General features: G+C 41.5%; 4 protein-coding genes across 4 annotated transcripts; 1 reads left to right on the plus strand and 3 right to left on the minus strand.

The window, feature by feature from the left end:
- Positions 1-207: 207 nt before the first annotated feature.
- Positions 208-105,924, minus strand: ATM (ATM serine/threonine kinase). The gene is made up of 63 exons (XM_065405114.1): positions 105,861-105,924; positions 94,928-95,032; positions 94,734-94,846; positions 91,589-91,734; positions 89,664-89,828; positions 86,915-87,080; positions 86,267-86,505; positions 82,733-82,896; positions 79,917-80,086; positions 77,744-78,115; positions 76,975-77,169; positions 73,940-74,035; positions 72,492-72,717; positions 71,553-71,678; positions 70,464-70,589; positions 67,298-67,387; positions 65,450-65,621; positions 61,371-61,570; positions 60,738-60,820; positions 60,477-60,632; positions 59,525-59,600; positions 58,874-59,004; positions 58,051-58,171; positions 56,547-56,723; positions 54,385-54,554; positions 53,808-54,054; positions 53,006-53,121; positions 50,911-51,037; positions 49,723-49,922; positions 45,697-45,871; positions 43,509-43,673; positions 43,073-43,205; positions 39,943-40,038; positions 38,710-38,881; positions 38,098-38,239; positions 37,090-37,266; positions 36,607-36,784; positions 35,646-35,733; positions 35,021-35,176; positions 33,801-33,909; positions 32,751-32,839; positions 32,565-32,667; positions 31,176-31,324; positions 26,082-26,186; positions 25,221-25,340; positions 23,814-24,048; positions 20,729-20,896; positions 20,454-20,567; positions 19,333-19,550; positions 18,610-18,817; positions 17,862-17,975; positions 17,202-17,360; positions 15,727-15,865; positions 14,659-14,741; positions 14,064-14,204; positions 12,585-12,701; positions 9,630-9,779; positions 8,831-8,996; positions 5,455-5,541; positions 5,257-5,371; positions 1,643-1,706; positions 512-648; positions 208-388 (listed from the first exon to the last, which is right to left on the minus strand). The coding sequence occupies exons 2-63, from the start codon at positions 94,997-94,999 to the stop codon at positions 208-210; spliced, it is 9,195 nt and encodes a 3,064-aa protein (XP_065261186.1). The 5' UTR covers positions 95,000-95,032; positions 105,861-105,924.
- Positions 105,925-106,135: 211 nt separating this feature from the next.
- On the plus strand, positions 106,136-141,344 carry LOC135883245 (protein NPAT). Its single transcript, XM_065410260.1, has 18 exons — positions 106,136-106,172; positions 112,492-112,610; positions 114,574-114,634; positions 116,697-116,769; positions 117,320-117,360; positions 118,314-118,541; positions 119,069-119,153; positions 121,437-121,569; positions 124,211-124,302; positions 124,390-124,477; positions 126,745-126,841; positions 127,405-127,530; positions 128,807-130,489; positions 132,243-132,358; positions 132,443-132,551; positions 135,714-135,771; positions 138,563-139,727; positions 141,267-141,344. Exons 1-18 carry the CDS (start codon positions 106,136-106,138, stop codon positions 141,342-141,344), a joined length of 4,389 nt encoding a protein of 1,462 aa, XP_065266332.1.
- Positions 141,345-145,411: 4,067 nt separating this feature from the next.
- On the minus strand, positions 145,412-170,173 carry ACAT1 (acetyl-CoA acetyltransferase 1). Its single transcript, XM_065408686.1, has 12 exons — positions 170,089-170,173; positions 166,406-166,453; positions 164,658-164,775; positions 163,841-163,936; positions 163,457-163,557; positions 160,678-160,821; positions 156,364-156,514; positions 155,452-155,547; positions 151,582-151,695; positions 151,066-151,130; positions 148,318-148,475; positions 145,412-145,923 (listed from the first exon to the last, which is right to left on the minus strand). The coding sequence occupies exons 1-12, from the start codon at positions 170,134-170,136 to the stop codon at positions 145,803-145,805; spliced, it is 1,260 nt and encodes a 419-aa protein (XP_065264758.1). The 5' UTR covers positions 170,137-170,173; the 3' UTR covers positions 145,412-145,802.
- A 25,617-nt stretch (positions 170,174-195,790) lies between these two features.
- Positions 195,791-266,144, minus strand: CUL5 (cullin 5). Its single transcript, XM_065406353.1, has 19 exons — positions 266,092-266,144; positions 236,543-236,652; positions 231,606-231,705; positions 229,733-229,909; positions 226,754-226,895; positions 226,122-226,267; positions 224,329-224,409; positions 222,585-222,678; positions 218,952-219,082; positions 214,202-214,309; positions 213,302-213,366; positions 206,989-207,121; positions 206,333-206,464; positions 203,435-203,558; positions 203,037-203,212; positions 202,730-202,891; positions 201,831-201,949; positions 200,562-200,685; positions 195,791-196,603 (listed from the first exon to the last, which is right to left on the minus strand). The coding sequence occupies exons 1-19, from the start codon at positions 266,113-266,115 to the stop codon at positions 196,409-196,411; spliced, it is 2,343 nt and encodes a 780-aa protein (XP_065262425.1). The 5' UTR covers positions 266,116-266,144; the 3' UTR covers positions 195,791-196,408.
- Between the last annotated feature and the right edge of the window lie 22,214 nt (positions 266,145-288,358).

Genomic DNA, 288,358 nt, shown 5'->3' on the forward strand with positions numbered 1-288,358 from the left:
ATTCTGGAGATCAACAATATAATCTGATAAAAATCATTTAAAAATTAAACACTTGTTTCAGTACTACTGCTTTATAATCTACACAGTTGATTCCGATATAGTATTTCCATTAGGAAACATCAATATGAAATGCTGACCCAGCCACCCTTCCCCCAAAATAAAACAGGTTTCCTATTCACACTTTAAAACCTATTGGATACTTCAAGATCATACCCAGGGCTTCCACCCTGGAAAGAGCCGACTGAGGTTTTTGGGATCCATGGCCTGCTGTATCAGAAGGTTCACCTGTCCTCCCACACTGAGCACTGTTCCCTCCTCTACACCTTTCAGCTTCTCCTGAAGCCTCATCAGGACACGTTCTGCAACTTTGTTAAAACTCTGGTCATCTCTGATAGCAAAATAAAAATGACAAACAATCAGATTATACATGGAGCCCGAATAGGATGAACAACTTTGGGTAAGAAGAGAAAAGAATGAAATCCAAGGCAAGAAATAAAGAAGCACCTCTTACCTGGCTTTTCTGTTACATTCCTGATCACTGGTATTGAGTGTGGAGTTGATGTCAGCCTCATCCTCTGGTCTCTGTTGCAAATACAATGCTTTCAAAGGATTCATGGTCCAGTCAAAGAGAGGATCATAGAGCAGCACCTACATAGGAAAGAATTATCTGTTTAAATTAAGTTTTAAACTACAACTAGTTCAATGCCCTAACAGGAAGAGATAAATAAAACAGCTGACGCCCATGCTAGACACATGAGTAAGATCCTCTTATTTGGCACAATCCAGTAGAATCAGAATGTCTCAATTAAGCAGACATGGTCCAGAATCAAAACCCTACACCTCTGACCATCCCCAGACACCGGAGAACTTCTGATCCAATCCAAATTTTGCTGCGTTGTCCCATCTCTACAATTAAAAGGTCATTATTTTTAATGATTAAATATTGTTTTTGGTTTTCAGTACACAATCTAATTCTCCTTTTTTAATTCCTTTTTAATTTTCAAATTATTAAGAAGCTTGTGTAGCAAAACACTGTTGTTTCTCTTATTTTGCTGAGTGTTTGGTTTGTGTTAGCATTAAAATATAATATATGGAGATATACCTATCTCATAGAACTGGAAGGGACCCCGAAAGGTCATCGAGTCCAGCCCCCTGCTTTCATTAGCAGGACCATTGTTTTATGGTTGTGCCTTGAATATTATGTTTTTTAAAAATAACATCATGTTGCCAGGGCAAAATACCCAAACTGATATTTTCTATTACACTGCATGAAATCACCACATTTTGTCTATTGAAAGTACTGTATAAAAGGGATTTAATTCCCATGGCATTGGTCCTGGTAGGAATGCTATATTTCTCTCGGTCTGGAAGTTTCTGGATACTGAATAACAGGCAATTTATTTTAATAATTTATATGCCTGAAACGGTTACCACAGCAATGTGAGCTGGTGACTGTTTTGAAAAAGCTACATGCATGAGTAATTCTGGAAAATGCAATGGAACTACAACGTGAAAAAGCTTGTTACAAATATTCATTTGTAGCTGACAGTAAGAATCACAACATTCCAGTCTGTATATATGAAGGCAGGGAATTAAAAGTTTTCTTTCAGTTTTCCATCAGGAAGCATGAAGAAACATTTACCTCCACGATAGTCAGCAAAGCTTCTTGGGAATTTCTCATAACAACCATAGTCTTCTCACAGCATCTACAAAATATTTTTTTTAAATCACATTTTTGGATTTTCTCCCATTTTAGTAAAACCAAAGAGTATTTTTCTATCATTTAAACAATTGGTATTCGTACCCTTCTCAGAGATTATTTTACCACAAGATTATCCTCACTGAAGCTTCCATTTTAGAAAATTACTGAGGAATTTCTGACCTGATAAATTTTTCTGTTAGCAGCTTCTCTCTCCATTCTTCACTAATGGGCTACTGTCCCACACCTCTGAATTTGTAGGCAGCCCAATGTTGTTGCTGGAGGCTTCAAGACTAGCCATGAACTTCAGCTCAGGCCAGCAGACGAGTTCTTCCTAAACTGCAGTAACACTCCAGCAACCGTTTATTAGCAACAACTTAACAAAAACCTGATATATTAATTAACCTTAACACAATTATATGTCTAAGTGTCCTATTAGACAAAAAAATCAATTTGTATTCCAGTCACTTACCAAACTGCCAGGGAGGGTTGAATGAGGAGAGAAAGTGCTAACAGCAAGACGATTAGCAGGTAAGAAATTTCTCATTCTGCTGCACGTCTCCTCATTCATCACTAATGGGAAGTAGTGAGCAGCGAATCACAGAAGTAGGGAGGAAAGGAGAACAGATTTTTAATTATTATAGTAAAATAATAGGCAAGAATGGCTGTTCCCCCATATAAAGAAAGCAATATAAACTAAGAAGTTATCTGGGAACTAACCCAGTCATCATCATCATGTTCCCATTACGCTCTGGTGTTTAGGGCAGCGACGAAGCTCCTCCACTCTTGCCTGTTTCTGGCAAGGCTTTCAATGGTTCCCCAGCTGTGTCCCAGGTTTTTCAGCTCAGCTTCCACAGCTCTTCGCCATGTTGTTTTTGGGCGGCCTCATTTTCACTTGCCTTCAGGTGCCCATCTTAATGCTATTCCGGTGATGGAATCGGTTTCCATCTGAAGCACATGGCCAATCCGTCTCCAGCGCCTCCTGGTAATGATGGTGCTCATATCTTATTGGCTGCAGTGTGTGAATAGGTCTTGGTTTGAGACTGTTCTGAGCCAAAAGATATGGAGAATTTTTCTGAGATTGTATGGAATGAAGACAGTTTCAACATGTCAAAAGCCGAACCAGCCCAGTAGTATCTTCTTATTAAAGGATGCCTCTGTAGGGGAATGGACACTTAATTTTGTAAGTCTTCCTTTGATGAGGCTCATACACTTTCCCCCCATTGCTCTTAGATGCCTACATATTGACTGGTCATTGTTATAGACAGTTTACTGGACTCGAACTGCTGGTCTTGATCCTATGTGGCCATGTTTGTGGTCTTAGGTCAGACACGCCACTGACAGAGCTGTCAAAGTGAACTACAAGGATGTGTATGCTGAGATTTTGGAAATTTGTTTTCCAGGTATGCGCCCCTCCCCCCCAATGAATCTTGCTTCCACTGTGAGCATGAAAGAGTCCAGGGTGAAAACTGGGTCAACTGTCTGCATGTTGTTTGTATTCAGCTGCCCACAAAGAGACATTCAGATGTGATCTGAGAATGACACATAATTTTGCACTGCATCAGGTGTGTGGTTCCATGTCCTCAAAAGGAATTTCTACAGGTGCATTTTGAGGAATCCACTCAAGGGATGAAGCCAAGGCATGGCACCAGCAATCCCAGCCACTGGAGATAACTGGCTATGGATGAGCCCTGCCAGGACAATAAAGTTTTGGATCTCTGGAACTTTTTCCAGAGGTGATAAAATTATGGCCAGAGCCATGTCTGTTTTGACCCTGGGTTAGCAATTCTCGGCATTGGCTTCAAGAGCTTTTCTTCATTTGAACAGGGGATATAAATCCTTTGCAGGAGTGTCCGGTTTGAACTGGCCTGTTCCTCCGGTCACTAATAATTGGTCGTGTTACCTATTGCATGGGTATTGGTGTGTAACTTGTGACCTGAGCCTTGCTGTGACTATTACCACCTGTTTCTTAAGACTCTGGGTGCTGAGAACACCCAACGTTCCTAGGGAGTCTCCCATCCAAGTACTAGTCAGCATGAGCCTGTTTACCTTCTGAGATCAGACTGTCCTGAAGAAAATCCAGAATAGCTGGGTAGCAGGGTTCTTGGGGGTTTTGTTTTCCCTTGATACCACAAGATAAACTTTATCCAGATTCAGGTTAGACCTTTCGTGTTCAAGCTTCCTGAAGAAGAGTAAACTCCCATTCACTTTGGAGGATAGTGCAAGCCTGATTAATAGTTCTGTCCCAACAGCCAAGCTGTCAAGTATAAATGGGCTGGATGGGGGATAGGACCTTGGTAAAGGATGTTTGGTCTCATTTCTAGATGTAATGGAGGGAGGGGTTTCTAACATTATGTCTATTAGGTAAAAACCATGTTTTCCTTGGCAAGTGTGCAGCTAGATCTATCACAGGAAAACAAATCAAAATTGAAGTTATACAGAAGACTCTCGACACCAGTCTTACAAACAACCAGTTTTATATGAGCAAGTTGACATGCCTTCATATTCTGATGCCTTCGAAGCATTTGAAATGGCTTTGCAGTGGTCTGAAGGCAAGAAGAAAGTGATGCAGTGCATCATAAGGCAACTTATGCTACGTATGTACAGTGACTTTGAGGTGTTCTATTTTATGAACTACTCACTATAGGCTGCACTAACAGCATAGGGTGAGTAGAGCGAGTGCAGCCTAAGGGCTGTCAATCAAGGTGTCTGCTGGGTTACCATTGCGGATCTGCACATGTGCAGAAGGGACTCCTGGCCAGAGAAGTGCGGGTCTCCAGAACCTGTTATGATTGTCCCTGCCTAGCACCAGTTTCTTACCTTACCCAGCAACAGTTTCTGATTAGTTTCTTATCTTACCCAGCAACAGTTTCTGATTTTGTAACCTGTTTTTCTGTACTGATTGGTCAAGTGATAATACCTATATATATTGTACATTATTATCAGTTCTTTGACAAGCAATCTGGCTAAGGGTGTGCGTGTGTTTGCCCTACTGTGATTCTGCCTGACCAACAGCGCTCCAGTGCTTATGGTTTTATTTTCTTTTTTTTAATAAAGTTTATTATTTAAACTACTCACTGAGGACTCCAGAATTTGGATATCAGACCAGGCGGAGGAACCCACAAAGGGGCACTAGTGCCACAAAAGGGAAAGACCTAGCAGAGTGCTCCCCAGCACTCAATCCCCAGTAAAATAAGGGTTCTACCATAAAACGAAATGGTCAAGAGAAACTGCACCATCAACTTGTTCCATTGCCAAAGGGAGAAAATCTAGTGGCCTGCACTGATGGGAGTCTCCAGCAACAACTGACCACCTCTGAACTCCATCACTGGGCAGCATTAACCCATTAGTGATGAATGAGGAGAGAAGCCGTGCAACCGAAGGACAATATTAAATATTCCATAATTGATTGTTACATGGTACTAATTCAGATTTGGTTATTCTCCATAGGAAGTTAAGTGTTCTCTCAGCACACTCTGCACTATATTACATACTATAAACAATCATAATTTAGGAGACCTTCGGCTGCCCTCTTACACCTAAGAAGCATCGCTTACCTTCTAAAGACTCCCTCCACGCCAGTGATGCCCATTCCATCCACAATGTCTCTGGTTAACCTAAAGGGAACAGTCTCTGGTGTGGGAAGGATTTTGCCCTGTTCAAAAGCAACCCCTGAAGTAAGAGATATAGTGAAATGTTACAAAAATGTTTAGGAAAAGACAATTGAAAGCTTTTTTTTTTACTTTTCCTCTTACCTAAATCTATGTGCACCAATTCTGCAGTTTGCTCATCTATCAGGATATTCTGTACGTGTCTATCTCCAAGCCCAAGTATGTAACCAACTGAAAAGAGATTATCTCAAAATGAAACTATTTGTATGAAATCATGATTTGTAAAACTACTTTACATTTTAGTGTACATGATTGCTCCTTAACATACATGATTACGCCTTACACAATCACCTTTGTAAAAATGCTGAAAAATCTAATAGAACATATTCATAGAATAAGCTTGATTTATGTAAACAAGTTAAAAGTAAGAGGAAAAATAATACACACAGTTCTATATGTATACATGTAGCTCCAGTATAGAATACCAAATGTGATGCAATAAGTTTGCAACCAAAGAGATGAATTAGATAAAATAGGTGAAAGTTTCTGCTGATGTAAATGTGCACAGGTCTATTTCAGAGGAGTTCTTCCCATTTGCATCAGCAGACAATTTAGCCCTATGACTTCATAAAACTGGTCCAAGAAAGAAAGTAGATTCACAGTAAAATAAAGAACAAGTCAAAAACATTTAATATGCAGTAGAACTCTCACATCTGGATTTTGCTAATCTATAAATTTTATAAATACATACAAAAGAAGCAATCTTTCCTCACTTTTCAGCAAAAAGATTTGCTAGGAGATGCTGTAGTGAGTGACTACTAGCAAGGTTTCATATTTTTACAATACAGAGTATTTCATAAGTTCATTTTGGCATATAATAAATAACACAACTACAATTGTCAAAATAAATGTACAACATGCATTTTGTGATGCATGATCTTTTCCTTATTAGCTGACAATGAACCCACTAATTTGCTAAATTCAGTCATTCACAAATAAGTCTCCCCGTCATATGTCAATCAATAGATTCCATTGTACTGTATATAACATACTGAATTCCAAGTATGGAAATAATCTTTGTGTGTGAAAAAGTATGAAAGGTTATGGTTCTGTATAGGGCTGTGCACACCACTTAAGCTGCATGTTGAGGTCTTAAACATGTCATTGGGCTGTGTGCAGGCCCACTGCACAGGAATTTACCCTAGGAGAAGGCATACATGCAACATGCTAAGTATGTTCATCTTATATTAAATAGGGATTCTTGCCATGTTGTTTAGACCTAAGATAGAGCCTACTTTAACACTCACTCTGCTATCGGATGTCTTCCAGAACCTAAATATTCATTTTAACTCCAGAACTCAATTATCCAGGAGTTAAGAAAAAAAAAATCAATTTTACCTTATTAAAAATCCACTTTTTGCATTTCCTTGTTAACTGCAGCAGCCGTTAGATAAAAATTTCCCCCCCAAATTGAGTATATTACTATAAATACCACTAATGATGCTGGTTCACAAAGAAAGTAAAAATGGAGCCTTCCTTTGATTCAGTTCTTGGGAGAGGGAGGCGGTGGAAATCAGTGTTTGACTGGAAATATGTTTTAAATCTTCTAGGACTTAAGAACATAAGAACATAAGAAAGGCCGTACTGGGTCAGACCAAAGGTCCATCTAGCCCAGTATCTGTCTACCGACAGTGGCCAATGCCAGGTGCCCCAGGGGGAGTGAACCTAACAGGCAATGATCAAGTGATCTCTCTCCTGCCATCCATCTCCATCCTCTGACGAACAGAGGCTAGGGACACCATTCTTACCCATCCTGGCTAATAGCCATTTATGGACTTAGCCACCATGAAATTATCCAGTCCCCTTTTAAACATTGTTATAGTCCTAGCCTTCACAACCTCCTCAGGTAAGGAGTTCCACAAGTTGACTGTGCGCTGCGTGAAGAAGAACTTCCTTTTATTTGTTTTAAACCTGCTGCCTATTAATTTCTTTTGGTGACCCCTAGTTCTTGTATTATGGGAATAAGTAAATAACTTTTCCTTATCCACTTTCTCAACATCACTCATGATTTTATATACCTCTATCATGTCCCCCCTTAGTCTTCTCTTTTCCAAACTGAAGAGTCCTAGCCTCTTTAATCTTTCCTCATATGGGACCCTCTCTAAACCCTTAATCATTTTAGTTGCTCTTTTCTGAACCTTTTCTAGTGCTAGAATATCTTTTTTGAGGTGAGGAGACCACATCTGTACACAGTATTCGAGATGTGGGCGAACCATGGATTTATATAAGGGCAATAATATATTCTCAGTCTTATTCTCTATCCCCTTTTTAATGATTCCTAACATCCTGTTTGCTTTTTTGACCACCTCTGCACACTGCGTGGACATCTTTAGAGAACTATCCACGATGACGCCAAGATCTTTTTCCTGACTCGTTGTAGCTAAATTAGCCCCCATCATGTTGTATGTATAGTTGGGGTTATTTTTTCCAATGTGCATTACTTTACATTTATCCACATTAAATTTCATTTGCCATTTTGTTGCCCAATCACTTAGTTTTGTGAGATCTTTTTGAAGTTCTTCACAATCTGCTTTGGTCTTAACTATCTTGAGTAGTTTAGTATCATCTGCAAACTTTGCCACCTCACTGTTTACCCCTTTCTCCAGATCATTTATGAATAAATTGAATAGGATAGGTCCTAGGACTGACCCTTGGGGAACACCACTAGTTACCCCTCTCCATTCGGAGAATTTACCATTAATTCCTACCCTTTGTTCCCTGTCCTTTAACCAGTTCTCAATCCATGAAAGGACCTTCCCTTTTATCCCATGACAGCTTAATTTACGTAAGAGCCTTTGGTGAGGGACCTTGTCAAAGGCTTTCTGGAAATCTAAGTACACTATGTCCACCGGATCCCCCTTGTCCACATGTTTGTTGACCCCTTCAAAGAACTCTAATAGATTAGTAAGACACGATTTCCCTTTACAGAAACCATGTTGACTATTGCTCAAGAGTTTATGTTTTTCTATGTGTCTGACAATTTTGTTCTTTACTATTGTTTCAACTAATTTGCCCGGTACCGACGTTAGACTTACCGGTCTGTAATTGCCGGGATCACCCCTAGAGCCCTTTTTAAATATTGGCGTTACATTAGCTAACTTCCAGTCATTGGGTACCGAAGCCGATTTAAAGGACAGGTTACAAACCTTAGTTAATAGTTCCGCAACTTCAAATTTGACTTAAAAAAACCTTATAAAAAGCAAAAGAGCAATGTTTGATACTGTCTTTCTAGTGAGACAAATGGAATCAGTGTTTCAATAAACTGGGTGCTGGAAGTCATCATTTAAAAAAACAACAACCTGTTTTTGTTATTTTTTATTTCCCATTCAATACGTCTTAGCTTAATTGCTGTTACCGTAAAATGTTCTAATCTCCTTGTTTATAGTTATGCTAGTTATTACCAACATTAGGTTTGAAAATATATTATCTTGAAAACAATGACAGCAGTTGCTTTACGTACCGATAGATGATGTAGCCACACTGCGAGTATATGCCAATCGTTTCTCAAACCAGACAGCTGGGTCCAGGAATTTTTCCATGCAGAAATAGCGAAACACAGGTTGAAAATTCTGGCAAACGTCCATAAAGATGTTGTATTTCTCTTCAGAATGCTGTTTTTGTGCATCCTTTAAACAAACCACAAATAAATTAGCCATGATTTCACCCATTAACTAGTTTGGATGGAACCTATTCCATTCTTTGGAAAGAAATACACAATGCTCTACTCCCATATCAAATGCTCTCTCTCTAACATAGATACACAATCTTGCAGCTGTGATAAAACTTCTCTGTATTCATGGTAATAATTAAATTATTTTCTAGTTTTCATAAATTACTGTGTTCTCTCATTATGATGAAAAACACTGACAAATGTAAATTAATTCTGCAAAATATGGCATACCCTGTTGGGCTTCCACAAAAGGTCCATTCTGAACTTCAACCGAGCTTTGATAATGGAAGGGATTATCACATCATACTATTGGAGATCCAACTATAGTTTGATCCTTCACATGCCAAGTTTTTACTTTATAATTTAGACTTTTAGTAGTTAATCTCAGGTTATTGTCATATAAACCTGGAGATCTAGTTAACTAGTTCTATTTCATTGCCTATATTCTCGGTTTTTAATATTGGGTTTATAACAGAAATGTATTCATTAACACAATATATATATATATATATATATTTTAAAAGATCAAAACTCTAAAGAATCTCTGCACGACACTAAATGAGAAAGATTTTTTGCTATTGTGACTCACCATCATTGTCTTTTGACAGTAAGTACTGCTGTAGTCTTTTGGCCTGTATCTCCTGTGAGCTCCCTCTTCAGGATTCACAAGGAATTCACCAATGGGAGCTGTCCCTGAGCACCACTCCAGGACACCACTTCTCTGAGAAAGGGGAATCACCTGGGAAAAGAATACCAACACCACAACCCTAACATTTATCTCTTAAAAAGGCATGTGTATTAGAGTAGACTGTACAATTGAGTTCAACATACCTTGTTATGACCCGGTGTACCTGGGGCAGCCCTCACTGGAAATGCCAAGGTCAGGGCAGGCTACAAAAGGGAGAGCAGATACTCCCAAGACCGGTGGGGTAACACTGAAGTTAAACTCCTCAACCAGTCACAAATGGTGCTTCTGATTCCCCACATTGGTTATCAAGAAGCAAAAAAGAAATCACACAGCCCCCTTTATTGCATCCCAGTTCTCTGACTCCCAGTCAGCACCTAGGTCCAGTACAGTGAAGTTATTTAAAAAAACATCTGCTCATATATACAAAATGTTCTTCCGACCCCAAAGGGTCAGCCACATTAAAAGGTCAGTATAGGTTTGGATCTTCCCCAAAATACCACACTGCCAGCCAATCCTTTAGTGTCTAAAACTAAAGTTTTATAATAAAGAAAAAAGAAAGAACAAGAAGCGAGATGTTAAATGGTAAAACAGTCACATACATAAAAAGAGGTAAGAAGCAGGATTGAAGACAAAATGGAGAAGATGCAGCTGTCTTTTATAGTCTTTTACCATGCGGCTTATGCTTCCTTTGTTTCAAACACAAGCTGCCGAGCACATGGCTTGGAAGCCTTTTCTGTCCATAGGCATGCCCCTGCATACCTTGCTGAGTCATAAGGTGTATCCCTTGCCTTCTCTCAATGGGTCAGTTGTATAGCTGATGGTCCTTAATGGGCCATCAAGCAGACTAGGCAGTGCTGATGCCAAACTGTCTGGGAGTGTCACCCAGAAGCATAGCACAAATTTGAAATACAGACATACATACATATCTGTAACTCATAATACAACAGTGATACAAACATATAAACAAGATGATCATATCTGGCAAATTATAACATTTTTGCAGATATCTTACATGGCATATCTGACATAACTCATTGCAATTTTACAATATTTTACAATATTTACAATAAGGTGAAAACTTGTTCACCTTAGTCTCTAAGGATAGAACAAGAAGCAATGGGCTTAAACTGCAGCAAGGCAGGTTTAGGTTGGACATTAGGAAAAAGTTCCTAACTGTCAGGGTGGTTAAACACTGGAATAAATTGCCTAGGAAGGTTGTGGAATCTCCATCTCTGGAGATATTTAAGAGTAGGTTAGATAAATGTCTATCAGGGATGGTCTAGACAGTATTTGGTCCTGCCATGAGGGCAGGGGACTGGACTCGATGACCTCTCGAGGTCCCTTCCAGTCCTAGAATCTATGAATCTATGAATATTGGTATTCATAATATCCTAAAGTGTCCCCCAGATTCCATACAGCATCATACTTGTTTTTATACAGCTTTTTCTAAGCACAACTGGAAGACCTCATTTTATCAAAAGAAACTGCTAGGGAACCATTTACAGCTATTACTAATACTTCAATACAACATAATTACCCTGCTGAGTTTCCATGTTTGGTCAGGTAGTAAAATGATGCAATGATTACTAATAGTTCAACACAAACTTTATAGGATTATTACAAGCAATTGCGTGTATTAAGATACCATGTAACAATTGTAATGAGCATATGTGAAATTGAAGATACTAGATGATCACAATGGTACCTTCTGTCCTATCAGCCAGTTTTTAAACCATTATCAAATCTCACAAATTTAGTCTATTGCCAGGTACTAGTGAACAGATGTCCACATCACAATTGGCTCTAACTGCCCCCTCCTTGTTGGTTGCCTTAGCAGACTGAATTGGTACAGAGACTAAAGAATCCTCTGGCTACTGAGTGGTGGTCATCTCTTTTAGTTTTGATTCCTTCCTACTCCTTTGTTTTTTGTACATCTTCTGTCTTCTTATCCTTGTTGTTCATTGCTGATGGATTATGAAAGACTTGAAATCTCATAGTAAAGAGGGAGTTTGTATTTTCATGATAATTTCTATTATATACATTTAAAAACCCTATGAACACTTTTCCTTCCTCCCTGTCCTCCTTCATTTTGCATGTTTACAAAATATACCAAGTTTGATTGAAAACTATTTAAGCAAGACATAATGAAATCCACCTATGAGTTCTTGAAAGTATTATAGGATACATAACTAATTAGGATAAATCACTTCACAGACTGAAACACAGTTCCAATTTGTCAAAGACAAAGCTCATTCAACCTTCATTTAAAAACTATTTATTAGCAGCTCATCTTAATTCTTTTTATGTTTGTACACACCATACACATTAGAGGGAAGAAAAAGGGGGAAAGCTTATGTCCAAACTAATTTTTTATATCCAGAAATATTAAATTCATTCTTTGTCTCATCAAATACAGTTCTGACATTCAGATCCTGCATTTGCAGATTTTGGATTGGGCTGCTGGACTCAGTTGAACTTGTAAGGGATCCTACAAGACTGAAATTAAAGAGATCTTGTGTGCTGAAACCTAATGGTCAGCAGTTTACAACTGAGTGGCAGTACATGGCTTTCTCATTTTACTGTTTCAAGTCTCTACAAAGAAAGCTTCCAGGGGTATTTAAATAGACATCAGGGCATCAGATAATTTTTCCGTGGACTTTATAGACTGGAGAAAATTAAATGGTAACCTTTGCTTTATCTGAACTCTGCCCCACCTGAGGAAATAGTTAATTTCTTGACAACATACCGTACTTTTAGCTAGCTTTTGGGTTATAGAGATAAAAGAAGAGAGTAAAATTGTCACACTACACAAGAGCCATTTATCACAACTCTGCTGCAGCAGCAGCTGGAGGCTACCTTATATCTTCGGATGGTGAGTTTTCTTTTTCTGGTTTCAGTGTTTTGCTGGAGCAGTGTATTGCACATCTGGAAAACCTGCTGCATGACAGCATCCTGTCTCAGGTCATCCCGGCCCTTTAAAAGAAATACAAAAAGCAATTAAAGGACAATTCTTCTAACATCCAACTTCCTCTTTATTGCAATAAAGGTGCTCTTAGAAGAGCAACAGCCTCCACAAAACATAAAAAATTAAATGTTCTCCTATTCACCCAAGTCAAACTATGCAAATATAATTAATACTTGGTTTTGTAGTACACTTCAGAAGCTTGAAAATAAAGTCATCTACCAGTTTTTATTCCTTCTTCGCATTGCAAACATTTGATTTTTGATTTTTAGGGTTTCCAAAACCCTATGTAACTTACTTACGTTAGCATGTTTTTAAAGATGTCATTTCATTCAACGCTACACCCTATCCCATAATTAGCCATAAGGACTGCAGATCGCAGCTTTTCCAGAGGTCTCAGTGTACCACAATTGCAACACAGTCCTAGTTACCACTGCCAGAGATCTGTAAAACCCACATTTCCAAAGAGTAGTGCTATATCATGTGCAATCAGGTGGGCTAGAATGAAGCTGGTTGAACTAATGCAGTCACTATTTTTAAAGCCACTTGGGAATGCATAAAGGGAGTTAGAGATCATTAATCAAATCAATCCGTTCTAAAGTAACTTTTCTAGAATCTTGTACGTATGTTTGAAATTTCAAAGTCTCTGCTTTTAAAATATCTCCAACTACAAATCCTTTTATTTCTAAGAAAAACAAGACTAAACACTTAGAATAAAGAGTTTCTACCCACATGATTCTATACCAACAAGCATGAACTTTTGAGCACATCTTTGGTTAGCAGTGTAAAAGTACAGTGCTTTATTTCAATACACACTCCAGCCACTAGAAGGAACATAAATAATCACACACTTCGGCAGGTCTCATATTCTATCCCATAGTGGGCAACAGTACATGTGCACACTGTAGGAGGACAGAGATATACAAATTCTAGACATTCAGGATTAAACAAAGACTGTGAATGGCTAGCCAACTACAAAAGCAGTTTCTCCTCCCTTGGTGTTCACGCCTCAACTGCTAAAAGAGGGCCTCATCCTCCCTGATTGAACTAACCTCGTTATCTCTAGCCTTACTCACTCTTGCTTGCATATTTATACCTGCCCCTGGAAATTTCCACTACATGCATCCGAAGAAGTGGGTATTCACCCACAAAAGCTCATGCTCCTATACGTCTGTTAGTCTATAAGGTGCCACAGGACTCTTTGCTGCTAAATGCTTTATGTCACTTTTGAAAATGAGTGAGGCTCCTAAGTCAGTTAGGCATTGAAACACTTAACAAAGCAACACTTAAATACATTTAAAAATTTGGCTCCATGTCTATGACTTGTAGAAACAGGACACTGCCCTCTGGCAACTACAGCAGATAGAGCTCACCTTGACAAGTTGCCTCCTCTCTTTTCCATCTGATCCTATACAATCTATTATTTTAGGCAGATTCAGGCCTCCTGCTAAGCGAAACTCTGGCTTGAATGATCTTATTGTCACCAAATTTTCATATTTCCCAGTAGGGTCCACCTGAAATTATAATTAAAAATTACTATAAAATATCATATTCATTAGTGAGGAAAAATGTTTCATTATCTATAAACCCGAAGCTTTGCAAACTTCATTAGCAGACTTTAAACGATGCAAGATTGTTATTATAGGACATCTGTAGTCTCCAAGTTCAAGTAGTTTATTAATCATATTAGCACTAAAAATAAGCATATGAAAACCTAATGAAACAATATCTATATTAAGAGATGAATATACAATATCAGAAAAATATACCAAAATCTATTGAAAAATATCCAAATATGTAAACATGTACTCATAAGCACATACATAAATGCAACAAAGGTAGGGGAAGAGGGCATTTAAAGCAAAGGGGAAAAAAGCAAAGATCACAGGCAAAGGACCACACACCCTGACTTCCATTGAGAAGAAATGGATGGATATTAAATTGTAAATATATCTCAACTTTATTCACCTTAATTTCCATGGTGGGAACAACAACATCCTCCAAGTTCTTTAGTTTAGTAATAGGCTGGCCAGCAGGAATACTTATGCCTTCTGCAGTTAAAATCAATGCATTATTTTAAATCAACAACTGCAGTTCACACTTATCAGTTTACCCTTGTTTTCCCCCAAAAGGTTGCTCAGTCTGGGTCCTGAACCCAAGATCTGAGTGAGGGAAAGGGCAGCTACTGCCATAAGCACTCCTTGGGCCCTTTCATCTAGGGAGCTAAACTGAGGTAATGAAAACACTTCTCTCACAGTCAAGAGCAATGGAAGCTCCCTAAAAGTAGGGGGGGCCACCAATGGCCAAACTGTGGCCCCACCCCCCGAGCCACCCCTTCCCTCCGAGCTGTCACCCGTGTGCTGCCCCTTCTCCCCAAGCCCCCGAGCTCATGACGCCTCGCCCCCGACGCCCCACCCTGCCCCTTCCCCCCGAATCCCTGCCCCCGCGCTGCCCCTTCCCCGAGACCCCACCCTCATGCCATCACTTCCCCACCAGACCTCGCCTCTGCACCACCCCTCCCCACAACACCCCAGTCTCCTCTCCTTCCTCTCTGCCCCCTCCCCCCCCCGTTGCTCGCCCTTACGGCCAGTAAAAAGGGATGGGGTCATGACCCCCTGGCCTCCCCTGCTCCCAGTAGCACTAGGAATTCTCTGGAGGTCTCATATCCAAGAAGCACTCCGGTTGAACCTCAAAGTGCAAGTTGTTTCATATGACTTCTAAATCAGAGTAGGTCTTATATTTAACATAATTAGGACATAGTAGCAGTACAGCAGCCCGTCTGCATTTTGGTAATAATACTTAATATTTAAATAGCATCTTTCATCCAAGGATTTCAAAGAAAACAATAGTTAACTGACCTATCCCCACCCTATGCAGTGTCATGCCTATTTTACAGCTGGAGGAACTGAAGCCTAGAGAGACTCAGTGACTGCCCCAAGATAAGGCAATGGTAGAGCTGGGAATAAAGCTTAGTAATTGTGACTCTAAATACCCTGCCTAACTACTGACCAACAAGCCCTCTTTTCAAATACTTACTTCTTTGAGATTTCCATGGAGTGGCATCCAGATTTGCTAATGTGATGTACGCATCACAAAGTGCCTCTACACCTCTAACCATCTGAGGTCTCCTACTTTTTATAATGTTAATTATGTTGCTGGCAGCCTCCATTCGATCCTACAGAACAAAAAACAAAAACAAAAAACCAAATACATTTTGCAAGTTACTCCTTGCCAGGTCAAAGACACACAGTATATTGCCATCAAGTAGAATTGAAGCTATCCTGTGAAAACACAGGAAACACAGATACTGAATATCCTCTGCAATTCAAACCTGGATTCATATAAATGCTAATTCAGTGTTTTCCAACCTGGGGTGGGAAGGACAGTGAACTATTTGTGGGGGGTGGGTATGTCCAAAGGGGTTGGTGGCTCTTGGAAATCCACCCACCATCCCCTTTCCTGCTTCTGCTATTGTCCCTAATGTAGCTGGCTGGGGGAGCAGCTCACATGTACAAGGCTGAAGGCTCAAGCAGCTTGCCCGTCCAAGCTTCCCTTCTCTGCTCCCAACTTTGTGGTACTTTGCTCAATTTAGCACACCAATGGAAGCCCCAATCCACAGCTACATACAGCCTACTGATGAGTTGGGGAAAGGGATCAGAACTATCAAAGAGGAGGAGAAAAGCCAACTACAAACATGGAAAAAAGATAAGGACACCCCCCCCCCCCCCCCGAAAAGACGATGAGAAATGGGCAGGAAAAAGGAGAGAAGCCAGAAACTATGAGAGGACAACAGTGCGAGGGGAGAATGAAAGTGCCCAAGGAGTGCCAAAGAGGGGCTCCAATAATGAAAGGTTGGGAAAATCATCATAATCGTAGCAATGATAATCATCAATCAAACAATAACACTAACTTAAAAAAGAAGCCATGATATAATGTTACAAGTCATTACGGTTTATAGCATTAACATTACTCTTTTTCTCTGGGAAAGAAATAAAGATATTAGAACCATGTTGCACAAACCCAAATACTTTTATCTTACAGATTTACATTAAACACTAACTTAACATTAAAACAGAAAAACCTTTGGTCATTATCGACTTCTCGCTTATAAACCCACTCAAGCCCTTGATGCAGCTAAATTGTCTTTACAATATCTCACAGGGTGAAAAATCTAAAAAAAATCTCCTTTATGATACTCTGAACTGAGGGACCACTGGCCACAGGAAATGTGAGGATTTTTCCCCCCCTGAAACCACTGTAATAACTGATTTGAATAACAACTGTCAAGGCTGGTAGGTCCCCAAAGTCCGTAATTACAAGTTTTGATTTTAAAAATGAATATTTAACTTTTTCCCCATTCTTCCTCATCCCACCAAAAAATTCAAGTAAAAGAAACTCTGCACTATAACATCCTTTTAAAGTAAATTAACTTTCTGACATTACGATACTAAATGTGATTCATAACCCAGAACTATGTGATTCATAAACAAAATTCAGTTTGATTTGAGTACCATATCGAGCTGGGAGATTTCTTTCGGTACATTTTTTGTTAGTCTGTTTCTTCTTGTTGCCTCTGGTTTTGCCAAGAGTTCATCCTTGTTGGCATTTGCCAAAGCCAATACTATAAACAAAGTATGATGTGGATGATCCAGTGAAATTCTAGATATTAGCTGTCAAGAAATAACAAGTCAGTTATTAAAGATATAATAAAAATTAAAATGACTTACAAATCAGAGCAGTAAACTAAGATTTTAAATTAAGAAGCAAATGTGCTATAAAACACTATTTAACTCTTTCATATTATAATCAACATAGAAAGGACTGAATTTTTTTTACCTTTCATGGTCCTTTACAGAAAAAAATAAAGTAACAGCATAGCTAAATCTGTATTTTGATGTCTATACTATATAAAGTATGTTCTTAATACAATGGTCTGACTATTCTAAGAAGACTCCTAAATCAGTGAAGAGAATTGGCAGAACAAAAAACAAGTTTTACATTTCAAGTTTGCTACATCTCATTCTGTAATGGAATAGTTTAGGCTACATGACTCAGTCAAGATAGAATTGTGCTAAGGAAGATGCATGTTCTGTTTAGGAGTTTTAACATAAGTAAGATGCATCTCTGTACCATTAATCTAATCACAACACTTATGATTTAGTATTAATTACATTATTTAAAACTTTGTGAAATCCTAGACAGCCCATGATCTTGGTTCCCATTCGAGCAGCCAGCTGGTACATCAGAGGCAAAAACTTGTATGATGGAATCTTCTCTGCAATTGTCTGTTGAAAAAGAAATCAGATGTAAAGCAACAATGCACATAAAAGAGATCACAAACACAAATCAGTAGATAGGCACCAGTGGGTTTGTACTGATATTTAAAATACATTTTAAAAATATTTATTGGCTGCCCAAGTGGCAGCATGCTGCACACCACTCCCTCACTAGTCATTCGCTGGGTGCCACAAGGGTACAACAGCGAAAGATCAAGAGATATGCTTAATGTTATGGACACTTTTGCTAACTTTTGTTATTAAAAATGTAGGGGACAGAAACAGAAAAGAGGACCACAGTTAATGATGGAGGGTGATAAATGAGTAGTACATAAAGTGAGTTTTGAGGAAAGACTGAAGAAGGCTGGTGCATAGGGTCATGTGCCAGACTCCAGGCATATGGGCACCTTGAGAAAGTGTGTAGAGTAGCTAATGGAAGGAGGCAGATAGAGAAAGCAAAAAAGTGAGCTGTTTTGGAAGAATAGGACACAGTGTAGGACACACTGACTAAGATACAAATGAGAGGCGAGAGGTGGACACACTGGCAGAGCTATGCAGGTCCTAGCATGTGAGAATGAGGAATCTGAATTTGATTTTCATGTAGAATCAGAAGGATAAGAAAAAAGTAAGAGCAGAAACTTACCTTCATCATTCCATTGACTTCAAAAACTTCAGAGTTCTCAAGCCAGAGGGAGCAGAGGCGGAAGATCCACATATCATGCTCTTCTCCACTAAGTAAGCAACTGATGTAGTTCTCTACCGCTTTGCACAAGAAACGTTTACAATCCTCACTCAGTGCACGAATTGCACATTCATCAAGTTCAAGCTCCCGCTGAACCTTCACTGTGTATCTATGAATGGACGTTAACCATATGTTAAAACACTGATGGGAAGGCAGGCTGGAGTTCTCTCACCTACAACTTTAAGCAATTTTCCAGCATTTTATACTTGCTTTTGTACCAGCAAAGAAAATCAAGCAATCCTTAGATCAAGTACCCTCACTGTCCTCCTCTTTTGGGTACACTGGGTGCCCTTGTTCTGTGATTAAAACACACTGAAAATCTAGTCCCATTTCTTCTAATGATTGGATCTGAACACAGCAATGTAAAAGTGAATTTCTGGGAACGGAAACAAGCACGAAGACTTGAGCCACCTCCTACAGAAAATAGAGAACCACTAAAGCTTAGGAGTTTTCCCTCACTTTCCCTTCCTCTTACTAAGGCTATAAGAAAAATAGTCAGATGAACTCTAAGATTCCATCAGCTCTACTGCATGTGCAAATCCCAAATCTGGTTACACTGTGCTCTCCACTCTGGTGCTGTATGCCAATTAGCTATAGTTACCTCCCCTCAATCTGGACACCCACCTGTTTGTCTGAACCTTGTGCTCCTTTAGGAGGCCAATTTCCTCCTTGGCCTTCTTCAGCAAAGCTTGCTTGTTTTCAAACTCTGAGGATTTCATGTAGTTCTCAATTCTTTGGTACTGAATATCAGAGAAACGAGCCAAAGAAAGGAAAGCCTTCATCTTTCCATTCTTTAGCTCATCACTGCTGTCTCCACTGTGGCTCCCAGCAATTTCCACTGCCTAAGAGGAAAGTTACAAATACAGAAATGATAAGACTGATGATCATGTTCGCATAATAGCTATAGCTAACATCTATTCTCATACTGCTTGATTAAACAATTATTATTATTTAATGTTTGTATATACTGGCAGATGCACATACAAAATAAAACCAACTGTGTTAAAGTATTTTTTTTTCCTAAGTGAATTTAATCCTCAGAAAGGACTTGGATTTTTCAGCGCTAGCAGCTGATGCCAATTTTAACTACAGAACCTAATGGAAGTCCTCCAACACTTATTATGTATTACTCATATAATAACATAGTTGTACATGGTGCTTTGCAGTACAAATAAAGAAAGATTCTCTGCCATGAAGAGCTTACAGTGTAAGAAGGGCAGTCTAACAAACACAAGACAAGGAGATGACAACACAAGATAGAAGAGAGGCCAGAGTTACAAGTAAAACTGAAATGATGGTGACGGTATTTGGAGAGTATCAGAAAAGTCAGAAGGGATAACTACAACTGAAGAGTCACAAATTAGCAGGACCAATGAAGTGAGTGGCAAGCAATACTGGAAGCAATGAGGTGGTTGCAGAAAGAATACAAGACGAGAGATCAGTGAGAGTGCAGAACATACTGAAGGCAAGATCAAGGGAGTAACCCCTACAGTGAGTGAAGGAGTACAAAAGTCATATCATTGTACCTCCAAACAGGTATTAAATCTAAGTTTCACTGTGGAGTCTATAAAATCATTAATAAAAACTATTTTTGCATCTGAGATGCTATTCTAGAATATACTGAAAATCCACAGTGTCAATATGGAAAAAATGAATGCTGCATTGTAAAATTTACTTTGACATTTTTACAAGGTATTATATACAGAAGAATCTATTTAGTTGTATGTTTTGAAGAACCACCCTACCTTTTCTAAGTATTTCTGCATGATAACTGTAGGGTTTTCCAAACATGTTTCTGCTAACCAGTTTCCACATAACCTCAGACACTCTGTGTATATCAGTCTTAGGCTCGGATCATTCTCAACCTTTGGAGAAGCACATTTTTAGAAAAAAGATCAGACTTCAAATCAAAAATAATTTTCCATATAAGATGGTCAACCTATAAAACCTTTTTTCCCCATCTAAACAAAATAAATTAAATTAATTAGGCCCGATGTCAAGAGTACATATTGACACACACCTGAAACCAATTTGTATCCAATTTCTTGATCATCTCCTTGAGAATACTCAGTGCTAGACTTTCTTCTTTTTTAGCCCAGAAAACCTGAGCTTCCTCCAGTTGCCACTCAGAGACTACACACATAGCTGGATTGTATTGTTTGATCTGAAACATTGCTCTTTCAGGAAGCTGAAATAGAAAAACTAAATTGTCAATTATATTTATAAGTAATGGATATACATTTCATAACAGGCTCTCTGACACCATCAGTACTTTGCTTTATTTCTTTAAGATATCCTTCTTCTGCCTGCTTAGTGTTAAGAATTGTTTCATTGGGAAGGAGGCAAGGTCTTTTTACGTGTTAGAGCACAGGCATAGGCTACCCTATCATTCTGATAACCAAAAAGTTTCAAAGTATAGATTAGTGAACTGAGCTTCACAAAACATTAAATGAAATATTAACGTTTAACATTGCAATTACAGTGAGGTAATAAGACAATATAGGACAGTGAGCTGGCTTATATTCATAACCAAAAAACTGTTAAAAAAGAGGTTCAAAATGTGTTTTAATGGAGGCCAGCTAATACCCCAAAACAATATTACATTTTTGTTACAAACATTCTACACAATTTAAAAAACCCAAATGTTAGAATGCCAGTAAAGAACAGTTAAGTGACGCAGCCCATTCCTGACTAACATATAATCCCTCAGCACTACTCACTTTATCCAAATATACAGTCCCCTCAACTTTCCCTCTAAAATTTGCAAACATATGCAAATATCAAAATAACAAATTACCAAATTAATGGAAATTGATCACTTGACTAGAAAAAGTGTTTTTACAATCTCTTAGTAGTTTGCATATATTTTTGCAAATATTAGGGGACAAAGGTAAGGTTTTTCTATTCAGATTCTTATAAGGCACTCATCAGAGTATCTGAGATTGGGTGGGCAGTATAAATTGGGTTGATGAGGTGATAAGGGTGAAAGATGAAAGATTATATAGCAATGGATCTCGTAAGCCATTTTGGAGATGCTGAGGGCTTTTCTACACTACAAAATTAGGCTGACTTAACTTAGGTCGACCTACAGCCATCGTAGCAATTAAATCGGCTGTTTGGTGTCCACACTGCCCTCGTCCTGCCGGGAGTGCGCGTCCTCATCAGGAGCGCTTGCATTGACTGAAGTGGGGCACTGTGGAGCACTGACAGCTGGAGTGTGGGGCACTGACAGCCACAGGGCTCACATTTCATCTCCTGTTGGCCAGCTGGGGCTCACAACGGAAGCCCCTCACCCTGGGGCTGACAGCTGGAGCCAGAGACAAAACGTGAAATACTAGCAGCCATTAAACTGACAAGAATGTCAATTTCACTGCTAGTAGGCTCCCTGCTGTGAAACTGAGCCCTGAGCCGGGCTCACAACTCGGGATGTCAGCCCTGGGGCGAGGATGGGCTCTGTCTGTGAGCCCTGGGCTCGGTTGTCAGTGCCGAGGAAAGGGGGGGGGCTCCAGCTATCAGCCCCACATGAAGCTGACAGCCAACAGACAATGTAAGTAAAACAGTGTCTACACGGACACTGTGTTGCCCTAACTACATCGATCTAATCGTTACGCATTTCTCAGAGGTGGAGTTATTAAGTTGATGTAGTGGGCGACTTACCTCAGCATGAGCACAACTGTAATATAGATACTGGCAGAGCTAGGTTGACGCAAGCTGCCTTACGTTGACCTGACCCTGTAGTGTACGCTAGGCCTTAGTGAAATCATGGCACCAGTGAAGTCAACGTAAGCTTTGCATTTGACTTTAATGGGTCAGGATTTCACCCACTACGTGCCAAAAAGTTTAGAAACATTCTTAAACCAACTTCTAGAAAAATTTTAAAACACCCTAAACTTTATAATTTCACATGCCATGTCTCATTCCAGGGTCGATATTTTCTAGGATTGGTTTTATTTCAAGGAAGTTAAGAGGATATAAAAAGTATTGCAGCTCCATAATTCTGGATCAGAGCTATTAACCAAGCTCCATATGCACAAAATTTATTACTGGTGCTCATACGGTAGCCAGAAATAGCTCAGATTGCAATTCACATCCTACATTGAGTTTTTAGGACAGGCAGATGTAACCGAAAATTGAACATATTTGATTTAAAAGTCATTGGGATAAAAAAACTGGAATTCTACAAGGTAATTCATGGAGATTGACTTTTCAGTAAATAGTGGCACTTTAAGGGTACGTCTATACTTACCTCCGGGTCCAGCGGTAAGCAATCGATCTTCTGGGATCGATTTATCGCGTCTTGTCTAGACGCGATAAATCGATTCCGGATCAATCCCGGAAGTGCTCGCCGTCGACGCCGCTCCGCGAGAGGAGTACGCGGAGTCGACGGGGGAGCCTGCCTGCCGCGTCTGGACCCGCGGTAAGTTCGAACTAAGGTACTTCGACTTCAGCTACGTTATTAACGTAGCTGAAGTTGCGTATCTTAGTTCGAAGTGGGGGGTTAGTGTGGACCAGGCCTAAGTGTATATACATCTGAACACGACACCAAGATGCTGAGGTTGAGGAATTCTTTCTGCAACTCTATCCTGGAATGCTGGGAGACTCTATGGCATGATGATGAGGTTTTACATCTACCCAGTGTACCAAACTGGAGTTACAAAGTTGTAGAAACATAATGTACAGGTAGCAAAGAGTCCTGTGGCACCTTATAGACTAACAGACGTATTGGAGCATGAGCTTTTGTGGGTGAATACCCACTTCGTCGGTATTCACCCACGAAAGCTCATGCTCCAATACGTCTGTTAGTCTATAAGGTGCCACAGGACTCTTTGCTGCTTTTACAGATCCAGACTAACACGGCTACCCCTCTGATACATTTACAGGTAAAAATTCCAGTTTTATAACATATACTGCATGAAAAGGCATGTAATTATGAACAAAAATGTGAAGATATGCTTGCAGCATTCATAAAATATTATCTAGGCTGACTCTCTAGACAAACAATTCAATGAATAAACTTAGATGGAATATAGGAATTTTAGCATAGTTGGTCTTCAGCATTACAGTGAAAAATGTTTTTCAGACTGATTCTTGCTGGAACTAATTACCTGGGTGTTTTTGGCAGTTCGTGCCAATTTGGACAGTTCCACTAGATGTTTGGTAAGAATGTCTTTAATGCATTCTCTTTTGGAATTCTCACTTTCCTTCTCAAGAAGGATCTCCAGAATTACAGTGCGTAGGGCCATGATAGGCTCCTGGAAACCAAAGTCACTGTCCTTAAGAAGCTGGGACTGTCTCTGCCACTTCAGATAAACGTCATTCAGTTGTTTGTTAGTAACAGATCTGAAATCACAGAAATTAAGAAAGGAAAAGGAAAAAAGAGCTGCTATTACTTCTGACCAAATATTAATGAAATCTGAGATGTGAAGGAGCTTGTTTTATAAATCCCAAGGCTATAAAACAATTGAAGTCAGTAGTTCACAATATATGGTCCAGAAAGCAAAAATAGTTCATGAAACCCTTCCTGCTCATGCGCAGAACAAACATCTTGAAAAGCAAGCAAGTGGAGGGTAGGGATTATAAAAGGATTTGTAACTTTTATAAAAAGTTAAGCAAAACAGCTGATTTAAAGCAAACGCAAGTTTGAGAGGAACATCTGGGAGGCATGACAATTCCAGTGTAAATGTTCTTGAATGCTTGTTTGAATTTAATTTGCTACGTTCTAGTATGTGATAAGGCTGATAAAAAAAAGCTGGCAAAGGGAATCTTAATCTGTATCTACATGTACATGGCTGCATGACAGAATAAGGGTACATCTATACATGGAGCTGTGGGTATGATTTCCAGCTTGAGCAGACATACTCTCACTAGCTCTCATCAAGTCAGCATGCTAAAAATAGAATATGGCTGCAGCAGCACAAGCTGCAGGATGGTGTGTTTTATATGGCCCATATTTTTATTATACTGCATGCCTTTCAGATGTACTCTCCAGCTATGGCTGTTTTATCTTGTTAGAGCATAAGCTCTTTGGGGAAGGTACTGTATCCTTTTTTTGTGTTTGTACAGCACCTAGCACATTGTGGAAGCTACCGAAAAACAAATAATAAATACTACTAAATCATTAACAAATATTAGTCCTGACAATGTTTACAATAAACAAAAATAAAGACAGTCCATGCCCTGAAGAACTAACAGGTTAGAAGGTAAACAAATAGAAAACAGGATGCACCGGGAAATCCAGAAGAGTCCAGTATAGTGGATTTTCATAATACCACCATTCTTTTCCTGTTTTTATAAGCAGGAAAATATTTATAGAAAAAGGCCTTTATTTATAACTAGAGAACCTGTGAAGTTACTTGTAAAGATGGTATCTATAAAGTATATTTGTTAAAGGAAGAAAACAGAGGGACTAGCCTCTAGTTACAGGTTGCTTAAAAATAGCTGAAAGATGCAAGAACAACATCAGACTCATAGCTAGAACTGGAAGGGGAATCTAACATGAAGGAATAAAATACCTGGAGAAAAGTTGTCCTATGTTTTCCAACTCTCCAATGGTCTGTAATCTGCAGAGTGTGGGATACAATGAAAACACAGACTCGAGACTGCCTTTGCATAGCTCCTCTACTTCGCTCACCCTAGGGATACAATACAGCAATGCTAAATACTTTTATTTATTGACAATATAGTTTTCATGTACAGAATAGATATAAAATATAAACTATATTGCACCAACACATATTTTGTATTTCAGTTAAGTAAGAATTTTGCATTATTATTAAAATCTAAAATTCAAGGTTTCTCCCTTAAGAATCTAAATGGAAAGGCTATCAGGTTTACTGTCTCATAGCCTATATGACATTCGATTTAAAGGGACTATTCAGAAGTAACTTTCTTGTCTATTAACAGGAAAGGGATGTACACTAACGGAAGGTGATTTCTCCATAGAAAGTAACCCTATTTTTAAGAAAACAGCACCTGTAGAGACAAGGACTTGTTATGGCATAAAATGCCAGTAGTTTGTCTCTTCCTCCTTAGTTTGAGGCTTTTAATATTTATCATTATTCTTCAGCATGTGCAGCCTTGCAAAGAGGTTGTTATAAATATCTCTACCAAAAAGATTCTATATATATGTTGTTTGTGGGCACACAAACCACTTTACAAATTTAAAACAAAATTAATTCTGGCCTTGCTTCAGGCATGCATGTCCTATTAACACTAACATGACTTGCATAGGCATGAAAGGGAGAATTCAGGTCAAAATCTGTAAGTCAAATTACAGCTCAAATATCAGTCTGATTTTGTGTAATACTTTGCTACAGCTGCACAAACACAACAAGGTCTTACACACAGCATATTTATACGCATTTGTTTTTTACCTGGCATTTTTCAGGCCTTCATGGAAAGCAGAGAATTCTCGGTCTCTTAAAGACTGCAGAGCATCATACAATGATTCATGGTAGCCTGATCGTCCCATCTCATCTCTTAAAAAAAAGATTAAAAACAGCAAAATTATATTTACACCTAAGGTCATCAATGATCTTGATGATTGAAAACTACAGCATTAACATTCTCTTTGATACAGTACATTTAAGTCATTTTGGTGGTGTCTTCATATGAGACACAAAATAACCTAACTGAATAAGGAGTATAGTCAGGAATTTTTCGGTGGTTAGGCAAAGTGTTATTTTGATTTGCCTAAAAAATAAAAAGCAACCCTGTAACACAAAACATTCCTGTAAACCTAAGTTATTGTTTTCAAGTAAACAAAATTAAAAGGCAGTGAGAAATTATTAAAATTGTATTTTATACATGGAGTCAAATTTTCAAATTACATTAAAATATATGTAATTATTCCAAAAACTATCATACAATAATTCTACAATTTTAACCTAAACAACAAAATGCACGTATGTAAAGGTTCTTGTATTATCTGACTGTGTTCTAATGTGTACTATCAGTACTGTATTAAAAGCAATGGATCTGGATCTGGATCACCTTCCCGGGGCAGTGTCATCTGCCACCGAGCATGTCCATGAGTTGCAGACCTTCCAGATATGGAGGGTAGCTGTGATATAAGCAGGAAAACCTGTTGAATAAGCAGTCACAGACAATCTGACGGCAGTACCAATAGTGCAGCAGATGGTGGTGCTGCCTCAGTAAAAGGCCAGTGATGCCTAAAGATGGTACTGGACATAGTGAATGTAAGCTGCCATCAAATAAGTCTGTAGTCAATGACATACTATAAGGGCATGCAATTGCTCCTCCAGAAGTAACTCTGGAAAGGCAGAGGAACTATGAGGGGGTCAGTGGCATTTGCTAGGAAAAGGAACTCTGCATCCTCATTTGTCGCCCTACTTGTTGCAATTTTTGCACTGGTATGGCACCTGGCTTACATGGATGAGAAAGGGGGACTGGAACTGCATACACTTTTCCCACTATTCACAGTGCAGCAATGCAACACTGACTCTGCAACCTCTGAATCCAAGTCCTGTGGTGATGGTGATAGGCAGAGGATGCTGCTGGAGGTCCTTAGTCACAATCCTGCACACAGATGGCCTGGGAGTGATGGTCACTCATCGCAGACTGGAGCAAATGCCATGATCATATCCTTCCTTGGTGTCAGAGCCATCCTACCTAGGGACAGTGCTGCTCTCCTCAAACGGGGAAGGGGATGGAAAAAGATCCCTAATAAATTCTTGCTCCAACCACATTTGTCAGGGTGCTATATCTTGACTGGTCATCCAGCTTTGCTATGGTCTAAATATAAGAAAGACCACAAAAAATTTTGCAGCTAGGAATGTTCACACACTCCTTGACAGACATGCTGGAGTTGAGTGTAGAACCGCTATGCTTGTCAGAGTGTTGGTGGGGTACGATATAGATATTTCTGCACTCAGTTAGACAAGACTTGCTGGCAGGACATAGCTACAAGAAGCAAGTGCTGGTTACACCTTTTATTGGATTGGCAAATGTGATGATGAATGGAGATGCACTCTGGTTCGGGGTTTGCCACCTGCTCTTTAATTGCCCACAAACTTGAGTTACTGCTGAAAGGTGTTAATGACAGACTTATGCTCTTCTGCATCAGTCTTGCTAAAGGTCATCATGCTTTTGTCATCAGTGAATATGCACTGACAATGACACACCCAGATGAGGATACCGACCCCTTTCTGGTCTCCAATGGCTCCCAAGAAGGTTGCTGGTTCCCATACTCTTTTCCATCCATTTTTTGGCTCTGCTTATGGATGCATTTCATGATATAGACAAATGAGTATTTATCCAGTTCCACACTGATAGGAAGTTTTCAAGCTGCAACACTACCATGCTCACATGAAAGTGGCAGATTTACTCATTAAGGAGCTATTATTTGCTGATGACGATGCATTGGTTGCTGACTTGATTGATGACTTCAAATATGCAGTCAATCATTTTGATTTCATACTCCACCTAAAGAAAACTGAAATACCGTACCCAACATTTGCCAGAGGATACCCAATAATTAAGTTCACCAATGCGTCTCTTCAGACAGTGGATAAGTTTTGCTACCTACGGTGTATGCTGTCACACAATGCCACAACTGATGAGATTACCCATCTCACAGGCAAGGCCAACTCTGCATTTGATATGCTGTCTCACCACCTATGGAATGATAGGGGCATCATAATAAGCACTAAGCTAAATGTGTATTGGGCAGTTGTGCTTACAATGCTTTTATATGGTTATGAGGTATGGACACCATATCGCCTTCATATTAGGAAACTTGATCATTTCCACATGTGCCATCTTCATTCTGTTCGCAGAGTCAAATGGTAGGACAAGATTCCCAATATAAAAATTCTTAATCATTGTTGAATGTCCAGCATTTCTATCATGCTGATTAAAGATCAGCTGTGCTGGTCTGGTCATCTCATTCATATGGCCAACTCAAGAATACCCAACGCTATATTTTATGGTCAGTTAAAGCAAGGCACTCATTCTCATGATGGCCAGTCCAAAAGACACACTGAAGTCAAACTTGAAGGCATGTCAAGTTGACCTCTGCAACTGGGAAGCAACAGCCTTATAAGAGAGCAAGGTGGCAGCAGATTTGTCATGTCGCCGTTAACTGCTTTGTAGCAAAACGCATTAACAACTTATATGAAAAATGTGAACATCACAAAGCAATGATACAACAGCCTCCAATAGTCATGGACAATCTTCTCTGTCCCACATGTAACCATGCTTGTGGTTCTTGCATTGGCCTGACCTCACAAACAGGTATTCACCTATAGTGTTTGCTGAATCCTTGCATGTCAACACTGACATGAGACTCCACCTAAGTTCCTTCTAAGCTGTGCGGCCGCCCACCAGTCTATCAAGTGCTGCGCACTTCAAGTGCTCCTCCCCCTGCTGCTCCTGCCCTCTGCCTTGGAGCCCCTGGCCACCTGCTCCTAGGAGCCTCCTGCTAGCTGTGCGAGGGAAGGGGGGGAGGTGCTGATGTCAGAGTGTCCCCCTCCCCCTGCACTCCATCTCCACAGAGCTTGGCGGGGGGAACATGACAGGGCTCAGGAGTGGGATGGAACTTGCTGGTGGCTGCTGCTGTGTCTGAAGAAGCAAGCTTCAGACTGATGAATGCCAATCTACTTAAAGGGGCAGCACGTGTCTCTCTCTCTCTCTCTCTCTCTCTCACACACACACACACACACACACACACACACACACACACACACACACAGAGTGTGCATCTCTCTCTCACACACAGTGTGTGTTTGTCACACACACACACACACAGAGTGTGCATCTCTCTCTCACACACAGTGTGTGTTTGTCACACACACACACACACACACACACACACACACACACACACACACACACACACAGAGTCTTTCACAGTCACCTCCCAACACATACTTGTATTATTATTATTATTGTTATTTCTTGATACTTCCTGCAATGCACATATATTCTCTGTAATTTTATTCTTCTGAAGTGCTGTTATTTTAGTTTTTTGACTGGTCAACGCATTTCATAATTTTATTTCTCTCTTACGGTAATTCTTTGAGAAGTGAGTCCTAAAATGCCTAACCTGTCCTGGCTAGAGTAATTATCCCTATGGTAACTTTAAAAAAACAAATTATATCTAGGTTTCTGGTTTCTACTGGTGGCGCACATTACCTCGATATTGGTGCACATAAAAAAATTAATTCCGCACATGGATAGAAAAAATTAGAGGGAACTCCACCATCAATAGTTTTTTGCATTTAATTTCACTGATGTTTTAAAAAAAGGAGAAAGAGAAAAAGAAATGAGAACAAAAGGCTAGAAGTCCTAAACTCTCACTCTCCTGCCAGTCCCTTTTCAACATGATTCCCTTTTCCTTAATTCTCGGCCACATATTTTATTTCCAACCTTTTTTCTCTGCCCTTTATTCCCTCTCTCCTTGATCTTTGTCTATTCCCCTTCTTTCCAGCCCAAATATCACTCTCTTTACCTCCCATACTGGACCTGAAGAATCTTTTTATCTAGGTTATTATACCACACACATTACTGCAGCATTTTAGAATAGCTCACCTCTGCTACCTTCCCTATTCCAGCACCAAGGGGAGCCTCACAAGAGTGAGAGCATCCTGACTGCGGCAGCTGGAAGAATGAGTGTCACATGGACTTCCATTAGACAGGAAACATGGAGATGAGCAGGAGCCTCCACAAGTTGCTTTTAAGTGAGCACTGTTTTGATGTAGCAGAAGAGAGTACTGCAGCCAGAAGCACCTCTCTTTCAGATCCATCTCCACAGAATCAGCTAGGGAGAAAGTTCCCCTCCTCCTGCTTGCAAAATATCGGTGGAAGGAGTCACTGAATGACTCAGTGATGTAACTTAAGCCTTCACCAAGATGGGAGGGAGATCTAGTCCTTTTTCCCTCTAAAGGGAATATAGCCTTGTTCTCCTCATCAGAGACAAGGTATACACTACTCCGTGCCCAGTATATCATGTCACCCTTAGGCACTTACTATTCCTTATGAGGGAGTAGCCACAGAACCAAGTCGGACACTCTTTTTTTCAACTATTGATGAAGTCACTCTTAAGGCTCAAAGAGCAATCTTTTCATTCTCCTATAAATCAAAAATGGATGCAGGAAAGCATTTCCCTCACACTTAAAAAAAAGATTCATCTTGTGGCTGAGACTAAAAATGAAAAGGAGATTTTAAAGAAAATTATCAGCAAATGAAAAGAGGAAATACAGCTATAACAGTAGCATTTGCTATAATAGACTGATGCACATACAATAGAAACAGGTTTTTACATGAAAGGGGATTGCTTTTTGTTTTTATTTCAATTGTGCAGATAACTAAGATAAACAGTACTGCACCATTTCTGCCCCACAGCAGTTATATTTTGAAGTTTTCCTTTTTCTCAAAAACAAATAGCATTGTTAGATTAAGCTTTAACAGACTAGAGCTGGAAAAGATAAACAGAGAAGTTGGTTTACTTAGCAGAAGAGATGTGGTCCCACTGCATGTTCCTCCAAGCTGCCTGGTAACGAATCTCCTTTAGTTCAGCACACCATTCTGTGTTTTCATATTCCAAGCCTTTTAAATAGGTGGAAAGAGTATGGCAAAGCCCAAAATTCTGCAAGGCCTACAATCAGTAAGATAAAAAAAAAAAAAAAAAAAAGACAACATTTCACTAGTCTGGGCTGCTTTTTGAATGGATTTGCTTACCCTTTTGTTACCAAGGTAAGATTTCCAGGTGTGGAACTACCATTATTTCTAACCTAAGAACCCTATAAGTGTAAAGCATTCACAAATAAAAAGGCTCCAGCCTCAGCCATTTCCCAAAACATCCTCCACAGAACAAATCTTCTTGACACATGAGAAATGAACTGCCTGTGCAATTTTTTCATTCCCCCACTCTTGGGCAGTGGCACCACAGCAGATCACTGACTAGAGGGTCTTCTGCACTGGTGGCATGAAGGATTGGCAAGATTTTTCCCTAATTAAGCCTCAGTACTCCTGTGGAATTGGTAAAGGATCTTTCTATATATTTTGATCATTTAACCAAGTAATGAAATGCAGCTACTCCTGAAGAGGAACATGACAGATGTTCAACAGTGCACAGCAGTAGCAAATGGTTTTGGAGCAGTAAAGGAAGAATCTCAGATTACACTGAAACTGCAGGAGGAAATTTAGATAGGCAGAAATTAGTTATCAAAGTTGGAATGTAGCCAAATATTTGGGGTGAACATCCCATGTCTTACAAAATGTGCCACAGTGTATTTAATGACCACATGTAGACAAGACCTCGATTTTACTTTTTATCTGAAAGATGGTACCCTCCAGCAGGACAGTGTACTGGAGGGTTACTTCCATAGCAGTGGTCTTCAACCTGTGGTCCACAGACTCCTGGGGGTCTGCAGACTATGTCTAAGATTTCCAAAGGGCTCTGCACCTCCATTTGACATTTTTTAGGGGTCTGCAAATGAAAAAAGGTTGGAAGCCACTGCTCTATAGTGATTCAGATGGCAGAGCGCTAACAATACCATTACTTCCTGCAGCACCTGTGTTTTTAGGAGATCTTGATTTTGAGTAATGACTTAACTCTTCTTAGTTTGAAACATATGATGAGTGTCATAGCACAAGGTGATATGGTTGCAGGCTTCCAAGATGAAAATACACTATAGCATCTCATACTAATAATACATAGTGTGGTCATAGTTAAAGTGCTCCTATATGAAAATACATCGAAGACTAAAAGACCAGACTATTATGTTAATAGAATACCAGAACAAAATCAATTTCAGGTTTACTGAAGCAAGAATACTTCTGATCACTAGAGGGGGTGATTCCTGTATTTATTTCCTACTAAAGGAGTGAATTACCTCTATTATTCCTGCCTGGCGAGTAGCTGGAGGGAGGCTTGCTTCAAGGTCATATGTTACAAGGGCCTTTCCCCATATGGCCTCGTGCTCATATGTTCTTATCCTGTTACACGTAAAGAGTAGTTCTGAGATTTCAAATGCTTCATAAATAAAACTATGTTTTTATAAAAAATGAGTAAATTGTACCTAGCTAATGGCTGTAACATTCTTCCTCCACCACAGCCATAGAGACTATCAGGCTCTCCTATACTTCTGTATATTTCCATGAGAAGGTCCTATGACATAGCATCACAAAACAAAACATTTCATAAATTACTTTGGAACATATTCAATTATAGTATACATACATATCTATATATATGCATTAGAAAATCATGTTCGAGATGGTTAACAATGCTTGACATATACATCCACTGAGATCAAAAGCAGAAATACTGAGATCTACATTCCAGTGCAATATTGTCAGACTTCCTAGACGAGAGACTCTCTAAATGCTTATGTTAAGATTTTAAAAAGCATCACCAGAATTTAGCAAATTTGGCTAAAAGGCAAAAAGTAGCATAAAATTAATCGACATAAGATGTGCAAGCTGACAAGCTGAAAGTTGGTGAATGTGATTTATGAAGAATGAAATATTAGTTGAGAGCGATTACTGACTCAGAATAAGTAGTAAATAGATTTGTGCAACATGACACAAATGCAGAATATACTATTGTGTAACACCACAGTCATGCTGTTTTGATCTGAGAGAGCCGTTCTTGGTCATTCAAACTCACTATGATCATCCACTTGCTATATTTTATTGATATATGCAGCATCTCTCTGGAACAAAAGCTGAGTCAACAGGGACCATATGATCAGTTATTTTATGAGCAAAAATTGTTTCTCTGTTTTTATACAACTTCCTGCTACTGCTATTTCAGATGAGTTAGTGTGAGCAAGGCCTGATGTGTTCCCAAATACCCTATTCAGCTCATCAATAAAGGCAATTGAACGTTTTACTTTGAACTAGAGCTGGTAAAAAATAAGTTACTCAAAAAAGTTTCGAAAGGGGGATGGGGGAGCAGGAGGGAACATTTAAGAAAATATTTCTCTGAGTTTTGACCAGCTGGGCTCAAAACTCAGACAAGAAATATTGCTTACATTGGAAATACATATGTTAATTATTTCATTTCATTAGGTAGGTTTACCTTAAGATTAGATAATACTTCATATGAGGAAGGCACTATTCCATACCTGTAAACTTATTCCAGTTTCTTCTTTACTTTTCTCATTCAATCTGTTAATAGTTGGACTTTGGCTTTCTTCTTCAAATGTTAGATTTTTAGATGCTTTGAAAGCAGATCTATAAGAAGGGGACAAACATGTTGAATTAATTGAAAATCAGTACAAGCCACAGAGATGCTGAAATAATCCCTAAAAGGGCCAGATCCCTGGTGTTTCAGAGAAGAGCTTGGCATACCTTGGAGTTGGGCAGTTTCCTACAACCTTTCTGCTTTTAATAGTGAATGCCGCTAGATGCCAAACCAGCCCCCAATGGAAGTTAGAGTAAGTCTTGTGGTTGCTCTAACTTATGCTGATGAATAACAACTTCCAAGGAGTTGCTCAGTTAGTCAGTATGGCCAGTTGTTACATCTCCACCCTACCTGAAATGATGTATACCAGTGGTGGGCAACTTGCGGCCCCCGGGCCGCACGCGGCCCATCAGGGTAATCCGTTGGTGAGCTGCGAGACAGTATTTACATTGACCGTCTGCAGGCACGGCTGCCCACAGCTCCCAGTGGCCATGGTTTGCTCACTGCTTTAATTCTGTGAAGTTATTCTAAGCCAAAATAAACAATTCACTTACATTCAGTATTGTATCAGTGTAAAAAAAATAAAAATAATGTATTACATAGGAAAGCTATATGCTCATTGTATATATCATTCATGTCTACACTCAGTATATTATGAGATGCTGAACATTAAAACCACGTAATTCTGGGTACCATTCTGTTTAAATTTCCCACCCCACTCCCCCATTTCTGATATAATTTAAACAGGTAATTTGTCCTGAACTGCTAGAGCTAAATTTAATACACTATCCTATTTGGAAGGTGAGATTTAAGACTTTTGGATGATAGAATGTATTAGTTTTTAGCTCTAGTTGTTTTCAAGATACCAGCCACTAAAATCATGCTGGAACTGAAGTGATAAGAAAGTGTTCTGGTAGGTAATCAGAATGATATGTTTTTAACATCTGATTGCTACCATTCTGTCAGGGCTGGAGACACTTTGGTGTTCCAGTACAAGTACTTTCAGGGCCATTACATTTTTCTGAGCTTAAAAAAGGAAGATTTGTCTTCCTGATATATAATTCATTTTTCCTTTTCCAACAAAACACCACTGTACAAACACCCACAACATGGCCTGTTTTGACTGAAATGTGAAGAATCTGTATACCTCAAGTATAGTACCTTTTTTGTTGTTTGTCTAAGTTTATCTTGTCTGCGTAGATTTCTGTGTAGAGCAAAGCTGTGAAGTGAGCAGCACAAGATTGTGCTACCATAGCAACCTCAAGGTAATTCAACTCCAGCCAGAAACTGTCATCAAAAACTGTACCTGAAAGAGATCTAGTTAAATACAGCATTAATACTAATGTAATAATACGAGGCCTGCCCTGTATCCTAAAGCTAAACAAAAGAAATACACTGTAACAGTAAAGCCTATGCCAACAGGTACTGTTTTATCTCTAAAAAGAAATATACCTATACCTTATAAGATATTTCCAGACAAAAGGTTTTTGGAAACTGCATTCAGTTTAATCTACAACAACCCTTCTGAGGACCCCTATTTTCAAGGGTAATCAGAGTGCAATTTCCAGGTATATATGCAATAAAATGTCACTAGTGTGACATATATTACTTTATCATATAAATACACAATGTTTATCTATTACTTTGAATGGTTTGTTTTCTTATTACAATTATTTAAGTGGTGTCCATGTACATTGTAACTCTCTCCAAGGCATCACCAAGTTTTAGTATACAGAAAAAAAGTAATCTTAAATCAAAGCTAATTTTAAAAATAGATACAACTCACCTCTTTTGACTTCTCAAGTAATCAACAACATCAAGCATTGTTCGTCGAGATATTTTATCTAAACCTCCACGAATAAAGGTTTCTGGTTCTACAATTTATATGAAAAGAGAGAGAAGTGTGAATACACATTATAAAATGTCTGATGGTAAAAAAAGGTGTTGTTTACATTAAGGTGAATGATTAAACAGTGAATAATTGCACAGACAAGATTTTCTAAATGCTGTCTGGCTAAAACTGGTGTATGTTATATATCTAGTGTTAGAAACATACGCTACATCTACACTACACACCACCGGAGGAGGCGTGTAGTGTTTGTGTAGCTACATGCTGCAGTGAAAAGCACACCGCGTCCACACTGCGACGTGTAGCTATACCTCAGTGAAAGGCTCTGCGAAGGGGAGGCAGCAGGGAAAGGCTTCAGCTGCCTTGTTGCTAGAGCCTTTCACTGCAGTGAGGAAAGACTCCAGAAGCAGGGAGCTTCTAGAATCTTTCCCTGTGGCAAGGAAAGGCTCCAGCAGTGAGGAGCTGCCAGAATTTTTCCCTCTGCGAGAGCCTATCCCCATTGCTGGAGTCTTTTCTTGTGGTGTGGAAGGGCTCTAGCAGTTGGGAGCTGGCAGAATCTTTTCCTACTCTTGGAGTCTTTCACTGTGGCAGGGAAGGGCTGATGCAGCAGGACACCACACAGCTAAAAACAGCCGTGACGACAGGGAGGCCTGGCTTGGGTGAGTAGAGAGCCATGTAGGGTACACACTCGAGTACATACCCACACCTTTCAGGCGTGTATTTACTCCACATGCCTATGCACCGCCTCACTGTCTACACTGCTATTTATACCAGTGCTAGGGATGCTACTCAGGTATGTACACTACATTTCTGCCGTAAGAAGTGTGCAGTGCAGACGCACCCTTAGAAAAAGAGGAGGAAATCATCACTCTTTTCCATGCCATTTTCATGTCATTACCTGAATTGGAATTTGCAGGTGTAGTTGATCTGCTGGATGATGAGGAGTATCTGCAACAAGTTGTGAAAAACCTCTGTATATGCATGGACAAAAGATTTCGCCAAGATTCATTTGAATCATGAAGCAGGATATCATGAATCAGGTACGGGAGCAAAGTCTGACAAAAGTCTGTTTTCACCTGGAACCCACAAGTGCACACAGTCAGCTGCTGGAAAACACATTTCTCAGCTACTAGCTAAAGTCAAGGTCCACTGGCCAATATGACTCTTTTACTGTACAACAAATAAAATAAGATTTATCAACTCATGCATATTAATATAGTATCTGAATGCCTACTAAAAGAGTGCTTTGAATATTTTTTTCTATTTGAAGAAATGGTGATTTTATAACAGAAATGATCTGATATTAACAGGAGTTATGACTAAGTTTGCCACAATTATCTGTGGCAGCTGTACACGGAAGCTATATATAAACTGAGCTCACCTCACACATTGGTTTCAGTAACTGAAGAACTTCATTTCTCACACCTCCACTGTTCAGTAATGAACAAGTCAGGTTCTTGATCCAGGTATCATGACTTACACTCTGAGGAATCCACACACTTGCATCATCCAGGTTTTCTGAAGGACTCTCTCTTTCATTACTTGGTACTTCTAAAAACTAGACAGAAACAAAAATTAAATTAAAAAAATGCAAGGACGTGTTCTTCTTCTAAAAATAACCAGCATACACACAACTTGGTCCAAAAATTTAGATGAACAACAAAATTAAACACACACAATGCAGAGTCTGTCTGGATGAAAACATTTAATCGGGCTTAGTTTATATTATAAAATAAATGTAATATGCTATATTAATGCATGGTTATAGTTAAAACCAAAGAAATCTGGAAATAGTAATGGTAAAGTTTCTCCAGCAAGTTTCTCCCACTACACATCATATTTTAGGTTGCAAAGTCAAGTGCTCGAATGCTAGGAAATGCTTGATTTACAGTTGCTCATGCAACCTTATTTCTGCCCCTTTGTATTTCCATCACGTGCACTGATGGAAAAAATAGTATGTGATCAAGTAAATAAGGACTATTATCATAATGCATACATACAGAACTTCCTTATAGCAAGGCTGTGGAGTACTTTCACAAAAAAGGGAATGGGAGTCCCACAGCTTGGTATATTTGGAACTAAACTTGATCCTGTAAACATTTCACTTAATATCAGGTCTTTTAGTTAATGGGATGACTCACTGTAGTAAACATAAGGTACAAAAATAAGCGTTTGCAAAAATCAGTCCCCCGAGAAAGTACAAGAGGTAGGAAAGATGTACAAAAGGAACTAATACTGTACTGGCAGGAAGAGCGGGACTATCTTAAGGATCTTTTCCATCTCTAGATTCTGTAACACTGGTCTTCAGAAATGTTTACAGATCTATATTTGTTTTTATATTTTCTGTTCTCATTACCCTGAACTGCACAAAAATAAATAAAAGAAATACCTTCTTTCTAGACATTCTGAAAGGATGTAGATATATTAACATGGGATCAGCTTTGTTTTTGTAAACCTCCCAAAAGTCGTTACCAGCCTTGGTGGATAAAATGTTTTTCAAACAGGCAGCAGCAGCAGATCGAACACCAATACTGAAAGATAAGCTTATCTGAGTAACAGATTCTTTAATAATTTAACATAACCTTATGAAGTCTATGTTAAAAAAGTATGTACATCAAAGATAATTCTAAAGGCACCTGACACTGATGAGCCATAGGATGTGAATTAAGGATGCGTGTTACAAAAGAGACTGCAAATATTTACTCTAACACAAAAAGGCCCCAACTGGCATTGGGCAACAAGATCATTTAGCTAGAATCACATCCAGCCCCTGACTAGAGGCATTGTAGAACATCACAGATTGATTGGAATATGAGTAATCTGAACCTCAAAGTGGATCATTAGTAGAGAGTTAACAGATTGTTGCTTGTGTGCAGGTATTAAATAAAATTATGAGACAGAAGGCAGAAAAACTAAAATATTGACTACAAAACCTTTTTACAACAATAGCTACTTTTTTTCATTGGTGCTCATTTAAGCACTGAATCAAATGTACACTTACCAATCATCTATTAAAGCACTATTTATTAGAGTCAGCATTATGAAGACCCACTGAAGTTCTCGATCTTCAAATAAGTCAGCTGCCTTAGAATAGACTGCATTTTTACTATGTTGCAGAGTTATGGTGGAGAAATCTATAGGACCCAGTTCTCCCAAACAACTTCCAACAGCCTCTGCAAATGCAAATATTACTTTTATAGTCTCCAAATAGTAGAGGAAAGAGCTTTATTTTTTTTAAACTGTGTATATGTGTGTGTGAATATGCATACATATTACATACAGTTTTATGTGAGCCTTGTTGCCCTTTCAACATCTCATGTTAGTAGAAACTAAGGGCATGTCTACACTACAAACTTAAATTTCTCTGTAAGTTTCTATGTTAGGTGAGCCCAGAAAACCTTGGCGCTGCCGAGCCTCGGTGCAATGCCCATACTCCTGGCAGGGAGCCTCGGTGGACCTGGGCTTCCCACGGGGAACCCAGGCAGCAGCCCGGCTGGGAGGCAGGGGGCAATCAGGAAACGAGTGGGGAGCTGGGTGTGCACAGTCTGTCTCAGAGCGGGGAAACTGGGCAGCGGCACGACTGGGAGCCAGGAACCCAGGGGCAGCTGGGATTTAGCTGGAGCCCCCTACCCGCCATGGAGTGGCTGCTCAGCTTTCTTGTCAATTTCACAGCTCCAGGACATACACTGTTTCAAACAGAAGGAAACAGACAGACATATGTCTATTTCCTTGCTGCATTCATACAATCCATATTTGTGAGAACAGATTTTGGCTTTCAAGTTTTGACATGTCCACATTCACCTGTAGCTATGAAAATTCTAGATCTTCTAAAATATATTATATAACATTTCTTTTACCATCACCAAGTTGAGAAGAGACATGCTGCAGACATAAGGGTTGGGCTCTGGTGCAAATTTAGCAAATTCTTAATGAAATATATTGCAGGAATGACAAATGTATAGTTTTGTTTTCAGAAGTGCTGAGCAATGCCAGCTCCCATAACAGCTATTGCAGTTGTGGGTACTCATCAGCTCTGAATACCAGGTTTTTAGTTTTTCAGATGAGGAAGATCTAAACGCCTGGTTTACCACTACATACTAGATGTTTAAGTGAACCGCACTAATTTCAGCATCATAAGAAACATTTTGCAATTGCCAAAGATTAAAATAATTGTCATTTAGAGATATTAGTGCTAGTGTAGAAGATGTACACACTCATGAGCAAAATTACTTACCTAAAACTGCCTTTTCACCTGTATGATTAACTGCTGTCTTGGACAGTTGTAGCAAGCTCACCACCAACTTTACTATGACATAGTCCTGGGGGTTTTCTACCATTTAGAAGAAAAAAGGAAAGCATTAATATCTATTCCATGTGTATTTGTAACACACAAATTACACTACTTGTAATTCTATTTCAGCTAAGATCTCAAAATGCATTCTGAACATTAAAGGGGATAGTTATTGGGTCAAATTTGGTACATAAAAGCTTTTATAAAACATAACACAAACAGAAATGTTTCCATATTTTTAAAAATCATCACTTCTTGAAGCAACTCTTATATGTTACTTATTTAGTCATAGGATTCCCCGGAACTAAAATTCATATATATATTATTTCCAGGATTTTATAATGGAAATGTAAACAGACTTCCAATTTTACCTTTAATAGCTGCATACATTAAACATTATCATGAGATAACCAAATTGGTATTTGCAGCATAGCATGATGTCATAACAACTGACTCATCATATTTTACTGCAAGAAAATATAGTCAAGGTCTGGGATCTTCTGGTACTTATTACCTTCCTCTACAGTCAGCCCTTTCTCCATTAGATTTGTCTGAAACTTTTCATGTTTTTTAAACAATTTATTGATTTTGTATTGAGGCAAGAGTGACTCAAACAGGGAGGAAAAAGAGGAATTTATCCAACCATGGAAAACATATGGGAATTCAGGGCCAGATATAGAAATATGGTCAAAAATATTGAAAACCTACAGCAATTCAAGCTGCTTCTCTTCCCTCAACTCCTCGCATTTCCAGCACCCTTTTTTGTTACTTTTGGAGAGACTTAAAACATGTTAATGGCCCAAAGAACTAAAGGAGGAAGGTAGGGAGGAGGAAGGTGATGGCTGAAACATCAATCAGGGAGAAAGTGGTATAGATAAGGGAGTGGAATTTTTAAAGTTATTTTACTTCTTGAATCTTTTTTATTTTTAATAAAAAACCGAATCAATGGTACAAAGACACATTCAGCTGTTTCCTTTTTTTAAAAAGCATTAATTTAAAATTGTTAAAGATCACAATTCAGTTTTTAAAATTCAAAGTAGCTATGGACAAACTATCAAAATGTCCAGTCCACATTTCTGTTGATAAAAGGACAGTTGGTTGATTCATATTTCAAACGTAACAGTAGTGTTTTTACATTACAGTAGTGATTTTATTAAGTGGTTATAGCTAGTTGTGGGTATGCAGTCAATTCTATTATGGAACTGCAAAGTGCCTAACACAACAGGGCCTTCAACTCAGCTGAAGCCTCAATGTGCTTCTGTAACACAAACAAATTAATAATAAATAATCATCACTACAGAAATGTAGGGCTGGAAGGGCCTTGAGAAGTCATCCATTCCCCCATGCTGAGGCAGGATCAAGTGAACCTAGACCATCCCTGACAGGTGTTTGTCTAACCTGTTCTTAAAAATCTTCAATAATAACCCCAGTGACAATAATTAAGGTAGTAAGCCAGTTTCCGGTTTATCCCTGATCTCCTGTAACTTGCACAAAAAAATCTGCTATCAGCCTGCAATTTCATAGCTTTCATTTTAGGCTAGAGGATTTAAAACAAAACAAACAAACAAACACTGGAGGCTAATTGGACAAGCCATGGTTACCTTACAGGACTTTAAAAACGTGTTTTAACATTTTTTGGTCAACTCATAATTCAGGAACGGCTTAGGCTCTAAGATTTCACACTTGAATGACACACTCATGATGACCTCTGAAAACTAAGTGTTAGATCTTGTTTAATCTTAAGGAATTCCAATCTTTTTATAAACGAATCCATATATTTTAAACTATTTTGCAGATCTTGTGAAATCTGTACTAACCACACCAAAGTTGACAATGTCCACAGGAAATCTTATACAGCCCACAAACACAAACAGTCTCTTTGAAGTTTTAATATTTCATAGTACCTCTTATAAATTGTATCAAACTATTATAGGCAGAACTGTTAGCACTGCCTATTATAAAGGCTGTCTGACATTTCCCATTATAAGATCCTATTTTCAATCACTCATAACTTTGCCAAACAAACTTAGCTGTTTGGGCTGTAATTTTCCATGGCAGGTGTCTGCCTCAGGCTGAATGTTTCGGGGTTTTTTTGGGAGAATTTCACCCATAATAGTTCAGTCATTTCCAAGAACGGGGCTAGGGAAAATGTCAATGTCTAGTCCATGTAAAAAAAATTCTGGCAACCTTTTTATGAACAGCTCTAGCATCCCACATGCTTTGGCGCCAGGAACTTTGGCAAGGGGGTGACCTCTGTCTCAGTGATGTGTCTTTTGCTTTCTCTGTGAAAATTCATCCAAATTTGGCCAAGTTATAAGCCTTTGAAGAATTGCAGGTTCACACATGCTCAGTGGAGATTTCTATTTTAGCAGCTAAAATCTGTAAAGATTCCATCTTCAAAGAGCATGCTCGAGCTGTTCACAGTTCTTACGCATGCACCATGCCCCCAGAGTGACTGAGCACACTCCAGCAGTGAATTGCTGCTCTGGGCCAAGGTGGGCACCAGAACTGAGCCTGTCTCTGCTGGACTCTTTGGCTCCCCACTTCTGGCATCCAGAGAGTGTGGAAGAAGAAGTGGGGAGGGATAGCTCAGTGGTTTGAGTATTGGCCTGCTAAACCCAGGGTTATGAGCTCAATCCTTGAGGGGGCCACTTAGGAACCAGGGCAAAAATCTGTCTGGGGATTGATCCTGCTTTGAGCAGGGAGTTGGACTAGATGACCTCCTGAGGTCCCTTCCAACCCTGATATTCTATTATTTTAATTTAGAGGGGAAAACAGCTGGACTGAGTCAAAGGAAAGGAGAAGATTGGGACAAGGAGCCTGGTGAGATGATAGTGAATATATTCTGCTCATATATACAAATATACCTACAAAAAAGCAGGTGTAGTTATATCACTCATATGGCATTATGTATTGTATAATACTCACTAAGAGAAATTTCACAGTTTGCATCATAATTTATATAATACATATCAGTCTGGTGTATGTGTGAAATTACAGCAGTGTTATTTTACTAATCAAAAGAATACAGCATGTAGAGGAAGAAATGAAGCATGCTATCAGGAGTTTGTACCCTGGAAATGTTTCATGAGATCCTTCATCTGATCTTTATGTTGTTCCAGTTGTTTGTGTAAATCATTTAATCCTTCAAGTCTTGCAAATGGCAGTGAGTCACAGAAACTTACTGATAAGAAATGGTTAATTTCCTGTAAAACAACATTTTTGTAATAAGTATACACTGCATATGCTATGTTTTAAGTGGAGAAATGGTTCTCAAAGGTATTTCACTGCAATGTGAACACCAACAGATATGAAATGTACACAAGAATTGAAAGACAAACAAATTGATTAGCTCCTGAAACTAGGGATAGATTAAAAAAATCAACATGTCTAATTTAAGGGGAAATAATCTTTCTATTCTCTATCATACAGTCAGTACATTTGCCTCAGTTGAAAGGGACCTATTACCAATGACTGTGCCATGTAGCCCAAATGAAATAGTTTATTACCTCCAAAAGTGAAAATGCTCCTTTACTGTATTTGATTTTCTGCTGAGTAGCACGCAAATCTTTAAAAGCAGGATGCTCAGGAAAAGGATCTAAATGTTTGATTGTTTGGTACAAGTTTTCATTATCCTTGTTATCTATCACTAGGTACTTCAACAAGCCTAGGACCTGAATATTAAATAAATTAATTAATAATAAAAAAAAAGAACAGCTTAATAAGAATAAAGACTCCTCAAGCCAAGCACAATATTCTATGAAATAACATTTATGCATTCTATACAGACTAAATTCTTCCAAACTGATAATTGAATATAACCAAAAATTCATAAACTATGTGTTTTACATTATTGCATGTTTTAAAGTGTTTAAAAAGACATTGGCACATTCACGGACAATATAATATTTGTTTGCAGTGTTACTGTAGCCATGTCAGTCCCAGGATGCTAGAGGAACAAGGTGGATGAGGTAATATCTTTTATTAGACCAAGTTCTGCTGGTGACAGAGACAAGTTTTTGAGCTTACACAGAGCTCTTCTTCAGGTCTAAGTATGTTTCCCAGATCTGAAGAAGAGCTCTGTGTAAGCTCAAAAACTTGTCTCTCTCACCAATGGAAGTTAGTTCAATAAAAGATATTACCTCACACACCTTGTCTTTCTAATGTAATATTTGTAATTCATTGACGCTTAAAAATAGAGATAGGATAATAGTGAAGTAACTGATACAGAAATTCTATAATTTAACAATTTATTTGATTTTCTTGCTGTTGAAAATATAATATTTTGCATGATTTGGTTGACTTATTTTGCTGTTAATCTGAATGCCTAATACTGTTACTAGAATAAATTAAATATTAATAAGGCTGGTATATGTCATGCTATCACAGATTCTGCAGTTTTTGCTGTTTTTATTTAAGTTTGGCTGCTTAAAAGTCCACTGCAGAGCTCCTTTAAATATTTTTTAAAATTAAGTTGCTAGCTCTCTAAGTGCAAAGAAATTCTTCCAAAAGTGACCCAAGTGTAACAAATTTGGTGCCGTTGGCCTAAAAATTATCAATATACAGTGCTTCTGCAGACATTCCTGTATTTTATATAAAGATATAAGAAGACAGGAGAGCTGTAAAGCCATGTAATTTAGGAATTTATAATATGCTTTATTATAGTAAGACCTAGAATTATTTATATGAGTTTTGTTAACATGCTATGTGTATGGGGGATTTTCCTATTTGAATGAATTTATTGTGGTTTTGGTACATTTTAATTAAATAACCACATATTATATTTGAAAAAAAAAATTGTGGTGTTGTCTTAGGCATTTTTTTTTCCAGCTAAATCATGGGCTGTATCATTTGCCATGACAAAGCTGTAATTTTCCCAATTTATTGCCATGACAATCCTTAAATATAAACAAAACTGTGCAGACAACAACAATACTGCTCTCTCCGTTGACCAAGAACTTGTATGCTAAATTTCAGCAAAAAGCATAATTTTACAGGAAGGCACAAACCTAGTATACAGGGTTTTGAGAGCAGAAGTGCTGCAATAACCATAACTATGGAGATGCAAATGCACCTCTACTGATAGTTTGCTTTAAAGCCACTAAGCAACCAAAACACAGAACTGAATATTTGCCAATCTGAAATATCTAGACATGGGGTAGTCAGTAGGTGGACCGCGGGCCAAATCTGGACCACCAGACACTTTTGAACAGACCCTGAAATCTTTTTATTTACTTATCATTATTGTTATTATTTTTTCTGGAGTCTGGACCTTGACCAAAAAATGTGCAACTTGGCAAAAAATAACTGACTACCCCTGACCTATGCTAACAACATATCTACATAGAAAAATGCAGTCTATACACATCTATATCAGAAGTAAAGTTCTGTCCATATATTCCCCTTCAATAGTGGTTTGTACTACAGGGCTAAACAAAAGATGTCTAAGAAGCAGAAATGTAGTAAAAACTACTTTTCTTCCTGAAAAAGGCCATTTAAAAAAAATCTTATGAAATAACTGACAACTGGTAACAAATGAAAAAAATCTATTCTAGAGAATATAGAAAAAGGTGACTAAACATTATGTTTAAAACACAGATAGAAGTATTAGTTATAAAAATGTTGACTTGAACTAACTACAAAAGCCAGGAGGCATATAATAAAGAAAAGCAACAAGTGCATCTTCTGAAAAGCTACCTGCTTCTGAATTTCAGGCTGGTCCCTGACGAGAGGTATTAGCGTTCCAACAACGACATGAAGGTGATTCTCTAGGGCATCCTTACAATATGTGACTGCTGCGTGGCAAACATGATTTAGAAGGTCACAGCTGAGGGAAAAGCTGCGCATGGACATGTCTCTGCCAAGACTGGGTCTGCCACAGGGGGGAAAAAAAACAAGTTTGAGGAATTAAATTAAAAAAACAAATATTTCCATTGTCAAAGTACTAACCCTTTGCATGACAGGGAGAAATAGGGCGAAGGAGCATATAAACATCATATTTAAAAGGCAGTGATTTCAGTCTTAAAATGGTTGACCCAATCATCACAGGGATTTAGATTTCTGGATTGAATAGTACCAAATCCCCAAGTCCTTCCATCATTGTTACATATGCTAAATTTAGCCACTGTCAATATGGTTTAATTCAACAGAGTCAAACAAGAGTGAAAAAGAAACAGATCATCTCCTCTAGGGAGGAAAAAAAGTATATAGACTGCCACACATTAAAGGTAATGGATTTTGTTGTAAGGAGCACTTGAGTGGGGAATTCTCTGATCACATCCTCCCTTTTGTGCAGTGGATGTGCTGTTATAACAGCGCCTGTATTCCTGTGGAATCTGCCACAATACATTTAATTTGTCACATCACAGAACCATACTCTACACAACTCTCACTGAAATTCGTAGGGTCCTTTGAAAATTCCAGACTAAGCTATCACAAAATACAAATATATATGCTTCTAGCCTTTATAGATTTGAAGATAATCATGCCAAATGTAAACTGAGTTTAAGCTGACATGGTGATGGTTTTCTGAGTGTGCAGACAACCCAAAACAATGTTAATTGACTCATTCATCACTACGGATTGTTCCCTCTAAAATCTAAAGATAGCAATTTAAATTATTGCACTGTTGACCATTTTAGCTGAAACATCCAAATGATGTGTTTAGTCCCACAATACCAAATTGCTTTCCTCACCTCCTCAGTTGCCAAAAGCATCAGCTGTTCCCTACTCACCTACTAAAACCTTCTGCTTAACCCTTAGCCTCTACAATGAAGTTATATGTTGTCAACACAAAAATCTGCAGATATTAAAAACTGAAAATGTGGGGAAAGTGTAAAATAAATATTATGGGCTACTGTACTGATAATTTATTCACTTTCAGAATTAACTGGTTAATACTCTCTATTTTTAAATTTAATGGAAGCTGTGCAGCAGACTGCAGGGAACTTGTCACAGAATTTAGGTCCAAGCTTACAAACTTGTGTGAGTTAGCAGTGCAGGAGTTCATAAGGGAGAAGAAATCACATTATTTATCAAGGAAGAGGGCAGACAAACAGAATAAACAAAACAGAAGTTATCATAGTCACAGAGCTTTCTCCAAAGGCTGTTGGGGTGCAGGCGTAGAGGTAAAGCCTGGGCATTAAAGAAGCTAACATGGTAGCAGAAGAGAGTTAGTGGGTGAAGAAAAGAAGGTAGAGTAAAAGTTGAGAAGTCGACAGAAGGGAAGTTAATAGACTGACATCATGGGGAAAGGAAGAGTACTGTTTAAACAGGGCAAGTGGTGGGCAGAGAAAGAATTCAGAGACAAACGAGTAAGAAAGCAGGGTTTGTTGAAGACTAGACTATAAAAAATTTCAATGATCTGAATAATATTCTGGGTTACTGAAATATCCTTATACTTTGTTATGTTAGCAGACAGCATTGCAATCCCAAACATTCCTTGGAGTAGCAACACTGGAAGCTTTACAGAAAAAGGCAAAAGAGGAGATTTACCAAATGTTATGTTCACAATGAAGGTGCTTGCATAATACTGGCTGTTCTTTGATTAACTTGGTATCAAGTAGCAAATTTTAGTTTTTGTTGCAAAGTTATGTATCATTTCGAGCTATATACTCAACACATGTATTAACATTTAAATAATCAAAATGTCCAGGGAAGGCAGCCTACAAGAAACTGAACTTCAACAAAAAGACCCATCTTCCATAGTCCAATAAATAGGGCTGTGCTCAGTGAAGAAGACCTATAACTAGGGTGACCAGATGTCCCGTTTTTAAAGGGACAGTCCCGTATTTAAGCCTTCTTGCAGGTGTCAGACTTTTTCTTAAAAACGGACAAATTGTCCTGTATTTTCTGTCTCCCCCCATCAGTACTGGTGGCCTGCTGCTGGCTGGATCCCTGCTCGCCAGCCGCCTTCCAACTCAGCGGTGAGTGGGGGGTCCAGTGGCCGACAATGGGGGTGGGTGTGCAAGGCTGGTGGTGGGGCAAAGCTGCAGTGTGTGGGGGCGACCACTCCCCCTGCTGGTCCCTCAGCGCAACCCCCGCTGTGTGCCAGCTCTCGGCCACAGGGCCCCATCCCCCATCCTGTTTCTGGCTGACACTGGCTGCATGCTGCGAGCTGCGGAGGCTGGTGAGTGCGGACAGGCATCAGGCAGTGGCCGGCTACGTGTTGCCTCTGTTGCCCACCCATTGGCCCTTTATGTGCTTCCCCTCTCGCTGTCCTCTCCCTGCTTTGCCCCTTCACTCCCACAACCCTGCTGCTCCTCCATCTCTCCCTAGGCGGGGCCCGTCCTGCTCCCAGTGCTGTGCGGAGAACCAGCCCTGGTCGGAGTGCTCAGTTCACCAACAGCCTGGCCAGCAGGCTCCTTCCTTCCCCCACTGCCTCTGGCTGGGCCGGGGCCCCAGGAAAGCCCAAGACCCTCCAGCCCAGGACACTAGCCAGGAGGAACCAAGCCCTGCATGTGCCAAAGCCCCGTGCAGCACTGGCATGGGGAAACCTCTCTGCCCCTCAGCTAAGCTCTGGAGTGGAGCGGGGGAAGTGATTTCCAGCCTGGCCATGCCCTGACCATGCAGGCTCCACAGCAGCCCCCCGGGCAGGGGCTTAGCACCCTCTTCACCTGCCCCCTTGGCCTGGGTCCTGCCCCCAGGGAGCGTGGGGCTGCTCCGTCCCCTAGGTATATTTTCCTGCTGAGCCACCTCTCTGGTCAGGTTCCCTGGACCCTGGTGCACAATGCATCCTAAAGGGCTTAACCCCTTCCAGCCTGCGCTGTAGCCAGGGGATAGAGGCAGCTGGGTTATTTCAGTGGCCAGCAGCAGCCTGGAGGTGTTAGCTGCCTTTCAACACTGTTCGGGCTGGAAGCAGCTCCCGTCCCTTCTCTCCTGCACAGGGCCAAAAGGCTGCTGCTGGCCACATTCTGGTGTGAACCCTGGCAAAAATCTGGGGAGGGGAGGCATGTGACCCTTCATGACCCGCGCCCCCAACATGTTGCCTCGGGAAGACGCAGCATCAGGTATCAGGAGAGCTGGGTCCATCCCGGGGGCTCAGCCAGCTATGGGGCGTGGAGAGCGCCGGGCAGGGAGGGTCAGGTTGGTTAGTGACACACACACACACACACACACACACACACACACACACACACACACACACACACACGAGGGGTACGGGAATGTGTGTGTGTCACCTCTCCCCATGTGAACCCTAAAGCCTTAAAGATAAGAAGATAAATTAAAAGAATCCAACTATGCAGTATTTCTTTTTAACAGGGACTCAGTCAACTTGATGTTAATTTGAACATTTGTACTGCATAGTTCTGATTGCCACTGAACTCGCTTGAATACAAGTAATTTTATCAGGTGTCCCATATACAGCATAGGGAAATATGGTCACCCTACCTATAATCAATCCTAGTGTGACACTAACATCAGTTTTACACTAGCTTCTACATAGATGGTATAACAGGTACTAGCACTGGAATGGGCTACAGCACTGGAATGGGTTACCTAGGGAGGTGGTGGAATCTCCTTCCTTAGAGGTTTTTTTAAGGTCAGGCTTGACAAAGCCCTGGCTGGGATGATTTCGTTGGGGATTGGTCCTGCTTTGAGCAGGAGGTTGGACTAGATAACCTCCTGAGGTCCCTTCCAACCCTGATATTCCATGATTCTAAAATATGTGGATAACAGTGAGAAGGTAAAAAAGGAAGGACTAGAAGACAATCATGTATTTACCTGCTGTTGATATAGTGAATCAGGGTATATATTATATCTCGAAGAACAAAAGCCCATGCTCCTCCTAAACCATCCTTTATCTCTTTAAGTAACAAATTAACAAACAAGTAATAAATTATAAGAATCCTGTGTTTTTTGTAAATATTATTTGTATCAGCTGCCTGTTTGCAAATGGCTAGTAGGATTTTCTGGAATGCATCCTGAAAATGAATGAAAACACCAAGTGAAAAGCCGCCTCTCATATCATAACAGCAAAATTAAGTTATTTTAACTTTAGGAAAAAATGTAAACATAAGACAAGTTTTGTATTTCCTGAGTCATATATAAATGCACATGTTTATTTCAAATGCTAGAAAATGCACTGTAGAGACCAGTTGTACAAGGAATGGGGGTGCACACTGGATATCCCTACAGGTTCCTTCTATTTTTAGTTTCATGACTTTGTGCAAAAAACTGCTTTTTGTTTTCCTGAAAACAAAGCACTGAAGGCAATTTTCATCATTGATTTTTTTTTTAAAGTGTAAAAATGTAAAAATGCAAGATTGTTTTAACAGAACACATACATATAGTAAAAAGTAAATAGGCACAAAAAAACAATATATGCAGAGCTTTTGTGAATTTGTGCATGGCTATGCTACATTCTGGAAACATATTCTCCCATTTAGTTATAAAACCACTAAATATTAGTATGTTTTTCTCCAATCTATAAACAACATAAAGGAGAATAGTCATACTTTGTGTGAAGCAAACATGTCTAAGCATAAGGATGTAGAAGTCCACACTGTCAGCAGGGGGAGTAATTATTTATACTTAAATATATCATGATCTGATGTAATTCTTTAGCTAGTTTGTGACAGAAATAATGTGAACCTAACCTATAAAGTTTTATTTAATGTACGTTAATCCCCCCCCAACTTGATTTATTTTTAAAAGTGTGGCCCTGTCTTTCTTTCACTTTTTTTTTTAAACTAATCTTTCATGCATGTTACATTCATAAAGTTACCGTGGCCTTTAATTTAGGGACATTTGTCTTTTTTCTGCTGCTAATAGAAACATAAGGAGATTCCCTAAAATTATATTGGAAAGTTTTTCTTTGTTGGCATGCATTGACAATTTACAAATAAAAAATAAATATAATTAAAAGGAAATCTTCTAACAATGAACAAAAAAGCAAAATCACATACTTACAGGATTTTTAGAAAGTACAGCTACAATACTTTTTAACTTGGTTTTATGACAACTGCTAATATAATCCAAGGTTGCCTTGATCACATAAGATGGAAAATGAGGAGGATTAGGAGCAGGGTCCAGTTCCCTGAATGAATTAAAAAATACAGTAAGACAAGACTTTCAAAAACTTGTTCAGAGATCAAGGTTATGGATGCATATATAACATGTTGCATTGCTGATTTGGTTTCACCCCGATAAGGCAAGAAAAAACTACTATATAGAAACTAGTGTGAATAAATATAGCAAAGTACAAATTCTTTGTACATAACAGTAATATTTTCAGCAGTAAGTGAAGAATTAGTTATATTTCCCAGCAAACTAACAACTGCAAATAAAACGAGATGTAATCCCCAAATATAACATAAAAAGACTTCCTTTCTATAGGGAAATATTTGCACTTGTTTTGTTTAATCCAATTATAGGATGCCTTTTGCATGTTATTGAAGCACCAAACACCAAAATACAAAAACATTAAATTAAATACAAGCCAATCAGCCAAATCCACTCCCAGACCTTGTAAAAATGTAATTCACAAGAATAAATCACAGTCATCATGTATGTTACCCCAATCATAAAGGAGTCAAACACAAATTGGTAAGAATAAAGAAAACAGAAGGGTAGCAGATTGAAAAGCAAAGGGCTGGGTGGCCCAGAAACAGTCAACATGGAAAAGCAGGTCAAATGAAATAAATAAATCTTTCAGCATGCCCTGAAGTCAGCCAATGAGGAATTTTAGCAGACCACCTCTACACAAGAGAGTTTTATAGCTGAAAATCCTCTAAAATGACAGCCCTGCTCCCAGTCCAGTCCTGAATGAAATAAAGTACTAAGAGAACTAGCCCATGTTTGTCAGGGAGAAATATGGCAAACGGCAGTCTCATTCAAATATTCAGTACCTAAACTACACAGAATGTTAGAAACTGGGGAGCTGAGGGGAGAACCTCAATACTGATGCAAAAATGGTAATTAATAAAATATAATTTATTACAAACTGCTCTTTGCCTTTGCTGAATTTCAGAAGATACAGTAACTTTATATACATACATGATGCTTGGAGAATAATAGCTTACATGCTTGAGTTTATTAAATAAAATGTTCAGTCTCACTACAGAAACTCCCACAAAGTCTCTGCTTTTTCTCAGTAAGTGACAGGTACGAAAAGCATCATGAAGAATGATGGCCATAAAATTGTACTCAACACCTCCAGGTCATGGTGTACAGACTCTGGAATGAAGCTTTATAACTTCTATTTTGCCTTAATATTCTATACCATGTTAGAAAAATATATCTAAATGTTATTGTGATATTTGATTTGCATAGCGTGTTTGGTAGGAGTCTTTAATTGCTACCGTAGATTGTAATCATGAGAACAGTTTGAACACCAATAAGTGTCTTCTCAAAGAATGGGACTTTCCCCCTTATTAAAGGATGGGAAGAAACTTTTTTTCTAGGATCGCAAAAGATGACCACTTGTATTTGAAAATTCTCTAAGAATAATTTAAGTTTAAAAAGATTATTTTAAAATCTGATTTTCATATAGAAAATAGGAGTGTTTGGACTCAATTGAGAAAGAACATTTCATCTCTTATTAAACACTGATGAATTAAAGGAATCTCAGAAAATAAAATGAATAAAAAAGTTAAAATCTAGTTTAGAGATGTTCTGAGAATTTCCCGCTCCAAAGACAAAAACAATATAACCACAAAGTTGAAGATTTACAACCCTGTTGAAGATGCATACACAAGATTATATATATATTCATGAGCTGAAGATGCTACTAAGACCATCCCATGCAAGAGCTGAGCCAAAAGTTATTTGGATCCAGCCAAATCCTTGACAGAGGTGTCTCTTCCATCCTCACTGAGACTATGGAAAGAGAGGGGTAATACATCTCTCTGAACTGAGATACCCACTCTTCTGTTTTGCTCTCTTGAAATCCTAGAAGAAATTTTGAGAGCATATGCTGGGATGCACACACCCCACACACATGCAAAATGTTGTACATAAGTAAAAAGGTATGAAATACATCTTCTAAAAATCTATAGCTACATACCCTGTAAATTTACTTAGATCAGCTCCTTCTCCTGCCTTGGTGTTGACTGGCTCATGCAGGGTCATCAGCAGCTCCACCACAATCTCTGGCAAGTTACTGTGAGATAAATTGTCAATCTGCTAGAAAACAATATTAGATACATTTAATGTTTTCATATGAACAGCTTTAATAAGGAAATATTTTAACTCTGAAGGTCTCAATTTCAATTTGTGTTTTTCTGAGGCAACTTCTTTTTCTTCTGTCTGGGCTACCTACTTATCCTTTGAGCTGTCCATCTTAAAATTAAAGGGACACAAGCAACTTAGAAATCACAATTCTTTCTAGAAATGTTTTACCAACTGTAATTACAACACCTAAGATTCACCATAAATTAAATGTTTCTCTATATTTTCAGTTTCTTTACATTGTGCATTTGACATAACATTATGTATAGTCATTGGTTCCCATGAATAGTCAGTGCTCCTGTTGGGGGGGATGGGAGAAGGCTTCACAGAGAATCAGAGAGAAAAAACTTTTTAAAAATAGACAAATGTGACTGCAGAAGCATAACAACTTTTAATTCATATTTTGAAATGTATTAGATTTCCAGTTGACAGTGTGGCTTTAAGACAGCATAGTTGACATTACTTGAAAGATTCAGAATAAAAATATCAAACTTTGACTTACCTTATTACAAAATATCCTTATTTGAAGACCTGAATTATCTGACCTATTACTTACTATTTTCTCCTCAAATTCATTACAAGTCATCCACCACTGTTTATGCATTTATAAAGGAAACAAAGTACATTAAAATAGGTACCTGTTTTCCTAAGCAGCTTTCATCCTTAAGCATGTCGTAGACTTTATAAGCTGTATCTCTCTGTTGTGCTATTTCACTATCTCCATGGCTTTCATAGGCAAAATAGGGAAGGATATTTACAAGAATCTTTGGAAAGCAGTCGGCTAGTAGCTGCCGCCAGTCTTTTTCAATCATGTTAGCAATAGATTTCACATCTTCAAACTGACTTCTAATCACCAGGTGTGGAACCAAAACTTTATAACAAGACCTACAGGTAAGCAAATATATTTCCAAATTGTCCTTGAATTACAATGGAATTTTTAAAATACCCTACCTTTTAAATATAATATAGTAGATATAGTTGATCTGTTGTATGATTATCTAGTTACATCTATAAAATAAATCTCCAGCATTATAGCAGGTAATAGACATGATACATGGAATTAATTTTAAAGACTTAACTACACGCCTTCTAAAGCAAAACCTTACAGTACAAGCAGCAAAATTACATTATTTTGATACTTGATATAGCATGTTTCATGGTTTTAAATAAATCTAGTTTAAATGGATTTCACATAAATTTTATGTATAAACCTACCTGTAGAACTCCTCAAGGCTAGAGTAGTTCAAAACAATGTAAGGAAAAGCAGATAGGCTATATCCACTCTCTTTCATTCTCAGCCACTCCAGCACCAGATAGTCTAATTGGGAAGTCATGAAGTCTTCTATACTTTTATAGCCAAAAATGTCCGATACTCTCTCCAAAACCTGTGAAATAAGTAAGACTGTGAGATAACATGCAGCATATATGTTGCGCTGCAGCACACTGAGCAGTTACGTCTCCAAGCCTCCCCTTCTAACATCTTTTTGCTCTTTTAACAGTATTTATATAGTTCAACTTCTAATTAGTACATAGTATGCATTTTTCAGTAGACAGCACTTATCATTTTACATGTTTTGCGTATGGAAAAACTGATTTTACTTTGTTTGGTTGTGAGCATCTTTAACTGGGTCTAAAATCTAGGGTGGGGGAGGCAGACAGTCCCTGCAAAGAGGGGTGGGGAATGGAGAGGGAATGAGGCGAGGCAGTGAGACTCAGCTGATGGGGTCAGGGGAGGCAAGCCAGATCCTTTCCAGGCCTGTTCCAGCCACTCTGGGTCCCATTCCCTGATGCCTGGCCTGATCCAGGGCACCATGGCAGCGGCTCCAGCCCCTCTGGGTGCTGTTCACTGCGTCCTGGCCAGATCCCAGGCACCATAGAAGCTGCTTGAGCCCCAGAAGGTCCCTGTCCCTGCTCCCCAGAACAATCTTAGGCTTTGTGGAAGCAGCTCCAGCACCTCTGGATTCTGCTCTCACCTCCTCCCTGGCCCCTGAGCATGTGTGAATTTATGCAGGGACAGAGCCCCCACAATATTTCTACTGCGGGGGCCCTAGCCTCCCTTACCTGCCTGGTTCCACCATCCCTGGCAAAAATATTTACAGTGCGTGATCCTGATTATAGTTTAGAGATGTCCATGAAAATACAGGAGTTATCACTAAAATGTTAACCTTAGAATTATTGCATATTCTTTATTTTAACACTAGAAACTGTTAAAAACATCACTGAGGTATTTTAGTAAGTAAAAAAATACATCAGCCAGTCTGTTTGCGTACAATGAAAGAGCTGTAAAAATTTTCAGCATTAACTAAATACCCTTTATAGCACTTGTAGCCAATTAGTTTATTTATCATTGTGTTATCTAGTGTTATGGTCAATTCATTTGTTATTTCATATATCATTAATGTGTGCTAAACAGATTTCAGTTGTAAGTATAGATGTAATATAGGATTCTAGAAGTATAAGATTGACAAGTATTTAGGATTGATGAATGCTTATTAGGTATATAAGCAAGGCACTGTTGTAATGCAAGGCCTGCAGGCTGGGGCCTATAAGATTTTAGCTTCGCCTCACGAGACTGCAGGCATAAGGAGACTTGCCATGAGTGGGTGATCTAAGATTGACTCTATGCCAACAAAACCACAAGATTACTGTAAAAGATGTGCCAATAAGTGATGTTAAGGAAAAATAGACTGCAGTAGACTGCAAGACACCTGGCTGTAACATCACACAAAGTTCTGTTCTGACCGCAGGTTACCCTGGAAACAGGTTGATGTAAAAGTTAATAGGATGCTAATAAGGAAAAGGGGAACTAAGAGAACAACCTATGGAAAGTTAGGCACCCCAAAATTTATGGGATATGGATGTACAGATAAGGAAAAGGAGGTTGGAAACCTCATGCATAAGAATAAGGTGTTAGGTGTGGTCAGAACAAAAATATAAATGAGATTCCCTGGTTAGGTAAAAGTGGGAAGACACCGATGAAAGACCCCCTCTCAATGACCACCATTTGAGAGATCCATCAGACTCTACAATATCTGGGGCTATTGCTTGGGATTTCTCAGGTTGTGTAGACATTATATGAGTGTAACATATGATTATAAGTTATAATACAACCAAGACTGTTTACATGTCACTGTGTTTGTGGTCACCGTATTCGTTTTTCGTGTGCTCCTAAGAGTCTCCCAATCTAAAAGAACCATAAAGGATAATTTTCACCATATTAATCTGAAAAACTGTGGCCGCACAGGAGCCGAACTCAGAGGGAGGTAACAGAGAACTATCAATCAATTCAATTTAAAATAAAGGGTACACACTACAACTCTGCTTTACTTGTATAATTTATAACCTAACTGTAAGAAGCATTTCTCTTGTATACTTGCCTTTTTTATAAGGTGAGGCTCCAATCCATTTTCTTTCACAGACTGGCAAATAGCAAACAAAGCCTGCTTTTCACACACAGGACTGCAACATAAAACCATGGTTATCAGCATCAGCAGAACTGCTCTTCTATTACACTGCTCATCCAAGAGGTCTTCAGGGCGCATGCCACCACGTGCCTTCATCAATTAAGAATGAAATAATTGTTAAGAATGTTAAATGGGAGCTTCTGAACTCTTACATGAGCTAAAACTTTTTAAACTAAAAACACCCTTTATAACAATGGAGGCAGTATGCTGAGCTCCTGAGATGCATATGGGGAAGGCAATGGATGGCTTAGCAATTCAACTGCCACCTCTCCCCTCCTATGGAACAGCGTTGCTGAGCTATCAAGTCAGTCTTATGCAATCACCTTACTTGGAAGGCTGGTGACTAATTTGAGCTTGGGAATCCATGCTAAAACAAATAAAAATATGAAAGGATCCTTAAAAATTGGAAGGAAAGTCAAGAAGCCATCATGTGGTAGGAAAGAAGAAGAAAAAATTCCCTCAACGGAATTTCAATTATCCTACAACATAAATGCAGCTTATCCCTTTCTCTAATTCTCTTGTAATTTTTAAAAGCAAATTTTGGGTTTGTGAAAGTTACTGCACTGAACACTGGAAATATTTCTCTTATGAAAATTTAAGCCCTTTGTTTTTACACTACACAAATACAGCATTCATGGGCACAATCTCTGGAAAGAAAGAGAGAAAAATGTTCTCTCTTTTATCATCTATGTACCTCTCAAAGAAGCTGCATAAAATTGAGGTTACTTACCTGTAACTGGAGGTTCTTTGACATGTGTGGTCCCTATTTGTATTCCACAGATGGCCACACATGTGAACCATGCACCCAGTAGCGTAGCTAGGGGGGGAGGGGACAGCAGCCGTTCCTCCACTGAGCACAAGTGGTGCCTTGTCAATTTCCTGGTGCCTTTGTACTCACCCGGGGGAGCGATAAAAAAAAAATGCACCACCCGCTGTGGCGCTTTTATTTTACTCACCTGGCGGCGCTCCGGGTCTTCGGCGGCGGGACCTTCACTCGCTCCGTGGGTCTTCGGCAGCATTTCGGCGGCGGGTCCTTCAGTGCCGCTGAAGACACCCGGAGCGAGTGAAGGGCCCGCCGCCGAAGACACCCGGAGCGAGTGAAGGGCCCGCCGCCGAAGACCCGGAGCGCTGCCGGGTAAGTAATAAAAAATAAAAGCGCTGCAGCGGGTGGTGCCTTTTTTTTTTTTTTTTTTTTTTTAAATCATTCCCCCTGTTCCCTCCGCCTGGCTACGCCACTGTATGCACCTGAGTTTGTAGCACGGACAGGAGAGTGACAAGGGAGGTGCCTAGGAAAATATTTTGCCCCTTGTTTCACTAGTCCTGAAAAATGACAGTCTTCTAGCAATGACAAAGTTCTAAGAAAATGAAGCATTTGACCCTGAACATTTACACATGGCTAACAATTCGATCTTATTACCAGATCTCTCATTCCTTCTTGAACTCTGAGGTATACATTCTCAAAGGCCTTTTGCTGGAACTTCAAAGGAAGAGCTTTTGGTAATCCAGAAGAATCTCTCTGTTTCACATCTTGGAACAAACTTAAAATAAAACACGGACAACAATTATTTAATCTAACACTTAATCTTCAGAATTGGTGTATATTTTACATGGTAAATATTAGGATTTCTTTGTTTTGAGGGGCAGAAGGTGGTGTCTAGAGTCCCCATTTTTCAAAGGCCTCAACCCTCCCGCCATCCAAAAATGCTCAGATGGAAGTATGAGGATTTGCTGGGTGGCAGGGAGAGGAATCATTTGAAAGTGTCCAAGTCCCTGTTAACCAGGGAGCAATGGATCCAAACTCTGATCCTCTGTCACTGTTGTCTTTACCTCATGTAGCATTGCTAAGATAAATTCATTAATATTTGTGAAGAGTTCCTCAGAAGCTCCCTTATTTAGGGAAAGGACAAAATCACTGCTTGTCTAGCACAAGGCATCACATTATTTACAGTACTTAGTCTATTTTTTCCATGAAGATAAATATATCTACATGAAGGGTCTACACACAATGGGTTTTACACAAATCGTTACTATAACATATAGTACTGCAAATTTACACAAGTTTTGAAGGCCTCAGTCAACATAAATGGAAGATGCCACATTGCCTTAAGACATCCAGGTGTTTTTATAGCTTTAAGAACTTTGGGTAGCTACATAGCATGCAAAAGAGAAAAATTGTCTACTATCCTTAAATATACTGATTTAATTATCTAAACAAACTACAAAAAGGTCTAGGTGATCACCTGGTTATTGACTTTGCAGCGAGCATGCAAACTTGATGGTGGCTATCTGCGAGGAAATGTGGGAAAACATCTCTCACAGGCAGATCTTTATCGTTTACATTAAGCACAGCCCAATTTGAATGAGGATCAGCCTGAAGAAAATGAACATCTCTTGTTAAATATGTATGGAATTTATACAGAAATGAACACTGGATGTACTTGTTATATTGATGTATGCAGTAGCTCTTTCTACACTACTTTCAAGCAAACATTGAGTATTACACTTACTACACCAGTAATACTCAGACTGAGGCTCAAGAGCCAAAAGTGGCTCTTTAATATGTTACCTGTGGCTCCTTGCAGCACATAACATTAAAGTTATTAATCTATCTGGATGCTTTTACTATGTTATTAACCAATTAAGTTATTTATTTGCACTAAGTTATTAACTTACTTGCTGTGAGAATAATATATATATAATTAATATAAATATAAACTAAATATTTCACAGTCATACTGTTTAAATATGAATAGTACTTATAGCAAATGAAACAATGAATTCATACTACTGTGGCTCTTTTGGGAAATGTTGATCGCTAATTTGGCTCCTGAACCACTAAGGTCTGAGAATCACTGTATTAAACTAACATCAGATAGGAAAATATGGCTCACCTCAAGTAGGGCTTTCATGCAGTTCAGTAGGGCCACTCTTACTGGAGCCGTACATCTCCCTTCCTTTGTCAAGTGCCTGAAACAGAAGCCATTTAAATACCTATTACAAGCTTAATGTCAGGAAAAAAGTCTAAAGACATTACTCTCTGCTCTTTGTAATTCATTCTTAGATGCTTTTAAGTAATCCTTCTGACCTGATTAGCAAGCATTTTCCCCCCAGTTTTAAAGGACTATTTATTTTCTTGTTTGTGTATCAATATCATAAATACTGCTTGGAAGAGCATTTGTTAATTATTGCCATAAAGCCAACAGGGAGAACTGTCTCTTTTTTCTCTCAGGGCTTGGCTACACTGGCGCTTTACAGCACTGCAACTTTCTCGCTCAGTGGTGTAAAAAAACACCCCCCTGAGCGCAGCAAATTACAGTGCTGTAAAGCGCCAGTGTAAACAGTGCCCCAGCGCTGGGAGCCGTGCTCCCAGTGCTGCAAGCTAATCCCCTCATGGAGGTGGAGTACCTGCAGCGCTCTCCCAGCGCTGGCACGCGACCACACTCGCACTTCAAAGCGCTGCTGCGGGAGCGCTCCCGCGGCAGCGCTTTGAAGTTTTGAGTGTAGCCACGGCCTCAGTGAATTCTATTTAATTACCTTGGCAATGGACTAAGGAATTTAAAAAACAACTCAGAATTCAGAAATCACTGCCCCATCATATTGATGTTTGGGTCTAAGTTTACCTTTCAACGTGCCTTTAAACTATCACTTAGTGGCTATGAGGATCTGTGATCTAATTTTAATATAGAACTGGTATCCCACATGAATCTTTTTGGAGAAGTGTACAGACTAGATAAACTCACAGCACTACTGACAGCTGGCCCCACAGCAGCATCACAACCTTTGAATAGGTCATCAGCCATCAAGCCAAGAAATAGATTACTGCATAAAATAAATAAAACGTACCAAAATGCTCCCACAACAGTTAAAAATTGTCCTTGGACTTCCCCTGTTTCTTCAACATTTGGGTTGGCTTGGCCCAACCCCACTGCTGCAGGAAGTAGATTATTTAGAATTGCTTTACAAACTTCTTGATCTCGACGATACAAGGAGCACACGTCACTGGGAAAGAAAAAAGAGATAGCTTTAGAAGCCAAACAGGTAGAAAAATTAGATAGTTGCCGAATAAAATATTTTTATTAACATATAATTGATGTTATTTCTTACGAAAGAGGCTTGAGAAGCATGAGAAGATCATCTTCTGGCAACAAATTTTCTTCAGTTGGGAGTTCCTTCAAAAGGACTAAATACTAAGGCATAATTAAAAATAGAACACATTAGTAATATTTTTATATACACACACAAAAACAAAATAATAAGGATAAGCATTTTCAATGGCTGTTAAATGCTTTATGTCAAATATTTATGTCAATATTTATGTCAGTTTTTACATGGTTAGATAATTTGACATTTGTTTCATGCAAATGAATTATTTGATGCACAATAATATGGGTAATTAAATCTTATATTTTGGCATATAAACATATCAGTTCTAGTAGTTGGAAAGGAGTTCCTACACTCTGTCCCAGAGAATAAGACTGCACAACCTCTAAGCCACCTGCTAAAGGTTAATACTGAAGGCAGATACCATATGGCCCAGCAATCTAGTGTCTGGTTTCTGACAAATCCTATAAGCTTTGTAAAAAAAAATTTAAATCTTCAGAAGCAGACACTATAAGTTCTTCTGAGTGGACTGAGTCCAAGAGAATGGCCACAGAATGTGTGTACGACTCTAAGAGACAGTGTCTATCTACAGAGAGATAACTGCTGAATCAAGAAGTTTCTCAATGTCACACTCACCACTTGTAGATGCAGTGATTTAGCAGCATCAAATATACTTTTATCAATTAGCATTAACAGCTTCCGCCGTATGTCAGGTGCTCTGAAGCAGACTGTATGGATTTGTGCTGTAGTTACACATAGACACAAGAGCCTCAGAATTTCAAGGAGGAGTAAATCCTGCTTTGTCAAATGTTCTTCAGCTAATGGGCTCATAGCACCTAAAAAAAAAGTTTCTTGTCAAGTACAAAAAAATGCTTCTTCTAGGAAAATAAAAGTTATATTAAAAACATGATAGAGTTATGTGCATTTATCAAGTTAAATTATGTTCTCAAAAAAATTTAAGACTGGCAGCCTTGAAGTCTCTTAGCTACAGAATAGGTACAGTATGGACAGCACTACCTCAAGCTTTCTCTATCTGGAGTGAGGCCTCTGTTCTAGAGCGACCACCTCTAGAAACAGAAGGGTATTTTGCACTCTTTATATCCAGACATACCCTAGGCCTCTGTGCGAAAACTGGCAACCAGGGTATCAATAGAACCATTTGTTATGTGTTTTTTTGTGGACACTTGCCGACTCAGAATTTGGTTGAGACCACAAACAAATTTCCCCACTTTTTACAAAGCCCACCCAACAAACCTAAGGTGATGACAACTGACTCTATACTACTGACCGGGTCCAAATTTGTGACCTAGAGAGAATGGCTCCATATACATGTCCATTTTCTCTGATGTCCAGAGCTGCTGCCACCAACCCCAGTGTTTACTATTACACTGCTCTACAGCCAAAATGCTTCTGAAATAAATGTAGTCAAACTTTACTAATTCTGGGTCACTGAGAACGAAAATTATGCTTAAAATTGTTGATTGGCTCTAGTTTTCAAGATATGCTATTGGGTCAGTATATACGACCCATGACTTGGGAATGGCGGAGGATAAGTGAGTTATAAAGGGAAGGGATCTCAATTTAAACCAGAAATGACTAAAATACATCTTTGATTGGATCTATGAATAAATCTATTACTGCGTTTGGACAGTACTTGCTTTTTAGGCAAAACAATGAATGATGCAATCTGAAGCTGGTATTGCGTCATACATGATATGAATTGCATCATGTTATTCCTAGAAGTCATGGATGATGCAATCATAACGAAGCTTACATCACTCTGCTGAACAAATTGCCCTATATCAGCTGTAGAAATCATACAGTGTCGTGCTCTCTTATTTGTCAGTGTTTGATATTGCAAAGGGACACATTTCTGTTTAGCCAAAGTGAGCAGAGATGCCTCGTACTTGTGTGAACAGTGCAGATAACTTCTGCTATGTTTGTGGTGAAGTGACTTTTGCATCACAAAAGCGCAGTATAACCACTATGGTTAAAAAAGCCTATCACCTTTATTTTGGCTGCAAAATTGGAGATCAGTACAAGAGGTGGGCCCCACACATATGCTACAACACTATGCAACAAATCTTCGCCAGTGGTTGAACAGGAAAAGGAAATCTATGCCTTTTGCAGTGCCAATGATTTGGAGAGAGCCAACAGATCCTACCAGCAATTGTTACTTCTGCATGGTGCCTCCAGTTGGGAAAGGTGTGTCAAAGAAGAAAAAGTGGACTGTGCATTATCCAAACATTCCATCAGCTATACGCCCAGTACCCCACGGAGAAGGACTGCCGGTTCCTGATGCACCAGAATCATTCTCACTTGAGTCAGACGAGGAAGAGGAAGAGGATGAAACTTCTGGTCCTGAACCATCAATGTCACAGGACCCACATTTTCTCCCATCCTCCTCCTCTGAACCACACCTCATAACACAAGGTGAACTGAATGACCTTGTCAGGGATTTGGAACTACCCAAGAGTAAGGCAGAGCTGTTGGGCTCCAGACTACAGCAGTGGAATCTCCTGGCAGGTGATGTTAGGGTTTCCATGTTCCGTGACCGTCAAAAGGATCTTGTCCCATTCTTCTTCATGGAAGGTGATCTTGTAGCCTGCAACAACATCGATGGTGTGATGGCAGCCCTCAACATCGTTCACGATCCAGATGAGTGGAGACTGTTCATTGATTCATCGAAGACGAGTCTTAAAGCTGTTTTACTGCATAATGGCAATGTTTTGCCATCAATTCCAGTTGATCAGGCAGTCCATATGAAGGAAACCTATGACAACATGAAACAACTTTTGAGGTGCATAAACTATGACCAACATCAGTGGCAGCTTTGTGGCGATTTGAAGGTTGTTGCTCTCTTGCTTGGTCTGCAGACTGGATACACAAAGTACTGCTGTTTTCTCTGCGAATGGGATAGTCGTGCAAGAGATTCCCACTACATCAAGAAAGATTGGCCACTCCGACAGTCATTGGAGCCTGGGAGGAAAAGTGTTCAGCATCCACCACTTGTTGAATCAAGGAAGATTTTGTTACCACCCTTACACATCAAGCTGGGTCTGATGAAGAACTTTGTCAAGGCCATTGACAAAACACAAGCAGCTTTCAAGTACCTCCGTGGAAAATTTCCAAGGTTAAGTGAAGCTAAGATAAAGGAAGGTGTCTTTGTTGGTCCTCAGATTCGTGAACTTCTTCGAGATGATGCATTTGACCATGCACTGCGTGGCAAGGAAAAGACAGCATGGAAAGCCTTCCAGTTAGTGGCAATACATTTTCTCGGAAACAACAAGGCAGACAACTACAGGTTGTTGGTGGAAAACCTCCTCAAGGCATACAAAAGCCTTGGTTGCAACATGTCACTAAAGATACATTTTTTGCACTCTCATCTAGATTTTTTTCCACCAAACTGCGGAACAGTGAGCGACGAGCACGGCAAGCGATTTCACCAGGACATTGCAACAATGGAGAAACGCTATCAGGGCAAATGGAGCCCATCAATGCTTGCAGACTATTGCTGGACAGTGACAAGAGATGCTCCATTGAATGAATACAAGAGACAAGCCAAGAAGCGCCGAGTAGACACTGAATAGGACTAAACTATGTACATAATAGTTTTTTGCCTTTTGTTTCATAATACATTTTATTTATATAACCCTTTTGCTGATTTTTAAAGTGTTACATAAACAGGACAGGTGAAATATTATCATGTAAAGCAACCATAAACACATGAAAAGACCTAGGTTTACAATTTATGATTAAAACTCTACTATCTACACAATATACATAGACATAAAATGTAAAAACTTAAATATCTTAGAAATAGTAGCCAATCAGTTGTTTTAATTGTCATATTTGAATTCAGCACATCAAAATACATAATAAATAGCACATTTTATCTCTGAAGCAGACGACTTCTCAAAAATTGTAGACCAGTGTTATTTATCGAATGGTCTGGAGGAACTAATTCCAGAGGTGCTCATTCAACACAGTGGAATAAGCAGACAAAGAACAGTTTGAAGTATTAGTATAACAAATTGATCTCTCCCCTCCAAAATAAAATAGAAATCATAGTCCTGACTAAGGCATAACGTGATCATCTTAAGCAAGAATTCAGATCAGATTTCAAAAGAAAGCATGATACCACTGCTGGCGCCAAACCAGCCTGGTAGGGAAAAAAAATCTGTGCCATGGATAAGGAAAGTGACAACTCTTTTGCAAATCTGGATATGTGAGAAAGCTGACCTTGCCAAAGAGGTGATAGACCTACTCTGCAAGAAAAGAGAGACAATTAAATAGAACCAACTACAACGCAGAAGAAAATATCCTGGTACTGGGTATGAAGGGACGCATGGACTAGTGATTAGACCACTGGAGTGGGAGTCTGGAGACCTGAGCTCTATTCCCTGCTCTGCCACAGAGTCACTGTATGACCCTGAGCAAGTTATTTACTTTATCTGCTTCAGTTTTACCAACTGTAAATGAAGAATAGTAGTTTCCTCCCAAGGCTTTAGTTAATGTTTGGTACAACACTACTGAATTGCTAAGACACTATTATTGTTCTGGAGGCAAATGGCTCAGCTACAATCCCAGCTACTGTAATGGTCCAATGTGTTGCCTAACTGTGATGTGAGACAAGTGGGCAGTGTAAGATTGAAAAAAGCATGTGCCCTACACTTATGCAAACAATTCTGGACAGAAAGCAGACTTTCACTTACCAGTTACGTTTTGCATCTCCCCAGACTCATTTGCATCACCGAAGTCAGTGATATAGTGATCATCAAATCGGTCCATGGCTACATGGTTATCTACTTCCATTGCACCCTCCTCAATATCATCTTCCATTAGGTCTACTTCTCCAGCATCACTTGGTTTGCCTGTAAAGACCATCTAACAAAAGCATCACATTCTTGTAAATTTTATTTTTGGTGGCTGAAGATGCCATATAGGTAACAGAACATGGAAACAGACCATCATTTCCTTGTGAACCAAACAGGGTGAGAAAGGACATGGGATGCTAAGATCATGAATTTACTCACTTTAGTAGTGTGCACACCTTGTGGGAGAATGAGTTTTTTAAAATTAATACTTTCTGAGATACAAAATGTGTTCATTTTGCTGTTACCTGTCCTCACATTTTTCCACTTCTCTGTTTCCTCTACCTGTTCCATCATGTCCTAAATATAGTTCTTTGGGTCAAAGCGTGGCTTCCTGTTACTTGTTTGTATATTGCCTAACACACAGTAGGGTCCTAACCCTTGACAGGGCCCCTTCAGCAGTATTGTAATACACACAATAAATAATAATTATAATTGTAGTTAATCTCATTGAAATCCCTCTTTGCACTTCTGTGCAACCTACCAATTAAAAGTCATCAACTATGAAGCATCATATTTACTTCAGCTTTCTGCGATAAACCCATCTTCTAGTTAGCTGGTGCACTGTGTGTGATTTGAACTGTTTTCTTTAGATGGTGAGCTCTTTGGGAAAGAGAATGCTTTCTTTTCTGGGTTTCGTAGAATGCCGACTGCATTGTTAGCACTTAAACACCAACGTTACTTTAGAAACTGGCAAACTTCTGATTAGAAACCAGAGCATGACACAAGGACTCCCCAAATAATTACCGTTCAACCAACTGGCTGACAAGCTAACAGTGGTGAAACTGTCAGCTTCTCCTCACACAAAATACTAAGTATGTTATTTATTTGGACTGGACACCCAGCTCAAGGTGCATTGGAAGCAGATGAGGATACAGTTTCAAGGTTTTTACAAAACTTAGTGATGCCACATTCTGTCACCTTGCTACTAAGTGTAGGACAGACGTGTACATATTTGAAGAATATTTATTTTTCAAGCACCTTTAAAGAGTTACTTTCATAGCAGAAAAATCCTTCATCTTTTCCAAACGCAAAAAAACATTTAACATTAAAAAACAGATGAGCTTAATACAATGAAAAAGAAATGGAAGCAAATTCTTATGTGCTTGCAGCTCCCAGATTTGGCCTTGATTCAGATCTGTTACATGAAGAAGTATTTCTGGCATTTATTATCAAATTAATTACCGAAAAAGCACGGGTAGAAGCTAGTGCAACAGGTGATGCTGTAAGATGTATGGCTGAGTAGTAAGATGTGTGTTTTGACTATCTTAAGAATAAATTAAGCTGTTTGTGGATGTTAAAATAACTGATCAAAAAGCCATAACTACTTTACAATGTGTTTCTATTTTTCATTCACTTAATAAAAGTGGGGGTTATAATTTATTATTTCTATAGCTTTGTCAGTGTGCACTTTTCATTCATATAGTATCAAAACAAGGCTTAAATGATATAACTAAATTTTGGACGCAAGATTAGTATAGTTCTTTGAGCAATGTTTTTTCATTGTTCACACCTGTAGGAATGGTCCACACAAACACTACTAGTTAGAAAGGCCCTTAAGTCTGATATATTTTTATTGCCTAATTTGTTTCCTGTAATAAAAATCACATTCAGTTTGTCTCTGAGTTATTTATACTGTATAAATAATCCTCATGCAAAGAAACACAGCATTTAGATAAACATACTTACCAGATGTTTGCAAATATCTACAAGATCATTCATCGTCTTTGATGTTAACAAACTCAGGAATAAGCCTGATAAGATCTTACTTGGACTGCTCTGTTAGAAAACAAAGTAGACAGACCAGTTATCCCAGCACACATAACATAGTCTGTTCTTAGAAAGGAACTGGACTTATTCCATACTGTGAATTCATTAAAGTAAACAGATAATATTAAAAATACAGGTCCAGATTCCAATATCAGGAGTGTGTCATGCACTACAATTTATCCTGAAAAATCCAAAATGGAACATGTCTGTAAGCAAGTTCAAATATATTACTAATCAAGTAGAAACGTTTTTTTTCTAAAATGTTGTCATCAGTTTGGCTGTTTTTTTTGGTCAGAGAGAGGTACTGTAATCTCTCTCATCTGTGACATTTTGGATAAGTCACTTTTTTAAAACTCCAATCAGAAAACAAAAAAATTGAATATAAATCAAAGTTTTTTAAAAAAAAATCATGATTTCTTAAAAATGTATTCCTCTTATATACCTATTTACTGCATTATCTTGAGGAACAGTCATGGAATGAGTAGAAGCCTCAAAGATATGTAAAAAAAGAAAACATTCCACTAATGTATCTGTAAACAGCAGCTGCATCCTAGTGATGCTATAGTTAAAGCTGAGGAGGATTTCAATATAAAATCTTTATTGTCAAGGGTTTTTTGGGGTACCAATATTCATTCCAGGAGCTGTTGCAAGGAGTGGCTACAACTTTAACCTTTACGCTAATGCAACACAGTGCACCTTATGTTGCATTAAACTTTTTTTACTGAATGATAGCTGCAGCAGTAAATATTGTAGCTAAGGTTAGCAGCCTGCATTCTAGCCCCATTTCAGTCTCTCATAACTTTCTGAAACTTTTTTTGATCAAAAATTGTGCTATGCTTGGTCTCTGCACAGAGATTATTTTTTAAAAACGGGTCACTTGTTTTTGAGCTCAGGGAGTTAAAAAACACCTCTCTCAATTATAAAAATAATTCTGGTGGGTTTTTTTTTAATAGTCATAGAGCCAAACTGTGAGGACTGAAATATCCTGCATTGGTTTTGATCTGACAGGTGAACATCTGAAAATTACGCATGGATCACAAGCAGGAGATTTTTTTCTGATGAGTTCAAAAGCTGCACAGCTAAGGAGCGGTTTGCTTCACATGCATGCATAGCTAACTTAGCTGCATAGTGACACGTTGAGAAGTCCAATTAAATAGAATATTGCAAACAGGAAAATACAGTGTGGGTTGGGCTTATGCTAACACTGCCATTGCCTAGCCTGGCTCTGCAGACTGTGGCACAGTCTGCTAAGGTGAAGGAGAGGGGTTCCTTCCTGCATATATTAGAAGATGCTGGGATGTACATACAAATGTGTTAAGAACATACTAAAGTCCTCATCGAAATGAAGTTGACAGAAAGACTCATTGACTTCAATGGGCTTTGGATCAGACATTATACGCCCTATAACCAGGCTGGGTCAAGTGCACATTTAATTTTTACCTCGTCTTTTGCTGATCATGTAAGCAATGAAAGGGTTAAATAAAGGTTCCTGAAGACTTTGTAAGGTGTGCAGGAGGGAGCCTCATTTCTGATGCACCTCAGGATATCTGAAGCTGGGTGAGGTGCAAAACTGAGTGCCAACTAAGGTGGATAGACGAGGGACTCCCTCTTATAAACACTAATCATGTCTCACCAAATACTGATTTAGTTATTAAATTTATTCTCACTATTGTCTATTTATTGCTACCTAAAATATCTTTGAATTTCTAGAGAGTAAAGCTCCTTTTTATGTTTTATCTTTTTTGCCTAGGAAATTCCACATAAACGATGAGGGAAATTTTCAAAGGGTCAAATGGAAGTTGGGAGCCTAACAGCCATTTGAAAATCTCCCTGTAAGTGAAGAGAATGTTAAAATTGCATAAATAAGCATTCGAAATTCAGGAAATTCTATGGGTTAAGGTTGCATTGTTGAGGTTCTAAATTCATTCTGGGCTCTGCCCTCTTGTGTTCTACAATACAGTATTTAATTTCATGACAAAACACTAGGCCACACCCTCAGCTGAATCAAATCAGCATAGCTTTGCTGACTTCAATGACTTTACAATACAGCCTTTAATTACATAATTGTATATGATTTTCAACAACAATAGATTTCCCCCTCCCAATGCTGACTTCAACAGAGCTTGTAGCTGACTTAATAGAGCATCATCAATTTACACCAGCTGAAGATCTGGTTCATTATTTCTCAAATATTACACCATACAATTTTTCTATTACTTTAGATATAGGTGTAGGCCTTTGCAGTAACATGTACTACTCTGCATATGCCAGACAGGAATGATTGTAATATACTCTATCAGATATATATAGTACTGTACTTACTAGAGATTAAGTATAAGAATATAAAAATGGCCATACTGGGTCAGACCAAAGGTCCATCTAGCCCAGTATTCTGTCTTCCGACAGTGGCCAATGCCAGGTGCTTCAGAGGGAATAAACAGAACAGGTAATCATCAAGTGATCCATCCCGTCGCCCATTCCCAGCTTCTGGCAAACAGAGGCTAGGAACTTCAGAGCATGGTTTTGCATCTGAACAATACTGAATATTTATTAGCACATACAGGCCTCCTAAATTCACAATTCATAGCCAACTGCCTGATCCTCTTAATTGTATCTAAGAAAGAATGTTCTGCTGGTTGGAGAGAGAAGAGAGTAAAAAGTACATACCTTAGTGAGTAGAGAACTTATGTTAAAAAAATACAGTCAAAAAGAAACTGATTATGATAATGAAATTCATGTAAGCTTAAAATGATAAGGACTTAAGATTATGGAAAAAAGTATTTTATATTGTACTGTATTTGAGAAATAGCATGCAATTGAAGACTACTGTAAAGCATGCTCATAAGGCGGTAGAGTTGAAGTTGCATATTATTGCCTTAACTTCGGCATTTCCTGATATAACTGTGCAACTTTAATGTTCTAATAGTTTTTTTCCCTATGCAATACATAATTCAGTAAATATGAAAGAGATAAACATCTCAGAAGCTTGCAAAATACATTATTATTGCTTTTTGAAAGTTACAATTAAGTTAGATATCTATTACAGAATAAAAATAATGGACAAACATTATTTTAAATATCCTACCTTGGTACAATTACATAAGCAGTTGGTACATTGTGTTATCAAAGTCCTCAACAAGATGATCCTAGAGTCTTCATTAGGTTTACTTTTAGACTGAGAAATGCTTTCTCCAACATAATGCATGAGAGACTATTAAAAACAGAAATACAAATACAATGTAGTGAAAATCTCTCAATCACATATTTCCCTTATTTGACTGCATGCACGCACATACACACAGACATATGTGGTTCTGCTGCACATTTAAGCTTCACTATTCAGGTCATGAGTTAGTAGTTTTGGGGTGGAAAGTTTGCTTTTTTTCTCCATTTTAAACATTCATTGCTCTCTAGAAGTGATGAACTGACCACACAGACCTGATGGAAATTCAAATTTTCTAATCACCAAAGAAAAACATGGCATTTCTCCATATTGCTCTGATATTGTGCTTCAACTCTGAAGCAAGGCACCACCTCTAGTCATGAAAGATAATTCAATCTCCATGTGCGTTCAGTCTTTGACCTACTAGCTCAGATTCCCAACAAAGAAGTTAAACAGTTTTATTAGTGATGGTGGCTTTATATATACATGGCTACTAGGGAATTAGAGCAGGACTACCAAATAAATTCAGATAGTCAAACTGCTCTCAGTGACTAATTCACTACCAATATGGATAGATCTGCACAAGTGACCTAGAGGTGAAGGGTGCCATTAACTTATTAATAAACCCTTTAGCTATCTGGACCCTGATCATTTTGATTTTTTATATTTTCTCAAAAGCAAGTAGGCAAAATTTTAATAACTAGAATATCTTCAATTGCAAAATAATTGTAGTTTTAGTAGTGTATATGTAATTTTAGTTATGCCTAGTTTCCATTACAGTTTAAAAAAGAAAATTCTATAAATTTTTTTAGTAATAGTGAGAAAACTAGTCCCTATAAATTAAATATGCATTGAATTCTGTCACCTACTGTGATTTGTTAAGCAGAAACCAGCAGAAACAATTGTTTTGTTTTGAAAATATGAAAATACTCATTTTTAATAATTATTCATCATTTTAAAGTTATTGAATATTATTTTCTTTACAGTTATCAAACACACATTATTACTAACCTTAGCTTTATGGAACAATTCTGATTTACATGCATCCTCTTCAGTTAATGTGCCAGCATAGCAATAGCAGCTAAGAACACCAGTCAAGAGACTGACACATCGGACTAGGTGTTCTGCAGTAGTAGACTTGGAACAAATCTAATACATAATATAAATACATCATAAATTTTACATTAAATGGTGCTTCAGCAGCTTACAGAGCTACTAATGGTTCTTTTAATGCTTTAATGTTTATTACATTAATACTTCTCTTGTATACTGCACTGCCTTTCAACAAAGGATCACAAAGAACTTTACAAATAGCTTCATTACACTCCTGTAAAATAGGTAAGTATTTTTATCTGTAATTTAAAGATAGGCAGATGTAGGCACAGAAGTTATGTGATTTGCTCAAGACCATTGGCACACCCAGGAATAAGCCAGTTCAAGAAGAACAGTAATATACTAACAACAGTGCAACCTTGTCTAAGGAATTGGAACATTCAAAAATTACAATTCTTTTTCTTCCCAGGCACAAGCTGATAGTCACCACTAAGGTGAAATCCTGGCTCCACTGCCATCAATGAGAGCTCTAACATTTACTGAATTGGGCCAGGACTTCACCTGAGGTGTTTAATTCGGTACTTCAACAAAACTCTGAATTATGGAGGGCAGAAATTGTATGGAAGGAGAAAATGGCCAAACTTGTAATTTTATGTATACTTCTCAGTTTGCAGATCATGTAACTATTTCCCATGTAACTTGTTTGGGGTATTCTGAAGAGCATTATAGGGAAACAAACATTTGTCTACTTCATTTTGTAGGAAATATTAAAAATTATCTGCAATTCAATTTTAACAGGAAAAGTGCTAAAGTTCAAGGAAAAAAACATGCTCTGTGACTTTAAAATACAGAAATAAGCAGAACAAACGTGGACTTCAATGATCATTTCTAACTCACCTCAGAAGAGTAGCTGTTTAAAAGCTGTTCTGACACCACTAACAGACAGTGCTCCAGTGTTTCCCTATGGTTTTGGTTGACAGCAAGTCCTGAACCAGACAGATTTTTATCTGCAATGTTCACTGCAAGGCTGGTGAAAATAGCCATTTCATCAAAAGTTGTTTGTAGATACAGCTCTTCAATTTCCAAAAAACTGACTTCTCCTTTGTCTTGTGTGTGTTGCACACTTGAAGAAAAACACATTACTCTTATTGTGACATCCTGTTTTACTACCTGTACCTTTAAAACCATTATTTAAACACAAGAAACATAAACAGAAATAAAATGAATTTTTTATTTGTGCTTCTAGTCATTTCTTGTGCTCTCTCATTTCTCAGGTGACTCTCACTAAGGAATGGTTACTTACTATTTTAATCACAGTCTGAGATGATTATCAAGATGAATCTATATTGTAGATCAGTGGTTCTCAATCAGGGATCCAGGGCCACGTTGGGGGGCCACAAATAGGTTTCAGGGGGCCCAGTGTTAGAATCCCTGGGACCCAGGGCAGAAAGCCGAAGTCCCACCATGTGCAGCTGAAGCCCGGGGCCCTGAACCCTGCCACCTGGGGCTGAAGTCAAAGCCTGAGCAACTTAGCTTTGCTGGGCCCCCTGTGGTGTGGGGCCCTGAGCAATAGCTCTGCTTGCTACTCCCTAATGCCAGCTCCGTCTTTTATATGCAGAAAATAATTGTTGCGGCACAGGTGGGCTGTGGAGTTTTTATAACATGTTGGGGGGGTGCCTCAGAAAGAAAAAGGTTGACAACTCCTACTGTAGATGAAATGTGCTCACAACTTTGGTGTGTAACCTTGGAGCATTCTGGAAAACAGTGTTCATCAAGGCAGTGTGCGCCACCTCCCTATGTCCTCCCCACAACACCCAAGGACATACAAAGGGAAAGCATTTGGAGCTGTGTCCAACTCCTTCCACTAAATCAAGTTTTAAGACTGTAAAGTAATGAGGAAGAAGGGTGGGTACCGTGGACCATGAGAGTAATTTCTAATTAGTTGGGGGCTTTTTTAAAGGTTTTTTTTTTTCCAATTGTTTACTAAGATATATTACTGGTAAGAAAGATGTTATGTAACATCTTCAGAGAGGCGATGTTGTCTTCATACCTGTCTAAAGCACCTAACCAGACTGTAGATGCTCTATATTTACAATGCCCAAAAGTGTGCTAAATACTTTATAGAAATGAACATTAAAAGATATGAGAGAGACAGGAAAACGTGTTCCATATCTTCAGTGCTTGCTGGAATGGCAAAAACCTGTAATACTACCTGAGCCAAGTAGGGGGAATACAGAATATCAAGAGGATATGAACTACAATTAAAGAAACCCTGGTTCAACCCTAAAAATACTGCCCCTAAATATGAGGAACATACTACCTATGTTGATTAATTTTAAACATACCACGCAGTAGCATTTCGGAAAAAGTTCATTGCAGCTCTGCAGTTCTTCATAGTCAAGCTCACAAGAATTTTCTGCAGCACTAGATGAGGAAAATCACTGTAAAGAAAATATATTTTTTTTTAAAACCCAGAGCTGAAATTTAGGTGAGAAACATCTATACTTATTAAGTGATTATGACTCCAAACTTCATATCTCAAATCTAACCTTAATTTTGTACATTAGAACAGGACTAGGTATCAGGACTCCTGAGTTCTATATACATTACTCCTGAGGGAATTCTACACCAAAAAATTAAAACTTCTGTGCCAAAAAAATAAAACTTCTGTGCACAAGATTTTAAAGTTGTGCAAACTTTATTTGTCAATAAATAAATGTGGAGGCTCCAGCATAGCAGCGGGGAGCACAGGCCACTGGCTGCACAGAGGTGGGAGATCACCCTGCAGCTCCCCCTAGGGACATGGACTCGGTGGTGAGGCTGCACCCAACCCTGACACAGTGCAAGGGCTGGGTCTGCCCCAGAAACACCATGAGGCCCTGCCCCTCCGCACCAGGTGCAGGCAGGTAGGCTCAGCCTGGCAGGATCCCTAGTATGGAAAGACTTAGTGTGGGGGGATCCAGGTGTGGGGTGAGAGGGTCCTGTGTGGGGCAATCTGGATGCGGGTGGATCAGTGGGAGGTCCAGGTGCAGTTGCGATCTGGATCCACAGGAGCAATGGGACTCTGCAGCGGGGTCTAGGTGAAGGTGCTTGGGGCTCAGCAGGGTGGGTCTGGGCGTGGGGCTCTGCACGTGGGCGGCTCAGTGGGGGGGGTCTGGGGTCCAGGTACAGCTGGCTGAAGCTCAGTATGGTGGGGGTCCAGGGGGCTCGTTGGGGTGGTCCAGGTGCAGTGGGGGTATGGCTCATCAGGGTTCAGGGGGCAGTCCTGGGGCTGGGGTGGGGGGCTGGATGTGGGGGAAAAGGGCGGGGCTCAGCAGGGGTGTCATAACTATAAAGGGAAGGGTAATAGCTCTCCTGTGTACAGTACTATAAAATCCCTCCTGGCCAGAGACTCCAAAATCCTTTTACCTGTAAAGGGTTAAGAAGCTCAGGTAACCTGGCTGACACCTGACCCAAAGGACCAATAAGGGGACAAGATACTTTCAAATCTGGGGGGGGGGGGGGAGGGGAAGGCTTTTGTTTGTGCTCTTTGTTTTGGGGGTTGTTCGCTCTTGGGACTAAGAGGGACCAGACATCAATCCAGGCTCTCCACGTCTTTCTGAACAAGTCTCTCATATTTCAAACTTGTAAGTAAACAGCCAGGCAAGGCGTGTTAGTTTACCTTTGTTTTCTCAATTTGTAAATGTACCTTTTACTAGGGTGTTTACCTCTGTTTGCTGTAACTTTGAACCTAAGGCTAGAGGGGGGTCCTCTGGGCTCTTTAAGTTTGATTACCCTGTAAAGTTATTTTCCATCCTGATTTTACAGAGATGATTTTTACCTTTTTCTTTAATTAAAAGCCTTCTTTTTAAGAACCTGATTGATTTTCCTTGTTTTTAGATCCAAGGGGGTTGGATCTTGATCCACCAGGAGTTGGTGGAAGGGAGGAGGGGGGATGGTTAATTTCTCCTTGTTTTAAGATCCAAGGGGTTTGGATCTGTATTCACCAGGGAATTGGTGAAGAGTCTCTCAAGGCTACCCAGGGAAGGGAATTAGCATTGAGAGTGGTGGCAGCGGACCAGATCTAAGCTGGTAATTAAGCTTAGAAGTTTTCATGCAGGCCCCCACATCTGTACCCTAAAGTTCAGAGTGGGGAAGCAGCCTTGACAAGGGGGGATCCAGATGCAGGGAGTGAGGCTCGGCGGGGTGCGAGTTAGGGTGTGGGGGACTCATGGGGGGGTTCTGGGTGAGGGGGGCTGAGGCTTAGCGCAGGTCTGGGTATGGGGGGGTCTGGCTGCACGGGGGTTGGGTGATCGGGGAAGCAGCTCCCCATACAGTGACCCTTCCCCCCACGGCTGAGGAGTGATGGGGGCAGAAAGCGGTATGGGGTGGAGTTTCCTGCAGCCAGGGGAGATTTCTGGGGGTGGGTCTGACCCGGACATGGCCACTCCTTGCAAGGGAAGATCGAGTCCCATCCTCTCCTACCCCCAGCCCAGCTGGGACTAGCAGCTGAGCCTGGCACAGGGCAGGAGCCACCTGCTGGGTCTTCTCCAGTCCTGCCCCACAGTGCTCTACCTCTCTGCCAGCTGCTCTGGGTGCCTAAAATGATGCGCCCACGCTGCTGGAGCTTTGTTTCCCAGTCAGAAAGTCATTTTTCTGTGCAGAAGCAAAGAAATCTGCAGGGGACATGAATTCTGTGAGCATGCAGTGGCGCAGAATTTCCCCCAGGAGTAACACATCTATGCCAGACTCGCTGTGTGACCTTATGGAAGTCACCATCTCTGTCTCAGTTTATCCGTTTGTAAAAATGGATATACTACTTATCTACCTCCCTCCCCCAAAGTGGTATTGATAAGCTTAATTATGGTTGTAAAACATTTGGTGATCCTCTCATAAAAGGCGCTAAATGTGCAGTAATATTAGTTATTTACCCAAAAAAATCATGTATTAACCTAATGTTTTAAAAAGCAAGAAACCTTAAAATGCATGCACTGTCTGAAGCTAACACCTGAATAACGAAAAACTTGGATTATAATAGCACATTAGTTATACCAAGCAGCAGCAGGGTTAACATTATCACCTGCTAAATAGTTTGATTCCAGTCATTCCTAAAATTGAAACATCAAGCTAGAAAACTTCAGGTATAAGTAGTGCAGGTAATTTTCACCTAACAGCAGTTTTATAAAACAAGTATTTTTTTTTTCATTTGAGTAAGGAAAAATTAACGATTTCCAAAACAAGTGTTTTATGATACCCTACAGAAAGTTAACACACAGATTTATAAACTCTATCAAAATATTAGCAACATATGAAGACTTCGATAATTCATTTTTTCCCATCTGCTTTTTTTATGTTATGTTTTGTGTTTATACGCAGAACGGATTATACTCCAAGTTGTTACCTGCATAGCACAGGGGGTAACTCAATACATTCTTCCATCTTCTCTTCCAAATGACAGAACAGTAGCCATTTCATTATTGCTTCTTTTAACACATACCCTGTATTTCCTTCACAATTATTCTGCATCATTCCTACTTTCAAAGTTTCTGGTACTACATAGGCAGTCATTGCTAATGCCAAGCAACGTGCAGCAGGACTACAACAAAACAGAGCAAAGAACAGCTTGTGGGAAATCATAATTAAATGTATATTCCACTACTATCATTATGAGGCAAAGTCTTTATTTCTGGATCTTGAACAGCTCTAAGAATATTGTCAAATGCATAAATAAAATACTTAATAAGCATGCATATTAAAAATTCCTTTATAAGAATACTCACTCTGCATGCATTTTCAAACCCATATTTTAGACAATAGATTCCACTTGTCTATTTTAAAACTATTTGTATCCAGTCTTTTGAAATTAGATTAATTTGAAAAGAACAAAAAATATGCTTTACTTTGTTTCAACAAAAGTAGAATGAATCTATTTTGGCCAAAATTTGTTTTTAAGAAGCTTGCCCTGGTCACTTCTCTTCCATGTCAACTTTCTGACTGGAGCGAGTTTTTATGGCTGAGTTATAAATGACTGAAAAACAGGTTTTAACACAAATATGCACAGTACTTAATTAAAACGCCACAAGAACAAATTTAATATTTCTATTCATGGAGGAAAAACAGCTAGATAGAGTCAAAGACACGAGATACACTATCCCTGGTTCCCATCTTACCTCGAAGGCTTGTATGCAGACCCTGAAAATATCTTCCAGAGTTCTTTGTCTATTACAATAAGGTTTCCTTGAATTATGGCTCCAAGTAACCCAAAGCTTTCTGTTTCAACTTGCTGAAAACTTATGCTGCGAAGTGTCAGAGACCAAACTTTTGCCCAGATTCTCTGCAGCTCCAACTTTTGTGTGCTTTCCAAATCTAATTTTTGGCTCTGACAAACAGCAACCTCTGTAAGGCACCTTAGCACATATGGGGTCCTTTCCCCTTTTCTCTGCTGATGTAGTAGCTGGTGTAGTATAGTGAGTAAGGGAGATAATTCACGGTTAGGAAGACTCATAGGATACTTTGATATTAATCGGGCTGTAATCTGTAACCTTAAAAACAGAAAGTGAAGGCAATTAACTTGAAATGTACATAAATTCATCAGTGTTGAAAAGCAGTAAATTATAATATTAGCAGTTTCAGAGAATCATTTTACACTTCTATTGTTGTATATTTAACTGTGATTGTTTAAGTGTTCAGGATAGCTTGTTCAATCACCAATTATTCTGTCATTTTGAAGCAATTAAGTATGTTCAGCCTCAGACACACAAATGCTGTTTTACAAGTCGATTGTCAGATATCAGTGAAGCAAACAGAAAATTAATTTTCTTGTCTGTAATTTTATTTCTCATAGATAAGGAAAAGATTTTGTTATGGTTATTTTTGGTAAAAGTCACAGACAGGTCACACGCAATAACCAAAAATTCACCAAAGCCCATGACCTGTCCGTGACTTTTACTAAAAATAACCGTGACAAAATGGGGAGAGGAGAGTCCAGTACCCATGGCTGCTGGAGTTCTGGGGTCCACCCCGCTCTCCACAGTGGCTGGGAGCTGCGGGGGCACAACCCCCTCCCCTCGTGGCCCATAGTGTCTGGGAGCTGCGGGGTCTCCCTGCCACTCACAGTGGCTGGGAGCTGTCGGGGGCCACCCCACCGCCCATAGCGATTTGGAGCTGTGGGGGGCCCCCTGCCGCTCATGGCGGCTTGGAGCTGAGGGGGGGTCCCTCCCCCATCCGCTGTGGCTCAGTGCTGCAGGGTGTCCCCTGCCACCTGCAGAGGCTGGGAGCTGCGAGGTCCCTACTACCTGGCAGCTAAGATCTGCTGGACCCCCCGCCCTCCAGCTGACACCGCCAGCCACGCTGCCCTGGGGCTGAAGCAGAAAATGTCACCGAGCTCTCTGGAAGCCACAGATTCCGTGACTTCCATGACAAAAATCTTAGCTTTACTTATAGATTATAAAGCTGGAAGGAACAACTCTGATTATCTACCCTGCCTCCTGTATAAAACAGGCCATACAATTTCCCTGAATTAATTCCTGTTTGAACTAAAGCATCTCTTTTAGAAAAAAATCCAATCTTGACTTAAAAAATCTTCCAGTGGAGAATCCACCTCAGCCCTTTGTAAACTGTTCCAACAGTTAATTCCTTTTGCTGTTTAAAAATGTGCCCCTTATTTGCAGCCTGAGTTTGTCTAGCTTCAACTTCCAACCACTGGATCTTGTTATACCTTTATCTGCTATGTCAAAGATTACATTATTATTATACTCCTCAAGCCAGTTTACCCAGCATAAAATGGTGAGAATAGAGATGAGGTTCTCACCCCAGGGCATTATTCTTATTACAACTCCACAGCCCCGCATAAAAGCCGGTATTTTCATTCACCATCATTTCACTGTCATACATTAGTCATATATCAGGTCAGACCCGAAGAAGACCACTGTGTAGCTCAAAAGCTTATCTCTGTCACCAACAGAAGTTGGTTCAATGAAAGATATTACCTCACCCACCTTGTCTCTCTCATATATCATGTCAGTTATCCAAGTCAGCAATGTGAAAGTTATGACTTCTAACTATTATGTGGTATTTGACTTAGAAGCTTTTATAACAAGAATTTCAAGAACATTCCTCATGATTTTTCAAGAGCTGGGAAAAGCTAGGCTGATTCCATGACAGCCTCCCTGTATGTTCTGTATCTGAGCACCTTACTTCACAGCACAAGGCATTTGGGAGACAATTCAGTATAAAACGTAGGAGTCCACAGATAAAGAAATAATTGAATGTGAAACTAAAACCTGTTAATAAGTTATTTATACTGATTTCAGTTCCAAGGTAAAAGAATAAAGGTGTTTTTACCAAGGTATGACATCAAAATCATTCTGTGATCTTTGCAGGTTGTCTCGAATTATTTCCCAGCCCAATTCGATCCTCCTACGCTTGCTCGGTGCAGCTTCATCTCCAGACTCTCTTTGTGTAACAGTGTATGACTGGGTTATCTCCAGAACTTTGGTGTCTTCAGTAAAGACCTTTCCAAAGATATAGTAAAAAGAGGACCCATCAATAAAAGTATTCAAGTACTCACATAAGAACATAAGAATAGCCCTACTGGGTCAGACCAAAGGTCAATCTAGACCAGTATCCTGCCTTCTGACAGTGGCCAGTGCCAGGTGCCCCAGAAGGAATGACCAGAACAGGTAATCATCCCTGTTCCATCCCCTGTCGCTCATTTCCAGCTTCTGGCAAACAGAGGCTAGGGACACTATTCCCGCTCATCCTGGCTAATAGCCATTGATGAACCTATCCTCCATGAATTTATCTAGTTCTTTTTTTAACCCTGTTATGGTCTTGGCCTTCACAACATCCTCTGGCAAGGAGTTCCACAGGTTGACTGTGCATTTTGTGAAGAAATACTTCCTTTTATTTGTTTTAAACCTTCTGTCTATTAATTTCATTTGGTGATCCCTAGTTCTTGTGTTATGAGAAGTAGTAAACAACACTTCCTTATCTACTTTCTCTACACCAGTCATGATTTTATAGCCCACAATCATATCTCCCCTTAGCTATCTCTTTTCCAAGCTGAAAAGTCCCAAGCTTATTAATCTCTCCTCATATGGAAGCCGTTCCATACCCCTAATAATTTTTGTTGCCCTTTTCTGAACCTTTTCCAATTGCAATATATCTTTTTTGAGATGGGGCGACCACATCTGCACACAGTATTCAAAATGTGGGTGTACCATGGATTTATATAGAGGCAACATGATATTATCTATCCCTTTCTTAATTATTCCCAGCATTCTGTTTGCTTCTTTTGACTGCTGCTGCACATTGAATGGATGTTTTCAGAGAACTATCCACAATGACTCCAAGATCTCTTTCTTGAGTGGTAACAGCTAATTTAGACACCATCATTTTATATGTATAGTTGGGATTATGCTTTCCAATGTGCATTACTCTGCATTTATAAACATTAAATTTCATCTGCCATTTTGTTGCCCAGTCACCCAGTTTTGAGAGATCCTTTTGTAGCTCTTCACAGTCTGCCTGGGTCTTAACTATCTTTAGTAATTTTGTATCATCTGCAGATTTTGCCACCTCACTGTTTACCCCCTTTTCCAGATCATTTATGAATATGTTGAATAGGACTGGTGTCAGAACAGACCCCTGGGGGATACCACTATTTACCTCTCTCCATTCTGAAAACTGACCATTTATACCTACCTTTTGTTTCCTATCTTTTAACCAGTTACCAATCCATGAGAGCACCTTCCCTCTTATCCCGTGGCAGCTTACTTTGCATAAGAGCCTTTGGTGAGGGACCTTGTCATCCTCACCCTCTATTAAAGGCCATGAGATGTTTCAAACTAAGGGTATGTCTATATTTTGAGTTGGGAGTGTGATTCTGAGCTTGAGGAGATATGCTTGTACTAGTTCTAACTGAGCTAATGCACTAAAAATAGAGTATAACATCAGTGGCCCAGTGACAGGAGGGGTTAGCTGCCCCGTTTAGTACATAGCATCTCTTATGGGCATGCACTCGAGGCAGTTAGCCCCTCCCGCTGCTTGCACTGCTGGGACTACACTATTTTTACTGAGCTAGCTCAATCAGAGCTAGTGTGAATATGTCTCCTCCAGCTGGGAAACACATCACCAGCTTACAAGGTAGATATACCAGAAGTTAATCATTATTTACCATCTATAAAGCACTCCAGAGAATTCTCATTTCCCTCTTAGCTTGCTTCACAACCTTCAAAGACCACACAGGGCAACAACCCAGATACTGGCAGAGGGCACAAGGATGCTGCCATCTCCAGCACCTATCAATTCTATGCCTGTCAGCCATTAGGATTTGATCAGAGATTTGCTTCCTGCTCTCCAGAGACAAAGTGTCCTACTGCCTCTGTCATCTGAAAAGCAAGAAGCCAAGCTTGGGATCTTCCTTCAAAAGCAAGGCTTGGAACTATGAGACCTACCGGTAAGTATTATTACAGTACTTACACTCTCCAATAATTAATCAATAAGGGTAGGATTTTCACAAAAGCCCAAAGTGATTTAGGAGCACAAAGTACCATTCATTTTCAATCAAACTTGTGCTCCCAAGTCACATAAAAATATCAATTACCCATTCTTTCAACTGCATACAGAATAAAAGTACTAACTAAATATGAACTTCTGCAATAACAAATAATTTTGCTCTATATAGAATTCCTTGATATTATAAAAGTGTACCAGAAATATAAGGACACTTCTCCCTTACAAGCCTGTAACCATGTTAAACTTTCATATATAAAACATTCAAACACTTTCAGCAGCAAACAGAAAATGTCTGCTTCCATCTCTGCACTGTACCTTACACATGGAAATATTTTGGGGAAAGTTAATCCAAAATGTCACTAGAGCAATTAAACTTCTCTATAAACTGAACAGGAGGGCTCCTTCTGCACTTTGTGCAGCCTCTATTGGACCTGAGTATTAGGATCTCAAGACTGTTGTTTAATTGAGGCCAAAAAGGACGTCTCTAGACCAGAGACTAAAGATACTGAAGTATAAGTAAACAATTATGAAAAAAAATCTGCAAGACATATTAATGGAAAATTGAAGTGTGTGAATAGCATAGTACAGTATACACATCAACTTTACATTCACTTGAAACAATGTGTAGAAATGTCATTTACTTGATGACAAATATCAGCCATTAATTCAATCAAGTTTTCCTTTACAGCAATGTTGCGTGATCCTGAAGAATACTTTCCTCTACTGCCAATGAGACTTAACTCATTCACCAGAAGATCATACAAGTTGTATAAGATTCTTTGCCATTTTGCTGAGTCATATGCACCTGTATGCGAAAAGATAAAATTTAAGTTATATATGCAGTTTATTTGCCATAATCTGACTACACAATATAGCATTCTATGTTCCCAGATGAGCAGAGAATGCTTACCAGCAATTAGAGTTGTATTTTTCAGGAGGTTTTATAATGCAAACATTTGCTATTTAAAACAAAAAATGTTCGAACATTTGCAAAGATGGGGGAAGAGAGGATAAAATCTGGATGCAAAATAAGAGGGAGAAAAAAAAAATCAAGAATCCCACCCTCATCTGTTCCAACCTGAACATCCAGAACTAAGCAGCTCCCACCCCCAGAGACTCAAGGTCCCCAGTTCAGCCACCCTGCCACTTGTCTGGGGGAGGGGCTAGAATACTTCCCCACCAGCAGCCAAGAACAGCTGACCCATGTGTCTTCTCAACCCAAGGACACAACAGGTGTCACAGATTACATTGCAGAATTTTAATACCCAACATACTCTGATTTGGCCCTGCCCTATCCTCCTTGCCCTTCCAAAGCAGCAGATATAGCAGGAGCATCCATCTCCAGCATCTCCTGTGCAAAAGAAGAACCCTGGTGTGAAGATGGCCTTACATAGATTTTTTTTTTGTTGGATACAGGCAAGATGCAAACATAGACAGTGAAGGCCAGGGACCCTATATGTTGGGGTTTGGGGGCAGATGCTAAGAGAATGCAGGGGAATGTGATCTAAGAGGGACTTCAGTATAATTGGGGATTAATGGTTAACAAGGGATTAATAAAAATATTTAATGCGTTAAAAAAACCCACTATAATGGGTTGGATAGTAGTAAATACAAATCAGCAGTTAGGAAACAGAGTTGACAGGGGAAGCTAAATCTATGCCTGGTAGCGCTAAGAATAATAAAAAGGAATTTTTTACATGTATTAGAAACAAACAAAACCCTAGTGATGATATGGGTCCAATACTAGACAAGGATGGTAAAATTATCAGTGATGATGCAGAAAAGGCGGAAGTATTCAATAAATATTTCTGTTCTGTATTCTGAAGGAAGCAGGGTGATGTATTAATGTCTTGCAATGATAATGAAATACTTTCTATTCCATCAGAAACTAGGGAGGATGTTAAAGAGCAACTATTAAAGTTAAACATTTTAAAATCTATAGGACCTGATAACTTGCACCCAAGAGTATTAAATGAATTAACTGAGGAGTTCTCTGAACCATTAATATTGATTTAACAAATCTTGGAACATGGAAATGTTCGAGGACTGGAAAAAAAAAACCTAATGTTGTGCCAATATTTAAAAAAGGGTAAATAGGATGGCAGGAAAATTATAGACCAGTTAGCGTGACATCAATACAGGGCAAAAATCATGGAAATGCTGATGTGGCATGCAATCAGTAAAATAAAAGATAGTAGCATAATTAATGCCAATCAACATGGTTTTATGGATAAAAGGGCTTGTCAATCAAACTTGGTATTTTTTGATGAGTTTGGTTAATAAAGGTAAATGTTGACATAATGGACTTCGACTTTTGCAAGGTATTTAACTTAGTCCCACATGACATTCTGATAAAGAATTACCACTATTCAAAAATCTATGTAGACGATATTAACCCATATATCACATAAAGTAACTGTAAATGGGGCATCATCATCCCAAGGGAGTGTTTCTTATGAGTTCCCGCAGGTATCTATTCTCAGCCCACTGCTATGCAATATCTTTAAGAATGATCTGGAAGAAAATATAAAATCATTGCTGCTAAAGTTTGCAAATGATATGAAAATTGGTGGAGTATTAAATAATGATGGGGACAAGTCAGCTATATAGACCAACATGGACTGCTTTGTAAGGGGGCTCACTCGAACATCATATGTTTTAACACAGCCAAATGCAAGGTCATACAACATCTAGGTACAAAGAACATAGGTCGCATTTATAAGATGGGGGACTGTATCCTGGAAAGCAGTGACTCTGACAAGGACTTAGGGGTCATGGTAGATAACCAGTTGAATACGTGCTTTCAAGGAGATGATGTCACTAAAATGGCAAACAGGATCCCTGGATGTATAAGGTGGGGAATATGAACGAGAGGGAGGTGGTATTTCCTTTGTATATGTTTATAGTGAGATCATTACTAGAATATTGTGTCCAATTTTGGTTTCTACTCTTCAAAAAGGATGTTGAAAAATTACAGAAGGTTCTTAAATGAGAGGCAAGACTAATCAAAGGTCTAGAACAGTGTTTCTCAAATGGGGGTCTGCGAGGGTACTCCAGGGGGTCCATGGGCCCCGCTGATCAACTCCTCCCCCTCCTCCCCAGCACCTCCTGCACGCCAGGGAACAGCTGTTCAGCGGTGTGCAGGAGGTGCTGGGAGGAAGGAGAAGGAGTGGGGACGGGGCACATTCGGGGGAGGGGGCGGAAAGAAGTGGGAAAGAGGAGGGGAGAGGGAAGAGGTGGGGTGTGGGTGGGGCCTTGGGGGAAGGGGTGGAGTGGTGGTGGGGCCAGGGCTGAGTGGGTGGGCTTGGGGATCTGCGAAAAATTTTAAATCAAAATGGGGGTCCTCGGGTTGCTAAAGTTTGAGAAACGCTGGTCTAGAAAATATGCCTTATAGTGAGTAACTAAAGAAGCTTCATTTCATTTATCAAAGAGAAGATAATAAAGATGACTTGATTGCAGTCTGTAAATATCTACATGGGAAAGAGATGGCTCTTAATCAAGATGCAAGGGCTGGAAACTGAAGCTAGACAAATTCAGATTAGAAATAAGATATATTTTTAATTAGGGTAATTAACCACTGGAAAAATTTGCCCAAGGCATGGTGGATTGTTCATCACTTGCAGTCTTTAAATCAAGAATAGACATCTTCTAAAAGACATGATATAGCTGAGATAGAAATTATGGGTTGATGCAGAAATGGGTGAGGTTCTTCGGCCTGTGTTTTCCAGGATGTCAGACTAGATGACCATAATGGTCACTCCTAGTCTTAATATCTATAAAATTAACAAGATGTGAACATGTGTGCCAATCTGCACTTCGCTCACTCCTGTATGTTGTATCCATTCCCCCCAGCCTTTCCCCCTCCCCCTTTTCTTTTTAAATTCTTTTTAAATTTAAAGTCTTTGACCAGATGCTGGGTGTTCCCATTCAGCACCTAGCATATTTTGAGTGTTGTTATAATACAATAATAGTTAAAAACACGTATTCCCCAATTCAATCAGCTTTAATGCACAGTGTAAAACTATTGAGAAGAAATAGTTACTCCTGTGATTATTCTCCAAGTTTACCAGTGACATCCAAAACTTCTGTGCTCGTGCAACTTGAACTCTCACATATAGCAAAAATTTGCTAAAATTTGAAAAGCAAGAAAACGAAAGAAGCTTTATATTGTGTACCTTTCTCCTGTGTTTTGGCTCCCTTTGGATGATGAACACGAACCTGCAGTTGAAGTAACTGAATTATTAACTCCTTTAGAGACTCTTTTGGTCTATACTGAGTCCATATATAAAGAACCGTAGGAAGAATTTCTTCTCCTAGCTTACAAATCCGCATACGACAGTTCACAGCATACACGCTGAAGAAAACATTAATTGCTGCAAGAATATGATCCAGACCTGCAGAGGCGTTCTCCTGCCTGAAATATAAACCAAGCACTTCATCTACAGCAAAAATAGCCAACTTTCTGTTGATAAGAAGTATTAACAAATAAAGAATGACTTTTCTGGATTTTTTTAAAATCTATTCCTTGAACTCTAAATTGAGCACTCAACAAACCTAACTTAATAAAATAAGGCAAGAATACTCGAAAGACCTCACCTCTGCATACCTGCAGATAATGCAAAAAAATTCCAGAATACATATAAATGCAGAAAAGATTCACATTTCAAAGAGCTCTGAGTAAACAGAAAGATGTTGAAGGTCAGACTCATAGAAGTCAGGGATCGATGAGCCTCCACACACCATCAAGTCCAACCCCAATTACCTAGGACAAATTATCCTCTGAAATACAATTTTGACACACAAAACAAAAAGCTGAAAATTACCTTGCACATTGTAGTGCTTTTTCAAAGAAGCAAAAAAGATTGGAATTTAGTTCATCAGTTTGGAAGCAGCATCCTCTGATCAGTGTATGAATTATTCTAGCCACCAAGACTCTGTTAATATCTCTGGAAGGTTTGAGATACAATTTGCAGTACAGGGTCAGCAGTTCTGTAAACATAATCCAAAGAATCAAAAATCATATAAAGGTATAATTGTCTCCTTAGCCTGGGTAAAACAGTGATTTAAGAGACCGGAACATACAATTCTAACAAGCTGATTAAATGCAGAAGTTACACAGGAAGGAAAAACCACCACTTAAAGCAGTAAAATTAAAATATTTTGCCTGAGTTATGAAAATATCCACTTGCTATTAACATCATAGACACTTGGATCATTATTCAAAAAAGTTAATTCCCTGTTTTGCAACTTAACTGCACACAGAAACATTAAGAAAATATTATCTAAACATACCACAGGTAGCTGAATGCCACAAAAAACAAAACAGAACAACAACAACAAAACTGCAAAAAACAAACAAACCCTAAAGACTACTAACTAACATTTCAGCTAATTCTTACAGAGAATTATTTCACTCCCTTTTAGCATGTCACCAGAGTCAGAATTTTCACTTGTACTATATGCCAGAGTGTAATGTTTCAATGAGTACCAGCAGAAAAATGGAAAAAGTGTATTAGGTACTATTGAATTTTGTTTTTCTCCATTTTCTAATATTTTTATTTAATAGGTAATTATTAAACTAATACTTCGTAGAGCTTTGAAAATGTTACACTGTATCAGCATTATTTTTATATCTTGTAGGAGAGGATATATAAAAAGAGCTTTAGAGATCAGTACTAAAACGTACAGGGACATCTCAGTAGTACCCTGCGCAGACACAAAATTTATATCCGTGGATGCGGATATCCGCAGAGCTGCAGGGCTCTACCGGAGCCAGCGCCCCGCGCAGGTAGCTCCTCTGGCATAGCTGTACCACCCCCAGCCCTGCTCCCAGCCCTGCCCACTGGGGCGAGTACCAGGCTCACTGGCAGCTGTCCCTGGTCATGCTAGCGTGTGCTAGTGGCTCACACTCTCCCGGACAGGAGTCCCTTCCATGCAGCGGTCTGTGTGTCCTGGGGCTGGGGACAGGCCTGGGGATGGTACAATCATGCTGCTTTCGCTACTGCGGTTCCTGGTGGAGCCCTGCAGCTCTGCGGATATGAATTTTGTATCTGTGCAAGGCTCTACATCGCATCACTAACTGGAATTTGGCAACTGCAGAATAGCAACTTCAAGAGCCTGCTAAAGAAATCACAATTATATTATTATACGTATAAAATATGTTAAAAGGATATTATTAAAGTTGCAAAGTCTAGAACTCAAAGTTAGGAAATGCCAGAATTAAGGTTGCCTGTGCACCTTTAATTCAGCCCTCTTGTGCATATGCATTATAATTAGGGCCCCATGTCTGTCACAGAGGTGGCGGAAGTCACAGATTCCGTGACTTTCCGTGACCAAGCAGCTGGCTCCGGGGCCAGCTGCTCAGGTGGCCCCCAGGTCAGCCACACCAGCCACTGCTTCGGCAGCCCCCAGCAGCAGTCCCAGGGTGGCAGGAACAGCCGTGGTCCACCGCCCCAGGCAGCAGTCCCTGAGGGGGCCAGCCGGAGCAGACATGGTCCACGGTCCCCAACCAGCTGGAGCAGTGGTCCCTGGCCGGCTGGAGCAGCTGCGGTCCACAGCCCTGGGTCGTGGTCCCCAGGCGGCCAGCTGGAGCAATATCTGTGTGTGAATATTTTTTTATCAAAACAAGACCAAAAGCATCTGTTGGATGGAGTAAATCAACAATCCCAAGTCTTTGTTTTGTCTTTTTTGTCTGAAATTACAGCAATTTCCTTCAAGCTACAGCTCAGAATATGATTTTACGTAGTGCTTTTCTCAAGTACGACATGTCCAACCCCAAGGCACTTTCCCAGTAGTGCAATTGTTTCTGCAATTTCTTCTACATTTATGCATGCAATATCCACCCCCATCCTCTCCTTCAAATCTTTCAAGATCCACTTCTTCTGTGGTGCTTATAATAAATCTGCCAACTGATCATGAGCAGGTTGAGGGGCTGCCATGGGCAGCACTTTTGTGTTAATTCAGAAATTATGATGTCCCCTCCTCCATCTTTCATGTGTCAAATGTCATGGAGCACTGCTTTTATGTTCTATCATATTCCCCATCTCTTCAGCTTTTATTTTTTGGTCTTCTTAGAAGTTCTTCTGGCCTGTCCCTTACTATATGTCTGCACAGGGCCTAGCACAATGGGATCTGCACATGGTTGAGATCTTTGGATATTACCATAATACAGGTAATAATACTCACTGGTAATACATGAACCACACCAGCCAATATAGTCTCAATAATAAACTGGACATTAAAATTGATTTGATTGAGTCATTGTTCCCAGTACACAAAGTTAACCTACATGGAATAACAGATAATAATAGAGGAATAATACCGTAATATCCACCCCTGCCCCTTTGTCTTGTCTATTTAAATTGTAAGGTCTTTGGGTAGAGGCTATTTCTTACTATATATTTGTACAGTGCCTCATACAACAGGGCCTCTTAGTGCTACTGAAATACAAATAAATAATAATAATAATAATAATAAACAGTAAATAACAATAATATGCCTAAACACATTTCTATACTAGGAAATACATGTTTGTAAATAGACATTATTGAAATAGAAGTGTTATATACTAACCTGACCACTGTTGCTTAGATATCTCACACCAGTATTTCCTCACTGAAAGAACATCCTTTAGTAGTATGCTACTACAGTCAGCTCCATAAATAGCACAACTTGATGTATCTTTCACTATGTCCATGACATAATTCAGAAGCTCCTGACATTTTAATCTGGGTGCTCCTATGCAGAAAATAGCAGGAGGTACAAACATTGGCTTTTTAATTAAACCAAGTATTGAATAATGAAGCCAAGATTGGAATTAGTGAATTCATAAAATCTGAACATTACCATATTTATCTCAGTTACAGTATATTTCCTCCCATTGTATTCTTCCACTACCAACAAATATTTGAAAGTCTGGGTTTTTTTGGAAATATTAGGAATAATGCACATATAGCATGTTCTCTGTATATGACCGATCACATTGCAATTTCTATCTGTTTTTGTTAATGCCCTTGTTTTTAAAGAAACCCTTTCTAATAATGAATTTACCTAAAAGACTGTGGTGATCTGAAAAAAGGGATAAGCCATACATTGGTTACATTCACACACACCAATGAACAGAGAAATAACACAAAGGGATTCTGAGATTTTAGAATATTAGCATGAAATGAAAGTGATATTCAGCTGAAAAAATGCATGCTAACACAGGGGTTCTCAACCTTTTTCTTTCCGAGCCCCCCCCCCCCCCCCCCCCCGGCCACATGTTATAAAACCTCCATGGCTCACCTGTGCCACAACAAGTTTTTCTGCATATCAAGTAGATTAAAAGCCAGGGCGTGCGTTAGGAGGTAGCTAGCAGGGCAATTGCCCGGGGCCCCAGGCCACAAGGGGCCCCACAAAGCTATGTTGCTTGGACTTTGGCTAAAGCTCCATGCGGCAGGGTTCGGGCTTCAGCCCCGCACAGTGGGACTCGGGCTCTGGCTTTTTTCCTGGGCCCCAGTGACTCTTAACGCTGGCCCTGCTCTCTGGTTTATTTTGGCGGCCCCCTTGAAACCTGCTTGCGGCCCCCTAGGGGGCCTCAGATCCCTGGTTGAGAACCACTGTGCTAACACATATAGGAGTCTCAACATTTAATGGAGGGAAGAAACTTGGAGAGCAGTTATGCTGAAAGAAACATAAGGATGATGATGCAACCGAAGTGGATGAGCTTCCAATGCAACCTGGCAGCAAAAAGCTAAATGTGATTTTGGGCTGCAGAGAAGTGATAGTCCCCATCTACAAGGCTCTGGTGAGTCTGTACTTGAATACTGGGTTCAGTTTCGGGCTTCTCAATACGAGAAAGATGTAAACAAATTGGAGGGACTATAGACAGTGTGAGACAAATATTTTACTTTGGAGAGCTTAACTGATGAGGAAAGATGAACAGAACTACATCATTTTGTTAGATGATAACTAAGTGGTCAACAGACCCTTTTAGAGGTATTTGAAAGATGAGGAATTGTCTAGGACTGTCCAGAGGTATAACTAGGAGAAATGGGATAGAATTCATAAAAAGACAATTCAGGCTGTCAGCAAAACTTGCCTGCTGGTGAGGGTACTTGGGTTATTGAATAGCTTCCCAAGAAAATTGGCAGAAACCTTATCACTTGAAAATTCTGCCTCAAATCATGTTTTCCTCTATGCTTTGTACAAGCACAGTCCACACCGTAAGTGCTCAGTAAACAAGTAGACTATACAAAGCACTACAAGTACACTGCAGGTGAAGAAACAATTCTATACTGCCACGGAGATGAACTAATACAAATTTTGCATCTATAACTTCTAACACCAATGAAAAAGGTTCACTGGGACATTCAAGAAAAATAAGCACTAATTTATAACCGTGGTCCTTGAATATTTTAAAATAGCGTGTCATACCTGGTTCAGAGTAAACAGTTGAAACTGACAGTAAAGCAGTAAAAGATCTATAATTATATGTGGATATATAAATTACTAACTTTTATTAGCACATCTAATGAAGTATTTGACCAAACCGCTGATCTCTTGCATCTTTTTCTGCCTGGAAGCTTGTGTTGAGGCAGATACATTTGGTTTTGCCAATCTGATACTGTCAGTTTCTTTCAGGATGTATTTCTGCAGAAACCTTCAAAAATGCAAAATGGGTATTTGTCAGAACCAGGCTACTGATTAAAATAAAATGGGTAAACATTGTTTGTTGAAACTTAAAATCCAGGCACCAGTTTAGCAATGTTGGTTCTGAAACAATTAATAAACACAGGTATATATTACTGGTGTAAATCTAATGGAAATAGCTAGCAGATAGTGACAAGAACTGATTATCTAGTACATTTTGTGTCTGAATTATTTTATCTATTTAGATTTTAAGCTACCTGGGGTAAGAAGTCTATCTTCTTCTAAAATTTGTTTAGTGCTGAGCATAAAGTAAGTGATTAAAAGGAAAATTATACTGATATGCATCTATTATTCATGTTACAACAAATATGTATAATTACTATAGCACAGAATATTAAAAAGTACTGTTTATTGTTCATAATGAAGAAAACTTGAATTCTTTCTAAATAAATGAGCTTCATATCAGACTCCACAACATGTTTTTGATTGAATATTTTAAAATTATTCCTTGAAAAAGATGCATGACTTCTATTAATTTTAATGGAGGGGGAAAGAGGTGGCTAATCATGTACTGTTCTGAGAACAGTCTCATATAACAGAGTGAATATGTAGTGTAAATAGACTATTAGTTTGTATTAGATGTACTACAAGTGTATGTTCAAGTTTTTCATAATTACATCACTGATTTTCTGATCTGCAATATTTACTTGGTTTAGTATCTGCATCTTTGTTTTCTTCTAGCATAAACCCTTTTTGTGTTAGTCATAGCAAAAGTAACAAAAGATAATAATATAAATATCTTTTTGATTGTTATATTACATGGTAGAAATACACCTGAAGCTTAATTTAAATGTATAGTTTAGAAGTATGTATGTATAGAAGCAGACTTCAGACACGGATTTTTAATATGGAAGTGCCACTTATATATAACGACTAGCACATCATGCTATGCTCCATTTTCCTCTCAATGGAAGATTAAGATGCAACCCGCAGAATATATAGAACAGTAGTCCTAGGGGAATTCTGCACCACTGTGCACGCGCAGAATTCATGTCCCCCACAAATTTATTTGCTTCCCAGCAGAAAAATGATTTTCTGACAGGGAAGCAAAAGGAAGTCACAAGAGTGGTCACGCGCCCCTTCCCAGCAGCATGGGTACATAGTTTCGGGCACCCGGAGCAGCCAGTGGAGAGGTAAATCACAGGTGGCTGGGGATCCCCCGCCAGTGCCTGGTCAGACCCACTCCCCGTCCACCCAACCCCCATGCATCCAGATCCCCCGAGACCCCCCGCTGAGCTCTGTGCCGGCTAGCTCCAGCCCCACCCAGGGCTGGGGACGACCCGGCTGGTGGCTCCTACCCTGTGCTGGGCTCAACTGCTAGCCCCAGCTGGGCTGGAGGTGGGGGAGAAGCGCACTTCCCTTGCATAGAGTGGCAGGCCAAGGCAGACCTACCCCTAGAAATCTCCCCTGGCTCTGCACCCTCCCCCCCCCCCCCGCTTCCTGCCCCCAACACTCCTCAGCCATGGGGGGAGGGGTCACTGTACGGGAGCTACTCTCCCAAACACCCAATCCCTGTGCATCCAGACCCCCCCATGTAGGCTGCCCCTCCTGCACCCGACCCCCCCCCAAAGCCCGACCCCTTCACCCAGACCACCCCCTGTTAAGCTCCCCACACTCGAACCCGCACCCTGACAAGCCCCACCCTCTAGGCACCTGGACCATCCCGATGAGCAGTCTGCACCTGGACCCCCACCCCACTGAGCCCCAACCATATGCACCCAGTCCTCCACCCCACTAAGCCCCGCTCCCCAGCACCCGGACTCCCCCACTGAGCCCCATCCCCCCACACCCAGACACCCTGCTGGGTCCCAACTACCTTCACCTAGACCCTCCTGCAGAGTCCCATTGCCCCTGCACACAGAACCCTCCCAACGAGCCCCTGGGCGTCTAGATCCTCCCTGCTCCCAGACCCTCCACTGAGCTGCACACACCCAGATTGCCCCACACAGAACTTTTTCACCCCACACTTGGATCCCACCCCCAATAAGCTCCTCTACACTTGGATCCTGCCAAGCTAAGCCTGCCTGCCCACACCTGGTGCAGCTGGCGCAGAGAGGTAGGGCCCCAGGGTGTTTCTGGGGCAGCCCGGCCCTTGCCTTGTGCAGCCTCATTGCCAAGTCCATGTCCCGGGGTGGGGGCTGCCTGGTGATCTCCCAACTCCGTGCAGCCAGAGGCCTGTGCTCCCCATTGCCATGCTGGAGCCTCTACATTTATTTATTGACAAAAAAATTGCAGAATTTTAAAATATTGTGCACAGACTTTTTATTTTTCTGGCACAGAATTTTTAATTTTTTGGTGCAAAATTCCCTCAGGAGTAAGAACAGATTCCATATTAAATATGAGAGCCTCCACAGACCATACAGTATGACTCCTTTGGCCCATGAGCCACAATTCAGCTACCCTAGTTCAAAGGACTGATTAAAAACATAGGTTTCTAATAAGATATCTACATCATATGTATAATCCATACTCTCTCTCTCTCTCTCTCTCTCTCTCTCTCTGTATATATATATATATATATATGTGTGTTCAAAGAACTACAAATTGAAAGCTGGACACAAACTGAAAATATTTATTAGAAAAAAGTAACGTAAAGTTAGTACTTACTGTAAGATAAAATCTGAACAGGTGACTAACAATAACTACACTTGCAATCAACCTTATTTAGTCAAGTTTCCGCTAGCACTGAAGCATGGTGTGACCAGGCCTTAGTATCCTCTGCAACTGGTAACTGTTACACTGAGCCATTTCACTTTTTGTGACTATCTTTAAAAATATGTAAATTTAAAATAATCTTTTAAGACATTTCTTATTTACAGACAGACAGATAAGATTCTGAATCCAATCTGCAGATCTAGGAAAAATATTGGTGTTGACCTGGTAATCTATGAAACAAAACAGTGCTGTTTTGTATAGTGAGAAAGATGGCAATTTAGACAAAAATGATACCTAAATACAGCATCCCAGTTCAGTTGTTTTCCTTGTTTAGAGTCAGAATTACGATCCAGTTGGTTAATTGTTTCAGAATCACGGATGAGACGTTTGAATTTTTCAACTTCTTTCTGAAAATGTATTTCAGGAAAAAGGTTATTTATTATGCATCCACTCCACTCTTTTACATACAAAAAAGGGATTTTAATTACCCTTCGCTCTGTAATTTTGTCATTTTCAAGTTGACGGCAGCAAACAAGCAGCTCATGTAGCACAAGACTCATGGTTCAGCTTAGCAGCAGATAAATAGTTTGCATCTGTAAATGGAAGTAAAGACAACCAGTATGCTAATTATGAAATAAACTGCCTTACTACTGTAGCTAGCCAACCTGCTTAAAAGATGAGAAATGTAATGCAAAGTGGGATTCTAGCTTCAATTTTAAGTCTTTTTAAAAAATGTTACCTGAAGTGTTCTGATATTTTAGTTGCTTTCAGTTCATAATTGTGGCCATCCTGTCTTACATGCATAGGTATTTTTAAAATTTATGTTTTATTTCACAGAGAGGATCACCAGCACCTGAATTGGTCTTGTGGGCCATCAAGAACAAGACAAGTAGAATCAGAAATAGTCTCATTACAAGAAAGTAAAACATTCTCACAAGTAGTTGTTATGGAACAATTGACAACAACGAGGGCCACCTCATATGACTGTGAGTATGTTTACACAGCAAAAAAAAAAACCTGCGGCTAGCCCTGCCAGCTGACTCTGGCTCACGGGGCTTGGGCTGCACGGCTGTCTCATTACTGTGTAGACTTCTGGCACAGGCTGGAGCCCTGCAGGCGGGAGGGTCCCAGAGCTCAGGCTCTTAGCCAGACCACAGAAGTCTACACAGCAATGAAACAGCCCCACACAGGGCCGGTGCAACCCATTAGGCGACCTAGGCGGTTGCCTAGGGCGCTAGCATTTGGAGGGCGGCATTTTCTTCGGCGGCGACTGCGGTGGCCGGATCTTCGGCTGCCCCGGTCGTCATCGGAATTTCGGCGGAGGGAGCTGGGGCAGGAGGGCGCGTGGAGGGCCGCCTGCAGCAAGTGTGGGGGGGGGGACGGCACGCAGGGGAACCGCTCCCTGCCCCAGCTCACCTCTGCTCCGCCTCCTTCCCTGAGTACGCCGCCCCGCTCTGCTTCTCTCCCTCCAAGGCTTGCGGCGCCAAACAGCTGATTGGCGCCGCAAGCCTGGGAGGTGGGAGAAGTGGAGCAGAGACGGCGTGCTCGGGGAGGAGGCGGAGCAGAGGTGAGCTGGGGTGGGGAGCTGCCGCACGGCTCCCCGGGCAGGGGGGAGCGCCTCAGGGTGGGGGGGTGGGGTGGGGAGCTGCCACGGGGGGGTGCCTCAGGGCGGGGAGGGTGGGGAGCTGCCGCAGGGCTCGGGGAGGGGGCGGAGCAGAGGTGAGCTGGGGTGGGGAGCTGCCGCATGGCTCCCCGGGCGGGGGGGAGCTGCCACGGGGGAGGCGCCTCAGGCCGGAGGGCGTGGGTGGGAAGCTGCCGTGGGGGAGGCGCCTCAGGGGGGGGGGGGGCGGGGAGCTGCCGCAAGGCTCGTGGAGGGCACAAGATGGAAGTTTCGCCTAGGGCGCGAAACATCCTTGCACCGGCCCTGGCCCCACAGCCCAAGTTGGCTAGCATGGGCCAGCTGTGAGTTTCTCTTTGTTCCGTAGACATACTCTCTGACTTCTGCCCTGACATATAGAGAAGTGAGAGCTGGGCAGACAACACAGACCAAAGCATCAACAGTGAACAGATGACTCCTAGCTCTACAGCTCTTTTGGATGACACAAATAGCTCCATCTCTCAGCACTCAGCCCAAAATCAGAAGCCATTTAAAGCTCAGCCAAGGCAAGACTAAGGTAGTGCTGGCAGGAAAAGGGAACCATTTTGAAAAAACTTTCCTCCCCTATAACATCCCCCTCTATCAAGAGCATCTACTGCCAGACTGTTAAATTTGCAGCCTCGGGGTCCTTTTGGACTCAATACCACAGGATGCCCAAGTAGCCATGGCAGGAAAAAATGCCCATCTCCCTCTGTGAATAGCCAGAATATTGTGTTCCATCCTATTAACACTGTCCTGGCCTTCATGAGCCACATATTCATTTCAAATTGAAACTGAATTATGTTTTTCTCACAAAACAAAAAAGTAGAAAAATTTTGGTTGGGTCAAACAAAATGTTTTGAAAATGTTGATATTTTAAAAAAATATATTGAAATGGGTAGTTTAGAAAATGCTAAAATGTTTTGTTTTGACATTTCTGAAAAAAATTCAAGGTTTTGGGGGGCAAAAAAAAATTGCTGAATTTCACCCAAATTCACAAAGTTTTGGTGCCTCTCACAAATGCATTTTCCAGCAAATTAAATATTCAATAACAAAAAAATGCTCAGCTCTGAAGTTGAGTTCCTTACACCTCAAACCATCAGACTTCTTTTCCAGCCCCTGGATCATTTTTATGGCCTTCCTTTGAACTCTGTCCCATATTTCCACATCCTTCTTGAAGTGTGGACACCAAAACTAGACAATATAATAGTAGCAATCTTGGGGGGGAGGGATAGCTCAGTAGTTTGAGCATTGGCCTGCTAAACCCAGGGTTGTGAGTTCAATCCTTGAAGGGACCACTTAGGGATCTGGGGCAAAATCAGTATTTGGTCCTGCTAGTGAAGGCAGGGGGCTGCACTCAATGACCTTTCACAGTCCCTTCCAGCTCTATGAGATAGGTATATCTCCATTTATTATTATATATTAGCAATGCTAAGTACAGAGGCAAGAACACTTCCTTATTTCTACTTAATAGTCCACTTTTTATACATCCAAGGATTGCATTCATTCTTTTTGCCACAGCATTACATCATGTTGAGGCAATTATCCACAATGACACCTACGACCTTCTCTGAGTCACTGCTTTCCAACAGCTTCTCCAATCCTGTAGAAATAATTTGCATTCCTTTTTCCCAGCTGTATAACCTTACATATGGGTGTATTAAAACACATTTTGTTGGATTCTGACAATTTAACCAGGCCATTCAGCAGCTTTCGATTAGGTAACATGAGTCACTGATGAACACATCACCTTAGTGCTCCACTCTGCACTGGCTCCTGATAAATACAGCATCCAATTCATGGTCTCTGTCCTGATATTCAAAGCCCTCCATACTGTTGGCCCTAGCTTCCCAAGACATAGTCTCTGTCTCTCCCTCTATGATCATGAGCTGCCATGACAGCTATATTGTACTATAATAATGAAATCTTTAACCAATAGAGGAGGCAGAACTTCCAAAAGTCAGATTAGATTATGGAACTCACTCCCTCAGGAATTATCACAGAACCAACCACTTTCAGAATGAAATGCAAAACTCTTTTCTCCAAGCTTTCCCTTAATATGTTCAAGCTACGATCTCTTACAGGTTAGGCATTTACATGGATAATGCGAAAGTCCAATTATATTACATAGGTTTTAAAAAATGATATAACCCTCATGCTTCTGAGCATAAACCAACCACTAAATAATGGAAGCTAGCAACAAAAATCAATTATTTTCTCAACTCTACTCCCCTTATGGCCATGTTATTCCGTAATTGTCCACCACAGAGTTTCTTGCACTCTTCTCTGAATGATCACTGTTCAGAGACATAATAGTGGACTACAGGGACTCAGGCCTAGTCCACTATGGCAATTCCTATGTTCCTAATACTTATTGTAAAATATACAGGAAGTGCAATGTAGCAATCATAACATTGCAGTAGAAAAACTTTGAAAAGGCATTGTCAATTTAAGTCACATGTAAACAAACTTCTTGCTACTAATACAGACGCTCCCCGACTTATGCAAGTGTTCCATTCCAGAACGCCTTGCGTAACTCGAATTTTGCGTAAGTCGGGAACATATACCCGACCATTACGCAAAAAAAAAAAAAAAAACCTTTCTAGCTTACGGAACTTTTTCCTTAAGTGTGGATTTGCGTAAATCGGGTTTACATAACCCAGGGAGCGTCTGTATGAATATCACAATATCGCAGATTATTGAAACAACTATGAAAATCCAAGTTATGTTTCACTATTTATGCTGTTTGTTTACTTTTTATCTCCTGAATTTAGGCAATGAAAATGCATTTAGTCTTTAAACAATTTCACTTTTATTTATTGTCAATTTTTGTTTGAAGTTCTTAATGAAGCAATGTTTAGATTACAAAAACTGCAGGGAATATTTGTTTGAAGGCAATTTTTACTATTGGAATGTTTTTTTAAAAACCACGAACACGTTTTCATTGGTCTTCGGTTTAAGAAAGACCTGTTTTTAAAAAAGATTTAGAAATTTAGATTTAGAAAAAGAATGAATTTAGAAAACACAGTGTAACTTGGAATTTCCTGGCATTTAAATACTCTGCCTCATATTTAGCATTATGCTAAGCTCATTACTATATTTAATATGTAATAAACAGAAATTAAGAATTACTAGAAAGAAACTCTAACACACCACTTAATACTAGCTGGAACAGAAAAACAGTTTGTTCAGATAAAGCAAGACCTGACAAATACTCTTTCAAACAGCCTCTCACTTTGCAATTGTTTTGATTTGATAAACAAAACTTACATTTTATCCTTTGAGATGTTTCATGTTTAATATTTGTACACTACTTAAAAAAAAAACAGGCACAAGTCTAAAAGAATCTGTAGAAATCGTAAAACCAGATGCTGCCTAGTATCAGATTGATCAGTAATAATTTTCTCACATTGACTTAAACAAGGAAGACTCAAAACAAAGAATGCATTAGAACAGAGGTGTATGCAAGCTAAAAGAGAGTCCTAAAATTCAACCTTTGACTGACCTTTTCCTGTAACCTGAGGCTACAAATAAAGTTGCACCACCCTAGGTTCCTGTTGCCAGTGAACTTGAGCAATAAATAGGGCCCTACCAAATTCACAGCCATGAAAATTGCATCATGGACCGTGAAATCTTGTCTCCCCCCCTGTGAAATCTGGTCTTGTGTGTGCTTTTACTCTATACTATACGTTTTCACAGGAGGAGACCAGCGTTTCTCAAATTGGGGGTCCTGACCCAAAAGGGAGTTGCAGGGGGGGTCACAAGGTTATTTTAGGGGGGGGTCACGATATTGCCATCCTCACTTCTGCGCTGCCTTCAGAGCTGGGTGGCTGGAGAACAGCGGCTGTTGGCCAGGTGCCCAGCGCTGAAGGCAGCACCCTGCCAGCAGCAGCAGCGCAGCAGAATGGCAATACCATATCCATGCCATCCTTACTTCTTCGCTGCTGCCTTCAGAGCTGGGCGGCCGGAGAGTGATGGCGGCTGACTGAGGGCCCAGTTCTGCAGGCAGCAGCGCAGAGGTAAGGGTGGCAATACCATACCATCCTTACTTCTGTGCTGCTGCTGGAGGCTGCTCTGCCTTCAGAGCTGGACTCCCGGCCAGCAGCCGCTGCTCTCCAGCTGCCCAGCTCTTCAGGCAGCACCGCCGTCAGCAGCAGAGCAGAAGTAAAGGTAGCAGTATTGCGACCCTGCTCTTCCCCCCCCCCCAACTCCTTTTTGGGTCAGGACCCCTACAAATACAACACCGTGAAATTTCAGATTTAAATAGCTGAAATCATGAAATTTATTATTTTTTAAATCCTATGACCATGAAATTGACCAAAATGGACCATGAATTTGATAGGGCCCTAGCAATAAGCTATTTCTATCTATCAAAGAGACTAGAAAAACAAGGAATGCGATGGCTGTGTACATGTATAGGTGTTATCATCAAGCATTTGGCCAGTAGACAATGTGATCTTTCATGTGTCATAGTGGGTACCCTAGATTTGCATGGAACATGTGCTTATGTGCCATAAGAATGCAAAAGTAATTTCTTCAAGTTAGCAGTCCCACAATAAAGTTTTCATATGTATGCTATACATTAGAAAACCTAATAAACAAATCAGTCTCTTTGTCCTATAGGGCAGGAAGAAAGAGAGCCAGAAACATTTTTTTATTTTATTTTAAATACTTAAGCAGTGTCCATATGCTTTGGTGGTGGTGGGCTAGTGAACACGCATCGGATCTGCTCCTTGTTTTGAATTCAGAATGCATTCTGCTTCCTCCAGTAACAAATATAGGTTTTTAGCGCTTTTTACTTGCTAAGCTCCCAACCTCCACACCAGCCCAACTACAGCATAGTGAGCTCAATTCTGTTGTGGTTCTGTGCATGAACAGAACTAAATTCCGAGTGCAAGGGCAAATCTGTTCTCAGTTTTACCTGTATAACCTCCCTGAAAGGAAGGATTTGCATCAGTGTAATTGGGAGTCTAGTTTGACCTGCAGAAGCTTTATTAGAGACCATGGTCATGGGAGGGGAAAAAACCCAGCTTAATTCTCAGATCCCAGCTTGATCCCGCAGGATTAATGGTTAGGGAGGAGTATAAAAATATTGCTCGAGCATGAAGAGGTGTAATCAGGAAGGCCAAAACAACTGGAGTTGCATCTAGCAAGGGATGTGAAGGGTAACAAGAAGGATTTCTACAGGTATGTTAGCAACAAGAAAAAGGTCAGGGAAAGTGTGAGACCCTTAATGAATGGGGAAGGCAACCTAGTGACAGATGATGTGGAAAAACCTGAAGTACTCAATGCTTTTTTTGCCTCGGTCTACACAGACAAGGTCAGCTCCCACACTGCTGTCCTGGACAACACAGCATGGGGAGGAGGTGAGCAGCCCTCAGTGGTGAAAGAACAAGTTAAGGACTATTTAGAAAAGCTGGACATGCACAAGTCCCTGGGTCCAGGTCTAATGCATCCGAGGGTGCTGAGGGAATTGGCTGATGTGATTGCAGAGCCATTGGCCATTATCTTTGAAAACTCGTGGTGATCGGGAGAGGTCCCGGACAATTGGAAAAAGGCAAATATAGTGCCCATCTTTTAAAAAGGGAAGAAGGAGAACCAGGGAACTACAGACCAGTCAGCCTCACCTCAGTCCCTGGAAAAATCATGGAGCAGGTCCTCAAGTAAAACCATTTTGAAGCACTTGGAGGAGAGGAAGGTGATCAGGAACAGTCAACATGGATTCATCAAGGGCAAGTCATGCCTGACCAACCTGATTGCCTTCTATGATGAGATAACTAGCTCTATGGATATGGGGAAAGCAGTGGACGTGATATATCTGGACTTTAGCAAAGCTTTCGATACGGTCTCCCACAGTATTCTTGCCACAAGTTAAAAAAGTATGCATTGGATGAATGGACTATAAAGTGGATAGAAAGCTGGCTAGATTGTCGGGCTCAACGGGTAGTGATCAACAGCTCGATGTCTAGTTGGCAGCTGGTATCAAGTGGCATGCCCCAGGGGTCGATCCTGGGGCTAGTTTTGTTCAACATCTATTAATGATCTGGATGATGGGATGGTTTGCACCCTCAGCAAGTTCGCAGGTGACATTAAGCTGCGGGGGAGAGGTAGATAGGCTAGAGCAAGCCTGCACAACATGCGGCCCGGGGGCCGCATGCGGCCCGCGTGGGCTCACTGTGCAGCCCACGGGGGTTGAGTAGATGGGCTCACTGTGCGGCCCGCGGGGGGGGGCGAGTAGGCAAGCGGCGGGTGCGGGACGGGGGCTGAGTAGGCGAGCGGGCAGGCAGTGGCGGGGAATGAGTAGGCGAGCCGGGCGGGTGGAGGGCTGAGGAGGCGAGTGGGCGGGCAGTGGCGGGGGGGCAGGTGATCCGGTGACGGGGGAAGGGGGGGCTGAGGAGGCGAGTGGGCGGGCAGTGGCGGGGGGGCAGGTGGGGTGGGGGGCTGAGGAGGCGAGTGGTGAGTCGGTGGCTGACCTATTCTACTGATCTGATCTGGCTCCCATCCCCTCTCCCAGGGCCGGCTCCAGGCACCAGCAAAACAAGCAGATGCTTGGGGCGGCACATTTCTAGGGGCGGCACATTTCTAGGGGCGGCCATCATAGGTACCGACTCCAGGGCATGGGGAAAAAGTGCCCTCGCCGCCTCAGCTCACCTCCGCTCCGCCTCCGCCTGCTCCCGAGCACGCTGCCGCCGCTCCGCTTCTCCACCCTCCCTCCCAGGCTTGCCGCGCGTGAAACAGCTGTTTCGCGCAGCAAGACTGGGAGGGAGGAGAAGCCAAGCGGCGGGGCGCTCGGGGGAGGCAGCGGAGGTGAGCTGGAGCGGGGAGTGGTTCCTCTACCCCCCCCCATTACTTCCTGCGCCCCCCCACCCTAGCTCACCTCCGCTCCGCCTGCTCCCCTGAACGTGCCGCCACTCCGCTTCTCCCCCCTCCCTCCCAGGCTTGCCACGTGCGAAACTGCTATTTCGCGCAGCAAGGCTGGGAGGGAGGAGAAGCCGAGCGGCAGGCGCTTGGGGGAGGTGGTGGAGCGGAGGTGAGCTGGAGCGGGGAGCGGTTCCTCTACCCGCCCATTACTTCCTGCGCCCCCCCACCCTAGCTCACCTCTGCTCCGCCTGCTCCCCTGAACGCGCCGCTGCTCCGCTTCTCTGCCCTCCCTCACCTGAGAGGGAGGGGGGAGAAGCGGAGCGGCGGCAAGCCCGGGGGAGCAGGCGGAGCGGAGGTGAGCTAGGGCGGGAGATCACAGGGGGCCCGCAGGAAGCAATGGGGGGGAGAAATGCAGCACGCCGGGGGAGGATGCGGGGCTGGGGATTTGGGGAAGGGGTTCGGAAGGGGTGGAGTTGGGGGGGGGGGCCGGGGGCAGAGGGGCACGAAAAAAAAAGGGGAGGTGCCCCAAAATTTTTTTGCTTGGGGCGGCAAAAATCCTAGAGCTGGCCCTGCCCTCTCCAAAGGTTGCAGCTGTCTGGAGGTGTCTGCCTTCCATGCCTTCCTCATTCACACCTCCTTCATTCAACAGGGCAATTGATTATGAAGTGGGGGGAAGATCTTATTCTACTTCTAGCAAAAAGACATTTTTCTTTTACCTTAATTATACTACCTTAGGGGCCCGCTATAACATATTACCGAGGTTCAATACTGCTGTTTTGGTGGGGCGGCGCTGGGGAAGGAGGGTTTGTTTCCGCGGGGCAAGTGGCGCGAGGCGGGGGGTGTTTCAGCGGTGCTGGGGGGGGTTGTTTCTGTGGGGCGGGTGGCGCGGGGGGGTGTTGTGTTTTGGGGGGGGATGGGTGGCGCTGGGGGGGGGTTGGCGGCGCTCGGCGGGTTTCGGCCCTCAGCTGTTTTCTTTGGAGTAATATGGCCCTCGCCACTTTACGAGTTGTGCAGGCCTGGGCTAGAGGGTAGGGATAGGGTCCAGAGTGACCTAGACAAATTGGAGAACTGGGCCAAAAGAAATCTGATGAGGTTCAACAAGGACAAATGCAGAGTCCTGCACTTAGGACAAAAGAATCTCATGCACTGCTACAGGCTGGGGACCGACTGGCTAAGCAACTGTTCTGCAGAAAAGGACCTGGGGATTACAGTAGATGAGAAGCTGGATATGAATCAGCAGTGTGCCCTTATTGCCAAGAAGGCCAACGGCATATTGGGCTGCATTAGTAGGACCATTTTCAGCAGACCGAGGGAAGTGATTATTCCCCTCTATTTGGCACTGGTGAGGCCACATCTGGAGTATTGCATCCAGCTTTGGGCCCCCCACTACAGAAAGGATGTGGACAAATTGGAGAGAGTACAGCGGAAGATAATGAAAATGATCAGGGAGCTAGGGAACATGACTTATGAGGAGAGCCTGAGGGAACTGGTTTTATTTAGTCTGCAGAAGAGAAGAGTGAGGGAGGATTTGATAGCAGCCTTCAACTATCTGAAGGGGGGTTCCAAAGAGGATGGAGCTTGGCTGTGTTCCGTGGTAGCAGATGACAGAACAAGGAGCAATGGTCTCAAGTTGCAGTGGGGGAGGTCTAGGTTGGAAATTAGGAAACACTATTTCACTAGGAGGGCAGTGAAGCACTGGAATGGGTTACCTAGGGAGGTGGTGGAATCTCCATCCTTAGAGGTTTTTAAGGCCCGGCTTGAAAAAGCCCTGGCTGGGATGATTTAGTTGGTCCTGCTTTGAGCAGGGGTTGTACTAGATGACCTCCTGAGGTCTCTTCCAATCCTAATCTTCTATGATTCTATGAAAACACATTTTATTGTGAACTGCACATATCTGACACAGATGTTCCTGAAGGACAAACCTGGGTCTCCATGGTGCCGTGTTCAAATACACATGGCACTGCATGGAAGAACTGAAAGGTGAGGGAAAACGACACCCAAATCCACACAACTAAGGGTGACACCACCAGCTAAGAGGAAGAGGGTGTGAGGCAGCCAGGGAGGGCCACAGGACCAAGTGGGAAGCAGGAGGATGTGAGGCAGCTGGGGATGCAGGGAACCTCCCAGGTCTGGGAAAGAGGTGGGAGGATGTGAAGGCAGGGGGGGGGGGTGAATGTGAAGGGACAGGAGGATGTGAGGTGGCTGGGGTGGTGGCAGGGAGATAGGTGTGAGGTGGCCAGGAGTGGAGATGGCTGTGAGGTGGCCAGGAATGGAGGCCCAGCCAGGGGTAGGGTGGGAGAGAGATAGGTGTGAGGCTGCTGGGGGTGGAAAGACCCCAGGTCTGGGGGAGATACGCCAGGAGTGGAGACAGCTGTGAGGTGGCCGGGGGGGGGGAGGGGGGAGAGGCAGAGGGAGAGACGGCTATGAGGTGGCGGGGGGCAGGGAGACGACTGTGAGGTGGCCATGGGGGGGTCGGGGCAGGGAGACAGTTGTGAGGTGGCCGGGGGAGATGGCTGTGAGGTGGCCGGGGGGGGGGGGGGGCGGCGAGGGGCAGGGAGACGGCTGTAAGGTGGCCGAGGGGGGGCGGGGCAGGGAGATGGCTGTGAGGCGGCTGGGGACCCCCAGATCCGGGGCGGTGGGCGCAGGGAGACAGGTGTGTGAGGAGGCCGGGGAAGGGACGCAGGGAGACAGGTGTGTGAGGTGGCCGGGGAAGGGGCGCAGGGAGACAGGTGTGTGAGGAGGCCGGGGGAAGGGGCGCAGGGAGACAGGTGTGTGAGGTGGCCGGGGATGCCAGGAGAGCCCGGACTGCGCTGCCGGTAGGACCCGGGTACCAAGGCAGCCCCAGAATCTGAGCTCAGACTCGAGGCTTGGCGCACCCGACTCCTCCCCCCGCTGGGCTACAACCGCCACCCGGAGTCAGTTACCGCACGCGGTGTCCCCAGTCCCCACGCTGCCTCCACGAACGCGAGGTGCCCCAGGGCAAGAGTCTAAGAGAGGCGAATACGCATGCGCCTCTCCATCACTCCTTGCCTGGTGCAGACCCGGAAGCGGAAGCGCGCTTACTTCCGGCGGAAGGAATTGGGCGGGGCGGACGGTGGCTCCCAGTTTCCGATTCCGCGCCTTGGCAGTCGGAGGTCGCGGGGCTGGTTGGCTACGCTCCCGGGGGCCGCCGCTGCCGTGCCCAGCCCCGCGCGGGGCCATGCTGCTGCCGTCCGACGTGGCCCGGCTGGTGCTGGGTGAGTCCGGGGACCGGGCGGGTCACGTCTCCCGCTCCGCTGGCCGCGCCCGCCGTGCGGGGCCGGAGCTGCAGCCACCGCTTGTATCAGGGGCGGGGGCCGCGAGGGCGCCGGGCTGCAGCCGTTGCTCCCTGGGGTAGGGGCCTCGCAGGCACCGGGGCTGTTCGACGTGCCCTGGTCAGCAACCAACGCAAACTGGCTGCGTGCAGGAGGCGTGGCCCTACCGCGGCAGGAGCAGACCTGCGACCCGTGCCTTTGGGGCGCGTTATCGGAGGGCCCCTTAGGGCCAAAGGCTGCCGCATAAGGCAGTTACTTGTACAGCTTCCCTGTTGTTACTTGTTAGCCACTGACAACGTGGTCAGGGCTGTGGAAAATGCAGAAATACAGAGCGCCTTTGCCAATGGTTGTTCCCTACTGTGCCCTCGTGTTACAACAGAAAAAAAGACTCGCGATTCCCCTCCTACATAGCCCTAAAGAAAGAGAGTAACACTGACCTTCCCTGGATCTGGTTGCAACACCCAAGCTGAAAACACGTTTATGCCATAAAGATTTTACTGTCTGTGGCCCTGCCTTAACACAGTTGTTGTAATGCAAAAAAGACCTGTCAAGATGCAAACTGACACGTGAAACAACATTAACAGGCTGTGTCTTAACTTGGGGGGAGCCTGTACTATCCCCAAAAGTATAATCCAAATGTATAAAGGTCATGTTTTCTTGTATCTTTCTACAAAAAGAAATAGGGTGAATGAGGTCTAACTAAACTTCTGATTACCAGAAGAATTATGTGGGTGACCCAGAATATCTAGACTGTCAAACTTTCATTGAGCATCTAGTGTCTCTATGATTTGGACTAAGGGTCTTGAAATTTGGAAAGAAATTGTCCTGTTGTCAAGGACATGCTCTTTGCCATCCTTATTAAAAGTATTATAATTTATAAGCTATTATTATAAGCCTCTGAAAAAATTCAGCTCAGACATGCTCAGTAGAAACTTGATAGAATTTGGCAACTAAATTCCCTGAAGAGTCCATTTTCATTGAATGTGGCCATCCCCTCCAAGCTCTTTGTGCTGATCAGATGGCACAGTGTCATTCCCACTGAGCATATGTCATTGACTGGTGAGTGTAACTGGTCCTGCTTCTGTGCCAATCTGCAGAGGACATGAGTTGTTACATCCCACACCTAGAGAACTGTGGCTTTTTAGTTCAAACTGTAGCAGCTCATGCTTTGTCTCTGGAAGTCTCCAGTTCAGTCCCTGCTATGTCAGACAAGATGGTGGTCATTACACATGCTTCAACCCAGGGCTGCAGAGACTGAGGAGGACTTTCCCTGCAATTGCTCCTGTTCTTCAGGGGGCTGCTATAATGCCCTGAACCAGAACTGAGAGCAGAAAGACTGTCTCTCTTGTGCTCTCAACAACCACAGCCCCCAGCACTTGGGGTTTTGTGAAGATAAATTGATTAATGTTTGTAAAGAACTAAATTATTAAGTTGAAATCGCCATAGAAATGCCCCTGGGGACATAAATAATTTTGTATTCAGGGTTTGGTGATGTGCAGTAAATAAGTCCTGGAGCCACACATTGAACCACAAGGATAAAAAAAAATATTGGATAGCTGCTCATTAAGTGAGCACTGTTCTTCCAGTATGCTGAATAAGGCAGGGGTCCTGTAGAAAAAATAGTATATGATGATTTAATTAAAGGTTATATCATAACACCATCTAGCAACACCATCGTAGGACCCAGCCACACCATCAGAGGCTCATTCACCTGCACATCTACTAATGTGATATGTGTCAGCAATGCCCCTCTGCCATGTACGTTGGCCAAACCAGACAGTCTCGATGTAAAAGGATAAATGGACACAAATCAGACATCAGGAATGGTAACATACAAAAGCCAGTAGGAGAACACTTCAATCTCCCTGAACACTCAATAGTAGATGTAAAAGTAGCCATTCTTCAACAAAAAAACTTCAAACAGTCTTCAAAGAGAAACTGCTGAGCTACAATTCATTTGCAAACTTAACACCATCAATTCGGCTTGAATAGGGACTGGGAGTGGCTGGCTCACTACAAAAGCAATTTTCCCTCTCTTGGTATTGACACATCATCAATTATTGGGAGTGGACAACATCCACCCTGACTAAATTGGCCTTCAACATTGGTTCTCCACTTGTAAGGTAACTCCCTTCTCTTCATGTGCCAATATATATTTATGCCTGTATCTGTAATTTTCACTCCATGCATCTGAAGAAGTGGGTTTTTTACCCACGAATGCTTATGCTCAAATAAATCTGTTAGTCTTTAAGGTGCCACCAGACTCCTCATTGTTATCATAACACATGTATGCAATTGGGCAAGAGCAACCTTAATCCTGGTATTTCATAACTTTTGAGTGTTTGATTTTGCAACTTTAATGTTCTTTGAATATAGCTCTGTGTGTGTGTGTTATTGTAAGCATATACTCATCCTATGCAGCTATGGGTATGTTTACATTGCATTTTAAAACCTGTGGTAGTGGGGCTCAAAGAGCTTCGGTTTCTATACACCTCTACCCCGATATAACGCAACCTGATATAACGCGGTAAAGCAGCGCTCCAGGGGACGGGGCTGCGCGCTCCAGCGGATCAAAGCAAGTTCGATATAATGCAGTTTCACCTATAACATGGTAAGATTTTTTTGGCTCCCGAGGACAGCGTTATATTGGGGTAGAGGTGTACTTGGGCTCAGGCTGCAGTTCAGCTCAGGCTTTGAAACCCACCCCCTTGCTCAGAATTCAGAGCCCAACCTCCAGCCCGAGCCTGAATGTCTACACATCTGTTTTTAGTGCAGTGGCACAAACCCAAGTCTGTAGACAGACCAGGGCTCTGAAACTCCCTTTTGTGCATTTTAAAATGCAGTGAAGACATACCCTGTGTTTCAGGAAGTCATAGAGAGAGTAATGGTGTGGCTGGATTTTTAAAAAATATCTGAATAATGTTGACATCAAAACACAGGTACAGAATTACAGGCTGTGCCAGTAGTGTTACACAGCTCTTCATGATGTTAACTAATCATCTTTAGGACCAAGTACAACTATTTCCATGATGTATAGCATTGCAAGAATTAGCTTCAGTGAATTATGGGGTTTTTAATTTTTATTTGATGCATCATGTGTTGAACACTGGTGTGGACCAGAAAGAGAAGAAGACTTTGATTTGATCTGATCTTTCTGTCAGTTCTAGGAATGGTATTTTATAAGAGACAAATTGGAGGTAGATGTTTGGGATTGGAATCCCATCAGAGACATTTAAAATAGAGTGGCTAAAGCACCATCCAGTGTAGCACAGGGGCAAGTCTGCTCCAGCCTGGAATAGACAAAATGACATACTGTACTAACTTACATGATTCTGTGTTCTGGATCCTATATATAAATTACTCTTTTTAGTGTGTGAAGGAATTTCAGCATTAAAATGCAAGTTAAATAATTATACACACTTCCTAAAGGATGGAAATATTTTTGGGGTAGGAATTTCTGTCTATTTCACATTAAAGTAACTAATGGGATCTGAGGGTATGTCTACAGTATGAAATTAGGTCAATTTTATAGAAGTCGATTTTTTAGAATTCGATTTTATACAGTCTATTGCGTATGTCCACATGAAGCGCATTAAGTCGGCGGAGTGCGTCCTCACTACCATGGCTAGCATCGACTTACAGAGCGGTGCACTGTGGGTAACTATCCCACAGTTCCTGCAGTCTCCACTGCCCATTGGAATTCTGGGTTAAGCTCCCAATGCCTGATGGGGTAAAAACTTTGTCGCGGGTGGTTTTGGGTACATGTCGTCAGGCCCCCGCCCCCCCCCCTTCCGTGAAAGCAGTGGCAGACAATCGTTTTGCGCCTTTTGTCTGGGGTCCCGTCTGCCGGACCCGCTCAGCCTGCTGCCTGCCTGGATGATCGGAACCTGAGGCAGACAGCGGGCTGAGCGGGGCCGACGGATGGAGCCCCAGACTGGAAGTGGGCTGAGCCGCTCAGCCCGCTGCCGGTCTGGGGCTCCATCCGCCGGCTCCTGCCAGCCAGGGGTCCCGCTCAGCTGGCAGACCTCAGTGAGGTCGATCAGGGTGCCTGGACAAACATGGCTATCCTCCTCTTAGAGCACCGAATGCAAGTGACTCTTCTTTAAGTTTTGTCTCATGGAGATTCAGTCCTGCCTGGAATATCATGCGAGCTGGAGGCTTCTGTCTCAGGCTGCTCTCCCAGACGGCATTACCACGTGGTCGCACCTACCCCAGCCTGCCTCTTGCTCCCATGGCTCATGAAACCTGGACAGTAGTAAGGAGCAGTTCAACTTGTGGAATGACAAATCCAGAACGAAGGATTGCACTCTATGGACCATGTTAAGATTATTTCAGTGTCCTAGAAAGCATTTAGTCCCTATAAAGGCTTCATGAAAATTTCCCCCTGCCCCCAACAAAAATGTTAATTTATCAGAGCAGCTGAAAGGGTAAGGAACCCAGGACTATAACTTAGAGAGAGCTTCCATATTATTTAACTCATAATTGATATAATTCAAAGTAAAATTTCACAGCGCGGTCTGTTCTAAGACTAAAAATGCAGAAGGGGAGTCAGAAAAAGGAACAGTGACCTGTTTCCGCCCGGTTTTGAACCAGGGACATTTCGTGTGTTAGGTGAACGTGATCACCACTACACTAAGGGGCTTTCGCGTGTTAGGTGAACGTGATAACCACTACACTACGGGGCTTCTCTTTTTTTGCCACAGACTTTGCCAAATGCACAGGAATTTTTTCTCTAGCTACAGAAGCTACCTAATGCAATGTCTATAGCTATGGCCTTCCTGCTCACAAAGCGGTCATGCCCCCGTCTGAGGCTGACACAGCGCGGAGTGCATGTGACACAGCGACCTGGCTCGGGCAGGATCGCTAGCGAGGCATGATACCTTTGCCGTTAAGCAAACACAGCAATTCTTTCCTGGCCTCTGCCACTGAATGCCTCCATGCATTACGCTGTGCCCTATCAGTGCGGGAGGACTGCGTGAGCTCGGAAAACATGTCATCGCGAGTGCATTTTTTTTTGCCTTCTAATCTGCGATAACCTCAGGGACGGAGATGATGGGGGAGCGTAGAAACATTCTGGGGGGACTGCATGGTCACTTGTGCTGCTGAGTTCGCCACGCTGGCCAAACAGGAAATGAAATTCAAAAGTTCCCAGGGCTTTTCCTGTGTACCTGGCTAGTGCATCTGAGTTCAAAGTGCTGTCCAGAGCGGTCACAATAGAGCACTCTGGGATAGCTCCTGGAGGCCAATACCATCGAATTCCGTCGACACTACCCCGAATTCAACCCAACAATGTCGATTTTAGCGCTAATCCCCTCGTCCGGGAGGAATACAGAAATTGATTTTAAGAGCCCTTTAAGTCGACAAAAATGGCTTCGTCGTGTGGACGGGGTGCAGGGTTAAATCCATCTAATGCTGCTAAATTCGACCTAAACTCGTAGTGTAGACCAGGGCTTAGGGCAGAGGTGCACAAGAGACTGTTGGTACGTCTACTGAATTTGAAGTTTACAGCATGGAAATATATTACTTTTCCAATTATGCCATCTGCCAGTAATGTTCATCTTTTTGAAGAAATCGGAACATGTTTTAACGTTGCTCATGTTTTTTCTGTTTTGGAACTGTTAAAAATGCACGTAGAATCTTGATTGTTGTATGGCAATGCATTTTATAAAAATTTACTGTAGAGTTCAATTTAATTTAAAACTGGAATTTTTGGCTCGTGTATAGAGCCCTGCATGGATATAATAGCAGATATCTGCAGATTTGCAGGGCTCTGGATATAAAATTTGGATCCGCATCCATCCACGGTCTGCAAACATGGTCCGTGGATATCTGCAGATTTGCAGGGCTCTATTATGTATTGCTCAGATTGTCAATCCTTTCTGGCAATAATTTTATTTTCTTGTCTATAGAGAGCTATGCACAGCCTTGTTTCTGTATAAACAGTAATAGTTCTTTAAGTGGTACTAATAATTGGTTTTAGTCTGAAAGTAGCTTTATTTGGATTTATGTAGCGCAGCATCAGCAATATTATGTGCAATCTTTTTTTTTTTTTTTTTACAATTAGAGAAATGTATGGAAAAGGAGCTATTCTTTCAAAATATAACGTGTTTTCTTTAGTTTTTGTCAATTGAGTCCATAGATAGTTGCTATATGTGCGTGCTTAATTAATATGTATAGTTGTATCGGAACTTTGACATCTACCAAGTGTAGCATGGAGAAGCAATTAACAAAACTGCAAAACTTTCTGTCTTCTCTGTTGCAGGGTATTTACAACAGGAAAAGCTTTTAGTCACCTGCCATGAATTTATATTGGAAAGCTCAGATTTAAAGGAATATGCTGAGCACTATACAGAGGAAGGATTTGTTCCAGCCTGTTTACTGGTGAGTTCATCTTTACAGCACACAAGATAAAGTTACACTGTGGTATAGTCTGAAAATCTCTCCTAAATCATTTATTATTAGTCCACACAGACTTCTGCACTTTTAGAATGTGAGTAAACTACATCGCATCTACCACTCAGACTCTGTTCCAAATGTTTCAATAGTTTGAAATAGTAACACCTCTCTCTCTCTCTTTTTGGCATCACATAAAGCATTGTATGTGCACAGCTGTCTCTATCCTACATTGCTAATAATACTGAAGGATAGATATCCAAAAGAGTAAAATATGCAGATGGTATTGAGAATGTTTAATTCAATCTGTTTTGTAGCTGTGAGCATGGAGTTACTTTTGGTAAAGTATTGCAAGAAGCTACATTGATTACCGGGCTGCTACAGTTATTTAAAGTAAGAGTACTTTATTATGAGTATGACAACCTTTGTATCGTGTAGATGTAACATTTAATTACAGTCTGTTCCACATAAATATTAACTTGAATTAGATAAATCAGTTTCACTTAAAGATCTCAAATTTGTGCATACTTACCAGCACAACTAGAAGTCTGGTGAATGCATTAATTCTTTCCCAGTTTGACAACTGTAATGCTTCCTCACTTACTACCCTTATCTATTCCAACTTGCAATTGAGGTGCAATTTGTCTATAGTCTTGTCACTCATGATTTGTTTATTAACTATGCATGTAAACATAACTACATGTTAACTCTCTCACTTCAGTGGCTGCCCTTTCTAATGCACTCAAAATGAGGTTTTGACTAGCATTCCAAGTGACATGGCTTTGATTTTTGTACATGCAACTTTGATATTCATATTTGCACCTACTCACAGCTTGCATTCTATTTTTCTAATACACCATTTGATAACTGTGAATCCTTGGCCTGCAATATTCTAGGTTGGTGGAAATCTCTCCCTTGTGAGATCCATGTTTCTGACTCACCAACTCAAAAAAGAGCTTAAAACGTTTTATCTAGTTATAAGCATTTAATCAGTCATGTTGCTAGTAGCCTACTGGGCTGTCTGAATTTCAGTTCTGAATTCAGCTGCGGCCAGTAAGAATTAGATAAATAAACAATGGGGAGAGAAAAAGATTATGTGGTTTATTAAAGTAAATTATAATGAAATATTCTTTTATTTTATAACTTTTAAGATGGAAAATATATAGACTATTTTTCTTTTCTTGGCAATATTTTTTTTTCTGTTTCTAAATGCAAGTGGTGTTAGGAAATTCCATAGGACCAAAATCTCATTAGAATTCACATGCTTTATAATTCAAGAGAGCTTTTAACAAGTATCAGAGGACTATAGGTGATTACCAATATCAAACAAGACAAGAAGCTGAAACTAAGGATAGTAGTAATTTGAAAATCCTAAATCTGTGTGTGTCACCTAAAATCATGGTGTAATGGGACAGGTGCAAATGGTTTGCTGTAAAATTATTAAAAACTCTCACTTTTGGCAGCAACTCTCCTGAGGTGTCTGTTCTCTTATCAACATGTTGTACTGCCTCAGGCTGATGGCCTTCACTTGTGTGCGCATTGCAGCTATTCCCTAACAACCAAAAATGACACTGCCTAACTTTCTCCTGCCTCTGGCTCTATTATCCCATAATAACAAGAGAAAATTAAAGCAAGTTAGTGTATTCTTGGCTGATATGTCCTGGAATGGCTACTCTGCAGAAGGCTGTATGCTTGAAAATTTCGATTATTTTTGAGGAATGCATTTTGTCCCCGGATTGCACTTTTTGCATCCTTGAGAGAGCAACATAAGCAGGGTAATCTACATCTATTTGTGTCCAGGTCTACATGGTGTTGATCCTAAAGAACTACAAGAACTGAATGTGTTAGGACTCAGTCTTTTTCACTGTTTGAGTAATGTAATAGACGAGGTAAAGTGTAGGTTGCTGCTGAAGATTCTTTAATCTAACACTCATCATTTTTTTTCTTTCAGTCTTTGTTTGGAAAAAACTTGACAACCATTCTTAATGAGTATGTAGCCATGAAAACAAAAGGTAAGCATTGAGGGTCAGACATCTGCTGTATAGCGTTTCATTTCATTTATCTATTTACGTTGTAAACTCTTTGGAGTAGAGACAGTATCTCTCTCTCTCTGTACCTAGCACAATCCCCAGTCTAGATTGGGACTTTTAGGTTCTATCACAACACAAATAATTGTTAATTTGATCAGAGTTTTAAAAAAAGATGTCTGTTATCGTAGCTAGTAATTGTGTGCATGCTTTCTCTCTAAAAATTTGAACAGAAAATCTTTAAAAAGTTCAAAATGAATTATTAACATTTTGTGTGGCTAGGAGAGAGAAAAGTGCAACTGTTTTTGTTTTTTAAAACACAACTAATGAGGGTCTGTCTTCCACCTAGTTTTGTTCACCGTTGACGTCTGTGCAAGTGATTAGACTTCGTTCTGATGGTGCTTTGTGAGACGTGGGTGGGGGCGTACAGTGTAGTTAAGTGTATGACCTTAGATCCCTATGTAAAGAACTGCCACATCTTGAATATTTTTGTAATGTTGTTTTCCTCACTTATTTATGTTTAATAAAAATTTTAGCTATAAGGCACAAATTTCATTGCAGCAAAATAACATTTACTTGGCATCTTGAAGAGCATTATAAAGAGGTTTGTCTAAATCTGGGGAAGGTGACATGAGCTTCTCTGACTTTAAACTCAGCTAATAAAGTGGGTATGAACCAGGTATTATAATGTAGTATGGAATTTAAAAAGGTGTGGACTTGATTCTGAGAGCTGTTTAGTTTCTACAATTCCCATTAAAGTTACTGGGAAATCCAAGTATTCAGGACCGCCAACTCAGACCTACTATGCACAAAAAATCTAATTTAGATTTTTAGTCTTTTCTATAATCTTAGCTGCTTGGAGATTCTTCCTTCTCTCCATTTGTTTTTTAAAGATTGTGTGCTCCCCAAATTTCAAGCATATTAACTTCCCTCAGTGATTTATCAAAACGAGCAGATATTCCTGTAAAAGACTATACATATACGGTACATTTTCCAAAAATGCGCAGTGATTCCTGTAAAAGGCTATAAATATACAGTGAAATTTTCAAAAGTACAGTACTTGAATAATTTAAAGGCGTAAATCCAATTTTCAGAAGTGACTTAGGCACTAAGACTATAGACTTGCAGTGCCTAAGGGCATGGCTACACTTGCAGATGTAGAGTGAGTTAAACCAGCCCTCGGAGACCACAGTAGGGAAAGTGCTGCAGTGTGTCCGCACTGTCAGATTCAAGCGCACTGGCATGGCCACATTAGCAGCTCTTGCAACGGCCACAGAGAGCAGTGCATTGTGGTAGCTATCCCAGCATGCAAGTGGCTGCAACGTGCTTTTCAAATGGGGGGAGTGGGGTGGAGTGTGACAGGGAGTGTGTTGTGTGTATGTGGGGGGAGAGAGAGTGGGTTTTTGGGGGGCTGAGAGCATGTCAGCATGCTGTCTTGTAAGTTCAGACAGCAGCAGACACCTCTCCACCCCCTGCCTCTCTCTCTCACACACACAGCATTCCACAGTAATGGTTTGCTTTGTCCTGGAGAAGATAAGCATGCCGGCTGTCAGAAACGGAGCTTTGAAAGGGCATATCCGCATTCCTGCAGCGATTCCAAAACAATGACAAGAGTAGCCACTTGACTTAAGGGGATTATGGGACGTTTCCGGAGGTTGATCAGAGCTCAGTAATGCAACACCTCATTGACACTGACGCCCGGGCGTTTCAGCCGAGGTGCCACAAGCGTTATGCTTCTCATGGAGGTGGATTACCAGGAGCGCTCCAGCTGCAGAGTCCAGGCACTCTTAAGTGCCTTGCCAGTGTGGACGGGTCAGGAGTTAGGGCGCCTGTGGCTGCTTTAATGCGCTCTAACTTGCAGGTGTAGCCATGCCCTAAGTGATTTTTGACAATGAGACTTAGGCTCCGAAGTTGCTTAGGTACATCTGAAAATTTTACTTAGTGTTTACCTCTTGACTATGTTACACTAGTTTTCTGACACGTCTTCTCTCAAGCTACCTATTTTAGCTCTCTGAAGAATGTGTTCGTGTATTTTTATTTTTTTTAGAAACCACAAATGAAGTTCCAGCAATTATGTCATCTTTGTGGAAGAAGTTAGACTATACTCTTTCTCAGATCAGGTAATTTGTAATGTTGAAATCAAGACTAGAGGACTTTCCTTTAAAGTGAGACTATCTACCTCCTAGCTTTCCTTTACTTCATTTTCACATTTTACGAACATATTGTCTACACACACTGACTAAGGGTAATGAGGATATTTTTTTTGTTTATTTTTCTCTGTGAATTGGCAGGGAAAGAATCTGCATTTGACAGTAAAATGGTTGGGTGGGAATCTCAAAACTGTCCAAGCTCCATTTATGCTAGCCAGAGAAATCAGATAGGGAGGTGCTAGTGTGGTTTCCATGGCCTATATAGCTATGGCCTTACTGTCATATAACACAGTACTGTAGTTGCTGTGGTTATTGGTTCCAAAATTCAACCTAATTTCACAGTAGATCCCACTTAAAGAACTTAATCAACATTAATCATGCTGCAGCCAGAAACATTGCCAAATCAGTATGTGACTAGCACATAAACTAGTAAATGCATAACTATAGAATGATCCTTCTTATGTTTAGGTGTGTCTAGTGTGTTTTCTATTTATTTTGACTGTTTTATCTTATTTTGTAGGAGTATGCAGAATTCTGCAGGATTTTCTGCTAATCAAAGGAGTAGGTATCTAATTGAATCATATGGATGTTATAAATGGGGTTCAAGTTCAGAACTGATTTTGATTGAGGCCTACCTCTCCTCAAAAGAGTATCAACCTTGTGGTTTTGATAGTCTTGGTACTCACTCCTAAAACTAGATTTTAATTTTCTACTCCCTTAAACTTATTTAATTGACCCTTCAAAAGGTAACTGAAAACATGACCAATCCAATTGCAGTCTAGTCTCACTAGAAAGTGGAAAAAAATATAAACAGCTAGCTTGTCTAGAATTATTCACCTCTTTGGAAGATCTACCAAATGAACTTCTAAATGGCAAAGTTATTTTATTTTCACAATCACTAGAATAAACTCCATGCCTTACAAGTCTTTAATCAGAAACGTTTGTGAGAAAAACAAATGTTAAATACAGGTATTGTTTGCTCTTGAATCCCACAATCCCATTGCCTATATTGGACACAATTACAGTGTTTATTGTTCTGGGAATCCCCTACAGCTTAAGTTTGTCAGGCTTGGTTTACATACAGTGTACGTACCGGTTTCACTATTTCAGTTAGAGATGTGGGTTTTACACAGTAAAATTGGTACAGCCCGTAGTGTGGATGCAGTTATGCCGCAATAAAAATGCCCATAAACTTACAGGAATAAACTACATTGATACAAGCACCTTTATACTGGTTTAATTGTACCTACCCTAGTTAGCTGTACTGCTTTAACTATACTGGTTTCAAACTAACATAGTTAAAGCCATACAAAAACTGTGTGTAGACAAGCTCTTGCAGAAGGTACTGTACTATTAGGCCCCATTTCTTTTCTCCCTCCCTGCTAAAAGAGCAGTTGGTCCTGTTGGGGTGCACATAATTACATCTTCAAGTAATGGTGACTACTGCCTGGAAAATCAACTGCCTCTTGAAAATATCCAATAATGGATCTCATTGTAGCCTTAACTTTCCTCAGCACGTACAAGAAGTGGAATTGCAGAAATGAAAAGGCAGAGAATACTTCAGTCAGCTCCTCCAACCTCAGGACTGTTGTCTATAGCCCACCAGTCAGGACAACTTAATTCCTCTTGTATGGCAACTACCCAAATTATTCACAGACCAACAGTAAATCAAAATACATCACAGACAAGATTGAATATGTTGTTTGCACACCAGTCCCAAACACAGGAAAATAATGTCAGCAGTAAGTAAAATTTGTTACTGTTTTTTTTTATTTATTCAATTTATGTTTACAGATGGAATTATTTTATAATGTGTAATAGTCATCCTACACAAAAGATAGCTTGCTTTGAGAAATTCCTACTTTGCATATTCTTACTGGTGTCCAGACCAAGTCAGACATTAAGAATAAGATGATTGCACAATGAAGAGATTGTTTTTAATTTGCATATTGGCTATGGCTCCATGTATGTTGGTGGCTCACAGGTGCATAAAATAATTTGTGTTCAGATCCTTCCATGTGTGCCTAACATCCCCAGAAAAGACGATTAGCAACTTGAATCGTATCTGCATGTTTTTGTCTGGATTTTGTAAACAGAATGCTGTGCTTTGTATGGTGATACCAAATTACATGTAATCTATTCACAAGAGGGGTGGGGATTGGAAATTAGATACTGATAGGGATATTAATATGCAATCCCAGTTTCCTTTAGCGCCTTAAGAAGCTTCATTAGAAAAGATGTTGGTGTCACCCATATTCTTTTTTTAAAGCAGGTGATTCTATACATATTCTAGTTCCTGGGCCTCAAGAACGAAAATTTAATTCAAGCTTGCTATCTCCAGGAAGACGAAAAAGGTGAATGTTCCTTTTATAATTTGTGCAACATGCTTGTCTTGAACATGAGGTTCTTTGGAACACAAAAATTGCAATACTGGATCAGACTCAAGGCCCTAATCCTGTATCCTGTATCTGACAGTAGCCAGTACCAGATGCTTCAGAGGTAGGTATAACAACCTTGCAGTAGATAGATGTGGGGAAATCTGCCCTCCTACCCTGCAAGTAGGTCTCATCCTGATCTCTAGTAGTTAGAGAGAGAAGCTTAAACCTTGAAAGATGAGGTTTAATATACTTTCCAAAATTTGTTAGCATTAATTATGATAACTGAATATCCATATAAATATTCAATCCATTTTTTTTTAATCTAGAGAAGCTTTTGGACTCAGCATCCTGTGGAAATGAGTTCCACAGTCCAGTTAAATATGTGGAAATGTTTCCTTTTATTGGTTTTCTATTTCCGACCTTTTAATTTGATTGAAATGGCCTCTTGTTCTTCTGTTATGAGACAGGGAGGACAGAAGTTCTCAGTTTTCCTCCTCTAGACTATTTATTATTTTATGTGCTCATCGTGTCTCTTTTCTAATGTAAAGAATCCCAGTCTTCTCAGTCTCTCTACATATAAGAGTTTTTCCAGATCCTTGATCATAGAATCATAGAATATCAGGGTTGGAAGGGACCTCAGGAGGTCATCCAGTCCAACCCCCTGCTAAAAGCAGGACCAATTCCCAACTAAATCATCCCAGCCAGAGCTTTGTCAAGCCTGACCTTAAAAACCTCTAAGGAAGGAGATTCCACCACCTCCCTAGGTAACGCATTCCAGTGCTTCACCACCCTCCTAGTGAAAAAGTTTTTCCTAATATAAACCTCCCCCACTGCAACTTGAGACCATTACTCCTTGCTTTGTCATCTGGTACCACTGAGAACAGTCTAGATCCATCCTCTTTGGAACCCCCTTTCAGGGAGTTGAAAGCAGCTATCAAATCCCCCCTCATTCTTCTCTTCTGCAGACTAAACAATCCCAGTTCCCTCAGCCTCTCCTCATAAGTCATGTGCTCCAGACCCCTAATCATTTTTGTTGCCCTCCGCTGGACTCTTTCCAATTTTTCCACATCCTTCTTGTAGTGTGGGGCCCAAAACTGGACACAGTACTCCAGATGAGGCCTCACCAATGTCAAATAGAGGGGAATGATCACGTCCCTCGATCTGCTGGCAATGCCCCTACTTATACAGCCCAAAATGCCGTTAGCCTTCTTGGCAACAAGGGCACACTGTTGACTCATATCCAGCTTCTCGTCCACTGTAACCCCTAGGTCCTTTTCTGCAGAACTGCTGCCTAGCCATTTGGTCCCTAGTCTGTAGCAGTGCATGGGATTCTTCTGTCCTAAGTGCAGGACTCTGCACTTGTCCTTGTTGAACCTCATCAGGTTTCTTTTGGACCAATCCTCTAATTTGTCTAGGTCCCTCTGTATCCTATCCCTACCCTCCAGCGTGTCTACCACTCCTCCCAGTTTGGTGTCATCTGCAAACTTGCTGAGGGTGCAGTCCATGCCATCCTCCAGATCATTAATGAAGATATTGAATAAAACCAGCCCCAAGACCGACCCTTGGGGCACTCTGCTTGATATCATCGTCGTCGCTCTTCTCTGAACCCACACTAATTCTGCAATATCCTTTTAGAGAAGGGATGATCAATGCAGCGCACACAGTGTTCCCGGATGAGGCTGCACCATTGATTTAAATATAGGCATTAGAATGTTCTCTGTATTATTCTCCATCAAATTCCTTATGTAATCTAACATCTTGTTTGCTATTTTGACCAGAGTAGCTCATTGAGCAGAGGTCTCCATTGAGCTGTCAACAGTGATGCCCAAGTCCCTTTCTTGAGTTGATACAATTAATTTAGAACCCTTTAAGGTATAAGCACTTTAATTTTTTCTCCTCCAACATGCATTGCCTTGCATTTGTGGACATTAAAGTTAATGTGCCATCATGTTGCCCATTCGCCTAATTTATTTATGTACTTGATAATTAATCTGATATCCTAGATTAGGTATAGGGTGTCTTGTTTAACATAGTTGACTAGACAGAGAGAACACGATTACAATTGTTCTGTTTTGTTTTTCATTACAAATATGCAGTTCAGTTTTGATTAGTTAAAATTTTCTAATTGCAAGGTTGGAAGAGGAAGTATTTATTTATGGCGTGAGTCAGTAACCTCTTGTGGACAGAACCTTTTCCCAACATTGTTTACAATGAATGCATTTTCACAAAATATGGCATAAACTTCCAAAAATGTTTCAGTGAATCTCAGAAGAAGAAAAGTATTGCATCCCCTGGACCTCATTCAACAAGCAGAAGTTTTCAGGACTCCAGTGTGGTGGTAGTGGAAGAAGAAAGTGAACCCCTCCAGGAACTCATAGATGGCAATTTCCCTGTAAGTATAAAAACAAAACACCACTGTTTCATTTTAAGGACTTCTATTGGTAAGGATAGAGTAGAAAGGAGTGCTCTATGTCCCTGTGTTCTGACAAATTAAAAAGCTCCATTTCTTCTGTAGCCAAGCCAATATTCATTCAAAAAATTTCCATGCCATACTCACTAGGTAGTTAAGTGCATGATGACCCAATTCAAACAACTTTAGTCATCTAGGATTTAAATATCATCAGTCTTACATCTTAGGTCCAAAGCACTGAATCTGCTACCGGATTTCCAGAATGCAGTAACTCCTCACTTAACATTGTCCCGGTTAACATTGTTTCGTTAATAGGTCGCTGACCTATTTGAGAACATACTCCTTTAAAGTCCTGCAATGTTCCCTTATAACGTTGTTTGTCTCTCCCCACTCCGCCTGCCCAGTGCTCCTGCCAGGGACCGGATTGGGGCGCAGAGGGCTTGCCCTGCTCTGCCTGCCCGGCATTCCCCTGCGCTCCCAACCTGCTCCCCGGCAGGAGCCCCAGGCGGGAAGAGCGGGGGAAGCCCCTGTGCCCCAACCCCACTCCCTGGCTGGAATGCCCGGCGGGTGGAGCGGGGCAATACCCCGACCCTGCTATGACCCTGCCTCAACCAAGCTTCACAATCATCATTGGTGAGTACAGTATTAAATTGTTTGTTTAAAATTATTCAAAACTTAATACTATACATGTCTATAAGGTCTTTTGTCTGGCGAAAACAATTTCCCTGAAATCTAACCCGCCCATCTACATTAATTCTTATGGGGAAACTGGATTCACTAACATCATTTTGCTTAAAGTTGCATTTTTCAAGACCATAACTAGGACGTTAAGTGAGGAGTTACTGTAGTTATGATAAGCAACGTATTAAAGGACTGATTAGTCCTCCCTGTTTGACTGGGTTTCTTAAAAATAAATATCTTCCATAAATGATAGAGTTTGATACTAGGTTAAAAATACGAACCAGAATCAAAATTTTGATTCTGACCCCAAACAGCTTTCTCTTCAAGTAATAATAGCAGGAGTCACCACTATAGTTAAAATTAAACAGGTTTCCACTCTGACACTAAGGTTTCAGTCATTCGTAATTGATGCTCTGACTTTTCAGGCTGAAATTTTCCAGTCTTGATGTCTGCCCAAAGTTCAAACTTTTAGTTGTTTTTGAAAGCTTAAGCAAAAATGGTTCAGGCATCTGAATATGAAGAAAGTACGTATGTTTGTGTGTGCGGTGGGGGGGGGAATCCTGTTCCATGCAGCACAAGTCTGTAGGAGAGATCTCTTTCCTGCACATTTCTGGAGGCTCCTAAGATGTGTCAGAGCAGGAGTTCCTTGGCCCTTATAATGTTCAGTGGGGCCACTGTCATGGGTTCTTATTCCTGTGCTTTTCACTCTGCAGCTGTTGTAGCACATGCATATGCAACACAGGGTATTTTAGCTGTATGCTTAACAAGTTAAGTGATATAAATCCTCTGCAAAATGTACTGTTCATGTGCAACATGCAATTTCCAAAGGGTCATAACTTGGTCAAAGTAAAACCAAATTTCTCTGCTACACCTAGTGCCAACTTTCAACATTAGTCTTCAGTCATTTTGGCTGTAAAGTGATTCAGTTAATAAAAGTTATAGGAAATTTTTTTATATTTGGAAAAATATGTTCTGGTGGTATCAAAAAAAATAGTTTCAGACTTACGTGCATTATTGCTACTTTTTGCAAGCAAGCCATACTTTGAGGTCCTGAGAGTGAAACTACTTAAGTTCCTTTCCCCCTCCCCATCATTTTAAAATGAAACAAACGAACCTAGTAATTTCTTATAAAAAAAAAAATTATGTTGAGTTGGTAAGGTTACGTGGTAAGAGGCTGAAACTCAGGAAGTACAATTGAATCTGTATGCACAATCTTATCTTTTCCCTTTGATCATATACTCTACAATAATCCTTAATTACATAGGGGGGAAAAGAAATACTGGGGCTTCTGTTGGTAGAGTTTTCAATGCCTTTCTTAGAGAGGACAGGTGGTAACCCTTGAGGAAGCACTTTTAGACGCTGTTCAAGAAACCTCAACATTAACAGTCAAGTCAATTATCAGTCTGTTTTTAATCTTCCCTTTCAGGGCAAAATGAGACAGTGCTCAAGGATGCCCCGTGCTGCCCCAGACAGATCTTTGGCAATTAGTGTTTAGTCAGTTAGGCCTGGATATGATCCAAACACTGCACTTGTCATGTAGGCATAGATCTGGGTGTCTCTGTGGGCAGCATGTGATGTTACATGGCCAAGGAGATAAACTTTTCTCAAGGGTGAGTTTGTATCGGTGACAGGTGGTGTCTACCATGAAAAGCAGTTGGAACAGATGTCTGCATAGAGAAACTCCAAAGGTCTCTCTGATCTTGTTGTCTCTGGAGGAGGGAGTTGGGCATGGGAGAGAGTGGGCTGCTCGGATCCTTCTCGCTAGATGTCTGTTACAGTAGTAGTTATGATAAACTTCCTCATTATTATGAGTCTTTTCTGTGTATTCAGACTGTTAGTGTCCTGAACATGAATCTGATCTTACTAGTAAATTGGAAATTGATATTCCTTTTCTAGTAATTATAAAAAATATAATTTTGACCACTTTAAAACTGTTTTGTAGCAATTGGTCATTGAAAATGCCAGAGAGAAAATCCTGAGCAACAAATCTCTTCAGGAGAAGCTTGCAGAAAACATTAACAAATTTTTGGGCAGGTAATAAATTTATGTATGAAATATCCTGATCTTGTGGACCTGTTTTACTTCTGAATTCTATACTAACTGTTTTTAATTGTGTTCCAGTGAGGGCAGTGTTGCTCAGATTCCTAAACAGACAGACAGTGGTCCTGCAGAACAGGAGTCCTCAATTGATGAAATCTTTGGACTTCAGGTAGACTCGCAATAACTCACATTTGAGCTGATAAAGCCACAGCTGCTATGTGGGATCCTGCTAAACATAGCATAAATACCTTGCTTTGAAGTCAGTGCTCTTTTCACATTTGTCTTATGAAAGCTACATAGTTGTCAGTTAAGTAACGGTCATGGTAATGAGGCTAAATGTCCCCTTTCTTGTTTATCTGAGTGCACCCTCCTCAGGTGGTCTGCCTCTTGCCCTTCCCTGTCTCAAGGTGGAATTTTGTGATTCTTTCATTCTTAGGCCAGGAGCTGGGTATACTGCCCTATGTATACCAACCCCCTATCGCCTGTAGGTTTAACTGGGTTTCCTGCCCCAGGGACCCCTCCCTTTGGGAACCTGTGACCAGTTATATTTACCAACAGTCTTTTTATTTAGAGTTGGAACAAAACAGAGAAAAAGGAATTAAAAACAACATACAGTCAGGTGCCTGCATATTTAGTCTCATCTAATCCTATGCTTCGCTACCAGCTGAATTAGATAGATTTCCCTCTTCAGTTACTGGGACAGAATAGAATTGTAGAAGGGTTGACTCACCACTGGGGTGCCCCCATAATGGGTTGGCATGGTGTAGCAATTGTCTTCTGTAGTGCCCCAATGATGGTTGCTTGATGATAGTTGCTCCGCTCTCATGGGTGGGGGGAGCACCAGCTGTCAGACCTCTGACCGCTGGAGCCCCACAACTGAGCCCCACACAGTTAAGTAGGCGGAAGCACTCCTGGTGAGGACGCACACCACCAACAGAAGGAGCATAGCGTAGATATGAAATACCGCTTTAATTACTGCAGTGACTGTATGTTGACTTCACTGAAGTTGACTTAGTTTTGTAGTGTAGTCATAGAATATCAGGGTTGGAAGGGACCTCAGGAGGTCATCTAGTCCAACCCCCTGCTCAAAGCAGGACCAATCCCCAGACAGATTTTTGCCCCAGATCCCTAAATGGCCCCCTCAAGGATTGAACTCTCAACCCTGGGTTTAGCAGGCCAATGCTCAAACCACTGAGCTATCCCTCCCCGTCATGCCCTTTGTGATGAGCAACAACTCCTAGGGCTTCTCCCAAAGGTCTGGGTGTCGGGGTCAACCACAGGAGCTCATTTCAGTCGTGTGGCTTCTTATTGTCTTGCTTATTTTACAGTAACTCCTCACTTAACATCGTCCCGGTTAACCTTGTTTTGTTGTTACGTTGCTGATCAATTAGAGAACATGCTCGTTTAAAGTTGTGCAATGCTCCCTTATAACGTTGTTTGGCAGCCGCTTGCTTTGTCCACTGCTTGCAGCAAGAGCAGCCTGTTGGAGCTAGCTGGTGGGGGCTTGGAACCAGGGTGGACCGGCAGCCCCCCTATTAGCTCCCCTAAGTTCCCTGTGCTGCAGCCGCCCAGCACACTACCAACTGCCGAGCAGTTCAGCTGTCCCTCCCCCAACTGCGTGTGCTGCTCCTGCTCTCTGCCTTGGAGCTGCTCCCAGGAGCCTCCTGCTTGCTATGCAGAGTTGTGGGGGGAAAGAGGGGTGCTAATGTCAGGGTGTCCCCCTGCCCCCACTCCTGTACCCCATCTCCACAGAGCAGGGTGGGGACATGACAGGGCTCAGGACGGAGGGAGCTTGCTGGCAGCAGCTGCTGTCTCAACTTGCTGATCTACTTAAAAAGGCAGTGTACTTAGAGTGCGGTCAGCATACTTAACGGGGCAATGCACATCTTTCTCTCTCACACACGGTGTGTGTCTCTCCCTCCCTCTCTCTCACACACACTCTCACTCACACACACACACATGGTCTCTCTCTCTCTCTCTCTCTCTCTCACTCACACACACACACACACGGTGTGTCTCTCTGCTGTGCTGTGTCTCCTCCATCCATTCGTGCTGCCGTGTAGAGTGTGAGGCTACATTAATAACGTCGTTAACCCTTGAGGGCTCAGCCGAGTGCTAGTTCATCATTTAGCAGTAAGGCATTCCCTGGGAAATATCCCACCCTCTGACTCCACCACCTCAACCAAGCTTCACAATCATCATTGCTGTGTACAGTATTAAATTGTTTGTTTAAAACTTGTGTGTATGTGAATATATAGTCTTTTGTCTGGTGAAAAAAATTCTTATGGGGAAATTGTATTCGCTTAACATCATTTCGCTTAAAGTAGCATTTTTCAGGAACATAACTACAACGTTAAGCGACGAGTTACTGTACTCATTATTTAGTATGTAAATGACTATGTAAATCAGTTCTTTGTGACTTCACCGTTTTTTCAGAATGAAATCCACATGTCAGAAGAAGCAATACAGGACATCCTGGAACAGACAGAGTCAGACCCAGCTTTTCAGGCACTCTTTGACCTTTTTGAACCTGGTAGGTTAGGGTTTACACATCTGTAAAGGATGGGCTAGAATGGTGACGCATTCAAAACTTTGCTTGAAAAGCAGGATTGATTTAGCAGAGTACCTTTGCAGACTGGGAGAAGTGGATTTTATACTGTTATTCCCCTCAAATCTGATTAGCCATCATTTTAATATCTCTTTGGATTTCGTATGGATCACTTTCAAGTATTTCAAGTAAATATTTTTATGTAGTGTGTCAGTTGGTTACACATTTGTCTTCATTTTAGCTTTCTGTTGACAGGAGGCTATAGATCATGTTTGTCTTGCTATTTTGTTTTTTATTCAACTGGAGCTTTTATTTCTTATGTCAGATCAGTATGGTTCCAGGAATGCACTTAGTAAAAATGGAAATGTTTTCAAGTTATTGATGGATCTCTAGTGAGAATCAGTGAATAGTTCTTCTTTGTGTCTTCATATACTGAACATGTGTAATTGTTTATTTAAACTGTGCTCATTTAATTTTAAACAGAAAATTTTATGTACTTGAGATAGAAATGTCTATTTACATTTTCTTATTGCTTTAATTTGAAATAGGTAAAAACAAGACTAATAAAAATGCACCTCATGCCATTTCCAATCAGAATGGAGTAGAAGGTACAATGTTGGTGGATGAACATAATCTGGAAACAATTGCAAGTTCTTTAGAAACACAAGAAGCTAGTAAGTATATTCATATCTATAAAATCTGTTCCAATATCAGTTTTCTTCCATTACAAAAATACTTGCACAGTCGATTGTCTACAATTCATGGCTTTATATTTTAATTAATAATCCCTCAGTCCTGCCATTTATAGTGTATAGGGAGACTGATGCACCCATGCAGAGCCTTGTTGAAGCTGGGGATTCATATGGGCATACCAGTCCACCCATGTATTGTAAATTGAAATATGTGTGCTTGCAAAACTGTCTTCTCATATAAAACAGAAATGCTCCCAGTTTTTATGGGAGATTCTTAGTTCCATAGTAGAAATGGCTGTATAATATCTAGCCGTGGCAGTCTTTTCCCCCATTCTGTTATGTTCTGGTTTAATAATGTATTTACTAAGGTTTCATCTAGCTATCCCCTGAAATACCACTTGACATCTTTCTCTAGGGATGTACAGACTTTGTCACTCTTATAACTCCAGCTGCAGACCTGCAGTGTTAATAGACTTGGCATCTAAATCAGGGTGATTGGGACAACACAAATAAGAGAGATGGAAGGAAATGATTGTACCTTTGAGTTATTCAGTTATTGAGTCTTAGTTTTAAAACAAAACAATTAACTTAGTAAAAAGCAACTTTGTAGCTTACAAGTTCAGGTTACTCGATACAGGTAAGTGATCACCAGTAATTTTTAATATAATTTTGTTAAAAATTGATAGTGTAGTTTCTACTATGTGTGGGTTTAAAGTGATATTGAATGCTCTAACTGCTATCAGATATTCTAAGTAGCATTAACCTGCTGCTGAATGTATCATATACATCTTCCATTCAGTGGAGTGCTACCAGGTAACATACAAGATACTGTGAAGGACAAGCAACAAAAGGGATTCAATTTGCCTGGGGGATGGGGCTGTGAGCCAGATACTTGTAACCAAGGAATTAAATAAAATGTTTATACAAACTGACCTCAGCACTCCAACTTTCTGTTCAATATAACTTCTAATCAGTTTTAAAATTGGGAGAGAGGGGAAAGTACATTGCATGGAAGATGAAGGAAGGTAGGTAAAAAATGCCGAGAAAGTTGCGGTTAATTTCAAAATAAAACTGAAAACTAGAAGTCATTGTTTTTGCTGCCCAAGAATTATGCTGAAAATATTGCTTTCAATATGTCACCTATGAAACCATTTGTCATTGCAGTGACTAATGGACAGTTAACACCTTGTAAGAGACTAATTTGCTGAAATAATAAAATTTACAGAAATATTGAAACAACCCAACTGCTATTTTGCAGGTGATCATTCCAGAGAGGCTCAGTCCTGTACAGATTATCATTCAGAAGAAGCATCATGTGCCTCGAAGAACAGTAATGATGGTGATGACATCACTAAGAAAAGTGTAACTTGTGAACAATCCCATGGAAGCGGTAAACAGAAGAAACAGACTGATAACCTTAAAACAGTAAACGATGAACAAATTGGTGAGCTTGAAATTGCCCTTGAATCTGTGCCTGATTTGACTGACTCTAACCAGAGAGAGAATTCTGGGACTGAACAAAACAAACACTTTGTGGAATCTTACAGTAATAAAGAGTTGCCTGAATTAGTATCCAAAAGTCAAACAGCTATGGAAACTGAAAAAGACGCACTAAATCATAATGGTCAAAATAGACCGGGTTTGGAGTATGATCATTCTGATATTCCACAGAGTTCCTTGGCTTCCCTTGATGAAGATACTATAACTATTGAAAACAGAACATATCCTGGAACAAGTGAGTGTCATTTATCACCAGATACGTCGTTATCTGAAAAAACAAATATAAGTCCCTCTCACAGGAACCCTGATCACAGTGTGATGCTAAAAAAAAGTAATGCATCCAAGTGTAGTCAATCAGGAGATTCAGGTAAAAATGAAAAGGATATAACAGAAGAAACACCCATGTTGCCTATTGCTTTACAACAAAATTCTAATCACCATTCTAACTGTCAAGACCTGGATAAAATGGTGTTGGATTGTGTTGAAAGATCTGTAAATATATCAGATCTGACGAGAACAGAGTTGCAGCTTGAAGTTGTAGATACTTCCAACAAACCTCATTCGGGTAATCAGTTTACACTTGATAAGCCTTCTACAAAAGATTTAAGTCTCCATTCAGGGTCATCCGATTCTGAGAGAACACAAGTGGAAATGCAAGAACCTTCATCTTCTACAGAAACAGATGCTGAGACTATATTTTTCTCTTCAGGTGATGATGGATGTACAGAAATTTCTGTAGTATCCACTGAAAGTAATCCTGCTGTATCTGAAGCATGCCGTACCCCTCCACTAGAAACTGCATGCTTGACAGAAGAGTCTAGCACTGAGTTCAAAAGTATGGGTGGTGTTTCTTCTAGCAGTCAGCCTGTGGATGTAGATCCTTCTAGTATAGTGTCCCTCAAAATCATCATCAGTGATGACCCATTTATTTCATCTGACACTGAGTTAAACAATGCAGTTTCCAGCATCACTGGAGAAAATTTGCCAACTATAATACTATCTTCTCCAGCCAAAACTACCGGGTTATCCAAATGTGTAACTTCAGAAGAGACTGAAAGAGCTGGGGACTCAGCTTCGGCAGAGCAGAATCTTCTTGTGCTCAGACCTAAAGACCCTGTTGTGAGCACAGCTAATATCCAGAATGAAGATTGCACTGTTTTTTCAGTTGCTGGTGCAACTAATCTTTCCAAGGATGGGGGATTTATACAGTTGATGCCGGCAACGAGCACAGCTTTTGGCAATTCAAATAACCTTTATATAGCCACCTGTGTGACCGATCCAACCACATTGGGCACTACTGTAACTCCATCTAATGTAGTCATGTTGCCTGGCAATTCTGTGCCACTTGCTGCCCAAGCTCCAGCAACACAACAGTTACAGACTCCCCCTAGATCAAACATGTTTACAATGAATCAGACTGTATCTCCAAACTTTTCACAAGGTAACTTGGTTAAAAGCATTCATTGAATATTTACATAGTGTTTACTTTTTCATTTATCCTTGTAAATGTATTAAAAGTAAAGAGGTATCTAAGAATCCGTCTATCTACCACTTCAAACTAACTAGGCATTTAAATAACTTGCAAGTATATTTGTGTATTTATTATTTCATTTACTTCCAGCTATGGTGTATACTGCTTTGAAAAGTTGGACTGACCTTTTGGGGCAAATATCACATAATTATAGAAATGGTAATGCTGGAAGGGATCTTTTGGTTTTTTCAGGCCAGAAGGATTAGTTAACTTTTCCTTAAAACATCCCGAGATGAAACAGTGGCACTGTCTACCTCACTGGGCCCGATTTTCAAATGTCGGATTATCTGCCTTTCAAAACACTTCTCTAAATATCCCAGATTATTATCTATACTCCCTCTCCAATAGAAAGCAAGGGGTAAGAGAACTATTCATTCTGAATACCAAGTATAAAACAAATGATGGGCTGAAATAGAAAGGACACATTTAATTCAAATAAGAAAACTAGGGTCATATATGCTTCTGATTGATTTATCCAGCAGCAAATCAGAAGATACATCTTTTAATAAGAAGTTATTTGTAAATCTCTTAGTTGTCCTTTATAAGACTCCTATATTTTAACTATTTTCCTGCATGGTGTTGGTACTTAGACTGAATGACTAGCTAGTTATATCATAGTAATCTTTTTCCCGTCTCAAGTGACTGCCATATTTCAATAATGTGTTCTTTAAGGCCTGGTCTACACTCAGAAGTTGTACCAGTACAGTTATTTTGCTTACGGGCATGATACTTTTACCAAAATAGTTATACGTACCAGTAAAAGCCCTAGTGTGGATGCAGTTATACCAGGATAAAGGTGATCTATACTGTTTATACCTGTACAGTTAAAGTGGTACAATGTTTTTAGAAAATATTTTTAAAATGTCAAATCAAATAACAATAAAGTAAGTCCTGTCTAGATAATAAAATCTAATACTAACTTGCTACCATCAACATACATTTAGATAGATATACACCTCTACCTCAATATAACGCGACCCGATATAACACAAATTCGGATATAACGCAGTAAAGCAGTGCACCGGGGGGGGGCTGCGCACTCCGGTGGATCAAAGCAAGTTCAATATAACGCGGTTTCACCTATAACGCGGTAAGATTTTTTGGCTCCCGAGGACAGCGTTATTTCGAGGTAGAGGTGTATTTGCAAAAATGTAAATTAACACATGGTCATCCCTTCACTGGTCTGCAGCTATTTCTGTGTGGTCAGAGGTCAGTGTAAAAACATCTCCAGTTTGCAGAATTTCAGGGTGCTGTTCATCTGTTTAACTAGTGTTTGTTTTTTGAACAGTGTATATGTGGTTTTGCCCTATTCAAAATCTGCATGTTTTTCTGCGTTTGAATTTTGTATCGTATGTGCAGTCGCTCAACTGAAGAGGAAACTGTGTTCTACCTAGTCTTTATTTTACAGTTAGTCTGCTAAAGTAATTTTCCGATATTATGTCTCTTGCACATCAGGCAGACAGAAGCTTCATAACCTAGTATCAATAATCCGTAGTAAACATTCCTAGCTTGGTTGTGAAATGGCTTTCTCCCCACCCCCCCTCACCTCACCCACTTGGGTTTTACAAAACTATCCAGGGGAAAGATCAATTTGAGGAGCCATTTGTTCTTTTTTGACTGAAATATTTTAATTTTTATTCTATAAAAATAATTAATTTTTTAGGTTCTGCCATTATAATTGCATCTCCAGTGCAGCCCGTTCTACCAGGAATGGTGGGGATGATCCCCGTGTCAGTAGTGGGACAAAGCGGAAATACGTTCTCAGCACCGCCCCGCCAGGTAAAGTGTTACTAATAAATCTTCATGTTCTCAAAATTAAATTGTTTCAAACAAACCCTAATGTGATACTTTGATTCTTTGAAGGTTCTACACATGCCTATAGCAAATCCTATGTGCAACAGAAGTGTTCCTAAAATACCCATTCCTCCCAAATCTCAGAAGACCACCGGAGCAAGAAACAAGTCAAATACAGGTACAGTGCTTAAACTTCTTGAGCTGTATAGGGCTCAACAAAAATTGGAATTTCTAGAGCCGTTTAACTATGTGAAATTTTTAAAGCGGTGTTCTGTGAAAATCAACTTTCAGAGTGGCATTAAGGGAGTTCATGTTTGTTGTCTTAATGACTGCCTATCAGATATGCTCAGTTTACAAATAAAAAACTGCCAGCCTTACAAAATCTTTGTAGGCTCAAAGTCAAGCATGGGTGGTTTTATTTCAGCTTTTTATTGTAGCCATTCAGTATGTTTCTGTGGCATATGTGGCCAGGAACCCTCCTGTGGCCAAAATAACTCCTCTGAAGAGTGAATTGATTGCTTCATGTTTACGCCTGTTTGAATGCATTTACAGTTGTAATTTTAATTATTTTATAAAAACAATTTATTCTTGCCATAAATATTTATCTGATCAAAACCACATTGAATAGAAACGGTAAGGCAGAATAGCCAACAGCTCTGAGCACACTGTACTCCTGAGGGAATTCTGTGTCAAAAAAATAAAAATTATGCGCACGATATTTGAAAATTCTGCAAATTGTATTTGTCAATAATATGTGGCTCTAGCATGGCAGTGGGGAGCACAGGCCACTGGCCGCATTGAGATGAGAGATCACCCTGAAGCCCCCACCTCCCCCATTACAGGGACTCGGCCATGAGGCTGCACCCGACCCTGACGCAGTGCAAGGGCTGGCCCTGCCCCTCTGTGCCAGGCGCACCAGGTGTGGGTGGGCAGGTTCAGCCCAGCAGGATCCAAGTGTGGAGGGGCTTAGTGTGGGAGGATCCAGGTGTGGGGTGAGTGGTTTCTGTGTGGGGCACTCTGGGTGCGGGCAGCTCAGTGGGAGATCTGGATGCACAGCGGCTTTTTTTGGGTGGGGGGTTCCCCGGGGCAATGGGAGCCTGCAGGGGATCCAGGTGAAGGTGATTGGGGCTCAGCAGGGAGGGTCTGGGTGTGTGGGGGGGTCCAGGTGTAAGGGGGTAGGGCTTATCAGGGTGAGGGTTCGATCGGCCTGCTTAACGGGGGGAGCCCAAGCTGCTGCTGAGGGGATGCCACGTGCCAGGCTCCCTCTTCCCCCTGCGATTCTCCTATCCCCTTTTCTTCCCCATCTCACCCTCTTCCCCTCACTTCAGGCGTGTTGGAACAATTTGTATAGTGAGGGTTCAGAGAGCCATTGAACCAAACTGTAAACTCTGTATATAATGGAAACCACTTCAAGCTAGGGGGTGTGGTAGCACCCCCAGTTCTGGCACCTATGCCTCACTCCCACATTCCCCTCCCCCTGCACTATTCCACACCTCCCTTCCTTCCCCACTGCTTCTTCCCCCCCCCCTCCCTTACCCAGCCCCACCGCGGGCACTCGCTGTTGCACAGAAAACAGGAAGGCTCCCAGTACACAGAAGTAGAGCACAACTGGCACTAGGACCCAGGAGGACGCAGCCTCCTTCAGTTGGGCAGCTCTGGGCTCAGTGGCTCGTAACCTCGTGTGCCCCCCCATGCCTTGCCTCTGTTTGGGGGGGGCAATCCCCCCCAAAAATCTGCACCCATGCAGCTTCCCTGCCATTTTCTGCGGGCGCAGTCCGCAGAATTTCCCCAGGAGTAACACTGTCAGTTCTTATTAAATAGCAATAGTCAGACGTACAGAGTAAAAATGTAATGTACCAGTGCAATCCCCCTCCCCCACTTTATATATAATTATATATTTAAACATGTGGATACATTCTCTCTGTGCATTACGAAGGATTACTTCTTTCAATGGCAAATTGTAACAAGATAGTTGGAGGTAATTTAATTTTTTCCCTGCCCCATCCTGTACATTTTACATTTACCCTATATACTCGTTCATAAGCCGAATTTTTTTAGTAAAAAATGGAAGCACCAGAGACAGGGGTCGGCTTATGAACGGGTACAGAGAGGGGGAGGTGGGACACAGCCCCTCCCCCCAACAGAGGGAGCAAGGAGACGCAGCACAGCCAGCAGAGCCAGAAGGGAAGAGGTGGGGCCAGAGTCTCTCTGCTTCTGGCCACGCTGCTCCCCCCAGCCTCCAAAGCAGCTGCAGCTCCGGGGCTGGCAGGCTGCAGCCGTGCCACTCGGCCCCGCCCCCCAGAGCAGGCTGAGCAGAGGGAGCAAGGAGAGGCAGCAGAGCCAGAAGGGAAGAGGCAGGGCCAGAGTCTCTCTGCTTCTGGCCACGCTGCTCCCCCCAGCCTCCGAAGCAGCTGCAGCTCCGGGGCTGGCAGGCTGCAGCCGTGCTGCTCAGCCCCGCCCTCCAGAGCAGGCTGTGGCCACGCCGCCCGGGCACCGGAGCACGCTATGGCCATGCCGCCCAGCTCAGCCCACTGGAACACGCTACGGCCGCACCACCCGGTCTGGCCCGCCGGAGCAGGCTGCGGCCGCGCTGCCCAGCCTGCCGGAGCAGCTCCAGCCAGGTCAGAGACATCCTCCCATGGCCCTCCCCAGATAAGGTGGGAAGGGATGGGATGGGGAGAGTGTGGGGGTCCCAGGCTAGGGGTGGGGTCATGTGGGTGGTGGTCACAGGGGTTACTCCCCTGACTCCCAGCTTCTCACCCCCAAAAAATTTCCCCACCAGTTACTGTCCCGGCCCGTCAGGGTAAGCAGCTTGCACGCCGGGGCACTTTCTTTACATAGGTTTACCTCTGTGCCTGCGGACGCTCGAGGTAAACAAACCATCTCGGCCCACCAGCGGCTTATCTTCATGGCCCGGGAGCCAAAGTTTGCTGACCCCTGAATTATAGGGTCGGTTTATGAATGGGTTATAAAAATTTTCCATTTTTACTTATCCATCTTGGGGGGAGGGAGGGGGTCAGCTTATAAACAAACCGGCTTATGATCGAGTATATACAGTATATATCCAAGTTGTTTTAACTAAAATTGTATACTGCAAGCTGCATGTTGGCACTTAATTGGTTGACCTTGGCTATTTTTCTGTTTCAGATATTTTCATAATCCAGTAACTGTTAAAACTATAAAACATACTATGGAGCTGTTATGGTATCAGCAAGTTGCTCTTTTGATTTTTTTAACATGTGAAGTGGTGTGAACAAGTGGGATATTCCTATGGTACCAGCTCTAAGAAGATTAGTTTGGATATTTTCAATTTATTAACTGTTACACCTCACCCTTTCAGGAAAGCTGGTAACCAGTACAGCAAAGCCTGTGAACCATCCAAGTTCTCGAGTACAAAGGTTAGCACAAATGCTTCTTCAGTCTTGCTTCATTTCAGCTTCTGCAGATTCCTTCCTAACTTCTTTTGGGAAAGCAACTTCATAAACACTCGTGAATTAACTATTTGTGGTTCTTTTCCTCCTTTCTTGTACCTAGCAGCTCCTGACATTTTTTGTTTTTAAACTAGAGCCTTGGCCCCAGATACAGAGGGTTGCATGCCAATCAGTGATAGCCATAGGCTAGTGCAGTATTTTTTCAAACCGTGGGTCATGACCCAGTATTGGGTCGCAGCATGTCAGGCACTGGGTCGCTCTGGTCAGCACTGCCAACCGGGCCATTAAAAGTTCCATCGGCAATGCAGCCCAGTGCCTACCTTTCTGACACTGCGCTGCGGCCAGCAGCGGGTCTAGCTTCTAGGCAGGGGGGCCACGGGGCTCCGTGCGCTTCCCAAGCACTGGCTCCGCACTCCCATTGGCTGGAAACCGGCCAATGGGAGCTGGGGAGACCTATGCCTGCAGGTGAGAGTCACGTGGAGCCTCTTGCACGCTGCCGCCTAGGAGTCAGACCTGTTGCTGGCCACTTCCAGGGCGCAGCACGGTCCGCAGCGCCAGGACAGGCGGGAAGCCTGCCTCTGCACCGCTGACCATGAGCCGCCGGAGGTAACCCTGAACCCAAATCCTCTGCCCCACCCAAACCTAGCCCTGAACCCCTCCCTGCACCCTGAACCCCTCATTCCCAGCCCCACCTCAGAGCCCTCACCCTCATACCCCAACCCTGAGCCCCTCCCACACCCCAAACCCCTCATCCCCAGCTCCGTTGAGTCACGGGCATCAACAAGTCTGAGGTAGGAGAGAGTGCCAGATACATTTATTGGAGGATTTTAAACATATAATTGACTTTCCACACTATGCTGAGATCTTGAAGGATGAGGGGAAGGAATGTTAGGCTGTTCCTGCAGGAGAAGGTGCTAATTTTGTATTTGTTAAGATAACTGGTGTCAATTCATAATTATACTAGATGCTAGAATCAGGAATGTTCCTCCATATTTTAGTCAGGTAGGGGAGAAGAGGACCAGAGTTCAATATTAGCAGCAGGGTAGATAAAAAATAAATATTTTTTTAAACAAAAATCAATTTTTTTCATATTAAAAATACACTTGTTTAAAAAGAAATGTGAATTTAATACAAAATATATTAAGGCTAAATTTATTATTATATTTTAAATAAATAAATATGCTGAATCCATGAGCCTATGTTAAAAGTTTTAAGTTAAAGGCTGCTTTTCTATATAAAGAAAAAAATAAGGGTAAAACATCTAACTTTTGAATTCAAGCTTTATAAATATGCCACAATACGTCAGGAGGCTGTCTCATTTTCAAGCGATTTAGGCGAGACTAGGAATTTATGCCTAAATGAAAGTGACGGCAGCTTATTTGAACATTTTCCCAGGCTGACCTGAAATAATCAGTTTAATTCACTGACTATAGTTAATCTCTCTGTTTAAGAAATCATTTAGTTGTAAATGTGAAACATGTTTTGGATACATAAACCTCTCATCAAAACATTTAAGGTTGTTTTGTTTAATAAAAATAAATGTTTATGCTTAATGCAGCTTGACACAAATCATGACCAAAAAGTTAATTTAGTAAATAAGCAGCCTCACTCATCATTTTCTAACATACTAAAAATGTATAATTAATAAGAGTATGAAAATATTAAACTGTATAATTGCTTAGATAAATGTATGTAGTTACAGCGTACTTTCCTAGGTAGCAAAAAGATGAACCCAATCTAGGGTGAAGGCTCTCTTTAGTTGTAAATCAAGATGTTCTAATGGTTATATCAGCCAATGAGAGAATGCCACTTCCTTTTGAAAATAACTGAAGTATAAATGGAAAAGCTAATTAAAACTGATGATTTAAATCAAGTCCACCCTGATTAGCCTTCCCTATTGCAACTCTTGCAGAGAGGAGTTTGAAAAGACCACATGGGAAAGAGGGAGGGAGTAAAAGAGAAAATTAGGAGGGCAATAAATTGAGAGTAGAATCAGAAGAAAAAAATGTCTCGGAAGTGAAGAGTACTCAAACTAAAATTACTTCTAAAGTATTGAATGAAGAGAAAAATTATGAGTTAAAACACATTGGAAAGATGGAGAAAAAACTAAAGGAAGTTGAGTAAGTTAAATTTTCTATTTCATAGCAAGTTTGATGTAGATAAAAGATTACAATGAAATACATATATACCAATGTATACACTTCTGTTATTGTACATGTAAAGTGGTGGGTGCTCTCTTCTGTATCTGATGGAGAAACACAGGGGCAAGATTTGAGTTTTGGAGTATTTAAACCCTCTGCTTAGTCTTAATCAATGTTCGTCATATAAATTCTACTTGCACCCTGCAAAGGGGGCAGTGTGTTGCGGTTCCTGAAAGGAAGAGTGAGAGTTTCCACAGTGTGTCCTGTACTTCATCTTAAGTTTAATAGAAATGACAAAATAACTACAATGATCCACCCAGCTTTTCACCGTTGAATTCATCAGCCCATTGATTGCTCATGCCCTTCTTTTCCTTATCCAGTCATTTCAGCGTTCCTATAGTAAAACATAAAGGACATGCTACTGGACACAACCCTTAGAGGGTTCATATGTGCTCTCACCCAAATACACATTTTCATTTTCATTTGCAATTTGAGCAAATGTTAAACTACATTTACAACACTGAGAAATAGCTTTAAAATGACAGAAAACAGATTGAAAAACTTGCATAATATAAATCAAAATTCTGTTGCTGAAATATTTCTATCACATTTGTCAGGGCTGGAAATTCAGACAGGAATGCCTGTGCAGACCTGGGAAGGAAATTGGAAGAGAGTTCACTTACTGTACCAGCAGAATCCACGAGTTCAAATTCGAAACAGAATGAAAGCCACAGGAGAGTTCTTTGTTTTGATAGCGCCTTATCTACTCCAGGAGGAAATACTCAAGTTAAAAATACTAAGAGCTCATTACAAAAAGAAAGGAATGAAAATCCTTTATATGCAGTAGACTCTCCAAATGCTGCATCTGCCTCTGTTAAAACACAGTCCAACAAACGAGAGAAGGAGAAAACTTTGCCTAGAATTCTATGTAAGGCTGAGATTGGTGGTAGCAGAAATGCAGCTGTGAGAGAAGCACAGCCTGAAAGAAGGGCTGTGGCTGCAGGACTCGCATTAGATCCCTTTCACAAGACAACAGCGAATAAAGAGAATGAATTAAGAAGGGATGTTGATGAAAAACAAAAGAACCAGGATGCTGCAAAACTGTCGAATGGCCAAAAGAATGTCGGCCTTTGGAATGAAAAAACTGTTGCTTCAGTGCAGGAACAGAACAAAAAACAAGGATCACTGTCAAATGTGAATAGCAAAACTTCAGGATCTGTTTCCCTATCTTCAAAGGAGCCAAAAAGAGACCAAACAAAACCTTCCAACCACAGCCTTAGTTTGGCAAGTCCATTAACTAAACAAGCTGTGGAGATGTTACATGGCATTCAGTGGCACAGCCCTGCTAGCAAAGTGGTTGAAAATGGGGATTTACCAGTACCCCGTACACCATCAGGAGTTGGGGATACACATACAGAGGATATCTCAGACAGCGTAAGGACACCAACTTGTAGACGTTACATTGAAGATAGTACAACCCCTAGAATAATGGTCCCTCCTGCTACTCCAGACTTGCCTGCCTGCAGCCCGGCTAGTGAAACAGGTAGTGAAAACAGTGTCAGTATGGCTGCCCATACATTGATGATTCTATCAAGGGCTGCTATTGCAAGGACTAATACTATGACTCCCCTGAAAAACAACACACAACAATTTAGGTCAGTGAGAAGCACAGCAAAAAAAAGGAAACTGGAGGACTTGAATGAATGTGAGAGAAACTCCCGTTCTGCTAGTAAAAAGGAACTTCAGAGCTCTACAACACCAGTGAAAAAGAAGAAAATAAAGGCAAGTACATACATTCATTTTTTATTTTAAAAATGTCGATACTTAATTTTTTTTAGCCCCAATATGTATCTAGCATTGGATGGTAGACAGCTGTGAGCCCAAATCCCGACACCCACTAAATGAATTCCTTGCATCAGTAACATAGCTCCTTGAGCACACTTTTCCTCATCGGAACTAACAAAATATTTCTTAGGATTCAGACTACCACACACACACAGGAGCAACTCCCAGTAACTTTGTTGGCAACTGCGTATAAAGGTCAAATTAACCTGTTAGAAACTTACTCATTGTAGAAAAAGAAAACTTATTTTATACTAAAAGACAGATCTGGAATGCAATCCCTTTCCCACAGCCTCGGTGCAGTGATAGACCCAGGAGCTGACATACTTTGTCTTTTTGCTACATTTGAAATATTATCTTAAATAAAACTTGGGAGTTTGATCCAATGGTGAATTTAAAAGCCATTACTCTAGATCAAGCGTTAAAGCAATCCATGTAAACTGTGATGGGACAAGATACATTCTGTAGTTTTTGTAATTTGTAATACTTAGTCCTATAATATTTTTTATCCAGAGGTCTCAAAGTGGTTTACAAAGGTGTGTAAGCATGGTCCAGACGGGGAAACTTAAGGCAGATACACAGAGACTTGTCCAAGGCCACAGAACAAGCAAATGAGTTGGAACTGCAACCCAATCTACTCCCACAGTCCCTGAATCACACTGTGCATGGTCACTACTACACTGCTCAATTAAAATTAAAATACCTGTGTACAATAATTTAATACAAGGATGTGGTACTCTCTGAATAAGTGTCATGTGTTTACCTCTTCAGCATGTGGATGTAGATATTCTAGCACTAGAAAAGGTTCAGAAAAGAGCAACTAAAATGATTAAGGGTTTAGAGAGGGTCCCATATGAGGAAAGATTAAAGAGGCTAGGACTCTTCAGTTTGGAAAAGAGAAGACTAAGGGGGGACATGATAGAGGTATATAAAATCATGAGTGATGTTGAGAAAGTGGATAAGGAAAAGTTATTTACTTATTCCCATAATACAAGAACTAGGGGTCACCAAAAGAAATTAATAGGCAGCAGGTTTAAAACAAATAAAAGGAAGTTCTTCTTCACGCAGCGCACAGTCAACTTGTGGAACTCCTTACCTGAGGAGGTTGTGAAGGCTAGGACTATAACAATGTTTAAAAGGGGACTGGATAAATTCATGGTGGCTAAGTCCATAAATGGCTATTAGCCAGGATGGGTAAGAATGGTGTCCCTAGCCTCTGTTCGTCAGAGGATGGAGATGGATGGCAGGAGAGAGATCACTTGATCATTGCCTGTTAGGTTCACTCCCTCTGGGGCACCTGGCATTGGCCACTGTCGGTAGACAGATACTGGGCTAGATGGACCTTTGGTCTGACCCAGTACGGCCTTTCTTATGTTCTTATGTTCTTATGGGGAAGCATGAAGCAAAAGTAAGAAATTTGCAAACTTTTTCACCTCCATGATTTTGGCGTTTAACATGAGCCTTTCCTTCTCCCAACAGAAAAAGAAGCTGCCACATTGTTTTCCAGCTGGAATGGATGTAGACAAGTTCTTGTTATCTTTGCATTATGATGAATAAAATAGTTGAACTATGACTATTTAAAACAAGGTGTCGCTTTGTAAAGGGTGAGCTGCACTTTCAGTGCACTGAAGTTTCACTTTATAGCAAAATCATGCTGTTTCTGAAGCAGGTTGCTAGTTTGTAAATAGAATTCTAAGTTGGTATATTTTATTTTTGAGAAAGCACTTACAGTGACGTAGAGCCATTTATTTACAAAACTGTACAGGTAGACTTGTTTGGATAATGTAAGTATTGTACAAATGTATTGTGAGAAGAGTTGTAAACAACCAAATGTTCTTAGTTTGTTTCCTATAACTCCAGGTGTTTATATTCTGCAAAGTTCTTTACTTACCCATCTAAATTGCTTAGTCACTTTGTGAATTTGAGGGCAGCATTTCTAAGCCTTGCAGCACTGCTGATTTTAAACAAGGCAGTTGAGAGAAGAACTAGGACATTAAGCATTTGGATCATCTTTTACAGGTATCGGGTTCTCAAATCAGACTGTTGTTCATTTGTTTGTAGTAGAGTTCTCTCCTACCCCTCCACACCATGTTCTGTCAAAGGCTTTTTTACTTTTTAAAACTGCATGGATGATACCCCCAAAGGGAGAGAGTAATAGGCACAAACACAAGTCGTCTCTTCCTCCCCCCCAAAGTGTACTATCTTCCAATAAAGTTGCCCAAGAATTTTACAAAATCTTAAACAGCAGTTACCAGTTTAGCCAAGTACGTTCCCAAATGCCGATCGTGTTAGCTATGATGGTATCGGTTGAAGTGCAAAAATTATTTAAAATAGTGAAGTTTTAAATATTTAAAATTTTAATAGCCAGACTAGATGTAGTTTTTCTCAACAGTGAAAAGGGTTTAGTTCACATGGCTCAGTTCTGTATCCATGCATATCATTTGGAGATCAGCAGTGCAACATTCCTGCATTATGTTGTATTGAGATGAAATGTAATGGATTGAAATGGAAGTTTTGGTCACTGAAATCCAAATAACCTAGCTAATTTAGTAAATGCCATGTACTCAAATGAACAGTTGCTGGTGGGGAAAAAAACAAACCCACCTCAAATAGGTAGTGAGTTTTGATTTAGAGCCTAGCAAAAGAAAAAGAATGTTCAATGACAGCTTGAGTAAAATAGTTCATTTGTGTAGGTAGTGAGTTTTTAGAGATTGTTAGAAATCTCTAACAGTATTTCTGAACAGGGCACACTGTCTCCTGGGTCTTCCACTGTAATTTTACTTTTTGCTGGGGGGGAGGGGGGAGTTGATGCAGTGAGACTAAAAATCTAAAATACTCTAATGGGAAAGACGATTCTTTCAACCCTATTTTGTATTGTCACTATGGTAGCTTCCTGTCATCTACTTAAAAGACTTTTAGCTCAAAATAAAGGTAGATCGTGCTGGTATCCAGTGGGGTAGTTCAACATAGTGAAAGTGGCAGGGCAAAGCTCCTATGTATGCATCCTACACATTGGTAGGAATGGGTATAGATACAAATTAATAAAACAACTCTCGTGATCACTAGTCCTAATCCCTACTCCAAATGGTATAAGGCCTAACTTGTTCTGCAGAATTTTCTTCACTGGCAGTGGTGTGTTTCCTCTTTGTTCTCAACTTGTTGATATATTATTGAACAATCTAATAGTTTTCTTGTAAGAACTGTATGGTGACATGGCAATGTTTCAAATAGCATCCAAGGATTCCTAAGGAACCAAATATTATGCAGTAGATGTTTATATTAAACCCATCCACTAACTTAATACTGCATAGCATTTATGGCTTGAATAAACATTTTGGTTTTAATCCAGAAGTTTGTCTATCGATTTTGTGTACCAAACAGCCCTTTACCAGGCCTATGCAAGTATTCAGTTCACTTTCATTTTTGCTCTGCATCTTCAAAGGACTATGTTAATGCTAAATTATCAGGTCTGTTTGCAGAAATATAAAACGTGAAATGACATAGCTGAATTTTCTTTTTTTGGAAGATGTTTTAAGTGAGTAGCCAGCTTTGAAAAACCCTCCACCCTTCTTGCACAAATGACTTGATATTACCCATTAATGTTCCCAGTACCTATTTTACACAAAGCCTTCAACTTCCTTAATTCTGGAAAAATGATAGCTAATGTTGCCACTGGAGAAAGAGGCAGGCTTGGACTGACGTTAAGTAGAAATCCTTATCCCATACTAGTCTTCCTCTGAAGTCTTACACCTAGTAAGCAGTACACCTCTACCCCGATATAACGCTGTCCTCAGGAGCCAAAAAAAAAAATCCTACCACGTTATAGGTGAAACCACGTTATATCAAACTTGCTTTGATCTGCCGGAGCGCTGCTCTACCACGTTATATCCGGGTAGAGGTGTATTACTTTACGTATCAGTAGTATAGGCTTTTCTGGGGTGGACATGAGCTAGTTATAAAGAACAATATTTGAAGACATAACATTTGCAACTTGATGTTCTTAGAGTCAACTTCTGAAATTATCTCTAAAGGCTCAGAGGGCTTATCTAGCAAAATGCTCACTCCTCTCCTCCTCCCCCCCCCAAAACCCACAACAACAACAAAAACAGGTTAGACTGCAAGACTTGTGAAGCTAATCAATTTAAAGCAGCTGTAAGGAAGGTAGTGTAGTCATGACAGAATGAAATGTTGCTGTGTAGATGAGGGTTGAAGTTACTTCTGATTTTAAGTTTCATATGTGCTTGGATCAATATCAATTTCTACAGACACAAAATTGATGTTTTATGAGAACCAGTTACCTGCCTCACCTTTGAGTGGTTATTGGCAGAGTATGTTTCTTGACAAGACCAGGGTACTACCAGAAGTGAATTAACAACTTCAGTACAACTTCTGAATCAAAAGACCAAATCATTTCTTATGGGTGTTCATTTCCTAGAAGTCAAGGAGTGGAGACTGGTAGTGTAACATATACACAGCCTTTAAAAAAAAAAAAAAAAAACACCCAACAAGCAGCAGGCTGCTGCTATTTGCAGTGCATTGGACTTGTGTAGTACACATGTTGGCTGTGATTTTAGAAATCTTTTTTAAAAGACCTGTTTGGTAGCAGGTCTGGGAGCAGAGAGAAATTTAAGAATATCTAACTACCAAAACTATTCATTCAGGTTAAACATTTGTTGGTGCTGTTGCCAATTTGGTAGATTATCTGCTAGTGATTGCAAATTTTCACACATGAAGACCACTACTGAAGTTAAGCGCGCACACAAAAAAGTGCTAAGAAAGACTTTAGGTAATCAGCTAAAACACTTGCTTAAAGAACTAAAAGTTTACATTACTGCTAGTACTAGGAAAACTAGAGGAGGATTCGTCATTTCTTTGCTTCTTACCCCCTCAAAGCTGCACTAGAATTGCATCCACCTATTCTAGGGATATTGTTTTCAAACCATATGCAGAATCTTCAGTGAAAATACATATTCTGATCTTTCTACATTTCTAAATTTGCATGTGGATATATCTGTTCAGCTCAAAATATTCCTGAAAACTGTAGCACAGATTCAGGCCAGAAGGCAAAAAATTTTACAACTGCTCCTGAACTAGCACAAAAGTGACAATAGTTTACTTGAACACAAGCAATTGTCAGCCAGTCTTTTCTGGATACCACAGATTGATGGGCTTGTCTCACGGGAAGTTGTAATTGTATAAAGTAGGGTGTGAACTTAAAGGGATATAGTTATACCAGTTAACTCTGCATGTGAACACTTATCTCTGACTAATGAGAAATGCCAATTATCTGTGCATAATTTAACGGTTAAGTATTTTTAATATTTTCAGCTGCAGTTGACAAACTTGTGTTCTATGATGTCAGTTACTAATTTTTATCAATGCTAAACAAAGTGCTGCAGAAATCCTTAATGAAAAGCTGGTGTAAAGACTCCTCCAGCATTGTAGCTAACCTTAGAAGAAGTCTAAACAGTTGATGGCAAGCTAGACTCACACTCCTGTTGTAAAGATATGTTCCAACAGCAATATTCAGGTAAGTAACTGCCAGGTGATTTTCATGTGAAAAAAAAATTCAACTAGATATTACAGGCTTAAATAAAAAATTGAGCACTTAAGCTATGTGTCCATGTTAAGAGCTATGAATGATTTAATATCAATTAATTACCCACCAAAGAAAACAATTTTCATTCAAATAATTACTTGTGGGGATCTTTATGAATCATCCACAGAACAGCTACATTCCAAGTAGGCATACAGTCTTTGTCTAATGACAACTTGTAGTTTACCATAATTTGATAAGTTTTAGTTCACACTATGTAAAAAACACTTGCACTAAATTAGTTTAAAGTAAAACACAGATGTGAGCATGACTGATCAAGGTTTTAGAGAAATACTATAGAAAACCAACAGTTAAAGTGGGTGTTATCTGCAAATCCATAAATAACGTAACTGCCACCACCACTCAGATTATTTTGCTCATATAATTTTAAGGCTTGGTATTTTCAACAGCCAGCCAGACTACAGCTTTTGGATCAGAATCGCAGAAGCACCACCTCCTCCATTACAAATTCCTGCAAGACCATACTGTCCTTGCTTCAGCACATGGGCCATGTGAGCAACAATTCTCGCTCCAGACATTCTATATAGAAGGGAAAACAGTTTAGTTTAGAGGAAGTCAGAGCAACTTGTATAAAATCAAGCTAAAACAATCAACAGATTCAAATGGCAGTGCTGCTGTAGCACTGCATCCTCGGATTAAATATCGAATACCCATACCTAAGAGTAATAAAAGCAACTTTCCACCAGTTTTTCCACTTTGTCTTTCATTGCGGGGATGAAGGTCTTTATGTAAATACCAGAAGTGTCAGCCTAGGGAGGGAAGAGACCTTGCAGCATTCTAAACACAGCTCTTTAAAATACCAGGCTTTCTGTTCCTTGCTGGAACTGAATTAACTGGGCTGCATTGCAAAGCACAGCTCTCTCAAAAAGACAGCAGGCTGCACATAAGTCTCTTCCATGCTGCCACCACCACAGGAAGAATGAATTTTGAGAGCAGTTGCTGGTTCAAGTGGTGGTTTTGTGCACCGATTTCTTCTTCAACTACAAGTCTGAGGATGTACAATGAGGTGCTGCTTTTGCTGTGATTAAGACCCTGAACCGTCAAACACAGTGGTCTGGTCTACACTAGGAAATTAAGTCTGCATAATTAAGTCACTCGGGGTATGAAAAATCCACACCCCTGATCAACGCAGTTAAACTGACCTAACCCCCCTTTCCCCCCCCCGTAGGCAGTGCTAAGTCGATGGGAGAATTCTACCATCAACCTAACTATCGCCTCTCAGAGAGGTGGAGTATCTACACCAACAGGAGAACTCCTCCCAGCAGTGTAGATAGCATCTTCACTGAAACGGTCCAGCTGCAGTGTTTTAAGTGTAGACAAGCATTCTGGCACAAAAGTCAGCTCATTGCATAAATGTTTACAGGATCAGGGCCCTACATACTTACCGAGAGAGGGACTTTTGAAAATAACCTATCCAGAGAAGACTATGGTGATGCTGATTTGATCAGAGGACACCAACAGAATATGGCAAGGAAGATGTTAGCCCCCCTGAGTTGAGGAGTGGTCCTAATATCTTTGCCAACAGAGCTTGCAACTCAAGGGGCACTTCTGGATCACCATTTGCTCCTGGAATCCCCAATGGTTTTTTCAATCTGTATTTAGCTAGATGATTGGGGCTATTTTTCTTCAGTGGACCTGCACAATGCCAGTTATCACCTCCAAAGTAGATTACTGGGAAAGACTTAGGGCATGTCTTCACTACCCGCCAGATCGGCGGGTAGCAATCGATCTATTGGGGATCGACTTATCGCGTCTAGTGAAGACGCGATAAAATCGATCCCCGATGGCTCTGCGGTCGACTCCGGAAATCCACCGCAGCAAGAGGCGGAAGCGGAGTCGACGGCAGCGGTCGACTCGCCGCCATCCTCACAGCCAGGTAAGTCGACCTAAAATACGCAACTTCAGCTACGCTATTCACGTAACTGAAGTTGCGTATCTTAGGTTGACACCCCCCCCCCCGTAGTGTAGACCTAGCCTTAGACTATTCAGAAACTACAGCTGCTTCATAACGTGACAACTCTTTTTTGGGGGGAGGGGGACAGGTGGGTTAAATTGAAGAGAGCACATTACATCAGTGCTCCAATGACTGTGCTGGCTTCTAACTGCAATACTAGGTGTTCAGTAGATGTTCTGGATCCACCTTAGACAACAGTGGCAATCAAATGTGAAGATATTTTCAGTAGAGGGCCCTGGGCCTGGAGTTTAATTGCCTGTTGGTGGGACAGATCCAGTGTCCTGGTGGTCTTTACACTATGCCCTGAAGGTCCTCCATTTAACTTAGGCTTTTTGCAGGAGGGCTTAGTCAGTATAACAAATACTTAATACTTATTAGTACAGCAGATGTTGAAAGCACTGCACAAACATTAATTAGTGGGTTTACTGTTGCAGTTGATTCGGATAGGAGTAATGCCTGTTTCCTGGTTAACAAGTTCAATAATTTGAAATTTGAGGGGAAAAAATGGTACATGCACCAAGACAACAGTGATGGGAGCAAATAAATGAACTGAATAAAATTTCCTGTGACAAGGAAAATTCTTCATCCAAGAAAAGGTTCCCAATCTTGCTCATCCACTGCATAGAAGAGCTAAATACTGAGGAGAAAGGTGAACCTCCAACCAAGCCTGATTCACAGAACCCTAAAAGTTAAGCCTTGGATAAAATTACAATGAACTTGCTACCAAATTGCCACCATCAATTCTTGCTCACGCTTCTTCCTACTGACTGGCTCCCTGTGACAGTTAGCAAAAGCCTTTGCCCCTGGCTTGGAAAACTAAAGACAAAATGGAGGTGTTAAAAAAACATGGCCCAAGCACACACAGACGCAATGATGTGTTTAACAGATATTGTCCAAGGATAAGACCTACCCTAAAGTGCAAACAAACAAAAAAACACACAATGGAGTACTTCACCTACCCTATTGGATGTCCCAAAGACACAGCACCTCCATGTATGTTCACCTTCTGTGGATCAATACCCAGCATTTTAATATTGGCTAAGACTACAACACTGAATGCTTCATTGATTTCCCACATCGCAATGTCTTCCTTTTTCAATCCTGCATCACTAAGAACCTAGAAATAAAACATTGTTGTGAAAGTTATGTAGCCAAAAGCACTTCATGGTGGTCCTGTTTTGTTTTTAATTCAATGTTACACTTCCTATAACTAGTTGAAAGTTACCCAGTGAAGCACTCGGCCTGGATCAGAAGCTTCCCCTTGTCACAAGGCTTTTCACCAGTTTCCCAGCTGGGATACACATTATTCAAAAGTGGTGTTAAGACTATTCCCTGCAAAGAAAGGATTGTACAGAAGACTGCACATCTCAGCAGTTGCCCCTGTAAAAACAGGGCTAAGATGGCTCTAGATCTGGCTTTGTCACAACTGAAATGAACTCAAGGGAAGCCCAGCAGAGAAAGAGGAAAAAAGAGTGGCAAAACTTTCACAGCCTCTAGTTTGAAGGTGTCAGACACAAGGCCTACTTGATGTATTTGTGCGAGTTGTGTAGCATGTTCAGATTCTGCAGAATCTAAAACTCTTCTTTGCCCTCATGCTTACAAATAACCTTCCAAATGTAAGCACAGTGTAACTGACACCGATATCTTCCCCGTTTGCAGACAGCTCGAAACAGCAGCTCTGGAAATTCACTCCCCCTTTTCCATTAGCCTCAATAGAGTGATGATGCTTCACATGTCAGTAACTATTTATCAGCTGGAAATGGAGTGGAAGTGAAGCCCCTGGATGCAAACTGAGAGCTGATGCAAAGAAGAAAATAGAAAGGGGGGGGGGGGAGAGAAAAGAGAGAAAAGGAAGCAAGACAAACCACTTAAAAGTTTTACCATTGTCACTAATGGTTAGGGGGTGATTTTTTTTTATTTTTTTTTTGCTGCCAGTTATACTGGTATGGTATAAAGGTATAGTACCAGTATAGCTTCTTTGAGTTCTTGAATCGGAATAAGCTATACCAGTATACACACTTTTCTACTAGTATAACTCTAAACTAGGGAGGGTTGCAAAACTTTTAAGTACAGACAAGACCAAAGCCAGGGGAGCAGTAGAGATGTAGAAGTGACAACAAGAAGAAAAATAGTGGTAGGTCCTAAGAGTGAGAATATTCTCCCAAGTGATGCAGAATGCAACTGAATTAAAAATTTGTTACATAAAAACCTTTATTCTAACCTTGATCTTTATGCAATCACCACAACATCAGTGAGAGATCTGTGGATTGAGGGGATTATACAAATGTAAATTTATGCCCCAGCCCATGCACCATAATTAAAAAAATAAATTTGGCCTTTCCTACAGAATGAGTTTGACACCCCAATCTAGTTATTAGCATTGATGTTAACAACTGAGGACCCAATCCTCCATTTTACTATTTATACCTTGCAAGCTAAATTGGTTTTAACACGTCAATAATTCCATCAATGTAATTCAATGAAGCGGATTACATTTTAAGAAACAGCCACATTTGTATGGACATAACCTTTTCTACTGACCAAAGCCATAAATCAGCTCAAACAAAACCAAAGTCTTCTGTAAAGTTACCAGCACATTTGACAAATGTGACAATTAAATATTTTCCGCAGATTTGGGTTAATCTGATGCTGCCAAATACAAGTTTCACTACCAGTCTACAAAGGAACATTTTACCAATTACGACAGTATACCAGCCCCGTACCCCACCGTGTAGACACACTTATTCTGATAAGACTTTTTTCTGTTTAGATCAAAACAAGAGTGCCCATTGGAGGAGGAGGGGGTTATACTAGTATAGCTATATCAGTTTAAATTCATACCTTAGGTTGCATTAAAAAAATCCTTCTGGTGTAGGCAAGGCCTTAGTTACAGATAATTGCTTTGACATGCTTAGAATAATTTAATATTAACCACCCAGCTGGGTTCTCTCTCAAGCACCGAGATTAACATGTCTGTCTTAACTTCAACTCAGGCAACATTATTAACCCCACAGTCTGGCACTAAAGGAGTCTGCATAGCAAGTGCCAATACACAAGAACCTGGAAAGTTGTCAGCTTTTTGTTTTACCTACATTTGTCATACCCACAGAGAGAGCCTTTATTTAATACAATGAACAGCATCATTTAACTAGTTCCTTGATGAGACACTGACTCAGATCCCATCACACTTCTGTCTAAAAGATTTGTCACTTGTAACACCTGAAGTTATTATAAGGACTAAATAAGAAATATTTTTTTCTGTTTTCTAATTTGTTTACTTTGGGTATTTGACTTGATAGCCTATTTATGTTGTGTTCCTGTTTGTGACGATTTTTCAGACAGCAACAGTGATGACTTAACCACAAAAAACTGGCAGAGGTATTGAGGGGCAAGGAAGTACCTGTAACTATTTTAAACTCTTTTGTTTAAGCCGACTAAATTTCAAGGGGACTGTGTTCCTTTAATAAAAAAACCTAACTAGAACAGAAAACTGAATGTGCACTTTGCATGGGAGTTATTCTTGTGGCTAAGCAATCATAATATAAATACTACTTTATCTAAAAGATCCCAAAGTACTTTATAAATAAGCCTGTGATGCAAGTATTGTCTGTATTCCAATCAGAGGAAAATCCATGTTGGATCACTGGAGCAATTTAGGCAAGCTTACAATTTTTTTTGTATTCAGCAATGATCAGTTTTGTTCCTACCTTGGGAACAGCATACGCAGGTGCAATTGGGAAGTCAATAGGATCAACAGCAGCATCTGCAAAAGCTGTAAGACCATAAATATTCTTGAAATCTTTTATCACTTTTCACAAAGGAAATATTAACCTATACAGGATACAAGTCCAATACTCCCCTTCTCCACCAATCAATTTTTCTATTCATTTAAATAAAATGACTCCTGAAAACAGGCTGTAAGCTGTGTGTGCTTGTAAGCAAACAGTATGGTAATATTTTCAGATTTTACTTTTAAAATGTGTTAGACATAATCCCGTTTAGGAAAGGCTGGCTATGATCAGGAGTCCAAGCATGTTTGGCTCTTGGAATTTAAAAGAACAGTTCAAGTTACGTTACAGCTGCACCTTCCTAGCCAATGAACCTATCCCACACTCCCCCAAAGAAAAAGACAACTGGTTAAGCAAGATTCCAGGTCACATGGCAAATCAGAAGAGTATTTTCCAGCATAGTACTTGAGAGAGGCATTTGGAAAAATTCCTAACCCACTATTCTTGCAAGTGGTGTAACATTAAGTCTCTTGGCTGCCTCTGCAGTCATCACAACCAAAGCAGCTGCTCCATCATTCAGTGTGCTGGCATTGGCAGCAGTTACTGTTCCTGAAAAAAGAAGAACAGTATTTAAACAGAAGAAGGAAAATGCAATAGCTCAGGTATCTCTTTTCAATGCCATGCCAACACTGCCAATTTATCTGACAGAGAGGTCCTGAATCTGAGCTCTTGTCTATACAAGTATGGGGCACTGGCTTAACTAAGGCTACATCTACACTACAAGCTAGGAGTGTGATTTCCCAGCTCGCATACAAATTCTCATGATTGCTCGATGAGAACTAGCATGAGTATTAGTAGTGCAGCTGTGGTAGCACAGGCAGCGGCAACACGGTTTAGCTGTGCTGAGTACATACTCACAGGTTGCAGGAGTGTTTGTACTGGCATGGCTAAACCATGCCAACACTGCCAATTCTACCGAAGCTACACTACTACTTATACAAGTGCTAGCTCTCATTGGGTTACCTCAAGTATGTGTACGTGAGCTGGGGGATCATACCCCTAGCTTGTAGTATAATATAAACATAGCCTCAAGGTAAGCTTTTAAATTAAATGTAGTTAAACTGGTGCAAAAACCTGTGTGGACACTTACATCAATTTAAGCCAGGTTTAAATCGATTTATCTTACTTAGGTACAGTAATGGCTTCCACATTACCAATAATCACGTTAACGCCAATCGATACAGGGCTGCAAAAAAGTGGGGCAACTAAACTGATTTAGCTTCAGAGATCCATCGACTGGAGACAGACGTGTGTGAAGGCGCACATTCTCCCACTGGAATAAGAAGTTACACTGTTGTAAACTGTATGTGTAGATCAGGCCTGTAACTATATTGATTTAAGCCAGATTTAAATCAATTTAAGTGTCCCGATATAAAGGTTTTTCCATCAGATTAAAACAGATTTGAAAATGAAGGTTGGTTACTTATCGCCGGAGTTCTTCGAGAAGGCTCTGCATATTCCCAACTTATGGGTACTGCGCCGCATTGTGGTAGAGCCTTCTTTAGCAGTGTCAGCTAGAGTACGGTCATGCACCTCTCCCCTTCCCTCAGCATCATCAATGTTCTGAGGGAGAGGCTATATAAGAGGGAGAGTGCCCTCACCACATCAGAGCCAGAGACATAGAACAAGGACTCTGACAAAAAGGGGAAGGCAGGTGGGTAGTGTGAACATGCAGAGCAATCTCTAACAACTCTGGTTACAAGTAAGTAGCTTTCATTTCTTCTTCAAGTGGCTCTGCATATTCCCACTTATGGGACAGACTGATAAGCAGTGCTGAAAATTAACCTGGAAGTGGGAACAGAGGCCTAACTGAATAAGGGCTGAAGCAGTGCTTTACCAAATCTAGCATCTGCCCTACAGGCCAAGTCCAAAGTACAGTGCTTAGCAAAGATGTGCGCCAAAGTCCAGATTGCAGCTCTGCAAATTTCAGCAACTGGCAGCTGCCTAAGACAAGTGAAGAAGGTAGCTACCGCTCTAGTGGAATGTGGTAGAATCGAAGCACGTACAGGAGATTTTGTTGGCGTTTAACATTCAGCAATACACTGTTTAATCCATCAAGAGTGTCTGGGAAGAAACTGTACAACCCATGTAGTTTTAAAGCATAAAACACAATCTAGACCATTTATTAAAACGTTTAGCTCTACCTAAATAACAAGTGAGGACTCTTCTAGCATCCATAGTCTGGAGAACAGATTCCCCCTTATTATAATTATTTTTCCTTTTTTGGGGGGGGGGGGCGAGGGGAGGGGAAGAGGCGGGCAACAAATTAATTGTCTGATTGATGTGAAATTCAGATACTACCTTAGGTAAGAACTTGTCCCTATGTCTCACTTTCTTTGGTGCTGCAACAGTTAGAACCAAAGGCTCCGACAGCCCCAGTTCTGACACACCACTCAAATCCATCTTCTGGATCTGAAAGTGGAAGTGGGAACTGACCCTGGTCTCATGGCCACAGGGGTTCTGTCAGGATTGGATAACTGTGAGGCAGCAGGTACTGCACCAGTGAGCATAGACAAACTCTCTCTCAACATCTCTTCTGAAACCGGGCCAGTTGGATATGACCATGTGGCCCTTGATTTGGATTCATGTCGCCTCAAGGACTTGACTGAGGGAGCTGCAGGAATTAGACCTGGCTCTGACAGAGTTGCAGCCTCTTGGAACCCTGCAGTCACTTAGAGCTGCTGAAAGCTCCAGGAGCCAAGACTGCTCAGATAGACCTTCAATAAGGGTACTGATCAGATCCAGAGGATCTAGCTTCAAGAGCTTCTTTGAGAAGGAGGAGCTACAAACAATTCTCCCTATCCTTGTGGGCTCTGGGAGTAAAGGTCCAGAAAATCAAACACCCAGGAGGTGAGTGGCCTGCTGCCAGGCAGGAAATGCATCTTTTGAATCCCGGCCTTCTCCACTTCTTTGATTCTGCCATAACCCAGAATTGACAGGGGACAAAATAATCACTAACACTAACTATCCTAACAATAAAAAGGGCTCCAACTCCAAAGAGACTGGAGATGTTTACATCCATCCAGGCATACGGTCAGATGGAACTGAGGGCACTCCAGCCCCTATACAAGTCTCGCTCTCAGAACATCAGTGACACTGGACAGGAGGGGCAGAGAGCGCAAGAGTGCTCTAGCTGACCCTGCTAGGTGGTTCTGCTGCTAGGTACCACAAGGCAGCATAGTACCCGTAAGTGGGAATATGCAGAGCCGCTCGAAGAAGCAACCTTTTAATTAAACAAGTTCAACTTATAATTAAAGCCCAAAGAGAACGAAAAATGGACTGGATCAACACGCAAAGCAATAATGTTCGCCCAGGAGTCGACGGGAGAGCGCTCGGGGGTCGACTAGACGCGATAAATCAATCCCCGCTGGATCTGTGCAACAATAAAACAGATACAGCTCCCACACTCATGTACCACTTCTCCAGGAAAGACACTCATCTTGACATCTACTTTTCAGTGTTAGCATTCCACTTACAAGAACATTTGGGAAACTGCAATTCTAGACCAACTTTGCTGTTTGATTCCCCCACAATTATCACCTGTTTCAAGTGGAAACCATTAAAGCCGGTCACTAAACCAGACCTTCCAAATGTCACAACAAAATGAAGTATGTAACACAGCCTGCATTTCTCCAGGAAACACTGCTGTACATTGTCCAGTTATAAGAACAATTATCTAGGACACAAAGGGTACTGCTGTAAGTGGTGCCTGCTGTATTCCTATGCTTTCCGTCGTCTTCACCTTGACCCAGTTAAGCTGTTTTCAAATACACTGACATTGGGGCTGGGTGGAAAGAATGTGTTATTCACCCACCTGTCGAAACAGTCCAACTTGAAAGAGTTTTGAGATTTTATTTTTTGAAATTAAGTACCATAAGAATATACAGCTCTCAAAGTCAAGCCCTGAACAAGAGCAGGCTACTGTGTTCAACAGAAGATAAGCACAGTCCTCCTGCTAACATACTTTGGAGGAACTCAGTCAAAAAAAGACAAACACCAGAGTCCCTGTTTCAAGTAAAGCAGTTCACCTTTGACTGCAACTAGAGCTATGGAAATCTTTAATTTAAAATTGGATACATCTCTTCCTCTCCTGCGACACATCAGTAACATATTGGGAATCAGCATGAAGACTGTGTTTAATAAAATATCTATATATGTCCTAGTAATTTCAATTGGAAACTGTTCTTCACTACTTGGCTTAGCGTGGAGAGACTTCAAATATTTCATAAAAAATTTGCTCTGTTAAAAACAACAAAAACAAAAAAAACCCCACACAACACCAATTGCTCCATAGAGAGTACTTACCATTTTCTTTTTGAAAAACAGTCTTCAGCTTTGGAACTTTACTGAAATCAACACGCTTATACTCTTCATCTTCTTTCACTTCTATATCTGGTTTCCCTGAAATAATGCCAAAGATGCCATATCAAAGCCAACTCAATCAGTTTTTGGCATTTTAGCATGAAAAGTTGCACACTGATGCATGTGACATTTTACCAGGTTATTTTCGTTATGATTTATCCAAAATGTAGCCCCTAAAATAGAACTCCCCAAACTGTGGGGCACGCCCACACACACACACAAGCAGTGTTCCTGCTCCCAGCCCCGAGGGGGGCAGGAGACAGACGGGGTAAGGGGAAGCACAATTCTGAAAAGTTGGGGGACCACTGACCCACGGTATTCTGCAATATTTATTCTATGTTCCTTTTTATAGAAATAATATGTCAGGATGTCTAAAAATGGAATGTGACTTAATTTAGCTGTGAAGCGAGACAAAAATTGACAAGCTTGCTCCTTTAGCCCATTGATCCACAACAGGTTTATTGTTAAGACAAGACCTTTAGCAATTCATCCTCCCAGGCTGGTGGAGAGAAGAGGGGGGGAAAAAAAAAAATCACAGATCAATTAGGGGTATTAAAATAGTAAAAAAACAAAAGGAGATGAATTACAAGCCACATTAGCTAGCACTTATTCTATGTTGTAACACTCATGCAAGTTACAAGAGAAGGATGGATAACTCCAGTACCTCAGTAAAAACAAATGGCCATAAACTTTCACCAACTGTGTTTGCCAGAAAGCAAGCTAATTTTTTTTTAAACAGAAATTTAAAATATTCCCAAAATTCGCACATTCCAGCTGCAATGTTAGTATTCATCAGTGCACAATGTAACATATTTTAACATTAAAAATTTATTTTAGAATGTATTTTCATAATACCTTTTTGTGAAATAGTGACAGGAACAACTTCCTTTGTCAGTTCTCCTGATTCCCAGGCGGTCTTGCTCCTAGTATAAGAATTTATAGCATAAGTGTCTTGCTCCTCTCGTGAAACAGTAAGCTTCTTAGCAGTATTTTCAGCACAATTACCCTAGGGAAAAACAAAGACCATTCTGAGAGCATGAACCAGAAATGTAGATGGGAAGATTAACTTCAATTTTTTGAAATGGATATGACAGAACTTTTGAAGTGAACTTTTAAGTGTTAGTTGCCAGAAGGTTCTATTGTGACAACTGCTACAGGAATCTGAACTTCACAACAGAAGTTAGTGGGCAATTTTCTGGACAGATGTAATTTAAGCCAGAAAGCCATGTTCATAATGATATATGCAGCGTAGTTGTAGCCATGTCAGTTCCAGGATATTAGACAGACAAGGTGGATGAAGTAATATCTTTTATTGGACCAACTTCTCTGTTGGTGAGAGGAAAAAAAGCTTTTGAGCCACAGCAAAAGCTGTGTCGCTCAAAACCTTGTCTCTCTGACCAACAGAAGTTGGTCCAATAAAGGCTATTGCCTCACCCACCTTGTCTCTCTAATGTTCCTAATGAGGCCTTTCTAATTTTAAAAAAATCTGTGTGAATTTAATGCTTTTGAAATGGCTTGGATCGACAATCTGAAGCCCTGTTTAGCCACATAACAGTACATCCAAACTGTTCTCACCAATGCACATCATTCCTATACTGGTGGGACTGCCTTCTAGGCTTGAAAGGGTACTTCAATCTCCAGATCTTATTCAGTCCTTGGATTCTCAGCAGAGAATGACAAATTGGCAAGTAGTGCCAATTTTTCATCCAACAACTGAACTGAGACCACCTAACTTTTTGTACAGGTTACTGAACAGCGTGATAATTTCTCTCTTTTTTTTTTATTGTATACACAACTATCCTCTGCGACCGCCTAACTCATTTCACACAGGTTACTGAACAGCCATAGAACCAACCATTAGAAATCTCGTTCACTACAAACACGGGCTATACGTACACTGGTGACAGAGGTGAAGGGTAATATATCCCATTACCAATTCCCTGAGATACACCAAGTCCACCTGAGAAAGTTATTCTGAAGATGAGGGAGCTAGACCCCTCCTCCTTGGTCACTAGGCTAACTTCTTAAGAATCTGCATGCATATTTGGTTAAACTTATGCTGTTTCTATAGCAAATTCTACATATAAAACATTGTGTAGAGATCAGTCTGCATTTGATTGTAGCATTCCTCTGATTCCTCACACAAGTGAGTTAATTTCTATACCTCTATCTAGCCAAATAGAGGGTGACGGGGACGACTCCTCCTCCGCAGTCCTGGCTAGGTGGGGAGGCTCTGCTCCATCGGGACTACAGCCACGCCTCCTCTCCCACAGCTTCCCCTCCCCTTGATAACTTTGCATCTGCAGGGATTGCATGTCACTAGCCTTGGGGCAGCACAGGAAGCCCTCTGCTGTCATGGCCCTACTCACTCACTTCCATGGCAGCGGACCTGCAGAGGGCTCTCTGTACTGGGCAGGAGCTATTCAGCAGCAGAGTGGTCTCCCCTGCAGCCAGGGAAACTTTATCCTCCTCTTCCTCACAGTCCTAACCAGTAGTCTCAGCTCGATTATCCAAAACCCTGCATTGGCTGAATCTCTTCCTTGTTCCCCAGCATGACATATATGCCCTTTGCAGCAGGTCTCTCATGCTAGGGAACAAGGAAGGGTTTCAGATAGGTATGGATAACAAAGGTGAAGTCTGTATCAGTGAAGAGAGGGTAGGCCCACTGCCCACTGCTCAGTGAGGAGGGAGAAACAGTAACAGGAAACTTGGAAATGGCAGAGGTGTTTAATGACTTCTTTGTTTCGGTCTTCACCGAGAAGTCTGAAGGAATGCCTAACATAGTGAATGCTAATGGGAAGGGGGTAGGTTTAGAAGATAAAAAAAAAAAAAAAAAAAAAACAACAAAGTTAAAAATCACTTAGAAAAGTTAGATGCCTGCAAGTCACCAGGGCCTGATGAAATGCATCCTAGAATACTCAAGGAGCTAATAGAGGAGGTATCTGAGCCTCTAGCTATTATCTTTGGAAAATCATGGGAGACGAGAGATTCCAGAAGACTGGAAAAGGGCAAATATAGTGCCCATCTATAAAAAGGGAAATAAAAACAACCCAGGAAACTACAGACCAGTTAGTTTAAGTTCTGTGCCAGGGAAGATAATGGGCCGGAAAGCGCCACGCTGGGGGAAGAAGCGGGGGAGGAGGGAAGCTTGGCTGCCGCAGGACCAAGCTTCTGCCTCCTGCCCCGGCAGGGGAGGGGAGGGGGGGGTGTCCCGGCCCCCCGCCCCACTCTCTCCCCTGCGGGGGCAGGAGGCAGAAGCTTGGTCCTGCGGCAGCCAAACTTCCCCCCTGCCCCGCTTCTTCCCCCAACGTGGTGCATTCCGGCCCCTCCTCCTCCCTGCCGGCGACGGCCCTTGCGAGGGGGAGGGGAGCGGAGCGGAGCGGAGCCAAGCGGCAGCGTGCTCGCTGCTCCGTAGAGGAGGCAGAGAGAGGTAGGGACGGGCTTTGGGGAAGGGGGTGGAACAGGGCATATCCCTCCCAGCCCCCTGCCATGAGCTGCTCATGGCAGGGGGCTGGGAGCACCCCCACGAGCCGAGCACCCCAGCCCTCTGCCCTGCACCTCCACACACACCCCAGCCCTCTGCCCTGACCTCCCCCCAACACCCAGCCTTCTGCCCTGCACCTCCACACACACCCCAGCCCTCTGCCCTGAACCCCCCACACACACCCAGCCTTCTGCCCTGCACCTCCACACACCCCCCATCCCTCTGCCCTGACCTCCCCCCAACACACACCTCCACACCCCCCAGCCTTCTGCCCTGCACCCCCCACACCCCTCCAGCCCTCTGCCCTGACCTCGGGTCCCCCCAACATCCAGCCTTCTGCCCTGCACCTCCACACACACCCCAGACTTATAGAGAGAGACCTTCTAAAAAACATTAACATGTATTACCGGCACACAAAACCTTAAATTAAAGTGAATAAATGAAGACTCGGCACACCACTTCTGAAAGGTTGCCTACTCCTGGTCTAGAGAACATGACCTATAAAGGAAGGCTGAAAGAATTGGGTTTGTTTAGTTTGGAAAAGAGAAGACTGAGAGGGGACATGATAGCAGTTTTCAGGTATATAAAAGGGTGTCATAAGGAGGTGGGAGAAAACTTGTTCACCTTAGCCTCTAAGGATAGAACAAGAAGCAATGGGCTTAAACTGCAGCAAGGGAGGTTTAGGTTGGACATTAGGAAAAAGTTCCTAACTGTCAGGGTGGTTAAACACTGGAATAAATTGCCTAGGGAGGTTGTGGAATCTCCATCTCTGGAGATATTTAAGAGTAGGTTAGATAAATGTCTGCCAGGGATGGTCTAGACAGTATTTTGTCCTGCCATGAGGGCAGGGGACTGGACTCGATAACCTCTCGCGGTCCCTTCCAGTCCTAGAATCTATGAATAATCTATAGGCTAGGCAAAGATTGTAAAAGATTATTTGTGCAACTGCTACTATTTAGGAAGCAAGTAGTAGCAACTCATCCAATAAAGACTGTGAATAAGACAAAGGGTAGGAAAATTCCTTCAGTGGGGAGAACAATCATTAATTCCTCAAAATGCCCACCAGCCTCACTTCAATCTTATCTGGATTCATCTTAAACCAGTGAGCTATTGTCAGGATGCTAGCTGACATGGAACCAGGAGAATCAAATATTATGAGGCGGTATCAGGTGAGAGAGCATACCGATAGTCTCAAATCTCATTCTCCTCTAGGAACCTCATTGTGTACGTACGTACGCACGCACACACACACACGTAACAGGGAAACCGTGCTGGGCCACACAAGTGGATGCCCTAAGGGAGGCTGAGCAGCTTTATTGGTCCCCCCCCCCGGGAAGGAAGGAATAGTGAGCTATTAGTAATCAACTGTGCATTCTACAGCATACACCCGGGTCTTGAGTCACTGTCTACCACTGTCCTGGACTCTTGAGCAAGGCCTCAAACACAGCGACACAAAACCACCGCTTGGCCTGCTCCTGAATTTTCTGCCTAGCCTCTCCACTCACAGTAAGAATCATGAAAGTGGAAGAACCCTTTCCTCAGAAGCAGTTCTGTCCCTCATTTCCCGGTCACGCCAGAACCAACATTTAAACAGTTAGTAATAAACTCTTGAGTTCGGTAGTAGGCTCATGATAGGCAAAAAAATGAAGTTGCTGTATGTTTCAGTACTGAACAGCAATAATTACCATGTGGATTTTGTTGTAAACATCAGTCAAGCCATCTTTTACAATCAAATCTTCCAGCTTTACTCCTCCGTAAGGTGTTGCCCCTCTGTTCATTGTATAGGGAACATTAGACATGCTCTCCATCCCGCCAGCCACCATCACATCCTTCTCAAACAAAACAAGCATATGTTAAAGTAAATTACAATAAAAGCCATTTTATATAAAATTTCTTCCCACATAACAAAAGATTAGAGAACACGTTACAGATGTTTCTTACAAAATTGCTTCTATTTTTTGTGTGACTAAAACAGGAAAAAAATGAAAACAGTTAATTGGTGTTGGCACAGGAAGTGAACATGACTAATGTTCTGTGTCTGAGCTGTAATTTCAAAAGATCTGAGAAGCAAAAAGTCTTGAAGATTAGTTACAGTAAAGTTACAACATGGAGTGTTTGAGGGGAAAAAAAAATATCTGACAAATTTCTTAGCCTGTATTTCTTTTTAATCTTTCATTCGCTGTACTGGTGCTCTGGCCACCTCACATCAATTAGTATTTTCTTTCTCCTACACCTAAATTGTTGAAATGTAAGTGTCGCCAAGATTAAAGTAGAATTTTCTGATTAAAAAGTCTTAGTTTGGCATATTTGTTCCATTTCAGTTCTCCATTAGCAACATGTTATATCTACAGGACAAACAGCTGTTTCAGAATTTAAGACACCAGCAAAGAAGAGAGATCTGTTCACATGAAGTACTAGCTGCTCTATACAATGTTGTGTTGTCTCACAGCGTGGAAAGATCTGACCCAACTTCATAACAGTTTACCATGTTGTCTGTTAATAACCCGGCAACAAACAGGAGACTTTAAACAGTTTTCTCATTGAACCCAAAATTCAATTTAATTAGTATGTGCATTCATTAATATTTCTACATTGTTTTCAAGAAGTAGTTCCTGCAGTTTTATCACCCTTTGTAAGATATGGTTGACCATTCACTGGGGCTTCACACATGAAGTTTCTAGATTCTCAGCATGAAGAATACATGTAACCATTTTTAATGCAGTGTATTACATATGGGTAGGGATCAGAAAAATTGCAAGTTTAATGTTTTTCTGTAGTCTATAGAAAAGTTCAGTAAAACACTTTTATATTGCATCCTCATAAAGGATACTTTACAAGGAGTCAGTCACGGGATAAGAAAAGGAAGGTTTTTTTATGGTAAGATTTAAAGTAATGATGCTTTGTTCAATATTAGGTATATACTGGATCCAATAAAAGCAATTGAGAGTCATGAAGATGAGACGGACAGTAGAGAGAACTCAAAGGCAATTATGACTAGAAATCAGAAATAGGAAGCCAGAGAAGGGAACAGAAGATTTCTTAAAGTGTTCTTTTTTTAGCTTTGTTATTCTGATCCTATATAATTTTATGTCTCCAGCCCTTCCAGTTTTAAAAAAAATAATCTATAAATCCAGTAAAGGCTCTAACACACCGCTAATCACATATCCACTGAAGTCAATGGGAGTTTTGTCATTGACTGTAATGGGATCAGAATTACTGAGTGTGCAGCTGGGGGGAAAAAATCTCTAATAATATAGTTTTTAAGACCTACTTACAGTCAATTAGGGCTGAATCCAGCGAAGTGGGTAGAGAGACAGTGACATACTGTGTGGGAATCAGGCATGCATAATCACCTCAGGTCAAATCTCTAAAATATGAGAGCCCCTACAAAGTGTGTGGCCTGCATCCATCAAATGTAAACCTAAGGTATGAATATTCATTAAATGTGAATTACTAATCCCAGCAGTAGCTGTTGAAATAGAAGTACGGGACCTGTTCTTGATCCCACTGAAGTTAGTGGCAAGAATACCATTTAGAGCCTGATCAAAGACCCGTACAGTCAGGGGCAAAAGATTCCCCTTGACTTCAGGCTCTAGACCAAGCCCTTAATACTGGGTCAGATTGGGTTTGGTGTGAATTAAGCAGCGGTCCTAAATCATTGATATCAGTAACTCTACCCTAGGGAGGAGAGAGAGAGTGTATGTATTTTAAGAAATAAAAGAGAATACTTATGTCAGCAAGTAGGTTTTCCAAAGATGTACCATAATTGGCAGATAAGATTTTTTTTTTTCTCCTAATCTAGGCCTGGTCTAGATTAAAAGGTTACATCAGCATACCTATGTCAGTTGGGGATAAAAAAAAAAAAAAAAAAAATCACACCCCCACTGATGTAGCCATACTAACAAAACCCCGAGACACAGCTATGTTGACAGAAGAGGGTTTCAGACAACACAGCTAACTTTGTTTGGGGAGGTTGTGTTCCTACAACAACAGGAAAAACTCCTTTGTCAGCATATATTGACTATTAAAAAGCTATGCTGGAATAGTCTCTAGTTCTGACTACCGGTATGTCTACACAAGAGGCACGAGTCAAAGCAACCTGGTTAAGATCTAGGTATTTTGCTTCTCTATCCTCTCTTCCCCTTAAAAGGAAAAACTTATAATACTGACCACAACTACTTCCACTATTAACTGTATCCTAAGATATATGCGAGACACATTTCTAAATACACAGTTAACAAATTTGTTTATCAAAACAAACATTTAAATATCTACAAAATTAGGATTTATGTAAAAAATATATATAAATTCTAGTTAAGCAGTATTAGCACAAAACCAAAGTGTAGTATATTATAATGGGCAGGAAACCACCACATTAGTCTCGTATTTCTCAGAGATCAGAATTTCCACATTTTGGCAATCAGATATCATGGTTGAAGTTATCGGGCACTAAAATTCACATACCTGATTTCCACACATCAGATTCTGTGCTGCCATCATGACAGACTTCATTCCAGAAGCACAAACTTTATTGATAGTTGTAGCAGGAGTAGAGATTGGTAAACCTGAGACAAGTAAATATATTAATCAATTAAGACAACCACATTATTCTATTTATAATCTAATTACATCATCCTTTTTTAGCATTTAAGAACTATTAGCTGCTAATCTTGTTGCACTGCCCCTCATTACAAAAAACTGCCTTTCACCATCTATAATATTTCATATGGGGCTAACTTTCATCTAAAGTAAAACAGTTATCATCTGTGCCTACAGTTCTATAGCAGCTCTATGTAGTATAAATTCGCTAGATCTTTAAACCCAGAAACAAAAACAGTATGTTAATACCTGCACCCAGTAGTGCTTGTCTTGCTGGAGCTTGTCCTTGTCCAGCCTGCAGGACATTACCCATATACACTTCCTTCACTTCTTCTGCAGGAATACCTATAAAATAAACCAAGAGGCTTTTTCTAAGGGAGAGAAGCAATACACTAGTATTTTTATCTTTTAGATAAAGTTTTCAATCTAACACTGGCAATAAAATGCACTGATTTTACTCCAGTGAGGCTAAAATACAGCACACAGACCTACATCAAGAGCCTCCTGGGTTTCCACACTTATGGTTCATGAAAAAATGCTGAAGACTGCTCTAGAGACCAAAGTCCTCTAGGCATCCACAGAACAAAAACAGCACAAGCACCAGGAATGCTGCCTTCAACCAACTCCTGGGCAGTGTGTTTCAACACATTAGAGCAATTCCATTTCTATGTCTTTAATGCATCCACTCTAACTGCAATGCAGACTATAAATCAGTGTCTAATGTGGTGATAGGTTTTGGGAGGTGGACACATATCCAGTAGGAACCAGATTAACATTTTATTTCACATAGAATGTTAATCAGTGGCCTAATCTATTCTTAAAAGCAACACTGAAACAAAAGCACTCAAATCAGGCATTAAGTACTTTACACATTTCACGCTTAGATTTTGTTTTTATTTTTTAATAGTATCAACTGATAAAAGTTTAAGATCTCTAAGATTAAAAATTCACCCACCCACATGTACACTTATTTTTTAACATAATTTTTTTCAAAACAAGATACAAATTGATACTGTTCACTGGGGCAATGTGTAACTTTGTTTTGTGAACAAATATTTACACATACCTGCTCTTTCAATTGCTCCTTTAATTGCAATGGAACCAAGTTCAGTGGCTCGCAACGATGAAAGGGATCCCTGGAAAGATCCAATGGGAGTCCGTGCTGCACTTGCTATGACCACTTCCTAGTAGAACAGAATATGTGGTAAGAGTTACAGTATTTAAAAACATAAAATTTCTTTTAACTTGTTCTCACTTTATTTTGTCTTCTCTTTTAAACAGTGACTCATATTTGTACAGTATACAATTGTACAACACAACGGGGGAGCCAAACGGGTCATGGACTTTAGGTGCCACTGCAGTGCAAACATTTTAATAATTATGTTATAGTAATTGAGACACCTGCCCAAGAAACAAGACATTGGCTAAATTATCATGACATTCTTAGGCTACGTCCTCACTACGGGGGGGGTGGGTGTCGATTTAAGATACGCAAATTCAGCTACGCGAATAGCGTAGCTGAATTCGACGTATCGGAGCCGACTTACCCCGCTGTGAGGACGGCGGCAAATCGACCTCCGCGGCTCCCCCGTCGACGGCGCTTACTCCTACCTCCGCTGGTGGAGTACAAGCGTTGATTTGGGGATCGAATGTTGCGTCCCGACGAGACGCAATAATTCGATCCCCGAGAGATTGATTTCTATCCGCCGATTCAGGCGGGTAGAGTAGACGTAGCCTTAGTCATGTTATATCAGAGATCTTCTTGTGGGGCTAACCATAAACAAACTTTTGAATGAAACAAGGTATGACTTTCAACTCCTTATCTAGGAGCTCACTGCATCTGACTTCTTCGAATTACAACATAATATGGGTTTTTTAAGTATGATGATGATTTGTATTGCTTTTACCCCTATTTTTACTCAGCCCCCCTCGCATCAACAAGTCTGCCTGCTAAGCTAGCCCATCAATCTGATGGCCGTATGATGTGCTGACATTGAAGGGACTAAAGTCTGGGTCCCGCACTTGGGGCCTGTTCCTGAATGCTTCCTCGGTGGTGTTGACGAGCACCTTCAACCCCCATGTTTCAGCGGGAGTCAAAGACACTCAGCACCATGCAGTATCAGGCCCTTGGTTCTTTATTCACTGAGGTAGGCAGGATTTTGGATGGAATACCTTGTGTCACTTAATTTACTCTCCTCCCACTCCACAAGTAACCAGTAATAGGATTAACAAACTCAAGAGGCAGACACATTCAGCTGCCCTCAGTTACAGACCAGGTCAGACACAGGTCAATGCAGAGTGAAATTTTCAAGATGAGAGAGATAGCATTGACCGGCTCACTGTAAGTTTAACAGAAGCATGATGCCCTGCCTTCCCAACCCCTCTGCAGCACAGACCACTTTAAAGTTATCTGACATTTTGATACAGACAGTTCTTAGAAAAATTGAACACTGTTCTGATCCTAGGTGAGAGACAGGTAACAAGTATTCTTATTCAAGCTTATCACATGTAATTGTGGTCAGATTACAAGAGGGTGGGGAAGGGAAGAGTTTCAATGCTTATTTTAAGTAATCACTCTCAAGTAGAAGTCCTTGCAATCCAGTGGTTAAAAAGCAGGACACTGGGAGTCAGGAGACTGTAGGTTTTATTCCCAGCTTGGCCAATGACAAGCTGCGCGACTTTGGCCAAGTTACACATTCTCTACATTGAAAGTGTGTTGCGCTCAAGTTTTTAAAAGATCAGACTCTAAAAGCAGGCGAGTAGCGATGGTTTATCATAACCAATGCTTGTAGCCATATGCTACTTAATACTTACATTTAAAGTACGCTGTGATGCATAACCCCGGTTTGTGTATTTCAAAACCTGAAAATAAGAAAATTTTCAGAATTTTACTTTGCAAATTTTGGTGACCTGATGTTTCAGCTCAGTAACAGATATACTGTGAAAATTGGGCTCTTCTTACAAGTGACTGGGAAACACCAAGAATTATTGCATTTTTCAAGTTAAGAAACATTGGAAAAAATAAAAAACTAATACGTCACAAAATGGACTTTGTTCATTTATTTGACAAACGCGGTAGACATTCTGTAGTAGATTTTCTAAAAGTAATAATGTCCCAAATATGTGAGCTGAGATCTCACTACATTATCTGTGATTAAATCTTTCCTGAGAAATTAAGTATCTTTTTTTAAATGCAGTTTGTGGAAAGTATGGATTAAAAAAGTTGTGTCAGTTTTAATCATGTAACAGCTACTTCTCAGATACAGGCGCTCCAGCATTTCTCATCATTACATACAATGAACAGGTAGGGAATGCTGCTACATTACAAATTTTGATTATTCAACCCCATTGTTCCTTTAGTCCTTTCACTGCTATCACTAAGTTTAGCATTACAAAGGTAGCTAATTTCTAGAGCTCAATTTCACTGGCATTTGTGATTTGTAATATGGGTGGTGAACACAGGATTCAACATCAAAAGAGGACTACAGAAGAACAAATCCAGCAAAAATCTGTACAGCAAACCAATTCACAGGCTGTTAACTTCATCCTATTACTAGGTGTACTCACAGTGGGATGAAAATTCATTATATTTTTTAAAAAAAATTTATTTGAAAAAGATACATTATCTTCAGATATCATTATCCAGCGCCGCCTCCGCCTGTCCTTGTGCAGCAGTTTAAAGTAATTTAAAAAGTAAAACTATTTCACTAGACAGTGTATAGATAGTGAATTCTAGTCACTAGCATTTTACTGAAAGAATATATTAGGTAAATGAATTAAAATTAATAGTCACTTGAGGATTTTGAAGGAACACCATAAATTATAATCTAGTCATTTTAAGAAAAGTTAAAAAGTACTTTCAGGTACTATGCCCACCTTGAGTCCCCATGCCAGTTAGGATGATTTTTAAAATTTTAGCTTCACAGCAGGAAAAACAAATTCACAAGCAAGAAAAAGGAAACTGCCTATATAATTTTATGCATTTAACAACATTATGTCCTCTAGTCTTTCAGTTATAGTCAACTTGGGCGATTATCTGTAACAATTTTAGGTGTGAAATTTTCTGACAAATGGGTAAACTTTAAAGTTGACTGCATCCCTTTAAGGTTTTATTTGAACATCCCAGAGAGTAGTTTATTCTTAGAATGACCTGACAACTAACAAGGGTAACAGCCTTTTATCTTAGACTATCTACAGTTCATGTTATTCAGTCAATTGTACAAATAAGTGAAAAAACCAGTAAACATAGCTGATTGCAGCTAGCATTGCCTGTGCTGCATACCTATATGTACTGACAACAGATTTTTTTAGCCTTGGCAGCTGATAAGATCTCAACTTTGGTTCTGTGGACATACCTGATCCTAGCATAAACCAAGGATGTCTGGATGCTTCACCTGCCTCATCCCCTTTTCCAATGCAGAGGCTCGCAACACTTTGCTGCACCAGTGGCTGGGTTTTTAATGTTCATTTGGCTCAAAGAAGCACACACGCAACATCACAGCCCCTCATGCAATGGGAGGCTGAAGACCAATGTGGCTGACCTCTGCTGATCAGTACCAGGTTTACAATGGTGCCAATGGCACCGTGACACCAGGCCCACACTGGGAAGGGGCCCATTACGGACTCCTCTAATCCATTCACACAGCTGGGTCTGGCCCCTCGCCCAGGGCAGTCCAGCACCCAGGCCTTGCTGTGTGAGCAGCTCTCAGCCAGCAGGTTCCACTCGCCTATAGGGGGCTCATCACCCAGCAGTTGGGGTCCACCATGCGGGCTGGGCCGGACTGCTGTCCATGGGGCCAGTGGGTGTGGCTGGGCTCGGTGGGATCTCGGGAGTCACGTCCCAGGGGATCTGCCCCGCTCCCCAGCACTGCTTCAGCTCTGAGCTGTCTCTGCTGCCTAGGACCTGTGGGGCCCCACCTGCCTCCCTGGGGGCAGAGCCACCTGGGACTGGTGCAGAGGCCGGGCCAGTCTCAGCCAGTCACAGGGGACAGTGCGGGGCAACTCAACTGAGTTGTGCCAGGCATGTGGGTCCTGAGGGAGCCTGGCCCGGGCAGGTCCTGCTCCTGCTTGGCTGATTACACCACTCCCAAGGGTCCGAAGTTATCCTGCCCCAGGACCAGCCCTGGCTGCGTTGCCGGCTCAGCCTAGGAGACATAGTCACCTCCCATCAGGGCCAGCAATTGTGGCCAGGGGTCAGGGTGTGGAAGAGTAGGTCTCAGGGAGGTCGGGGGGGGGAGGGGGGGGAGAAGAGGGTGCTGGGGCAGTGGGGGGGGGTGCTGGGCAGTGGGGAAGGCTTGTGTTTTGGGGTGCTGGGGAATCAGGGTATTTGGGGGGCACTGAGGGGATGGGGAGATCTGTGTGTTTGGGGGCTGTGCAGTGGGGGAGCTCTGTGTGTGTCGGACCACTGGGAAGTGGGGGGGGGGTCCTGCGGGGCACTGTGCAGTTATGGTGGGGATGGGGGGGGCACTGGGCAATGAGGGGATGGGGGGGCCCCTCTGGACAGGAAGGTGCAGGGTCCTGTGCAGTTGTGGGAATGTTCAGCTAGGGGGCACTGGGCAGTGAGAGGATCGGGGGGGTTCTGGGTGGAGGTGTGCTAGGCATAGTGGTCTGTGGGACAGCACTGGGCGTAGGTGTTTGTGGGGGGTCTCTTGGGTAGTGTGGTACTGGTCATAGGGGATCAGAGGGGTGCTGGGCAGTTGTGCAGTGTGGGCCCACCCCCAAGGGGAAGAAGCACAATGGCAGTGCAGGGCCAGGTGGGTCAGTGTGCATCTGGCAGCTGCCGGTTTGTAAACAGTGCCCTTGTACTGGGCTCAGTGGAGCGAGGCTGTCCCTGCCGTGCCGTGCCCCATCTCCCATTGGCCCCAGCCAGCCCCTTGCTCCGAGGACTCTCTGCCCCCCCCATGTCCCCATTACCCCCATGGGGCCCCACAAAAGGTTAATCCGGCCCTGCTGCTGATACTTCAGACTTTTACCATGGGCGCTTTAGGCTCCCAACTCCCGCCTCGACCCAAGGAGCAGACTCTGTGCTGGCGTGGCAGCCCGCCCCGATCCCCCCCAGCCTTGCCCTCTCTAGGGCAGCCCCGCCCGGGTGCAGCTGGCGGGCTTGGGGACCGGGCCGCAGCGCGGGGATGTGGGGGTGCGGGGCAGGGCTGCTGGGGGGGAGGAGGGTAGAGGATTGGCGCCCCCACCCCACCGGGCAGCACGAGAATGGCCTTGGGGGTTAAGGCTCCTGGCTGGGCCTCGGGCCACAGCTGCCTCCGCCTGCCCTTGGGCAGGTCACCCGGGGCCGAGCTCCCCAGCGCCCGGCAGGCGCCCCACACTGGAGCCCTGGCGGGCGGGCGGGCCGATCAGGCCGGGGTGGATCCGGGGCCCCGGGCAGCCCGTGACGCGGCGGGGGAGCGGGGTCTCTCCCCGCCCGGGCAGAGCGGGGGCGGGGCAGTGACAGGCCCCATTTGCGGCGGGGGCTTCGTGTTTCCCACCGACCCCTGCGCGCTCACCTGCAGCAGCCTCGGGACCTCCCGGCCGCCCAGCATCGCCGCTGCCATCCCTGCCCGAGTGTCACTGGAAAAAGCCCCGGGCCCGCGCCTCACCTTCAGCGCGGCCGCCGCCCCCGCCCTCAGCCAACCGGAGCCGCTGCTCCGCCCCCGCCCTCCCCCATTGGCTCGTGGCAGGAAGGGGCTGATGCCATTGGAGGGGAAGGCGGGGCTTGTGAGCGCCCCTGAGGGCTGAAGGGGAGCGAGGAGCAGGGGGGGCTGCTGCCTGCAGGGGGGCGGGAATGGGCCACGAGGGTGACCAGATGTCCTGATTGTATAGGGACAGTCCTGATTTTTGGGTCTTTTTCTTATGTAGGTTCCTATTACCCCACCCCCACCCCGATTTTTCACATTTGCTGTCTGGTCACCCTGCCACTGGGTGCCATAGGCCTCCCCCCACATGCTCCTCTCTGCGCTTCCCACTTTCTAACCGAACAAAACCGAACACGTAGCCTTGCCCACTACTCCAGTCCCCTCCCTCCGTTGCTTACTCTCCCCCACCTTCACTCACTTTCACTGGGCTGGGACGGGGGACCGGGAAAGGGTGAGGGCTCCAGCTGGGGGTGTGAGCTCCGGGATGGAGCTAGGGATGAGGGATTTGGGTGCAGGAGGGGGTTCCGAGCTGGGCCAAGGGGTTTGAAATATAGGAGCAGGCTCAGGGCTACGGTAGAGGGGTGGGGTGCAGAGGAGGTTCGGGGTGCAGGCTCCGAGAGGGGGTGTGGGAGGGAGCAGGGGGGTGGGATGCAGGCTCTGGGAGGGAGTGGGCTAGGGCTTGGGGTTGGGATGCAGGCTCTGGGAGTGAGTTTAGATGCAGGAGGGGGTTCTGAGCTGGGGCCGGGAGTTTGCAGTGCAGGCTCCAATTAGGCAGCGCTTACCTCAGGCGGCTCCCGCTTGATGGCGCAGCAGGGCTAAGGCAGGCTCCCTGCCTGCCCTAGCTCCTCGCTGCTCCCAGAAGTGGCTGGCACGTCCAGCCCCTAGGTGGAGGCACGGCAGGCAGCTCTGCACACGGCGTGCTACCTGCGCCAGCAGCACCGCGCCCGCAGCTCCCATTGGCCACGGATCCCATCCAATGGGAGCTGCAGAGCCGGCACTCAAGGCAGGGTATGCCGGGTGCTTCCAGGAGCTGCACGGAGCCAGGGCAGGAAGGAAATCTGCCTTATCCCTGCTGTGCTACCCCCCTCCCCTGGTGTTCCGCTCGAAAACTGGATGCCCGGCCATCCTAATTAACACCCATGGTAATACAGCAGTCAGCCTGTCACCCCTATCCTCCCTGCACACATTGTGTCAAATCCTTCCCTCCCAGCTCCTCCTCTCAGCACCTGTTTGCCCCACACAGGGCGTGCCTACGCTAGAGAAAGGCACAGTGCTGTAGCCACAGCCCTGCAGAAGCCAGAAGCACAGGCATCGGTAAAGGCAGGGCTGCACTTAGCCACACTTTGGTCATGGCCCACCTTGGGGTCTGCAACATGTCTCCAAGTTCCCCCCTTGTTCCATGCCCTCCTCATTGCAAAAATCATCTCTCTCTCCTGCCCCTTAGAAACCCTGCTCCTTCTCTAACTGCCTTTGCCAGCTCCCTCTCCTTGCCCAAATCTTTCCACCCTCACAGCTCAAGCCTTTGTACACAACTCCACTTTTCATCTTGCCCTCTTCAGCCTACCAAAGATGCAACCTCACAACTCTTCCCACATCCCACTCCCCTCTTTATAGCATCATGCCCTACCACCTGAACACACCTCAAATGACATTCCTAGTCCACTGTCTAGCCACTGCCTCCCCCTTCACAATTTCCCACATCAATTTACCACCACTAGTTTCAGGTGTAGCATGCCCTCCATTCTAACCCCAGTCACCACTCTGTTGGCTATACACCTCTATATTATAGTGATAATAACTACCCACACTACACCTATTTTAATTATTCAAGTATACATATTAAGCATTAGTATAGCAGTTTTTAGCCTAGACTGGCCTGAATCTTTATTATAATCCTGAACACTTACGCAAAACATCCCATAATATCATGCATTAGTTGAACTAGTTTAAATAGATAGGAAAACTGTCAGTATTAGGACAGAGGATTATTTCCTCATAAATACAGGAAAAAAGTTGCCCACACAAATCTAGGAGGTGCCTTCATCCCTAGTAGCTGGAATGTATGTACTCAAAACAAAGAGAAGGGTGCATCATAACCTGGACTGCATAGGGCACATCATGGTACCAGAACAAACAAGGCAAAAATCTGACTAATCTAATGAGTATAAGGTAAAAGGTATACTGTACTTTTTTCTGGTAAACAAATACAGTATAAAAGGACGGCTTTACGGGAGTAGCTTGGGAGAGCACACCATCTTCCTAAGGTGAATGTAACATCACTGCACAGGACTGCTCTTGGGAAACTGGTATATAGAACCTTTTTCCTGTCCCATATTAATAAGCCTGACTGACATTGATTATTTGGTCTCAAGTATATTTCATAACAAAATAGCAAACCAAAATGTAGTTAAGCAGTTGACAATACAATTTATCAACAAATTGGTGAGCCGAGCCAGGAGCCATCTAGCCAAAACATCAGTCAAACCAAGCAGTGGAGGGGGATCATAGTAAGCGGTAGGACACCAGTGTTTGTGAATCTCTGGTACACCTGTGCAGTAGCCCAGGCCAAAGATTATTATAAGTGCTCAGACATTTCTAGTATGCACAGGAGGTGCTACTGGAACTTTTTAAATTGCTACTAGGGCAAAATGCCTTGTTAAAAGTAACGAGTTTTAGAACTAGTGCATAATAAAGCACTCTAGGTGAAACGCCCATACTTTGTAAATGGGCATGGGCATAGACAATATGGCTTTTGCCCAGGAATTCCTAAAGTGTTTCCTTGGCAACAGCCATATAAAGAAATCACAGCTATGCCTAATAAAATGGAAAGACAGTAGGACTGGAATCCTTTGTTGTACAATTTATAAACCATGGCGGTGCATTGTTCGGACTTAATATTGTAAATAAATGCCATCCTTGGGGTCATGTATATAATCTGTTTAAATCAGAAATGGAGGAAAAACAAAGTAAAAAGGGTAGAGATAAAGAGCAAAAGGGCATAGCTATACAAGGGCTTTACTTAACTTGCTTAGTTTTAAACAGTAAAATAAAACATTTAATGGAAAACAAATACAGAAAACAGGTTTCAGAGTGGTAGCCATGTTAGTCTGTATCAGCAAAAAGAAGGAAGAGTACTTGTGGCACCTTAGAGACTAACAAATTTATTTGGACATAAGCTTTCGTGGGCTAAAACCCACTTCATCGGATGCATGCAGTGGAAAATACAGTAGAAAGATATATAAAATCTTTCTACTGTATATATACACACACACAGAATATGAAAAAATGGGGGTTGCCATACCAACTCTAACAAGACTAATTAATTAAGGTGGGCTATTACCAGCAGGAGAAAAAAAAACTTTTGTAGTGATAATCAGGATGGCCCATTTCAAACAGTTGACAAGAAGGTGTGAGTAACAGTAGGGGGAAATTAGCATGGGGAAATAGTTTTTACTTTGTGTAATGACCCATCAACTCCCAGACTTTATTTAAGCCTAATTTAATGGTGTCCAGTTTGCAAATTAATTTCAGTTCTGCAGTTTCTCGTTGGAGTCAGTTTAAGTTTTTTTGTTGTAGGCTTTTAGGTCTGTAATTCAGTGACCAGGGAGGTTGAAGTGTTCTCCGACTGGTTTCTGAATGTTATAATTCTTGACGTCTGATTTGTGTCCATTTATTCTTTTGCGTAGAGACTGTCCGGTTTGGCCAATGTACATGGGAGAGGGGCATTGCTGGCACATGATGGCATATATCACATTGGTAGATGTGCAGGTGAACGAGCCTCTGATGGTGTGGCTGATGTGATTAGGTCCTATGATGGTGTCCCTTGAATAGATATGTGGACAGAGTTGGCAACAGAGTTGTCCAGGGAAAAAGAGACTTAATCACCTGTTGACACAAATGATGCTATTAGGGAGCTCAGGGAATCTATTCATGATTGTACAGAACCATGCCCCTGGGGCAGTTCTGGAGAAAGTCTTTTTTAGGGGTGGCCGAAATAGAGTAGAGTTTAAAGCAGAACTAAATGACAGGAAAATGTCCCTGAGGTACTAAAATCTAGCATTAAAACTTTTACCTTCATGGCACAAAATGTTGGGCAAATGCAAAAATCAGACTCTGTAACTCTGCATGGCAGCTGAGTAAGATCCAACGGTGGGCTGCACAGTCTCAGTGAGGAGAATGATAAAGGTTTTGCAATTAACGGTTGATAGGGCATCTTGGAATGCTACACCCTACTACTTTAAAAGGACAGTAAGCCTTTGGCAATATTGTGGCTCAGCTTCAGGAAATCCTGTGCCCAGGACAAGCAGGTATAACTGCTGGCAAATATTGACCAGTCCCCTGGAAAACATTACACTAACTACCATGAACAGTTGTCATCGGCTTGGGATATGGATACTAATTGGGATAAACAATCCTCAGTTCATCTATTTGCTTGTAAATAATTAAGTTCCAGGAATCAAGCATTGGGTAGAATTGGTTGTAAACAAAAATATCTCCCTAAATGAGGTCCTGGGGCTAATAATGAAACCTCACGAAGGAATCCTGGTCACTAAAGCAGAAAAACGCAAAATTGCAGTAGCCATGATAGAGGTATAAGGGTTATGAGCTCAGAGCCTCCCAAATAGATGGGGCAGTAATTTTAACCAATGGGGGCAAGATATGGTATTGGTGCCAGGGGAAGGGAATGGTCCACCAGAGGAAAAGGATCTCTACAAAACAATAGGGGTGTAATTACAGGGGCAAATGTTGATCTATCAGTTTGTCTGCAATTTGTGCCTTCCATGACCCGAAAGGATGAACAAGAAGGACCAGCTGGCCCTTACCAGCACCTCAGACAGCAGATCTTGCACCTGTCAAATCAATTGGATGCATTGGCCAACACCCAAAAGCAAACATACAGCCCCAGTAGTGGCTCCAATAGCACCCATTGCGTTACGGGAATTCCCACCTTCTCAAATGAAGGTTACAGGCCTTGTGTAAAGTCCCGTGTTCCTTACAATTGGACGGTGTGGCCGTCACTGTGTGTTAGTACTGATCAGAGGCGGTCAGCTAAAATTTGCTAATAAGGGGGTGGCTGTGTCAATTCTTCATGAAAATAATCACTCAGTCTCTCCACCTTCATTTGGTACCTCTGCCCTTGGAAACATTTGCAAGTAATCCTGTCCCCTTGGTTTTATCACAACCTTTCAGTGGTGTTGGGCTCTGATAACATTGTGTTAAATAGAAATAATGTCTTTGGTCTCATGTGTTTGCTGGATCGCCAACATACACTGGGGTCTGATTTTATGGCACAATATGACTGCATTACTGATCTTACTAACCGCTTGTGCATTACCACTGTACCACTTTTTTACAGCAACGTCATTGCTATAGACTCAGACTTTAAGGCCAGAAGGGACCATCATGATCATCCAGTATGACCTCCTGCACATTGCAGGCCACAGAACCTCACCCACCCACTCCTATAATAGACCCCTAACCTCTGGCTGAGTTACTGAAGTCCCCAAACCATGATTTAAAGACTAAGTTCCAGGGAATCCACCATTTACACTAGTTTAAACCTGCAAGTGACCCATGCCCCATGCTGCAGAGGAAGGTGAACCTCCTCCCACCCCCTGATCTCTGCCAATCTGACCTAGGGGAAAATTCCTTCCCAACCCCAAATATGGCAGTCAGTTAGACCTTGAGCATGTGGGTAAGACTCCCAGCCAGACACCTGGGAAAGAATTATCTGTAGTAACTCAGAGTCTTCCCCATATAGTGTCCCATCACCAGCCACTAGAGATATTTGCTGCTAGCAGTCACAGATCAGCTACATGCCATTGTAGGCAGCCTCCTCATACCCTCCCCTCCAGAACTTCACTCCTCTGATGGTTAGAAACCTTTGTCTAATTTCAAGCCTAAACTAGCCCTGACTTGCATGCTATTACAGTGGAAAAATACCTGAACAATACAACTTGTCACTTATATACAGCACCCACCCCTTGCAAAGCATGTTGCAGCCTTTGATGGAATCAAATGCTGCAGCCTGTGCTCAACATAAACATGACTGTGCTAACAGTTGTAACTATAACGACCTGATCCATCCCCTCAACACCAGTACCCATGCTCTGATGGGACCAAGCCTTATATTGCAGAAACCATTCTTCCCTGTTACAGCCAGGAGTACTACGCTATTGCATCTATACTAGCAGTTCACCAATATGACCAGTCATCAAACCAGTTGTGGCAACTCACTATATATTACCACAAGCTTAATCAAGTATCATCAGCTTGCTTGCCCATGGTGGCCATCACCCTTTGTCTAATTAAATCTTTTACCCCAGACCTTCAGTGTATTTCTACCCTCAATATTTCAAATGATTTTTTATTAATACACCTCTACCCCGATATAACGCTACCCGATATAACACGAATTCGGATATAACGTGGTAAAGCAGCGCTCCAAGGGGGCGGGGCTGCGCACTCTGGCGGATCAAAGCAAGTTCGATATAATGCGGTTTCACCTATAACGCAGTAAGATTTTTTGGCTCCCGAGGACAGCGTTATATCGAGGTAGAGGTGTACCAATGGAACCCAAACCTCAGTACAAATTTGCTTTTACATTTGTTGGTCAACAGGTCACTTGGACCTATTTACTCCACGGTTTCCACAATTCCCCCTCCATTTTTCACAGGCAAATGAAGTGTGTTGTCATTTTCTAAACCCTCTGCTCTTTTCCAGTATGTTGATGACCTTTGTCTTGCTATAGCTACGTTGGAGGAACATCTAACCTTGATGCAACAGCTTGAAAGCTCGTCCATCAAGCTGGTCTCAAATGTAACTCAACAAAGGTGCAGCTGTTCAAATGGTTTCATTTTAGGCATTACTTTGTCAAAAGATGGGGGTATATAGCGGCTCAGCAAAAGATAGAACCAAACCTGCTTACTTTTTACCTACTCTCTACTCCTTTTTAGGGCTTGTTGGCTATCACAGAGATTTCATCCCAGAATATGCCTCCATTACAGCCACTTTGTATCACCTTTTAAAAAAAAGATGTCACTTGGCAATGGACCACACATAGGCGGTTATGGCTTTTAAGCAAACTGTGATTAGTGCTTCCACTTTAGCCACTCCTGCTAAAATGTTCCATTTGGAAGTGAAGACTTGCAAAGTGGCTACATCTGCTGTGCTCTCCTAAGATCAATTGCATATGCCTCTAAAATGCTGTCTCTGGTTGTGCTCAAATATTCCCTGTGTGAACACATTTGGGCTGTTAAGCATTTCACATTTCTAATTGGCCTTTCCTGAATTATTCTCCATTCTCCACATAAATCTACCAACTTTCTTCTTTCTGGTAAGGTAAAGGACAGACAGGTCTCCAACTCACTATTAGCACATTGATCTTTGTTTCTCCAAGATAAGAACATCAATGTCTGACACTCACCTACCCCATTCCTTCTCCCACATGCGCGTCTGTGCAATGACCCTCCTCATAATTGTTCTTTGCCGGCCACCTCACCTCAATTACCTGTTTTTCCAACCCTTTCCTCCGTCAGTTGACATGTCTTCTTTAGTGGGTATTTTTACAGACAGTTCTAGTTTTTAATGATGGCAACCCACATGCAAGTTTTGGTTTGTATGTTCTCTCCCCCATCCAGCCCTCCTCATTCCCTCTCTTTTTCTTGCACTCCCTCCCATTCAACTCCATATATCAAACTTGCTGTTGTGGCATGTGCATTGGAACACTTTGCATTTTCTACAATACCTTTACTATTCACTTCTGACTCTGCATGGGTTTGAAATGTGCTTACTGAATTTTTTCCATTCTGGTATTCTCATAATTTTGTCTCTTCTGATGGGTCCCCTTTGACTCACGTTTCTCTACTTGATTAGATAGTGTCACCTGCCCTCTGCCGCTTCCTTCCCTCCTTATGTTCTCAAGTGTAAAGGTCAAAGCAAAACAGCTCCTTTTCATAAGGAAAGCTCCATGGCAGATCAGCTTGCAGAGCAAGGTGCTCAAGTGGGGGGGACAAATGGACCTTTTCTCATAACCCTGTGAACACTACTGTCTCTGCAAACTGTGCCATGAACCCCATAACACTGCAGCACGCACAAATTGGGCATCTAAAGCATTAAGGCTGGTGCAGGAAGAGGCTGGGTGGGGTGTGGAATTGCCACAAGATTCACCTTTAAAACCTTATGAATCAAGGTTAACCCCCACAGCAGAAGGTCATTTGCTCGTGTACCATACAACCAAGTCATCCATCTGGGTGGTGCTGGAGCAAATTTGGAAAGATTTATTTACTATGTGCATGATATTCCCTCAGGAGGACATCAAGAAGCTGATAAAAACTTGCAAAGATTGGAAAACTTGGGTTGGTGGTCAGGTATAAAAAATGATGAAAGGGATGGTCTAGACAGTATTTGGTCCTGCCATGCGGGCAGGGGACTGGACTCGATGACCTCTCGAGGTCCCTTCCAGTCCTAGAATCTATGAATGAAAAAACAATTGTCTAGCCTGTGCACAATTAACCTAATCAGTGGTAAAAATAATGCTCCTCTCAGACCACAACGAACATCAGGAGCATGGGCAATGTTACAAATAGATATTGTAGGGCCATTACCCACAACACCAAAAGGAAATAAATATATGTTGGTACTTGTGGATCCATCCTTCAAATGGACAGAGGCTTTTCCAATGAACACCAACACAGCTGGAGCAACAGCTTGTGTACTGGTAGAAAAGGTATTCTCACGTTGTGGCTTACCAGAGAAACTGAAAATCAGGTCAAGGAACTCACTTTACAGGCTAGGTTCTACACATTATCTATTGTCCTTAGGTATTAAACAAAAATTCCATTATTTATCTCCCTCAATCCTCATGCCAAGTGGAAAGAACAAACAGAACCATCAAATAATGTTAAAAAAGTTTGTGAAAGTAAATGGGGGGGGGGGGGGAGAAGGCAAAAGAAAGCCTCATATCAGTCCTCATGGCAACTTGGGCAACTCCCGCCACAGCATCAAATGTACCTTTTTCAAAGTAATGACAGGCAGGGAAATGGGAACCCCAGAACATTGCTTGTGGAAAGCTAGTGCTGAAGAAGGAATTAAGATGGATGCATTTATGCATAAGGTACAGGAACATATCAAATATGTGCATCTTTGTGTGGGGAAAAAATTGGGAAAGGCAAAAGCCTATTTTGACAGAGGTAGCAGAAAATGACTGGAAAGTTGAGGTCCAAGTTATGCGTCTGGCTTATGCAGTACCAGAGCACTGATACTGATGCCTTGACCCCTACTATATTAAAAAAATCCGTATATAAAATTCAAATTACTGGAAATAAAAGTGAATAAAATGTACCATGCTAACCATCTTAACTTGTTCAAGGGTAAATTCTTTTCCCCCACAGAAGCTACTTTGTGTTAATCACATTATCATGAACATGCTCCACTGCAATTCATGGTGAAAATGGACATAAGCTTGCAATAGCACCTGACAGTGAAGATGCCAGTTCAGGTAATCCACAAGAATGAAGGGGATGAAGTAACTCTGCAATGCCAAGCAACGTGTAAGAACGGCCATACTGGGTCAGACCAAAGGTCCATCTAGCCCAGTATCCTGTCTTTCGACAGTGTCCAATACCAGGTGCCCCAGAGGGAATGAACAGAACAGGCAATCATCAAGTGATCCGTCCCCTGTTGCTCATTTACATCTTCTGGCAAACACCATCCCTGTCCATCTTGGCTAATAGCCATTGATGGACCTATTCTCCATGAACTTATCTAGTTCTTTTTTGAACCCTGTTATAGTCTTGGCCTTCACAACATCCTCTGTCAAGGAGTTCCACAGGAGTTCACAGTATGTGAAAAAATACTTTGTTTTAAACCCGCTGCCTATTAATTTCATTTGGTGACCCCTAGTTCTTCTGTTATGAGAAAGAGTAAATAGCACTTCTTTATTTACTTTCTCCACACCAGTTATGATTTTAAAGACCTCTACCATATCCCTCCTTAGTTGTCTCTTTTCCAAGATGAAAAGTCCCAGTCTTATTAATCTCTCCCCAGATGGCTACTGTTCCATACCCCTAATCATTTTTGTTGCCCTTTTCTGAACCTTTTCCAATTCTAATATGTCTTTTTTGAGATGGGGCGACCACATATGCACGCAGTATTCAAGATATGGGCGTACCATGGATTTATATAGAGGCAGTATGATATTTTCTGTCTTCTTATCTATCCCTTTCTTAATGATTCCCAACATTCTGTTCGCTTTTTTGACTGCCGCTGCACATTGAGTGGATGTTTTCAGAGAACTATCCACAATGGACTCAGATTTCTTTCTTGAGTGGTAATAGCCAATTTACCAAGATACATCCCAAGATAAAGGGCTTGTGAACACTGAGTGGAGTCACCAGCAAATTAATGACTCTAACCTAATCCATGCTGAAACCAAAGGGATTGTGTTAGCGGGAAATAAAGTCTATACGGATGGGAATTGGAAAGAAAGAATAAATTTTAATAATCCAAATTTAAATTCTGGAGATGCATCTATCAAAATTATCAATCTGGCTGAAAGCGATACTGGTATAAATCAATGTGTGTAAAACAGGGACCTGGAATTGGAAAATAAAAGTTATTTTAATGGTAGTGATCCAAGCTTCTGTTCGTCCTACCATAAATAAACCACATAGTTCCAGGGCACCAACAGAAATAGCAGCACAGTGTCCCCAAATAGATCCAGAGCCACTTAGTGACTTAACTGGCACATTGGTACCTGGAACTTTGATAAATAACATACAGGTTATGCATATATCTGTAGTTTTAAATCTCTCATTGAAATATGGCTGAAATTGGCTACTGTGTAAAAGCAAATGCATCACTTCTGTATAATTCTTTGTTAATCAATATAATAGCTTCTTATCAGGAACATGCATGCAACCCAGCAGCCAGGCAAGAGACTGTCCTGCCATCTGGAATCTTCCAAATTAGAAAACTTCAAGACTATTCAGATCTGGAATGTCCATTTGGAACAGGGCTGATATGGAAAATATAAAAAGGCACATTAGCTAATTTGTGCATCAGGTGGCAGAAACAGTCTCAAACCCCATAATTTATGGCACTGAAGGCCTGGCTACTGAGGAACAGTATATGGGCTATAATATTCATGACATTGCTCAACTGTTTAATCAAATACAAGTAAAAATTAATGAATTCATTGAAGTAAACAACCTAAGGGCAAGCAAAAATCATGCCGGTAGGGAGATTAGCATGTAATTTCTATAAGCAGTACATGTAACCACCATAATCAATTCATTAGGGAATACTGAAAAAGGAAAACTGCCTGACCTTATCAGAGATGAGCAGTTAACTGAATGGTATTCTCCTTAGTACATAACAAAATCTACAGTAAATCAACATGTTAAATTATGTAGGCAAATTCCTTTTAGCACAATTAATAATTTGGGATCAGTGACACCGCATCCCAACCAAGGTATGTGCTATTCAAAACAGTCCTTTTACTGTAAAAGAAATGTATAGTGATACTGTATCACTACCAATACTGGATCCTGACACAGCAGGATCCTGACAAATTGATTATGGTCCATTCAGTAGGTTACCTGAAAGACGACATCTACAAGGAACACTTGATCTATTGCAACTGTTAGTGTTCCACACAGTGACACAAACATGGAGAAAACCACACATGGCTTGTTGTTTCATTAGGGGATATCAATATGTGTGCCGGTGTGATGTTTTTGACATTGCCACTCCCCTGTGTGGTCACAATAGCTCACCTCAGCACAAAAGAGACAAAGAAGCTAGCCACTCCTGTCTCTTGTCCAGGAAAGCTTACCAAGTGGAGACAACCAGCTGTATGGATAACCTATAATATGAATGGACAGTATTGCATAGTAACTAATCACAAAAAAATTATATATAGAAACCTCACTTCTGGTGTCAGTACTCCAAATTTTTGTTTAACTCCTCATGTATGTAGTACTGTGGAACACACTGCCTATCCCAGTTTTTCAAAACCAATGATCTGCTAGGTCACCCCAATCCTTGACTGGGAGCCAGCCTTACCCTGCTCTGCTCTGAGAACCCCCACTCCTAGGCTGTTCACACACAGCCTCTGGCATGTAAGCTGCTCTCAGCTACTTGCAACCGAATGGCGCTAGCCAATATCTCCGGTCCCAGACACAACCCTAAGAACCTCCATCTTGCAGTGTCCAGTTATGCCCACTGGACACTGCAAGCTTATACAAGTTCATCAATTTAACAAAGAAATTGATATGTACCAGGCTTGTTATCCCCAGGGGAGCCTCTGACACACTGCAAACCAAATGCACTGCTTCAGGTAGAATAAACAAACACATTTATTAACTATAAAGATCAATTTTAAGTGATTGTAAGTCAAAGCATAACAAGTCAGCTTTGGTCAAATGAAATAAAAGCAAAACGCATTCTCAGCTGATCTTAACACTTTCAATGTCCTTAAAAACTTAGATGCTTCTCACCACAGGCTGGCTGGCTACTTTTCAGCCAGGCTCTCCCCTTTGATCAGCGTTTCAGTCGCTTGGTGGTGGTGGTGGTGTCTGTAGATGTAGGTGGAAGAGAGAGAGCATGGCAAAATGTCTCTCCCTTTTATCATGTCCTTTCTTTCCTCCTGGCTTTGCCCCCCACCCCTTCAGAGTCAGGTGAGGATCGCCTCATCGCAGTTCCAAACTGCCCAAAGGAAGGGGGTGACTCCCTCAAGGGTCGAACAGATTCTTTTGTTGCTGCCTAAGCCAGTGTCCATTGTTCCTGTGAGACTGGGCTGTGTTTGTCCCATCCATGCCCTGACGAGGTGTGAACTGCCTCTCTGTTCTTGGAGAGTTTTTTGCATGGGCTTGCTTTAAGCCATGAGGATACATTTTCAGCCTCATAACTATATACTGAAATTATAACCTATAACCTTACTATAACATTACTGCAACAATTACTATAACATCACTATAACAACCATGCTCAGTGCATTATGAGCCTTCTGAAGACACCCAACATGACAAACTTTGCATTGGATACCACACAATCATTTTATAAAGATGAACATGGGCGTGCTGGGTGTTCCCCCGAGGTACAGAGCATCATACCCACTCATTTCAAATTTAAAAACATTGCTAAACAGAAAAGACGCACACTTTGTCCAGATTAGCAATGACATGCACAAGGCAGAACTAGTCTTGAATGACTTTATCCATGATCGGGATCTCAAAATACTTATTTCCCACACCTGGATAGGGGTTGCATTTAAAGCTTTGCTTGTGTTACAAGGTGTATTTGTATTGGCTGTATTAATTTCATATTGTCACTTCTGTAGTCTGTTAAAATGCTTTAAATCACACATAAAGGCCTCACCATTGCTTCATGTATTAATTTGGCAAAGGTGCCGCCCTGACTATAACAATCAAGGCAACACACGGGGCCTTGACGACTAACACACTGGCTAGTATACATATATATTATGTATACATTTAAGTATACATATTAAACATTAGTAGCTATACAATTTAGAGTGGCCTGCACTTTTATTATAATCCTGAACACTTATGCTAAATATCTCATAACACCTTGTATCAATTGAAGTAAACCTTGGATTGAATAGAGAGGAAAATTGTTAGAATTGGGATAGATGCTTATTTCTTCATAACTAACACAAAAGGAGTTGCTCACACAAACCTAGGAGGTGCTTTTATCCCCCCCAGTAGCTGGAATGTGTGTGCTCAAAACAAAGAGAAGGGTGCATCGTAACGTGGAATGCATGGGGCACAGCATGGTACCAGAACAAACAAGGCAAAAAACTGACTAATTAAATGACATGTACAGTACCTTTTTCTGGTAAACAAGTAGGGTATAACAGGATGGCTTTAGGGGCATAGCTTTGGGAACACCATCTTCCTAAGGGGAAGATAACATGGCTGCATGGGCCTGCTCTTTGGAGACTGGTATCATATAGAACCTTTTGCCTATACCGTATTAATACACCTGACTGACATTGGTAATTTGGTCTCAAACAAACAACTCTACTCCTCTGACAGAATGGAATTATCAGTCTTTATCCTAGCGCTTGAGTTGATCTTTTAGATATGCTGGGCCCAGAGCACCTTGTACTTGACTTGATATTCTATGGGAAGCCAGGGTACAGAGCAATGGACAGATGGTATTTGCTTGCTGCAGCTCTTGTTGCTGAGAAAACATTCTGTATATGATCCTTGTCTTTTTGGCTAAGATTTCCAGGCCTAGGAATAGGTCTACTTAAATATTTTACAGCATGGACCAGATTTTCAGCATTTAATATGTACTAGTACAGGCAGTAAACCCCAATCTTTCTAAAAACATTGTGTTTATATTTTGCTCAATTTGGCCACAAATTCACTGTCCTGGTCTCCTCCTCCCTCTGACACTCATTGAGGTTGAACAGTATTTATGTAACATGTCTGAAGTATGTTAGAGGTGTGTCTAAAAAAGTAGGTAATGGGTGGATCAATTATTTGTTATACTTGTTATGGCAAAAATGGAAAAGGAATGAAAAACGTAAAATAAAGCAATAGCTATAGGTTTTGTACACAAAATAACCTTTATTTTCTCATTTTAAATACAAAACAGAACAGTAATAGATGGCATGAAAATGGCATTGAACATAGGAATTAACATCAGGGCTTCCTTTGTAAGTTTAATGCAATTCCTTCCTTTCCCCAACCCCTTGGAGAAAGTAATGGACAACTACTGAGACTGCTATCCTGGTCCTTTGTGTTACTCCTGCATGTTTCCAGCAAGCTGCTACTTCATTGTCAGTTCTGAGAAAATGAAACAAGCAAAATTTACATTCATGTACAAACTTCGGCTGCTAAAATGACTAAGCCCCGCTGTCTTCCACGCAAGACCATTGCAGGCCAGGTGTTCTACTGCCCTAGGCAATGTACATTCCAGAAGAGGGCTCTAAAGCACCAAAATGACTTCTGAATGTGGCCCATCCATGAAAATCACACCACCAAACTGACTTTAGGGAACATGCTAATGTGCACTTAATTTGTGAGCATATGGACAGCGCCTTTACTGAGTAATTCCTGCTCTTTTAACCTTCTACAAAGATCCGTAAGTTTAACTTCACAGACCTTAAAGTTTTTTCTATCCATCCCTCCCCAGCCCTGCACACAAATATTCAAAGATGGCCAGTCAAAGCTAACATCCCCCTCCTCCGAACTAAAAGTAGTTGGGCTATTGCCTTTAGAATAAGGTTGCTGTCCAACTGGTTTCAGACCAGGCTCAGTACATCCAAACCAGTTCTTCATTCTTTCCTGCATTACACTTTTCCTTCTCTATCCCCGTGTCTAGGGTAGGGGTCTAACCTGATGGTCCCTACGCATACTAATGTCAGCTGTGTATATTCATTTCTCAGTACTATTGGAAAGGCTGTAGAGAATTGGTACACTGAAGTTACCCTGGGACCCACAGGTGACCCAAATATAGTTGTGGGCACTACTTACAAGTGTTTTTATCTCCTTTGCCCCTCTTGCAAACCCAGGTACTATCGTCCCTCATGATTTTTCTCAACCAGGTGGTCCCAAAAGAGTGAGCAGAGAATCATATGGGGGTAGGTAAATCAACCAGGACAATGGTGGATTAATAAATGGCTCAGGGATATTTGCAAGCTTCCATAATCTTACAGTAATACCTTCTAAACCCCCCACCGAACACTCAGAAAATCCCTCACATGCATTTGTAGTGTGGTACACTTCTAAACGGGTAAAGGGAGAAAATGACACCATATTGCTGGAATGGGCCCACAACATTGCCAACCAGAGCTCTGTTTTGTTAAACATTATTGACCCACAAGTAGGGCAAAGCAGTGTGGTAATTCATTGTGTAATCCAGCAAATATTTGCAACAGTAATGCTGTATAGCCTTCTACGTTTCTTTTTTTTATTTAAAGGAAAATGCCGCTATCAATTAAATCCTCTCTCACATAATGGATCTGTAGTTGTGTATATAGGAAAACTGGTTATAACTGCATTTTATGCAGGAAGGCATTTGAAAGTAAGAAGAAGTTTGTGTATTTGGACTATTCAACAAAAGGTTATTGAACTTTGTAATAATGCTAGAAAAAAGGAAACGCATTGGCAAAGTTCCATAAACAAGCAGGCAGAACACTGAATGTTAAAGGTTGAAATTAAAAAGGAAAAAACTGAACTGAGCACATACACATTAATATATGCCTGTTGTAAAGTAATGGCATACAAATGCTCTTTCAGTATGAAGGCTGAAAATTACATTTTCATTTAACAGTGCCTCCAGATTTTATGAAAAATGTATATGCATATAGTTCTCCAAGTCATTTTAATGTGCATGCTAGGATAGCCTATTTGTCAAGGGCTTGATCATCCATAATTAAAATTTCTCTCCTTTTATACATGCCTTATAAGTGGTGTTACTAATAAGTCTATAATTATGTAATATAGTTGCTGTAATTAAATGTAAATTTTAGAGTATCTAAAGATAAAAAGGGTTAAATTATACAAATTTGTAAAATTGTTTACAAAAAGCTCAAGCTAATGCACGCAGGGTTATGACAACTGTACACCACACAGTTAATAAAATTAAACAAATTGTAAAGAAAGTAAAAGGGATTACAAAACATAAATGGTAAATAGTCTCCCACAGTGCTTTAATGCAATTCTGCATCCCATTGCGATGTTTTTAGTGTTTCAGATATTGGTAGTGATCCTGACTGTTATTGTGGCATGCTGGATTAAGCAATTGCAGCATATGCGCTTTAAAATAATTGAAATGGTTACATCGTCCTAGTGAGGCAAAGTCAGGGGTAATAAGGTATTGTGCCCACAAGAAGCCACACCTGCTTGGTCTCTAAGGGAGCCTGGAGCTAATGTTGGACCACTGAACCTACTAATTGGTGATAATTTAGTGTATATAAAATATGTCAACCATCAAGGAGGTTACTTATACCAGAGAACGAGTTACTCCTATTATAAATCTTGCCACCGTTGTGTGTTAAGTAAGCACATCACTGAGGTACCATTCCACCATTAGCTGAAGGTAAGAGAACATGTAGCAGCAAAAACTGGTGGGAAAATAAAAAGTACTGGTGAGGCAGTTAATCATAAGGTTGGGTGCATTTAGATATGTTGCAACGCTGGTGTGCGCACCAAGGGTTCTGACAGAAAGATATAAGCAAAAGTGAGAAAAACAAGAGTGGTATAAGAATCAGAGTCAGTCAGTCAGTCAGTATGTGTGTGTGGAAGAGCAGAAAGAAAAGAGAAGAGACCCAAGGACGACTTGATTCGAGAGACTTAAGAACTACTAAGGAGCTAGTGTCAGTGACCCATGGAAGACTGGTCATCAGAAGCAGGGCGCCACCACTCAGCATCACTCCCAATTGTATGCAACTTCGATTCGGGGTGCTCTTAGTCTATTGTGACAGGGACTGCTGTGTTGTGTTAATAAAGTGTTGTTGTTTTTTTAGAGATACTGCTTGTGTCAATCATTCATCGGACAAATGTGCCATGTCCCCTTGGTATTCCTGAGACCACCCTACCTGAGAGAAATCCTTGGGGTAACAAGCCCTGCTGAGATCAGTCACCCCTTCCTGCTCAGCATGCAACCACCACATCCCTGCCATTTCCTATAATGTGTTCTTGGGGACAACCACTTTTAATTTACGACCTTGCCCTTCAGGCTTTCTTCAGCCCCAGGCTCTTACAAAATTCCTGATTGTTCATAGCTTTTTCCTCACTGGGAGGTGATACAATGACAACAACCACCTTACTAGAGCATTCCCAACCCATGGCTTCTGCATTCCCAGGACAGGGTCACTATTTATCTCTCATCATATATTCTCAATCTATCAGGACACCCCCCCATCCTCTCACCTGCCACACCTAAATAAAACCTATGAGGGATTTAAGGCAGCAACCTGCTGATCTCCTCACACCTTCATACAATACTACCAGCTGGACCTCTGCAAATCCCAGAATACCTCCTTTGAATAGAGGGTCCTTCAAATGGCACCATATGGTAAGACCTTCCCTCCACAGGTACTGGTCATTACATCCACTAACTATCCATGTGACACAGGGCCAAAAAAGGTTAAGCAACTTGCAGGCTGATTGACCCTAATTCAACTTTTAAAGACATACTAGAGAAGTATATAAAATGATAATTAGGGCTATTCCTTAGAAATAGTTAACATAGCCATGTTAAATGGACTAGAGCTTTAAAAAGCAAACCTGTATTGTTAGAGAATTAGAGGTAATACTAATTGTATGTGTTTACTTATATCTTGTTAGATGTTAGCCATGTAAACAGACCATTCCTGTCTATTACTATAGCTATTGATTCGGAGATCAAAAGGGAATATTAACGTTAACATGAAGTTTGTGGTAAACTGTCTATGAACTGCTCAATTGATAATTACCTTATATTAATCCATGCAGTTAATTACTGGTGATGTTTAGGAAATAGGTTACTTCAAAAACACTATTGTTCATCCCAGGACTGCATGGTCAAGAGGCTGCAAAAATCTCTGTAAAAACTCTTGGCACCTAATCCTTTAATCTCAGATCTGCTTAAGCTTTATTCAGGGGACGTTTGAGTCATAAGACTGAGATCTCCAGTCCCATCTGGACTGTCCTGATATTGAATATTTGGACATTGGACTATAATCTATGGACTAATTCTGAAGGAACTCTATGCAACTCTGAAGACCACCAGCTCTACTATGAAACTGACCTAAGCATTATATTCAAGTCTGTATGAATACTGATCTTTTAACCAATACACACTCTTTTTTAAAATAAATTTTAGCTTAGTTAATAAGAATTGGCTGTACACATGTATTTGGGTAAGATCTGAAATATTCATTAACCTGGGAGGTGTCCGATCTTTTGGGACTGGTAGAAATTTTTATATGAACAACAAGATTTTCAATCATCGTCATATTTGACTTGGCTGACTGGGTGGAAGCCCAAGGCTGGGTTGCTTTAAGGGAACTGTATTTTTGGCTTCTGGGTAACCAGTAAAGCATTGTGAAAGCTGTTTTGTTTCTGGCTTGGTAAATCCAAGTATTGGAATAAACCACCAATTTGGGGGATTATCAGCCCCATTCTTTGCAGTTTGCCCTAATCGAACAATCTCAGCCCCATCCCCCAACCCCCCGGTCACAATCTAGAATGCTGGTTATAGGATGGGAGAGGAGATTGTCATATGACTACGGGGAAAAATAAAGGCAACATTTTTTTCTCTTCTCCCACTCTACATACATCCTGAGTGTTCCCTCTGATGTAGAGTGCCATTTTCCTTTTCCCTTTTTTTTTTTTTTTTTTGGTTTACATTGGTCACAACCTCTTTTTCTGTGAGTAGCTCTAGCAGCTCTCTAAGCTAGAGAGACAGAGGGAAGTTTACAGAGACAGGGGCAGGATCACAATTCATTGGCCTCCTTGCTTTTTGGCCCCCAACCTCTTACAAGCAGTCAGGCATGACAATTACTGCCAAGCAGCTCTCTCTTACTCTTAAAAAAAATCCCATTTCTCTGATCCAGAGCCATATAGCTCAGCAACTAACTATATATGAACAAATAACACAGGGAACAAAGCTCAAAACTTGGCTCAAAACAGCTAAAAAATCTTCAGCATGAAAATAGATTTAAAAATTAAGTGTAATATAATAAAAATAAAGAAGGTTCTTGGTTGGACACGGGTGTCTTTTCTAATGCTAAATTCTGAAACCAAGCTTAGGTTGAATAATTAAGAACAAAGTCAAGTTTCCAGGTCTCCTTGATTTCACATTTATTCCTGCAGCGCAGGTTCCTTTAGCAATGTTGACTGCACTCATGAAAAACATGATAAAATTATAAAATGTTTCTCTCACACGAATGTATTTTAATCAAAGTCACAAACATTATGGATGATTGTGTCTCTTGCCCACACTAGAATGATTTTTGCCCTGCTAGTCTGAAAAAAACATGAGTCAGGATACAATGAGTAAACATGCCGAACCTGGCCAAAAGGCGAGCAAGGGTATCAATAATGTATCAGTGTTTTCTGCCGAATGGATAGCAATTCCGTGGCCCAGAAGATAAGACACAAGACATTATTATATTTAAAAAAATAAATAAAGTTATCTGAGCACTCCACTGGTTGTAAACCAAAGACTTAAGCAACAAGACAGACTTCTCAAATAAAAGACTAGTTTACACTGGGATCTGAGCTGTGCATGTCATTTTACTATGATTACTACTAGTACAGTGAGTAACAGAGGAATAAATTAGAAGGCAAAAAGGGTGAAATTCTCCACTTGATGACTATTCAGTGAGTATGATATGCATCACAGAGTATTCCCCAAACCTTCTAAAAATGAAAGCAGAGAAGACAAGACATCAAAATAGCATTTCAAGTAAGAGAATAATTATTTTACCTGTATATGATTACTTTCTGCATAAAAACTTTATGCATAAAAACTTTATGCAACATTTAATACGGGATATTTTAAATATTTCCCATATTAAGATATCCATCATCACTGGCAACACTATTTCTGAATGCAGCATCGATCCAATGAAAGTAAAGGGAATGGAAGTCATAAAGGGTCAGATCCTGGGCTGCACAGCACTAATGACAGATTCTGGCCAATCAAGCCAGCAAAACTAGGCAAGGGAATACAACCCTTATGCATCATTTGGTGGCATAGTGTCTCCTACACTAGCCGCTTCCAGGGTTGTGGCTCCCTCGGGGCTGTTAAAAGCTGGTATAAGTTGGAGCAGACTCTACACTTATCTCTGGAGACTGGCCTTGCACAGAGCAGGCCCAGAATCAGCGGAGGGCAGTACCCTGCCCCCTCAGCTTGTGATATGTACTTTCCAGATTATGTCCCAGGATCTGGCTCACATTATCCAATTGACGTTACATGGGAGATTTCAGAAGCTAGAATGACCAAGTATGAAATTAAGGCAGGAAACCAGGAGAAATGGAAAGGTCACATGACAAAAGATAGCTACAGAACAACAGAAGATTCTCTTTCAGCCTCACCATAGGAAGTTATTTTACACCCCCCCCCCCACACGAATATAAACAGGAGACATGTTAATGGATAAAATCATAATTGAACATAGTAGGGAACTAAATAGATCAGAAGACTGAAATAGATAAAAAGCCTTTCACTTTTAAGTCATTGGTTCAAGCTGGCAGAAGCTGAAGAAGTTACCACCCAATGCTACACAATTAATTTCTGTAAGAGTTGTTTGTCTTATTTATTTCTTGTGGACACATTTCACAAAGACCATCATCACAACTACTTTCCTTACTGCAAGTGGGAGCGGAAGCGCCCTCCCAAGGATTTGTGGGACATGGCAACTGATTGTACTTACCCTTTGCATTGAGTTCTTGTGAACAGGATTGAGAAACATTGGCAGTATGGTATGAGGAAGCTGTCTGTCTGCAAGGGTTGCCAGTCTGAAAACTGCCATGAGCACTGAATAGTCATTCAAAAATAGTATTTATTCCATAGAAAGAATAATCTTTGCATATATCAGAAGGCACAAAACATTCTAAATTTACTCTGTGCACCTTAAATACAAAAAAGCTGAAATATAAGAATTGTAACATAATAAAAAGAAGGCAAGGACAGTCAAAGAGGAAAGTCACAGCAGAATCAATACCTTGGTTGAAAGTTTTCCTTCACCTTGGTTTGTTTATACAGTATTAGCTTCCTGAAAGTTCCATCAGCTTGCATAATTTGGTGACATCACTGATAGATAGTTCTAGTACGATGCAATCAGTCAACTAATGGTATCAGTGATTTCACAAAGTGATTTATTCTGGGAGGTATTTAACAAAGATGTGCCAGAGAATTTCATGGATATATAAATTTTTTTTAAAAGAATCACAACATTTGTGTGCTGTATACTCCTGAGCAACACTGTTACTGAGGGTATTCAGCCGGCATTTCTTGGTTTAAATTACCTTTCATTTTAGATTTACATTTCACCTTTAAAAAGGAATTTAACATATAGCATAAAAAAGGACAGCAAAAGATCTGTCTCTATGTACATACACCCACACACTTAAATCAAATTACACAGGTGAGAAAGGAGGACTGAAAACTGTTTCATTGTATCTTTTGATCCTCTGCTCACCTTGTAATATACACTGGAATTTAGAATAGGTGGATTTCACACACAGTGGTATTTCTAATATAATAACTAGGAAAGAGTACTATGCTCATTAAAAAATTTGCAGGGGAGGACACCAACATATCTTGCTAAAATGAATAGTCTTTTATATTACATTTTTATTTTGCAAGAAAATAAATTATACAACTTAAAAAATAAAATTCAAAAATTAAGCAGTACATCAAAATAGTTTAGCGGGACTGCCATAAAGAAACTGCTACCATTCAAAATTGTACAGCATTATCATCTCAGTATGTAGTGGCACACATTCAAAATTGTAAATACCATATGTAGATAGATATTACAACCTAGGAACTCAAGCTTGCTCAACACACCAGACTACATATAGTGTATATGACAGGAAAGCTTTCATGTATTGTTTATTTCACAAAGAATATTTCATATGACCTTGAATTTACAAAGAGAGCATCCCAGTCATTTAGATGAAAATAGAAAACTGTTTGAGTCTAAGACAGCAAATCTTTCTGTAAAACTATATCTTTCACCCCATTGTGTTTTTAAAATTTGCATCTTACAGGATGACATCCCAATGCAAATAAATGTAAAATGTTGACTATTCAGAACATATTACACATTTAAGAAAAGGTGAAAACAAGAAAACCATTTGTTTTGTTTTTTAAATGTAATTGTATTATGCTCAAAACAAGTGCAAGAGAATTAGATGACTAAACAGAAGCTATGGACACTAACAGTGGAAAGATAAAAATGGAAGACTTCAGAATTAAAACTGAGATCTTCATTAAGTTATTGGGACAGAGGAGGATTTAACAATGTTTCTTAATTCAATGAGACATTAAGAATGTGATAAACTGTATTTTCGCTTCTGTAGTCAGTTTTACTCCATACCTATTCACTGTGACACTGTGAGTGGCACCATGTGTTTCAGATGCAGCACCTCTTTAAGCTAGGTCTTTGGAGATGTATAGTCATTGCTAAACTTCAGCTTTAAAAGTGCATTGTTGCCATATTGCAAGTGAAGAATCTCATTTTTATTTAGATCGGAATTCCTCCCATTCCCAAAACACTTTACTGCAAGTATCTACCTATGCCTCAGATAATATTAGCTTTAAATGCATGTTTGTGAAAGTAACCTGATGAAGGATGCTAAATGTGATTCTGCATCTTTAGGAAGTTGCTGGTGTGATTCTCAGATTCAAGTTTTTTTTTTAAAAAAAAACAACATCTATTTTTAAATATAAACCTAAGGAAAATGTAACAATGTTATAGATATGCTGTTAATTACAAATTCCCCTCATCCAAATAATGACACAGGCTATAATTTTAGTATATGCTAGTGGGAGGGGAAGGGAGAAATGTAAATAACTAGCATTTAAAAGTTTGTTGCTGTCTGGAGGCAAAATGAACTGGGACATAATTGTTTATGAAAGTCAATCTCAAAGTTGTCTCCTAGATTTTGGTTAGGGCTTAGAAATTAGTATTGCCCACTTTTAAATTTAACTTGCTTGTGTGTGACAATACTTCATGGCTATTATTCTCTGATTTAATGCTGTAAACTGTTACATATTCAAAATAAGTGCTCAGATCATCATAATAGAATTATTTTAAAATTCTGGCTTGAAATGCTCATTTGGGAATAATTGGGAAATGGCTAACTTCTTCTTAATATCAAATTACAAATGCTGAAAATCTTGTGGCACCATACAAAAAGATTTCTATTCTTAGAACAAACTAATTTTAGTTTTCTAAATTTAAAATGTTGGCATGTGTGTTACTGGCAAAATACAGAGAGCACCATTTACTTTTAATTCTGAATAGCAACATTTTAGGGCTAAGAATCTGATGTTTCCATGCTACCTTAAAGGTGAAATACGTTTTCACAGTATCCGCTCTCATTTATAAGCATCAATAAAGGCATATAAATATATGCAGTGAGATTTCAATCAGAGTTTTATATTGCCACATATCAGTTTCTCGCTCTCTTGCATGTCCATGAAGCCTTCCTGGAGCTGAAGATGTCTTATTCAGCAAGATGTCTTATTCAGCAAGATGTCAAATATGCACTGTTCTAAGGAACTAGCACTGGCACATACTTCAGTGGTAGGACACGGCCCTGGTCTACACTAGGAGTTCACATCAGTACAGCTACACCTCTCAGGCATGTGAAAAATCCACACTTCAGAGACCATTATACCAACCTAACCCCCACTGTAAACAGAGCTAGGTTGACAGAAAAATTCTTCTGTCTACCTAGTTACTGCCTCTCGGGGAGGTGGATTACCTACACCAACAGTAGAATCCCTCTCGATGGTGTGGGCAGTGTCTATACTGAAGTGCTGCAGCAGCGCAGGCATGCAGCAGCAGCATTTTAAGTGTCAACAAGCCCACAGTCGGCTTAAGGCAGTAAAAGACCATCCCCACAACTTCTTTTTTTGTAAGGTGCTCTTATTTTATGCATTACAGCAACCATGCAAAATTCAGTTCCCCACTCACCTAGGGAAAGGTTGGTTCTTTTTGGAAGAGTGTGTAAAATTAAGGGGTCCCCCCCCATTATCGATCATCAAAAGAAAACAAGTAGATGTTGTGCCTGGGTTGGTAAATTTTCAGGGCAGTTTTTGCAAGGCTGCCTGATAGCATCTAACTAAGAGTACTCACAGGACACTGAATAAAAGCTGACTTACCTTCCACCCCCCACCCCTCCAAGGCAGATTCTCTGCTCCAGCAGTACTGATGTCATCAGTCCAATAAACACTGGAACATTTGAGAAGGAGTTAGATATTACCAAGAGGCTACTTAACATGGCTGAAGAAAGATGTAACATTTAAAATTTGCCAAATACACATCAGGAATTTTGACAATCTCTCTTCACACACAAAAACTGGGAGTTTTTTCTTCCTTAAACCTTTGCAGGTCTCCTTTAGCTACATCCTTTATCTCCTGCTCACTTCAAATCAATAGGCAGTTGCTGCTTTAAATATTTATTTATTTTAAAGGAGATTGACTTTTAGGCAACTAAGAGTCTAAACCCTAAAACATAAAGCCATTGGAATACCCGGATATGATGCTACTGTATGTGTACAGAAATTGCAAAGGGTTTTCTTCTCATAAGGGACTTGTGGATCAGTTACTTTTTAATGCCTTCAGATTTATGTAATTAGTTATATTCAAACATAGGGAATACAAATATTAAATGTACAAGGGAATACACTTAATATTTCTGTTCACTATAACAGACGCAGCCATGAAACAGAAATGGGGAAGAAAGCTTCACCTTTCAAAAGGATTGTAATAAACCATTTGCTCAGATAAGATAAGCAATGTATATCCATATGTTTACAGCAAACAATATAAAACAATGATCTCCTGCTTAAGGAAAAACAACATCCACAAGTTGGAAATATTTTTATGTCACTTGTATGTCAATATTAAAATCCAGTTACTATATTGAAGCACTGCTTGAGCCAACAGGTTGTTACTGTAACAAATACATATCTGTTGTGATGCATCTGTGTCTCTCTCAAATGTTATACATAAAAAGGATCACCAAAGGTGGACAGTACATTTACTCTGTTGATCCAAAACACAAAGTGAAAGTGCTACTTCTAGTCCTAATTGCATTTAAAAACAAAAACAAACTTAATAGCAGTTTCTCAGTGCATGAGTATTTGAAGGTCTTTTTTTGTGTGCAAGTACTGTTCATCTAAAAACCCAAACCTGTATTCTTCTTGGTGGGTGTAAATCAAATCTACTTTAAAAAGCTCACAATGGGCTCTTCATAAATGCAAGTTTCCCACAAAACAACATGCTGTTAAAGTGTGCAACATGAAGGGAATGCCATCATGCTAGCTGAATGAGATTGGCAAAATATAGTCCTCTTGTAAGATAAGGCAGGGATTTTAATATGTAATGAAAGTCAAAATGAGTCCTTCTCCAGCACAAAAAACTGTTGCAGCTGTCTGCCCAAGCACCCTTCAATTTGTGTTCTTGGCATCTTACAGAGTCTTCAAATTATGCCATGTATATGAAGGTGTTGATATCCGATTCATCTCTTCTGATATATTTGTGCTCTATAAGCCATTCAATTTGCTCTTTTATCATTTTCTTTTGTGGCAAGAACATGTTTTTCAATATTTCTACCAGTTCAGTCTGAAGCTGAGCATTAGTAATTTTCTTCCGCATTTTCATTATTTGGATAATAGCCTCCTAGTAGGGGGGGATAAAAAAGAAAATGTTTTTGGAAATATCCGGTACAAGTGGCAAAATGAATACACAGGGTTAATTGGGAGGCTGTGGGAAAGGAAAGAGAGCAATTCAGTTTGATGAACACCAATTAATGCTTTTTTCTCAATGTGTTGCTAATAGGAAATTTAGCCTGTCAGGTTATAACATTAGATCCTAAAGAAAGTATATATAGTAGACCTTAGTAAAAGCAACCTAGAGCCAACTTCTGCTTTTGTTCATGTCCAATCAATCCTACTGACTTCAGTGGATGTGCATAGGTGTAAATGAGGGCAGGATCTTACCACGAGAAAATCCCTCCACATATATGCATATTTAAGCAGTGTGATATGCAATAACTATGTGGATTAAATGGTGAGATGACTAGCCTTTAACATCTGGAAAAAATAATGAATGGTAATCAGAAGGTTGTTTGGGAACACAAGAACATGGTGATATTCAAGGAAATTAAAAGGTGGAAAAAATTAAAAACTGATCAAAGAAAATACTTGTTCCACACAATGAATAATTAGACTGTAGAATTCAGTACCATTCGAAGTTGCAGAAGCCAAGAACTTAGCAAAATTCAAAGAGAGATTGGAAATTTATATGGATAACAATATCAAAGATTATAATAGGTAATGCCAACAAAGATTTTGGAAGGAATATTAAACCTCATGCTCCAGGGTTTAAACCCATCTCTAAACTATTAAAGACCAAGGTAAGATCTAATGTGGAGAGCAGAATACTCCACATTCACCTACTGCAGGGTTCTTAACATTCCTTTGAAGCATCTGGCACTGGCCACTGTCAGAAACAGGACAGTGAACTAGACAGACTACAAGTTTGATCCAGTATGGCAATCTCTATGTTCCTATGAAGTCTGGTTTAAAACTACATGTTTTGTTCAGCAAATATCTAAGATGGGAATAGTGATGATTTTATTGTCCATATCAGTTATGGACCAAGTACCTTCAGTCGCTCACTGAAGAAAAAGGGCACACTCCATGTTTTTAATAACCTCTAAGAGAAAAACATTAAAAAGGGCTGTTTTTTTCTGGGCTTACAACAGAATGCTTCTAAACAGACTACTTTGGAATGATCTGCACTGTAGAGATCTTTGAAGTTAGTATGCTACACAGATCTATACTTTGAATAATCATTTGTCAGCTAGCTTGGTAAGAACTGAAAGTCACATCCTACAACCATCCTTCTTAATTCACCTAACCAGATATTGAATACATTTCATGAAGAGGCTGGTGGATGGAGAGTATACAGTTAACTGCTGAGAGGATGATTAAGAGTTATGATGGAATTCAGTCACCAACTTTTGAAGGAATTTAGAAGGCATTCATCGTGCTACCCTGCTTTGTGGTTGGTATACAAACCACATGGGTCAGCCACTAAGGCATTCACTCACTCCGTGTGCTAAAGTAATTGTCATTAGAAAAACTCTCTTTCCTTTGAAAAACAAGCTCTCAGGCATCATGAGCCTCAAAAGGAGTTTTCATCAGCTTAGCCATGACCATGCATAAAATCAAGCTTTCTGTTGAAAGAAGAGCCAAAATGTCAAGTGGACCCAGATGGCACAGTTTGCTAGACAGCTGGCTGCAGTGACCTGGGGCTCTAATCCCTGATCATGATCAGAAAGAATCTGCAAGTTGAAGTTAATATAAAATGTTGGGAGTCCACTGCAAGGGGTAGTGTATGATAACCCTCACTGGAGTCAGTAGAACTATCAGCTCGGAGACTTTCCATATGGGTATGTATTTTTATAGAACTGCATTTTTTATTATATTTGTGAAGTACTTTTAAACCTTCTCTAGAAATTAAATGAAATAAGGGACGTTAACGCTTCTCGAAGAAAGCATGTCTCTTTTTTGTACTTAAAGTCTGGTTTCACAAGAACGCTGCTTTCACCCATTCTGTGTATAGAACAGTCAAAGAAAAATTAAAACCATGATTCATTGTTTCTTCATCTTTGTCAGGAACTTCTGCCCTGGCTGGAGTGAGACTCAATATCCCACTGTCCCCACTACAAAGTGTCCACTCCCATTGCATTGCTCTCTGCCATTTACAGATGACAGTTTGTTGTTACATCAGAACAGAAGGTCGATATTATCTGTAAACAAATACAAATAGACACTCACCAGGGCTCAAATGGAGCCTGTAAGTCAAAACTAAGCATCCCACCCCCATCCTATCCCATCACGGAATCTCAAATTTGATCTGAGTGAACCCCTTTACAAGCAAGAAATTAATTTTGCTTCCAGAAGTCAGTCAGTTTTTGACATCCCTGCCCAGAGCCCTCACAAGAAAAATCAGCTACAGTTATGTTTTCTATGATTTGGACACCTGCTTTCTGGGAACTGGACCATAAATTAGACCATCGACACCTTTCACCCAGGTTAACAGATAGCCATCAGATGGGTAACAGCTTTCATTAACTACGGATTGGTTCTGCATACAAACAAATTGCTTAGGTGAAAAGTTAGATATCTAATGCTGATTTTCTGACTCATCTAGTCATCATCTAGTACAGTCTTCAAAGGCTTAATACAGAAGTTGGTAACAGTTCAGAATTTATTTTCAAAAATCTGCAGATTTTTACATTGAAAATACATAACTACAGTATAGATGCCCTCGGGGTAAGCAGGTGATTTCAGCAGGTAAGCAGGGGACAGATGGGCTATTGGCACCTAACAATAACTGGGAATGTTGCTTTTTGACACCCAGGAAGCACCCAAGGCATTTGATAATGGAAGGGTATGAGTCTCCCTCTTTTGGGGAAGAGACGAGACACTAGATTTGAAGGGGAGTGGAGGGTAGGTTGAATTTCCCACTTTGTTCCCCCCACTGACCCTTGATAGCAGCTAACTCCCCACTGCACGCCATCCCAATATTTGTCACTACATCCAACAATGAAGTACATTAGCTTGAGGTTTCTGCTATAATGACCAGCAGTCATTTATACATTGAACTACATTGTCATTTATAACAGTCTTTTGTTTCTGAGTTAATACCTAACTGAGATAAATTGGAGTTGGGCAGCAAACACCTCTCAGAGCTATTGTTTCAGGCTGACTTCAGTGGACAAGTTCACATTTGTTTCAAATTCTGAAGGTTTTCTTCACAACCATAAGGGCTAGAGACTGGATATTTTTTAATGAAAACTTACATTTGGGAGCAATGCTGTGGAGTACATAGTTCCCATGTTGAACACATTTATGAAACTTTCCCTCCAAAAAAAAATTCATGCATTGTAAACCCTTTTCAAAAACAACCTCATTTTGAACCCCCCCCACCCCCACTTACACTGATGAGCGTCTAAATCTGGGATTCTCTAACTTCACTACGCGGCAACCCCGTTCTGACAACAAAAATTACTACAGGATCTCAGGAGGGGGGACCGAAGCCTGAGCCCGCCAGAGCCCCGCCGTCCCAGGGTGCGGGGGGGTGGGGGAATTAGGAGAGGCAGCAAAGCCCAAGGACTACAGGCCTCCCCTGCCTGGGGATGAAACTTGAGCCTTGCCACCCAGGGCTGAACCCCTTGGGCTTGGGCTTCGGCCCCGGGATTCAGCCCAACCCCAGCAAGTCTAACTCCAGCCCTGGTGACCCTATTAAAATGGAGTCACGACCACTTTGGGGTCCCAACCCCCAGTTTGAGAACCGCTGGTCTAAATAAATAAATCTGAAAGGAAATACAGTTTGAAAACAGCCTTTTTCAAGTGGCGCAGAATAGAAAAAATAAGTACTTTTAAACAAGAGTGGTAAAGCAGCATAACGACCCAGGCTCCTTGTGCTCTGCAGACTTTGTGAGGTTGAATCCAGTTTAATAAGCTTTTCATGGAAGAACATCTCAGAAACGGAGGTGGCATATGGTAGTAGTAGTACACCAAAGGAAATGGGACTGTTTTACATTGCTCTGTTAAACTTTACTTACCTGGGTTCGTAATATTCTTAGTTGGACAATTCCTTCATTCTCCTCTTCTCGCATTCTTTCTGTAGTGAGTTGTAACCGGCCAATCAAGTTTATCTTACCCCTTTTCTGAACTTTAGCATTTTTTCTGAAAGAGTCAATTATATATGAAAATAAGCTAAAACATACCCATTTTACATTAAGAAGGAATTCACATTAGACTTACAGCAAAGCAGTACTGCAGCAATGGTTGGAAATGGCTGGTTGGCAGTCAATACACAATTCAAAACCCCATCCCCCAAAACATGTGTAGGTTAGTTTAATGCATCAACAGATGAAAAACATACACAACAGATGTCAAACTGACAGGCTGGACTGTGGTATTACGTAGTTTTACAGACAAAAATACTTCACGTACAATATTAAGTTCAGGGTTCTGGACAAGGAGTTATACAAAAGTAAAATTAGGAAGTTGGGCTACTTTCTTGTTCATCATAGAGGCCGGCTGTCTGTCTATCACAGAAACATATGGAAAAAATCAGATAAATTATGGTAAATATGATAATCATGGTGTTATTCAATTTTCACCCTCAACATTTTTCCGGACTGCTTCCTCTGTATCATGGTGTCCTGTCATCCGTTCTCCCAGGGTCTGTTCCAAGAAGGAAGCAGGGACATCTTCAGCCCTTTGCAGGGGACTCAGCAGCTACTGGGGACTAAGCAGCAGTTGTCACTATATCCCCCCTCTAACAAGGCCAAGCAGCAAATAGGAGAGAGTCTCAGAATCTGATCCCCACCGCAAGCCGCCAGCCCTACTGATAGTTATTCATGATAAAAAGAGCTAATATCTTCTACATAAAGTGCCCTGAAGCAAATGTATATCAGATGTTGTTAATGTTTTATTTCTACAGCATCTTTCATTCTGAAGGATCCCAAAGCACGAATATGAGATATCTACACTCACTGCAATATGGTCACCTCTATTGTAAGATACATTAGCTGAACCACTTTTTAACAGTGCACAGAAACATTAAACAATTTAGAACAAGAAGTGAAAATATCATTCCTATTGTTTCTGACACCATAGGGTAAATGTAGATAGCATCAATCTTCTACTCAGATTCTCTTCTAACACACTTATTCCTCCTTGAAGTGCCGTGGACTCATTAGTAACAAGTCATCAAAACCTCAATTTTGCATCTCATTGTTAAGCGATTAAGAAATCAGCTCATTTCAAGAGAAATCCTTTAGTACTAAAACATTACGTATTTTCATTTTCAAAGAATATCTTACATTAAACTGAACTCCTGGTTCACTGAGAAGAGAGTTCCTTCTGTAAAGTCTTTGGGCGAATTGACTTGAGGTTCATACAATAAAACCTGACGTTTCAGCTTTGGAAATGCTACAAGAGACTACAGAGAAAGGGGAGAGGGGAAGAGACCATGAAAATGAAACATTAGACTCTTAAAACAGAACCAACCAACCTTTAGGATTTAACTGCATAACAGAGAGCTGTACTATACGCTCATTGGTACAGGGACTGTGTAGTCTTATTTGATTGTAAAAAGCTCATGCATGTTGTTGGCACTCATAATAATCTAATCAGCATCAAGTCAATGATTTATTAAACACTGTTGTGATGCATTATTTACCACACCTCTCTTTTTGAAATGTTTTAATATAAACAGTATCATTCAGAAGAGCTGAAGTGCATGAACTCTCAGCCACAGAAATGGCCAGTGGTAAATCTGATCCATTCAAGATTTCTTCTTCTAAAGTTTCTGCTGATCTGAGTGGATTACAGGAGTGTTCCCCAAAAAATTAAGTCACTTTTAAATAAAGTACATTTAAGTAGTAACTGCTGAACTCCTAAAACTTGACGAGTCCTACAACAAAACCAAACTATTACAATTGTATCCTCTAAGCAACATCTGGCCAGAAAGACTTAGCTGCCTCTAAAAGTTTAAGTTGGGCAATCTTGATAGGAAAGAATGCCTACAGGTAAAGGCTATACATATTAATGTAAAGCACAAAGAAGCACCATTGCAATTAAAAGGCTAGTTAGGAAAGGTTTTCACTCTTCAATTTCAAAAGCACTGCCAGAGTTAGTACTTGAATATTTTTTAAGGTGGATATTTAAGTATTAAATAAAGCTAAAGAAGAAATCTGTTTCAACAGAAAGGTAAAAATACCCATAAAGTCCTCCTAAGTTCTGCATCAGGGAGCTCAGTTGCCAGTTTAAGATTTTCAAAGCTGATTTTCTCTCTGGGTCTTTGGTTCCATGCAAACAGCACAGCCAGCTGAAACGTTGTTACCTCTAAGTCATACTGGCCAACCTCATTCTTAAATGTTATCTGAAAACAGAAAAAAATATATTTTTGTTCATTAGGTTTTTTTGTTCATCAGTTGTTTTTCTAAGTCCAAACATATATTGCTTATTGCTGTAGACAGATACAGATTTTATACATTAAAAATGAATAGTAAACTCAATATACTTACAATTCCATTGGACATGAGATGATGCCAGTGCAGTTTTCTGCCACTGTGATTCTTTTTGTAGAACTCTTCTACCTCTGGGATGAGGTCTTCTAATTCCGTGGGTAGCGATACAAACACTTTTTCAGAACTTCGAGACCAGGCACCAGCATTTAAAATTTTAATATTCACAGAATCAGCTATAAAAACCAGACAGTATTAAAATATATTAATCTGAAAATATACCACCAAACTAGATAGCAAAGGAGCATGTTAACTGTTTTTGACCTCAAAGTAAGATGTGTTCTAACTGACAACCTATGTTCAAACTGAAGTCTAAACATGATAGAAATTCCAAGTTTTAAAAGAACTATTCTTTAACATGAGTAAAACAAATATCAAAACACATTTGAGAATAATACCTGGTAGGGCCAATTTATTATTTTTGTGCATTTCTTTGAAGGCCTGGTTCAAGTCTTCAGATACTTTGATATCCTGGAACATCCTGGCCAACTTATTTACATAGTCTGCTGGCATACCTACTTCCTGTATAAACAGATGACAAATTATACCAAGACACCACAATCTTTAAGATAAAAAGCTTACATACATCAGTCTTGAGGTTTACAATAACTAATTTAAAAATAAATGGACTTCAGTAAAAAAAAAAAAAAAAAAACAGATTGTGGCATTTTGTGATAGCAAGTTGCAATCTTTCTGTAGATATACATCACATCAGGGCCGAAAGAAAATGCAATTACTTTCAAGAATCAACATAAAAAAAGGTAAAAACATGAAGAGACTGATGGATCCTATAAACTGAAGGGGCTTAAACCAAAAAGTTTAAAGTGTGCAAATAAACATGCAAAATGTATAGTTAACTTGCATGCAATTTCCATGAACGTGCTCACAAATCTGTTATTTTGATGCCTCAACAACCAGTTAGAAGTGTATCTGGTCATCTGGATGTGTAAATACCGGATGGCTTCACAACTTTTGCACATCTAGCCCTAGGGCTGTTCTTTTGATAGGGTAGGAACTAATCTGCTGACAGTTTCAAGTCACATGGTTTGCCTAACTGTATCACCCAATGTTACAAGAACATATGCACAGGAATTTACAGAATCATTTTGAGAAAGCCAAATCCCACGTATGGCCTATTGAACAGTCCTCTACGTACACAATTCCCATTATGCATCGGGATGCAGGATTATCCCTTAGAATGCATATGATTCCAATGTAAAAAAGTCTTCATGAACACAAAAACTGTATCCTTTCATAAAGTAAAACAGTTCTGTCTGGGCTTTTTTTCCATGTTAAGCCACAACTCATTTTGCTCCACATAACCCTTTATATCCGTTATACTAAAATGACAATTCATAAAACATTGGTCTCATTTTCATAATAAATTAAAATTTAACCAGTAGCTAAGGTTTTGTTTGTTTGTTTTGTTTTTTAAGAGTTTCATTATTGGAGAGAGAAAATGTTTTTTAAATAATTCATAGGTCCTGTTCCACATCTGCAAAATGTTGGAATTTATACAGAGTAGGGCTGTCAAATGATTAAAAAACTTAACCGCACAATTAATTGCGCTGTTAAACAATAGAATACCATTTATTTAAATATTTTTGGATGTTTTCTACATTTTCAAATATACTGATTTCAATTACAACACAGAATACAAAGTGTACAGTGCTCACTTTATATTTATTTTTGATTACAAATATTCGCACTGTAACAAAACAATTCACCTCATACAAGTACTGTAGTGCAATCTCTATCATGAAAGTTGAACTTACAAAAGTAGAATTATGTACAAAAATAACTGCACTCAAAAACAAAACAATGTAAAACTTTAGAGCCTACAAGTCCACTCGGTCCTACTTCTTGTTCAGCCAATTGCTCAGACAAACAACTTCATTTACATTTATGGGACATAGTGCTGCCCACTTCTTGTTCACAATGTCACCTGAAAGTGAGAACAGGCATTCGCATAGCATTGTTGTAGCCGGTGTCGCAAGATACGTGCCAGATGTGCTAAATATTCATATGTCCCTTCATGCTTCAACCACCATTCCAGAGGAAATGCTTCCATGCTGATGACTGGTTCTGCTTGGCAACGATCCAAAGCAGTGCATACCAACGCATGTTCACTTTCATCATCTGAGTCAGATGCCAACTGCAGAAGGTGGATATTTTTTTTTTTTTTTTTTTGGTGGTTCGTCTTCTGTTGTTTCCGCATCGGAGTGTTGCTCTTAAGACTTCTGAAAGCATGCTCCATCCCTCGTCCCTCTCAGATTTTGGACGGCACTTCAGATTCTTAAACCTGGGGTCGAGTGCTGTAGCTATCTTTAGAAATCTCACATTGGTACCTTCTTTGTGTTTTGTCAAATCGGCAATTAAAGTGTTCTTGAAACGAACAACATGTGCTGGGTCATCATATGAGACTGCCATAAATGAAATATATGGCAGAATGCAGGTAACACAGAGCAGGAGACATACAATTCTCCCACAAGGAGTTCATTCACAAATTTAATTAACGCATGATTTTTTTAACGAGCGTCATCAGCGTGGAAGCATGTCCTCTGGAATGGTGGTTGATGCATGAAGGGGCATATGAATGTTTTAGCATATCTGGCACGTAAATACCTTGCAAAGCTGGCTACAAAAGTGCCAAGCAAACGCCTGTTCTAACTTTCAGGTGACATTGTAAATAAGAAGCGGGCAGCATTATCTCCCGTAAATGTAAACAAACTTGGTTGTCTTAGCGATTGGCTGAACAAGAAGTAGGAGGACTGGTAGGCTCTAAAGTTTTACATTGTTTTGTTTTTGAGTGCAGTTATGTAACAAATAAAATATCTACATTTGTAAACCCTACTTTCATGATAGAGAGTGAACTACAGTACTTGTATGAGCTGAATTGAAAAATACTATTTCTTTGTCACTTGTACAATGCAAATATTTGTAATAAAAATCAATATAAAGTGAGCAGTGTACACTTTGTACTCTGTGTTGCAACTGAAATCAATATATTTGAAAATATAAAAAACATACAAAATATTTAATAAATTTCAAGTGGTATTCGATTGTTTAACAGTGCGATTAAAAATGCGATTAATCGTGATTAATTTTTTTGAGTTATTCACAGGAGTTAACTGTGATTAATCGACAGCCCTAATACAGAGGCATAAAATATCAAAACTGGGTATAATTTAAAATAGAAAAGTGTCACATGACAGGAGAAACATTTACATTGAAAAATAAAAACTGATCATCATCAACAGGAACTAAGAAATCAAACAAGGTTTCAGGATACTTACTCTCAGCCATTCCACCATATTCTCTTCAATTTCACTATCAGCTGATATATCTAGTATCAGACGTCTTGTTAAGTGAGCTTTGTGGTATCGCATGAAAACATCCTTATTCTGTACATATTTAAGTACCAAAAGCTGTTAAAAATAGATTGCAATGCCTATTTATTTCCATGCCAAATCAAACCACTTCATTTACAGTTTCCCCCCCCCCCCCCCCCCCAAAAACTGGTCCCACATATCACCATAAAATAAAACTAGCGCAAGGCTACTTTAGATTTCCTTACAAAAGAATCATGTTACAAGCTAGTCACCAGATATAAAATTGCTACAGTATCATAATCACCAATTTCTTCATCTGAATCACTGAGGAGCAAGCACTTCAATGGTGCATCAGCTCTGCTTTGTATTTAAACTTTAATTTCCTGTCTATATTTTCAGATTCTTGTCCATTATATATGTAATACACAATATGTAAATTGTAAACTAGCACACTGACATTGCTGTCCTGTGACAGCATATGGACATATAAATATTCGCTGTGGAGGTTTCAGTTTCAACTATTAATATTCTAGTGTAGCAACATTTTTGAAGATGAAATCCTGAAAAACAGCAAAAATTATTTCTTAGCTTAATTAAAAAAGTTGAGAGCATGCACATACCACTTCCTTAAGCTTTGCTTCAATTTCTTCAGAGGTTAATTTTTTGCTTAGTGGTGTTTTTCTTAACAGCATGTCACAGTAATTAGCAAGCAGTTCAGGGCATTTGGACTCAGGCTGTGTTTTCAATCCAACCCTAAAAGCAACATGAAACGAAAACTCCATAAAACTGTGAAGAGAAACCTGCTATACCAGGTTAACTAGAAACTAGGATTAAAGGGAAGGGAATAAATGACCAGGTAAGAGATCCTACCTCAATTAAACTGTTGCAAAATGAAAGGTAATTCTCTCTTCCATTCCCCCTAACCCCACCCCATTCAGTCAAACAGTAACCAAAAGATGACCAAGTGTTTCCATTTGTCTCTCAACTAATGTTGTTTGGAAATTTCAGAACTGCAATTAGCTAGGAATAATTTCAAACAGTAATTTGCATAAACATCTGAAAGGTGGGTGTCCACATACTGGTTAGAGTTCCAGAAAAGAATGATCAAATAAGGAATGCATTTTCTGTGTCTTCCTGTTACTAGTGCAATTTGATGGGTCCCAAGTAACAATGCGGAGAAATGCAGTTCATAGAAGTAAGAGAGCAAGCCATTATTGTCACAGACACACCAAAGAAGTATTGGATGGAAACCACTGGAAGGTGGTTCAGAGACAGCAATCTGAAATCCCGCCGCTACAAGTGGAATCAGCAGAACTACAATATTAAGACTATAGTGCCTCAAAGTATGCAAGGGCCACAAGATAGTATTCTTATGGAACACTTCAGACTACTCAGTGGTTTTAGGACAAAAAGCATCTTGTAGTACAGGATTATCTGATGGCCTTTTAAAGGTCTCAGAAATGAAAGTATAGCACCTTTAGGTTATTGTAAGTCTTGAAGCCTTGGCTTTGGAATAGTTCTCAGGATTTTCTGAATGATGGGATCATGCTGTTTTTCGGGCCATAGAAGCATTCAACAGGTATCAAAGCTTTATTTTGTCTGCTCAAGGTTTAGGGTACAAACTAGGCAGGAAAATGTCCTGGTTAAAGTAAAACAGACCAAAAGGTAGAAAACTTGAACAAATTCATGGAATGAATGACATGCAGAAGAATTCTGAATAGGAAGAGGACAAAACAGTCAGTTTTTCTACCATTCACATTAATATTATGACCTCTAGGAAAACTATAGGCCAGGAATGTCATTAGTGGTTCAAATGGTGGAAGAGGGCGTGGTAGAAAGGCTAAGCTGTGAAAGAACTAGATGTAGGTTCTAGGGAGGAACCACAGACTTAATCAGGAATCTTTGTTTGGAAACTGTGTTAAGAAATTGGACTTTGGTGAGTGAAAAATCTAGTGGAATTCTCTCTATATTACCTTACCTGGAGAAAACTGGGCTCCAAGCTTCTGCCAAGTGGGTTCCTTTAATAATTTAGGGGGCATAGCAATCTCTCTTACTGACTACAGTTTACCCCAGTCTAGGTTAGCAAAAACATGACACTGGTGCTGCACAACTCTGGTGAAATCCCATGTGAAATTTTCCATATAAGGCGCTGACAGGCAAACAGATGTGGGTAAAAGTTTCTATGATGAACGATTGCCCTACCTGTAGCCCAAGTCTATATGGACACCCAGGAATGTTCTGAGATGCTGACTGTGGGAATACCGGAGAAAATATTCCCTTTTGAGTTGTTAGTAGGAAATGGTGTAACCAGGTAACCCCAGAGTGCACAGATGCAAACCCAACAAGGCCAGACACAGTGGCCCAGAAGCTGAGCTCACAGTTTACCTATACCAGGGAAGAAAATCAGTGCCGACCATTTCGGTGGTCAAAAATCATGCCAGAAGCAGGGGGAAAGATACAGTTCAAGGTCTTATGGATTCAAAACCCTGCTGGGAGAAATGGTAAAGAGCACCCTCTCAAACTCATGATATCCAGCAGATGTGGGAAAAGCCCCAGCTGGGTATAAAGCAACTGCTTAGGGAAATGCAGAGAAAACGAAGGTGGGAAATTTCCCCTTAATCTATGGCTTCAGGGTAGTCAGTCAAGATGAATCATTGAACTAGAGCAGGGACGGATGAGGAAGCACAGCTCACCTCTCTTCAGCAGGTGTGAAGAACAGAGATTCCACCTCATCCAGCAAGAGAAACTGCTCACTTGACAGAGGCACTACAATACTAATATCCCCTCTCCAGGGGGCCAAGCCTCTCATGGCTGCCCCAGCCAACCAGAAGTATTGGGAGTGCCAAGGGCTATGGGTGATCCATGAACTCTACCCAGTCCCAACAAGCTGTGGGATTCAGCACTTGGATCCTCCCGCACAGCAGTCTAGTAACTGTCCAACAAGGGGAGCTCAACCAGATCTGACACAACACACTATATGCCGTTGTCAGGAACTATGTCTTAGGATTCTATTTGCTTAAAGTAACAGTAACTATCCTCTGCCCTTAAAAATGCAACTTTTTAAACATTAGAACTAAAGTGTTTTTGCCCAAGTGATCAGGGCTCTTAATTTTCAATTCTGACTGTTGCAAATAAGTGGTTTTCAGACCACGTGAGCTGACAAGTTGGTCCCGGGAAAGTTTCCCAGAGTTAACTGGTTAACAATTGTTTTTGGAATGAAACATATTGTTAGTTTTTATATAATCAGTAGTATGTCTAAAGGTACGTGTGTCTTATTAACTCTGTTTTCTCCTAGAGCTCCAGGAAAGAAATCACAGCCAGTGTGGAACCAAACGTCCAACACTATCTGTGATTTGGGGGGCGTGTCATAACTATAAAAGGAAGGGTAACAGCTCTCTGTGTACAGTACTAAAATCCCTCCTGGTCAGAGACTCCAAAATCCTTTTACCTGTAAAGGGTTAAGAAGCTTGGGTAACCTGGCTGACACCTGACCCAGAGGACCAATGAGGGGACAAGATACTTTCAAATCTTGGGGGGGGGAGAGGCTTTTGTGTGTGTCCTTTGTTTAAGGGGTTGTTCGCTCTTGGGACTGAGAGGGACCAGATATCAATCCAGGTTCTCCCCATCTTTCTAAACAAGTCTCTCTTATTTCAAAATTGTAAGTAAAAGCCAGGCAAGGCGTCTTAGATTTACTTTGTTTTCTCAACTTGTAAATGTACCTTTTACCAGAGTGCTTATCTTGTTTGCTATACTTTGAACCTAAGACAGAGGGGATTCCTCTAAGCTCTTTAAGTTTGATTACCCTGTAAAGTTATTTTCCATACTGATTTTGCAGAGATGATTTTTACCTTTTGCTTTAATTAAAAGCCTTCTTTTTAAGAACCTGATTGATTTCTCCTTGTTTTAAGATCCAAAGGGGGTTTGGATCTGTATTCACCAGGAGTTGGTGAAAGGAAGGAGGGGGGAAGGGTCAATCTCTCCTTGTTTAAGATCCAAGCAGTTTGGATCTGTATTCACCAGGGAATTGGTGAAAGGTTTCTCAAGGCTTCCCAGGGAGGGAATCCATCGAGAATGGTGGCAGCGGGACCAGAGCTAAGCTGGTAGATAAGCTTAGCAGTTTTCATGCAGGCCCCTACATTTGTACCCTAAAGTTCAAAGTAGGGATACAGCCTTGATATGCATCCGAAGAAGTGGGTTGTAGCCCACGAAAGCTTATGCTCTAATAAATTTGTTAGTCTCTAAGGTGCCAAAAGTACTCCTGTTATTTTTGAGGATACAGACTAACACGGCTGCTACTCTGAAAGTTGGTCAATGAGTAGCTGTCAGAGACCCCACCCATCAGTGCTGTGTGTAAACACTGTTCACAATTAAGAGACTCCCTGAAAAAAGCAACGAGCTATATCGGGTACTGAAGATTCATACCATGTTGACATTCATAGTCAGTTGTATGTTTAAGTTTTAGAGGAATCACATTGACTTCTACATAAACTTAATCATTACACAAAAACCCTGACTTCTTTGAATACAAAGTTTTCAGTTTTTCAAATTAAAATAGATACTGAATTACTTCACAATTTTAAAACCAGAATTAAAAGAAAAATACAGCCTCTACCCATAATAGTAAACTATAAGAAGGAAGCATTTTTACTGGATACAGCTATCATATGGTTATTATAAGCAGATTCATTTTATATGAGTAGGGTCCTACCAAATACACGGCCATGAAAAAAGTGCCATGGACTGTGAAATCTGGTCTTTTGTGTGTTTTTACCCTATACCAGCAGTTCTCAAACTTTAGCAACCCGAGGAGCCCCATTTTGATTTAAAAATTTTCACGGACCCCCAACCCCCCTGCTCAGCCCCAGGCCCCACCCCCACTCCACCGTTTCCCCCAAGGCCCTACCTTTTTCTGCCCCCGCTCCATCCCTGCCACCCCTCGTCCCTGCTCCTCCCCCTCCCAGCACCTCCTACATGCCACTGAACAGCTGTTCCCAGGCGTGCAAGAGGCACTGGAAGAGAGGGGGAGGAGTTGATCAGCGGGACCGGCGGACCCCCTGGAGTACCTTTGCGGACCCCAGTTTGAGAAATGCTGCCTTGTACTATACAGATTTCACGGAGGAGACCAGCGTTTCTCAAATTGGGGGTCTGACCCAAAAGGGAGTTGGCAAGATTATTTTAAGGGGGGGCCACAGTATTGCCAACCTTACTTCTGCGCTGCCTTCAGAGGTGGGCAGCTGGAGAGCAATGGCTGTTGGCTGAGCGCTCAGCCAGCAGCAATGCAGAAGTAAGCATGGCAATACCATACCATGTCAACCTTACTTCTGCATTGCTGTCTTCAGAGCTGGGCAGCCAGAGAGTGGTGGCTGCTGACCAAGGGCCCAGCTCTGAAGGCAGCAGCATAGAAGTAAGGGCGGCAATACCATACCATGCCATCCTTACTTCTGCGCTGCTGCTGGTTCTGCCTTCAGAGCTGGGCTCTCGGCCTGCAGCTGCTGCTCTCCAGCTGCCCAGCTCTGACGGCAGTGCTGCTGCCAGCAACAGAGCAAAAGTAACGATAGCAATACCACAACCCCCCCTACAATAACCTTGCGACCTCCACACAACTCCTTTTTGGGTCAGGGCCCCTAACAATTACAACACCATAAAATTTCAGATTTAAATATCTGAAATCATTAAATTTACAATTTTTAAAATCCTATGACTGTGAAATTGACCAAAATGGACTGTGAATTTGGTAAGGCCCTATATATGAGACGGCTACAGAATTTAGATGCAGGTTGTCACAGCATACTCAGGGTTTGTATATAATCCTATGTTGATGTTCCATAGGACAGAGAATGGGCAATTTCATCTTTCCAAATGAGACTCCTGGCCAAAAAAGTGTCTCTATAGCTTACCAAGTTTTGCATTCTCAGTTTGAATGCTTACTTCCCGAGGGTTCCTACTGTCTGGACACAAGGATTTTTTTTCTGTCTGACATTTCTACCTCAAGAATAGACCATGCCCTGATTGATACCAGGTCCTTCTGGACCTAGTGACCATCTCGTGGTCTCTTAGACTGAAGTTCTCTCCTTCAAATTACAGCTTGAAACTGCTGCCTTGCTGTGGAAATTCACAGTCTGCTCACAGGTCACAAAAATCCTGGTGAATAACTACTGCACGAGGCTCCCCACACACAGTGCACCTATGTCTTTTTTCTTCTTTCATCCCACTTCCTCCGCTATTGTCATCATTATCTCAGTGAAAAAGAAAGTAACAAATGTGTATAAAATAAAAGTGCAATAGGACAGAAAGTGATGACAATGGCCTCTTCCTTCCTGCCTGATTCAATGACAGAAATTAAAACAGTAGAGGGAAGTAAAAGTTGTAGTTACCCTAGCTGAGGGGAATGAAAATGCTTGGCATTCACTGCCAGCTCTCAGTATGAAAGAGGACTATCCATCAGTCTGGATAGTGGCAGTCCAATAACAGTATGTGGAGAGACAAGGATTTGTGTATTGATACATACACAGCTCAACAGCAACTTTACATAATTAATAAAAACACCATTTAAATAAAGACAATAAAAAAAAAAAAAGAATCACTATCCCTAAACAGTCCTAAACTTATGTAGACCCCAACTCTAAGTCATTATAAACAATGTAAAAATATTTAAGCAACAAAATACTACAAGTAAAAGCCAGCTTGATAGGCTACATTTTTTATTTAGATAACTGATCTGCTGTCATGTGAAAAAGTTCCTCAGAGTATGAAAAAAGGTACAAAGCCCCAACAGGCCTTTGAGTGCTTTTGGGGTCAACAGAAAAGCAAACTAAAGTAAACTGTAGTATGACATTACATAGTGTTCTTAAAACATTTTAAAACATTATTGAACTTGCCTGTTCAAATTTAAATTTGAAATACTTGATTCACATTAGTATTTAAATGGCTTACCCTTTCTGCTTCAATGGCAATTCAAGTTTAAATATTGTAGCATCATTCACAACTGCCTTATATGCCTAAAATGAATAGTTAAAATAAGAGTATAAAACACTTCATTCAATTTTTTTAATAATGTATTCAAATATGAAACAATTCACATCTCCCATTTTTTAAATTTACTATAGCAAGTGTCTGTACCCTCTAATCCATGTCCTTTACTAGTCCAATATGTTTGTAGACTGCTTTTCAATATGTTTGTCTTAGAAGCAGGCTAAGGCTTTTTTAGTATTAAATCAATCGATTTTAAATTCATCAGTGCTATACGTTTCCAGGGCTTGTCAGTGATTTCCCCAATTCTTGTATGTCACTGACAGGCCCTAGAAATGTATAGCACTGATGAATTAAAAATCAATTGATTCAACACTAAGAACGTCTTAGACACAGACTAATGCTACCGTACTGAAAAGCAGCTTTTTCTTAAGCCCCGATTCAGCAAGATACTTCAGCACATGCCTAACTTTAAGCATGTGAGGGGTTCCACTGAAGTCAGAGGACTATTCAGAATTATACGTACAACCTGGAGCATAACTACCTTGCTGAATCAGACACTTAGACTATAAGCTCGTCAGCACAGTCAGCATCTTCATAGGTGCTGTACAATTAAACAACACTACCAGCTCCAGGCCTGACTGGGTCCTTTGGGCACTACCACAATACAAATAATAAAAATCAGGTTACCAATTACCTTTAAAAGATTCTAACCAGCCTTTTATTCAACAAGTTTATTAGCATAAGAACAGACTTCAGGACTCATCAATAAACGAGCAATGGGATTTTAGAGGCATAATTTATTATGGATTTCAACTATTTAAAATAAATGAAGACAAAGATCAGTTATATTAAAACATATACCTTATCTCTTGCAGTAAGAAACCTTGGGTCATCTTGAAAAGCTTCTTTAACCAGCTTACTAAATCGATTAAATAATGTAAGCAACTGCTCTACATATTTCTCAGAATCCTAAAATTAAAGCAGCAAAACAAAACAAATGAAAACAAAAACCAATCTCCAGGCGGAAAAAAAAAAAAAAAAAAAAAGAGAGGTTACTCACCTTGTGCAGTAACTGAGGTTCTTTGAGATGGTTCTCACTGCGGGTTCTCCACTTTAGTTATCTTGATGCCCTGCGCTTGTAATTGGAGATTTGTCGTAGCAGTGCCTGACTGCACCGCGCCGGCGCCATCTTGTGCCACTATGGGCGGTTACATAGCAGTGCACAGCTAACTGTCCCTCGGTTCCTTCTCTACCCCAGAGAATCTACATGAAACTCTGAAGTAGAGGTGAGTAGGGAGGGTAGTGGAGCACCCACAGGGACAACCATCATGAAGAACCTCAGGTACTGCACTTCTCTTCTTCAAGTGTCCCTTTGGGTGCTCCACTTTAGGTGACTGTTGAGCAGTGCCCCTCAATGGAAGGGAGGGGCTTCGGAGTTTCGTTATTGACGCTGGATAACACTGAGAGTCCAAAGTGAGCGTCTGATGCTGACTTGTTGTTCTTTAGCATAGTGATTTGGGAATGTATGGCTGATGCCCAGGTTGCTGCTCTGCAAATGTCAGTGACGGGGACATTACTAAGAAAGGCCACAGATGCTGCCTGTGCTCTGGTAGAGTGCGTGCGGACTCCCACTGGGCCTTGTAGGTTGGTGTTTTGGTAGCAGAAGTGGATGCATGCTGATATCCATTTGGATAGTCTCGGTTTTGAGATGTTTTGACCCATCGAGTGTTCTGTTATGGAGACAGATAGTCTTGGTGATTTTCTGAATACTTTTGTTTCTTTCAGTGTAGAAAGCTAATGCTCTTTGGATGTCCAGTCTTTATCTTTAAAGAATGCTGTGTATGGGGGATGTTCCATTAAGGCACCTAATTCTCTCACTCATCTGGCGGATGTGATGGCAATGAGGAAGGCCATCGATGTGACAATCCATCTCCGAATGGTTGGGAGATAGTGTCTGTTTCTAGCGTTAGAACGTGCAGTTGTCTTGTGCCCTCGAGCACACCTTCAAAACTGCTCTCTAGTGTTGGATTGTTGGGACGTCGAAGGTTGGTTTTGGGTCTGTCAACGTCTGGTTTGCTGTTGTTTGCAGTGCTGGTCATACTTTCTATGTTGTGTATATGGAGGCGATCAGACTCTCTGGTTATAATACCTGCCCTGTTTCTTTTTATTTGCAGGCGTGTAGATACCCATGGATTTCAAAGTTGCCCATGTGTCTTTCAGGGTGTGGAGAGACCCATCTGTTTTGGCCACAAATAATTTTGGGTCTTCAAAGGGAAAGTCTTCGACTGTAGCCTGGACCTCCATAGGGAACCTTGAGTGAGGGAGCCAGCCGCAATGGACCATGCAGCCATGTCTACGGAGTCAAGAGAGGCCTATAAAGCTGTTCTGGCGATGAGATGTCCTTCAGCGATATTAACTTTAAATTGTTCTTTTTTTTATTGTCAGGCACACTATCAATAAATTCTGACATTTCTGAAAAGATATTGTGTGTGTATTTTGCCAGTAGGGCCGCATAATTACCATGCGGAACTGAAGTGTCGCAGAGGAAAAGGCCTTGTGGCCGAAGATGTCTAATCTTTTCCAGTCTATCATATGGGGTTGTTCTGGAGTGGTGTTGTTTTCCCCTCTCATTTACTGCCTCCACCACTAGTGAGTTTGGTGTGGTGTGTAAATAAAAACTCAGCTCCTTTAGATGGCAAATAATATCTTTTGTCCAATCTCTTGCATGATGCTGTTGCTGGTGTCTGCCAGATGTTTTTGGCAGGCTCCATAATAGCATCGTTGATCGGTAATACTATCTTTACTGACGGGGATGACTGGAGTATGTCCAGTGACTTATGTTGAGATTCAGGTACCTGTTCTAATGAAACAGCTAAGGATTCTGCCACCTTTTGAAGAGGTCCTGAAAGGCCTTGAAATCATCCCAATGGTTAGGGACGGTGGCCTTATGGTTTCATCCGATGACAAAGATGAGAGGTGTGCATGTGGTGAGGTTTCCTGGTCGGGGGGAGGGATAGCTCAGTGGTTTGAGCATTGGCCTGCTAAACCCAGGGTTATGAATTCAATCCTTGAGGGGGCCACTTAGGGATCTGGGGCAAAATCAGTACTTGGTCCTGCTAGTGAAGGCAGGGGGCTGGACTCAATGACCTTTCAAGGTCCCTTCCAGTTCTAGGAGATAGGATAGGATACATCCTCGGTTTCCTCAGTCACTTCCTCTTGTATTTATGAGGGTGCTGGGATAGTTGGCAATAGGGATTGTGCGGCTCTCAATCTTGGCGGGCTAGTAAACCTGCGGTGTTGGGCCCTGTATATAGCCCACGGATTCCAGTATGGCAAGTTTGGTGGCAATGGCACGGGGGACAGGGCCCATACCAGGCACATGCCTCTGCAGATGAGTGGTGTTCTGATAGATGAGACGGTCCACGTTTGGGTGAGGAGTGACGAGGAGTATATGTGACTGGGTCATCCTCGTCACTAGACAGAGGTGGAGCTGATCTAGGTGGAGTATTCGAATGGCTCGGTACCGATCTGGATGGAGTACCCTCAGTACCGAGTAGAGGGGACTAATAGATCCACATGTCTCATGAACTGTTGCAGAACTGTGAGCTTTGGTACTGGGGATGGTGTTGCTGACAGCCTGGGAGTGTAAACTGTAGCCACCGGTGCCAAAGATCTCGACTAATGCAGCATAGGCACCCAGGTGGCACCACTATGCCAGTCGGTGCCAAGCTTCTTTTCGCCTCTGTGGGTGCCGAGGTGGAAGGTTTCACTTTGCTCTGTGAACCTCCATTCGAGCTTGCCCTCATAGGGTCTTTCGCTTTCTGACGACTCTCAGTACCGGAGGGTCCCAGTGTCTCATGGTCCAATGCACTAAGTGCCATCGGTACTGGGGTAGATTTTTTGGGCGGGGATTGCTTTTCCTTGGCTGATTCCCAGTGCGGAGAATTCTGGGACCACTTTTTGGTAGCCTTCTTGGGTAAAGGCTCCTTCATAGATGTTGCTGGAGCTGGCGACCGTTGGCCCGGAGGTGTCCTGGACTCAGGGTCCATGGCCGGCCTGAGTGATTTCTCTATCATAAGGAATTTAAGTTGGAGATCCCTGGCCCTGAGATTCCAGCAGTGTGGGCACTTCTGAGTAATAAGTGTTACTGACTGACAGGCTGGCGCTGGGACAGGCAGCTGACGCACTGTGCATGACTGTCAGAAACCTGGACTGACAGTCTGCTAGTCAGGCAGCCTTTGAAGCCTGGTGGTCCGGGCATGCCTGCGAAAGTCTATCCCCCAACAAAAAGGGATGGTAGTAATCCTACGGGAGGATAAACTTATCTTTCTACTGAGGGGTATATAAGGGTAGATAAGGAAGAATTTTTTTTTTTTTTTTTAAAGTAAAATAAAATAAGTATAAAGGGTAGACTATCTAACTACTGCTTATACTAACAACTATGAACTACCTAAACGCTAATCTTATCGAAGGTAAGAGAGGGCTGCTGCTGATCACTTCGACTCAAGCCGAAGGCGGTAGAGAAGGAACTGAGGGACCGTTAGCCGCGCACCACTATGTAACCGCCCGCGGTGGCACGAGATGGCGCGTGCGTAGCCCAATCGGGCACTGCTACCACAAATTTCCGATGACAAATGCAGGGCATCAAGACAACTAAAGTGGAGCACCCACAAGGACACTCCTCAAAGAATATGTGATCATGTAATTAATGACCATTAGAAATTAGAGACTATCATAATACACATGCATAGGTAAGGCACGAGTAGGCAACGTTAACTGTATTTCCCTAACTTAAGTGTTTTGGCTTTGCAATTTTTACATTCTTTTAATGTAGTTTTTGGTATGAAATTTCCTACTTAAAAATGTGTATGTGTACATTGAGTATTTAAAAACCTTATAAATGCCAAATCAAATCAGTTTTCACTGGAGGGATATCTATGCTCCAGAGGCAGGGAGGTGGTACCTAGTATCATGTGTCTATTATGTCTCTCCTGTGTGGCTACAACTATTAAAAACAACCCCCACCATCTAGGATTTTTAAAAAAATAACCGAAAAATATATTTTGTCCTCTTGCTTGAAAAACAAACATTTCTGAGAAACTTCCACACAAAAAAATACCATTCCTTAGTTCAGAACAAGCATGCCAAATTTTAATCTCAAAAGGTAACCGGTTCAAAAAGTTATAAGTAATTGAAAAAGTCCTTTATAACTAAATTGCTAATACATCTAACTATAGGGATTGATATGCACTCCCTCCAATTTATCATCTGCACATTTTCTTTAAATGTCATGTTTTAATATATGGATCCAGTATTTGTAAGTTCAAACATGCAAAAGGATTCAGGTATAATTGTACAAAATTCCTTTTAGGATGTTTTAAATTCTGATCTCTTAAACAAAGAGAAAGTCAAAGTGTTTGTTGACATATCTATTAAATTTAAAAAATATATGTTTACACTTACATGTAATATACCCAATAATCCCACTATGGGGGGGCGGGGGGGGGAGAGAGAGAGAGAGAGAGAGAGAGAAGGGGGCATTTTTTGTTTTCCTTTGCAAGAGGTTCTTGCTGACTATTGAAATTCCCCCCCCCCAAGACCATACACTTACAGTAGTAATAGTTTCAGCAGCTGCTACCATATCTGCTAGTCCAGCACTAACAATATGCTCTTCCAAGTCTTTTAACATTGGCTCTATTCCATTAGGAACTTTATCCATCAGTGAAAACATTAGATGCAACTCTGGAAAAACACAAAATACTGATGAAACCACTAGTCACTCCACATGTAACAACCAGACAATGCTTTAAGTAAAATTTGTATATGTTCTGTTCACACGAATATCTCAAATGGGACATAAAAGTCACAAAAATAGTAGAGTAAGTGATCTCAATAACAATATATCCCCTCAAATAGTTTTATATTAATATTACTGAAACTTCTTCAAAATGTGAACTCCACAAGGAAAGGATTCTTCTCTTTGAGAAGTTAGTAAAAATGCTTAGTAGAATGTTAGAGAATAAAAACTTTTCTGTATTCACCAGTAAAAAAAACTATAATAAAAAAAAATCACTGGCAACCAGGAATAGGTCAACATATATGTATTATCCTCCCCTTCTCTCAGTGTTTAATTTATTTTCCTTTTTGCTAGATTACTTGTATACACACACACACACACACACACACACACACACACACCCAAGTTCAAACTAAATGCATCTCATATCATAAGCAGTTCTCGTCCCACATCCCATTTTTGTGTCATCTTGTTCATGAAGAAGTAGGTTGGGGTACAACTAGAACCCCTTCTCCCACCTTCAATCACACTCATCCTCTCCAGTTGCCTCAACATTCCTAGTAACAATGGATCTCAGAATTAGAAGCCTACATTCATATAGGTGTGAAACTGACCAGGGATGCAAGATTGGGAACTGCTATACAAGCAGGGTTGTATTGTTTTGGTCCTGCTGCTTGTCCCAAAAAACATCTGTGGCCAAGAATTCTTTGGTCCCTTTTTTCTGAATCAATATCCTCTCTAGTTCTTCCTCCCCACTGCATCCACAAGGAGAGTAACAAAGGCATCTCCAACCTTTCTCTAGTTTTTTCCCCTAACAATAACCTCCAAGAAAGATGTAATAAATTACATCTGAGCCTTTGAGAAAGTACATAGATAAAATGTCAAAGAGATGCAAATATTAGCATTAAAACACTTTCAGACAACTATTTCAAGTTTTGAGTTTACAAAGATTAACAACTTAGGTTTGACAAATAAAATGATTGTAGGTATAAAATTCCTCGATTGCCCTGCACCCAGCTCCCCTCCCCATGCCCCTTAATTGTCCCCTCCCCAGCTTAGGGTTACCATACTTCAAGTTCCCAAAAAGAGGATACTGCCCGTGCATGTGTGTGTGTACTGGGAGGGGCTATTTGTGGGGTTTGGGAGGGGGTACCTGCAGCCTCACTCTTGAGTGAGGGACACAGTGCCAGCCCGTCAGTCAGCACCTCCCTGCGGGCTTCCCCCCACCCCAAAGCGGGGAATCGGGGCCTGGCTCGGTCACCCCTCCTGGCCAGGCTCTGAGGCCCCGCAGTGGAGCAGGCGGCCCGGCCGAGAGGCACTTGGCAGCTCTGCTTACCTGGTGGGCTGGGCGGCCCAGCTCCCTGCTTGTCCCACTCACTGAGCCTGAATGCCAGCACCTGCTCATTTCGCTCACGTGGCCCACTTGCCCCATCCCTGAGCTGCTGCCGGCCGGTGGAGGAAGGAGCTGTGGCTGAACAAGCAGCTGCCTGGGACACACTGCGCCCCATAGCCTAGCCCAGCTGCCCACCCTTTGCTGGGAGACGCTGCGCTGAGGAGCGGGCACTGCTCTGCACGGCTCCAGCCCGTTTGACCTTTAAATTCCACTCAAAAGTTTCTGGAGGTCCAGATTTGGTCCTCAGTCTGCCTATTGGCTACCCCAGCTTACAATATAAAATGACAAATGAAATATGAAAGGGGGGAGAATACGTTATAGGCATGGTTGCATCTTTTAATTTAAGATTCAGCTATTTCCATCTACCTCCTTAACCCAGCCATCAAGTGGCTGATTTCTTATAGTCAATAGGGTAGAGGTGAGTTTTGAAGAGATCTGAAAGAAATGGTAGTAGCCTTACAGATCAATTCAAGAGGAGGCATAAAGAACATAATGGAAAGATGTTGTTGTAGCCGTGTTGGTCCCAGAATATTAGACAGACAAAGTGGGTGAGGTAACATCTTTTACTGGACCTCACCCAACTTGTCTCTCTAGCATGGAAAAAGGAACAGAGAGGCATGTAAGTAACTAGCAAAGTTTCTAAGGAAAGTATCTTATTTGAAGTACCTCTATAGCTTTGGGTTCAAATAAAACCTACTGTACTCCTTTGGGGACTGAAAGTTATACTGTAACAAGCAGACATGACCCGTGCCTGTTGATTTGCGGGGAGGGGGGAGTGAGGTCAGCCAGTTTCACCAGTGTTACTGAGCATGTTCAATCCTGCGAGCATGCTCAGTACAAGCCAAGCAGCAAATGGGGACTTTGCTATATTCAGTCCTGGTCTAGTACCAAGAAAGTATTGCTAGACGGAGGGATCAGTCTGATGTAGTATAAAACATTCACTTCTAGACCTGGCATTTCAGAACATATTTGATCTTAAGACTATCTGAAAGCTGAGAATCCCAGTTCTCACGTGTGTATAGAAATGAAAATGGGATCGCTCAGTGGTTTGAGCATTGGCCTGCTAAACCCAGGGTTGTGAGTTCAATCCTTGAGGGGACCACTTAGGGATCTGGGGCAAAAATTTGTCTGGGGATTGGTCCTGCTTTGAGCAGGGGGTTGGACTAGATGACCTCCTGAGGTCCCTTCCAACCCTGATATTCTATGATTCATACAGTTACAAAAATTCAACAATTTGGTTGCAGGATTCTGTGCTTTTAAAAATAACCACACTGATTTCCGGTTTTCTTTGTCAATTCCCCTACTTCATTTCTGACATTTTAGTAGCTATCATCTTGAATGGCCAGCAGATCAGCACCTTCACAAATATTTCCTACTTGAATCACCCCACTCTCTCAAAATCCCTAGAAGCAAACGCTTCAAGACATCTTTTAAATGGCATACAGCATTAATCTTCAGCTCTCTCAGGTCTTGAGATATTGGCTGTGAAACAGGTGAAAGACATGCAGAGGTACTTTATTCGCTGACCAGTTCATTCTTCCAAATGTTGGTCCTGGACCAGAAATAGTAATTAAAACACCAAACTCTTTCCCTGCCTTCAAAAGCAATATCTTGGAAAGGAGGGAGACTCCCAGAGAGAGGTATTTTATTTTTTAAATTACTCAAGTTCAAGAGGATGCAATGCTCTGAAGAAGAGCCCCAAAGTTGATTAAAATTGGAGAAAGCAGGTTGTTGCAAAAGAAAGAACAATAAATGTGTGTAAAAAAAATTCTTTGTCACAATTAGCCTTTCACGAAAAGAAGAGTTATCCAGTCAGTCAAACTGGGGTATTGAAGGTACAGAGTATAAACACATTAAAAAACATATTACCCTACAATGGCACATGGAAGCATATGCTTTTTGTGGAATGAAAGGGCTCCATATGCAATAAAAAGAAACATGTAGCCGCCTCAGTTACAAAATGGTAATCAGATACATTTATCAAGAATTTTTTTTTTTTTTTTTAAACCTAGCTGACTGAGATCATGCTGCAATATTTTTTAAGCTTCACTTACTTTCTGTTTCATTTCGTTTGATCATGCCTTGGCATTCAGCTAAAATAGTTTCTTTAAATGAGGTCACCAGAGCATTCACACAGCACTCCATAAGCTGAAATGTATTAAGAAATATAGTTAGCTTATTACTGTACAATCCTTTGAGCGCCAGTTTGTTCTCTCTCTCTCTCTCAAGTTCATGTTCAATATAAATACTAGCCTCTCCTCATGCACTACAGCTCAGAAAAATGTTTCATGCTCATAGGCTGTACTTAATACAGAAATTATGACACCACGAAACAAAGTAATACTTCAGTTCATAGGTGTTTTTCCTTTAAAGCATGTAGCATGGGAAATGTAGTAGCTTCTCTCATGAAAGAGTGAACAGTTTAATATTTCTGTGGCCTCTTCCTCACAAGGTAGTATCAGTTCTGGAACAGTAACTACCCTACTTAGTTTCCAAATGCACTTCCAACAGCCAAGAATAGTTCATTCCAGTGTACCCTACCTGACCTGACTTAGTTTGCTTTGAACAAGAGCCTAATGACAATTCTAGCAAAGAAATTACTTCTACACTCAAGAGATTGGCAGATGAGACAATTTTATATACTGCTTACCATTCATCTTAGCTAGGGATGCCCCACTTATGCTGTAATGCAGAATGCGACCAAGCAAATCCTGACCACTACAGATCTTAGGGTGTTTGTTTAAAATAGTCTTGTGTCCTGAACAAATTTCAGCACAGGCAACTACAAATTGCTTCTTGCTGCACTTAAATCTCTCCCTGGAGTTTCACCCTGATAAAGTATTTTTCACTTTCCTTCTTAAGCTGTTTGGTGAGCATTGGTAAACCGTTGATGTACTTCACACCAGAGATGGTTACATTTCAGTTATGGAGGGAGCAAATTTAGTCATTTACCAGTTATGAAGTGTTTGGGGAGTTTCATGTGATAAACAGTGAACTTTTCCAGATATTGTAAACTGGCACTGAATAACCTTTTACCTCCTAGGACTGCCTACCTACTTGCCAAGTCACTATAACCCACTAAGTGCAACATAAATTGTACTAACTTACATTTAAAAAAAATGGCAAACCCATTCCCAATCCAACAATCAAGTACTGAATCTAAAACAGGAGAGTTGTAAATTAAAAACTATGTACTTTTACTGTATTTTCCACAGAACGTTTAGTAAGACTCCAAACTACAAAGTAGAGCAGTGGTCCTCAAACTTTTTACTTCACGCCCCCCCCCCCCCCACACCTAAGAGCCAGGGCCAGGAGTGAGGCCGTGGCTCTGGGAGGAGGCCCACAGATGGGTACGGGGACTGAGACTGGGGCCACAGCTGAGGGCGCGGCTGGGAGTTGAGCCTCGGCTGGGGCCTGCAGGCAGGGCCTGGCAGATGGGATGAGGGCCAGAAGCAGAGCTGGGTGGCGCTCTCTCCCGCCCCCCGTGGGGGCTGGCCCGGGCCCACCATGCCCCCCCCGAATGTTTCTCCCCAGCCCCCTAGGGGGGCACACCCCACATTTTGGGGACCTTTGAAATAGGGCCTACTGATTTTTATTTTTAAAATAAGTAAAACTAATAGTGGATTTAAAATAAAAATAAAAATAAGGCTTCTAGTACGTCAGATCTTCTGACTGCAATTACGTGTTAAAATAAAAATGCAAGACAAATTATGATCAAAACTGACATCAGAACCCTTTACTACTATTGAAATACTGCACATGATTTTACTACATATACAACTAAGTTTTTAAACTTACCGCTTCTACAGAGTTACATTCGCGCCTTGTCTCTAGATACCTTAATGCTCTTTTCTCTTCTTCCTTTAATTTAGCGTCTGCCTGTGCAGAAGCAGAACAGCAATCATTTTAAGTACCAACAACAACAGAACAGTTATCATATGACTATCTTTATACTAGGGCTGTCGATTAATCACAGTTAACTCACATGATTAACTCAAAAAAAATTAATTGTGATTAATCGCACTGTTAAACAATAGAATACCAATTGAAATTTATTAAATATTTTGGATGTTTTTCTACATTTTCAAATATATTGATTTCTATTACAATGCAGAATACGAAGTGTACAGTGCTCACTTTATATTATTTTTTTATTACAAATATTTGCATGGTAAAAACGATAAACAAAAGAAATAGTATTTTTCAATTCACCTCCTACAAGTACTGAGTGCAATCTCTTTATCTTGAAAGTGCAACTTACAAATGTAGGTTTATTTTGTTACAGAACTCAAAAACAAAACAATGCAAAACTTTAGAGCCTACAAGTCCACTCAGTCCTACTTCTTGTTCAGCCAATCGCTAAGACAAACAAGTTTGTTTACATTTCCGGGAGATACTGCTGCCTGCTTCTTACAATGTAACATGAAAGTGAGAACAGGCGTTCGCTTGGCACTTTTGTAGCCAGCATTGCAAGGTATTTACGTGCCAGATATGCTAAACATTCGTATGCCCCTTCATGCTTCAGCCACCATTCCAGAGGACATGCTTCCATGTTGATGATGCTCGTTAAAAAAAATAATGCGTTAATTAAATTTGTGACTGAACTCCTTGGGGAAGAACTGTATGTTTCCTGTTCTGTTTTATCCGCATTCTGCCATATATTTCATGTTATAGCAGTCTTGGATGATGACCCAGCAAATGTTCATTTTAATAACATTTAACAGCAGATTGACAAAATGCAAAGAAGGTACCAATGTGAGATTTCTAAAAATAGCTACAGCACTCGACCCAAGGTTTAAGAATCTGAAGTGCCGTCCAAAATCTGAGGGACGAGGTGTGGAGCATGCTTTCAGAAGTCTTAAAAGAGCAACACTCAGATGCGGAAACTACAGAACCCAAACCACCAAAAAAGAAAATCAACCTTCTGCTGTTGGCATCTGACTCAGATGATGAAAATGAACATGCGTCGGTCCGCACTGCTTTGGATCGTTATCAACCAGAACCCATCATCAGCATGGAAGCATGTCCTCTGGAATGGTGGTTGAAGCATGAACGGGCATATGAATCTTTAGCACATCTGGCACGTAAATATCTTGCGACGCTGGCGACAACAGTGCCAAGCGAATGCCTGTTCTCACTTTCAGGTGACACTGTGAACAAGTGGGCAGCATCATCTCCTGCAAATTTAAACAAAACTTGTTTGTCTGTGCGATTGGCTGAACAAGAAATAGGACTGAGTGGACTTGTGGGCTCTAAAGTTTTACATGGTTTTGTTTTTTAATGCAGTTATCTTTTTGTACATAATTCTACATTTGTAAGTTCAACTTTCATGATAAAGAGATTGCACTACAGTACCTTTATTAGGTGAACTGAAAAATACTATTTCTTTTGTTTTTTACAGTGCAAATATTTGTAATCAAAAATAAATATAAAGCAAGCACTGTATACTTTGTATTCTGTTTTTTAATTGAAAACAATATATTTGAAAATGTAGAAAACACCCAAAAATATTTAAATAAATGGTATTCTATTATTGTTTAATCACGTGATTAATTTTTTTTAATCGCTTGACAGCCCTACTTTATACTTACATATTTCATATAATTCTGTACTCCATTTTGTTGTAAATAAGAAGGGGCTTGTGTTCTATAAAATCTCTCTGTTGAATCCAAATATGCCTTCTCAAAGTTATCCCGATAAATCTGAAGTTTATCTTCAGGATTAGAACAAAGGTTAACTATAAAGAGAAAAAGTTAGATCTTACTCTAGTTTTTAAGTGCTTTGCATTTGACTAAAAAACAATTATTTCTCTTGCTAAATTTTTCTTTTGAAGATAATGAGGTATGTCTACCCAGCAAAGAAAAACCTGCAGCTGACCCACGCCAGCCAATTCTGGCTCAGGTAGGAGCCCAAGCTCTAGGACTGGGACTGCACTGCCAGGTGTCACATTCAGAGGGGTCTCTTTGCAACATTAAGGGCTAAAACTATTATTTAAAATGTACATTTCAATTTTGCAGAAATTGGTGAGCAGGCTCCCCACCTGCCAGTGAAAAGTTTATTACTTGCCATTGGCAAGTGCATTTACCCCACTGATAATCAATACAAAAACATTATAATGATCATTCCAACCATACCCCTTTTGTCAACATCTAGTTGAAGGCATGTTATGAAAGTCTGAACTAGAAAGGAAGATGCAGCTGAGATCACACTGTATAAGACATACCATATGATTCTCTAACTCCAATAACAAGTTGAGAGTCAAAAGCTTCTCCTAGTCTTTCGGCATGGACCAGCTTCATTGCACTGTCCTGAAGTCGATTCTTTATATTTGAAAATATGGACTCATTCCAAGTATCTAGCATGAGCTAAATAACAAGGAAGAAAAAAAGTCAGTTAGAAAAGGATGGGCAGAACTTCAAATTAAGGGCATGTCTACATGAGCACTTACTGCACAGCAAGCTGGGGTGTAAATCTGAAGAACTCAATCATGCCCTGCACTAATTGTCTATGTGAACCCTGCTGACGTGCACTAGAAGTTCCCTAAGTGCGCACTGACATACTAAAGGACGTAACAGGTCTCTCAATACAAAGGAGTTAACCTTGGAGCTAAATGTCAAATAGTGGTCCAGCAGTTGGCAGACCCAAAGGCTTACGTAGAAAAATTAAGATAAAATAGCAATTAGTAAGAGAGCAAAGGGTATACAAAAAAAGTAATTAACTGTTGGATTGCCTTAGATTTTCATGACAGTTAGATTAAGCTATTAGCATCCAATGCCATGCAATCACTTGTTTCTGTGAGTACAATGTAAAAATAATCAATGAGTTACATAGATATTGCAATGAACAGCTCAGTCAATGCTGTAGTCCCCATTTAAAAAGAGTTACTGTTAGATAAGGGTCTCACTACTTTTACTGGATGACTGTCTCTTCAGCTGGTTCTGGTAAGCAGCAAGACCTCTAAGATTTTGGTGCTAAACCTCAAGATCAGACCAATGTGTTGCATCTGAACAACACTGAAAGCTCCCTGGTGGAAGTCATATTTGTACAGAGTCAAGCACAATAATTCTACAACTAAGCAGCATATATGTAAATGGCATATTGGTCATTTTAAAGTTAAACTGTCTGTAATAACCTTTCCTTATAAATCCTGGTTCTCTTCTTTCTGCCACACAGAATACCTAAAATTTCATATTTTAAACTCTGGCTTTGTTAATGTATAGTATCTCCGTGCTTTATATTAATTGCTATGGTCTCAAGTTTTTAAGTGCACCAACTGCTTACTTGAGATTCCAGTTTTGTTTTTCACTGTCATCACTGTAAAAGATATTGAATCAACTTTGTTTTTAAAGGATGATTGTGAACAGTCTTATCTTTAAGTGATTCCAATAGTGATTTCTAGGAGCCTAATTTTTTGGCAAGTTTGGTAAAGATAAAAATGTCCATTTCTGTGCATCATATAATTTACTATAGTGGGTATCTAATGAAATGCAGATGAGTGTTTGGAAAAGTTAAGGAGCATAAAGACACCCTTTAGCTTATGCTCAAATAAATTTGTTAGTCTCTAAGGTGCCACAAGTACTCCTGTTCTTTTTGCGGATACAGAGTAACACGGCTGCTACTCTGAAACCTTTAGCCTGAGCTGTTCCATAAAACCAAAATCTGCCCTGACTTAACTGCAGTGTTTTGTTCTTAAACATGCTAGATTCAGACATGTTGGAACTGAATTAATGCTCAGAAGACAGAAGGTAATTTTTGAGTGTCATTAAAATAAAGAATTTTCTTAAGTTGTGTTTCTTTTGTTTAGCTCTCCTTTCATATTTAAAAGGAAATTTAAAATGAAAATGTCAAAATAGAGAGTAAATGTATACATTACAGTTGCTTTTCTGTTAAAATTCCACTTCAGAGAAGGTAGGTGAAATACTTAACTTTGTATTTTGATGTACAAGGATTTATTCAAGAACAACTTGTGAGCTTTAACATGATACTGTGACGGTCACCTCTTGGAACTGGAGAGGAATCTCGCACTCAAAATGAATAAATGCTCATTTTTTAACACCTGGAAGCCAAAAAAGCTAGGGATTCTCAATGTGAGCTCATCACACTGTCCTAACACCCAACTCTAAAGGATTTATAGTAATGGTAAGATGTACAGTAGGTATGCCACTTATCTGAGATTTTAGCAAAACATGTCCAAACAAAATTTAATTTAAAAGCCACAGGATAGTGAAATTTTTGGGCTGCTACTCAAAACAAAATGGTTCATTTTTTAGAGCTCTAAAATGCATGATCATAGTTCAAGCATTCCAAAAAGCAGTCTTCCAACTTACAATTTTCAAAGTAACAATAATACTGGCTCAGAGATTTATCGATAATGGAGATGAGGAAGAGGTGTTTCTTTTCAGCAAAGACTGTTTTTCAATATTTTTAGCTATCCACCTCAGTACACTTTTTAAATTGCATTAAAAAAAAATCAATAGGAATTCCAGGGAAACAAGTTAATAGATGCTTAGAAAACATGATCAGCATTATCTTGAGCAACCAAAAAAAAAAAAAAAGCAGATATAAATCAGTGCATGCTCCCAGCCTCTGTTGCTTTACACTAATGATCTCCTCCACTCAGTTGCCAGATCAGCTCCCTTTTGTAATTCTGTGCAGTTTTTGTTTTTGATGGTCACAGCAAATTCCATGCTATTTAAAAGTATAAATTCTCTTCCTTCCCAAAGGGTAGGGAAGTGTCCTCCATGGAGCAGGAGGGATTGCCCTTGAATAGCCCCATTAAGTGCCCTCAGTTACAGCTGTCCGGCTCCTTGCTAAGTACTGACTAGAGCTTCATCTGTAACACGTCATTACTACTCCTTAATGGTCCAGTAAATGTAAGCTCATTGACCTCCTGTATCTCAGGCTGCAAAGGGAGCAAGATCAGAAGTATTTTTGTTAAATAAATCATTTTACAGAGATCTACAACTATTTTAAAACACAGGGAGCTGCTCTGAACAGATGAAGGAAATGGTCAGAGTTAGGGCAATATTCGGTAAGTGGCAGAGGAAAACATTGGGAAGAGGAGTAAAAGTTGCAAGGTGATTTAAGCAAAGTGATACTCCAATACTGTGAGGTTAGTGCAATTTTATCCTTCAGCTGTGGAATGCATCAACACTAAATCTTATGTTCTGTTACAAAACTCTGATCAGAAAGTGTCACTTACCTTTCGAACAATACTGTCTTCTACATTGGATTTCTTGTTGCTGCCCTGCTTACCCATTAAAGTAATTTCTAGTTGACAAAATGGTTTGGGCAAGATATCACACTGTGTAAAGAATTTGCGCCATTCTACTATGTATGCTTTTAGTAAAGCTGTATCATCTTGATGACTCAGTACTCTCTGGAAGAAAAGAGCAGCTCAGTTGTAAAAAAGTTTTTACATAAACAACAGATGGCTTTGTCTACATGGTACAAGTATTTTTGGTATAACCTAAGATTTGAATTTAAAATGATATAATCCCCCATGTAACCACTCTGGTATAAGAATGGCTTTTTTGGATTAGGTTATGTTGCCTGTGAAGAGGTTTGGCTTTTCTTGGTTTTATTTATTCTTACACCAGAATAAATGTCCACATGCGGGTTATATCAGTATAGCCAGTCTACACAGGAAAGTTTCACAAGAACTATTTTCTACCTTATATGCAGTAGAAAGTTGAATTCAATGTGATCTACTGATCTGGCTTTAGACACCTGAACTTTTAACATTTATGCTGCACTAGCTCCTACAGGTTACAGCCAATTTAGGCATGATGGGCTAGACAATGCATAAACATAAGCTTACAAAAACAGCTACCAGTACAGATCATGCCTAAGGTCCCAATTCGACAAAGCACTTAAGCACATTCTTAAGTACCAATAAAGTCAAAGGAACATCAGCACGTGTAAGAGCTTTGCCGGATAGGGATAGTCTGCTGTATCTGGGCCTAGAAAAGAAAAGGCTTTGTTTGAGTAAAAGGCCCTTTTTGAGTTTGTAGGAACACATTTTAGATTTATTTTTCTTTTCCAAATTTTTGTCTTTGCACATCTTTCACTCTCTACAAAAACTCTTATGAGCACACTACAACACTGTTTCATATGTATTTTAATTTAGAATAAACTCAAAACCAGGTGTCAAGTCAACAGTAGACCAAAGCTACTGAAATACAAATGGTCTATGGAGCTTGTCAAGCTGTTAACTCACTAGTATTCTGTCAGAAGACTATACATTTGACCATTTCTTAAGCAAAACCATGAATATGCTAGTGTAGTATTGAAGCCAGCTAAAACAATTAAAGAACTTCCTTGCATTTAAGAGTTAATCTTTATTTCCAGACATTTTCTTATAGAACACAAATTCTGGCTTTATCAATCTGATAGTCAAACAAATATTGGTAATTTTTGAAAAATATTTAAAATATCTTTGATCTGATCTCTTCATCTTTTTTGATAGGCATTAAAGGTCTCTTCACTGATAGCTAAATTTAGAATATTCTAGCTACTTCTGTAGCAAGTTAGACAGCTTGCAGATCACATCCCCAGAAATGAATTTTCTAGGCAATAAAAACTGGAACTAGAAAAGGGGGTTTATTGTTCCTTTTCCAGCTCTCTCTCTAATCATACAAAAGAGATCACTTTGATGCTTAACTTTGCCTCAAGTCAAAGATTCAGCAGTAAGTGCTTTTATTTATAAGTCAAAGAGGCAAGCGAGTGAAGGAATACTTCCAAGGAGACTCCCTGATAAATATTTTTGTTCATCCAATAATGGCCAAATCTCCTCCACAGTATATAACAATTATTACCTCTTTATTCTCAAGAACAGACTGAGAAGTACTTAATCTTTCTGGTCAAGGTAAACACTCAGGATAAAATGAATCGGTTAATAAAACGTTTTCAGTACAATTGTGATATTCAAAACAAGGTCCACCAATGCCTAAAAGGCAATTTTCCGTTGTGTTAGAAATTACTGGAACAAGTCATGTTTGGGATCCAAAGAGGTTTACGGTTATACTTTTATTTTTTTAAAGGACAGTGTAAATTATTGAAGGTTGAGAACTTACTGCCTGTGCTTGTTTAATAAAATCAAGGATGTCTTCTTTCAAAGCTTGATGAATTTTTGCTGGACCTTTGTCATCCCACAAGCAAACTGCATGCACATCCCTAGAAAACAGTTTATACATCTTTCAGTAAGAACTACACTTAGAATTTAATGCAGAAATGTACAAAGTCTAAAAACAGTTATATTGAAGTAGTTCCTCAAAAGAAGTGGGTGTACATTCCACACACTAAAAATGAAATCCCACCAATACAGTGACTGTTTGTGAATGAGGGCACATGCCCTCTTTTCTAAAAAGCTCTTCATGAACTATTTTGACATGTAATTTTAGGTTTTATCTGATAAACACCCCTGAAAATAAATAAATAAATAAATAAATAAATAGGTGTTGATCCAAATCACACCAGAAATGGGTACTTGTATTTGAGGGCTTGTCTACACGGAGCAGTAATGCAGTCTATGGAGGTGTGACTTCTGAAGCACTAAGAGTGTTGCATACTTATTGGTCAGTGTAGGCTTTCTGGTAAGCACTAAAGATTCCCTTGTGCGCTTTAACATAGTGCTTTTGAAACAGTAGTATACTAAAGTGCACTAGGAAACTATACAGATTGATTACTCATTACTGTATACGATGAGTAATGTATATAATATACATTATTCATTAGTCTATAAAAAGAGAAAGCACCCAACCTCCCCAATTATTGACATCTACATAAAATGCAAAAATTGCTAAAAATAAACCCTGAAAAATGAAATTCATAAACCCAAAATGATGCCTTAATATTAGATGTAACACTGAAATTTGACAGTCAAGCAGTATAAAGTCAGGAACTGCAGTAATACTTTGTCCTTCACCTTCCATTTGAGTATACCACGGGGCGTCATTAATGTTCATAAAGCACCACTCTGAGGTAGGGAAATAGCCCCATTATACTGATATGAAAGTGGAGACCTAGCAGGTTTAAATGACTTGGCCAAGATCATGCTGTAACTCTGTGGCAGATCCAGGAAATGAGCCTACATCTCCTGACTCTCTGTCCTCAACTAAAAGGTTGTCTGCCACTCCCAACAAGTAAGACGATCTCCACAGCTTCTCGATAGAGTGAAAAACTATCATTTGGTATGCACAGATAAACAGCTGTACCAGTATGAACACTAAGGTCCTAGTCCTGCAATTGGATCAACACGGGCAGACACTTATGCCTACATGGAAACCCAATGCCTTTAATGGGAATCCATTGTCCACCTGTGTGGAGCTGGTTGCAAGACTGGGACTTAAATATGCATTCTGAACTTGATATATTTTCCTACAGTGCCTTCTCCAAAATGTTCCTACTTAAGTTATCAAAACTAAACATTTAAAGGCAGCACATCTTAATGAGAACTAATCCATGCTATACAACCACACACCTCATTTGGACCTGGAAGTACGCAATCAGGCAGCAGAGACAAATAAAGCAAATACTCTACCGTACAAAATGTGTTAAACTACTAAATAAATAAAGGGAAGTTTTAAAAAAATTGACAGGGTAAAAAAACCTGTTTCTGTGTTTGTTTCATTTAAATTAAGATGGTTAAAAGCAGCATTTTTCTTCTGCATAGTAAAGTTTCAAAGCTGTATTAAATCAACGTTCAGCTGAAAACTTTTGAAAGAACGACCATAACGTTGTGTTCAGAGTTACGAACATTTCAGAATTACGAATAACCTCCATTCCTGAGGTGTTCATAACTCAGAGGTTCTACTGTATTCAGACAAGAAAGAGACTTACTCACTCACATATTATTACTTTCTGAAGATATTTACCACATAAGTATCAACACTCTTGAGTCTGTTCCTTTGCAAACCAAGGTGGGAACTCCAACTTCTAAAACTACTGATTTGTTCTAAAGCTACTACAACAAGAAGAATCATAACCTAGTACTAATTATTTGTATCGCTTTAGTCATAGAGGCCCCAATCAGGATTCATGACCCATTGTGCTGGGCACTGCAGAGAGTAAAAAGCAATCTAGTCACTGAATCAGAAAGTAGGCAATTTTGGGGCTCTAATGAAGAGATTTTATGTAGCGAGAAATATGATACCTCTCAAAACAGGAAGAGGATCTAATTTTACTTTATTTGGGGAATATTTTAAGAAATGGTTGGTCAAAGATCTCTTGTAAAGGGGTTTTTATAACACTGACAGATCAAGTCTTAATTCATATCTAGAGGCCAAATCTAAGCAATACCATACCATTTAGTGAATGCGTTCAAAGAACTCCATATATATGACTATCTTGCAAATCTCCTGGATGGCCACAGATTAGAAGCTTTCTAATGTAGCAGACTTGACAAGAAATAGTCGTTGCAAGCTTTAAAGCACCAATATGCTGCAGTCTAACAGATTCACTCAGATATTTTAAATATGATTCTTTTGGAAACAGAAGAACATACTCATTTAGTACCAAAATAAACAGCTGGATCGCTTTTAAGAAAGTTTTAGTTGTTTTTTTAACATGAAACGTCTGAAGGAGGACTAACAGGAGTGGCATGCAGACATGGGAAAACATCAGCAGAGGGATTGACTGATTAAGGTGGGATTATCACCATCTTCTGAAGGAGTCTAGAGATGGTACAGAATGGATCTCTCTCTAAATCAACAGTTCTCAAAACTGTGGCTCATATATTATTGTTGACCAATCAGGGTGCTGAGGCCTCATTTCCAGTTATTGCAAAGAGTCTTGACATCTATAGAAGCAGCTGGAAACAGAAAAGGAGCAAGCCTCCACTAGAAGCCATTCCTATATATGAGGAGAATATGCTTAGGGATTACAGCCGCCAGCCACCATTTGAACCCAAGACCTGCCAATGGGACTAGTGGCTCCCCCATTAGAAACAGAACATCCAGGGAAGCAAAGGAGAGGTAAACAAGTAGCCAAGCAATACATTCAAGGAATCAGGGAAAGAACAGTTGTGAGTTGGATGGAGCTGGGGTAGCAGGGAGATCATTAACACATGCAAGGATTATGGGAGAACAAAACTGGGGGTAGGGAAACACATAATGGGAGAAAAGAACCAGACAATAAGAGAGAAGGGGACCAGGTTACAGAAGCATGTCCAGGCACCTGGTAGGAGGTAGGGGGAAAAAAGAACAGATGGGAGGAAAGGGAGCGTAAAATGAAGAACAAATGGAGGCTTATTTTCTTTCAAAAGGGACAGGAACACTTACTAAATTAAAAACATCTAAATACTTTCCTAACTTTACTTTTACCTAGAAACAATTGCCGTCATTGCCACACTGACACTGACCAATCCTAAGCAAGATGAGAGCTTTTCATGAAACACTCTATGAAGATGTGGTCCCAACTGTGAAAAATTTCTGAATCGCTGCACTACAGCTTGAAGCTCACTTGTTCAGCAAGCTGAATCACTATTGCCCGGAAATTGACCTTCCTTGTAAGAAATTTGAGCTTACAGATAATCAGGGACCTCAAGAGGCACTTTTGTCAGTTTAGTCAATAAATGTTCCATGGCATGGGTGGCTTTTAAAAGTGTGGTTCTCCTCTGGAAAGGAACCAAAAATGGCACTATTGCCTCACTAATTCCATAACAAATTTGATCCACAGGAACATAAACATTCTTTTTTTCCTAATTGCTAGTCCAGCAAACTCAACCTGGCCTTTAAGAGTCAAGCTGGGCTCTTTCCTTCTCACCACTAATAATAGAGATTCTGCAGGTAAATTATGCCCTCAGTTACATCATCATGGGTCACGTAAAACATGCTATGTCAAGCATCACTTTGCTTCATTACCACCTTTTGGGATACTACAGCCATGTCTACATGGGAAAGTTGTATTGTATAATCTAAGGAGTGGGTTTACACCAATATAGTTACACTGATGCAAACCCCTGTGTAAACACACTTATTTCTTTAAAGAAGTGGGGTTTTTTCAGCTTAAGAGTGTCTAAGCAGGGTTTAACTATATCAGTTTAAAAGCCAATTAAAGTTAAACCAGTGCAAATTTCCCATGCAGACAAGGGCTAGATCTTTGAATACTCTTCATCCATTTGAGACCACACTGTTCTATGATCAGGGTCAGAAAGGAACCAGTAGCTGGAATGTCAGAAGATGCCTATGTTCCATTGCAGGAGCTGGTGCAAGATATCCCTGCTGGAACCAATAATTTTAGAACTTTGCAATTAAAACAGGGCCTCCCCAAGCTCAATCTTAATTTTTGATCTATCATAAGTCATTTATAATTTCAGCTGACAGAGCAGAGATGGCCTGATTTATATAATGGAAGGTTTATTATCTACTCCTTGCATCATAGTGAAACTGAAATAATAAAAAAAAAAGCTAGAAGTATAATGCTGCAATCAGTGTCAGGAAAAAAATCATAAGGGTTATGTTTAAAAGTATACAATTACTCCAATTATATCAGTAAAATTGCATTATTATTTCATTTTTGAAGGACACGCCACAATCAGCTTAAAGTTAAACCACTTGTAAGTCATATGCATTTATTGTCAGAGTAATACTGTATGAAGTGATTGGTCATATATGCAGACTTTACTGTCAAAGCACTACAAAATATCTAGTCCCCATTTCCAATTAGAGTGAAAGGTTTGCGGGAGGGTACAGAAGAAGCCTATCGTCTTCAGCTGAAGTAGAACAAAATTGTAAAAACAGTAAGAAAGCTGTGCTGTTTTTTGTGTTCTATTTGTGGAGGCCTGTGTCTCAGTAAAACACCAACTCTACAAAACTGTACTCAAGAGAAGCAGTGTTACTATTTAATGAAACGGAATTAACCAGTACTTTTTGTTCTCTTTTATCTTGTAAATGCATCCATTTCTACATGGCCCTCCTACATCTGACTTCTACGTTATAAGCAATATTATAATTTTATTTCCATCCTGTTACCAAAGAACTGGAAGTTTAAAAAAAAAAAAAAAATCACTTACGAAAACAGATCAAACCACTGCTGTTTTGTGACAGATTCCTGGCGTAACAGCTTCAGAACAATGGGGCGCATGAAATCCCATTTGTCTTCAAACTGAAGTGAACCTTTATTCTTTAAAGAAGAAACAAAAAGCATAATTTAAATGCAGATCAAGTAAAAATGAACCTCTAAGTCAATTAGGACAGTTTGAGAGCTTCCACATTTTCTAATACTTCCTTTTACTTCAAGTTAAGGATTACTATAAACAGAAGCTAAATAGTCAAATTAACACTCAATTTTGAGTAAAATTAACAAACAGTTAGTTAATTCTAAGAGTTGTGAGGTATGACCTACTTCACAGAATAGATATAAAATAACAGTTATAAAGTTTTCCAGATCTGTAGGTTTCCTATTTAAGATTTTTACAAATAATAATTTATAGTAATTTACACTTAATATGTATGTTTAATACCTAAAAGAATCTTAATTTTGTGATTTAAAATTACTTCTAAGAAGTACAGGCCTCAATGGATTATAGTTCAATAAATATGATCTCGTCACAGATGTCTCACATTTCCTTCCATTTGAATTGTTATATCTACAATATTCAAGTTCAACTAAATTTTTCAAGACAGCGACTGACTTGTTTTGTAAAATGCCATGTACACCTACAAATTCTGTATTGTATTTGGAGTACATGATGGTCATGCATTCTAGTATATTAGAATGGCCAGTTGTGAATGTTTCATATTTATGTTAATGATTCTAAACTATAAACTTTGTTCTATATGTCACTTGAGATATGGCTGTTTGTTTTATAAAATTTAATAAGTGATTTTTAGAAAAAGCTATACATCGATTGTCTTATTTAAGAAGTAAACCTGAACTCTAAATGCCCGTAATGTTTCCTAATGTTCATTTTTAATTCCAACACTCTTTAGAGGAAATATGCACACAGTCCATCCATGTGCATACGAACCCTTGCTTCCCCAGTGAATTAATACAGGGAAAAAGCAACAGAGGGTCCTGTGGCACCTTTAAGACTAACAGAAGTATTGGGAGCATAAGCTTTCGTGGGTAAGAACCTCACTTCAAGAAGTGAGGTTCTTACCCACGAAAGCTTATGCTCCCAATACTTCTGTTAGTCTTAAAGGTGCCACAGGACCCTCTGTTGCTTTTTACAGATTCAGACTAACACGGCTACCCCTCTGATACCCAATACAGGGAAGTACTTCTTCATGAAATGCAACTTTAACTCTGAAATTCCCCAATTTTCTAACTTTTTTAAAAAGTCTAAAGTTCTTGTAAGGCACATTTTAGGGAGCCCATGTAAAGTAGTTGTATCTAACTCTAGACAAAATTTAGTTAAATCTAATGTTATTGTAGTAGTGTTCAGAGGCCCCGTCAGAATTGGAACTCCATTGTGCTGGGCCCTATATAAAAACACATACAGAGACAGCCCCAGCCCTAAAGAGCTTACATCACTTTCACTGTCAAAAATTCGTATCCATTGTATTTTCATAGATTGGCAGTCACCCCTATGTTCCTTGTAGACTCAAGTAGCCAGAGAAATCTAGATTTCCTGATAAGCTGCACATGACACTATTTGCAAAGCCATCTCTTTGTTTATCATGAAGTACATATGCCAAGGCTAAAATGCAGAATGGCGTTTTCTCTAAGAGCCAGACCAGCGGTTCTCAAACTGTGGGTTGGGACACCAAAGTGGGTCACGACCCTGTTTTAATGGGGTCACCAGGGCTGGTGTTAGACTTGCTGGGGCCCGGGGTTGAAGCCCGAGCCTCACCGCCCAGGGCAAAGCCCAAGCCCCACCATCGGGTGCCGAAGCCCAAGGGCTTCAGCCCCAGGCGGCGGGGCTCAGGCTTCGGCTTCAGCCCTAGCCCTGAGTGGCAGAGCTCAGGTTACAGTCCCCCCGCCCAGTGCTAAAGTCCTTGGGCCTGGGCTTTGGCCCCCCCACCCGGGGCAAGGCTCAGGCTTCAGTCCCCCTTCCTGGGGTCACATAGTAATTTTTCTGGTCAGAAGGGGGCTGCGGTGCAATGAAGTTTGAGAACCTCAGAACCAGACTATTCCCAAGATTAAAACATTTAGTGGAAATGACAGTTCTTTTGAGCTTCCAGCTCAAAAATTCTTTAGAGCTTCCAGCTCAAAAATTCTTTAGCAAACATTAAGATTGACTATTTACCATACTGCATGTCCAAGCACATTCATCCTTTCATAAAACATTTAATCTTTCCAGATATTGTAATGAATGTTCCTCCTCAGATTGGGTGTCCTTGCTGCACCGCAATCTCATTTGAAAAAAGGAGCATTTTGTTCCCATAGGATGGTTTCCTACCCTCATATTTAACCAACTATTGTCCTTTAGGCTTCTACAAGCTCACTCTTAAACTAAGGTGTCCAGGCAGCAAGCTTCTTATGGTATTTGTTTGGTTAATACTTTAAGACTACACACACTGCACTGGCAGCAGAGAAAGGGGGAGAGAACAAGGAAGTGGAGGAGTCTCTATACCAAAGGAGCCTCCTTCCATCAGGGTGATTCTCCAGGGGCAGGCACATCAGCATGGCAGCCAGAATCTGCAAGCAGTGCAGTCCAAATGGCCACATTATGCTGGAGGATCTGGATTTTCAAAAGCATCTAAGTAATTTAAACCCTGACCTCTTACACCACACTCAGGTCCTATAGATGCACTGAACCCTAGCAAAAATACAGACGGGGGGGGGGGGGGGGGGGGATAAATGATAAGGATATAAAAACAATAAAAGATTTACTGTACATGTTGTAATCTTGCCTGAGCACAGCCCCCCACTTTTTCCAGAAAACAAAATTCTATGGGATAGAAAACATTCTTTTAAGAATACAAACTTGGATTCTGTAGCAAATTCTGTGGCCTGGGAATTGCTGAAGACATGGGGTCTTGGTTGAACTCTCTGATGTCCTAATATACCCACTTAAACAATGACCTGTGCTATCAACCTATTTCTTAGTCTATAATCATAACAATTAGATACAATAATTTACAACTTATTTAAATATAACCTACAAAATTCCACTAATAAAATTTTAACTCTTTGGAAAGTCTGATGTATGCTTTATAAGCTGGCCCAATTGACCAGTCAAATAATATCAACTGACTGCCTATTTGATCATGGTCAAATATTGTCAAATATTCCAGCAAGAATGGCCTGATATAGGCAGCAGCCTACTTTTTGACAGCATGGTCGTGCCATCTGTTAGCAAGTCTACTTAAATATCTTGATCATTCACTTTACTATATATGAACGTATGCAGTGTTGTTGTAGCCGTGCTGGTCCCAGGACGTTAGCGAGACAAAGTGGGTGGTCCAATAAAAGATATTACCTCACCCACCTTGTCTCTCTCATATACTAATGTCACCTTTTGGAGAAAAAGGAGAATCAATTGAAAGTTGAGCATCTTGATTGGCTGCAATCTTCTAGCATACAAACAAAGATATACATACAATATTTGTACTAGGCCATCAATGCTGTGACAACTGCGCGAATTTTGGCAATATTTTTGTGATTCTGTGTATGCCTTATTTTTCTTCTGTACTTTGCACTGAGTATAAAGGCTCCTCCTTTTCTGCTCTGTTCCTCCTCCTGAGCCTGCTTAAGAATCCACTGTATTTGCTGCAGAAAGGAGTCACCGCCTCTCCACCTCACCCCCCATGTGATCTGGGAGTCTGCAAAGGTCCTGGGGAGGGGGGGCAGCATGCCCAAAAACATTTTGATGGGCTGGAATTTTCTGGAATACCGGAAGTTAGAAATCAAACTGAGTGGCTACTGATGATTGAAATATGAGAGATACTTCATAATCTAGAGAGCATTCCAGAAGTAGTGAGACATTAACAGTGACATAATAAATTATACAGTCAAGGAAAGCCAAAATCATTTGTATGGAAAAACTGTTCAAGCTAAGTGCAAGTTCTGTTCTTCTGAAAGCGTGACACGTAGATAGAATGGAGAAACACTTGTTGAATTCTTGTGATGTTTGTCGACCTATTGTCAAAACTAGATTATTGCACTCAAACAGAAAGAAAGGGAAAACCAGTCTGGAACAAAATTTGCTTTCTTCTTTGCATTCTCCTCTAACTTCATCTTTGGCAGCAGCATCATGAAGCACGGAGTCTTTTGCTGAAGATAGTGATATGAATGACAATGGAAGTGAAGCTAATTCCATTTCTTCTAATAAGAATTTTACTACTCCATCTGCTTCAGCATTGAAAACTCCTTACTCCTGGAAAGCCTTCAGATGTCCATCAAATTGGGATCAAGAGATTTTTTTTGCATGGAATGTCCCATGACCAGAAACACAAACTTGACCATATGTATGCTAGAGGTATTTATGCCAGCAATACACCCGCCATTTCATATAGTTTAAAATCCTTATATGCTAGAGTTTTTTCCACAAGCAGTATCCAGTTTACAAAGTATGATTTGCAGAATGTCTTCTGAATGCCAAAGTGGACCAAAAAGAGTTGGCATTTTTACTGGTCAAGGTCCTCACATCCATGATGGTTGGAGCACTAATCGCAATGAGTGTGTTTTCAACTTCATAATAAACTTCACAATCAGCATTTTACCCATCCCAATGCACAGCTAAGCATCAACACACAGCCCAATATATTGCTGACCAGTTTAACAACAACAAATTGGGTCCATGGAAGGTTATTATGACACTAATATGAAAGCTGCTTGGGCTTTATTGATAAATGAGTATCCACATCTTTTATGTTACAGACATGCAACCCATGTAATGCAGCTTTCTGTTAGCGATGTTCAATATCTGACAACTTTCTCATCATCATGTCAGGAGAGAAAAAACACTGACAAGTTTTTTGTTTTTTAAAAGCTAAAATACCAGCAGTCATTTTTTAGCATTACACCTCTAACCTGATATAACGCGACCCGATATAACACGAATTTGGATATAACGCGGTAAAGCAGTGCTCCCGGGGGGCGGGCTGCGCACTCCGGCGGATCAAAGCAAGTTCAATATAACGCGGTTTCACCTATAACACAGTAAGATTTTTTTGGCTCCCGAGGACAATGTTATATCAGGGTAGAGGTGTATTTACTACAGCACTCAATTCATCTACACTAAGTAAGCCTTGTCATACTTAAGGGGCATCTTCTATTAAATGTCTCAAAAATCTTCAGATACTAACAGCCTTCTAGCAATCAGCTGCTGTTCCAAAAGGGGTGGCTGGGTATTGCTCCTGAGTAATCTGCACTGACATTCTTGATGAGATCTTTTGGATGCAAAACTCAATCCATTCAGAATATAGAAAAATGATCGTTCTACATTGTCTGATGCTGAGAATAAGCTCCTAAAGGTTAAGAAACATTTGTGAGAATACCGAACAGTCCACTTACAAAGCAGAAGAGAAAAAGATAATACCCAAAGTAATAGGATTGAAAAAAATCCCTCCGCGTAATGCTGCCTACCTTCTTGATCCACGCTCCCAGGACCAAGACCTTTCTGATGATGAATTTGATTCAGTTTGTGACCTTGTAGTGACTGTTGCAAATTTTAAAAGATCTCCAAGCGAACAAAATTCTGATGGAAGTAGCAAATTATAAAAGAAGAAGCAGCTTGTTCAGTCGTAGAACAATATGGAGTACAATCCCAGCAGCTCAATCAAGACAGTTTGCTACTTCATCATGATTGAAAGGGTGGGGTCCATTTTGTACTCTAGCTATAGTGGCAGTAATTCTTTTAACACTATATGTACTACTTCATGTATGGAAGAACGTTTTTCAACTTGGGGAAATCATACATTCAAAATCCAGAAATCGACTGAAGACCTCTAGTGCTGAGAAGCTGGTGACTGTGTATCACAATTTAAAATTAGAGAAGAAAATGGCAGATGAAGCGTTGACTCAATATTGATCAGATGAAAAGGAAGGAGGAGGTACGGATGAATTTGATGACAACAAAGATATAGATGAAGCAGCTGAAACCGATAAAGAAAAAGATAATGAAAAGTAAGATGCATACCGAGTTGGTCTGTTGCCTACCTAGCATAAGTGCATTTTAAAATTACTTTTCTTTTATTGTTATGTATTCCATTTCTGTTTAATTTCTTTTGTTTTGTAACTGTTCAGTTTTTTCTTTCATTTTTTAGAAATTCATTGTGTTTCATATTTTTCTGAGTTAGAATAACTAGTTAAGTACCATATATACTCGTTCATAAGCCGAATTTTTTTTAGTAAAAAAGGGAAGCACCAGAGAAGGGGGTCAGCTTATGAACGGGTATAGAGAGGGGGAGGTGGGACACAGCCCCTCCCCACAACAGAGGGAGCAAGGAGAGGCAGCACAGTCAGAAGGGAAGAGGCGGGGCAGAGTCTCTCCGCTTCTGGCCACGCTGCTCTCCCCCCAGCCTCTGAAGCAGCTGCAGCTCTGGGGCTGGCAGGCTGCAGCCGCTGGGCCCGGCCCGCCAGAGCACACTGCGGCCGCACCACCTGGCCTGGCGGAGCAGCTCCAGCCAGGCCAGATAAATCCTCCCCTGGCCCTCCCCAGATAAGGTGGGAAGGGATGGGATGGGGAGAATGTGGGGGTCCCAGGCTAGGGGTAGGTCATGTGGGGGGTGGTCACCGAGGTTACTCCCCTGACCCCCAGCTTCTCCCCCCAAAAAAATTTCCCCACCAGTTGCTGTCCCGGCCCGTCAGGGTAAGCAGCTGGCGCGCCGGGACACTGTTTACTTCGGTTTACCTCCGTGCCTGCGGACACTCGAGGTAAACAAACCATCTCGGCCCACCAGCGGCTTAGCCTAATGGCCCGGGAGCCTGAATTATAGGGTCGGCTTGGGGGGGGGGGGGGGGGGGTAGGTGTTGGTTATAAACAAACTGGCTTATGATAGAGTATATACGGTAACTTCTTTTTGTAATTAGGCATAAGTATATCTAAGACTAAGACCACTGGAGACCTTTTTGTTACTGTTCTAATAAATTAGAACTTTAAAATATTTCATAGTTTTTGACATCGGTCAAACATGGGTCAAATTATTGTCAGATCAATTGACCAATTATTTTTGGACTGATCAAATGCCCCACCCTAGTCTGAAGTAGGGACAACTCAATTCTTGAATTCCACATAGTATCTTTGAAAATCATGAACTGCATGGTTCTTCCTACTTCGGTTCAGTTTTCTTAAGTCTGTTGGGCAATCACAGGTAGCCTGCTTAAATATTTTCTTGTTCCTACGGCAAGATTTCAACTTCTGTTAGCATTTCTGGTCCCGATCAACTGCTCTCGCAGCAAGATAACAGACTTGACAGACCAATTGTTTAATAGAGTAGGATTTGCCATCATAAACTTGTGTTTGCACTTAGAACTTCCTGAAAATAGGCAGCAGGTTTAAAACAAATAAAAGGAAGTTCTTCTTCACGCAGCGCACAGTCAACTTGTGGAACTCCTTACCTGAGGAGGTTGTGAAGGCTAGGACTATAACAGTTTAAAAGAGAACTGGATAAATTCATGGTGGTTAAGTCCATTAATGGCTATTAGCCAGGACAGGTAAGGAATGGTGTCCCTAGACTCTGTCTGTCAGAGGGTGAAGATGGATGGCAGGAGAGAGATCACTTGATCATTGCCTGTTAGGTTCACTCCCTCTGGGGCACCTGGCATTGGCCACTGTCGGCAGACAGGATACTGGGCTAGATGGACCTTTGGACTGACCCGGTACGGCCTCTCTTATGTTCTAAAAGATTTAGTTCTGGGCTGAAACTTCACAAGTATGGTATTAGTCCAAAGGTGGGTGTTTTCGTAAGTGGAGAAAACCCTGTTAATCCTAATGGCTGAAGAGAGGAATAGGAATACACTTTTTTGTTTGTTTTTTAAAGCAGGAGAAAACAACTGTTCAGACTTGTTTGAAAATAAGAAACAAATGCAGCTGAACTTTAAAATCTCATGCTTTGCACCTGGCTGTATGAATAAGAATAGCCTCTTTTGCTAAGTGTGGTGAAATATAGCTAGGACCTGAACATGTTACACTTATTTATCTGATTTACAATGATTATCTTGTAAGTTTTAAGCATAAATAAAATTAAATGCAGTTTTAAATGTAACATACAATTAGAATTAACACATCAACAAAAAGGGCTCTCTGCCCAAAGCATCTCCCTACACTCCCCCTCCAGAAAAAACCTGAATGAATAAAATCAACCTTGAACCATGTCCTCAAAGCCTGGCACAACAAGGTGAGGCAATTCCAGATACAATGGTCCTCCACAGCCTCCCTATCACCAATCCTCAGCTGTCACATCTGAGGGAAGTTAGCATAAGGGCCAAAATAGATCTTAACTGCCATGCTGGTTCATGGGAAAGGAGATTAAATCAACACCAAACCTATAGCAAAAATGAGAGCCCTACTTTCTAGAGACATGGCTACAGCGGCGCAGCTCCACCGATGCAGGTGTGCTGCTGTAGCACTGCTAGTGCAGATGCTCCAAGTCTATGGGAGAGCTCTCTCCCATGGACTTAATTACTCCAGCCCCTGTGAGTGGCAGTAGCTATGTCAGTGGGAGAAGTGCTGACCACACCAGCGCTTAGATTGGTATAATTTACATCGCTCGGGGCGGGGATATTCACACCCAAGCAACACAATTTATACCGAGGTAAGCTGTATTGTGTACATAGTTGTTTTAAACATAAGGAATATATTGCCTAGGCTAAGTAAGCAAATAATAAGTACTGGCTGAACTTTTCAAGTGGTTGTCAAGCATAGATCCACGTAAAGTGCATCCACACTACAGAGAAACAGCTGTAGTTGCAATCCAATAGGAAAGAGACTCCTTCTACCTGGAAGCACAGTACAGCACCTTACAGAGAAGCATAGCATTGTCTTCCATTCCCAACTGCTAGAAAGTAGGGCAAGAGACAAGGAGAAGCACTGGGCTTCCCACCAAAGCAGTGGCTCTGGACCCTGCTTTTGAGTACTTGAGTCTCACAGACCTTAACCAGGGCTCCCCGTATTCTGTGATGAAATGGAATTTACTCCTTGTTGCAGAATGGCACTCCAGAAATGGCAAAATGGCACTCCAGGCTTTCATTTAAAATAAGTATTTCCAGTTCTCAGTGTTGTGAAAAAAATCATGGAAGTGTGACCTGAAGACTGCAGTATTGTCTGCCTGAATCTACAGACAGCCTGAAACAGTAGCTCAGAGTTATGAACTACCCCATATTCATTCACTGAGGTGGTGAATAATAATGTAACAATCACTTTAAAAAAAAAAAAAAGTGTATCTAATGTTCAGGAGAAATAGCCAGATTATTTCGACAATGCAGCTAAGTGTTAATACTGAAGTCTGCAAAAGAAAGTATGAACAATGCAAATGATAAAGAAATTTATTTAAATATAAAGGGTGGCTATTACATTGATTGTATCCTTTGTTGTCACATATATATTCTTCAATACTTCATTTTTTTAAAATTTACAGAAAGCTACTGCAGAACTTCCAATCACCCAAGCGGTACAGAATGCCAGGACCTTGCTGAAGGCTTAGATTCATTCTGCTGCAGAATACATCTGGCTGGCATGGCCCTTTACCTTCAGGTATCGGATACATTTCGTGTCCTCCCATACACACACCACAATGATACTGAGAAGGAGGGGGAAAAACCTTACCCTCCCCCACTACCGTTTCCTGCCTACTGCAAAAAGCCAGGGAGTCCTCCTCACTCTTCCTCTTCACCAGCCTATTTTTGATCCTCTTCCCCTTTGTCTTCCATACCTTCACTAGTCACGAATTTCCAGAGCAAAAGAATGATGTTTACAAAAATGTGTTGAGTTTCATTGCCATTTAAGAGCCCAATTCTGTACGCCACAGGCAGACAGAACTACAATTGGAGAGAATTAAGGGTTTTGCCTGAGGAATGCAGCATTAGGCCTACGGTTCTGAGCACTAGTAAAACCGATGAGACCTTTGTAATTTTCATTGCTGGCTCTGAGGAAAGACACTATCAATATAACACAATTCCTTGCTGCGGAGAGTGTATGGGTACAGAAGCAGACACTCCCCTCTGCTCCCTCTTTCCTGCCCCTTGTAATGGAAGACAAACCTTGAGGCTGCTCCCAGCCTCCCTCAGAATAAGCCTTGGAAAAGCCACTTGCCAGTGGTGAGCACAGTATGTTCCTTGGTGATTAGGTCACTATGCCAACAATTTCTGACAGATGTAAGCTTATATTTATATAAAGTTTCTAGCCTTCAGAGTTGCTTAAATACTCTTCCAAATCTGAATCCATCCAATACGGGCTACTGAATCAGCAGACTGACAGTTCCAATGCCTTTGCTGCAGATCCCAGATTTCACAAGCATTAGCAAAGTGAAAATGTCAAGGCTAGCTATTTTTACTGTTACTATCCAGAATATACAGTTGTGAAACTAATAATCATGTCAATTTTATTCTACATACTGCTTGGGAAAGCTCTGACCAGCAGCCAAGACAAGTGCTGGGCTACCTGAGAAGAAGAGTTCACCAACCCAAAAAGTCTGGTCTTGTCTACACAGGAAAGTTTTATCAGTATATGTTTTTCCAATATAACTATACCAAAATATGCACCCACGACACTTTGTTGATGCCCGCTTAGACTGCTTCCCATGTTAATTAGTGTCCAGACAGCTCTGTGCTTTTTCAAAATAACCGCACAGCATTCTGAGCAGATTTTCCCATGGTGCAATGTTCCACCACTAGCCTATGTATTCTGGGTTTTTTCCTTGCACTGCATCGTGGGATTCCTACCAGAACCAACTGGAATTCTGGGATTTGGGAGTCATATTCACAGAGGAATACACCCTTTCAATGGCACAGCTGTGCCGCTGTAGTGCAGATGGAAACGGTTTTTCCATAACCTTAGTTAATTCACTGCCACATGAGGCAGTAACTAGGTCAATGGAAGAATTCTTCCTTTGGCCGATCAGTGTCTATACCGGGACTTTGGTCAGCTTAATGTCTCTCACAGGTGTGAATTTTTTACACCCCTGACCTAAGTTGACCTAAATTTTAGGTATAGATGTGACTGGAGAAGTTAATTCTGGTTGTTTCCTCACTTAAATAGCATTACTTTCATCTAACATGCAAGTATCTGCAGACAAATTTTATTTGATTTCAGATCATAGTATGAGGAATGGCTAATAACATTATTATGCAGGTCCAATGAGATGATGAAAGAGCTGAGCATCCAGCATGCTCATGGAAATGCAGCCTAAACTGAAATCACCTCAGCAGTTTGACACAAAACAAGGAAAGATGACAAAATAAAACCATACGAGTTCACCTATGAGAGAGATCTCCAGACAGATGATCCATCACACAATACTATCCTCTGGTTCTTCTCAAAAAGAAAAGAACCAAGCCACTCAAGTGCTACCCTGGCTATCTCTGCCAGGTTCTACAGTTGACACAATCAACTGTGGTCGATGACAGGATCAAAAGCAGTGATGGACCTAAGTTAGCAGAGACATTTGATCTCTGTTCATCACCAGAAGGAAATGATAGACCAACAAGCCCAGCATAGTCTCCATACCATAAATAAGACTGAGGGAGGGTAAAAAAAAGTTCACATGTGCCAGAGTGGCAGTATCACAATCTCCTCAGTAATCTTCCCCACTTTCCAGCCCCCCAAAAACATTAGAGACAGGGCAAGACTGTTAGCACTGAGAGATTATTTTTTGTGTAAGAGCCTAAGAATAATTTATTTGAGAGATGCTCACCTTGCCTTCCCAAACGGACCATATATTAACACCTTCTCCCCCCGTAAGTTGCTATAATTGTCAAAGTTTTGGACATGTGGCAGCCATTTGTAAGGGAACAATAAGGTGTAATAAATGTGGAGGAAATCATTCCTATGAGAACGGTGTAGAAGGGACAGAACCTAAATGCAGCAATCATGGGGGGAAAAGCACAGTGCAGAATATAAAGGATGTGCAGTAGCAGAACAAGCTAGCGAAATACATTCAGAATTATTTTAATTTTTTGTATCAGGGGGTAGCAGTGTTAGTCTGTATCCACAAAAACAACAAGGAGTCTGGTGGCACCTTAAAGACTAACAGATTTATTTGGGCATAAGCTTTTGTGGGTAAAAACCTCACTTCTTCAGATGCATAGAGTGAAAGTTACAGATGCAGGCATTATATACTGACACATGGAGAGCAGGGAGTTACTTCGCAAGTGGAGAACCAGTGTTGACAGGGCCACCTCCTCATCTATTATTGGGAGTGGACTACATCCACCCTGATTGAATTGGCCCTGTCCACACTGGTTCTCCACTTGCGAAGTAACTCCCTGCTCTCCATGTGTCAGTATATAATGCCTGCATCTGTAACTTTCACTCTATGCATCTGAAGAAGTGAGGTTTTTACCCACAAAAGCTTATGCCCAAATAAATCTGTTAGTCTTTAAGGTGCCACCAGACTCCTTGTTGTTTTAATTTTTTGTGTGTGTCATAAGCAGAGGCTACCAAAAGGTACTCACTGCAGAAAATAGGAAGAAAAATACTCAAGGAATTGATGGGCAGCAGAACACATCTCTGGTCAGGGAGGAGAATATGAAAGGAATGGGAGATGATGTCCTGCTTGTAAGTAAAGAGCAGTTTATAGCATTCATTATAGAAATAATTAACTGAATCTTGCAGACAGGAAAAAAACCCTGAAATGATTAAAATCATAGCAAAATCAGCAGAAAAATATCTAAAGATAGACAACCTCTCAATAGACCGCATTCACATGATTTTAAATTAAAGCAATAATATCTTAAATAACATGGTCTTAACAATCCTTAGCTGGAACGTGCATAATTTAATAATGCAGTTAAGAAAGCCATCTTTGAATTGGGGAAAAAAGCCTAATGTAATATGTGTGCAAGAAACATGGCTAATAAGTAAACCTGTGTTAAATCTACCAGGATTTGATATGTGAATTGTCACTTACAACCCCACAATGGAACCCATATGGGGCATCATCAAACAACTACAACTCACACTCGATGAGGACCACATTCCTGAATCTCCTCTTCTGGCCTTCAAACAACTCCCCAACCTCATCAACAGAAGCAAGCTCCCCACAAACCAGGATCCAGCAACTCAAAGCAGAACCATATGACGTATCTGCATATCTGTCCTACACATACCTATCACAGAATGTGGTGTACCTCATCCAGTGCACTAAATGCCCCAACAACTACACGAGTGAAACGAGAAAATCACTATGCTCTTGGATGAACTCATACAAAAAAATGATAAACAAAAACACCGTATCAGCTACGGGTGAAAGCTTTTCACTGAAGTGATCATTCTATATCTGACCTCAGATCTCATCCTTAAGGCTGTGTTTGTTACAGAGGTCACGGATTCCGTGACTTTCTGTGACCTCCATGACTTCTGCAGCAGCCCAGTGCAGCTGGTCCAGGAGCTGCTTGAGCAGCTCGGGTGGCCCCCGGGGTCAGTCACACTGGCTGCTGCTGGGGCAGTCTCAGGGGCCCCCCGCCCCCAGCAGCAGGAGTTTGGTGGGGCACCCTCAGGACCACTGCTTACTGAGGGGGGCGGGGAGGGGAGGAGGGGCTCCTCTCCCTCAGCTCCCCTAGCTCCTCCACATGCTGCCTCTGCTGGCAGCCAGGCACCACCCCTGCAGCTCCCATTGGCTGCGGTTCCCAGCCAATGGGAGCTGCAGAACTAGGGCTTGGGGCAGAGCAGGGGCAGTGCGTGGAGTTAGGGAGCTGGGACTGCCGCTTCCCAGGAGCTGGGTAAGGAGCCTGCCCCAACCCCACCCCCAGTACCCACGGTGCTAACTCGAGTCCCCCCCCACCAGTTTTAGTCAGGGGTATTTTTAGTAAAGTCATAGACAGGTCATGGCCCGTGAATTTTTGTTTACTGCCTGTGACCTGTCCACAACTTTTATTAAAAGTACCTGTGACTAAAATGTAGCCTTACTCGTCCTCAAAGGAAACCTGCACAACTCCTTCAAAAGATGAGCCTGGAAGCTTAAATTCATAACTTTGGTAGATATTAAAAATCATGTACTGAATAGAAACACTGGCTTTATGGCTTATTACAACTATCTATAACCCACTAATCCCCTCTCCAGCCCCCAGCTTTCCACCCCCTGATGACTGGAGAGGTGTTAATGGGCCACTTCACCTTGAATAGTCTCTTGAAATGTGTTATCTACTTATGTTTAAACAATCGGTTCCACCTTGTATTTAGCTGTGACACAGAGTACATTTTCCAGACCTGAAAGAGAGCTCTGTGTAGCTCAAGAGCTTGTCTCTCTCACCAACAGAAGTTGGTCCAATAAAATATTACCTCACCCACCTTGTCTTTCATATTCTGAAACCAACAGGGCTACAATACTAGATACAAATATATGGACTAAGGATAGAAGACTTAAAAGTAGCCGTGGAAAAGACAAAAATAAATCACTCTAGAGAATTTCAAGTGGGGATATGATTGGAGATTTAAATTCTCACTTGCAAAAAACTAAGGGAATGTTTTTAAGCAGGAAGAAAATTAGGGAAGACAGGGACTTACTTCTTTATGGTGAAAAAATTCAGATAGTTCAAAAAGTTTATGTTCCTAGGAGTAGTGTTTAATAATAAATTAACTTGGAAAGGTCACAGATAAGGTGCAAAAGTAGAATGAACTTACTTTAAAGTGTTGTTGGAAGCAAATGGGGTGCAGATAAGAAGGTATTAATAATGTATAGAGCATTCTTGAGACCAGTTTTAGACTACAGATATCAAGCTTTTGGTTCAGCCTCAAAAAAAAAAAAAGCCCCTGTGCTGCTGTAAGCTCTCCGTATAGCCACTCTAAGCCAAGGTAGAGAGCTCTCCCATCAGCTTAATTACGCCAACCCCCGCGAGTGGCACGGTAGCTGTGTCAGTGGGAGAACTTCTCCTTCAGACACGGCACTGTCCACACCCACCCTTAAGTTGGCATAAGTTATGTCGCTCAGAAGGGTGGCTAATTCACATCTCTCAGAGACTTAATTTATGTCATCTTAAGCTGAATTGTAGCCATAGCCTAAGGGCATGTCTACCACTTACCAGGGATCAACGCCGCGATGCACCAGGGGATCGATTTAGCGGGTCTAGTGAAGAATTGCTAAATCGACTGCAGATCACTCTCCCATCGACTCCGGTACTCCACCAGAACAAGAAGCGTAAGGTAAGTCAACGGGAAAGTGTCTCCCGTCGACTCAGCGTGGTGTAGACACTGCGGTAAGTCGACCTAAGCTGCGTCAACTCCAGCTATGTTATTCATGTAGCTAGAGTTGCTTAACTTAGGTGGACTTACCCCCATAGTGTAGACAAGGCCTTAGAAACTTGGAACTGCTCCAGGCCTACGTTCTGCAACTGGCATATGCACAATGATAACGACACCAGTGTGTGCGCTGCACATAGCCACTAGAGAAGCACCTGTACATTTAAGGATGAAAGTATTTGATCTAAACTTTTGGGCAAAGGTAAAAGGGAATAATGAAAATAGAAGTACACAACAAATTTAATAGGATTGCTGAAAGCTTTGATGCTCACATTATCAGCATCAAACATGGGTAAAGGAGATACGTAAAATGAAAAGAATGAGAGAACTAGACGTTTTTAGTCATGAGAAATCAAATTACAACTGGACCGTTATTTTTCCCCATTTGTGATTTTGGATTTGTATTGGTTTTACAAAAAGTATTATTCAGTTTTTTCTGATTCTCACCCTACTTGTGTACCATTCAAATATATAAAAAATAACTTGTTTTATTAGGAAAATACAATACACTGCATGAGCTATATGTATTACAATAATGCATTATTATCTGTGTATATATGCAAAACTGCCTGTTGAAGTAAGGCTATGTATTAGTCTAGAAGATACACACAATAAACAAACAGGCACGCATGTGCGCATCTGAACGTACTGATAAATCTCACGTCCACCACATACATATTTCGAGTTTCTAACAGACAACGGTTTAAAGATTTGACACACTAAAATGGAAAGAAAACAAAAGTCTGTAACAGAATACGTTTCAGAACACAAGGAAGTATTCGAAAGTTTTAAAAAACAAAACCAGGAGAAACGGCTGAAGTTGAATGTATGCACTGCAAATGGTGTGACCCAATTCTTAAATGTAAATATTTACAGGCTAATAGTTCTAAGACTACAACAGTAAACTGTTTATTCAAATTAAAAGTTTTATTTGGGGATTAGAGATGTATTCTTCTCTTAAACTCAGAGGTGGCATGTTTTGAGTTCCGTTGTAGTTCTGCAGCAAACCACATTGATTAACTGAATTCAAAGTGTTAATCTACTAATTTTTTCCCATCTTTCCATCCACCAAAATAAACCCTGATATTTACCCAGAAACATTATTCATACTTTTGCACTGATTTTCATCTGTTTTTGTTGTGATGGTAATAAACACTGATAAATTCCCAGGAAAAAATTAAATTAAATAAAAACTGAAAACAAAGGGCCCTACTTATTTGTCATTCTTTTCCACCCTGGTGATTGTGCTACCACAGAAAGCATCCATCTGATCCAAATCTATGTGATCTTATCCACAAGGTAGAGAAAAAAGGTAAATTTAAAAAATAACTAAGAATCTTTCACTGTGATACATTTAAGGAATCTTGCTAATGAAATTTTGACTTTCCTTTCCTCCCAGCATTCACATACTACATTAAAATACAATAATTGCATTTCAACAATACCAATATCCGCTGTCTGAAGAGGCAATGAATACCAGACACAACATGTACCAATTTTAGACTCTCTCTCTTCACTACATATTTCCTACACACTGCTCTATGAACAAGTTTCCTTTTTCTTACGGAAATCCTATGCCCTTTAAATTGTTATAATAGGAAAGAATAAATGAGTAGAGACTGATGCAAGGAGAAGTATTTTTCCAGTGGAAGTTAAACTATAGTGCAGTGGTAGACAAGGTTCACATAGCATCAGAATGAGAATACATACTTGCTTTTTGTCAGAGTAACAAAGCTGACTAACTTTACAAACAAAATATAACTGTAGAACAAACATTTGTATAACTGGGCTTGGAAGGATTATACTTTTATCAATAAATGTGGGTAATCGATTTCACTGTACACAAATGGATCAGAAATATTTCCATCTATGATAACTGAAATTTACAAATAGATAAGGTTAGAAAAATGCTACTTGAGAGCCTATCAGAGTTTGATAAAGATATTTACCTTTGTATATTTTGATATTTAATGCTGACAACTTGTGTTTAAAACTGTTCAAAGCTTTACGTTTTTGAATCTCAGTATCTACAGTCATTAAATAATTGTCTGACCATGCCCCATAATTGTGAAAATTTATATAAATAGCTTAAAATTATCCTTTGACATTCTAAAAAAAAATTAAACTCTGCCAAGTCTATGTATAACACATAAAATTATATTTTGTACTAAATACATACAGATAACTACAACTGTAAGGATTGTTCGGACGTTATCTACCAAAATAACCTCTATTTCTTCAAAAATATATTCTGCTCCAGGATGGGGATTCTGACTCCACCATATATTCACTTCCCTCTCCGCACAAATTTTCACCACTTTTTTCCAAGAGAAAGTTGACAAAAATACTATACGACCTTCACCATCTTTTCAGCTTGTCTTTCCTTCCCTTCCTACAACTCTCATCTCCTTCTCCCGTCATAGACACAATTTTCTCCTCTGCTCTCCACCTCTAACCTCATCCTACTTGCCTTAGTGACCCCAGCACATCAAGTGATCTGATTCCTTTGTGCCCACTCATGCCCTCCTTTACTCTTTTGCTTTCCCTGCTCTAGTCTCTGCCACCCTAAAAAACACACACACCCTTGACCCCACATGCCTCTCCAGCTACTACCCAGTCTTCCTTCCATCTCTAAGCTCATAGAGTGCACTGTCTACATTCACTGTGTGGAATTCCTCTCCTCCAATTCCATCCTAGCCCTTTTCAATCTGGCCTCTGGCCAGGATATGCGGTTAAGGTTGCACATGCAACCTTAACTCTGCTCTCTTTCAGCAATGCCCCAGTACATCTTGTTAACACAAACAAAAATATATGACTAAGTGTTTTCAGAGCTCTAGCTACACCTTTGCAAATATAAATTTCCATAATTTAGGGCCCATTTCTACAAGTCTTGAACTTAACTGGACTGCTCACATGAGTAAAGATCACTCAAGAGACATGTGAAAGATTGGGCTCCTTGGAATGGAGGCCTGTCATTCTTGTTTGTCTATAAAGTACTATGCATATCTTTGTATTATTACAAACACTGTAAACTAGCCAATGTTGTTAATCAAACAAGCAACAGTTCTGAATCACAAAAACAGTGATTTGTATGAGAAGACCCAAAGGAAAATAAAACTGTCATGCATCTTGGGGGGTGGAGGTAGGGAGGGAGAAACGACACATACCTTTACTCTGCCAACCCCACAGTTCCTGAAATATACTTCACTTCCTTTTACAACCAATTCACTCTCACCCACTGGATTCCATCTAACACTATTAAAGGACAAAAAGGAATGTTTGCACAGGCAACTTTCACTTGCATTTCCTGCTTCTCAGAAGTTTGAGTTTTCCTCAACTCAAACATTCTGCAACAGGACGACACACTACCAAGCAACTGTAACTCTGCCTTCATGTAGTGGGTTGTTGTTTTATTTTTGTTTTTTAAACACTGAATAGTAGCCTCTTTGGGGCAAGGCTGTCTCTTACTGCATGTTGTATCACGTCTAGCACAATGGGGCCTAGATTTCAGTTGGGGTTTAGGCACTATTGTAATACAATAAAAGAGAATGAGACACTTTATACTGAGAGCACACCCACCCATCTCAGTTATTTTTGTAGATAGCACTACATTTCCCTCACACTTATTACTTCATTTTCCTTAACTTTAATGTTACATGCAGTGTTGTAGCCATGTTGGTCCCAGGATATATGAGAGACAAGGAAACTTATATTTGTAACTACTGAACACCAAATACCATGGATTTAAAAGAGAGACTGATTTCATGGCCCATTACAATAACTTACTACTAGGGCTGTCAAGCGATTAAAAAATTAATTGTGATTAATCACACTTTTAAACAATAGAATACCATGTATTTTATATATTTTTGGATGTTTACTACATTTTCAAATATACTAATTTTAATTACAACAGAATACAAAGTGTACAGTGCTCACGTTATTTATTTTTTATTACAAATATTTGCATTGTAAAAAAGAGAATTGTATTCTTCAACTCACCTCATACAAGTACTGTAGTGCAATCTCTCGATCATGAAAGTTGAACTTACAAATGTAGAATTATGTACAAAAAAAACTGCATTCAAAAATAAAACCATGTAAAACTTAGAGCCTACAAGTCCACTCAGTCCTATTTCTTGTTCAGCCAATCGCACAAACAAGTTTTGTTTACATTTGCAGGAGATGCTGCTGCCCGCTTCTTGTTCAGTGTCACCTGAAAGTGAGAACAGGTGTTCGCTTGGCACTGTTGTCGCCAGCGTCGCAAGATATTTATGTGCCAGATGTGCTAAAGATTCATATGCCCGTTCATGCTTCAACCACCATTCCAGAGAACATGCTTCCATGCTGATGATAGGTTCTGCTTGATAACGATCCAAAGCAGTGCGGACTGACGCATGTTATTTTCATCATCTGAGTCAGATGCCACCAGCAGAGGGTTGAGATTTTCTTTTTTGGTGGTTTGGGCTCTGTAGTTTCCGCATCAGAGTGTTGCTCTTTTAAGACTTCTGAAAGCATGCTCCACACCTCGTCCCTCTCAGATTTTGAAGGGCACTTCAGATTCTTAAACCTTGGGTCGAGCGCTGTAACTATTTTTAGAAATCTCACATCGGTACCTTCTTTGCGTTTTGTCAAATCTGCTGTGAAAGTGTTCTTAAAACGAACATGTGCTGAGTCATCATCTGACACTGCTATAACATGAAATATATGCAGAATGTGGGTAAAACAGAGCAGGAGACATACAATTCTCCCCCCCAAGGAGTACAGTCACAAATTTAATTGACACTTTTTTTTAAACGAGCATCATCAGCATGGAAGCATGTCCTCTGGAATGGTGGCTGAAGCATGGAAGGGGCATATGAATGTTTAGCATATCTGGCATGTAAATACCATGCAACACCAGCTACAAAAGTGTGATGCGAATGCCTGTACTCACTTTCAGGTGACATTGTAAATAAGAAGCAGGAAGCAGTATCTCCCGTCAATGTAAACAAACTTGTTTGTCTTAGCGATTGGTAGAATAAGAAGTAGGACTGAGTAGACCTGTAGGCGCTAAACTTTTACAGTTTTGTTTGAGTGCAGTTATGTAACCAAAAACAAAATCTACATTTGTAAGTTGCACTTTCACGATAAAGAAATTGCACTTCAGTACTTGTATGAGGTGAACTAAAAAAATCACAGCGCACTGATACACAGATACCAATCTACACGGGAGGTCCACTTCTTAGACACCACCGTACAAATAAGCAATGGCCACGTTAACACCACCCTATACCGAAAACCCACCGACCGCTATGCTTACCTTCATGCCTCCAGCTTCCACCCCGGACACACCACACAATCCATCGTCTACAGCCAAGCACTGAGGTACAATCGCATCTGCTCCAACCCCTCAGACAGAGACCAACACCTACAAGATCTTCACCGAGCATTCTCAAAACTACGATACCCACACAAGGAAATAAAGAAACAAATCAACAGAGCCAGACGTGTATCCAGAAGCCTCCTGCTACAAGACAGGCCCAAAAAAGAAACCAACAGAACTCCACTGGCCATCACCTACAGTCCTCAGCTTAAACCTCTCCAACGCATCATCAGTGATCTACAACCCATCCTGGACAATGATCCCTCACTTTCACAGACCCTGGGAGGCAGGCCAGTCCTCGCCCACAGACAACCCGCCAACCTTAAGCATATTCTCACCAGCAACCACACACCGCACCATAACAACTCTAACTCAGGAACCAACCCATGCAACAAACCTCGATGCCAACTCTGCCCACATATCTACACCAGCAACACCATCACAGGACCTAACCAGATCAGCTATAACATCACCGGCTCATTCACCTGCACGTCCACCAATGTTATATATGCCATCATGTGCCAGCAATGCCTCTCTGCTATGTACATTGGCCAAACTGGACAGTCACTACGCAAGAGGATAAATGGACACAAGTCAGATATCAGGAATGGCAATATACAAAAGCCTGTAGGAGAACACTTCAACCTCCCTGGCCACACAATAGCAGATGTAAAGGTAGCCATCTTACAGCAAAAAAACTTCAGGACCAGACTCCAAAGAGAAACTGCTGAGCTCCAGTTCATTTGCAAATTTGACACCATCAGATCAGGATTAAACAAAGACTGTGAATGGCTATCCAACTACAGAAGCAGTTTCTCCTCCCTTGGTGTTCACACCTCAACTGCTAGCAGAGCACCTCACCCTCCCTGATTGAACTAACCTCGTTATCTCCATACTGATTTATACCTGCCTCTGGAGATTTCCATTACTTGCATCTGAAGAAGTGAGGTTCTTACCCACGAAAGCTTATGCTCCCAATACTTCTGTTAGTCTTAAAGGTGCCACAGGACCCTCTGTTGCTTTTTACAGATTCAGACTAACACGGCTACCCCTCTGATACTTAAAAAAATACTATTACTTTTGTTTATTATTTTTACAGTGTATATATTTTTAATCAAAAATAATAATATAAAGTGAGCACTGTGCACTTTGTATTCTGTGTTGTAATTTAAATCAATATTGAAAATGTAGAAAAACATACAAAAATATTTAATAAATTTCAATTGATATTCTATTGTTATAGGCGTGATTAATCGCGCTTATTTTTTTGAATTAATCACGAGTTAACCGTGATTAACTGACAGCCCTACTTACTACATACCCTGCTATCTACTAATCGTCCATTGTTCTAGAACTGTAGGGGTGTTAGTTGCCAATTTCATTTTAATTGGTCTCGTACAACACCGGTTCTCAACTGTGTGTGTGTGTGTGTGTGGGGGGGGGGTATTGTTCTGACAAAATAAACCAGGTATCAGCCCCAGGTAGCGGAACTCAGGGAGGGAGTGCCACCTCCACTCCTGACTCACTTCGGCAGGCCACCCAGCCTGTCTGGGTTGGGGGGGGGGGGGTGCAACCAAAAATTGCAAGATCACAGCAGAAGAGAGCCCTCCCCCGCCATCAAAAGGGATTGCCTCACAGCCACTGACTCCACGAGCAGGCAGCAGCTAGCCAAGGAGACACACCACAGCTCTGCCCTGCTACATCAGCACTTCAGTGAGCAGGGACAAATGGAAGGCAGAAATCTGGGGGGCATGTGACACCTCTATGCATCGCTTCTGATTGTGGGTCCGCAGGTTTGTCTATTTAAGTTTAGGGGTCCTTGGGTAAAAAAAGGTTGAGAACCACTGTCCTACAACATGTGTGAACCCTTTATGCTTAACAATCTATCCCACCTTGTATTTAGCTTGGACACTTCAGTTTCCTTCCTTCCACAGACCTGAGGAAGAGCTCTGTGAAGCTCAAAAGCTTGTTCTTTCCACCAACTGAGGTTGGTCCAATAAAAGATATTACCTCACCCTCCTTGTCTCTAACTTTAACATGTATGACAGGTTTCAGAGTGATAGCTGTGTTCGTCTGTATCAGCAAAAAGAACGAGGAGTACTTGCGGCACCTTAGAGACTAACAAATTTATTTGGGCATAAGCTTTCGTGGGCTAAAACCCACTTCATCAGATGCACGCAGGGGAAAATACAGTAGGAAGAGATATATTTATTCTTTTGCGTAGAGACTGTCCGGTTTGGCCAATGTACATGGCAGAGGGGCATTGCTGGCACATGATGGCATATTTTACATTGGTAGATATGCAGGTGAACGAGCCCCTGATGGTGTGGTGTGGTCATCCACATCATCCAGACCACATCACACGATTCATTGTCTACAGCCAAGCTCTAAGATACAACCGCATTTGCTCCAATCCCTCAGACAGAGACAAACACCTACAAGATCTCTATCAACCGTTCTTAAAACTACAATACCCACTTGCTGAAGTGAAGAAACAGATTGACAGAGCCAGAGGAGTACCCAGAAGTCACCTACTACAGGACAGGCCCAACAAAGAAAGTTACAGAACACCACCTTCAGCCCTCAACTAAAACCTCTCCAGCACATCATCAAGGATCTACAACCTATCCTGAAGGACAATCCCTCACTCACACATTTTGGGAGATAGGCCAGTCCTCCCTTACAGACAGCCCCCCAACATGAAGCAAATACTCATTAGCAACCACACAACAAAAACACTAACCCACGAACCTATCCTTGCAACAAAGCCCGTTGCCAACTCTGTCCACATATCTATTCAAGGGACACCATCATAGGACCTAATCACATCAGCCACACCATCAGGGGCTCATTCACCTGCACATCTACCAATGTGATATATACCATCATGTGCCAGCAATGCCCCTCTGCCCTGTACATTGGCCAAACCGGACAGTCTCTACCCAAAAGAATAAATGGACACAAATCAGACGTCAAGAATTATAACATTCAAAAACCAATCAGAGAACACTTCAACCTCCCTGGACACTCAATTACAGACCTAAAAGTCGCAATTCTTCAACAAAAAAACTTCAAAAACAGATTCTGATGAGAAACTGCAGAACTGGAATTAATTTGCAAACTGGACACCATTAAATTAGGCTTGAATAAAGACTGGGAGTGGATGGGTCATTACACAAACTAAAAACTATTTCCCCATGCAAATTTTTCCCCTACTGTTACTCACATCTTCTTGTCAACTGTTTGAAATGGGCCATCCTGATTATCACTACAAAAGTTTTTTTCTACTGCTGATAATAACCCACCTTAATTGATTAGTCTCGTTAGAGTTGGTACGGCAACCCCCATTTTTTCATGTTCTCTGTATCTTCCTACTGTATTTTCCACTGCATGCATCTGATGAAGTGGGTTTTAGCCCACAAAAGCTTATGCCCAAATAAATTTGTTAGTCTCTAAGGTGCCACAAGGACTCCGAATTCTTTTAACATGTATGTTACTGTGCTGGTCTTGTACTAGCTCCTGGATGTCAAATATGGGGCCTAAAGGATGCTTAAATCCAGCTCTCACATCAACTTCAAATTTAGCATGCAATTTGACCAACCTCTACTGTCTGGCAGCTCTCACAATTGGTGCTGTGATTGCATTGCAGTTACTACTGAATACTGAGCAACTATGGACAAGCCGAAGAATGGGGCTTTACCGGCAGATATTGAGGGTTAGGCAATGTTAACGACAAGAAGGCCTCCACTATACAACGGCAGTTGGCATATATTCCTTGCTGACATTTTAAGGAAGTTCTATTAGGAAATAGTCAAGACGAGACACCCAGAGTATGCAGCTGGAAATATTTACTGTAAGTTATAGAGATCAAAACTAGCTGGTATACTGCAGGTTGCCAGGGATGAGAGGTTGGAGAAGAATGGTTGAAATAAGAGGTAAATGGGATAAGATACAGGATTTAAACAGGGGAAGGGGAAAAAAGATAACAGGTTTCCTACAGAATCCAGACTAAGTTTATGCCCCAATCCCCAACTAAATCTGCAAGGGTATACTTGCACCTGCATGCAGCCCCTTTCACTCCTATGAGAATCTACATCAGAGGTCGGCAACCTTTCAGAAGTGGTGTGCCGAGTCTTCATTTATTCACTCTAATTTAAGGTTTCGCGTGACAGTAATACATTTTAACGTTTTTAGAAGATCTCTTTCTATAAGTCTATAATATAGAATTAAACTATTGTTGTATGTAAAGTAAATAAGGTTTTTAAAATGTTTAAGAAGCGTCATTTAAAATTAAATTAAAATGCAGAGCCCCCCGGACCGGTGGCCAGGACCCGGGCAGTGTGAGTGCCACTGAAAATCAGCTCGTGTGCCGCCTTTGGCACGCATGCCATAGGTTGCCTACCCCTGATCTACATAGATACAAGGTTCTGTCCACATGGATCCAACTGCACGATCAGGGACCATATTTTCTTGCTCCCAGTACCACCAAAGGCTCTGAGGAGACCACAGTATTGATATACTGTGATATCTGAATGAAAACCATGGATCTGAACATGCCTGAACTTTGGGAGTTCAAAATCCTGTTATGTATTTGGCCTCTCTCTACTTCAAAGTTCCAGAAAGCAAGTATGAGATCCCTGCACTAGTTTGAGCATCTTTACTAAGTTTTGTAACGCAGTCATTTACAGAGTAGCAAATATACTTCTGAAATAACCACAATTCATGTAAGTCTCATAATTGCTCCAGTTTTATGCAATGAACTCTAGAAATATTTAAATACAGACACAAAGAACTGCCCCCTGCAATCTGAGGCCTATTATAGAGGAGTGTAGCACCACTACAGATAAGGCAGAGACCATCTTACTGATTTACAAAACAAACTGATTTTGATAAGTGCTCTAAAATCCACAGGTATATTGAGATTGCCTTGAAATTTGCTGTGCCTCATCGTGGTCCAGGGGAGGACTAGTTGGCCAATTTTGAGGTTGTTTAAAAAAAATTCATGTGATATCAAAATTACTATTCTTTCATTTTTGCGGGGGAAGGAAGGTGCATATCTGAGGCTCAAAATTATTGTACTGATCCATTCCAAACTGACATCACCCAGTTCAGGTTCAAACTCAGCTAGTGTCAAGGCATCCACTGCCCCCGTGGGGAAGTCATATTTCATTTCACTTCACTTCCAAGCAAATAGAGAACCCTGGGAAAGTGCACAAGGAATGAGAGGAAACTCTTAGGCCTTGTATTTACTAGGATAAAGGTACAATTTAATGAACAGAAGCTACCTAAATCGGACCTACACTGAACCACTTGCCTTTTCCCTCCTCCAAGGACTAGCCAAATGTTAACACCTTTTCTTTCTAATCCTAAATATTACCTATGGGACACCACCTTCAGTTATTATTTATTTGTATAGCAGTAGTATCGGATGTGGGCCACCAAACAGCTGGAACTCTCCCAGAGCCACAATGCAGCACAGAGGACAGAAAGGATGCAGAGCAATGCGTGAATATGAGTACTGATACGGGGTTCTGCTGAGCATTGAGAATATGCAAGAGGGTTAGAATGTGGTGCAACTCGTATTCCCTTGTTTTCTGGACATGCCTAGTGGAATGCCAGGATGTGGAGGTGACTGATAACAAAGCTAGCGGTTTCTGCAATTCCCGCATACCACAACCCCCACCTCCCCCCCAAAAAGGAAGGGGGTGAAATGTTAAGCTATGTCTACATTAGTTAGCACTTTTGTCGGTATAACTTACGTGGCTCAGGTTGTGTGGGGAAAAAAACACCGACAGATGCGCTGGCGTGGACAGCATTAAGTCAGCAGGAGAAGCTCTCCCACGAACATAGCTACCGCCGATCGGAGGTGGTTTTATTATGTTTCCCATTGGCATAGAGTGGCTACACAAGCGATCTTACAGCGGCACAGCTGCATCAGTACAGCTGTGCCGGAGTAAGCTCGCTAGTGTAGACCTGGCCTAAGTTGAACTCTGTATTGTAGAGTTTTCAGAAGGCTGAAGTATAGGTGCATTTTATATTATGAAAGGATATGAGACACTGCCAGTCAACCTTAATTTTGTGTTAATATGCTTTAAGTGTAGTCGTTTTTTTAAGCCTCAAGACTGGGAGTCAAGAGTGTTTCTACTCCCAGCTCTCTCAATGGACTGCTGTGTGGTTTCCTGCAAATCAATCTCTACCTCAGTTTCTCCCTTTAGTAAAAAGGGTTCATATTTATTTGTCTTTGTACAGGGTTTTGAGATGTTCTGATGGAAAAGGCAAACTACCATTCAATTACTACCAACTTAATTATCTAAAAGCTTTATAGACACCAGCAAGTTATCTACCAGGCATCTATATCTAAATCATCTGTGTTGAGCCTGCACCTTTGTATATTTAGCATGTGATTATAAACACTTTTTCAAAACCAGTTTTGCAGATATTACCTATTCCACAACTAACAGAATCAGGGCCTTACACTGCACTCTCCCCCAATTGTAGGAATTATTTTCTAGAAGATTTAAAGTGAAATACTATCAACTCTGAGATGCTAAACTTTCCTACATCTGTTTATAAGACCATGTAATTAATGTTTTCCCAAAGCAAATGTCAATCTATCCAAAATCCCTAAACATACTATAAGTAACAACACAACACACACAGTGCTGAAGTAAAAACATGGCCAAATATATAGGCTGTTTGGACCTAGCATTCTGAAATAGGATTCCTTCAAATAATCATACTATGTCCCCATTTCCCCCTCTTGGGCATTTTGTTTCATAGCAACACAGTGGTTTTGGAATTCTGCAATTTTAACTGATCAGGGCTATTACTCCTGGGGTAATTCTGCGCACACGAATTCTTGTCTCCCGCAGATTTCTTTGCTTCCCTGAAGAAAAATGACTTTCTGACAGGGAAGCAAAGGGAAGCTGCAAGAGCTTTCACACACCACTCTAGCAACACAGGTACATCGTTTCAGGTATCCTGAACAGCTGGCAAGAGAGGTAAATCACTGCAGGGCTGGGGACACCCCAGCCAGGGGCTCCTACCCTGAGTCGGGATCAGCTGCTAGTCCTGGCTGGGCTGGGGGTAGGAGAGGACTGGACTTCCTCTTCCCCTGCAAGGAGTGGCTCGGGCTGTGTCAAACCCACCCCCAGAAACCTCCCCCAGCTGCAGGAAGCGCAGCATCCTCCTCTGCTTCCTGCCCCCAGCGCTCCTCAGCTGCGGGGAGCTGCTGTCCCATTTGGCCAACCCCCCTACATCCGGACCGCCCTTACCCAGGACACCCCCGCCAAGCCTCATCCCATACACCCAGAACCCCCCTAGCCCTCCATACCTGAACCCCACCCCACTGAAGCTCAACCCCTGCATTTGGAGCCCCCTGCACCCAGATCCCCACCTCTGCAACCCAGACCACCCCCACTGAGCTCCCTACATTCAAACCCCCACCCTGATGAGCCCTACCCCCCGAGCACCCACATCCAGACCCCGATGCCACTGACCCCCAACTAGCTGCACCCAGACCCCCACCTCCATCAAGCTCCACTCCCCCAGCACCCAGGCCCCCCTGCTGAGACCCCCCCACCAAGACCCCCCCCACTGAGCCCCAACCACCTTCACCTGGAAGCCCCAACAGAGTCCCATTGCCCCTGCACCTGGAACCCCCCCTCCCCTCCCAACAAGCCTCTGTGAATCCAGATCCCCCCAGACCTAGACCCCCCCCCCCCACTGACCTGCCTACACCCAGATTGTCTCACACAGAATCCTCTCACTCCACACCTGGATCCCCTCCACACTTGGATCCTGCCTCGTTGAGCCTGCTTGCCCCACACCTGGTGCACCTGGCACAGAAGGGCAAGGCCCAGGGTGTTTTGGGGGCAGGCCCAGGCCTTGTGCTGTGTCAGGGTCGGGTACAGCCTCACCACTGAGTCCGTGTCCCAGGGGGGCTGCAGGGTGATCTCCCACCTTCGTGCAACCAGTGGCCCGTGCTCCCCCACTGCCATGCTGGAGCCTCTGCATTTATTTATTAATAAAACTTGCAGAACTTTAAAATATTGTCAGCTGAATTTTTAATTTTTTGGCACAGAATGCCTCTCAGGAGTAATATTATGTCAATGTTCACTGATGTTTATCATCATATACCAAAATTTTATGGAAACACTAGATTATGTAAAAAAAATGTTGCTTAAATAAATGGTACATGTTCAGTGTTTTTTTCCTTCCAGGTAAACTGCACACCCTCAAATTTTGAACATGGTGGTGATGCAAACAATACTTATTCACGGTACAATCATTTCAAACTCTATCTAAAAATCATTTTCTGTGGTGTCTAGAGTTTCTTTGGTAATGCAGAATAGAATTAAACAGTGTCCTGTCTAAAATATGTCACCGTATACTTTCCCCACATTTATTTGATCGGCGGGGGTGTTAGACTGTGTGAAGTTTAGTACTGGAAGGAAGGGGACAGGGGAGAGAGATCCGTGTCTCTCGAGCCCACACAGCCCACCAGCATAGGGGAAGATGAAGGTTTTTATAAGCCTCCCCCCCAACCCCCAAAATATTACAACATACTGGACACTAAAACTTCAGAGACAAGCCCTTCTATGCGTCCCCTTTCAGGTCTCTGACCCCGCACAGCCCCCCTGTCCCTCCCACCCTCACCACTGTCCCCCCTTCTCCTCTGCTCCCCCCTTTCCCCCCTACGCCCCCAGCCCCTCCCCCACTCCAGGCTGCCCCTCCCCCACTCCAGGCTGCCCCCTCGCTCCCCCACATTTCCTCTGCCCGGCCGCCGCGCTCCCCCACCTCCCCCGCCCCCGCAAGCGACGGGCCCTGGGGACCGCCAGGAGTTGCCCCCAGGCCCCGCCGCCACCGGCGGACCGAGACACGGCCCCCCCCCTCCAGCGGGCCCGGGTCGCACCTTTAAGAGATTAGACGTCGCCATGTTCCCCCCGCGGGGGCCCCTCCGGGCCGGCGGCGTCTCTCCTCGCTCCGGGCGCGGGCTCCGGGCCGCTCCGCTTCACATGGCCCCGCGCTCCCGCCGGCCGGACCCGCCGCCCGCAGCGGACGGGGCTTCGCTCGGGACAAGGCCGGGCGGAGACTCGGGGCTGCGGCCGGCTCGATCCTCCCCCACGCAGCCGCCGCGTCAGCGCCTCATGGCGGCGCCCACCCAGGAGACACTCGGCCGCGGCCGCGGCTCCGTGCAAGGGCTGGCCTGGCCCACATGATGCGGCGCCGAGGAGCCGGCTCCGCCGCCAAGGGGAGAGGCTGGGGCGGGAGGCTCCGGCTGCAGCGCCCTCTGCTGGCCGGGCGGCGCCTCGCAGGGAGCGCCCTGCCCTGACTCCCTTCGACCCCGGCAGAGCCCAGCCCAGTGCCCACCCTTATCCATCCCCGGCAGAGCCCTGCCCGCTGAGGCCCAGACCCCCATCTACCCCCGGGACACCCCAGCCCCCTACAACCCAGCCCACCCTTATCCATCCCTGGCAGAGCCCAGCCCCCTGAGCCCAGCCCAGCCCACCCTTATCCATCCCCGGCAGACCCCTGAGCCCAGCCCAGCCCAGCCCACCCTTATCCATCCCCGGCAGACCCCTGCCTGCTCAGCCCAGCCCAGCGCCCACCCTTATCCATCCCCGGCAGACCCCTGCCCGCTGAGCCCAGACTCCCATCTATCCCTGGGACACCCCAGCCCCCTACAGCCCAGCCCACCCTTATCCATCCCCGGCAGACCCTGCGCTGCCCGCTGAGCCCAGCCCAGTGCCCACCCTTATCCATCCCCGGCAGACCCCAGCCCCCTGAGCCCAGCCCAGTGCCCACCCTTATCCATCCCCGGCAGACCCCAGCCCCCTGAGCCCAGCCCCCCATCTACCCCCAGGATACCCCAGACCCCTACAGCCCAGCCCAGCCTTATCCAACGCTGGCAGACCCCTGAGCCCAGCCCAGTGCCGGGCAGGGCCGGATTAACTTTTTGTGGGCAGGGTGGATTTGATTTAAATTACTAGTCATGATTGACTCTGTGTACACAAATTTGCAGAGGGACAATAGAGTTGAGGTCTGAGACCCCAGCCCCCTGCAGCCCTCCCCAGCTCCCTCCACCTTCCCCCAGAGAGACCCCAGGCTCCTGCAGCTCAGCCCCCCAAGGGGTCATGATTTTTGAACACTTGACATTGCTAATATTGTGATGTAGTTGTATGTGTACAGCAAGCTTATGTGAAGCTGTATAATGTGGTAAATATGCTGAACAGTTAACAGAATCCGTACCCCAAGGCATTTCTAGGGATCTTAAACAATTATGTATGTGCTTAACTTTAAGCACATTCATCATCCCACTGAAATCCAAGTTAAGCATGTGTATAAATCTTTGCAGAATTAGGGCCCGTTCCTGCAAACATGATAAATAGGCATATGGTTACTGAGGTGGGTAGTCTCCTATGCCTATTAATAGCATGATTGCTTATGGCAATAAAGACTATACATAGTCACAGACCCAAGTTTGTACCATGTACACTTCAACTTTCTATGTCTAAGGGTACGTCTATACTACCCGCACCGATCGGCGGATAGTGTTCGATGTATCAGGGATCGATTTATTGTGTCTCGTCTAGACGCGATAAATCAATCCCCGAATCGACACCTGTACTCCACCTCGGCAGGAGGAGTAAGCGGAGTCGACAGGGGAGCTGCGGCAGTCGACTCGCCGCCATGAGGACGGTCAGTTAAGTCGAACTAAGATACTTCGACTTCAGCTACGTGAATAGCGTAACTAAAGTTGCGTATCTTAGGCTAGGTCTACACTGGGGGGGAGTCGACCTAAGATACACAACTTCAGCTATGTGAATAGCGTAGCTGAAGTTGGTGTATCTTAGGTCAATTTACCTGGCCGTGAGGACGGCGGCGAATCGACCGCTGCCGCTCCCCTGTCGACTGCCATTAATTATGATAAATGGGCATTCTTGTTATCCATATAAATGTCCCATCCCTTTCTGAATCTTGTTACATTCTTGGCCTCAATGACTCTGTGCGGCCATGATTTCCACAGTCTAATTACACAGTGGATGACAAAGTATTTCCTTTTGTCATTTCCCAAGCTGTGGGTCCATGAGCCTAGCCCCTTCCCTAGCTGTCTTGCAAATGTCCTTGTATGCTGCTATAACGGGTTCCCCCCAGGGTGCCACCTGGAACTGGGGTACCACTGAACACCCCTGACCCACCAGCCTGGGCTCCCTTTACACTGTGACTAGCCTGCACTTTCACCAGCACACATACAGATAGGGACACACCCAGCTGCAGTTACATGCAGACGCTGTAATCAGCTCTGCATGGGAAGGCTCCAGATAAGGAACTTCCCAGCTACTCAGGCATGCACCCCCCTCTGGAGAGTAAATCCAAAATTATACCGTCTTGCACTGCACAGGGAACGGTACAGCGTAAGCTCATGAAATTCACCCCCTCCCTCAATGTGGAGAGGAATATACAACAGCTTTATGCCCCGAGTTATGATTCTCACACACTGGTTTTAGACAAAACAAAAACAAGTTTATTAACTGCAAAAGATAGATTTTAAGTGATTATAAGGGATAGCAAACAGATCAAAGCAGATTACCTAGCAAATAAACAAAACATGCAAATTAAGCTTAATATACTACATAGATCGGATATGAATAGCAAATCCTCACCCTAAGTGATGATACAAGCAGGTTGCAGATTCTTTAGGGGCAAGCTGCACTGGCTTACAGCTTGGAATCCCTTTAGCCTGGGTCCAGCAGTTCCCCCAGTTCAGTTTTTGTTCCTCAGGTGTTTTTAGGAGTCTCTTTGGGTGGGGAGTCAGTGAAGAACCACGATGGTGTCACTCCCTTGCCTTAATAGCTTTTGCATATGACGGGAACCCTTTGTTTCAAAGCTTGGTTCCCACACCAGTCAGTGGAAAAACACCGACATCCCAAGATGGAGTCCAGCAGCAGGTGACCTGGTCACATGTCCCTGTAGTGTCACAGCAGCCATAACTCGGAGGCTGTCTGTAGCATCCTCAGGAAAGCTCCCAGGTGGGAGATAAGCTTCTTCTAAGACCTATTGTTTTCTCCTAATGGCTCATTAACCTGAATGAGTCCTTCCCAGCCAGCTATCTAGACTGAGAGCCTTTTGTCTAGTGGGTGTTCCCCAAGTGTAAACACATTTTTAATACAGATACATAGTCAATATTCCTAACTTCAGATACAAAAATGATACATGCATACAAATAGGATAATCATATTCAATAAATCATAACCTTTTTAATGACATCTCACATGACTTATCTTGCATAAAATACATTATGATTATGTCATAATCATATCATAATAATATCTCTGTGAAGAACATGGCATGCAGTGTCACAGCTGCCTCCAAGGGTGGAGTGGGGGGAGCACAATTTGCCCCTACAGTTACTTTCCAAGAGAAGATAGACTAAAGAAAGCTGTGGGAAGTTAAAGGAATTAATAGGCAACAGGTTTAAAACAAACAAAAGGAAGTATTTTTTCACACAATGCACAGTCAACCTGTGGAACTCCTTGCTAGGGGATGTTGTGAAGGCCAAGACTATAACAGCGTTCAAAAAAGAACTAGATAAATTAATGGAGGATAGGTCCATCAATGGCTGTTAGCTAGGATGGGCAGGGATGGTGTCCCTAGCCTCTGTTTGGCAGAAGCTGGGAATGGTCGACAGGTAGGTTGACCAGACATCCCGATAAAATCAGGACTGTCCCAATATTTAGTTGTTTGTCCTGCGTCCCGACTGATGTACGGTCGGGATGCCATTTGTTCCAATATTTTGGCTCAGGGCTGGAGGAGTTCACTGGTGAGCGCTCACCTGGGGTCCCAGCAGTGCTTATTGGTGGGGGGGCTCCCAGGAAACGGCGGGCAGCAGGATCCTGCTGCCCCTAGGCACAGGGGCGGCTGGGAGGGGGTGTCTCTGCATGCTGCACCTACCACAAGCGCTGGCTCCATCACGGCGAATGGGAGCTGCGGGCGCAGACAGAGTGCAGACCCTCCCAGCTGCTCCTGACCCTGGGGGGCTGCGTGCTACTCACGCCCCAAGTAAGTCCCGCCCCACAGTGTCCAGCCAATGGCAGCTGAAGCCAGTGCTTGTGGCAGGCGCAGCATGTGGAGTGGAGATCCCTCTGGCCATCGCTGACCCTAGGAGCCAGAGGAACCTGCCAGGTGCTTCCCAGTGGGTGGGAACCGTCCCCCAGGTAAGCGGCAGGGCTGTGGCTGGGGCCCTTCGCCCGCGGCTTGCAGCGGGGCTGCGGGCTGGAGCAGGGGCCGTGAGCCCCTGACCCGTGGTGGGGCTGCGCCCAGAGCTGGGGCCATGCACCCCCAACCCCTGGCTTCCTCAAGCTGTGTAATCCCCTTCTCCCATGGCTCCATTGGGGTGGGGGCTGTGAGCCTATGGCTGCCCCCCCATGTGTCCCAATATTTTATTCTTGTCATCTGGTCACCCTAGTGACAGGGGGTGGATCACTTGATGATTACCTGTTCTGTTCATTCCCTCTGGGCACCTGGCATTGGCCACTGTCGGAAGACAGGATGCTGGGCTAGATTGTCCTTTGGCCTGACCCAGTATGGCCGTTCTTATGTTCTTATGAATACAATAATTTAGTGAGCTAGGAGTACAAAATACAATGCAGCAAGTGTAGCAAGACTAAACAGAAATGCTTGTATTCTGCACCACTATTGTAGTCTAGTAGCAGAACCATTCAAACTTTCACTCTGACTAGCCGGGCTAAGAGTGCCACAGAGGCAGCATCCTCAGGCCCTAAGAAGTGCTTTTTACTTTCTCGTTAGCCTCGCACGCCCTTTCCCTTTGGCAGCGTACAGAGTTATATTCATGTTGTGCTCTAGAAGAAGTCTGTCTCTCTGAACTGGAAGCAGGGTCACTGCAGTGGAGGGCCTCAGGGAGAGAGGGGGTAAATGGGGAGAAGAAGCAAAATGGAGTCTCAAGTTATACTTCATCTCCCTGAAAAAAAACGTACAGTCTATATGTTGTACATAAGAACAGCCATATTGGATCAGACCAAAGGTCTATCTAGCCCAGCATCCGCGATCGGCGGCAGCTCCACCGCGCCACTTTCTTCTTAGGTGGCAATTCAGCGGCAGGTCCTTCCCTCGGAGAGGGACCGAGGGACCCTCCGCCGAATTGCCGCTGAAGAGCCTGACGTGCCGCCCCTTACCCTTGGCCACCCCAAGCACCTGCTTGCTCAGCTGGTGCCTGGAGCCGTCCCTGTGAGGAGCTGCCTAAGCACCCAATGGGAGATGTCAACAATAAGGGTGTTTCCTAAGCCCTGCCCCTTTCATGGAGATAGGCACCTAAGTCTGGGCTGCAGGGAGGTGCCTTTCTCTGCTTGTGATCAACAACCGAGCCAAGCAGCTTCAGCGCCTAAGGCATTCCTTGCAAGAACGAGATAGAGATAGGCAGGTGTCTGTCTAACTCCACACAAAATGGGGATGGGGAGGGAAGGAGAAGGAGGAGGTGGTGATGATGGTTTCTACATTATAACTTTTAGCCCATTAGTTAGAGCATACACCTGGGATGAGGGAGACCTAGGTTCAATTGCCCCTTCTTCCTGATGGAAAGAAAATAGTTAAAGCACTCACCCGAGAGGTGTGGGAGACAGGGAAAGTGGCAACCGAGCAGGGGTTTTGTGGATCTCAGTGGAGCCTAAAACTGGGATTTAGGCACCTAAATTTGGAGCTTAGGCACTCAAGTCTCTTTTTGGATCTGGGTCCTAATGCACTATGTCATAAGAGGTGGGTTATTCCTTTTAGGATAGAAAATTAGTGGTCAGAAGACACTGGAGTATTAAATTATCCTAATCCATTTTTATTTACAAATGCACAGTTCCCAGACTTTTGAACAAAAATGGGAATTAATTGCAAAGACAGCAAAATTCAAGCTTGGAAAAGTGGACTCATATCCATGACTTTTCTCACCAAAGTCTTAATGTACAGTTCTCTACAGGCAAAATTCTGATGTCCTTATTCAGGCAAAAGTCTCGAGGACTTCAGGATTTGTCCCTTTTTCCATCAGAGCTCAGATTCTTCTCCATATAACTAATTTTTCAGAGGTTCCTCTCATAGCTTGAAAGTTCTGTGTGCAACTCCAACCCAAACACAATACTTCCCTTCAGTCCATGCTTGGTTGGTGCCTGTCCAGATTCCTTTACTAGACCAGTCACTCCTCAAGTACTTCAGTGGGCTTGTCTACACTACAAAATTAGGTCGGATTTATAGAAGCCGGATTTATAGAAGCCGGTTTTATGCAGCCGACTGTGTGTGTCCCCACATAAAATGCTCTAAGTGCATGAAGTCGGCGGACCGCGTCCACAGTACCGAGGCTAGCGTCGACTTCCGGCGCATTGCACTATGGGTGCCTATGGGTACCTATCCCACAGTTCCCGGAGTCTCCGGCGCCCATTGGAATTATGGGTTGAGATCGCAATGCCCGAATGATGCAAAGCAGTGCCGCGGGGGGTTCTGGGTACATTGCGTCACGCACCTCCCCCGCCGTCACAGCAACGGCAGACAATAGATTCGCGCCTTTTTACCTGGGTTACCTGTGCAGACAACATACCACGCCAAGCATGGAGCCCGCTCAGCTCAGCTCACCGTCACCATATGTCTTCCGGGTGCCGGCAAACGTGTGACTGCATTGCTAAACAGCAGCAGCAGATTACTGCCTTTTGGCGGTAGACGGTGCAGCATGAGTAGTAGCCTTCATCGGCGCTCGGGATGCTGGTAGCTGTGGGGCTGGCAGCCGTAGGGCTGCATTGCACCAGCCCCTTGCCTTTTGGCAGTAGATAGTTTATTACGACTGGTAACCGTCCTGTCAGTATTGTCTGCTGAGCATCCAGAAGAGGCCGAGGGCAATCTGGGTGCTCAGCAGATCTGAAAGAAGAGCTTTCCTCAGGTCTGAAAGCAAGTAAATTTAGAGGTTGCCTGAAATGCTCATAGATTATTGTAGCCTGAGCGCCTTTACCGATCCTTCTGGCTACTGTACAGCAGCAACCCCTTGCCTTTAACCGTCCTCGTTGGACAATGATGGTTACCAGTCGTAGTATACTATTTGCTGCCAAGTATTGGCTGCCAAGCACCCAGAAAATGCCGAGGGCTATCAGTCATGCTGCACTGTCGTCTTAAGATGTAAAAAATAGATTTGTGTTTTATTCATTTCCTTCCCCCCTCCCTCCGTCAAATCAACGGCCCGCTAAACCCAGGCTTAGGAGTTCAATCTCTGGGGGGGGGGGGGCATTCTGTGTGACAGTTGTTTGTATTTCTCCCTGATGCACAGCCACCTTTCTTGATTTTAATTCCCTGTACCTGTACGCCATGTCGTCAGTCGCCCGCCCCTCCCTCCCTCCCTCCCTTCTTCCCCTGGTCTTTAGATACTAGTTTCGCGCCTTTTTTCAGACCAGACGCCATAGCTAGCACTGGGATCATGGAGCCCGCTCAGATCACCGCGGCAATTATGAGCACTATGAACACCACGCGCATTGTCCTGGAGTATATGCAGAGCCTGGACATGCCAAAGCAAAACCAGGAGGACCAGCTGAGGAGGAGGAGGCGATTGCAGCGCGGCGACGATAGTGATGAGGAAATTGACATGGACCTCTCACAAGGCACAGGCCCCAGCAATGTGGAAATCATGGTGTTACTGGGGCAGGTTCATGCCATGGAACGCCGATTCTGGGCCCGGGAAACAAGCACAGACTGGTGGGACCGCATCGTGTTGCAGGTCTGGGACGATTCCCAGTGGCTGCGAAACTTTCGCATGCGTAAGGGCACTTTCATGGAACTTTGTGACTTGCTTTCCCCTGCCCTGAAGCGCCAGAATACCAAGATGAGAGCAGCCCTCACAGTTGAGAAGCGAGTGGCAATAGCCCTGTGGAAGCTTGCAACGCCAGACAGCTACCGGTCAGTCGGGAATCAATTTGGAGTGGGCAAATCTACTGTGGGGGCTGCTGTGATCCAAGTTGCCAGGGCAATGAGAGGCCTGGTGATATCAAGGGTAGTGACTCTGGGAAACGTGCAGGACATAGTGGATGGCTTTGCTGCAATGGGATTCCCAAACTGTGGTGGGGCGATAGACGGAACCCATATCCCTATCTTGGCACCGGCGCACCAAGCCACTGAGTACATAAACCGCAAGGGGTACTTTTCAATGCTGCTGCAAGCCCTGGTGGATCACAAGGGACGTTTCACCGACATCAACGTGGGCTGGCCGGGAAGGGTACATGATGCTCGCGTCTTCAGGCACTCTCTTCTGTTTCGAAAGCTGGAGGAAGGGACTTTCTTCCCGGACCAGAAAATAACCATTGGGGATGTTGAAATGCCTATCGTGATCCTTGGGGACCCAGCCTACCCCTTAATGCCATGGCTCATGAAGCCATACACAGGCAGCCTGGACAGGAGTCAGGACCTGTTCAACTACAGGCTGAGCAAGTGCCGAATGGTGGTGGAATGTGCATTTGGGCGCTTAAAAGCGCGCTGGCGCAGCTTACTGACTCGCTGTGACCTCAGCGAAAAGAATATCCCCATTGTTATTGCTACTTGCTGTGCGCTCCACAATATCTGTGAGAGTAAGGGGGAGACATTTATGGCGGGGTGGGAGGTAGAGGCAAATCGCCTGGCCGCTGATTACGCGCAGCCAGACACCAGGTCGGTTAGAGCAGCACAGCAGGGCGCGGTGCGCATCAGAGAGGCTTTGAAAACTAGTTTTGTGACTGGGCAGGCTTTGGTGTGAAACTTCTGTTTGTTTCTCCTTGATGAAATCGCAGCCCCCCCCCCCCACGCACCCGGTTAACTCTACTACCCTGTAAACCAAGCACCCCAACCTCCCCTACCCTCCCCTCTTCAAGCACCACTTGCAGAGGCAATAAAGTCATTGTTACTTCACATTCATGCATTCTTTATTAATTGAGCACACAACTAGGGGGATAATTGCAAAGGTAGCCCGGGATGGGTGGGGGAGGAGGGAAGGAAAAGGACACACTGCACTTTAAAACTTTAAAACTTATTGCTGTGGAAATCATCTAGGGTGGAGTGATTGGGTGGCCGGAGGCCCCCCCACCGTGTTCTTGGGCGTCTGGGTGAGGAGGCAATGGGACTTGGGGAGGAGGGCTGGTGGTTACAGAGGGGCTGTAGCGGCGGTCTCTGCTCCTGCTGTTGGTTACAGAGGGGCTGTAGCGGCGGTCTCTGCTCCTGCTGTTGGTTACAGAGGGGCTGTAGCGGCGGTCTCTGCTCATGCTGTTGGTTACAGCGGGGCTGTAGCGGCGGTCTCTGCTCCTGCTGCCTTTCCTGCAGCTCAACCATACGCAGGAGCATATCACTTTGATGCTCCAGCAGCCGGAGCATCGACTCTTGCTTTATGAGTACAAGTTGACGCCACTTCTGCTCTTCAGCCCGCGTTTCAGCACGCAACTTCTCCTCTTGAGCACGCGATTTCTCCTCTTCAGCCCGCGATTCAGCACGCCACCTCTCCTCTCGCTCATATTGGGCTTTTTTAAAATCAGTCATTGACTGCCTCCACGCATTCTGCTGTGCTCTGTCAGCGTTGGAGGCAGTCTGTAGTTCAGTGAACATTTCGTCACGCGTCCTTCGCTTCCTTCTTTGAATATTCACTAGCCTCTGTGAAGGTGAAACATTTGCAGCTGGTGGAGGAGAAGGGAGAGTTGTTTAAAAAAGATACATTTTGGAGAACAATGGGTACAGTCTTTCACGTTAGATTTTGCTGTTCACATCACACAGCACATGTGCTTTCGTTACAAGGTCGCATTTTTACTCTTATATTGAGGGCCTGCCGGTTTGGTGTGAGAGATCACTCACGCAGTGCCAGGCCACAGATTTCAGCTTGTAGGCAGCCATGGTAAGACACAGTCTTTTGGCTTTTTTAACCTTGTTAACAAGTGGGGATGGTTTAAAACAGTACTGCTCTCATTAACCATACCAAGCACCCGTTGGGTTGGCCATTTAAAATGGGTTTGCAATGTAAAAGGAGGGCCTGCGGTTTCAGGTTTAACATGCAGCACAAACCCAACTAACTCCCCTCCCCCACACACCCAATTCTCTGGGATGGTCACTTCACCCCTCCCCCCCACCGCGTGGTTAACAGCGGGGAATATTTCTGTTCAGCAGAGCAGGAAGGGGCACCTCTGAATGTCCCCTTAATAAAATCGCCCCATTTCAACCAGGTGACCGTGAATGATATCACTCTCCTGAGGATAACAAAGAGCGATAAGGAATGGATGTTGTCTGCATGCCAGCAAACACCGGGACCATACGCTGCCATGCTTTGTTATGCAATGATTCCAGACTACGTGCTACTGGCCTGGCGTGGTAAAGTGTCCTACCATGGCGGACGGGATAAGGCAGCCCTCCCCAGAAACCTTTTGCAAAGGCTTTGGGAGTACATGAAGGAGAGCTTTCTGGAGATGTCCCTGGAGGATTTCCGCTCCATCCCCATACACGTTAACAGACTTTTCCAGTAGCTGTACTGGCCGCGATTGCCAGGGCAAATTAATCATTAATCATTAAACACGCTTGTTTTTAAACCATGTGTAATATTTACAAAGGTACACTCACCAGAGGTCCCCTGTGTGCCCACAGGGTCTTGGGTGAGTTCGGGGGTTACTGGTTCCAGGTCCAGGGTGACAAACATATCCTGGCTGTTGGGGAAACTGGTTTCTCCGCTTCCTTGCTACTGTGAGCTATCTATGATGTTCTCTCCATCCTCATCTTCCTCGTCCGCCGAACCCGCTTCCCTGTCTCCAGTGAGGGACTCATAGCACACGCTTGGGCTACTGGTGGCTGCACCCCCTAGAATGGCATGCAGCTCCTCGTAGTAGCGGCATGTTTGCGGCTCAGCCCCGGACCTTCCGTTTGCGTCTCTGGCTTTGTGGTAGGCTTGCCTTAGCTCCTTAATTTTCACGCGGCACTGCTGTGCGTCCCTGTTATGGCCTCTGTCCTTCATGGCCTTGGAGATCTTTTCTAATGTTTTGCCATTTCTTTTACTGTTTCGGAGTTCGGCCAGCACTGCTTCATCTCCCCAGATGGCGATCAGATCCCGTACCTCCTGTTCGGTCCAGGCTGGAGCTCTTTTGCGATCCTGAGACTGGGACTGGGACTCCATCACGGTTACCTGTGCTGATGAGCTCTGCATGGTCACCTGTGCTCTCCACGCTGAGCAAACAGGAAATGAAATTCAAAGGTTCGCGGGGCTTTTCCTGTCTACCTGGCCAGTGCATCTGAGATGAGAGTGCTGTCCAGAGCGGTCACAATGAAGCACTGTGGGATAGCTCCCGGAGGCCACTAATGTCGAATTCCGTCCTCACTACCCAATTCCGACCCCCATAAGGCCGATTTTATCGCTAATCCCCTCGTCGAGGTGGTGTAAAGAAACCGGTTTAAAGGGCCCTTTAAGTCGAAAGAAAGGGCTTCGTCGTGTAAACGTGTCCAGGCTTAAGTCGACTTAACGCAGCTAAAGTCGACCTAAACTCGTAGTGTAGACCAGGCCAGTGGGAGTAGCTATGTGTCTGAAGTTAAGCATCTGCATAAATGTTTGCAGAATTCAGGATAGAGAGGGTAACATGAGACAAGTCATTGAATCTATGTTTCTATGAATCTATGAATTGAAGTTGCCTCTTTTTTTAAAATGGGAATAATAACATTGGCCTTATAGAGATATTGTGAGGATTAGTGATTTTTTTAGTGATTTTTGCTTTTGTGAAAGGATTTTAGCCAAGATGCAAATTGATATGTAGACGATGACTTCAGTTCTCAAACATTGACACGGAGTTTGTAGTACAAAACCACAGTGCAACTCATCAGAATTTCATGACTTGCAAATTTTGCTTATCCAGCATTCAAACAGGATGAACTTGTAAGATTTTTTTAATGTTATGATTTACAACAAACTCACCAAGGAGATACATACATTGCTTTTTATTTATCATCTATTATTATTTATCTAATTATTATTTATCTTTTTATTTCTCTCCCTTAGTGATGCAGGTTGACAAGCAGTGGTGGTTCTTGAACTGTCTCATTATGTCCTCTTTAGCTTTTGTGGTGGGTGTTGATAAAACAAGTTTGTTTCCTCCATAGAGTTTTTACATGTACTGTAGCTTACAGACAGACCTGCGGGTGGCTATCTTAAAACAGAAAAACTTCAAAAACAGACTCCAACGAGAGACTGCTGAGCTGGAATTGATATGCAAACTAGACACAATCAACTCAGGGCTAAATAGGGATTGGGAATGGCTGAGCCATTACAAACATTGAATCTATCTCCCCTTGTAAGTATTCTCACACTTGCTTCTTATCATACTGTCTGTACTGGGCTATCTTGATTATCACTTCAAAAGTTTTTTTTTTTTTTTTTTTTCTCCTCTCTTACTTAATTGGCCTCTCAGACTTGGTAAGACAACTCCCACCTGTTCATGCTCTCTGTATGTGTGTATATATATCTCCTCAATATATGTTTCACTCTATATGCATCCGAAGAAGTGGGTTGTAGCCCACGAAAGCTTATGCTCTAATAAATTTGTTAGTCTCTAAGGTGCCACAAGTACTCCTGTTATTTTTGAGGATACAGACTAACACGGCTGCTACTCTGAAACCTGTAGCTTACAGTGATTACACATTCCCTATAAAAATATCAAATGCTGCAGGGCAAATGTAAGAGCACCCAGGTTGCAGAAGTGTCTGAATACCCTGCAAGCTCTTGTCTGCATAAACATTTAAAAAAATTCTCCCACCATTGCTCTAGCACTGGTGTGGTTCAACCAGTGCTGCAACAGTGAAAGCGTTAGCATAGAGAGAGCACATACCATTAGATCTGTTCTGAAATAAGCTTTGTGAGTAAAGATAGCTAGGGAAGAAAGGGTATTTGAACAAACAAAAAAATGCAAGGTAAAGAAATAATGGTACTTCCTGCTGATAACAAAAATAAATAAATAAAATAAAGCTTAATTTATTCTGCATGGTTTTGACAATATCTATATGATCTTTCTATAAGGCCTATAGAGTATTTTTGCTGGAAAGGGAAGAGCTCTTTAAGCATCATAGTTTATTGTTTATTTAGTACCTGCCTCAATAGTTATATAAGTATCAATAATGAAGGAGTTACATAATTTTGTCTTATTAGTTTTAATGATTGCAAGCTGATTATTACTAAATGATGATGGTGACAAAAGATTAATGATTTATTAATGAGTACATGGTGTTATATTGATTGACAATTACAAATATATTGCATGAATTTAAAAGATAATAATGAATGACATTTAGCAGTTATAGCACTGTACACCTTCAAAGTGATTTGCAAAACATTAGCTAATTAAAATTTGGCAGATGACAGAAATAAATATTGGATATAATGTCCTAGAGATATTGGGCCGAATTTATCCCTGGTGTAATTCCATTGACGTTAACTGATTTACATCAGAGATAAATTTGGGGCATTAAGATCCTTACCAGACTTAGTATCAGCATGTTATGCACAACCTGTATAGAATTTATCCCACTTTTTATTGAGTGCATGATGGGACAGAACATTTGATGGGAGTTTAGTCATTTTTATGCCACCCTCCAATCAGGTTGGATGTATTCAATAAAGCTGTTTGGCTGAGATCCTCAAAGGTATTTGGGCTCCTAAACTCCACTGATTTCAATGAGAATTAGGAACCTAAATACCTTTGAGGATCTTGGCCCTAGTTCTTTATGTTCCATTGCTATTTGGCAACTCTTGGCTTGTCAATCCAACATATAACCTCAACATTAAGGCAAAGGTAATATTAACAAAATGCCAATCTTCTATTTGGGTTTTATAAACTTCTTTACACGGTGGTAACTATAATTGCCCTAAAAGGAGTGTGTGACTATCTGTGGTACAAAAGTAAAAGGGCCAGACTACAACACCAGACTGGAAAAGGATTGTCATGCTTGGATATAAGGTGGTGTCATATGTGCACACACATACTATACATATATACCCACATAAACTACACCTATAGTTTATGTGCCCCCAAGGCTCAATTATAAAACTACATTCCTCAATAAAAGTCCTGGGCCTAACGTTCCCAGGCCCACCATAAAAAACTAAACACAATTAAAAAATAAAATCTGTCCATCAGTCGTACGAGGGAATGTGCAGCCCAAGGGACAGATGGGGCATGAATGGATGAATGATAAAGTGAGGTGGCCATATAACAGTGTTTAGTCCACTGGGTCATCTTCAGTCCATGCATTATGCTTTTCTGGGATGATGGGTAAACGTCCTCCCCATAAAAAGACAAAAAATGGGGGAATGTAGTAGAAAGAGAGACCTGAAGCATGGGCCTGGTGCAAGGCCTGAGGCCTGAACCAAAGTCAGCAAAAGTTATGCTATGAGCAACAGTCAGGCCCTAGCAAAAGCAGCTGCTTGCCTGCAAGTCAGTGTCTGGTACACGAACTCGGCACCACTAGGTAGCATTGCTAAAACATACTGAATATGTAACACATTCCACCTGGCCAGCACAAGAACACCCAACCTAGCACACGATAAAATGGTTAGACAAAAATGATGAATAGTGATATTTTTTCTGAAACATTATTCCTGGGGGCATTCTGCACCAAAAAATTAAAAATTCTGCACATAGCATTTTAAAATTCTGCAAATATGTCAAAATAATACTAGATAATCACGCCAGTTTCAATTATTTTGGTAATTTATTTCAAAATACCTGTCAGCAAATATGTCTGTAACAATACAGACACACACAAATTTCCCCCCAGGAGTAGAGTTAAAGAAACCCCTATGACAACCCAGTTCCTGTTTCTCTGCCACCTTCCGCCCGCTCCAAGCCCAGTCGCGGGGCCCCCACTTGCTCAGATACCTGCATTCCCTCCCCACCAGAGCCCAGCCATGCCCCCGCCCCCAGCCTAGACACCAGCCCCCCTCCCTCCCCAGAGCCCAGGGATCCAGAGGGAGAAACAGCCTGATGCTGGGTCCCGGCTTGCACGGAGTTTCCTGCGCGCCGCCCTCTCCTTCCCTCAGGGCATGCTGGGAACTGCAGCTGCCAGGAACCCTCTAGCTCCCTAGGGGTTACCAAGGGGAGGTAACAAACATGTAATGAAACACATAAGGTGATACCTACGTTATTTATCCCAGCTGTTTTTCTCAGTCTATAAATGTTGGGATACCTCGCTTTAACCTTTCGTCCAGCCTAGGGGGCAGTGGAAAGTCCTGCCACTGACTGAGCTGTGTCCATCGTTACAGGCATACATGTGCTAGTGTAAGCACTGATCCAGGAACCTAGGACTGTGCTTTGTTAGCAATAAACCTGACTGAGTTCCTTCGCTACTAAAACAGGTCTTGTGGTCTCATTGGGCAGTTCGATCGGAGCCTGCTGTATGGGCTAACTGTGCGGCACACAGAAAGAACACATGCATGCAGCCGATCATCTGATGACATTCAATACTTGGCTTGTCAACCCAAAACATAACCAGCACCCATGGGAAAGAAGCAATCATAATCAGCATGTTGTGTGTATGAATTTAATGATGATAATATTAGTAACACAAGATGTCAGATAGGGTCAATTGGAATTATTTAATGAAAGATTATTAGTACGATACGGGAGAGTAGCACAATATGGGATACAGAAAGAAAGGCATAGTTTGCTAAATCCTCTGTAACTGGTGAAGCAATAGCAACTTGTCCACTTTCAGCATAGCTAACTTTTCCTTTTTATAGGGTATGGGACAAAGATATTCCTTTGGGGAGAAGAGAAACTAATTTCCCACAGTTGATCCCACTATGTGTTGTTTTTGATATCTCAGTTTACGTAATTACTTATGGAACTTTTTTTTATGGTATCACAGTTCACATGCCTGATAGGGATTTCTAATCCAGTCATTATTACTAAGAACATGTGTGGCAACTAGCAATTCCTAATGAGTTATAAACATCTTTCAAGGGGTCATTATTTAATAAATCACAGAAAACAATAACAAATATCTCTTACCAATCTCAGAACATATTTGGATAAGTACCTGTTATTTATCACACTGTTCTAGTGAAGTGATGAGTCATCCCTGAATTATAGCCTGATTAAACTACATGTGGAAATGTTAAGGTAGCCATCTTACAGCAAAAAAACTTCAGGACCAGACTCCAAAGAGAAACTGCTGAGCTCCAGTTCATTTGCAAATTTGACACCATCAGATCAGGATTAAACAAAGACTGTGAATGGCTATCCAACTACAGAAGCAGTTTCTCCTCCCTTGGTGTTCACACCTCTACTGCTAGCAGAGCACCTCACCCTCCCTGATTGAACTAACCTCGTTATCTCCATACTGATTTATACCTGCCTCTGGAGATTTCCATTACTTGCATCTGAAGAAGTGAGGTTCTTACCCACGAAAGCTTATGCTCCCAACACTTCTGTTAGTCTTAAAGGTGCCACAGGACCCTCTGTTGCTTTTTACAGATTCAGACTAACATGGCTATCCCTCTGATATGTGGAAATGAGTCATTCTTGTGTTAGGCTCCAGCCAATCCACAAGTCAGGAACTGGTCTTGTGACTCTCAGAGCAGGTACATACCTTACAGGATTAGAAACAGCAGCTCAGTTTGCTCAACATTGCTCCATGGGGTGGAATGCTACTCTGCCTGATGTGACAGATTCCACAGGCCTCAGCCCAGCTTTTGCTCCAGTCTTGTCTCTAGTCTTGCTCCAGCCTGGCTCCCAGCTCTGCTCTTGCCGTGTTCCAACCCTGCTTTTGACTTCTGATTTCAGTGCTGACCCTTGGCTCTGACCCGTAGGCCTGACTAACATTGTTCCAACCCCTAGGCATGACCAGCCTCACCTTGGTTTCTGACAGTCTTGTGTTGTTTTTACAACACACATCTGTCATAAGAGCCTCTGACATTTTTTTGGGCTAGCCGAGGTGTCCAGGTGAATCACTACCACTTGCTCACAGCAGGACAGGGACTCCTCTGCACCCACCAGAAGAAACTCTCCCCAACTACCAGCTAATGGCAACTTAAGCGCTCTGTTCCAGGCTCCACAAGCCCTGCCCTTTGTCTATGCAGGCTAGCAATTTACACACCCCACTTTGTTACACTTGAGTGCCCAGTCCCTTATCTTCAGCTGCAGTATACACTGATTCGCTGTCTCCGGTGAAGCAGTGCACCCCAGTTCAGTGGCTTCCCCTCAGCTCAATGCTCTCTTGAGCGCAAGTTACTTAGACAAGTCTATAGTAAAACCAGATTAAAGTTTATTTAACAGAGCTTGAGGTAGCAATTCAAATAAAAGCGAGGATAAGGATTTGGAAACATAAGGTTACAGGAAAAAGAAAAACATAAGATGCAATCTAGAGCCTATACTTACCAACAGGTTACTTTCCTGTCTAACAATGTATTTCTCACCCAAAAGTTATTCCTTGCAGTGCTTGTCCATGAGACATTCCTGCTGGCAGAGAGTCTCCTCCTGTGATGGGTAACAACTTCTGTTGTTTCTTCTGCTCTTTTACCATTACAGACTATTGTCTCTTAGGGCTTGTCTTCACTACCCGCCCGGATTGGCGGGTAGAAATCGATCTCTCGGGGATCGATTTATCGCGTCTCGTTGGGATGCGATAATCGATCCCCGAATCGACGCGCGTACTCCACCAGCCCAGGTAGGAGTAAGCGCTGTCGACGGGGGAGCCGCAGCGGTCGATTTGCCGCCGTCCTCACAGCGGGTAAGTCGGATCAGATACGTCGAATTCAGCTATGCTATTCCCTTAGCTGAATTTGCGTATCTGAAATCGATCCCCCCCCCGTAGTGTAGACATAGCCTTAGTCCCCCCACCGCCCTTCTTTTTCTTTGACAATGTTCAACTCTCTGCCTGGACCAGAAACCCAGAAACTAAACAAAGTGTTGTCTCCATAGATGTCCATTGTTCTTAACATTGTTTGAATTAGCGCTGAACCTGCCTTGCCTCAGGTGATAAGTCTCACTTCAACAGTTTTGCCAGCTCATATTCTACATTTGACATATCTCACAAACTGTTTCCCATACAAACATCTTGTAATAACCATGACAATCAGCTAGTTCTTAGCTTTCGGCAGAGACCACACACGACCCCTTTTGATGTAATATCAAGAAGATGGTTTGACATAGACGTACCCTGCCTGGGTATGCAGGGGCATGTCTGTGTCACACAGGTATCCTTTGTTAGTCACCAGAGGTCTCTTTCTGGACATGTGGACACAATTCTCCATGGGTTAACAGGGTCAGATTAAAGGTTATGCACATTCTGTTATTAACTACATACATTTCTTCATTTGCTCATCCACTATGGTTTTACCCAAAGTACAAAGAACTTTTCAGTTTGATATGTATAGAGCACTAGATTTGTAATAAAAAACACATTGGTTTATACATGGAAAGGATTTTAGTTAGTGGTTGTTATGGTTGTGAGAGGACGGGAAGTACCACCTTAGAACCGGGAAAGACCTCCATATTTACAGTCAGGGTGGCCCAAAAACATACATAAGAATGACCATGCTGGCTCAGACCATCATTCCATCTGGGACAGTTTCTTGTCTCTTCTAGTTGTCAGTGTAAGGTTCTTCAGATGGGGATGCAAGAAATGTCATAGAGGACAACTATGGAATGACATCCACATAGGGAAACTTATTTTCTAATGTCATCAGAAGTGATTGGCATATACCCTGAAATATGAGGGTTTCTCACTTTTATACATTTTTTTCCTCCTAGCTAATGTTGCTGTGGATGTTCTCATTATCCATATAAATGTCTAATCCTTTTGTGAATTGTACTAAGCTTTTGCTCTCAATGTCTCATGGGAATAAATTCCACAGTTTAATTGTGTTATGTCAAAGAGTATTTCTCATTATCAGTTTTAAAGTATTTGCTTTTGAATTTAATTTAATGACCCCTTGCTCTAGCATTATGAAAAAAGGTAAATTAGAGCGCCAGAATTACCTTCATATTTTATTTACCTCTATTATATCCTCTCTTATGTGAATTGTCTCTAAACCAAGCAGCACCAATCATTTCATTCTCTCTTCATATCGAAGTCCCTCACCCACGCCAGCTGCTGAGCAAGTTGCTATCTGCTGGAAAGTGTAGTAAACTGGTTTGTATATATAAATATATATATTAGGGCTGTCAAGCGATTAAAAAAATTAAACAATAATAGAATACCATTTAGTTAAATATTTTGGATGTTTTATACATTTTCAAATATATTGATTTCACTTACAACACAGAACACAAAGTATACAGTGCTCACTTTATATTTATTTTTATTACAAATATTTGCACTGTAAAAAACAAAAGAAATAGTATTTTTCAGTTCCCCTCATACAAGTACTGTAGTGCAATCTCTTTATCGTGAAAGTTGAATTTACAAATGTAGAATTATGTACAAAATATAACTGTATTCAGAAATAAAACAATGTAAAACTTTAGAGCCTACAAGTCCACTCAGTCCTACTTCTTGTTCAGTCAGTCACTCAGACAAGTACGTTTGTTTACATTTGCAGGAGATAATGCTACCCGCTTCTTGTTTACAATGTCACCTGAAAGTTAGAACAGGCGTTTGCTTGGCACTTTTGTAGCCAGCTTTGCAAGGTATTTACGTGCCAGATATGCTAAAACATTCATATACCCCTTCATGCATCAACCACTATTTTAGAGGACATGCATCCATCCTAATGAGGGGTTCTGCTCGATAATGATCCAAAGCAGTGCAGACCAAAGCATGTTCACTTTTATCATCTGAGTCAGATGCCATCAGCAGGAGGTTGATTTTCTTTTTTGGTGGTTTGGATTCTGTAGTTTCCACATTGGAGTGTTGCTCTTTTAAGACTTATGTAAGCATGCTCCACACCTCATCCCTCTCAGATTTTGGAAGGCACTTCAGATTCTTAAACCTGAGGTCGAGTGCTGTAGCTATCTTTAGAAATCTCACATTGGTACCTTCTTTGCGTTTTGTCAGCTCTGCAGTGAAAGTGTTCTTAAAATGAACAACATGTGCTGAGTCATCATCTGAGACTGCCATAAATGAAATATATGGCAGAATGTGGGTAAAACAGAGCAGGAGACATACTATTCTCCCCCAAGGAGTTCAGTCACAAATGTAATTAATGCATTGTTTTTTTAATGAGTGTCATCAGCATGAAAGCATGTCCTCTGGAATGGTGGCGGAAGCATGATGGGGCATACAAATGTTTAGCATATCTGGCACGTAAATACCTTACAATGCTGGCTACAAAAGTCCCATGTGAATGCCTGTTCTCACTTTCAGGTAACATTGTAAATAAGAAGCGGGCAGCCTTATCGCCCATAAATGTAAACAAACTTGTTTGTCTTAGTGATTGGCTGAAGAAGAAGTAGGACTGTAGGCTCTAAACTAAAGTTTTACATTGTTTTGTTTATGAGTGCCGTTATGTAACAAAAAAATTCTACATTTGTAAGTTGCACTTTCACGATAAAGAAATTGCACTACAGTACTAGTATGAGGTGAATTGAAAAATACTATTTCTTTTGTTTATCATTTTTACAATGCAAATATGTGTAAAAAAATAATAATATAAAGTGAGCATGGTACACTTTGTATTCTGTAATTGAAATCAATATATTTGAAAATGTAGAAAAACATCCAAATTATTTAATAAATTTCCTTTGGAATTCTATTGTTTAACAGTGTGATTAAAACTGCGATTAATCATGATTAAATTTTTTTATTGCGTTTAATTTTTTTTTGATTAATCGTGTGAGTTAACTGCAATTAATCGACAGCCCTAATATATATACACACAGCTTTTTATGTAGGGGAGTCTGGAAGTGAAGAGTTCATGAAACAAGCTCTCTTCATCTTTAGTACTGTTTGTGACATTACGCTCCGTATTCTTCATAGAAATATTGTTATGATATGAATATGGCATAACTAAGATATGTTTTATGCAAGATGCATCATGTGAGTTATCATTGGAAAGGTTATGATTTACTGAATATTATTATCCAATTTGTATGCATGTATCATTTCTGTATCTGAAGTTAGGAATATTGACTATATAACAATTATAACTCTGTGTGTACTTTGAGAATGCCCACCAGACAGTAGGCAATCAGCCTGGGATGGGCCATTAGGAAGGACAATAGGACTTTGAAGTTACTAATCTCCTTCCTTCCTAAGAAGTTTCCTGGGATGCTGCTTTGACACTGCAGGGTCATGTGATCAAGTCACCTAGTACAGGATACCATCTTAAAATGCTGGTATTTTCCCACAGGATGGGAAACAAAGGAGTCCCGCCATATGCAAATCCTATTTAAGGCTGGGGAGTGAGTTAATCTGGGCTTTTCTCCACTACCTCCCCACCCAAGAAGGAAGACTACTGAAAACTCCTAAAGAAACAAAGGAACTAAGCTGGGGAGGGGAGCAGGGGCTGAGCCCAGGTGAGAAAGGCCAGCCTGTAAAAGGAATCCCTGGAGATTTAAGCTGGAAGCGGTGCAGTTTACCTTCAAGAAATTCTGCAATCTGCTTGAAACATCATTTAGGGTGAGAAAGTATTATTTGTAGCCAGTATTCCTGAGGGTATTAAGCTTAGTTTGCGTGTTTTGTTTTATTTGCTCAGTAATCTGCTTTGTTCTGTTTGCTATCTCTTATAGTCACTTAAAATTACCTTTTGTAGTTAATAAACTTGTTTTTTGCTTATTCCAAAACCCAGTTTGTGCAATTCATAACGGGGGGAGGCGGGGAGAGGGGAGGGGACAAAAAGTTGTGCATATCTTCCTCCACATTGAGGGAGGGGGCGAATTCCATGAGCTTACGCTATATAGATCTCTATACAGCGTAAGACAATATAATTTTGGGTTTGCAGTCCAGAGGGTGTGTGCACTAGAGTGCTGGGCAATTCCCCGAGCTGAGTCTTCTCACACAGAGCTGATTTCAGACTGTGAGATTCTACAGCTGGGTGCGTCCCTACCTGTGTGTGTGTGCAGCAGGACAGGGTGAGGGAGTCCAGGCTGGTGGAACGGGCGGGCTCAATGGGACCCCAGTACATCAGGGGGCACCCCGGAAGGGGGGGTCCAATCCATCACACTGTTCTTAACTCATCACATGTATTTCTCTCTTTCACAACTGTGAAAATAAATGTTTAATAC

This window comes from Emys orbicularis, chromosome 1 (genome assembly GCF_028017835.1).
Source record: "Emys orbicularis isolate rEmyOrb1 chromosome 1, rEmyOrb1.hap1, whole genome shotgun sequence".
Lineage (NCBI taxonomy): Eukaryota > Metazoa > Chordata > Testudines > Emydidae > Emys > Emys orbicularis.

Coding starts and splice junctions, on each gene's coding strand:
- LOC135883245 (XM_065410260.1), top strand. CDS start 106,136: ATGCTGCTGCCGTCCGACGTGGCCCGGCTGGTGCTGG. Junction 126,842..127,404: donor CTTTGACCTTTTTGAACCTG/GTAGGTTAGGGT, acceptor AATTTGAAATAG/GTAAAAACAAGACTAATAAA. Junction 132,552..135,713: donor AAGAAACAAGTCAAATACAG/GTACAGTGCTTA, acceptor TCACCCTTTCAG/GAAAGCTGGTAACCAGTACA.
- ACAT1 (XM_065408686.1), bottom strand. CDS start 170,136: ATGGCAGCGGCGATGCTGGGCGGCCGGGAGGTCCCGAGGCTGCTGCAG. Junction 164,776..166,405: donor CATCACAGCGTACTTTAAAT/GTAAGTATTAAG, acceptor CTGTTCTACTAG/GAAGTGGTCATAGCAAGTGC. Junction 145,924..148,317: donor TCTTTGGGACATCCAATAGG/GTAGGTGAAGTA, acceptor CCTTCTATATAG/AATGTCTGGAGCGAGAATTG.
- ATM (XM_065405114.1), bottom strand. CDS start 94,999: ATGAGTCTTGTGCTACATGAGCTGCTTGTTTGCTGCCGTCAACTTGAA. Junction 82,897..86,266: donor AGCCAAAACACAGGAGAAAG/GTACACAATATA, acceptor TTTCGCATACAG/GTGCATATGACTCAGCAAAA. Junction 37,267..38,097: donor TCAGAATGTCTAGAAAGAAG/GTATTTCTTTTA, acceptor GTTTCTGTCTAG/TTTTTAGAAGTACCAAGTAA.
- CUL5 (XM_065406353.1), bottom strand. CDS start 266,115: ATGGCGACGTCTAATCTCTTAAAG. Junction 224,410..226,121: donor TACAGAATTATATGAAATAT/GTAAGTATAAAG, acceptor GCTTCTGCACAG/GCAGACGCTAAATTAAAGGA. Junction 203,559..206,332: donor ATATGGTGGAATGGCTGAGA/GTAAGTATCCTG, acceptor CTGTTTATACAG/GAAGTAGGTATGCCAGCAGA.